The sequence below is a fragment of the Prinia subflava genome, chromosome 26 (genome assembly GCF_021018805.1).
Source record: "Prinia subflava isolate CZ2003 ecotype Zambia chromosome 26, Cam_Psub_1.2, whole genome shotgun sequence".
Classification (NCBI taxonomy): domain Eukaryota; kingdom Metazoa; phylum Chordata; class Aves; order Passeriformes; family Cisticolidae; genus Prinia; species Prinia subflava.
In genome coordinates this window covers 633,604-916,555 of record NC_086272.1, presented here as the reverse complement: position 1 = coordinate 916,555, position 282,952 = coordinate 633,604, and the positions used below count along the sequence as shown (strand labels likewise).

Genomic DNA, 282,952 nt, shown 5'->3' with positions numbered 1-282,952 from the left:
GTCTGCGTGCTTGCTTCTGCGTTTCCGGGGCTTGCGTCTGCTTGTTCCTGGACTCAGTACGGTTTCACGTGTCTCGCCGACACCCACTTTGGTCCAGCTCCTGTGGAGACACAAGCATAATCCTTGCCCCAAGTTATTAATTTGAATGGACCTTCGATCTTTCTTGACTCTGGGTTTTTGACCAAGACCAAGGGATTCTCTTTCAGTTTTGCTTGAGAACTATTCGAAAAATGTCTCACAATCGGTGGAGTGGGCTCTGTGAAAGAGCCGTTCAGGAAATTCAACACATATAAAGCTTTGTTCAGACGCATGTGAGGTGTTGCGTCTGCCTCCCCCCTTTTTTGTTTGTCCAAAAGGGACTTCAGTGTATGATGTGCTCTTTCAATGATTGCTTGACGTGTTGGAGAATGTGGGATGCCAAAGGTGTGCCGGACACCCCATCTTTTCAAAAATTTGTCAAGCGCTTTTCCTATGTATGTTGGACCATTATCTGTTTTTATCTCTTGGGGAATGCCTAACGATGCAAAAGCTTGCAAAAAATGTCTGCACGCGTGTTGCGCTGTTTCACCTGCGTGCAGAGATGCAAAAATTGCACCTGAAAATGTGTCAACCGAAACATGGATATTTTTGAGTTTTTTTGAGAGTCTTTGGCTGTCGAAACGGCTCGAAGGACCAGTTCTCGGGGTTGATGTTCCCCGAGATTCCCCTCGGGGCGGCCGTTCCCCGAGGAGGTGAAATCTTCCCCCAGGGTTGCTGTTCCCTGGGTATTTTTCTGGGGTTGCTGTTCCCCAAGATAATAAGGTTTTCTGTCTTCTCGTTGCCCTGAGCGTTTCACACTAAAGGCAGAGACGACACTGTGAGTCTAGCAGCTCAAGTTATCAAGGTTGTTTATTTCATGTTATCTAACAGTTCTTGTTCGGCTTTGCAAGGCGTCCCCAGCAAAGCAAGACACGCCGTTGGACTGGCGCTGGGCTGCCGCTGGACTGGGGCGGATCAGAGAGCCCCGTACCTTATGTACCGTACCCCCGACCCAACCACAGTCCAAGACGTATTTATTGTTTACAGAACATTACCAATACTAACTTGCTACGCTAACATGTCAGTTCTATTCTAAACCAATCCCTAAAGTCCAAATCAGCAAAAGATGGGGGATGAGAACAAGAACAAGGAGAATAGGGGCCACTCCCCAATTCCTCCATCTTGTCCTCTCAGCCCCGTATACTATGAATCCTAATCTCTATATTTATACTCTATAACAAACTACTATCTACTTCAAAATTCTTAAGATCTGTGATTCTTTCTTCATGTGAGCATTCACTTCCATGGATAAAAGCCAGAATCAGAGTCCTTCTGGGCTCTGTGGGAGGCTGGCTGACCCCCTTGTACAGATCCCAGACCCCCCTGTACAGCCCCCTGTCTCTCCAGGGCTGTCAGAGGGATCCCCTAGACTCCAACACCTCCCCTTACAATGGAGCCCCCTTGCACCAATACCCCCCCCATTTCCCCCAAACCTCATGTTCCCCCCATGCAACACCCCCAAAATTGGGGTTGTCACACCCACGACCCTGAACCCACCAGTTCAAGGGTCCCTGCACCCATCTCCTGCCAAACTGGGGTTCCTGCCAATCCCATCTTGGGGATCCTCACCTAGCACCCCACAGTCCAGGGGTTTGGCTCCTTCCCATCAGGCAGATGTTCACCCAGGGTGGCATCCAGGCCAGCAGCTGGTTCTCTGACAGGCTGTGGAGGACATGGGGACATTGGGGGATCACCATGGGGGGAGAGATTGGGAGGTCATTGTGGGGAGGGACATGGGGGGACGTGGTGGGAACAGAGGATGGATGGAGCCCATCAGGCAGATGTTTACCCAGGGCAGCATCTGGTTCTCCAACAGGCTGGGAGGGACATTGAGCCATGAAGGGGTCACCGTGGGGGGGACAGGGGGATGAGGGACACCACGAAGACACAGGGGGACATGGTGGGAGACATTTGGGCCAGGGATTGTTCTTCAAGAGCCTGAGGGGTCCATCAGGGACATCTGGGGGTCACCATGGGGGTGGGGCACATGGCGGGACATGGACAGGGGATGGAAGGTGGGGGAGGGGATGGGTTGCCATGGAGGAGAACATGGGGGGATGCATAAAAGGGACACGGGGACATCATGAAGGGCATGGTGTTGATGGTCGTGTGATGATTATGATGGAGTTGGGTGATGAAGATGGTGGCCATGGTGATGGTGGTGATGATGATGATGTGTTCAGTGATGGTGGTGATGATTGTTGGAAGCCTGGAAACTGAGAATTTTAGGCTTTCTGTGCTAACAGGCACTGACCCTCAGGCAAGCACTACATTTGACCTGAGGCCATGGAAAAGGCTTCCAAAATTGAGTGATAGCACTGGGATTATGGGTGTGCAGTTTGAATAGAAGTGTGTGATGTCACAGGGTGGAAAACTTGGATTTTAAGGTTTAAGAATATAGTAATATATAGAGAGCAAGATGGAGGATTTAGGGCATAGGCTAAGTTCTTTCAGCTTCCTCTTCATGGGTTTGGTGGTATACTGTAATTGGGTAAGAAAATCTGCATTGTGGACTACGGGTGTTTGGTTATTGGGTGAAAAGTAAAAATAGTCTAGGTGTCATTTCATAATTGGAGAATTTGTGCTTAAAAGACCTTGGAAAGAGTTAGAGACAGAGCCACTTTTCACTTGTTAGCTAGAACTCACAACTTGTGAGACTGTACTAAAGATAAGAATTAATATACATCTGAGTCCAAACATGAACTGCGTCCCTCGAGCAATTAATCCCGGCTGTAACAATTGAAGAAAAGGAGATACCAAACCCATCGATGATGATGATGATGATGCTATCAGTGTCACAGTGACGGTGTTGGTTGTGTTGGAGTTGACTGGTGATGATGCTGGTAGTGATGAAGATGAAGCTGTGGGTGATGAGGATGAAGGTGCGGGTGGTGTGGTGGTAACGGTGTCCATGGTGGTGTGTAATGGTGATGGTGTTTGTTGGTGTTGATTGGGGTTGGTGGTGAAGATGATGGTGTGGGTGATGAAGATGGTGATGACAAAGATGATGCCGATGATGGTATTGAGGATGAAAAGGAAGGTGTGGGTGATGAAGACAGAGGTGTCACTGATGAAGATGATGGTGTGGGTGATGAAGATGCTAAGGGTGATGGTGGTGTTGCTGGTGCCATGGTGACGGTGTCAGCGGTGTTGGATGATGAGGATATTGGTGATGGAGTTCAGCACAGTGTGGATGATGGCAGGAGTGAGGAAGATGAGGTACGTGGTGATAAAGATGATGGCGATGGTGATGGTGATGATAATGATGGTGTGAATAGTGTCATGGTGATGATGTCAACAGTGTGGGTGATGAAGACGAAGGCGATGATGAAAAAAATGACAGTGATGATGGTGCTGTTGGTGCTGTGGTGGCGAGGATGGAGGTTGGTGGTATTGGGTGATGATGATGGAGGTGTGGGTGATGACGATGATGATGGTGGGGTGAGGTTGGTGTGGGTGGTTGTGGTGATGAAGATGATGGTGACGATGAAGGCCACCCCCACTACTTGTTCAGGGCATTTCACATCTCCATGGGCACCAGCACTGACAGCACCGTCGGCACTGGAGCCCCAAAGATGTCACAGTGCAGAGCCTCAAAGAGCTCGTTGTGCTCTGGGACCTGCATGGAGAGGGGCTGGGGGGTCACCAGGGCATCACCAGGCTGGAACACTTAGGGGACACCTTGGGGACACCCAGGGAGGACTTCTGGGGGCTGGGGAGGCTCCACTGGGGTTGGGATTGAGGAGAAGCAGTTGTCCGTCCCAAACACTGTCACCACAGGAGGACTTTGCCGTGAGACAAGCACAGAATGGAGCACCCGAAGATAAGATCAAGGTGGGACAATTGTCCGGGGCTTATCCCAGACCCTGGGGGAGGTAAACAAAGCTGGGGGAGCAGAATGGATCCCTGGTGCTGGATAGGGAAATCCAACCCATCCCCTGAGCTGGAATCAGCTCCGACTGGGTCAAAGGCCACTGCAGAGGGGCAGATGGCGACCACCAATTCACGGCCACCGACCCCAGAAAGCTCCGGCTGAAGAGAAGAGACAGCCTGAGCCGGGACTGATCAGCACCCAAGGCCAGGGAATTGTTGAAGCAGTGGCATGAGAGAGCTGGGTAGCCCATGAGCACTAATTCCTTGGTTTGCTCATAGGGACAAACAGGGAAAAGTTCAGAATGACCTCAGGACCCCCCACCACTGAGAAGCTCCAGGGGAAGAAGGATCAACAGGACACTGCTGGATCCATGGGTGGTGCTGCCCTTCTGACTGATCCCTGGGCAGGGAAGCACTGTGGCTCCCAGCAGCAGCAGAGGAGCCAGGGCTCCAGGCTCCTGGCCGTGCTCCACTGCTGCCGCCAGCCCAAGCTCTGCTCCCTGGGCATGGGGCTCCCCGAGCCCTGGGCACAACCTGCTGCCCTCTGTGCCCCAAAGCCTGCGCGCTCCAGAGGCTGCTCTGGGTGCCCCTGGGCCCTGCCAGCTGTGGGGGGACATTCCAGGCTGTCCCAACCTGCCCTGCCCAGGGCACCAGGGCACCAGGCAGGGGGGGAAGGGACAGAGAGCCCTGGCAGCCCCCAGAGTCGCTCTGCTCATGGTGGGGGAGGAAGCGGAGCCTGGCAGGGCTGAGAGAGGGACAAGGAACACACAGGGACAGGGAATGTGGAACACACACAGGGACATGAGAACAAGGCCACACGGAGAGCCAGAGCTGCTTTGCTGAAGCCATTTATTGATTCTTGCAGGGACATTCCCAGGGCTCCCAGGGGATCAGGGCCTTCTCCAGGGATGATCATCTCTTCATGCTGCTGCAGGGGGACAGGACACGAGTGTCTCTACCAGTTGCAGGCCTGAAAGGCAGAACCCAAATTAGGACCCTGCTGTCCACTGGGACATGAGAGGGCCCTTGTCCCCAGCCCTCTCTGCAGGGCCCTGCAGCAGGAGAAGGGATTTGGAGCCCTGCATACACCTGGAACTGCACTTGGCTCTTGAGCTCCATGTGGCTCCCAGAGCCCTTCAGCCTGGAATATGCCAAAAGCTCCCACAGCCCTCCCTGCTCCCACAGGGCACTGGGTGTCCCCAGAGCCCCCCAGTGCAAGGAAAGCCTTGGGGACAGCTTTGTCCACCTCAGCCCAGCACATGCATCAGGGACAGTCCCCTGCATGTCCCTCTGCCATCGCCAAGGTCTGCACAGCCCAGAGGGTTCAGGGATGTGCCCTGGCCCCCGAGGATCTTTGGTGGGGCTGGAGAGCCCTGAGGATTTCTCACCAGGGCATCCAGAGGGGCAGCCGGGCATCACTCCTGCAGAAGCTTCACCTGTTCAGCCACAGGGGGCTGAGGGAGAAAGCAAGGGTTAGAGCCACACTGGAGGATACTGGGGCATATTGGAAGATACTGGCGTATACTGGGGTATACTGGGGTACCCTGGAGGGCCATGACCAGGACAGGGGAAGCTCTGGGCCCAGCAGAACTCCAGGTACCCACCTTAGACCTCTTTACTCGTTGGACACCCTTCTTTTTCTGTAGAGAGATGGGCAGATGCCACTATTCACTGGGGTGTCCCTTGTCCAGCAAGGCACAGGGGGGACCGAACTGGTTTCCACACTCAATTCCTTGCCTCAGTTCTAAGACTTACCCAACTGCATGGACCTAGTGCAGATTGCTGTGGTAGGAGAGCAAAGGATTAGTCTGGAAAGGCCCTTGTGGGGCTCAGGGGATCACAGGCATCCCCAAGCCCCGTGGCTGGCCCTGGTCTGAGGGGAAAATCCCTTCTGCTTTTCCCAGTCCCACTCCAGACAGTTTCCCCTGATCCCTGTTCCTGCAGGGACCATGGTGGGGATGGAGACAAGGAGAGCGAGGGGAATTTGGGGCCTCCAAGGAGGAGGGGAAGGAGTGGGATGTGGGGAACCCAAAGACAGTGAATTCGGGGGAGCTGGGGGTCCCAAGGGATGGGGCTGGTGGTGTTGAAGGGATGGGAATTGGGGAATGTGGGTGGGGAGGCAGGAATTCCAGTGGGGGGGCCATGGAGGCTGAAGTGGGGAGTGGGTGGGGGCAGGGGAAATCCTGGGCAGAGGAGCAAAATTGCTGGGTTTGGGAGGGGCTTTGGGAGTGGCAGTCAAGGAGGGGGATTGGGGGACACCACTGCCTGGGTAAAGAGAAAGGGAAAGGACTGGAGGGCAAGAGGAGAGGGAAGGGATTGGCCATGATGCTCTTTGGGGGTGACTGGGGTGCACTGGGCTGGGGGGGAATGCAATGGGGAGCCTGGGGGAAGGGGCAGCCTTGGGAAGCTCTGGGGTGCACTGGCATGCAGTGGGGTGTACTGGGATGGCCTGGAGGGTGATGGCCACGAGAGGGGAGGGTGTGGGCTCAGCAGAAGAAATGAGGGTACCCACCTGTTTCCTAAGAAAGCCAGGAATTGGCTGTGGAGAGAGCACGAGATGTCACAAATCACTGCAGTGTCTCCAGTCCTGGGAAAGGTTGGGGGCTTACAAAGCACCCCCCAGTTCCCACACTGGTGCCCCCAGTTCCAGGACTTACAAGGACACATAGAGCAAAAGCAAAGTCATCCACGGGAGCCTGGAGAGGGAGAGCAAAATGTTGGTGAGGATTGGCCCTGATGGGGCCGAGGTGCACACAGGTGTCCTCAGCCCCCCCGGCCCATGGCTGTCTTCTGCTCTGGGCAGGGCTGCCAGGGCATCTGGGGGCACCAATGCAGAGGGAAAGGCAATGGGGTGAGGGGAAAGAGTGGAAAGAAGAGCCTGGGAATCATGCCGGGGGAGGCATTTCCCACTTTGTGCGACTCCAGCCTGAGTGGCAAACAGAGGAGATGCTGGGGAGATGCCCGAGGGCACCAAGAGGGTGGGATGGGGAGGCCCCAAAGGCAGGGATTTGGGGGGAGCAGGACAGGAAAGCGCTGGGGCCCTGGCAGGGAGGAGCTGGGTGCGAGCATCCATGCGGAAGCCGGGCTCTGGCTCCGAGAGTTTCCCTGCGGGAAGGGCAAGGCCAGAGGTGATGGTGGCAAGGAGAAAGCGGCACCTCCTGGGGCCGGGGAGCACAGCAGAACCCCTGCCTTGGGAAGAGCCCCCAGCGCCGAGCCCAGCCCGTGGCCCTGCAGCCGCACCTGGCTCTGTGCTGGGAGGCACAGCAGCATGGAGAAGAGCAGGGCCACGCCGAGCACAGCCACCTTCATCTTCCTCTGGCACTGGGCAGCGCTGCCTGAGGCTGCAGCAGGGCACCGGCACCTTTATCCCTGCCGGGACTCCTCCCTGCGCCCTCCCCGACAGCCCCCAGGCCAAAGCCCGGCTTGGCACAGCCCCCAGCCCTGGCCACAAGCCCAGCCCTGCCCAGAGTCCATCCCAGCTGTGGCACGGATCCAGTCCCCCTGCCCGCATCCCTGCAGCTTCCCGCACGGGGCAGCTGCCCCTGCAAGGGCCCGGGAACATGGGGGGGCCAAGGGGGGCCAAGGGGATCCAAAGGCAGCTGGGGACCCTGTGGGGACAAGCCCCGCTCCAACACCATCCATCCTCCAGCAGCCCCCAGTGCCACATCCCCCATCTCCCGCTGGCCCTGCCCTGCCAGAGCGTTCCTTGCAGCACAGCCCGGAGCTGAGCCCGGCCCCAACCCTGGTGTGTCACAGCAGAATTGTCCCTGTTGCCACTGCAGCCTCTGGCCTGAACGGGGAGCTGCCCTGAGCCCTCTTCTCGTGGCCCCAGGAGCCCGGGATCAGGGAGAACGGGGAGCTGGGAGCACAGCGGGGTCCTGGGCCATGGCAACAGCTGGGAGACTGGGATCTGCAGGCTCTGCAGGCACTGGGGAGCGCTGGGCAATGCTGGCACTGACACACAGCTCCCGCAGCGCCCCTGGCCCCAGGGATGGCCCTGCCCTGCCCTGCTGCCAGCGCTGGCCCTGAGCAGGGCTCACCTCCCCAGCCGAGGCTCCCGCGCTCCTGTCCCAGCTCAGAGCCCCTGGCAGGGGGAGCCCCGAGGGCACAGATCAATGACAGCCCCTGCCCAGGGCTCCCACCAGCTGCCAGCGCCTCCATTCTCCACTGACAGGCCCTGACATTTCCAGCAGATCTTCCCTCCTCACGGCACACTGACCACACAGAAGGCACCTCTTGTGGCACAGGTGGCAAAACCCTGCAGACACCTGACTTGACTGTTTGCCTTGGATTTTCCCCAGGAGCCAGCAGGAAGATTTTCCTCTGGCCTCTTGGTGCTTTGTGCCTCCTTTGTTGGAGGATTGAGGAGCGCTGACCCAGGAGGGGCCCAGGGACATTTCCAGCCCCTGCACACCTGAGGGGCCATTGCGGGTGAGCCCAGCTGGGGCTTCATGGGCTCTGCACAGACGTGCTCCTGTTTGCACATCAGCAGCTCAGTGGAACATGGAAATGTTCCCCCTTTGGTGCCTGATGCAGGGAGGGGTTAGAGAATTGACCAGGGGGATCTGAGGTGCAGCTGATCTGTCCTGGGCTCTGTCCCTTCCTCTCCCTGAGCAGGACTCTGAGCAACTTGGGACATTTCTGATTTTCCTCTTATCCTTTCTGTGGGATGTTTTCCACACTCGGGTTCCAAATCAATTTCTGGTCCAGCCATTCTCCCCAGGCTTTGACTCCAGGGAGGTGGTGTGGGGGGTAACAGGGGGAAAAGAGGAGCCTGTTGTGCCCACATTTCCATCTCCCTCCCAAATTTCCCAGAGCCCTCCCGTTGTCAGACTCCCTCAGTGGCTGCGGTGTGGGGGAGAAGGGGGCAGACAGGGCAGGAGCAGGGGCTCTCAGTGCTGCTGGAGTGCTCTGGCTGGGATAAGTGGCTGCTCAGCAGTTGCTGGCCAGAGCAGAGCCGTGCCGGGTGTCCCCATCAGTTCCTGCGGCTGTGCCCTGCTCCTGTTCCTGCTGCAATTGGGACAGGTGGGGTTGGGCTGCAGTCGCTGGGCTCCCTGGGGGCTTTCTGGGAAGGGCTGCAAAATCCTGCCCTTGATCTTGGGCAGGCATTGGCGCTCTGTGCTGGGCCATCCCTCTGCTCTGGGCACGGAGACAATTGACCATTTCCCTTCTTGCCTTTTGTCCTGCCTGGTGTTTTCAGCAGAGGACACACAGAATGGCCCCTGCCCCACCTGGGCCTCCATCGTGGCTCTGCTGTCCTTTATTCCAACAATTCTTCAGTGTCTGGAACATCCTGGTGAATCTACAATCCTCCTGCTGCTCTTTCTCAGGAAGAGTTTCCCTGCTTTTCCTGAGGCTCACCAGCTCTTTAGGAAGATCCCCAGGGATTTGCCCCACCCCAAAGCAGTGTAGCCATGGCTGACACGGAGGGGAAACACAGGCAGGTCCCTCTGAAGGTTGTCCCCTCCAACAGGCTGGGCCTTCAACCCAAGCAAGTTCAGGAGGGAGGGAGAGCCATGAGGTTTGAACCCAGGAAGCCCCAGCACCAACTCTGTGTGACACAGCTGGGCCCTTCCAGCCCCTGCTCCACATCCAGGGAGGGGAACAGGGCAGGTTTGCATCTCCAGACATACAAACAGCAGGCCATGGCCTTGGCTGCACTGGCTGCCCTGCAGCCAGGAAGGATGCATGGAAACAGAGGCTGACTTGGGAGAGATGCAAAAAGAATCCAGCCACTCTCTGGGAGAGAAAATCGTCAGCTGCTTCCTCCAGTGCCAGGTACCAGGGCCAAGAGTAAGGAATCTGAGGATACAGAGCCCAGCTGGGGAGTCCTTGCAGGAGATGTGGGCACTGACAGTGGCATTGGGGCAGCAGTCCTTCTGCAGTCCTTCTTCCCCATCCCCATCCAATTCCAAACCCCTCCAGCAGCCCATGGGACAGACAAAGAGTGCTCTGGTTTCATGTTCTGCCTACGACAGTTTGTGGTGAAGGATTTTCATGAGACCCAAGCTGGGGATCACAGACTGGTGGTGAAAACTTGCTTTGGGTTCTGAAGGCAGTGGGAGGTTTGGCTGAGCCCCAGTGAATCCCAGGGGTCCCTGGTTTTGTTTGCAGGATGATCCTGTCCCAGCTCAGAGCCCCTGGCAGGGGGAGCCCCGAGGGCACAGATCAATGACAGCCCCTGCCCAGGGCTCCCACCAGCTGCCAGCGCCTCCATTCTCCACTGACAGGCCCTGACATTTCCAGCAGATCTTCCCTCCTCACGGCACACTGACCACACAGAAGGCACCTCTTGTGGCACAGGTGGCAAAACCCTGCAGGCACCTGGCTTGACTGTTTGCCTTGGATTTTCCCCAGGAGCCAGCAGGAAGATTTTCCTTTGGCCTCTTGGTGTTTTGTGCCTCCTTTGTTGGAGGATTGAGGAGCGCTGACCCAGGAGGGGCCCAGGGACATTTCCAGCCCCTGCACACCTGAGGGGCCATTGCGGGTGAGCCCAGCTGGGGCTTCATGGGCTCTGCACAGACGTGCTCCTGTTTGCACATCAGCAGCTCAGTGGAACATGGAAATGTTCCCACTTTGGTGCCTGATGCAGGGAGGGGTTAGAGAATTGACCAGGGGGATCTGAGGTGCAGCTGATCTGTCCTGGGCTGTGTCCCTTCCTCTCCCTGAGCAGGACTCTGAGCAACTTGGGACATTTCTGATTTTCCCATCATACTCTCTGTGGGATGTTTTGCACACCTGGGTTCCAAATCAATTCCTCATTTTCCTTCTTGCCTTTTGTCCTCCCCGGTGCTTTCAGCAGAGGTCACACAGAATGGCACCTGCCCCACCTGGGCCTCCATCGTGGCTCTGCTCTCTCTGATTCCAGCCCCTCTGTAGCAGAGCAATCCTTCAGCTGGGTACTCCAGTGCCAGATACCAGGGCCAAGGGTAAAGGAATTTGAGGATACAGAACCCAGCTGGGCATTCCCTGATGGAGATTTGGGCACTGCCAGTGGCACTGGGAATAGGGCAGCAGTCCTCAGCCTCTGGAAGATGCTCCTGCTCACTGGGAAGGACAGGAATCCCTTGGAGCAAGATCTTGGGAGCTCTTGCTTAGGGATGTACCCAGGATCTGAGGGAATCACCTCTGGGGGAGGCAGTTCACAGCACCCTAGAGAACAAGCAGCCATCCCAATCCCTGGATGGAATCCAGAACACGCTGTCCATGCAGAGAGAGTTTGTGCAAAGTGCACTGATGTTGTTCACCAAGAGCCGGGGATAATGAGCTGGACAGGCCACCCAGCTCCAGGAACTGGGAATGTCCCTGCCTCCCTCGGGAATGTGTCTCAGCTGTGCAGAGACTGGCCCCACACTTACCCCAGCTTTTAATGAAGGATGTTTTTCCTGCTCCTACTGACCACAGTCTCAGCCACGCAGAATTTCTGCTCTAGGGAGGGGCACTGGTGCCACAGCCCATGTGTCACCCCGTGGTTCTGTCTGTGGGACAGGGGCTTGCACAGGAGGAAGTGGGATGGGGAACTTCCCTGGAGACTAGAAGCTCGAGTCCAGAACTTGGAAGGGGAAAAAAAAGACAAAAAGCATTTCTCCAGGACAATCCCAGAATCCTGGGATCACTGAGGTTGGAAATGCCAACCAGGACCATCAAGGCCACCCTGTGACCGATCCCCACCTTGTCACCAGAGCAGAGCCCTGAGTGCCACGTCCAGGCGTTCCTTGGACACCTCTGGGATGGGGACTCCATCATCTGACTGAGCAGCCCCTTCCAAGGCCTGACAACCCTTTCCAGGATAGGGAAAAAATTCATCCAGATGTCCAAGCTGAAACTCCCCTGGCACAGCCTGAGGCTGTTCCCTCTCATGCTGTCCCTGTTCCCTGGCAGCAGAGCCCAACCCCACCGGGCTGCCCCTCCTGTCAGGGAGTTGTGCAGAGTGAGAAGGTTCCCCCCTGAGCCTCCTTTTCTCCAGGCTGAGCCCCTCTGGCTCCATCAGACGCTCCTGGTGCTCCAGCACCTTGCACAGCTCCGTTCCCTTCCCTGGATATGCTCCAGCCCCTCAGGGTCTCTCTGGCCATGCGGAGCCAGAACTGGACACAGCCCTCCAGGGGCCTCAGCAGCCCCAGCACAGGGACTGTCACTGCCCTGCTCCTGCTGCCACCCCATGGCAGGCACAGCGCAGCAGCCCTTGGCCTCTGGCACACCTGGGCACACCTGTGCTCATCTTCAGACACTGGCACCAGCACCCCCAGGACCTTTCCCAGTTCTCCAGACAGTCTCCTCCAGCCTGCAGCATTCCATGGGGTTCTTGTGAGCCCAGGCTGGGACCCAGCTCTTGGCCTTATTGACCCCCACACCTTTGGCCTCAGCCCATCGATCCAGCCTGCCCAGATCCCTCTGCAGAGCCTTGATGCCCAGCAGCAGATCCACAGGCCCACCCAGCTTGGTGTTTTCCATGAATTTGGTGCTGTCAGACTCAATCAGCCCTGAGCCCTGTTCAGTGAAGTGCTGATCTCCAAAAGGAGCCCATCAACCTCCAGCTGGGGGCACCTGGAATGGCCCCTCAGGTGTGCAGGGGCTGGAAATTCCTCTGCTGAGCAGCTTCACCTCCCCTGGGCCCCTCCTGGGTCAGCGCTCCTCAATCCTCCAACAAAGGAGGCACAAAGCACCAAGAGGCCAAAGGAAAATCTTCCTGCTGGCTCCTGGGGAAAATCCAAGGCAAACAGTCAAGTCAGGTGTCTGCAGGGTTTTGCCACCTGTGCCACAAGAGGTGCCTTCTGTGTGGTCAGTGTGCCGTGAGGAGGGAAGATCTGCTGGAAATGTCAGGGCCTGTCAGTGGAGAATGGAGGCGCTGGCAGCTGGTGGGAGCCCTGGGCAGGGGCTGTCATTGATCTGTGCCCTCGGGGCTCCCCCTGCCAGGGGCTCTGAGCTGGGACAGGATCATCCTGCAAACAAAACCAGGAACCCCTGGGATTCACTGGGGCTCAGCCAAACCTCCCACTGCCTTCAGAACCCAAAGCAAGTTTTCACCACCAGCCTGTGATCCCCAGCTTGGGTCTCATGAAAATCCTGCTCCACAAACCATTGTAGGCAGAACATGAAACCAGAGCACTCTTTGTCTGTCCCATGGGCTGCTGGAGGGGTTTGGAATTGGATGGGGATGGGGAAGAAGGACTGCAGAAGGACTGCTGCCCCAATGCCACTGTCAGTGCCCACATCTCCTGCAAGGACTCCCCAGCTGGGCTCTGTATCCTCAGATTCCTTGCTCTTGGCCCTGGTGTCTGGCAGTGGAGGAAGCAGCTGATGATTTGCTCTCCCAGAGAGTGGCTGGATTCTTTTTGCATCTCTCCCAAGTCAGCCTCTGTTTCCATGCATCCTTCCTGGCTCCAGGGCAGCCAGTGCAGCCAAGGCCATGGCCTGGTGTTTGTGTGTCTGGAGATGCAAACCTGCCCTGTTCCCCTCCCTGGAATCGGAGCAGGGGCTGGAAGGGCCCAGCTGTGTCACACAGAGTTGGTGCTGGGGCTCCCTGGGTTCAAACCTCATGGCTCTCCCTCCCTCCTGAACTTGCTTGGGTTGAAGGCCCAGCCTGTTGGAGGGGACAACCTTCAGAGGGACCTGCCTGTGTTTCCCCTCCGTGTCAGCCATGGCTACACTGCTTTGGGGTGGGGCAAATCCCTGGGGATCTTCCTAAAGAGCTGGTGAGCCTCAGGAAAAGCTGGGAAACTCTTCCTGAGAAAGAGCACCAGGAGGATTGTAGATTCACCAGGATGTTCCAGACACTGAAGAATTGCTGGAATAAAGGACAGCAGAGCCACGATGGAGGCCCAGGTGGGGCAGGGGCCATTCTGTGTGTCCTCTGCTGAAAACATCTGGGAGGACAAAAGGCAAGAAGGGAAATGGGCAATTGTCTCCATGCCCAGAGCAGAGGGAGGGCCCAGCACAGAGCTGCAATGCCTGCCCAAGATCAAGGGCAGGATTTTGCAGCCCTTCCCAGAAAGCCCCCAGGGAGCCCAGCGACTGCAGCCCAACCCCACCTGTCCTAACTGCAGCAGGAACAGGAGCAGGGCACAGCCGCAGGAACTGATGGGGACACCCAGCACGGCTCTGCTCTGGCCAGCAACTGCTGAGCAGCCGCTTATCCCAGCCAAAGCACTCCAGCAGCACTGAGAGCCCCTGCTCCTGCCCTGTCTGCCCCCCTCTCCCCCACACTGCAGACACTAAGGGAGTCTGGCAACGGGAGGGCTCTGGGGAATTTGGAAGGGAGATGGAAATGTGGGCACAACAGGCTCGTCTTTTCCCCCTGTCACCCCCCACAACACCTCCCTGGAGTCACAGCCTGGAGAGAATGGCTGGGCCAGAAATTGATTTGGAACCCGAGTGTGGAAAACATCCCACAGAAAGGATAAGAGGAAAATCAGAAATGTCCCAAGTTGCTCAGAGTCCTGCTCAGGGAGAGGAAGGGACACAGCCCAGGACAGATCAGCTGCACCTCAGATCCCCCTGGTCAATTCTCTAACCCCTCCCTGCATCAGGCACCAAAGGGGGAACATTTCCATGTTCCACTGAGCTGCTGATGTGCAAACAGGAGCACGTCTGTGCAGAGCCCATGGAGCCCCAGCTGGGCTCACCCGCAATGGCCCCTCAGGTGTGCAGGGGCTGGAAATGTCCCTGGGCCCCTCCTGGGTCAGCGCTCCTCAATCCTTCAACAAAGGAGGCACAAAGCACCAAGAGGCCAAAGGAAAATCTTCCTGCTGGCTCCTGGGGAAAATCCAAGGCCAACAGTCAAGTCAGGTGTCTGCAGGGTTTTGCCACCTGTGCCACAAGAGGTGCCTTCTGTGTGGTCAGTGTGCCGTGAGGAGGGAACATTTGCTGGAAATGTCAGGGACTGTCAGTGGAGAAGAGCCATGGGCCGGGGGGCTGAGGACACCTGTGTGCCCCCAGCCCCACAAGGGCCAATCCTCACCAACCTTTTGCTCTTCTTCCCCAGCCAACATGGATGGCAGTGGTGAACCTGTGTGTGCTGGGGTAAGTCCTGCAGCTGGGGGCACCAGTGTGGGAACTGGGGGGCACTTTTGTCACTCCCAACCTTTCCCAGGACTGGGGACACCCCAGTGAACACTGACATCTCATGATCTCTCCACAGCAAGTTGGTGGCATTGGAAATAGGAAGGTGAGTATCCTGAGTTCTCCTGCTGTGCCCATACTCTCCCCTCTCGTGGCCATCATCCTCCAGGGCATCCCAGTGCACCCCAGTGCATGCCAGTGCACCCCAAAGCTTCCCAAGGCTGCCCCTTCCCCAGGCTCCCCACTGCATTTCCCCCAGCCCAGTGCACCCCAGTCACCCCCAAAGAGCATCATGGCCACTCCATTCCCTCTCCTCTTGCCCTCCAGTCCTTTCCCTTTCTCATTGCCCATGGCAGTGGTGTCCCCCAATCCCCCTCCTTGACTGCCACTCCCAAAGCCCCTCCCAAACCCAGCAATTTTGCTCCTCTGCCCAGGATTTCCCCTGCCCCCACCCACCCCCCACTTCAGCCCCCATGGCCCCCCCACTGGAATTCCTGCCTCCCCACCCACATTCCCCAATTCCCATCCCTTCAACACCCCCAGCCCCATCCCTTGGGACCCCCAGCTCCCCCCACTTCACTGTCTTTGGGTTCCCCACATCCCACTCCTTCCCCTCCTCCTTGGAGGCACCAAATTCCCCTCGCTCTCCTTGTCTCCATCCCCACCATGGTCCCTGCAGGAACAGGGATCAGGGGAAACTGTCTGGAGTGGGACTGGGGGGAGCAGAAGGGATTTTCCCCCTCAGAACGGGGCCAGCCACGGGGCTTGGGGACGCCTGTGATCCCCTGAGCCCCACAAGGGCCATTCCAGACTAATCCTTTGCTCTGCTTCCACAGGGAGGTATAGTAGGAGGTTGGGGTATATGCGATGAGGTAAGTCCTGGAATTGGGGCACCAGTGTGGGAACTGGAACCATTTGGGTCACCGAGTGCCTTGCTGGGACTGGGGACACCCCAGTGACCAGTGACATCTGCCCATGTCTCTGAAAAAACCGATTGGCTTCCCATGAGTTAAGAGCCTTGAGATGGGTACCTGGAGTTCTGCTGGGCACAGAGCTTCCCCTCTCCTGGTCATGGCCCTCCAGGGCACCCCAGTGCACCCCTGTATACCCCAGCATACCCCAGTATCTCCCAACGTGCCCCAGTATCCTCCAGTGTGGCTCTAACCCTTGCTTTCCCCCCCAGCCCCCCCTGGCTGAAAAGGTGAAGCTTCTGCGGGAGTGATGCCCGGCTGCCCCTCTGGATGCCCCGGTGAGAAATCATCAGGGCTCTCCAGCCCCACCAAAGATCCTCGGGGGCCAGGGCACATCCCTGAGCCCTCTGGGCTGTGCAGACCTTGGCGATGGCAGAGGGACATGCAGGGGACTGTCCCTGATGCATGTGCTGGGCTGAGGTGGACAGAGCTGTCCCCAAGGCTTTCCTTGCACTGGGGGGCTCTGGGGACACCCAGTGTCCCTGTAGGAGCAGGGAGGGCAGTGGGAGCTTTTGGGATATTCCAGGTTGAGGGGCTCTGGGAGCCACATGGAGCTCAAGAGCCAAGTGCAGTGCCAGGTGTATGCAGGGCTCCAAATCCCTTCTCCTGCTGCAGGGCCCTGCAGAGAGGGCTGGGGACAAGGGCCCTCTCATGTCCCAGAGGAGAGCGGGATCCCAATTTGGGTTCTGCCTTTCAGGCCTGCAACTGGTGGTGACACTCGTGTCCTGTCCCCCTGCAGCAGCATGAGGAGATGATCATCCCTGGAGAAGGCCCTGATCCCCTTGGAGCCCTGGGAATGTCCCTGCAAGAATCAATAAATGGCTTCAGCAAAGCAGCTCTGGCTCTCCGTGTGGCCTTGTTCTCATGTCCCTGTGTGTGTTCCACGTTCCCTGTCCCTGTGTGTTCCTTGTCCCTCTCTCAGCCCTGCCAGGCTCCGCTTCCTCCCCCACCATGAGCAGAGCGACTCTGGGGGCTGCCAGGGCTCTCTGTCCCTTCCCCCCTGCCTGGTGCCCTGGGCAGGGCAGGTTGGGACAGCCTGGAATGTCCCCCCACAGCTGGCAGGGCCCAGGGGCACCCAGAGCAGCCTCTGGAGCGTGCAGGCTTTGGGGCACAGAGGGCAGCAGGTTGTGCCCAGGGCTCGGGGAGCCCCATGCCCAGGGAGCACAGCTTGGGCTGGCGGCAGCAGTGGAGCACGGCCAGGAGCCTGGAGCCCTGGCTCCTCTGCTGCCGCTGGGAGCCACAGCGCTTCCCTGCCCAGGGATCAGCACTGCTGGGCTCATGCCTGTGGGCAGGGAGGGCCTTAAGGGCACTGAAAGGATCCCCGGCTGTTCAGATGCCATCCTTGAGGTGCCTCTGCCCAAATTCAGGGGCAAACGGGACCAGGAGACCAAGTCAATAGTACGGAATTCAGTGAACAATCCAATGTGAAGGGGAGAAAGGAGCAAGGGCAGGAAGAGCGGGAGAGGAAGGGAGGGAGATTGTCGCTGTTAGCCTCGCCTGAAAGACACACGGAGTCCAGAGTTTGTGGAGATCAGAGCAGCAGGAGAGAATCCCCTCCTTTGTTTATTACTTCCTATTATATACTTTTAGCAAGATGTCCATGGATTGGACAGTGGCATTCCCACTTCTCAACCGCATTGGTCAAGGAGGCTGTCATTAAACCTCCTCTTCTCTTGGAGAAGGAATTCAAAACAATGACAGTATTTACAAAACACAATCTCCTTTTTTATATGAACGAGCGTGAGAAGGTGCACACTTCTACTTTAATATGAACGCTCAGCAAACTAGGAAAATCTCATGGTGACACCTCACCTTTTTAACTGTTGCAAAAAAGAAAACAAAAAAAGAAAAATTAACATATGTACAATGGGGGGAAAAATAAAACCAAAAAAATAACCTGTACAAAGCTTACCAACCTTCATTTTGGTCATGGTGTGAGGGTTGCTTGTTGGCCTGATTCTGCCTGTGCTGTGCAGGGCTTTACCCTGAATCCCCTTGCAGTAACCTGCTCAAAGAACCCCGAGCATGTTCTTCAATGGTTCAACCAGACAACCCTCATTTTTCAAATTTCTATATGATGCAAAGGCAATATTATGCAAAGGCAATATGATGCAAAGGCAGGAGCATTCCAAGAAAAAAAAAATCACTCAAATCAAAGTTCTGTCTCAAACCGCACCCCCAAACCTCGTGCACATTCCTCACAAAGGTCACAATGGCTACAGTACATAAAACTGAACCATCGCAAACAGTTCCTCTGAGTCCTCGATTAACACAGCCTGCTGGCTCCCACAGCATCACGCTGCTCCACCCCATCCTGCAACAGGCAGCTCCACAGGATCCAAAACCACTATGGAGGCCATACGGGAAAGGAGAGGATGGCCAAATCCGTGTCCATGTCAATCAGATCTCGAAGAGCCATCTCTGATGGGTGGCATCAGGGTGGCACAGAGTACACAAGGTTTCAGGATCAGACAGGATCAGTCCTGTGCACCTGAGGCAGCTCAGCAGACTTGAAGCGGCCGCCTTCATGACACCGATCCCCGAACCTGAGGACTTAAAAAACACAAATTGAGCAATTGAATTTTCTCAAAGAATGCGACATGGGAGGTGGGTGTGGGAACCACTGCACAAGTGTGCACTTCGCAAGAGTCCAAAAATGACCATTGCTACTGTGGTGACATCAACACCTCCTGAACTGCAGGTGCTGGCTGCAAGCCAGCCAAACAAACTTGCTCTTGCTCCAGGGCTTAGGAAACTGTTTTGTTCCCCAGACGTCTTTGGTGCTTTCTCCGCTTCCGACTTTTCAGGCTTGGCAAGGGCTGGCCGTCAACATGAACCACTGCTTTACATATGTCTGCAGTATGGTCTGGCCTGCCACACCGTGCACAGAAAAACAAGGGAGTCACTTTCTGTGCCTCCTTTCCCTGTTTTCCACTGGCCTGAACATTTACCTGGGTCTGCTGCTCACTCTTCAGTCCCTTATGGGACGGCTGTGGGGCAGCAGCCGGGGCAGACACCTTAAGGTCAGAGGTGTCCAAAACCGCACAGACCTGGATCATTTCCAGGACATCAGAAGTCTCAGGAAGGTTTCCAAGGAGCCTCTGGCAAGCCGCGTTAGCATTGCTCCTTGCAAATTGTTCTAGCAAAATTACTTTCAAAGTGCTATCCTCAACTTGCTTCTCCAAAGAATGCATCAGACGCCTTACAAATTGAACAAAGGTCTCGTCTGGCTTCTGGACTATACCCAAGAACTCTTGCTTTAGAGAGGAGGATAACATAGTTTTTACCAGTGCAGATATACCTATGTGTCTGCACAGATTCAGAACAGTCTGAGAAAAGCCAACTGCACATCGGGGTGAGCATATTCGCTTCTCCCGGTAAGCAAATCAGCTCTGACCCCAAACCAAGGATCTTCTTGAGACAATTGACTATTTTGGACAGCCACTTCTGTGGCCAGTCGTTCCCAATTGTCTTCAAAGCTAGAAACCTGAACAGGTCCAAATAACGCCAAAGCCAGGCATCTAATTTCATATGGAAAGGTCAAATCCACAAATTTTACACTGATCAGCTGTATGACATCAGAAAAACTGAGATCACACTTGACTACCTCCCCTTGGAAGGGAGGCAGATCTGCCCAGGACAGGGCAGCGTGGCCGTGAGGCTGTGAAACCAAACCACGTCCACAGCTCTCGGTACATTCAGACAGCGGCTCCATCAGCTCAGCAACCGGGCTCGGCTGCAGTGCAGGACCAAAAATTGCATCCCAATTCAGGGCAGGGCGAGCGTGCACATCTGACAATGCTTCAGCCTCGCTCGCCCCTCTCACAGCTGGCTTGGGCCGGCCAGGGGAGCGGGGGTGGTGCAGAGACGCCGCCTCAGTCTCCACTGTGTGTGGGGGAGTGTACATTGCACTGGCCAGGGGGGTGTGGCAGATTTGCCACAGCTTTCCGCCCCCTGCCAGTTTGGGGGGGCCCGGGACCGGGCAGACAAGTCCTGGCCGGGGGGCGATGGCAGCGGCACGGCTGCCGCCCCTGCTCCCCGCTCAGCCTGCAAGTGCTGGCCGGGGGAGTGGGGGGCAGCGGCATGGTTGCCGCGCCGCTCAGTCCCCCCGGCTCTGTGCGGGGAGGAATTCGCCACACGGGGCAGGGAGGAGCAGCAGATCTGCCACAGTGCTCAGCCCCCTGCCGGTTTGGGGGGGGCTGGGACCGGTCGGGCAGGTCCCGGCCCGGGGGAGGTGGCAGTGGCACGGCCACCGCGGCACCCAGCCCGCTTTCGGTGGGTTGTGTGGGGAGGGGGCGGGCTGCAGGGCCGGGCTGGCACCGCACGGGAAGGGCAGGGCGTGAGGGATTTGCCTCCGCAGGGTCGGCACGGCCACCAATGGCGCAGGCGGCGCCCCTGTCCCCACTCCAGGGCCAAGGCGGGGGGTGGCGGCGGCAGCGCCGCGGGGAGCCCGGGACCGTGCTCGGCCACCGGGTGGCCCCGGGCGGGCCAGGCTGGGGAGGGCCGGGCCATGGGGGTGTCCCAGCGCCTCACGAACGGGGCAGGGCGGGGGGGGTTTGCCTCCGCAGGGGCCCCCTCCAGCACGGCCGCCAATGGCGCAGGAGCAGGGAGCGCCTCCGTCCCCACTCCAGGGCCGAGGGGGAGGGATGCCTCTGCACCCAGCACCCTTGCAGAAGGCACCACCGATCCAGGGGCCGGGATTCCTTGCTACCACGGCCCACCAGCCGCCCCAGCACAGGCTGACCCAGCAAAAGGACTTGAAAAAACTTCGCAGCCCTCCCAAAATTTGCGCTGGCTACACTCAACCTCTGACATGGGGGTCGGGACCTCCCGCAGTGGCTCAAACCCTGCTTCAGAGCATTCATTGTCGAAAGGGACAGAGCTGCTGGCAGGGGAACCGATCTGCTGTCTATCTCAATACCCGAATCCGAATCCCAATCTCGAACAGTCTGTCTTAGAAACAGAAAGACTGTGCCCCAAGACCCCAAGAGTTGGCCATGGGAACTTGGACATGGAAGATGTTTAATTCCATAGGAGGAAAAGCACAAAGCCCCAGTGTTTTGAAGGCAGATGAGAGGCGGCCCCTGGGAGGCCAAGCCAGGCAGATCTGTCTTTTCCAGAAGGTTTGATCTGATAACAATCCTTGGATATACTGAAATTTGGAAGTGGAATCTTCTGGATTTTGATCATGGACACCTGGAATGACGGTTCTTCCCCATAGCAAGGAAAGGGTGGAGCCCCAATGTTTTGAAGGCAGATCAGAGGTGGCCCCCAGGAGGCCAAGGCCAGCAAGACTTGTCTGTCCTTGCAGCTCTTCCCTGGGAGCAATCCTTGGATAGAATTTGGGGGCTAAAGTCCCGATTTTGACCATGGGCTCATGGACAAGAACAACAGTCCTTTTCCATAGGAAGAAAAGCACAGAGCCCCAGTGTTTTGGTGGTAGATCACCAGAGGTGAGCTGGTGGCCAGATGTGGCCCCCAGGAGGCCAAGCCAGAAAGACTTTTCCCTCCTGGAAGCTTTTGGCTGGAAGTATTCTTTGGATAAACAGAATTTTCGAGGCCAAATCCCATTTTTGGCCATGGGTCCCTGGAAGAGAAGGACAGTTCTTTTTCACAGGAAGGAAGTCATGGATCCCCAGAGGTCCAGGGGCAGATGAGAAGCGACCCTCGACATCCCATGGTCAGCTGGAGCTGTCAGGCAGTCCGCCCGCTAAGCACAAATGATCCTGGGAGACTCCATCCCTGATCCACCCCCAGGACAGGTTTGAGGATAAAGCCTTGCGGGAGCCCACCAGGTGCAGAGGATTTTTCCTCTCCCAAGCAGCAGAGGAGCAGAGAAGCAAGCTGGCAAGCCCCAGTAACAGTGTTGAAGGAGAAAAAAAACAAGAGGAAAAAAGCAAAAGACCAAAACCACAGGGCAACAAGACCTCAAAGCAGATGCGCTGTGCCACGTGGCCACTGAGTCAATGGCCCCAACCAGAAGGAAGAGCAGCCCCCGTCCCCCAACCCCTGCAGGACCCCGGGCTGCCCCTCCACCCATTGCAGCACTCCCAGAGGCAGGGAGGGGAGGCAGTGACCATTCCTGGTACAAAACAAAAAACAACCCAAAATGGTGATGGGTTATGAACCATCCCCAGGACACTTCCATGAGGCTGCCCTGTGTCACAAGGGGCACTGGGTTATACAAGAGCTGGCAATGCCCCAGTGGCACCTGTGTCCCAGGAGACCCCACTCTGCCCAAGTAGAGCCTTGCATCCCTGAGATTCCACGTTGTCACAGTGGTCTGCTGAGCTCATGGGGCTGTGCTGTGTCACAGCGGGCACTGAGTTCCACGTGCCCTGGCACTCTCCAAGTGGCTCCTGGCTTCCATCAGGCCCCGCTGTGTTTGCAGCTGGCACTTGGCTCCCCAAGATGTCATTGTGTCACTGTGGTCTCCTGGGTGCCATGAGGCCCTGCTGTGTTGATGCCTTACAGAACCTAGAAATAAAGTAACACCCTTTGGAGATAATATTATAGAGGAGGTAACAGAAAGGCTGATCTTTATTGGAGGCCTCCAAGGGGCAGATACAGAAAATGTCCACAAAATGCCCAACCCCTCCATGAAGTCAATACAGTTTTATATGTTTAGCAGATTAGCATATTTGACAGAAGTCACCAATTAGGAGCACAGGTGGTGAGGCATGACAAAGTTCCTTGGCAAGAGTCACTCTACCCCTGACTGGACACTCTGGGCACACCAAGGAAGGAAAGCATCAACACAGCCAAACCAAATCCAGCAATCAAACCACAAACAAACCGAGAACTGTCCCTCTGTGTGTGTGTGACAAGAGGACAGTGAGGGCAAGGATAAAAGGAACATGGCCTTTAGCTGAACAGAGCTCAAACTAACAGGACTTAGCTTCTACCTTAACCTTAACTTACACCTTAAACATCACAATTTAACAAAAGAACAGCACTGAACAGTATTTATCCTAAGTTATAACCTATGATGTAAACATTTACACAGAAATAGTACCCAGTTTATAAATTATATTAAACCTGGAATATGGTAAGGCACTTGACAAAGCACTGACTCAGAAAACGCTAAACCCTACAACTTCAAGTTATCCATATTTTGAGAAGAGGAAGTCAGGAGAAGAGAGAGAGAGACATCCACAGCCAGGACCTTGGATCCAGCCCATCTCAGCTGCTGTGAGCTCCGGGGCCGTGGGACATGTCAGTGTCACAGCCGTGTCACAGCCTCACCTGCTCTGGTTCCTCACACAGGTGGGGTTTTGGGGGTGCCAGGGGCTTGGCAGCCACTTTGGGGCTGGCCCAGAGGCTGCAGTGGCTGGGGCTGGGGCAGTGACTGTCCCACCTATGCAGAACTTGTCCTGGTCCCCCAAACACACCCTGCAGATGTCTGGGGCCTTTCATCATTTCTCTGCTCTCCAGCACCAAGGCAATGGACTCTGGCTGCAGCTCTGAGCTCGTGCCCAAAGCAACCACCCCTGGCAATGGGGCTCCATGGAGCTGTGCTCAGGAACCTCCTGCCAAGAATTGGGGAGTGCCCCCAAACCACCTCAGAAACCTGGGATGCACCAAAATGCCTTTAGGAATGTGGAATACCCAAAAATTCCCTCAGGAATGGGTTCCCTCTCCCTTCACTATTCCCAGCCTTCGGCTTTCTCATTCCAGATTTCACCACACCTTCCCAAACCTCACCCAAAGCCATCCCACCTCTCCTGGACATCAGGATCCCCTTCCCAAGACATATTTCCCCCATCCCACCTCTCCCAAACCCCATCCCACCCATCCCGCTCCACCCAATGCCCATCTCACCCCTCCTGATTTGCAGCACACTTCACCAAAGCCCTTCCAACCCCGTTCCACCCTGAGGGGTTGTTGAAATCAAGTAATTTTGGGATGGGGTTTGTTATAAACGCCAGGACAAATTTATTGCCAAATTCAATAGTTTGGTTTATTAACATCTAAATCACAAAATTTAGAATCAAATGTGGGATTGCATTTTATGGAAATGTTTTGCTCTGGCTCACCCTTGGAAAATGTATGGTTTATCCCAAGTCTGTACCTTCCCTGCAGTATCCTGTATCTGTAACCTCATTGGCTGGAGAATGTTACCGCGCCCCTTTGAACCTCTGTGATAAGAATGCCAAGGCAGAAGGCTCCCCCCCTCTTGCCCTCTTCCCCTGGAGGCGTCCGGACGCTCCTCTCTCCTCTCCCCCCCTTCCCCCTCCCCCCCCCCTTTCCCCTCTCCCTCAGTGAATAAACCCTCACCTCATCAGCACCCCACCGGCATCTGAGTCTCCTTGCCTGCAAGCCCGGGAACACCACGACCCCAAAAGACCCCAGGGGTCTCCGGGGGGTACTCCCCGGGGACTCCCCCATAAATTTAAACAACAACAGATGACGCACCAACGTCAGGCAACAGCATCAGCGACCCTGAGATAAGATGGACCATGGTAACTCCGTTTCTGTGCCGTCTCCGGTGGAGCAGCCGTTCTGGGCCATCGCGGCCCGGGGCGGCCCCTCCCCCACCGCGCGGAGACCTCGTGAGCCACCACGCGGCCGTCCCACCACCGCCGACCAGCCCGGCGCGGGCCCGGGTCCCGGCTCCTTGGGGCCCCGGCCCGCCTCGGCGCTGCGCGGGCTGTGCAGCCCCGCCGGGTGGCGCGACGTGGGGCCGGGGCGGCTCCGCCACGGCGAGGCTCCAGCGTGAGCCCCGGCGCGGCGGGCCCGCCTCGGCTCGGCGGCGCGGGCTGCGCGGCACCGGCGCGGCCCCGGCGGCGGCGCGGCCCCGGCGGCGGAGCGGCCCCGGCCCGGCGCGGCCCCGGCGGCGGAGCGGCCCCGGCCTGGCGCGGCCCCGGCGGCGGAGCGGCCCCGGCCCGGCGCGGCCCCGGCGGCGGAGCGGCCCCGGCCCAGCGGCCGCGGCGCGGGACAGTCCCGGCGGAGCCAACACGTGGTCCCGGCCCCGCCGCAGCGCGCGCGGGCCCCAGCACCGGGAGAAGCCACGCGGACAAGCAGCCCTGGACAGCAGCGAAAGGAACTCAGCCAGACGGCCATCAGAGAAGGAAAAAGCAGTCTTCAGTTGTGCCCAAGCCCCACACCTTCCAAAACTCGGTTTTGTAAATTGTGTAACCTCCTTCCTTACCTCTACCCCCTCCTCCCCTCGCTGCTCCTTCTCCCTAACCCCCTTTCCCTTAACAAACCCCCGAGAGTTAACCCCTTCCTGCTAAACCCGGCACGGCACAGCTAACACCACGTGCTGCGCTGTGACCGCATGGCCACCATGGCCACGTGCTCTCAGTCCCATCTTCCGCTTTCCAAGTCCCACAAGGTAAACGCTAAGAAACCAAACCCCAAAGCTAAAGTGAATTTGTAATACCAGTTTTGCAGCCTTGTATAATTGTTAATGCTACTTTGATTCCCTTTCCCTGTTTTTCTGCCCCCGTCCCTTGCTGTTCTGGCCAAACAGCAGGGTGTCCCAGACCCCTCCATTTCCTTCCCATCCCCATGAAGTAGTTTTTACAATTATGCCATTCTAGCTTTTGTGTGTGTTCATATTGCAGATTCCCCTGTTTTCTGTTTTAGAAAGCAGAGGCCTTTTCAGGTCACAAGTGTAGATCCAAGGGAAGCAGTTTTTGAATTGTCTTCTTGTAAGGCGCGATTCAGTAGTGTAGACTATTGAATCTGTAACGCTTTTGGGTTTATGCTGTCCTCAGTTAGTTCTGAGGGTGATTGATAACCTGATAGAGTGTCTGAGAAAGTATTTGACGGTTTTTGTAGTTTTTTTCTTTTGTTTTTCTTTTGATGACCTAAAACTGGGGGTCTTTTGTTTTGGTTGAACCAGTTGGAAAGTGAAAGGAGTGGTTTGGCTCAGATCCGTGAGTGTCAGTGACTTGCTGTTCAGGCCTTACGGGAATTCCGTGACAGATCAATGGCAGCTTGAGTTGATTTAAATTCCTCACTGCCCCTGCCCGGCCCCAATGGGGGAACTGCAGCAAGCCACCTGGAGAATCTGAAGCCGTGTGTGGAGCCCGGGGAACTCCATGTGTTTTCCTGTCCCTAGAGTGGGAGCAGAGGTCAGCGCCTCAGCCTAAGCTGGGGGCTGTGGTGGTCTGAAAAGCCAGTTGGAAAAGACTAGACACTATTAGGCCAGTCATGCTGGAAAGGCTCAAACAAATTTGTTAACTTGTTTCAAATCTTGCAATATAAACTCACATAACCCGTCTACTGCAATTACAAGGTCAGATCAACTGTTCACCTTATAACATAATCCTTACTGCAATTGTATTTAGTTTCATGCTGCAAAACTGTAATTACTGTTTCATTTTTTAAATTATTAATTGTCATATGTCATATTTCTCTTCTCACATTTTAAAGAAAAAAAGGGTGACTTGTGGGATTGCATTTTATGGAAATGGTTTGCTCTGGCTCACCCCTGGAAAATGTATGGTTTATCCCAAGTCTGTACCTTCCCTGCAGTATCCTGTATCTGTAACCTCATTGGCTGGAGAATGTTACCGTGCCCCTTTGAACCTCTGTGATAAGAATGCCAAGGCAGAAGGCTCCCCCCCTCTTGCCCTCTTCCCCTGGAGGCGTCCGGACGCTCCTCTCTCCTCTCCCCCCCTTCCCCCTCCCCCCCCCCCTTTCCCCTCTCCCTCAGTGAATAAACCCTCACCTCATCAGCACCCCACCGGCATCTGAGTCTCCTTGCCTGCAAGCCCGGGAACACCACGACCCCAAAAGACCCCAGGGGTCTCCGGGGGGTACTCCCCGGGGACCCCCCCATAAATTTAAACAACAACAATCAAATTATAACAATTTCAAACAATAAAAACAAAACAATGCGAACCTTACGAACAGCAAACTTACTTGACTGAAGTTCTCCCGGGAAAAGTAGAGCTAAGGGTGACCCCAGAGACACAGGACCTGGCAGCCGGTGTCTCTAGCTGGGTTCACAAATTTTCCTACTTAAAGGCCTAACTTAAATACACTTAGTTTCCCCCTCGGCAACTTTCCTCCCATTGTTTCTCTAATCATCGGCCATTAACTTTATTTACATTAAATCCCGAAAGGGTCCCCGGGCACATTCAAATGCTAATGTCCAGAGTTAGTCCTTGCTTTGAGTAACTGTCGTAGAGGTGTGTGATGACCGATGTAAGTCCTCGCTGGCACGTCTTTGCTGGCACGTAGCGTTTGACCGTTGCGAGTCCCGATGAGTTTAGCTGCACGTAGGCAAGGGCAAGTCATTCTCACCTTCTATTTTTGGAACCCGGAAGATCAGGGAGGTGCTTTCCAGAAGTTCGTGAGACGTGCGGGTTGAGCAGACACACACATACCTTTATACAATATATATCACAGTTCCCAATCTATAATTATTTATAGAACATGAATTAAATAACCATATTTCCCACACCCTAGGTTCACAAACTTGCCCGGTTCCGGGCTTAGTTTTTATACATTTTATTCTGCCCTTGGCAATATTTCCCCATATTTCCCTTTGTGTCCCAGCTAGCTATTCAGTGTCTCCGACTAGGCTGAAAAGAGTTCTTTCTCTCAGTTCATATGTAAATGTCCAGTTTCTATAGATCCTCCTGGCTGATGAATGGTCGAGATATGGATGATGATGCTTGATGCTCGGTGAGGGTGTCGGATGGGGTGTTGATGGCCCTGCCGCCTTATCTTGATGAGTCTCCTCCCGGTGATTGAGGAGGCTGCTGGTTTTCCTGTAAACCATTTGTCTATTTCTGAATGTAAATTTCTGGGGTGGTGCCTGCCTTTTCATAATTTGGTTTAACAAGATGTTACAGGGTGTCCTGAAACTTATACTTTCATACAACACACATATATATACAGTTTTATAGTTTTCAATAAATTTCATTAACTATAAGAGTATGAATTAACATACTACATTTTTCACAGAATCAAGTTGTAAGACTCCTGTTTCCTTGGTGGACATTGGCTTTTGGTAGTGTGGCTTCTCTGCACAGTCCCCATCCACTTCCACCCCCATTCCATCCTCCCCTGTCCATTCCCAGCCCACCCCAGTCCCACCCACAAGCCCGTCCCATGCTGGGACCAGCACAAGGCAGTGGATCCCAGCAGAGCGTGTGAGGACTGTGGGATCAGCCCACCAACACCGACAGCATTTATTGGGCCCTGGCAGGGACTCCAGGACAGCCTTTTCCCAGGGAAATCCTCTGTGCTGCACAAATCTCAGCCCTGGCCCCTATCAGGGCAAGGCCCAGCTCAGCCCACACTGCCGTGCCCAAACCCAGCCCATTTCCTGCACGCTTTTCCACAGGATCAGTTCATTCCCGTTCCCATTGCCCCATCCCTCTCCTTTCCTCCCAGCACATACGTAGCCTCCCTCACACACCGTCACTACCACGGACCCGTAACAAGGAATTCTTGCTCAAGGCATGGGAAATAAGGATTCACTTTAGTCTTTCTTGAGATCTGGCTGTTGAAAGGCTCCAAACCTACAGTGTTTCCTGTGGATCTTGGGAACTGGGGCCCTGGAGCCTAAGTGCCACAGCCAGCTGGGCCCTTCCACAGGAGGAAAAGTCAGGGGTTTTTTAAGTTCCCTGAGGTTGATCCTGTGATAAACGCCAATCACTCGCTTTTTGGAAATTTATGAAAATTTAATAAAGAATAAAAATTGGTTACAAAAATATTAATACAATACTAAAAGTTTAAAAAGTTTTCAGAGACAGGACAAATAATGAGACAATAAGAGCAAAGAAAGGTAGCCCAGGTCTACCGTCCCCTCTCCTCTCAGACAAAAGCTGCGAAAGAGAAGGGCCCCGTTAGGGAGAGGCCTCTCTATTTTTGAGGACAAACTTTAATGATTATGCATACTTTATCTAAGAAAAGCCCGTTTGCCAAGAGCCTTTTGCAAAACCCCTGGCGTCCTGGAGTTTGGCTTAACCAGGTAGCTTTGTGGATTCAAGGAGATATGCATGGTCTGGCTTGACCAGGGTGGTTTCGAGGAGATATGCATGGTCTGGATTGGCCAGGGTGGTTTCAAGGAGATATGCATCTTTCCCTCTGAAACATCCAAGAGGGGTTTTAGTCTGGCTTGTTGTAATTGTTCTCTCTGTGTAGAAACCTCCGGGTTATCTTCTCTTCGCTCTTAAGCTAAGGACAATACCTTACACACAATTCTTACTTAGATTCAATGTTAAACACTACATTTACTATATTATTTAAAATGTTAATATTGCATAACTTTTCTACCTAGCATATTACATATAGTAAATATCTGCGTAGAGCCACACACACAATACGCCTTTTTCACAATCCCTCCTCTTTCTTGTTATAATAAATTGGCTCGAGTGATATTTACTGCTCTCTTGCATCCCTTCTATGTTCATTTTCTTCATAAATCAGTCTAGCTTCCTGGAGGGGGTCTGCTACTCTGTTTTGTTTCCTTAATACCATAATCTTTTGCACCGTTTTTGTTGTATCCATCTTTTGATCCAAGGTTACTAATTGCATACCTTGAACTACACTAATGATTAATCTGATAAAACAAGGGATCAAACAAGGGAGGAATATTAAACCAGCTGTAGCACATAAGAGGAAAAAACCTAGTTTCTTCCACCATTCTATTCCTAGCACATTATCCCACCAGCTGGTACTTAGCATGGATTCCCAGTTCTGAACTGGTACATGGGCGATTTTTCTGATATCATTGACTATATCCAGGACAGCTTCTCCATTATCATCTATTTTTAAACAACAATCTGATGTATTGAATTTTCCACAAACGCCCCCTTCTTCAGCTAATAGGTAATCCAGTGCTAACCTATTTTGGTACACAGCGGCTCTGATTTGAGTTTGTTGCCCGGATATTAATTCCATTGCCCTACCAGTTTTGTTTGTTATTATCTCTACGACTGCTTGAAGCCTTATGATACGATTTAACATATAAATGGGAGTTCGATATCCCCAACTCCCGTCCTGTGCCCAGGTGGCTGGTCCATATGTTTCCAGTATGTGTGTAGGGGGCCACTCATCATCTCCCCATTTTTGGAATCCTCCAATTACATCTCTCCTGCTTCTTTTTAGATCCTCATAAACTGGTATCCCTAAGTGATCCCCTTCAGGTCCGGGCAAAAGAAAAAATCCTGGTTGTATGACACCCAGAGTACAGCTCCCTTTCCACTTGGGAGGGAGTTTTGGATACGCCCTTTTCCCACATATCCAGAACAAACTGTCTGGAGCTTTCCAATAGTCCAATTTTTGCTCATCCATATTCTCCCAAAATTTAGAAATCTCTGGGATGCCAACATAAGGATTTTTTTCTGTATCATTACATTGAAAAAGCCTGATTTTATTATTATAGTCACAATTTCCTTTTTTTTCTTTTTTCTGGGTCCAATACATGGTAGGTTCTTCTGGGATCCACCATACAGAGGTTCCATTGCTAATCTTGTATCTTTTACAGGGAGTTTTTCCTACTTCATGGAGGAACTTTTTTCCTTCACGCCAAAGACATTCCTCCCCTATGACTACTGAACTTAAAATCCATCCCCCTGGCCGATTTTCTCCCCTTATACTTGTTTGGTTCCACTTAAGGAGTTCGATTGGGCCTAAGCTGCTGCCTTTCCATGGCCATTCTTCTGACATCAAAGCCCCTCCACAGACCCAACAATTGGTTATGTTAAGTTCCTTACTTATTCTTTCTCCCAATTCCACAAACAGATTTTTACCCATCCGTGAAATATCTATTTCTTTCTCTAGTTGTTGTTCCAATTTCTTATACAAACCATCCAGCGAGATTGGTACAGGCTTTGGTGGTGGTGCAGGCCTAGCTTTTTTGCTTATCAATTCCTCCTTTACCAAATCCTTTGCTTTACTCCCAGTAACGTGGGTGAAACACATCCATTTCTCCCCTTTTGCACATTCACTTCCCCTTACATTTTCCGCCATCCAATACTTTTTCCCATTGTGTATGCAGTTTCCCAATTTGGAAGGGTTATAACAGTGACTGTTGATATGAGTGTAAGAAACAAAGAAGGAGCCTCGGTGTCTTTCCATATACAGTTTTTGGTAACACCTGTAGCATGGCCTGGTCGGCATCCCAAAAGGGAAGAGCCAGAAAATGAGTGACAGAACCAGGAGAGGTCCAGTATGGCTTATGCTCCCACCTCCCATGCCTATGGGGTTGCAGCCCACAGCAGGTGTATGTGATCTTCTCAGTGGCGATTATAGAGGCCAATCTGGTCTTGCCCTCTCCTCTATTGTCACTTTCTCTTAGCTAATTTCCAGGCAAATCGTTTTTGACACTTCTTGACTGTGGTCTCCCACTCTTCCTCAGCTATCTCCCATTCAACAGGCACTAATAATTCCCAACCACACAACCAAGTTATTATTTCAGTAGCTCCAAGTTCTGCTTGGATAGGGGGCTCAGGTGAAGGTGACACTCTACACTTCATGCAACGAGAGCGTCGTTTGTGTGAACTACAGTACCAATTTTTCTCACAGCTCAAACACTTACATTTACACCAACCAGCATGTCCAGTATTTGGGTGAATCAAACAGGGTATTTGGCTTGGCAATGTATGAGGTTGTAATTTCCCCTCCTCTTTATATAAATCACACGCTAAGGCAAAAACACAGGGGTTTTCTGTCTGAAACAATCTCGATCTTCTTGTCTGTGGTGGAAGTATTCTTCCCCAGGGAGGGTACCGGAGGTGTCTTAAAGTTTTCCCAGGTGGTATTTGAAACTACTGGTGCAAACTCAGTTTAGCTTCCCAGTCTGGTGTGATCTTGTGTATGTTTTCTGGATCATGCGGATCTCTCTAGTTCATTACCTCTCATTCCCGTTTTAGGGTTAATTTCGTATCACTCGGTTCTGATGATATTGTCTACTCTTTAGGCTTTTCTACAGGTCCTTTGATTCTGCTGGCGTGGATCTACTCTCGTTCCTTGGTCTGGATCGCAGCCTCGGTCGTCAGCAAAAGGACTTTCTCATTTTGGAGTTAGAGATATTAATTACAACAGTTTTGATATGGTGCAATTTATAATTCTTTTGAATTATATTTTGGCACAACATAATCTATCTGTGTGTGCGCCATATAGCTGACAGAAATGGCAGCATATTAAATTGATCATGGGTTTTAACAAAATCTTGGAATACAAGCTGCACAATGCTAAAATGCTGTTATAAGTATTACACTTAAATTTTATATTATAACTAAGTTCTAAATGATAACAAAAAAATGGTCCTGTCTTTGTCTGAAAGACAGGTGTCTGCCAGGGAAAGCTGGAGCCACCCTTGGAATGAAGAATTCAAACTCTCTCCCTCTGAATTATTGTAATTTTGAAAATTAGGGAGCTCTCAGGTGAAGATATGGGACTATAATAGTAGTTCCTTTCTGGTGTGTATACACAGGTTAACAAACAATACCAACCCCAGCATTATTGACAAACAGAAGCAGAACTCAGGAACACTTCCCCAAGGACACCCTGGGGCTTCTGGGATTTCCCTCTTGGGGACAAAGACATTCATTCTCTTCCTAGACCCCAATGCCCAAAGGGGCCCAAGGTCAGGGGGGTCCTGGTGCAGCTGCCTCACAGCTTCTGCTAGGGTTTTCTTACAGAGCCAGAGCTGCTGGGCCTGGGGTCCCCAAAGCTTTGAATTAATTGTTGTAACACTTTTGGCATAAAACGTGTTCCTCTGCCTAAGTCTTTCTTATTAACTATTCTATATCTTGGACTAATTTTTTTCTAAAAGGGTTTTACTTACCACATTAGCAGTAGCCTTGGCAGTGGGAACTGCCTCCACCCAATGAGTTAAATGGTCTGTTATTACTAATATAAATTTCTATCGTTGAACTTGAGGAAGTTCTGTAAAATCTACCTGGATACTTTGAAATGGTCTAAGGGCTAATTCCCGACCTCCCTGGGTGGTTTTCCTCATTACTTTTTTATTTATCTTTTGACAAGTTATACATTTTTCAGTTATCTTCTCTGCTATCTTATAAATTCTAATGTATTCATAGTTTCTTAGGAAATAATCACACAAAGCTTGGGTACCTCAGTGAGTTTTCTGATGCATGTCTTTTAATATTTTTTTAGTAAGTACTTTATTAAGTAATTGCTTTCTATTAAGAAGTTTCCATTTCTTTGATTCATCTGGTTCACCTCCTATCTCTTTCAATTCTTTTTCTTCTGTTTCACTAAATTCTGGAATTTTCAATTTTCTTTATTTGGAGTTAATATTAACATGACCTTTTCAGCTTTATTCTCTGCTGCACCTTAGCTTTCTGGTCTGCTAAATTATTTTTCTTTACTTCTGGAGTTACTCCCTTTTGGTGACTTCTAATATGTACTACAGCTATCTCTTCAGGTAATTTTAATGCTTCTAGGACTTCTAAAATGAGCCCCTCATGTACTAATCTTTTTCCTCTTGAATTCAGCAAACCTTTTTCTTTCTAAATTTTTCTAAAGGTATGTACTACTCCAAAGCAATACATGCTGTCAGTGTAAATTGTACCCCTTTTACGTGCTAAGTGTTTTAGTGCCCTTTTTAGAGCATATAATTCACAGGTTTGAGCTGACCAGTTTGAAGGTGATTTCCCTTTTTCAATAGTTTGCATGTTCTTCTCATCAATTACTGCATATCTTGACATTCTTTTCCCTTGTAGGCATCTGGAGGATCCATCCACATAAATTATTTCTCCTTCTAGAAGGGCCTGGTCTTCAAGGTCTTCTCGAATCTTTGTCTGGTATTGGATAATTTCTAGACAATCATGTATTAAGTTATCTGTTGGTTCCCCATAAAAATTGAGCTGGGTTCAGGCTTTTATTTACTTCTAATGTCAAATTATCACTGTCTATTAAGATTGCCTCATATTTTAGCATCCGAGAGTCTGTCAACCATTTTTCAGCCTTTTGGTTTAACACATTTCGAACTGCATGAGGCGTGCACACAATTAGTTTACCTCCCTTAAATGTTGTACCAGCCTGTAACTTCCATCAGACTTTTTTACTGGAAGAATGGGGGTATTATGAGGAGACATACAGGGTTCTAGTGTACCATCCCTTATCAGTCTTTTTATTACCGGCTTCAAACTTTCCCGTCCTTCTAATGAGATAGGATACTGACGCACCCGTATGGGACAATCTTTTCTTTCAATTGTAACTTTTATGGGATTAATATTCAATCTTCCCCTATTTCCTTCAGCAGCCCATACCTCCTTCTTAATTTTCTTTTTATCCTCCTGTTCTAATTTTAATTGGAAGTCTCGTCCCAATAAATTGCTCCTTGTTCCTGGGACTAACAAAACATCTCTTATCTAAATTCTGGTATCTCTCTATATCACCGCATCCCTGATGACAGGCAAAACTCTTTTCTTGCTCCTACCACTCCACTGCATCTTTACTTACACTATGCCTTCCTGAGATATTTACTAACTAAATTCTTCTTGCTATTGCACTTTCCACAAATTCTAACTCTTCCTCCTGTCTGCATTTTCTAAAATATTTTCTACACATCTCATTTTATAACATAGACTAAGCAAATAATCTAGTGAACACTAATACTTCCCTTTCTTCACTCCTCCTCCTTCCACATCCATTCATCAACTGTAGAAGAGACACTTAAAAAGCACTAAACACTGACTTCACATGGCCAAGCTCTCTCTCACCAAGTGAAAAACGCTTGAAAAATGTTAGCACATCAAGCAGCAGTCATTTAAAAAGCACAGCTTTAGACACTGTCTCCTTTCTTCTTAAAAAAACCACAAGTCTTTCTTAAAACATCCCAGAACACGTGTGCACGCTGTCTGAATTTTACAGGCTACTGCTTTGAGAGAAACTGAAGGCCAGCGCATGAGAAACACTGAAAAAATCTTTAAAACTTCTATGACCCGAGTCACTCGGTCATAAGGAAAAGGGCAGCTGCAGTGGGCGCTGATAAGCGAGCTGGAGGAGGGGCGGGCAGGGAGCTGCGCGTCCCACGCGCGGCTCGGCGCCGCCGCCTCCACCGGGCAGCCCCTCTGCCATGGCACGGCTGTGCAGGAATGCGGCGGCCGCCCCTCTCCGCCGCCGCCACCGGGGATGAGAGCCTCGCTCGTCTTCCCACTCCCGGCAGGAGAGGCGCTCGGCCCACCGTCCCTCTCTGCCCACTCCCTTTCTTCCTGAGAAGATCTGCATTGACTGCGGTTTCTAAGGGAACGGCTTCCCCAACAGGGAGTGGGAAGCTTTGGAGGACTGATTACTGACTTTTGGTCCTCCAAGGACGGGGCATGGGCGGGGTCTGCCACCGGAATTCCCGAAGGGGAAGCAATTTCCGGTCTCCTCCATGCGGCCACGCCTCTGCACGGCCCATGCTGGCAGCTCCAGCCGCCCCCGGCAGTCACGCCCAGCACCACTGGAGATGGAATCGCCACCGAGGCAGCTAGGGACCGGACCAGCCCGCCACACGCCGACAGCGGAGGAACCGCCGCCGGGAAGGGGAAGGGGGGAGGGGGAGCCAGCTGCCCCGCCGCCGCGAACGGGAGGGGGGTGAGGGGGTACCCGCCGCCGCCGCTGGGAGGAAAGGGTGAAGGAACCAGCCGCCCCCCCCCCCGCTCTGCAAGCGGAGGGGGACTCACCACCGCGGCTGGGGAGGGGAGGGGGACCTGCCGCCGCTGCTGCAGCTGGGGGGCTTTTCCAGGGTCGGCTAAGCCACCACGCAGTCACCCCCCCACGTGGCTCATGGCGACTGTACTCGCCGCTTCCAACAAAAAGTAAGGCAGTGGCGGCAACGCTCAGCGCTGCTAAAACAAACTAACAAACAAAATACTGGGAATGAGGTTGAAAAAGCCATTGCGGGAAAATAGCGAGAGGGACCGGAGTGCGGGCCAGGTCTGTCGCGTGCAGAGAAGCGGCAGCCGGTCCCGAAGCGGCGGGCGGAGGGACCAGGGGGGTGCCAGGTACCGACTGAGCCGCCACTGCGAACAGCGAGGGAGGGGAGAGGGGAAACCGTCTGGGCTGCCGCTGCGAACAGCGGACTCGTGCTTGGGACGGAAACTGGGGCAGAAACAAGCGACAAGCCAGAACCTGGGACAAGCACTGGGACTGAGACAGGCACCAACACCGGAGCTGGCAATGCAACTCCCAAGGGACAATCTTAGGGTGGTATCTCTGTCGATGGTTTCTCCCCACTGGACTTCTATCCCTTTTCTTTCAAAATTTTCTCTTTTCTACCCATCCCTGTCTCTGTTTACCTTCCCTTTACCCCCACAACAACTACTTTTCTCCTTTCTCCTACACTATTTCTTAATACAATTTATCTTCTCTGAGGAACTATAATAAAGCTTAAAATAAAATAAAAATCTACACTTTCTATACTTTCATTCGTCCACATTCACTCCACCCTATTTTCCACTTAATCTCACACACAACCAACAATCACAACAACAACAAGGTACCCTTTTCTTTTTTCATACAACTTTTACACTCTGTAAGAGTCCCTGGCCAGATAATGTATTTCACAAACCTTCAATCTGGCAATGTTGGGATTTCTCTTCCCAACCCCAGATGTCTTGGGTTTATTTCATAGATTCTGCAGAATTTAACATAACCCTGGATGTCTTAGAATACCCTTAACCCAGCTGAACCCCTGGGTGTTCTCTAGATATCATTCAATCCAGATGGTTATTAAACAATTCTGGGTGCTCTCAGAATTTTCCTCAACCCAGCTAAAATTCTGGGTGTTCTTGGAATATTTCTTCAACCCAGCCGATTATTAAAATAACCTGGGAGTTCTTGGAATAATTTCCTCAACCCAGCAAAAGCTTTCAGGGTCCCCTTTTCACACACTTCTTCCCGGGGGCTTCTTTCACTCCTTTTTACCATTCACTTTCGTCCTCGGACTGGCCGTTTCCCTCTCGGGAAAACGAAAACGCAGCATAGAGGACTCCGCTTTCACTTGGAAGGTCTGGGTTTTACCCCAGCCCGCCTTTCAGACACACACTTTCAGCCCCCGTTCTGTGCCAAACGCTGCCCTCCCCCAATCCCAGCAATTCTTACCACTCCGTTGTCCTTGGGTCTTTATTCGTGTACACTTTGATGTTAGGAGCTGGTTACCGCGGTTTTTAGGGAATTCTTTCCCTTCTCTTTGCCTTATTCTCTCCTTTTGTCCTTGGATCTTACCCCTTTCTGGGGTACTCTGCAAGGAACAGAGCCGAGGCCGCCTAATGCAGGTGGGACGCGTCTCCCTGGCTCTAATCCTCTCACAGCACCCACAGTGGGGGTATTTTAACTGACCTCTGCTACCAAATTGTGATAAACGCCAATAACTCGCTTCTTGAAATTTATGAAAATTTAATAAAGAACAAAAATTGGTTACAAAAAAATTAATACAATAATAGAAGTTTAAAAAGTTTTCAGAGACAGGACAAATAATGAGACAATAAGAGCAAAAGACTACCATCCCCTCTCCCTCTCAGACAAAGGCTGCGAAGGAGAAGGGACCCGTTAGGGAGAAGCCTCTCTATTTTTGAGGACAAACTTTAATGATTATGCATACTTTATCTAAGAAAAGCCCATTTGCCAAGAGCCTTTTGCAAAACCCCTGGTGTCCTGGAGTCTGGCTTAACCAGGTAGCTTTGTGGATTCAAGGAGATATGCATGGTCTGGCTTGACCAGGGTGGTTTCGAGGAGATATGCATGGTCTGGCTTGACCAGGGTGGTTTTGAGGAGATATGCATCTTTCCCTCTGAAACATCCAAGAGGGGTTTTAGTCTGGCTTGTTGTAATTGTTCTCTCTGTGTAGAAACCTCCGGGTTATCTTCTCTTTGCTCTTGAGCTAAGGACAATACCTTACACACACTTCTTACTTAGATTCAATGTTAAAAACTACATTTACTATATTATTTTAAATGTTAATATTGCATAACTTTTCTACCTAGCATATTACATATAGTAAATACCTGCGTAGAGCCACACACACAATATGCCTTTTTCACACTAATATCTAACCTGTACCTTCCCTGACGTAGCTTGAGACTGTGTCCCCTTGTTCTGTCAGTTGCTGCCCGGTGGAATGGATATTATGGATTATAGTATGTTAAATCATAAACACAAACTGTAAATATGTCACATGAAATGTAACCTTAGTTCCAGCCAGCCACAGAATTGACAAATTCCGAGGCAGGCAACACCCAGAAACCACCATTTAGGAGGAGATAATGAAATGTTGGGAACCTGGGGCACCGTCATTTGCATCAGAAAGGAGGAACATTAAAATAAGCAATCAGTTCTTCCTCCCAAAGGCAGCAGAGTCAGAAGAGCTCCACCATCTCGCTGATCACTGGAGAAGAACATCTGTCCATTCAAAATTTCGGCTCCCATTCCCTCACGGGAGGACCCAAATTGACACTTCTCCCTCCCATAGGAGACCCCATTAGCAGACCAGTGACTCCGATAAATTCGAATAACTATTCCAGGGAAACAAAGAACTGTGGGGAAATCTTATGCCAGGGGTAAAATAAAGTGTATAAAACCTGGACCCCAGGCGGGGCCAATTCATGAACACTGGGGGGCTGCAGTGCGACAGAGGCTGCTTTCCGTTCACCCTTTGACGATCCCGGGTTATCGTCACCGTAACTCTGCTTGTTGGTTTTACCGAAATTCTGTAATTTGACTTTTTTTAATAAATCAAATTATATTTCAATTGGCACAGTTAATTGGCATTTATATGATACGATAGGATATGATGATATATGTTATATTAGATCGTGTTATATTATATATTATATTCCATTATGTTATATATCATATCATATATCATTATCATATCTTATATCAACAAGGGAATAAAAACAGGTATAATTTCCACCATATTTAAAACATATGATAATAATCACATGCTAATACATAAATGAAGAACCCAATGTTATTTTTATAAAATAATGTCATTTTTAACACGTGGAAGTGGGGAGCACTGGGTGCTGCGGCTCTGCCTGGCAGCTGCAGAGCTTGAGCCAGAGGAATTTCCTGTTTCTTTTCCTCTCTGACACCTCTTTCTTAATTCTCCACCTCACATGTCTTGTTCAGTGTGAGAAACATAGCACACTCCACTGAAAATTTTTAAGAGTTTTAATAAAGGATAGTAAGGGATAAAACAGAAAGCAAAAGACACAGGGGCCTGGCAAAGCCACCACACACCCACTTCTGCAGTCTGCAGTCTTTTATACCATTGCAGATGTATTATTTCTTCTAATGATTTAGCAGATTTAGTTTGAGCTCGTTGACAACAATCTTAATTCAGATTTTCTGCAACCTTGCACACTTCAAGAGTTGAACACGTCTCAGGTCTAGGGTGGTCTTCAGATGCCACTTTAAAGGGGTTTTGCTATTTCTCCTTTTATGCTCTTCTGCTCTCTGCTTATGCTATCTTGGACATATATATTGCAGTAATAATTATATCTTAAAATTCATCTTTTGCAAGCCCAATTACATCTTGTGAAAGCCTCTCTTCCACTTTTACACTGCTCAAAGCGTTTACAAATATTATCCTACTTCAAAGCAGTTTGGAACTTTCCATTATTATTTACAAGAAAATACCATTTTATAATTAAAGTAAATAAATTATAGCAAAAAAACAGCTACTACATGACTGCTTACAACATTCCATTAAACACATCTGAATAAAATCCATAGGTTGTGCTGCTGTGGTCTCATGTGCACCTCACTGGGGTAGAGGCGTCTCTCCCTCCTGGCACTGCAGCCCACGGCCAGGGGCCCTTCCCACTGCAATGGTTCTGGGATTCTGTCAGGGACTCACTTTCCTTTTCTTCTTCCCTCTGCTTGGAGCTGGCAATGGGCTGGAAAATGTCCAGCAAACCAACCTTTGCTGTCTGCTTTGTCAGCCTACACAGCTTCAGGACCTTGTCACCTGCCCCTTGGGCACAGCTCCCCTGGGCAGCAGAGCAGAACTGGCACGCTGGGAGCCTTGGGAATTCCCCTCTGGGATCCACGGCACACGCTGGGATGATCTGGAATTTCAGTTTCATGACACAGCACCCCATGACCCTCCCAAGAGCCCTGAGTTCACTCAAACCCATCATCCCCCACATTCCCTGGAAGTTCACCTCATGTCTCCACCCATGTCCGTGTGCCCTGATGTCCCCACCCATGCCCGTATCCCCACCATGCCCCCAATCTTGGCCCTCCATGTCCCCACTCGTGTCCATGTCACACCCATGTCTCCATCCATGTCCATGTCACCATCCATGGCCACGTCCCCTTGGGGTCCTGTTGCATCCAGGTGCCCACAGGGGGCCAGGAAGATGTGCAGACCACCAGCCAGCTCTCTTCCTGCCTTGGTTGGACAGACAGGAATCTGCTAGGGAAGGGCAGGACCTCCCTAGGGGTGGAGAATTCAAATCCTCTCCCTCCAAACGATGATGATGTAGAAAATGAAGGGGGGCTTTCAGGCAGAAGGATGGGGCCAGGAAGAACAGTTCTTCACTGGTATGTTGTGGATGCATGGCTGGAAAAGCAGGGACATGTGCACAATCCTGCTCTTAGCTTAAGGGATGAGTAGAAGATGAAACGTCCTTGAACCATTCCTTAGATGGGATAAGGAGGAAGTAAAGCTTGGAACAATAGCTGTAACAGGATGCTAGACAGGATGCATTGACCATAAGTTAGGGAAGATTTGCCGCATTTCGCCTCGTGGACAGAGCTTCTGAACCAATTATGTATACTGCAAGGACGTGTGAACACTATGGTTTAACCAATGATGTTCAGAGTTAGGTGCATGATATGCTTAGCACAGTATAAATGTAAGCCAAATAGCTGAATAAACGAGCAAGATTTTTAACTCATATTGAGTGCTGTCTTGACTCTGGCTGATTCCCCGGCCAACTGTATGTATGACAAAGCAAACAAACAACAACTACAGAATTAATAATAAACAGAACCAGGAATCTCGAGGGCTTTCTTTCACAAAGCCCAGGGCAGTTTGATCCCGGTGGCCCAGCAGGACTCCCGAGAGACCAGGCTGGAAGGGTGGAAAGCCCCGGGCTGGTGGATGAGCTCAGAAGTTCTGCGCTGGTAGCTGGAGCGGCAGGGATGTCCCGGCAGGGCAGGGCAGGGCAGGGCAGGGCTACAGAGTAGCAGAAAGCCTCAAAGCAGCCCCGAATAGGCCGTGATGGCGAGACGGCGGGCCCAGCAGGGCAGGGGGAGGCGAGCTCAGAATCCCTGGGCACACGAGCACATGAGCAGATGATGGCAATTTCCCAGGGCAAGATGCAGTGATGACCGCGAGCTCTTCCCGCAGAGAGCACCAGCCCGACCATCTTCTCTCCCATGCCCAGAGCAAGAGCGAGCAGCTGCCCCCAGCTCTGTCCTTTACCTCCCCCAAAACTCCACTTATCTCCCCCCTCTGAGGGAAACTCTCAGAGACCCAAAAACAACAGGTGTAGCCCGGTGCTGCCATCTCCTTTAGACACTTCTTTCTTTAAATCAAGCACACAGTCGTTAGACTTCTAGCAACTTATGGGAAAAAAATTCTGTAAGTGAAAAAGAAACAAATGTAATCCCCAACACTTGCACACATGGATCACCAGGACCGTGGATCCCCAAGGCTCTGCCCAATGGGGCCCACTGGGGATCATCCAATGGGCTCCTCCAACGGGGGATGGAGTTGGAGCAGCGCACAAAGCTCTTCCCGCATGCGGGGCACTTGTAGGGCTTCCCTTCCTTCTGCCTCCATTGCTCTTGGGTCACGGCACAGCTCTGGGACAAGCTCTTCCCACACTCAGGACACTGTTAGGGCCTCTCTCCGCTGTGCATCTGCCGGTGGACAAGCAGCTTGCAGTGCTAGATGAAGCTCTTCCCACATTCTGAGCACGTGTACGGGCATTCCCCAGTGTGCACTGTCTGCTGCATGATCAGGCCAGAGCTGTCATGGAAGCTCTTCCCGCACTGCCCCCACACACACAGGGTCATTCCCCAGTGTGGAGCATCTGGTGACTTTTGACGTGGGAGCTCTTCGTGAAGCCCTTCCCACACTCCCCACACTCATAGGGCCGTTCCCCAGGGTGGATCCTCTTGTGGCGGATCAGGTGGGAGCTGACAGTGAAGCTCTTCCCACACTCCCCACACTCATAGGGCCGTTCCCCAGTGTGGACTCTCTGGTGGATCATCAGGCCAGAGGTGTCTCTGAAGCGCTTCCCACATTTCCCACACTCACAGCGCCGTTCTCCAGTGTGGATCTTCTGGTGGATGATCAGGCTAGCGCTGGTAGTGAAGCTCTTCCCACATTCCCCACACTCATAGGGCCGTTCCCCAGTGTGGATCCTCTTGTGGGAGATCAGGCTGGACCTGTCAGCAAAGCTCTTCCCACACTCCCCACACTCATAGGGCCGTTCCCCAGTGTGGATCCTCTTGTGGGAGATCAGGCTGGACCTGTCAGCAAAGCTCTTCCCACACTCCCCACACTCATAGGGCCGTTCCCCAGTGTGGACTCTCAGGTGGATCATCAGGCCAGAGGTGTCTCTGAAGCGCTTCCCACATTTCCCACACTCACAGCGCCGTTCCCCAGTGTGGATCTTCTGGTGCCGGACCAGGCTGGACTTTGCACAGAAACTCTTCCCACATTCCGAGCACTGGTGCAGCTTCTTGCCATTGTGAAGCTGTTCATGCACCACCAGCTCAGAGCTCTGGCCACATCTCCGGCTGCCTTCCGGGCACAAGGTGGGTCCTTCCTCCTTGGAGCACCCTGGCATGGGTTTGGAGCCCCTCCTCGGGCAGGATCTCCGCGGCTTTTCCTCCCCGTTGCATTCCTGTGCCATGGAGCCGCTCAAAACAGCCTCTTCCACGAGGTTCTGCTGAGGGGATTTGTCCTCCCTGGCCTCCTTGTCTGGTGAAGGAAGGACAAGGACAGGATGGGATTTGCCTCCGTGCCAGAGGGAAGGGCAAGGAGATCCCCCCAGTGCATCCCCGGCAGGACGGCGTTGGCAGCGGGGTTGTCCTGCAACCGGGGCCAGGCTGGGCTGGGAGATGGAGCAGGAGAGAGGGGCAAAGGGGCACTGACTTCCTCCTCACCTGCCTGGGGATCCGCAGGAATCCTCCTCTTCCTCACAGCTTTCTCCTCCTCTACCCAGCCAAAGTCTGGCACTGGGAATTCCTGGTGTGGGAAAGACATTCTGTGAGTGCATTGGCTTTGAAGGTCCCGCTGTCCAAATCATCTCCAGAAGTTACCGTCTGTCTGGTGTCCATAAAATCCTCCAAATCAAGAAGGACTCCAAAAACACTCTCCCAGGGCTTCCCTGTTTCCAGTGTCCTTCCTTTGGGGTTATGGGTGTCCCTCTTCTCAGAGCTGCTGGGGGCCCGTGGGTCCTGGGCATCCCCCCTCTCCCGGACCCTGCTTCGGCTCGCTCAGGGGGTTTTGGGGCTGCCAGGGCTCATCCTGCCCTGATTCTGACTCGGCTCCCAGCTGTCCCAGGGTCCCCTTCCTCAGCATTCCCCCACTCCAGCCACTCAGCGCTTCTTCCCCCACTCCCCGACAACACTTGCACGCTCGGGGGGCCCGGACCCCCCTCATCTCCAGCCTCCACCATCCCTCCAGGCTGCCGGAGCTGCCCCAGCTCTGCCATCGCCCCCCTCCCCACTCCGGGCCTCCCGCCCTTCATCCCCGCCTCTCCCGGGATCCCCAAAACCAACGTCCCGCCCCGCCGGCACCGCGCGATCGCTTCGTGGGACCCCAAAATCCCCCCGAGGGGCAACTACGGCTCAGCTTTGCACTCCTGCAAGATCTGAAAATATCCCCATCTCCTCCCCAAAAAACCTCCCAGGCACATGCAAAGATAATTCCCGCGCGATTCTGGAATCTCTTAGCTCCCAACGCCATTCCTAAAGAAAAACCCCAAACCTCTCGGGGACCCCCGGACAGATTTGGGGTGAGCTCCCTCTCCCTGGTCACCGGCAATGCTGCGGGGGCCGGAGGTGCGGTGGGCTCTGCGCGCCCCTGGTCGAACTCCGTCGCTCTTTTCCTGTTCCGGCTCCTCCTCCTCCTCTCTTCCTCCTCTTCCTCCTCCTCCTCCTCCACCACCAGCACGACCCCCCTTCCCCCCATTTCCCCGGACCGCGGCCGCTGCAGCACCGGCGTTTGGGTGGGGAGACCCCGCCAGGGATGGGTAGGGGGCTTGGGGACAGTGTGCATCCTTATTATCATTTATTAAAACGCTTAACAGTTTAAGAGGAGTGTGCTTCGTTTCTCTCATTGAACCAGAAGTGTGTGGTAGAGAAATAGGAAAGCGGTGTCAAAGAGAAAAAGCAATGGGAAACACCTCTGGCTTGCAGCTGCCCCCGCAGCGCCCAGCGCTCCCCACTCCCACCCCCCTGTGCCACCCCTGGCAGCCAGGCACCCCGGGAGCGGAGTTTGGGCTCGGGGGGCAGGGGGACGGCACGGCCGGGTCTGCCCTGGGGGGAGCCCCGAGTCCCCCGCCCATCCCCGGGGGCTCCCGGGGGCTCCCCCCTACCCAACAGCGGCGCTGCGGCGGCCGCGGGGCAGAGCGGGCGGGAAAGGGGGGCCGGGGCTGGGGGCGGAGGAGGGGCGGGAGGAAGAGGAGGGAGAGACGAAGGGGAGGAGCAGCAACACGAGGAGCACCGAGAGGAGGGGCAGCGGGAGAGGGTCGGTGTTCCACGGCGAGCCCGCTGAGGCCGCAGCTCCGCTGGACGCGACCGCATCGCATTGCCCGGCAGCCCGCAGGTGACGGGGAGGGGAAGCTCGCCCCAAATCTATCCCGGGATCCCCGGTACTGTTGGGGGGTTTTGGCTTTTAATTTTTGGGGGGGTGTGGGGTGTGGGAGGGGAAGGAATGTGGGATTTGGAACTCGCAGATTGCAGAGTGGAGTGTTTGTGGAGGGGTGGTGGAACCTGGAGATGAGGGGGGTCCGGGCTCCCCGAGCGTGAAAGTGTTGTCGGGGAGTGGGGGAAGAAGCGCTGAGTGGCTGGAGTGGGGGAATGCTGAGGAAGGGGACCCTGGGACAGCAGGGAGCCGAGTCAGAATCGGGGCAGGATGAGCCCCGGCAGACCCAAAACCCCCTGAGCGAGCCGAAGCAGGGTCCGGGAGAGGGGGGATTCCCAGGACCCACGGGCCCCCAGCAGCTCTGAGAAGAGGGACACCCATAACCCCAAAGGAAGGACACTGGAAACAGGGAAGCCCGGGGACAGTGTTTTTGGACTCCTTGATTTTTTGGAGGATTTTATGGACACCAGACATGCGGTGACTTCTGGAGATGATTTGGACAGCAGGACCTTCAAAGCCAATGCATTCACAGAATGTCTTTCCCACAAACCAGGAATTCCCAGTGCCAGACTTTGGCTGGATGGAGGAAGAGAAGGCTGTGAGGAGGAGGAAGTTGTCCCGGGAACCCCAGGCAGGTGAGGAGGAAGTCAGTGCCCCTTTGCCCCTCTCTCCTGCTCCATCTCCCAGCCCAGCCTGGCCCCGGCTGCAGGACAACCCCGCTGCCGACGCCGTCCTGCCGGGGATGCACTGGGGGGATCTCCTTGCCCTTGCCTCTGGCACGGAGGCAAATCCCATCCTGTCCTTGTCCTTCATCCCCCAGACAAGGAGGCCAGGGAGGACAAATCCCCTCAGCAGAACCTCGTGGAAGAGGCTGTTTTATGTGGCTCTATGGCACAGGAATGCAACGGGGAGGAAAAGCCACGGAGATCCCGCCCGAGGAGGGGCTCCAAACCCATGCCAGGGTGCTCCAAGGAGGAAGGACCCACCCTGTGCCAGGAAGGCAGCCAGAGATGTGGCCAGAGCTCTGAGCTGGTGGTGCATGAACAGCTTCACAATGGCAAGAAGCTGCACCAGTGCTCGCAATGTGGGAAGAGTTTCTGTGCAAAGTCCAGCCTGGTCCGGCACCAGAAGATCCACACTGGAGAACGGCGCTACGAGTGTGGGAAATGTGGGAAGCGCTTCAGAGACACCTCTGACCTGATGATCCACCAGAGAGTCCACACTGGGGAGCGGCCCTATGAGTGTGGGGAGTGTGGGAAGAGCTTCACTCGGAGCTCCAGCCTGATTGTCCACAAGAGGATCCACACTGGGGAACGGCCCTATGAGTGTGGGGAGTGTGGGCAGAGCTTCACTACGAGCTCCAGACTGATCGTCCACAAGAGGATCCACACTGGGGAACAGCCCTATGAGTGTGGGGAGTGTGGGAAGAGCTTTAGTGTCAGCTGCAGCCTGATCCGCCACCAGAGGATCCACACTGGGGAACGGCCCTATGAGTGTGGGGAGTGTGGGAAGAGCTTCACTGAGAACTCCAGTTTATACAGGCACAGGAGGATCCACACTGGGGAACGGCCCTATAAATGTGGAGAATGTGGTAAAGGCTTCATGAAGAGCTCCCACCTCAAACGCCACCAGATGATCCACACTGGGATGTGACCCCCTGTGTGTGTGGGCAGTGCGGGAAGAGCTTCTGTGACACCTCTGGCCTGATCATGCAGCAGACAGTGCACACTGGGGAATGCCCCTACACGTGCTCAGAATGTGGGAAGAGCTTCATCCAGCACTCCAAGCTGTTTGTCCACCGGCAGATGCACAGTGGAGAGAGGTCCTAACAGTGTCCTGAGTGTGGGAAGAGCTTGTCCCAGAGCTGTGCCGTGACCCAAGAGCAATGGAGGCAGCAGGAAGGGAAGCCCTGCAAGTGCCCCGCGTGCGGGAAGAGCTTTGTGCGCTGCTCCAACTCCATCCCCCATTGGAGGAGCCCATTGGATGATCCCCAGTGGGCCCCATTGGGCAGCGCCTTGGGGATCCACAGTCCTGGTGATCCATGTGTGCAAGTGTTGGGGATTACATTTGTTTCTTTTTCACTTACAGAATTTTTTTCCCATAAGTTGCTAGAAGACTAACAACTGTGTGCTTGATTTAAAGAAAGAAGTGTCTAAAGGAGATGGCAGCAGTGGGCTACACCTGTTGTTTTTGGGTCTCTGGGAGTTTCCCTCAGAGGGGGGAGATAAGTGGAGTTTTGGGGGAGGTAAAGGGCAGAGCTGGGGGCAGCTGCTTGCTCTTGCTCTGGGCATGGGAGAGAGGATGGTCGGGCTGGTGCTCTCTGCGGGAAGAGCTGACGGTCATCACTGCATCTTGCCCTGGGAAATTGCCATCATGTGCTCATGTGCTCGTGTGCCCAGGGATTCTGAGCTCGCCTCCCCCTGCCCTGCTGGGCCCGCCGTCTCGCCATCACAGCCTATTCGGGGCTGCTTTGAGGCTTTCTGCTACTCTGTAGCCCTGCCCTGCCCTGCCCTGCCGGGACATCCCTGCCGCTCCAGCTACCAGCGCAGAACTTCTGAGCTCATCCATCAGCCCGGGGCTTTCCACCCTTCCAGCTTGGCCTCTCGGAGTCCTGCTGGGCCACCGGGATCAAACTGCCCCAGGCTTTGTGAAAGAAAGCCCTCGAGGTTCCTGGTTCTGTTTATTATTAATGCTGTAGTTATTGTTTGTTTGCTTTGTCATACCTACTGTTGGCCAGGGAATCAGCCAGAGTCAGGACAGCACTCATAAATATGAGTTAAAAATCCTGCTCGTTTATTCAGCTATTTGGCTTACATTTATACTGTGCTAAGCATATCATGCACCTAACTCTGAACATCATTGGTTAAACCATAGTGTTCATGCGTCCTTGCAGTAGACATAATTGGTTCAGAAGCTCTGTCCACGAGGCTAAATGCTGCAAATCTTCCCTAACTTATGGTCAATGCATCCTGTCTAGCATCCTGTTACAGCTACTGTTCCAAGCTTTACTTCCTCCTTATCCCATCTAAGGAATGGTTCAAGGACGTTTCATCTTCTACTCATCCCTTAAGCTAAGAGCAGGATTGTGCACATGTCCCTGCTTTTCCAGCCATGCATCCACAACATACCAGTGAAGAACTGTTCTTCCTGGCCCCATCCTTCTGCCTGAAAGCCCCCCTTCATTTTCTACATCATCATCGTTTGGAGGGAGAGGATTTGAATTCTCCACCCCTAGGGAGGTCCTGCCCTTCCCTAGCAGATTCCTGTCTGTCAAACCAAGGCAGGAAGAGAGCTGGCTGGTGGTCTGCACATCTTCCTGGCCCCCTGTGGGCACCTGGATGCAACAGGACCCCAAGGGGACGTGGCCATGGATGGTGACATGGACATGGATGGAGACATGGGTGTGACATGGACACGAGTGGGGACATGGAGAGCCAAGATTGGGGGCATGGTGGGGATACGGGCATGGGTGGGGACATCAGGGCACACGGACATGGGTGGGGACATGGGCTGAACTTCCAGGGAATGTGGGGCACGGTGGGTTTGAGTGAACTGAGGGCTCTTGGGAGGGTTGTGGGGTGCTGTGTCATGGACACTGAAATTCCAGATCATCCCAGCGTGTGCTGTGGATCCCAGAGGGGAATTCCCAAGGCTCCCAGGGTGCCGGTTCTGCCCTGCTGCCCAGGGGAGCTGTGCCCAAGGGGCAGGTGACAAGGTCCTGAAGCTGTGTAGGCTGACAAAGCAGACAGCAAAGGTTGGTTTGCTGGACATTTTCCAGCCCATTGCCAGCTCCAAGCAGAGGGAAGAAGAAAAGGAAAGTGAGTCCCTGACAGAATCCCAGAACCATTGCAGTGGGAAGGGCCCCTGGCCGTGGGCTGCAGTGCCAGGAGGGAGAGACGCCTCTACCCCAGTGAGGTGCACATGAGACCACAGCAGCACAACCTATGGATTTTATTCAGATGTGTTTAATGGAATGTTGTAAGCAGTCATGTAGTAGCTGTTTTTTTGCTATAATTTATTTACTTTAATTATAAAATGGTATTTTCTTGTAAATAATAATGGAAAGTTCCAAACTGCTTTGAAGTAGGATAATATTTGTAAACGCTTTGAGCAGTGTAAAAGTGGAAGAGAGGCTTTCACAAGATGTAATTGGGCTTGCAAAAGATGAATTTTAAGATATAATTATTACTGCAATATATATGTCCAAGATAGCATAAGCAGAGAGCAGAAGAGCATAAAAGGAGAAATAGCAAAACCCCTTTAAAGTGGCATCTGAAGACCACCCTAGACCTGCGACGTGTTCAACTCTTGAAGTGTGCAAGGTTGCAGAAAATCTGAATTAAGATTGTTGTCAACCAGCTCAAACTAAATCTGCTAAATCATTAGAGGAAATAATACATCTGCAATGGTATAAAAGACTGCAGACTGCAGAAGTGGGTGTGTGGTGGCTTTGCCAGGCCCCTGTGTCTTTTGCTTTCTGTTTTATCCCTTGTTATCCTTCATTAAATCTCTTAAAAATTTTCAGAGGAGTGTGCTATGTTTCTCACACTGAACAAGACATGTGAGGTGGAGAATTAAGAAAGAGGTGTCAGAGAGGAAATGAAACAGGAAATTCCTCTGGCTCGGGCTCCGCAGCTGCCAGGCAGAGCCGCAGCACCCAGCACTCCCCACTTCCACCTGTTAAAAATGACATTATTTTATAAAAATAACATTGGGTTCTTCATTTATGTATTAGCATGGTATTATTATCACACGTTTTAAAATATGGTACAAATTATACCTCTTTTTATTCCCTTGTTGATATAAAATAAAATAAAATAAAATAAAATAAAATAAAATAAAATAAAATAAATAAAATAGGATGTGATATGATATATAACATAATAGAATTTAATATAATATATAACATAACATAATGTAACATATATCATATCATATCATATCATATCATATATCATATCATATCATATATCATATCATATGGTATAAATGCCAATCCACTTTGCTAATTGAAATATAATTTGGTTTATTAAAAAAGTCAAATTACAGAATTTCGGTAAAACCAACAAGCGGAGTTACGGTGACGATAACCCGGGATCGTCAAAGGGTGAACGGAAAGCAGCCTCTGTCGCACTGCAGTCCCCCAGTGTTCACCAGTTGGCCCCGCCTGGGGTCCAGGTTTTATACACTTTATTTTGCCCCTGGCATAAGATTTCCCCACAGTTCTTTGTTTCCCTGGAATAGTTTTCGAATTTATCGGAGTCACTGGTCTGCTGAATGGGGTCTCCTGTGGGAGGGAGAAGTGTCAATTTGGGTCCTCCCGTGAGTGAATGGGAGCCGAAATTTTGAATGGACAGATGTTCTCCTCCAGTGATCAGCGAGATAGTGGAGCGCTGATGACTCTGCTGCCTCTGGAGGAAGAACTGATTGCTTATTTTAATGTTCCTCCTTTCTGATGCCAATGACGGTGCCCCAGGTTCCCAACATTTCATTGTCTCCTCCTAAATGGTGGTTTCTGGGTGTTGCCTGCCTCGGAATTTGTCAATTCCGTGGCTGGCTGGAACTAAGGTTACATTTCACGTGACATATTTACAGTTTGTGTTTATGATTTAACATACTATAATCCATAATATCCATTCCACCGGGCAGCAACTGAATGAACAAGGGGACACAGTCTCAAGCTACGTCAGGGAAAGTACAGGTTAGATATTAGGAAAAAATTTTTCACTGAAAGAATAATAAAGGACTGGAATTTTCTTCCCAGGGAGGTGGTGGAGTCACCATCTCTGGATGTGTTTAAAAAAAGACTGGACATGGCACTTAGTGCTATAGTCTAGTTGAGGTGTTAAGGCATAGGTTGGACTTGATGATCTTAGAGGTCTCTTCCAACCTCATTATTCTGTGATTCTGTGATTCTGTGATTCTGTGATTCTGTGATTCTGTGATAAGAACACGAATTAACGCACCATATTTACCACAGGGAATATTATCCTGATTTTGTGACTTCAGAGAAAGTGGATTTGCAGGTATGGGAGTGATTTGCCAAAGCAACTTCAGGCAGGAGTGGGAGCTGAAATACTAAAATCCCCAAATTCTGCTGTCCTGGAGTCACCCTGGGCTCTGCCTGGGGGATCCCTGGATCCCTCCTGCAGTGAACACACACCTGGATGTGCTTATTGCCTCTTATGGGTCATTGTCACACTAATTTTTCCAAGTTTTGCCTCTTCCTGCCCCCTGGCTTGGCTCAGGGAGGGGTCACAGGTGTGCAGACCCTGGTCAAACACCTTTCCCAGCTGCTGGCTCACCTGTCTCTGGTTTTCCCTGCAGATCTACCAGGGCACAGCACAGATCCAGTGAGTGATCATTGCCCGTGAGCACCTGGGCAGGTACAAGGCCTGAGGGATGCCCCAGCTCCAGGCTGCTATTCCAGGGAAAGGGATTGTGCTGCATTTCTCCATCAGAAGAACATGGGAAAACCCCTTTTCCATCCAACTCCTGTTCTTGTGCCTGACCCAGCACAGGCTCTGGGACCCCATCCATGCCCTGAGCTCATCCCACTGACTGATCATCCCAAACATCCCTAAACCCCACAGGGATCTTAGCGCTCTTTCCAAATCTCCCTTTGGTTTTCAGCAGCCAAGGAGACAAAACCCTTCCCCAGCAAACCTGGATGAGCAAACCTGATGGTCGGATTTGGGCTTTTTCCATGTTTTTAATGGCACTGATCCACTCGCTTTGATTATTCCTGGGGCTTGGGTGATGGCAACTGGATCAGCCTCAGGGAACTTAAAAAACCCCTGACTTTTCCTCCTGTGGAAGGGCCCAGCTGGCTGTGGCACTTAGGCTCCAGGGCCCCAGTTCCCAAGATCCACAGGAAACACTGTAGGTTTGGAGCCTTTCAACAGCCAGATCTCAAGAAAGACTAAAGTGAATCCTTATTTCTCATGCCTTGAGCCAGAATTCCTTGTTACGGGTCCGTGGTAATGACGGTGTGTGAGGGAGGCTACGTATGTGCTGGGAGGAAAGGAGAGGGATGGGGCAGTGGGAACGGGAATGAACTGATCCTGTGGAAAAGCGTGCAGGAAATGGGCTGGGTTTGGGCATGGCAGTGTGGGCTGAGCTGGGCCTTGCCCTGCAAATGCCCTGCAAGGAGACACGGCCTCATTCCTGTGCACACACCGGGCAGCATCAGCTTCTCCCACCTGGCCTGGCATTCCCAGCTCCTCAGGCTGCCCCTGAGGGCGCTCAGTGCTGGAGGCACCGCCAGGCACGGAGCTGACCCACATCCAGGCATGTTGGCCACCGGCGCTGGGGCTCCAGGGAGAAAACCAGCACAGAGCTGGGGCAATCTCCAACAAACGCTGGGAACATCTGGAACGCTGACAAACAGTGTTTAGAGCTGTGAATTCCCTGAACATTCCCAGCCAGTGCTCACTCCTGCCTTCAGCCATCTCCTTGTGCAAGTGGTGTCTGAGCCATGAAAATACAGCCTGGGCTCTGAGCAGTGCTGGGGCAAAGGTGTGTCTTGGCCACATCCCAGAGCTGGGACGCCTTCAAAGGCGACAAACTGGGTTTAGGAGGCTCATGACCATAACAGGATCATTTGACGAATGGGATGTTCTCCAAACAACCCCCAGAGACCCTTGGGAGATCCCTTTCTCTGATGTAAATGAGTTCTCAGAAGTCATTAAATATGTACATGAAGTTGTGGGAACGTTCAGCAAATCCGTGTGAGTTTGGGAAAAGGGGTGGATTTGTATTAGTGACACAGAGAGGAGCTGGTGTGTGAAATAGCTGGGGCTGTGTGATCCCAGCGCCAAAACAAAGCAAGGCCTGCCTTTAATATCGCAAAGAGAGGGTTGGAAAGCTTTTCCCGATGGTTTGGGGACAGCAGGGAGACCAGGGCGAGGTGAGGGAGGCAGGTGGAAAAGCCTTGGTGCTGCCCCAAGGGGATCCCCCGTGCCTGGAGAGCTGCAGGGCTGAGAAAAAGCTGAGAAGGAAACATTTCCCGGAGCGCTCGGGTACGGCCCCAGCGGGCACGGCCCCCGCAGGTGCCGATGGCGGGGCTGTGGAAGGGGCCACCCTGCAGGGATGGAGGGCGAGGGAGGAGCGATGGGACGGGCTGGGGAGGAGGGAGGCGGAGGCGGAGGCGGGCGGATCCCGGCGGCAGCTCCTCCTGCGGGAGGATGGCCCTGGGAGCGGAACCGGCGGCGGGAGCGGCCGCGTGGTGCGGGACGGGCCCGGGGCCAGGTGGGGATCCCGGGGACAGGAGAGGATCCCGGGGACGGGAGGGGATCCCGGGGACGGGACGGGATCCCGGGGACGGGACGGGATCCCGGGGACGGGACGGGATCCCGGGGACGGGAGGGGATCCCGGGGACGGGAGAGGATCCCGGGGTAAGGACGGGATCCCGGGAGGGTCGCGGGGCGTCTCGTTGCCGGCAGGGGCCCCGGGCGGGCAGCGGCGGGAGCCGCGGGCACGGAGCCCCCCGGGCACGGAACCCCCGGGCACGGAGCCCCCCGGGCACGGAGGCCCCCGAGCACGGAGCCCCCGGGCAGAACCCCCGAGGGTGGCGGTGCCGGGGCTGTGGCAGGGGCCGCTCCAAGGGCGCGGTGCCGCAGGCGCTGCCCCGAGCGCGGCCAGGCCGGAACGGCGCGGCCCAGGGCGGAGCGGCCGGGCCGGGCGGCCCAGGGAGGCCGCTCAGGCCGATGGCGGTGCCGCCGAGCCGGGGCCGCGGGAAGGGCCGTGCCGGGGCGGCCCCGGGGGGGTTTTGTCCCGCTGGCTCCAGCGCCGTGCCAAGGGCTGCGCCCCGGGGCCCAGCTGCAGCCGGAGGGAGCGAACCGCGCTGGGAACAGCGGCTCGGGGCTGGGAGCGCCGCGCCGGACGGGGCCGGGCACGAGGAGGAGGAGGAGGAGGCGCTTGCCGGGCCCGGGATGAGCGCTGGCATGTATTATCTGAGCCCAGCTGATGTCTCTCACCGCTTTAGCTCTAGAATTACTCTGAGGCCCGGCAAGCCGCCGATCCCTGCGGCAGTGGAGCTTTTCCCAGGCTGGGATCGAGTCCCCATGGCCGAGTTTGAGGCGGCTGGAGGAGAGGGGGCCCCGGTTGGGCTGTGCCCCATTGCCAGGCGGGGCAGGTGCAGCTGTGGCTGAGGCGTGGGGTTTGTGGCCACGAGGGGCTCTCAGGTGGCCCCAGTTGCCTGCTTTGGGAGTTGGTGGCCAGGTGCATGTGGGAATGTTGGCTCGGGGCTGTCCCTGAGCCCCGTGTGCTGCAGAGCTGGGCAGGTTCCCCGTGTGCAGCGGGGCTGCTGCAGCTGCAGGTGGCAGTGAGTGTGCAGGAGGGAACTGCACCTCTGCTCAGCCTGGCCCTGAGCCTGCAATGTTTTGTGCTTCTCGCAGGTCTGCGCCTCAACCCAGGACATTCCAGCAGCCCAGAGCTGGGATCCAGACACAGCGCCTGATCCTGCCTGGGGCTGCCCTTGGATCCAGCTGCTGCCAGGCTCCTCTCAGGCATTTGGAAAACCGGGGCATCCCTCCTGCACCCCATGACCCAACAGAAGTGGCTTCCCCATAAACCTTGTCTGCGGCTTCCTGGGGAGCTGGGAATGCACAGCACAGGGTGTCACCCACTGCTGGGGAGCTGGGAATGCACAGCACAGGGTGTCACCCACTGCTGGGGAGCTGGGAATGCACAGCACAGGGTGTCACCCACTGCTGGGGAGCTGGGAATGCACAGCACAGGGTGTCACCCACTGCTGGGGAGCTGGGAATGCACAGCACAGGGTGTCACCCACTGCTGGGGAGCTGGGAATGCACAGCACAGGGTGTCACCCACTGCTGGGGAGCTGGGAATGCACAGCACGGGGTGTCACCCACTGCTGGGGAGCTGGGAATGCACAGCACAGGGTGTCACCCACTGCTGGGGAGCTGCCAGATGAGTCCCCAGGGCAGAACTGGGCATTGCTCTTGCTCCTGTCACAAGTTGTGCCATGGCTCAAATCCCTCTGATCCTGGCAGTTCTTGGATCCACCCTGCACCCCTGGGAAGCTTTCCCTTGCAGTCAGCCCCACTTAATTTAAGGAGTTTGTGCTTCATGTGTGCTCCACCTGCACCTTGTGGTGCTCTGGGATCCACCTGCACCCTCAGGGGCTCTGGGATGTCCTGGCTTGTGCTGGGGACAGCAGGAAAGCAGAGGGGGCTTGGGAAAGGAGCCCCCAGTGAGAAATGGGGAGCAGGAGCTTGTGTGGCTGTGCCAGAAAGCTGGGAGGGCTCTTGGCAAAGGACTGATGGTGCAGGAGAGCAGCAGGAGCCTGCCAGGGGGGAAACAGCTTGGCCATTCCATGGGGAAGCTGGGCCCTGGCACCAGAGCATCAGGTGCAGGGGCTGAGGGAAGCAGGTGGAGCTGCTCTTTCCTGGATCCTGCTCCGTGGGATCTGCCAATGGCCATGCCATGGGATCAGCGCTGTGCAAGAGCCATTGGGAAGGGGGGTCAGGGCCAGCACTGCCCTTTGGGCTCCCCTTGTCCCCCTCTTGGGCCAGGATTGGGATTTGGAAGGGATGAGGAGCCCCAGCTGTGCTGCCTGCCTGCTGCAGCTGGAAATTGCAGTGCAGCTGCTCCAGTGCCCTTGGGCACCCTTGGCATCTCCTCCTGCTGCCCCAGGAGCCGCGTGGCTCCTTCTCCTGCAGCCCCAGCTCCTGCCACGCCTCCTCCCTGGCCCTTGCCATTGGGGACATTGGCTCCTCTTTGCTTTCAGTCCTTGGCCCTGCAGTTTCAGCTCTGCCTTTCCCCGGGATGGGCTGGCAAACCCAAAATATGCCCTGGCCTGTCCTGGACACTCTGATGCCTTCCCAGGGTTTGAGATGCTCCAGCTCAGATCTTGGCCCCCCTAGCTGAGGTTTGGGCCTTTCAGACTGGACTTTGAGATCCTCAGACCAGGGTTGGCACCCTTGAACTCTTGTTGCACCTGAGGGTTCATTCCCTGGCTACCACTTTCCACCCCAACCCGAGGCATTTCCTATTTTTCATTGCAGTTTCTCAGGGAGGAGCTGGGGGTGTCTGCAAGAGGCCGATCCCAGTGCTGAGCAGCAGGACTGATGCTGGTTTGGAGTCGGGGGTCAGTGGGTCAGTGGCCATGACCCCCCGTTTAGTTGGTTCTGAAGTGGCTGATTTTGCACTGGCTGGTGGATTTTGGGGGTGACACCCCAATCAAACTGGGGGAATGTGTAGAGGAGGGGTTTATTTGGGGGTACAGAGAGAAAAGGGGTGCAGAGGGACCCCAGGGTGGGTTTTGGGCTCTCCCTTAGGTGGGGAGGGGGTTGGAAGGAGCCCAGGTGGAGCTTTGGGGGTCTTTGGGGTGTTTTGTCCTCTTAGGCATTGGCACCACCTGGTAACCGTTGTCTCTGCAAAATTGGGAGTCCCCTAAACCAGAAACCTCCCAAAATCTGCCCAATGGGGACTCCTCACCACCAAAGGACCTACAAAAAGGCCTGAGCACCAGGAACAGCTCCAAATTTCAGTTCTCCAACCCACTGACCATCAAAATTGGGTTCTTTCCACCTTGCACCCTCTAATCCAGGGTGCAAATCCTCCATAAATGCCCCAAATCAGAATCCTTTCAACCCAAACTCCTCAAAGCTTCAGTTCCCCCACCCAATCGCTCCAATCCAGGCATTTCCCACACACCGTTGCCCAAAATTGCTGTCCCCCCACCAAAAATACCCCCAAAATTGGGGCTTTCCAATACTTTGACCCCCCAAAGATTGGGTTCTGTGCCTTACCTTTGAGGCTGCTCCACATTTACAGCAGATTCCCTCCAGTTTAGTGGTGCAGTCTCACACCTGAGAGCCCCATTTTTGCCACACCCTTGATTTTGGGGTAACACCCGGGCGGCTGGGCAGATCCTGGATCTATGTGGTGACCCCCCACATTCTGGAGCTTTTCCCTCTATTCTCCAGGTCTATCTCCCGTTTTCACAATTCAGCCTTCGTTTTTAGGGTCCAGCCCACAGTTGGGGCCCCACCATTGTTGGCCCCCCTCGGATTTTGGGGCTCACCTGGGGGGCCAGGTTGTCCAGCAGGACGATGTCAGCCCCTGCCCCTGCAGCTGCCAGAGCCTCATCTGCACTCGAGCATTCGACCCCCAACCAGCGGGTGAAGCCCCCGGCCTGGCGCACCCCCAAAATCATCTGGGGAAGAGAGGGGGGTCAGGGGGAACCCCAGTGTGATGCCCAATCCCTCAGACCCAAGATGGGGTGGGGAAAATGGGGAGGTTCCCCCACTCATTGACTTAAAATTAGGGTTTCACATCACACCCAGCACTGATCCCCACAAATTGGGGTCCTCTCCCCAGATTCCCCCAATTCAAGGGTGCCCACTGACCCCAATGTTGGGGTTCCCCCTCTTATGATCCCCGACAATTCAGGAGTTATCCCCCAAACTGGGACCTCACTGTCTCTCCAGTCCAGGGGTCCTCCCACATCACTCCACACTTAGAATGCCCCAATCCAGGAGTCTGTCCCAAAATTTGTACTCCCCTCAAATATTGGTGTTTCTCCACCACCCTTGAAATTTGGGGTACCCCAAACCATCCCTCCCCTCACAATGGAGCCCCCTTGCACCAATACCCCCCCCCATTTCCTCCAAACCTCATGTTCCCCCCATGCAACACCCCCAGAATTGGGGTTGTCACACCCACGACCCTGAACCCACCAATTCAAGGGTCCCTGCACCCATCTCCTGCCAAACTGGGGTTCCTGCCAACCCCATCTCGGGGATCCTCACCTAGCACCCCACAATCCAGGGGTTTGGCTCCTTCCCATCAGGCAGATGTTCACCCAGGGTGGCATCCAGGCCAGCAGCTGGTTCTCTGACAGGCTGTGGGGGACATGGGGACATTGGGGGATCACCATGGGGGGAGAGATTGGGAGGTCATCATGGGGAGGGACATGGGGGGCACATGGTGGGAACAGAGGATGGATGGAGCCCATCAGGCAGATGTTTACCCAGGGCAGCATCTGGTTCTCCAACAGGCTGGGAGGGACATTGAGCCATGAAGGGGTCACCGTGGGGGGCACAGGGGGATGAGGGACACCACGAAGACACGGGGGGACCTGGTGGGAGACATTTGGGCCAGGGATTGGTTCTTCAAGAGCCTGAGGGGTCCATCAGGGACATCTGGGGGTCACCATGGGGGTGGGGCACACGGCGGGACATGGACAGGGGATGGAAGGTGGGGGAGGGGATGGGTTGCCATGGAGGAGGACATGGGGGGACACATAAAAGGGACACGGGGACATCATGGAGGGCATGGTGGTGATGGTGATGATGGTGATGGTTGGGTGATGATGATGATGGCATTGGGTGGTGATGGTGGTGATGATGATGATGGTGTTCAGTGATGAATTGGTGATGGTGTCGATGGTGTTGGGTGATGGTAATGGAGGTGATGGAGTTCGCTGTGTTGTTGCTGATGAAGACCAAGGTGTGGATGAGAGTGATGATGATGGGGACAGTGATGGTGGTGATGACTGTTGGAAGCCTGGAAACTGAGAATTTTAGGCTTTCTGTGCTAACAGGCCCTGACCCTCAGGCAAGCACTACATTTGACCTGAGGCCATGGAAAAGGCTTCCAAAATTGAGTGATAGCACTGGGATTATGGGTGTGCAGTTTGAATAGAAGTGTGTGATGTCACAGGGTGGAAAACTTGGATTATAAAGTTAAAGTATATAGTAATATATAGAGAGCAAGATGGAGGATTTAGGGCGTAGGCTAAGTTCTTTCATCTTCTTCATGGTTTTGGGGGGTATACTGTAATTGGGTAAGAAAATCCGCATTGTGGACTACGGGTGTTTGGTTATTGGGTGAAAAGTAAAAATAGTCTAGGTGTCATTTCATAATTGGAGAATTTGTGCTTAAAAGACCTTGGAAAGAGTTAGAGACAGAGCCACTTTTCACTTGTTAGCTAGAACTCACAACTTGTGAGACTGTACTAAAGATAAGAATTAATAAACATCTGAGTCCAAACATGAACTGCGTCCCTCAAGCAATTAATCCCGGCTGTAACAATTGAAGAAAAGGAGATATCAAACCCATAGATGATGATGATGAGGATGATGCTATCAGTGTCACAGTGACGGTGTTGGTTGTGTTGGAGATGACTGGTGATGATGCTGGTAGTGATGAAGATGAAGCTGTGGGTGATGAGGATGAAGGTGTGGGTGGTGTGGTGGTAACGGTGTCCATGGTGGTGTGTAATGGTGATGGTGTTTGTTGGTGTTGATTGGGGTTGGTGGTGAAGATGATGGTGTGGGTGATGAAGATGGTGATGACAAAGATGATGGTGATGATGGTATTGAGGATGAAAGTGAAGGTGTGGGTGATGAAGACAGAGGTGTCACTGATGAAGATGCTAAGGGTGATGGTGGTGTTGCTGGTGCCATGGTGACGGTGTCAGCGGTGTTGGATGATGAGGATATTGGTGATGGAGTTCAGCACAGTGTGGACGATGGCAGGAGTGAGGAAGATGAGGTACGTGGTGATAAAGATGATGATGATGATGATGATGGTGATGATAGTGTCAGTAGTGTCATGGTGATGATGTCAATGGTGTGGGTGATGAAGATGAAGGTGATGAAGAAGATGAGAGTGATGATGGTGCTGTTGGTGCTGTGGTGACGAGGATGGAGATTGATGGTATTGGGTGATGATGATGGAGGTGTTGGTGATGAAGATGATGGGGTGGGGTTGATGGTGTGGGTGGTTGTGGTGATGAAGATGATGGTGACGATGAAGGCCACCCCCACTACTTGTTCAGGGCATTTCACATCTCCATGGGCACCAGCACTGACAGCACCGTCGGCACTGGAGCCCCAAAGATGTCACAGTGCAGAGCCTCAAAGAGCTCGTTGTGCTCTGGGACCTGCAAGAAGAGGGGCTGGGGGGTCACCAGGGCATCACCGGGCTGGAACACTTAGGGGACACCTTGGGGACACCCAGGGAGGACTCCTGGGGGCTGGGGGGGCTCCACTGGGGTTGGGATTGAGGAGCAGCAGTTGCCCGTCCCAAACACTGTCACCACAGAAGGACTTTGCCGTGAGACAAGCACAGAATGGAGCACCCGAAGATAAGATCAAGGTGGGACAATTGTCCGGGGCTTATCCCAGACCCTGGGGGAGGTAAACAAAGCTGGGGGAGCAGAATGGATCCCTGGTGCTGGATAGGGAAATCCAACCCAGCCCCCGAGCTGGAATCAGCTCCGACTGGGTCAAAGGCCACTGCAGAGGGGCAGATGGCGACCACCAACTCACGGCCACCGACCCCAGAAAGCTCTGGCTGAAGAGAAGACACAGCCTGAGCCGGGACTGATCAGCACCCAAGGCCAGGGAATTGTTGAAGCAGTGGCATGAGAGAGCTGGGTAGCCCATGAGCACTAATTCCTTGGATTGCTCATAGGGATAAACAGGGAAAAGTTCAGAATGACCTCAGGACCCCCACCGCTGAGAAGCTCCAGGGGAAGAAAGACCAACAGGACACTGCTGGATCCATGGGTGGTGCTGCCCTTCTGACTGATCCCTGGGCAGGGAAGCGCTGTGGCTCCCAGCGGCAGCAGAGGAGCCAGGGCTCCAGGCTCCTGGCCGTGCTCCACTGCTGCCGCCAGCCCAAGCTGTGCTCCCTGGGCATGGGGCTCCCCGAGCCCTGGGCACAACCTGCTGCCCTCTGTGCCCCAAAGCCTGCGCGCTCCAGAGGCTGCTCTGGGTGCCCCTGAGCCCTGCCAGCTGTGGGGGGACATTCCAGGCTGTCCCAACCTGCCCTGCCCAGGGCACCAGGCAGGGGGAAAGGGACAGAGAGCCCTGGCAGCCCCCAGAGTCGCTCTGCTCATGGTGGGGGAGGAAGCGGAGCCTGGCAGGGCTGAGAGAGGGACAAGGAACACACAGGGACAGGGAACGTGGAACACACACAGGGACATGAGAACAAGGCCACACGGAGAGCCAGAGCTGCTTTGCTGAAGCCATTTATTGATTCTTGCAGGGACATTCCCAGGGCTCCCAGGGGATCAGGGCCTTCTCCAGGGATGATCATCTGTTCATGCTGCTGCAGGGGGACAGGACACGAGTGTCACCACCAATTCCAGGCCTGAAAGGCAGAACCCAAATTAGGACCCTGCTGTCCACTGGGACATGAGAGGGCCCTTGTCCCCAGCCCTCTCTGCAGGGCCCTGCAGCAGGAGAAGGGATTTGGAGCCCTGCATACACCTGGCACTGCACTTGGCTCTTGAGCTCCATGTGGCTCCCAGAGCCCCTCAGCCTGGAATATCCCAAAAGCTCCCACAGCCCTCCCTGCTCCCACAGGGACACTGGGTGTCCCCAGAGCCCCCCAGTGCAAGGAAAGCCTTGGGGACAGCTCTGTCCACCTCAGCCCAGCACATGCATCAGGGACAGTCCCCTGCATGTCCCTCTGCCATCGCCAAGGTCTGCACAGCCCAGAGGGCTCAGGGATGTGCCCTGGCCCCCGAGGATCTTTGGTGGGGCTGGAGAGCCCTGAGGATTTCTCACCGGGGCATCCAGAGGGGCAGCCGGGCATCACTCCTGCAGAAGCTTCACCTGCTCAGCCACAGGGGACTGGGGAGAAAGGCAGGGTTAGAGCCACACTGGAGGGTACTGGGGCACATTGGAAGATACTGGCGTATACTGGGGTATACTGGGGTACCCTGGAGGGCCATGACCAGGAGAGGGGAAGCTCTGGGCCCAGCAGAACTCCAGGTACCCACCTTAGACCTCTTTACTCGTTGGACACCCTTCTTTTTCTGTAGAGAGATGGGCAGATGCCACTATTCACTGGGGTGTCCCCAGTCCAGCAAGGCACAGGGGGGACCGAACTGGTTTCCACACTCAATTCCTTGCCTCAGTTCCAAGACTTACCCAACTGCATGGACCTAGTGCTGATTGCTGTGGTAGGGGAGCAAAGGATTAGTCTGGAATGGCCCTTGTGGGGCTCAGGGGATCACAGGCGTCCCCAAGCCCCGTGGCTGGCCCTGGTCTGAGGGGGAAAATCCCTTCTGCTTTCCCCAGTCCCACTCCAGACAGTTTCCCCTGATCCCTGTTCCTGCAGGGACCATGGTGGGGATGGAGACAAGGAGAGCAAGGGGAATTTGGGGCCTCCAAGGAGGAGGGGAAGGAGTGGGATGTGGGGAACCCAAAGACAGTGAAGTGGGGGGAGCTGGGGGTCCCAAGGGATGGGGCTGGGGGTGTTGAAGGGATGGGAATTGGGGAATGTGGGTGGGGAGGCAGGAATTCCAGTGGGGGGGCCATGGAGGCTGAAGTGGGGGCAGGGGAAATCCTGGGCAGAGGAGCAAAATTGCTGGGTTTGGGAGGGGCTTTGGGAGTGGCAGTCAAGGAGGGGGATTGGGGGACACCACTGCCATGGGCAATGAGAAAGGGAAAGGACTGTAGGGCAAGAGGAGAGGGAATGGAGTGGCCATGATGCTCTTTGGGGGTGACTGGGGTGCACTGGGCTGGGGGGAATGCAATGGGGAGCCTGGGGGAAGGGGCAGCCTTGGGAAGCTCTGCGGTGCACTGGCATGCACTGGGGTTTACTGGGATGGCCTGGAGGGTGATGGCCACGAGAGGGGAGGGTGTGGGCTCAGCAGAAGAAATGAGGGTACCCACCTGTTTCCTAAGAAAGCCAGGAATTGGCTGTGGAGAGAGCACGAGATGTCACAAATCACTGCAGTGTCTCCAGTCCTGGGAAAGGTTGGGGGCTTACAAAGCACCCCCCAGTTCCCACACTGGTGCCCCCAGTTCCAGGACTTACAAGGACACATAGAGCAAAAGCAAAGTCATCCACGGGAGCCTGGAGAGGGAGAGCAAAATGTTGGTGAGGATTGGCCCTGGTGGGGCCGAGGTGCACACAGGTGTCCTCAGCCCCCCCGGCCCATGGCTGTCTTCTGCTCTGGGCAGGGCTGCCAGGGCATTTGGGGACACCAGTGCAGAGGGAAAGGCAATGGGGTGAGGGGAAAGAGTGGAAAGAAGAGCCTGGGAATCATGCCGGGGGAGGCATTTCCCACTTTGTGCGACTCCAGCCTGAGTGGCAAACAGAGGAGATGCTGGGGAGATGCCCGAGGGCACCAAGAGGGTGGGATGGGGAGGCCTCAAAGGCAGGGATTTGGGGGGAGCAGGACAGGAAAGCACTGGGGCCCTGGCAGGGAGGAGCCGGGTGCGAGCATCCATGCAGAAGCCGGGCTCTGGCTCCGAGAGTTTCCCTGCGGGAAGGGCAAGGCCAGAGGCAATGGTGGCAAGGAGAAAGCGGCACCTCCTGGGGCCGGGGAGCACAGCAGAACCCCTGCCTTGGGAAGAGCCCCCAGCGCCGAGCCCAGCCCGTGGCCCTGCAGCCGCACCTGGCTCTGTGCTGGGAGGCACAGCAGCATGGAGAAGAGCAGGGCCACGCCGAGCACAGCCACCTTCATCTTCCTCTGGCACTGGGCAGCGCTGCCTGAGGCTGCAGCAGGGCACCAGCACCTTTATCCCTGCCGGGACTCCTCCCTGCACCCTCCCCGACAGCCCCCAGGCCAAAGCCCGGCTTGGCACAGCCCCCAGCCCTGGCCACAAGCCCAGCCCTGCCCAGAGTCCATCCCAGCTGTGGCACGGATCCAGTCCCCCTGCCCGCATCCCTGCAGCTTCCCGCACGGGGCAGCTGCCCCTGCAAGGGCCCAAGAAACCCGGGGGGGCCAAGGGGGGCCAAGGGGATCCAAGGGCAGCTGGGGACCCTGTGGGGACAAGCCCCGCTCCAACACCATCCATCCTCCAGCAGCCCCCAGTGCCACATCCCCCATCTCCTGCTGTTCCTGCCCTGCCAGAGCCTTCCTTGCAGGACAGCCCGGAGCTGAGCCCGGCCCCAACCCTGGTGTGTCACAGCAGAATTGTCCCTGTTGCCACTGCAGCCCCTGGCCTGAACGGGGAGCTGCCCTGAGCCCTCTTCTCGGGGCCCCAGGAGCCCGGGATCAGGGAGAACGGGGAGCTGGGAGCACAGCGGGGTCCTGGGCCATGGCAACAGCTGGGAGACTGGGATCTGCAGGCTCTGCAGGCACTGGGGAGCGCTGGGCAATGCTGGCACTGGCACACAGCTCCCGCAGCACCCCTGGCCCCAGGGATGGCCCTGCCCTGCCCTGCTGCCAGCGCTGGCCCTGAGCAGGGCTCACCTCCCCAGCCGAGGCTCCCGCGCTCCTGGCCCAGCTCAGAGCCCCTGGCAGGGGGAGCCCCGAGGGCACAGATCAATGACAGCCCCTGCCCAGGGCTCCCACCAGCTGCCAGCGCCTCCATTCTCCACTGACAGGCCCTGACATTTCCAGCAGATCTTCCCTCCTCACGGCACACTGACCACACAGAAGGCACCTCTTGTGGCACAGGTGGCAAAACCCTGCAGACACCTGACTTGACTGTTTGCCTTGGATTTTCCCCAGGAGCCAGCAGGAAGATTTTCCTTTGGCCTCTTGGTGCTTTGTGCCTCCTTTGTTGGAGGATTGAGGAGCGCTGACCCAGGAGGGGCCCAGGGACATTTCCAGCCCCTGCACCCCTGAGGGGCCATTGCGGGTGAGCCCAGCTGGGGCTTCATGGGCTCTGCACAGACGTGCTCCTGTTTGCACATCAGCAGCTCAGTGGAACATGGAAATGTTCCCACTTTGGTGCCTGATGCAGGGAGGGGTTAGAGAATTGACCAGGGGGATCTGAGGTGCAGCTGATCTGTCCTGGGCTGTGTCCCTTCCTCTCCCTGAGCAGGACTCTGAGAAACTTGGGACATTTCTGATTTTCCTGTTATCCTTTCTGTCGGATGTTTTCCACACTCGGGTTCCAAATCAGTTTCTGCCCCAGCCATTCTCCCCAGGCTGTGACTCCAGGGAGGTGTTGTGGGGGGTGACAGGGGGGAAAAGAGGAGCCTGTTGTGCCCACATTTCCATCTCCCTTCCAAATTCCCAGAGCCCTCCCGTTGCCAGACTCCCTCAGTGTCTGCAGTGTGGGGGAGAAGGGGGCAGACAGGGCAGGAGCAGGGGCTCTCAGGGCTGCTGGAGTGCTCTGGCTGGGATAAGTGGCTGCTCAGCAGTTGCTGGCCAGAGCAGAGCCCTGCTGGGTGTCCCCATCATTTCCTGCGGCTGTGCCCTGCTCCTGTTCCTGCTGCAATTGGGACAGGTGGGGTTGGGCTGCAGTCGCTGGGCTCCCTGGGGGCTTTCTGGGAAGGGCTGCAAAATCCTGCCCTTGATCTTGGGCAGGCATTGCAGCTCTGTGCTGGGCCCTCCCTCTGCTCTGGGCATGGAGACAATTGCCCATTTCCCTTCTTGCCTTTTGTCCTCCCAGGTGTTTTCAGCAGAGGACACACAGAATGGCCCCTGCCCCACCTGGGCCTCCATCGTGGCTCTGCTGTCCTTTATTCCAACAATTCTTCAGTGTCTGGAACATCCTGGTGAATCTACAATCCTCCTGGTGCTCTTTCTCAGGAAGAGTTTCCCAGATTTTCCTGAGGCTCACCAGCTCTTTAGGAAGATCCCCAGGGATCTGCCCCACCCCAAAGCAGTGTAGCCATGGCTGACACGGAGGGGAAACACAGGCAGGTCCCTCTGAAGGTTGTCCTCTCCAACAGGCTGGGCCTTCAACCCAAGCAAGTTCAGGAGGGAGGGAGAGCCATGAGGTTTGAACCCAGGAAGCCCCAGCACCAACTCTGTGTGACACAGCTGGGCCCTTCCAGCCCCTGCTCCACATCCAGGGAGGGGAACAGGGCAGGTTTGCATCTCCAGACACACAAACACCAGGCCATGGCCTTGGCTGCACTGGCTGCCCTGGAGCCAGGAAGGATGCATGGAAACAGAGGCTGACTTGGGAGAGATGCAAAAAGAATCCAGCCACTCTCTGGGAGAGCAAATCGTCAGCTGCTTCCTCCAGTGCCAGGTACCAGGGCCAAGAGCAAGGAATTGGAGGATACAGAGCCCAGCTGGGGAGTCCTTGCAGGAGATGTGGGCACTGACAGTGGCATTGGGGCAGCAGTCCTTCTGCAGTCCTTCTTCCCCATCCCCATCCAATTCCAAACCCCTCCAGCAGCCCATGGGACAGACAAAGAGTGCTCTGGTTTCATGTTCTGCCTACAACAGTTTGTGGAGCAGGATTTTCATGAGACCCAAGCTGGGGATCACAGGCTGGTGGTGAAAACTTGCTTTGGGTTCTGAAGGCAGTGGGAGGTTTGGCTGAGCCCCAGTGAATCCCAGGGGTCCCTGGTTTTGTTTGCAGGATGATCCTGTCCCAGCTCAGAGCCCCTGGCAGGGAGAGCCCCGAGGGCACAGATCAATGACAGCCCCTGCCCAGGGCTCCCACCAGCTGCCAGCGCCTCCATTCTCCACTGACAGGCCCTGACATTTCCAGCAGATCTTCCCTCCTCACGGCACACTGACCACACAGAAGGCACCTCTTGTGGCACAGGTGGCAAAACCCTGCAGACACCTGACTTGACTGTTTGCCTTGGATTTTCCCCTGGAGCCAGCAGGAAGATTTTCCTTTGGCCTCTTGGTGCTTTGTGCCTCCTTTGTTGGAGGATTGAGGAGCGCTGACCCAGGAGGGGCCCAGGGGAGGTGAAGCTGCTCAGCAGAGGAATTTCCAGCCCCTGCACACCTGAGGGGCCATTCCAGGTGCCCCCAGGTGGGGGTTGATGGACTCCTTTTTGCAGATCAGCACTTCACTGAACAGGGCTCAGGGCTGATTGAGTCTGACAGCACCAAATTCATGGAAAACACCAAGCTGGGTGGGCCTGTGGATCTGCTGCTGGGCATCAAGGCTCTGCAGAGGGATCTGGGCAGGCTGGATCGATGGGCTGAGGCCAAAGGTGTGGGGGTCAATAAGGCCAAGACCTGGGTCCCAGCCTGAGCTCACAAGGACGTGGTCCAGGCTGGAGGAGACTGTCTGGAGAACTGGGAAAGGTCCTGGGGGTGCTGGTGCCAGTGTCTGAAGATGAGCACAGGTGTGCCCAGGTGTGTCAGAGGCCAAGGGCTGCTGCGCTGTGCCAGCCATGGGGTGGCAGCAGGAGCAGGGCAGTGACAGTCCCTGTGCTGGGGCTGCTGAGGCCCCTGCAGGGCTGTGTCCAGTTCTGGCTCCGCATGGCCAGAGAGACCCTGAGGGGCTGGAGCATGTCCAGGGAAGGGAACAGAGCTGTGCAAGGTGCTGGAGCACCAGGAGCGTCTGATGGAGCCAGAGGGGCTCAGCCTGGAGAAAAGGAGGCTCAGGGGGGAACCTTCTCACTCTGCACAACTCCCTGACAGGAGGGGCAGCACGGTGGGGTTGGGCTCTGCTGCCAGGGAACAGGGACAGCATGAGAGGGAACAGCCTCAGGCTGTGCCAGGGGAGTTTCAGCTTGGACATCTGGATGAATTTTTTCCCTTTCCTGGAAAGGGTTGTCAGGCCTTGGAAGGGGCTGCTCAGTGAGATGATGGAGTCCCCATCCCAGAAGTGTCCAAGGAACGCCTGGATGTGGCACTCAGGGCTCTGTTCTGGTGACAAGGTGGGGATCACTCACAGGGTGGCCTTGATGGTCCTGGTTGGCATTTCCAACCTCAGTGATCCCAGGATTCTGGGATTGCCCTGGAGAAATGCTTTTTGTCTTTTTTTTCCCCTTCCAAGTTCTGGACTCGAGCTTCTAGTCTCCAGGGAGGTTCCCCATCCCACTTCCTCCTGTGCAAGCCCCTGTCCCACAGACAGAACCATGGGGTGACACATGGGCTGTGGCACCAGTGCCCCTCCCTAGAGCAGAAATTCTGCGTGGCTGAGACTGTGGTCAGTAGGAGCAGGAAAAACATCCTTCATTAAAAGCTGGGGTAAGTGTGGGGCCAGTTTCTGCACAGCTGAGACACATTCCCGAGGGAGGCAGGGACATTCCCAGTTCCTGGAGCTGGGTGGCCTGTCCAGCTCATTATCCCCTGCTCTTGGTGAACAACATCAGTGCCCTTTGCACAAACTCTCTCTGCATGGACAGCGTGTTCTGGATTCCATGCAGGATTGGGATGGCTGCTTGTTCTCTAGGGTGCTGTGAACTGCCTCCCCCAGAGGTGATTCCCTCAGATCCTGGGTACATCTCTAAGCAGGAGCTCCCAAGATCTTGCTCCAAGGGATTCCTGTCCTTCCCAGTGAGCAGGAGCATCTTCCAGAGGCTGAGGACTGCTGCACTATTCCCAGTGCCACTGGCAGTGCCCAAATCTCCATCAGGGAATGCCCAGCTGGGTTCTGTATCCTCAAATTCCTTTACCCTTGGCCCTGGTATCTGGCACTGGAGTACCCAGCTGAAGGATTGCTCTGCTAGAGAGGGGCTGGAATCAGAGAGAGCAGAGCCACGATGGAGGCCCAATTGGGGCAGGTGCCATTCTGTGTGACCTCTGCTGAAAGCACCGGGGAGGACAAAAGGCAAGAAGGAAAATGGGGAATTGATTTGGAACCCAGGTGTGCAAAACATCCCACAGAGAGTATGATGGGAAAATCAGAAATGTCCCAAGTTGCTCAGAGTCCTGCTCAGGGAAAGGAATGGACATAGCCCAGGACAGATCAGCTGCACCTCAGATCCCCCTGGTCAATTCTCTAACCCCTCCCTGCATCAGGCACCAAAGGGGGAACATTTCCATGTTCCACTGAGCTGCTGATGTGCAAACAGGAGCACGTCTGTGCAGAGCCCATGGAGCCCCAGCTGGGCTCACCCGCAATGGCCCCTCAGGTGTGCAGGGGCTGGAAATGTCCCTGGGCCCCTCCTGGGTCAGCGCTCCTCAATCCTCCAACAAAGGAGGCACAAAGCACCAAGAGGCCAAAGGAAAATCTTCCTGCTGGCTCCTGGGGAAAATCCAAGGCAAACAGTCAAGTCAGGTGTCTGCAGGGTTTTGCCACCTGTGCCACAAGAGGTGCCTTCTGTGTGGTCAGTGTGCCGTGAGGAGGGAAGATCTGCTGGAAATGTCAGGGCCTGTCAGTGGAGAATGGAGGTGCTGGCAGCTGGTGGGAGCCCTGGGCAGGGGCTGTCATTGATCTGTGCCCTCGGGGCTCCCCCTGCCAGGGGCTCTGAGCTGGGCCAGGAGCGCGGGAGCCTCGGCTGGGGAGGTGAGCCCTGCTCAGGGCCAGCGCTGGCAGCAGGGCAGGGCAGGGCCATCCCTGGGGCCAGGGGCGCTGCGGGAGCTGTGTGCCAGTGCCAGCATTGCCCAGCGCTCCCCAGTGCCTGCAGAGCCTGCAGATCCCAGTCTCCCAGCTGTTGCCATGGCCCAGGACCCCGCTGTGCTCCCAGCTCCCCGTTCTCCCTGATCCCGGGCTCCTGGGGCCCCGAGAAGAGGGCTCAGGGCAGCTCCCCGTTCAGGCCAGAGGCTGCAGTGGCAACAGGGACAATTCTGCTGTGACACACCAGGGTTGGGGCCGGGCTCAGCTCCGGGCTGTCCTGCAAGGAAGGCTCTGGCAGGGCAGGAACAGCGGGAGATGGGGGCTGTGGCACTGGGGGCTGCTGGAGGATGGATGGTGTTGGAGCGGGGCTTGTCCCCACAGGGTCCCACGCTGCCCTTGGATCCCCTTGGCCCCCCTTGGCCCCCCCGGGTGCCTGGGCCCTTGCAGGGGCAGCTGCCCCGTGCGGGAAGCTGCAGGGATGCGGGCAGGGGGACTGGATCCGTGCCGCGGCTGGGATGGACTCTGGGCAGGGCTGGGCTTGTGGCCAGGGCTGGGGGCTGTGCCAAGCCGGGCTTTGGCCTGGGGGCTGTCGGGGAGGGCGCAGGGAGGAGTCCCAGCAGGGATAAAGGTGCCGGTGCCCTGCTGCAGCCTCAGGCAGCGCTGCCCAGTGCCAGAGGAAGATGAAGGTGGCTGTGCTCGGCGTGGCCCTGCTCTTCTCCATGCTGCTGTGCCTCCCAGCACAGAGCCAGGTGCGGCTGCAGGGCCACGGGCTGGGCTCGGCGCTGGGGGCTCTTCCCTAGGCAGGGGCTCTGCCGGGCTCTGCCTGGCAGCCCTGCCCAGAGCAGGGGACAGCCCTGGGCCGGGGGGCTGAGGACACCTGTGTGCCCCCAGCCCCACCAGGGCCAATCCTCACCAACCTTTTGCTCTCCTTCCCCAGGCCGACATGGATGGCAGTGGTGAAACTGTGTGTGCTGGGGTAAGTCCTGGAGCTGGGGGCACCAGTGTGGGAACTGGGGGGCACTTTGGTCACCCCCAAGCTTTCCCAGGACTGGGGACACCCCAGTGACCACTGACACCTCATGCTCTCTCCACAGCAAGCTGGTGGCATTGGGAATGATCAGGTGGGTACCCCGAGTTCTTCTGCTGAGCCCACACCCTCCCCTCTCGTGGCCATCACTCTCCAGGCCATCCCAGTAAACCCCAGTGCATGCCAGTGCACCCCAGAGCTTCCCAAGGCTGCCCCTTCCCCCAGGCTCCCCATTGCATTCCCCCCAGCCCAGTGCACCCCAGTCACCCCCAAAGAGCATCATGGCCACTCTGTTCCCTCTCCTCTTGCCCTCCAGTCCTTTCCCTTTCTCATTGCCCATGGCAGTGGTGTCCCCCAATCCCCCTCCTTGACTGCCACTCCCAAAGCCCCTCCCAAACCCAGCAATTTTGCTCCTCTGCCCAGGATTTCCCCTGCCCCCACCCACCCCCCACTTCAGCCTCCATGGCCCCCCCACTGGAATTCCTGCCTCCCCACCCACATTCCCCAATTCCCATCCCTTCAACACCCCCAGCCCCATCCCTTGGGACCCCCAGCTCCCCCCACTTCACTGTCTTTGGGGTCCCCACATCCCACTCCTTCCTCTCCTCCTTGGAGGCCCCAAATTCCCCTCGCTCTCCTTGTCTCCATCCCCATCATGGTCCCTGCAGGAACAGGGATCAGGGGAAACTGTCTGGAGTGGGACTGGGGGCAGCAGAAGGGATTTTCCCCCTCAGACCGGGGCCAGCCACGGGGCTTGGGGACACCTGTGATCCCCTGAGCCCCACAAGGGCCATTCCAGACTAATCCTTTGCTCTGCTTCCACAGGGAGGTGCAGCAGGAGGCTGGGGTGCATGTTTTAAGGTAAGTCCTGGAACTGGGGCACCAGTGTGGGAACTGGAGCCATTTGGGTCCCCCTCTGCCTTTCTGGTACTGGGGACACCCCAGTGACCAGGGACATCTGCCCATGTCTCTGAAAAAAACGATTGGCTTCCCATAAGTTAAGAGGTCTGAGTTGGGTACCTGGAGTTCTGCTGGGCCCAGAGCTTCCCCTCTCCTGGTCATGACCCTCCAGTGCACCCCAGTACATCCCAGTGCACCCCAGCATGCCCCACTATGTCCCAACGTGCCCCAGTACCCTCCAGTGTGGCTCTAACCCTGCTTTCCCCCTCAGCGCCCTGTGGCTGAACAGGTGAAGCTTCTGCGGGAGTGATGCCCGGCTGCCCCTCTGGATGCCCCGGTGAGAAATCCTCAGGGCTCTCCAGCCCCACCAAAGATCCTCGGGGGCCAGGGCACATCCCTGAGCCCTCTGGGCTGTGCAGACCTTGGCGCTGGCAGAGGGACATGCAGGGGACTGTCCCTGATCCATGTGCTGGGCTGAGGTGGACAGAGCTGTCCCCAAGGCTTTCCTTGCACCGGGGGGCTCTGGGGACACCCAGTGTCCCTGTGGGAGCAGGGAGGGCTGTGGGAGCTTTTGGGATATTCCAGGCTGAGGGGCTCTGGGAGCCACATGGAGCTCAAGAGCCAAGTGCAGTGCCAGGTGTATGCAGGGCTCCAAATCCCTTCTCCTGCTGCAGGGCCCTGCAGAGAGGGCTGGGGACAAGGGCCCTCTCATGTCCCAGTGGACAGCAGGGTCCCAATTTGGGTTCTTCCTTTCAGGTCTGGAATTGGTGGTGACACTCGTGTCCTGTCCCCCTGCAGCAGCATGAAGAGATGATCATCCCTGGAGAAGGCCCTGACCCCCTGGGAGCCCTGGGAATGTCCCTGCAAGAATCAATAAATGGCTTCAGCTAAGCAGCTCTGGCTCTCCGTGTGGCCTTGTTCTCATGTCCCTGTGTGTGTTCCACGTTCCCTGTCCCTGTGTGTTCCTTGTCCCTGTCTCAGCCCTGCCAGGCTGCGCTTCCTCCCCCACCATGAGCAGAGAGACTCTGGGGGCTGCCAGGGCTCTCTGTCCCTTCCCCCCTGCCTGGTGCCCTGGGCAGGGCAGGTTGGGACAGCCTGGAATGTCCCCCCACAGCTGGCAGGGATCAGGGGCACCCAGAGCAGCCTCTGGAGCGCGCAGGCTTTGGGGCACAGAGGGCAGCAGGTTGTGCCCAGGGCTCGGGGAGCCCCATGCCCAGGGAGCACAGCTTGGGCTGGCGGCAGCAGTGGAGCACGGCCAGGAGCCTGGAGCCCTGGCTCCTCTGCTGCCGCTGGGAGCCACAGCGCTTCCCTGCCCAGGGATCAGTCAGAAGGGCAGCACCACCCATGGATCCAGCAGTGTCCTGGTGTTCCTTCTTCCCCTGGAGCTTCTCAGTGGTGGGGGGTCCTGAGGTCATTCTGAACTTTTCCCTGTTTATCCCTATGAGCAAACCAAGGAATTAGTGCTCATGGGCTACCCAGCTCTCTCATGCCACTGCTTCAACAATTCCCTGGCCTTGGGTGCTGATCAGTCCCGGCTCAGGCTGTGTCTTCTCTTCAGCCGGAGCTTTCTGGGGTCGGTGGCCGTGAGTTGGTGGTCGCCATCTGCCCCTCTGCAGTGGCCTTTGACCCAGTCGGAGCTGATTCCAGCTCGGGAGCTGGGTTGGATTTCCCTATCCAGCACCAGGGATCCATTCTGCTCCCCCAGCTTTGTTTACCTCCCCCAGGGTCTGGGATAAGCCCCGGACAATTGTCCCACCTTGATCTTATCTTCGGGTGCTCCATTCTGCGCTTGTCTCACGGCAAAGTCCTCCTGTGGTGACAGTGTTTGGGACGGGCAACTGCTGCTCCTCAATCCCAACCCCAGTGGAGCCTCCCCAGCCCCCAGGAGTCCTCCCTGGGTGTCCCCAAGGTGTCCCCTAAGTGTTCCAGCCCGGTGATGCCCTGGTGACCCCCCAGCCCCTCTCCATGCAGGTCCCAGAGCACAACGAGCTCTTTGAGGCTCTGCACTGTGACATCTTTGGGGCCCCAGTGCCGACGGTGCTGTCAGTGCTGGTGCCCATGGAGATGTGAAATGCCCTGAACAAGTAGTGGGGGTGGCCTTCATCGTCACCATCATCTTCATCACCACAACCACCCACACCATCAACCCCACCCCACCATCATCATCGTCATCACCCACACCTCCATCATCATCACCCAATACCACCAACCTCCATCCTCACCATCACAGCACTAACAGCACCATCATCACTCTCATCTTCTTCATCACCTTCATCTTCATCACCCACACCATTGACATCATCACCATTACACTACTAACACTATCATCACCATCATCATCATCATCATCTTTATCACCACGTACCTCATCTTCCTCACTCCTGCCATCACCCACACTGTGCTGAACTCCATCACCAATATCCTCATCATCCAACACCGCTGACACCGTCACCATGGCACCAGCAACACCATCATCACCTTTATCATCTTCATCACCCACACCATCATCTTCATCCGTGACACCTCTGTCTTCAGCACCCACACCTTCACTTTCATCCTCAATACCATCATCACCATCATCTTTGTCATCACCATCTTCATCACCCACACCATTATCTTCACCACCAACCCCAATCAACACCAACAAACACCATCACCATTACACACCACCATGGACACCGTTACCACCACACCACCCACACCTTCATCCTCATCACCCACAGCTTCATCTTCATCACTACCAGCATCATCACCAGTCATCTCCAACACAACCAACACCGTCACTGTGACACTGATAGCATCATCATCATCATCATCGATGGGTTTGATATCTCCTTTTCCTCAATTGTTAGAGCCGGGATTAATTGCTTGAGGGACGCAGTTCATGTTTGGACTCAGATGTTTATTAATTCTTATCTTTAGTACAGTCTCACAAGTTGTGAGTTCTAGCTAACAAGTGAAAAGTGGCTCTGTCTCTAACTCTTTCCAAGGTCTTTTAAGCACAAATTCTCCAATTATGAAATGACACCTAGACTATTTTTACTTTTCACCCAATAACCAAACACCCGTAGTCCACAATGTGGATTTTCTTACCCAATTACAGTATACCACCCAAAACCATGAAGATGAAAGAACTTAGCCTACGCCCTAAATCCTCCATCTTGCTCTCTATATATTACTATATTCTTAAACCTTAAAATCCAAGTTTTCCACCCTGTGACATCTCACACTTCTATTCAAACTGCACACCCATAATCCCAGTGCTATCACTCGATTTTGGAAGCCTTTTCCATGGCCTCAGGTCAAATGTAATGCTTGTCTGAGGGTCAGGGCCTGTTAGCACAGAAAGCCTAAAATTCTCAGTTTCCAGGCTTCCAACAGTCATCACCACCATCACTGTCCCCATCATAGTCACTCTCATCCACACCTTGGTCTTCATCAGCAACACCACAGCGAACTCCATCACCTCCATTACCATCACCCAACACCTCTGACACCATCACCATCTTCAGCAACAGCATCACCAATTCATCACTGAACACCATCATCATCATCACCACCATCATCTTCATCACCCAACTCCATCATCATCATCATCACCATCATCACCACCCAATGCCATCATCATCATCACACGACCATCACCACCACCATCATCACCATACCCACCATGCCCTCCATGATGTCCCCATGTCCCTTTTATGCGTCCCCCCCATGTCCTCCTCCATGGCAACCCATCCCCTCCCCCACCTTCCATCCCCTGTCCATGTCCTGCTGTGTGCCCCACCCCCATGGTGACCCCCAGATGTTCCTGATCGACCCCTCAGGCTCTTGAAGAACAATCCCTGGCCCAAATATCTCCCACCACCATGTCCCCGTGTCCTTGTGGTGTCCCTCATCCCCTGTCCCCCCCAGGGTGACCCCTTCATGCCCCCAGTGTCCCTCCCAGCCTGTTGGAGAACCAGACACTGCCCTGGGTAAACATCTGCCTGATGGGCTCCATCCATCCTCTGTTCCCACCATGTCCCCCCCATGTCCCTCCCCATGATGACCTCCCAATCTCTCCCCCCATGGTGATCCCCCAATGTCCCCATGTCCCCCACAGCCTGCCAGAGAACCAGCTGCTGGCCTGGATGCCACCCTGGGTGAACATCTGCCTGATGGGAAGGACCCAAACCCCTGGACTGTGGGGTGCTAGGTGAGGATCCCCAAGATGGGATTGGCAGGAACCCCAGTTTGGCAGGAGATGGGTGCAGGGACCCTTGAATTGGTGGGTTCAGGGTCGTGGGTGTGACAACCCCAATTTTGGGGGTGTTGCATGGGGGGAACATGAGGTTTGGAGGAAATGGGGGGGGTATTGGTGCAAGGGGGCTCCATTGTGAGGGGAGGGATGGTTTGGGGTACCCCGAATTTCAAGGGTGGTGAAGAACCAATATTTGAGGGGAGTACAAATTTTGGGACAGACTCCTGGATTGGGGCATTCTGGGTGTGGACTGATGTGGGAGGACCCCTGGACTGGGGAGACAGTGATGTCCCAGTTTGGGGGATAACTCCTGAATTGCTGGGGATCATAAGAGGGGGAACCCCAACATTGAGGTCAGTGGACACCCTTGAATTGGGGGAATCTGGGGAGAGGACCCCAATTTGTGGGGATCAGTGCTGGGTGTGATGTGAAACCCTAATTTTAAGTCAATGACTGGGGGAACCTCCCCATTTTCCCCACCCCATCTTGGGTCTGAGGGATTGGGCATCGCTCTGGGGTTCCCCCGACCCCCCTCTCTTCCCCAGATGATTTTGGGGCTGCGCCAGGCCGGGGGCTTCACCCGCTGGTTGGGGGTCGAGTGCTCGAGTGCAGATGAGGCTCTGGCAGCTGCAGGGGCAGGGGCTGACATCATCCTGCTGGACAACCTGGCCCCCCAGGTGAGCCCCAAAATCCGAGGGGGGCCAACAATGGTGGGGCCCCAACTGTGGGCTGGACCCCAAAAACGAAGGCTGAATTGTGAAAACGGGAGATAGACCTGGAGAATGGAGGGAAAAGCTCCAGAAAGTGGGGGGTCACCACATAGATCCAGGATCTGCCCAGTCCCCCAGGTGTGACCCAAAAATCAAGAGTGTGGCAAAAATGGGGCTCTCAGGTGTGAGACTGCGCCACTAAACTGGAGGGAATCTGCTGTAAATGTGGAGCAGCCTCAAAGGTAAGGCACAGAACCCAATCTTTGGGGGGTCGAAGTGTTGGAAAACCCCAATTTTGGGGGTATTTTTGGTGGGGGGACAGCAATTTTGGGCAACGGTGTGTGGGAAATGCCTGGATTGGAGCGATTGGGTGGGGGAACTGAAGCTTTGAGGAGTTTCGGTTGAAAGGATTCTGATTTGGGGCATTTATGGAGGATTTGCACCCCGGATTAGAGGGTGCAAGGTGGAAAGAACCCGATTTTGATTGTCAGTGGGTTGGAGAACTGAAATTTGGAGCTGTTCCTGGTGCTCAGGCCTTTTTGTAGGTCCTTTGGTGGTGAGGAGTCCCCATTGGGCAGATTTTCGGAGGTTTCTGGTTTAGGGGACTCCCAATTTTGCAGAGACAACTGTTACCAGGTGGTGCCAATGCCTAAAAGGACAAAACACCCCAAAGACCCCAAAACTGCACCTGGGCTCCCTCCAACCCCCTCCCCACCTAAGGGAGAGCCCAAAACCCACCCTGGGGTCCCTCTGCACCCCTTTTCTCTCTGTATCCTCAAATAAACCCCTCCTCTACACACCCCCAGTTTGATTGGGGTGTCACCCCCAAAATCCACCAGCCAGTGCAAAACCAGCCACTTCAGAACCAACTAAACGGGGGGTCATGGTCACTGACCCACTGACCCCCGACTCCAAACCAGCGTCAGTCCTGCTGCTCAGCACTGGGATCGGCCTCTTGCAGACACCCCCAGCTCCTCCCTGAGAAACTGCAATGAAAAATAGGAAATGCCTCGGGTTGGGGTGGAAAGTGGTAGCCAGGGAATGAACCCTCAGGTGCAACAAGAGTTCAAGGGTGCCAACCCTGGTCTGAGGATCCCAAAGTCCAGTCTGAGAGGCCCAAACCTCAGCTAGGGGGGCCAAGATCTGAGCTGGAGCATCTCAAACCCTGGGAAGGCATCAGAGTGCCCAGGACAGGCCAGGGCATATTTTGGGTTTGCCAGCCCATCCCGGGGAAAGGCAGAGCTGAAACTGCAGGGCCAAGGACTGAAAGCAAAGAGGAGCCAATGTCCCCAATGGCAAGGGCCAGGGAGGAGGCGTGGCAGGAGCTGGGGCTGCAGGAGAAGGAGCCACGCGGCTCATGGGGCAGCAGGAGGAGGAGATGCCAAGGGTGCCCAAGGGCACTGGAGCAGCTGCACTGCAATTCCCAGCTGCAGCAGGCAGGCAGCACAGCTGGGGCTCCTCATCCCTTCCAAATCCTCATCCTGGCCCAAGAGGGGGACAAGGGGAGCCCAAAGGGCAGCGCTGGCCCTGACCCCCTTCCCAGTGGCTCTTGCACAGCGCTGATCCCATGGCATGGCCATTGGCAGATCCCACGGAGCAGGATCCAGGAAAGAGCAGCTCCACCTGCTTCTCTCAGCCCCTGCACCTGATGCTCTGGTGCCAGGGCCCAGCTTCCCCATGAAATGGCCAAGCTGTTTCCCCCCTGGAAGGCTCCTACTGCTCTCCTGCACCATCAGCCCTTTGCCAAGAGCCCTCCCAGCTTTCTGGCACAGCCACACAAGCTCCTGCTCCCCATTTCTCACTGGGGGCTCCTTCCCCAAGCCCCCTCTGCTTTCCTGCTGTCCCCAGCACAAGACAGGGCACCCCAGAGCCCCTGAGGGTGGAGGTGGATAACAAAGCACCCCAAGATGCAGGTGGAGCGCACATGAAGCACAAACTCCTTAAATTAAGTGGGGCTGACTGCAAGGGAAAGCTTCCCAGGGGTGCAGGGTGGATCCAAGAACTGCCAGGATCAGAGGGATTTGAGCCACGGCACAGCTTGTCCCTGGAGCAAGAGCAATGCCCAGTTCTGCCCTGGGGACTCATCTGGCAGCTCCCCAGCAGTGGGTGACACCCTGAGCTGTGCATTCCCAGCTCCCCAGCAGTGGGTGACACCCTGAGCTGTGCATTCCCAGCTCCCCAGCAGTGGGTGACACCCTGTGCTGTGCATTCCCAGCTCCCCAGCAGTGGGTGACTGTTGCCATGAATTTTCCTGGTTTGCTGAGCGTTCATATTAAAGGAGAAACGTGCAGTTTCTCACGCTGGTGAATTGTAAACACAGGACCATGTTTTGTAAATATTGGCAATGTTATGAATACTTTCTCCAAGACAAGGGGAGGTTGAATGACAGCCTCCTGGACCAATGTGACAGGAGAGGTGGCGATACCCTTCTCCAATCCATGGTCACCTTGCCACAGATATATAATGGAAAAATAAACTAAGGGCAGGGTCTTCTGCCCTGCTGCTCTGATGCACCCAGATCTGTGTCCCCAGTCTGTGTTCCTGGTTGGGCCTCCACGGTGATAACTGGCGCCTACGTGGTCAAGTTGCAAGCTAGTGAGGAAAGAAAAAAGAAGAAAAAAAAAAATCTGCCTTCTACAGCTGCAAAAAGAAGAAACCCACGATGTTCTCAGAGGAACGATTGATGATGGAACTGCTCCACTCCTTTTTGTTGTCCTGTGACGCTGACTTGACCAGGAAACACGTGAGAGAACTGCTTAGCTGGGGAAAGAAACTTGGAATTTTTTATACTGCTGAAAAGGCACTTTATATTGGCCCATGGAGAACCCTGGGAAAAAGCCTTTTCTCTGCCGTCCTTGACGGAAACTCTAAGGCAGGCACTCTTTTACGGGCATGGACAACAGTCTTCCCACTTTTAAAAGAGGCTGGGGAGGACTTTGAAGTTGATTCTGGGCTTTCGACAGGAAACAGGACTGGCTCCCCTGTGAGCTCCGTCGCTTCTGACGAGGATTGCTCTGATGCAGGGTTAGAGCCGATGCAGGAGACCCCCACCCCCATGTCGGGGGTTGGGCGCGCCCAGCGGGGTTTTTGGAAGGGCGGGGAAGCTTTTTTCGGTCCGCTTCCCGCGCGGTTTGCCGGGCGGGGAGCTGGGGTGCCGAGGGGGCGGAGCGCTCGGCATCGGGTCCCACGCCGAGCGCGGGGGATCGCCCGCGCCGCCCCGAGCCGCCGTGCCGCGGCGACCCCCCCCGCTGCCCGCCGCCGCTGCGGGGTCCGCCCTGCAGCTGCCGCGCGGAGCCGCGCCGCCTCGGGCCCCCTGCGGGGAGCCGGGGGGGCCGCCGTGCGCGCCGCCCCCGGCGCTGCCGGCGCCGCCCCCTGCCGCCGCCTCCCCGGCCCGCCCCGCCCCGCCGCGACCTGCTCCGCGCAGGATTCGGCAGGCGAGAGCGGCGGGGACGGCCCCTCGTTGCCCCGTCCCCCCGCCGCGCCAAATGCTGTGCGCGGGGTCGCCGCCGGCGGCGGTCCGTGCGGTGCCCGCAGCGGAGCCGCCGCCGCCGCCCGCCGCGCCCCGCCCCACGCGTTCGGTGCCGGTCCGGCGCCGCGGGGGGAGGGCTGGGCGCAACGCTGCCCGCTGCTGCGGGGCCCCTCGTGCCGTGCGACCCCCCCGCGCCGCCGCGCGGCACCGCCGCGCGTCCCCTCCCTGCCGCTTGGGGAATGTCCCCCCGCACCGAGCGGGAGGGGCTCTCGGCTGCCGCTGCTGCCGCCGACCTGGCCACCGACCCATCGGCTGGCCGGGCAGGAGCTGAAGGCTGTGGCCGATCGGCCACGCCTCCCTGCCCAGCGCGACAATCACCCCCCCGCTCAGAGAGGAGTCTGAGCGAGTCACTGTCCCCCGCCCGCCCCCCCTACGGGGCCGGGTCGGCTGTGGGAGATGATAACGGGGTAAAAGCGTTGTCTGATGTGCACGCTTTCCCTGTCGTGAAATCGGATGAGGCTTTTAGTCCGGCATCCCAGGTGAACCAGGCTGCTGACCTAAGAGAGCTGCTGCCTGAAGATGCAGCTTTGCCCAAGCCAGTTCAGGGAGCTGTGGACGTGGGTCCACAGCATCATAGCCATGATGACCCATCATGGGCAGTCCCGTTTCCCTTATCAAGGGACGTGGCAGAAAATAATATAAGCTTCACTGAGGCAATTCAATGGATCAGTGCAGAATTTGAGAATCTGATCTTTCCTTATGTAATAAGAGGTCTTGCAACAATGATGCTTGAACCTCAACAGGTTTTTACCTTTGAAAGAAATTGGAAATTCCTAGCTGGACAAATGGCTGTCGAAAATAGCCACCTGCCTCGAGATGATCCCTTGTTTGGGGTCGGAGTTGACCTACTTATGGGGAGGAGTCAATATGCTTGCCCTGATGTGCAAGCTGGCCTTTCTTTCATTGTTTTAGATTCGTGCAGATACATAGGGATATCTGCATTGATAAAAACCAAGTTATCCTTCTCCCCAAAGGAAGACTTCTTAGACATAGCACAGAAGTCAGAGGAAGCTTTTCATAAATTTATATCTCGTCTGATGTGTTTTTTAAAGACGAGAGTCAAGGATAGAACTTTGACAATGATAATTTTGGAGCAATTAGCAAGAAGCCATGCTAATTCTGCTTGCCAGAGGCTCCTGGAAACCATTCCAGAGACTTCTACTGTCCTGGAGATGGTCCAGACCTGTGCAGTTCTAAACACCTGTGATTGTATGGTGATTACCCCAACAGCTGCTTCACAGCCGGCAGAAAAGAGGCAGAATGATGGACATGAGACACAGGCAGATATTCAGCCTAGTGGAGAACAGGAAAAGGAGGCACAGAAAGTGACTCCCTTGTTTTTCTGCGCACAAGGTGTGGGTCCAGACCATACTGCAGAAACATGCGAAGCAGTGGGTCATGATGAGCCCACGCCAAGCCCGAAAACTCGGAGGCGAAGAAAAAGACGAAGACGTCAGGGGGACGAAACAGTTTCCCAAGCTCTAGAACAAGAGCAAAATTCTCTGGCTGGTGTACAGCCATCATCTCAAGTGTAGGAAGTGTTGATGTTGCCACATAGCTATGGTCAGTTTTCCTTGGACCTTGCAGTGGGTTTCTACGTCCACATCCTATGTTGCATGCATTCTTTGAGAAAAAGTCAATTGCTCAATTTGTGTTTTTTAAGTTCTCTATCCTCAGGTTCTGGGATCTTTGCCATGGAGGTGGCCGCTGAAAGTCTGCTGAGCTGCCTCCGGTGCATTGGACTGATCCTGTTTGATCCTGAAACCTTGTGCATCCTGTGCCACCCTAGTGCCACCCATCACAGAAGCCTCTTCGAGATCTGATTAACATGGACATGGACTGGCATCCTCTCTTTTCCTATATGGCCTCCATAGAGACTTTGGATCCTGTGGAGCTGCTGGACAAGGACAGACTGAAGCAGTGTGATGCTGAGAGCCAGCAGACTGTTAATCATGGACTCAGAGGAATTGTTTGCTATGGCTCAGTTTTATGTATGGTAGCCATTGTGACCTCTGTGGGGAAAGGGCACGTTGTTTGGGGGTTGTGGTTTTGGGACAGAACTTTTGGGGTACAGAATTTTCAATTGAGTGGTTAAATCTTTCTTGGAATGCTCCTGCCTTTTGCACCGTATATTCCCTTGTATCTTATAAAAATTTAAAAATATGAGGGTGTTGGTTGAATTATGTTAGACTATGCTCGAGATATTTTGAGCAGGTTATTGCAAGGGGTTCAGGGTGAAACCCTGGGTAGCAAAGGCAGAATCAGACCAACATGTAGCCCTCACACCGTCACCTAAATGAAGGTCGGTGAACTTTATACAGGTTTTTTCCTTCTTTTTTCCTGTCATAGAATTGTTCATTTTTCTTTTTTTGTTTTCTTTTTAATATACTTAAAAGGGTGAGATGTTGCCATGAATTTTCCTGGTTTGCTGAGCGTTCATATTAAAGGAGAAACGTGCAGTTTCTCACGCTGGTGAATTGTAAACACAGGACCATGTTTTGTAAATATTGGCAATGTTATGAATACTTTCTCCAAGACAAGGGGAGGTTGAATGACAGCCTCCTGGACCAATGTGACAGGAGAGGTGGCGATACCCTTCTCCAATCCATGGTCACCTTGCCACAGATATATAATGGAAAAATAAACTAAGGGCAGGGTCTTCTGCCCTGCTGCTCTGATGCACCCAGATCTGTGTCCCCAGTCTGTGTTCCTGGTTGGGCCTCCACGGTGATAGGTGACACCCTGTGCTGTGCATTCCCAGCTCCCCAGCAGTGGGTGACACCCTGTGCTGTGCATTCCCAGCTCCCCAGCAGTGGGTGACACCCTGTGCTGTGCATTCCCAGCTCCCCAGGAAGCTGCAGACAAGGTTTATGGGGAAGCCACTTCTGTTGGGTCATGGGGTGCAGGAGGGATGCCCCGGTTTACCAAATGCCTGAGAGGAGCCTGGCAGCAGCTGGATCCAAGGGCAGCCCCAGGCAGGATCAGGCGCTGTGTCTGGATCCCAGCTCTGGGCTGCTGGAATGTCCTGGGTTGAGGCGCAGACCTGCGAGAAGCACAAAACATTGCAGGCTCAGGGCCAGGCTGAGCAGAGGTGCAGTTCCCTCCTGCACACTCACTGCCACCTGCAGCTGCAGCAGCCCCGCTGCACACGGGGAACCTGCCCAGCTCTGCAGCACACGGGGCTCAGGGACAGCCCCGAGCCAACATTCCCACATGCACCTGGCCACCAACTCCCAAAGCAGGCAACTGGGGCCACCTGAGAGCCCCTCATGGCCACAAACCCCACGCCTCGGCCACAGCTGCACCTGCCCCGTCTGGCAATGGGGCACAGCCCAACCGGGGCCCCCTCTCCTCCAGCCGCCTCAAACTCGGCCATGGGGACTCGAACCCAGCCTGGGAAAAGCTCCGCTGCCGCAGGGATCGGCGGCTTGCCGGGCCTCAGAGGAATTCTAGAGCTAAAGCGGTGAGAGACATCAGCTGGGCTCAGATAATACATGCCAGCGCTCATCCCGGGCCCGGCAAGCGCCTCCTCCTCCTCCTCGTGCCCGTCCCCGTCCGGCGCGGCGCTCCCAGCCCCGAGCCGCTGTTCCCAGCGCGGTTCGCTCCCTCCGGCTGCAGCTGGGCCCCGGGGCGCAGCCCTTGGCACGGCGCTGGAGCCAGCGGGACAAAACCCCCCCGGGGCCGCCCCGGCACGGCCCTTCCCGCGGCCCCGGCTCGGCGGCACCGCCATCGGCCTGAGCGGCCTCCCTGGGCCGCCCGGCCCGGCCCGGCCGCTCCGCCCTGGGCCGCGCCGTTCCGGCCTGGCCGCGCTCGGGGCAGCGCCTGCGGCACCGCGCCCTTGGAGCGGCCCCTGCCACAGCCCCGGCACCGCCACCCTCGGGGGCTCTGCCCGGGGGCTCCGTGCCCGGGGGTTCCCTGCCCGGGGGGCTCCGTGCCCGCGGCTCCCGCCGCTCCCCGCCCGGGGCCCCTGCCGGCAACGAGACGCCCCGCGACCCTCCCGGGATCCCGTCCTGTCCCCGGGATCCCCTCCCGTCCCCGGGATCCCCTCCCGTCCCCGGGATCCTCTCCCGTCCCCGGGATCCCCTCCCGTCCCCGGGATCCTCTCCCGTCCCCGGGATCCTCTCCCGTCCCCAGGATCCCCTCCTGTCCCCGGGATCCTCTCCCGTCCCCGGGATCCCCTCCCGTCCCCGGGATCCCCTCCCGTCCCCGAGATCCCCACCCGTCCCCGGGATCCCCACCCGTCCCCGGGATCCCCTCCCGTCCCCGGGATCCCCACCCGGCCCCGGGATCCCCACCTGTCCCCGGGATCCCCTCCTGGCCCCGGGATCCCCACCTGTCCCCGGGATCCCCTCCTGGCCCCGGGATCCCCACCTGTCCCCGGGCCCGTCCCGCACCACGCGGCCGCTCCCGCCGCCGGTTCCGCTCCCAGGGCCATCCTCCCGCAGGAGGAGCTGCCGCCGGGATCCGCCCGCCTCCGCCTCCGCCTCCCTCCTCCCCAGCCCGTCCCATCGCTCCTCCCTCGCCCTCCATCCCTGCAGGGTGGCCCCTTCCACAGCCCCGCCATCGGCACCTGCGGGGGCTGTGCCCGCTGGGGCCGTACCCGAGCGCTCCGGGAAATGTTTCCTTCTCAGCTTTTTCTCAGCCCTGCAGCTCTCCAGGCAGGGGGGATCCCCTTGGGGCAGCACCAAGGCTTTTCCACCTGCCTCCCTCACCTCGCCCTGGTCTCCCTGCTGTCCCCAAACCATCGGGAAAAGCTTTCCAGCCCTCTCATTCCGATATTAAAGGCAGGCCTAGCTTTGTTTTGGCGCTGGGATCACACAGCCCCAGCTATTTCACACACCAGCTCCTCTCTGTGTCACTAATACAAATCCATCCCTTTCCCCAAACTCACACGGATTTGCTGAACGTTCCCACAACTTCATGTACATATTTAATGACTTCTGAGAACTCATTTACATCAGAGGAAGGGATCTCCCAAGGGTCTCTGGGGGTTGTTTGGAGAACATCCCATTCGTCAAATGATCCTGTTATGCTCATGAGCCTCCTAAACCCAGTTTGTCCCCTTTGAAGGCGTCCCAGCTCCGGGATGTGGCCAAGACACACCTTTGCCCCAGCACTGCTCAGAGCCCAGGCTGTATTTTCATGGCTCAGACACCACTTGCACAAGGAGATGGCTGAAGGCAGGAGTGAGCACTGGCTGGGAAAGTTCAGGGAATTCACAGCTCTAAAAGCTGTTTGTCAGCGTTCCAGATGTTCCCAGCGTTTGTTGGAGATTGCCCCAGCTCTGTGCTGGTTTTCTCCCTGGAGCCCCAGCGCCGGTGGCCAACATGCCTGGATGTGGGTCAGCTCCGTGCCTGGCGGTGCCTCCAGCACTGAGCGCCCTCAGGGGCAGCCTGAGGAGCTGGGAATGCCAGGCCAGGTGGGAGAAGCTGATGCTGCCCGGTGTGTGCACAGGAATGAGGCCGTGTCTCCTTGCAGGGCATTTGCAGGGCAAGGCCCAGCTCAGCCCACACTGCCATGCCCAAACCCAGCCCATTTCCTGCACGCTTTTCCACAGGATCAGTTCATTCCCGTTCCCATTGCCCCATCCCTCTCCTTTCCTGCCAGCACATACGTAGCCTCCCTCACACACCGTCATTACCACGGACCCGTAACAAGGAATTCTGGCTCAAGGCATGAGAAATAAGGATTCACTTTAGTCTTTCTTGAGATCTGGCTGTTGGAAGGCTCCAAACCTACAGTGTTTCCTGTGGATCTTGGGAACTGGGGCCCTGGAGCCTAAGTGCCACAGCCAGCTGGGCCCTTCCACAGGAGGAAAAGTCAGGGGTTTTTAAGTTCCCTGAGGCTGATCCAGTTGCCATCACCCAAGCCCCAGGAATAATCAAAGCGAGTGGATCAGTGCCATTAAAAACATGGAAAGAGCCCAAATCCGACCGTCAGGTTTGCTCATCCAGGTTTGCTGGGGAAGGGTTTTGTCTCCTTGGCTGCTGAAAGCCAAAGGGAGATTTGGAAAGAGCGCTAAGATCCCTGTGGGGTTTAGGGATGTTTGGGATGATCAGTCAGTGGGATGAGCTCAGGGCATGGATGGGGTCCCAGAGCCTGTGCTGGGTCAGGCACAAGAACAGGAGTTGGATGGAAAAGGGGTTTTCCCATGTTCTTCTGATGGAGAAATGCAGCACAATCCCTTTCCCTGGAATAGCAGGCCTGGAGCTGGTGCATCCCTCAGGCCTTGTACCTGCCCAGGTGCTCACGGGCAATGATCACTCACTGGATCTGTGCTGTGCCCTGGTAGATCTGCAGGGAAAACCAGAGACAGGTGAGCCAGCAGCTGGGAAAGGTGTTTGACCAGAGTCTGCACACCTGTGACCCCTCCCTGAGCCAAGCCACGGGGCAGGAAGAGGCAAAGCTTGGAAAAATTAGTGTGACAATGACCCATAAGAGGCAATAAGCACATCCAGGTGTGTGTTCAGTGCAGGAGGGATCCAGGGATCCCCCAGGCAGAGCCCAGGGTGACTCCAGGACAGCAGAATTTGGGGATTTTAGTATTTCAGCTCCCACTCCTGCCTGAAGCTGCTTTGGCAAATCACTCCCATACCTGCAAATCCACTTTCTCTGAAGTCACAAAATCAGGATAATATTCCCTGTGGTCAGTATGGTGCATTAATTCGTGTTCTTATCGCAGAATCACAGAATAATGAGGTTGGAAGAGACCTCTAAGATCATCAAGTCCAACCTATGCCTTAACACCTCAACTAGACTATAGCACTAAGTGCCATGTCCAGTCTTTTTTTAAACACATCCAGAGATGGTGACTCCACCACCTCCCTGGGAAGAAAATTCCAGTGCTTTATTATTCTTTCAGTGAAAAATTTTTTCCTAATATGTAACCTGTACCTTTCCTGATGTAGCTTGAGACTGTGTCCCCTTGTTCTGTCAGTTGCTGCCTGGTGGAATGGATATTATGGATTATAGTATGTTAAATCATAAACACAAACTGTAAATATGTCATGTGAAATGTAACCTTAGTTCCAGCCAGCCACGGAATTGACAAATTCCAAGGCAGGCAACACCCAGAAACCACCTTTTAGGAGGAGACAATGAAATGTTGGGAACCTGGGGCACCGTCATTGGCATCAGAAACGAGGAACATTAAAATAAGCAATCAGTTCTTCCTCCCAAAGGCAGCAGAGTCATCAGAGCTCCACCATCTCGCTGATCACTGGAGGAGAACATCTGTCCATTCAAAATTTCGGCTCCCATTCCCTCACGGGAGGACCCAAATTGACACTTCTCCCTCCCATAGGAGACCCCATTCAGCAGACCAGTGACGCCGATAAATTCGAATAACTATTCCAGGGAAACAAAGAACTGTGGGGAAATCTTATGCCAGGGGCAAAATAAAGTGTATAAAACCTGGACCCCAGGTGGGGCCAATTCATGAACACTGGGGGACTGCAGTGCGACAGAGGCTGCTTTCCGTTCACCCTTTGACGATCCCGGGTTATCGTCACCGTAACTCCGCTTGCTGGTTTTACTGAAATTCTGTAATTTGACTTTTTTAATAAATCAAATTATATTCCAATTGGCACAGTTAATTGGCATTTATATGATATGATAGGATATGATGAAATGATATATGTTATATTACATTGTGTTATGTTATAGATTATATTACATTATGTTATATATCATATGTATCATTATCATATCATATATCAACAAGGGAATAAAAATAGGTATAATTTGCACCATATTTAAAACATATGATAATAATCACATGCTAATACATAAATGCAGAACCCAATGTTATTTTTATAAAATAATGTCATTTTTAACAGGTGGAAGTGGGGAGCACTGGGTGCTGCGGCTCTGCCCAGCAGCTGTGGAGCCCGAGCCAGAGGAATTTCCTGTTTCTTTTCCTCTCTGATACTTCTTTCCTAATTTTCTACCTCACATTCCTTGTACCATGTGAGAAACATAGCACACTCCTCTGAAAATTTTTAAGAGTTTTAATAAAGCAGTCTTATAAAAGTCTGCAGTCTTTTATACCGTTGCAGGTGTATTATTTCCTCAAATGATTGAGCAGATTTAGTTTGAGCTGGTTGACCACAATTTAATTCAGATTTTCTGCAACCTTGCACACTTCAAGAGTTGAACACATCGGAGGTCTAGGGTGGTCCTCTGATGCCACTTTAAGGGGATTTGCTATTTCTCCTTTTATGCTCTTCTGCTCTCCGTTTATGCTATCTTGGACATATATATTGCAATAATAATTATATCTTAAAATTCACCTTTTGCAAGCCCAATTACATCTTGTGAAAGCCTCTCTTCCCCTTTTACACTGCTCAGTGTTTACCAATTTTATCCTACTACAAAGTGGTTAAAAAAATAACATAACTATTTACAAGCAATTACAATTTTATAATTAAAGCAAATAAATTATAGTGAAATCCAACTATTACAAGATTGTTTATTCAATTATTCAATAAAATAAATCTGCAATAAAATCCATAGGCTGTATTGCTATGGTCTTATTTGCACCTCACTGGGGTAGAGGCGTCTCTCCCTCCTGGCACTGCAGCACACGGGCAGGGGCCCTTCCCACTGCAATGGTTCTGGGATTCTGTCAGGGACTCACTTTCCTTTTCTTCTTCCCTCTGCTTGGAGCTGGCAATGGGCTGGAAAATGTCCAGCAAACCAACCTTTGCTGTCTGCTTTGTCAGCCTACACAGCTTCAGCACCTTGTCACCTGCCCCTTGGGCACAGCTGCCCTGGGCAGCAGGGCAGAACCGGCACCCTGGGAGCCTTGGGAATTCCCCTCTGGGATCCACGGCACACGCTGGGATGATCTGGAATTTCAGTTTCATGACACAGCACCCCACGTCCCTCCCAAGAGACCTCAGTTCACTCAAACCCACCGTGCCCCACATTCCCTGGAAGTTCACCCCATGTCCCCACCCATGTCCATGTGCCCTGATGTCCCCACCCATGCCCGTATCCCCACCATGCCCCCAATCTTGGCTCTCCATGTCCCCACCCGTGTCCATGTCACACTCATGTCTCCATCCATGTCCATGTCACCATCCATGGCCACATCCCCTTGGGGTCCTGTTGCATCCAGGTGCCCACAGGGGGCCAGGAAGATGTGCAGACCACCAGCCAGCTCTCTTCCTGTCTTGGTTTGACAGACAGGAATCTGCTAGGGAAGGGCAGGACCTCCCTAGGGGTGGGGAATTCAAATCCTCTCCCTCCAAACGATGATGATGTAGAAAATGAAGGGGGGCATTCAGGCAGAAGGATGGGGCCAGGAAGAACAGTTCTTCACTGGTATGTATGACAAAGCAAACAAACAACAACTACAGCATTAATAATAAACAGAACCAGGAATCTCGAGGGCTTTCTTTCACAAAGCCCGGGGCAGTTTGATCCAAGTGGCCCTGCAGGACTCCAAGAGACCAGGCTGGAAGGGTGGAAAGCCCCGGGCTGGTGGATGAGCTCAGAAGTTCTGTGCTGGTAGCTGGAGCGGCAGGGATGTCCCGGCAGAGCAGGGCAGGGCAGGGCAGGGCTAGAGAGTAGCAGAAAGCCTCAAAGCAGCCCCGAATAGGCTGTGATGGTGAGACGGCGGGCCCAGCAGGGCAGGGGGAGGCGAGCTCAGAATCCCTGGGCACAGGAGCACATGAGCAGATGATGGCAATTTCCCAGGGCAAGACGCAGTGATGACCGTGAGCTCTTCCCGCAGAGAGCACCAGCCCGACCATCCTCTCTCCCATGCCCAGAGCAAGAGCAAGCAGCTGCCCCCAGCTCTGTCCTTTACCTCCCCCAAAACTCCACTTATCTCCTCCCTCTGAGGGAAACTCCCAGAGACCCAAAAACAACAGGTGTAGCCCACTGCTGCCATCTCCTTTAGACACTTCTTTCTTTAAATCAAGCACACAGTTGTTAGTCTTCTAGCAATTTATGGGAAAAAAATTCTGTAAGTGAAAAAGAAACAAATGTAATCCCCAACACTTGCACACATGGATCACCAGGACTGTGGATCCCAAAGGCGCTGCCCAATGGGGCTCACTGGGGATCATCCAATGGGCTCCTCCAACGGGGGATGGAGTTGGAGCAGCGCACAAAGCTCTTCCCGCACGCAGGGCACTTGTAGGGCTTCCCTTCCTGCTGCCTCCATTGCTCTTGGGTCACGGCACAGCTCTGGGACAAGCTCTTCCCACACTCACAACACTGTTAGGGCCTCTCTCCGCTGTGCATCTGCCGGTGGACAAGCAGCTTGGAGTGCTGGATGAAGCTCTTCCCACATTCTGAGCACGTGTAGGGGCATTCCCCAGTGTGCACTGTCTGCTGCATGATCAGGTCAGAGCTGTCACAGAAGCTCTTCCCGCACTGCCCCCACACACAGGGGGTCACATCCCAGTGTGGATCATCTGGTGGCGTTTGACGTGGGAGCTCTTCATGAAGCCTTTTCCACATTCTCCACATTTATAGGGCCGTTCCCCAGTGTGGATCCTCCTGTGCCTGTATAAACTGGAGTTCTCAGTGAAGCTCTTCCCACACTCCCCACACTCATAGGGCCGTTCCCCAGTGTGGATCCTCTGGTGGCGGATCAGGCTGCAGCTGACACTAAAGCTCTTCCCACACTCCCCACACTCATAGGGCCGTTCCCCAGTGTGGATCCTCTTGTGGACGATCAGTCTGGAGCTCGTAGTGAAGCTCTTCCCACACTCCCCACACTCATAGGGCCGTTCCCCAGTGTGGATCCTCTTGTGGACGATCAGTCTGGAGCTCGTAGTGAAGCTCTTCCCACACTCCCCACACTCATAGGGCCGTTCCCCAGTGTGGACTCTCTGGTGGATCATCAGGTCAGAGGTGTCCCTGAAGCGCTTCCCACATTTCCCACACTCGTAGCGCCGTTCCCCAGTGTGGATCTTCTGGTGCTGGAGCAGGCTGCGGTTTGCACAGAAACTCTTACCACATTGCGAGCACTGGTGCAGCTTCTTGCCGTTGTGAAGCTGTTCACGCATCACCAGCTCAGAGCTCTGGCCACATCTCTGGCTGCCTTCCTGGCACAGGGTGGGTCCTTCCTCCTCGGAGCACCCTGGCATGGGTTTGGAGCCCCTCCTCGGGCGGGATCTCCGCGGCTTTTCCTCCCCGTTGCATTCCTGTGCCATGGAGCCGCTCAAAACAGCCTCTTCCACGAGGTTCTGCTGAGGGGATTTGTCCTCCCTGGCCTCCTTGTCTGGGGGAGGAAGGACAAGGACAGGATGGGATTTGCCTCCGTGCCAGAGGGAAGGGCAAGGAGATCCCCCCAGTGCATCCCCGGCAGGACGGCGTCGGCAGCGGGGTTGTCCTGCAGCCGGGGCCAGGCTGGGCTGGGAGATGGAGCAGGAGAGAGGGGCAAAGGGGCACTGACTTCCTCCTCACCTGCCTGGGGTTCCCGGGACAACTTCCTCCTCCTCACAGCCTTCTCTTCCTCCATCCAGCCAAAGTCTGGCACTGGGAATTCCTGGTTTGTGGGAAAGACATTCTGTGAATGCATTGGCTTTGAAGGTCCTGCTGTCCAAATCATCTCCAGAAGTCACCGCATGTCTGGTGTCCATAAAATCCTCCAAAAAATCAAGGAGTCCAAAAACACTGTCCCAGGGCTTCCCTGTTTCCAGTGTCCTTCCTTTGGGGTTATGGCGGTCCCTCTTCTCAGAGCTGCTGGGGGGCCCGTGGGTCCTGGGGATCCCCCCTCTCCCGGACCCTGCTTCGGCTCGCTCAGGGGGTTTTGGGGCTGCCGGGGCTCATCCTGCCCTGATTCTGACTCGGCTCCCAGCTGTCCCAGGGTCCCCTTCCTCAGCATTCCCCCACTCCAGCCACTCAGCGCTTCTTCCCCCACTCCCCGACAACACTTTCACGCTCGGGGGGCCCGGACCCCCCTCATCTCCAGCCTCCACCACCCCTCCACAAACACTCCACTCTGCAATCTGCGAGTTCCAAATCCCACATTCCTTCCCCTCCCACACCCCACACCCCCCCAAAAATTAAAAGCCAAAATCCCCCAACCGTACCGGGGACCCCGGGATAGATTTGGGGCGAGCTTCCCCTCCCCGTCACCTGCGGGCTGCCGGGCAATGCGATGCGGTCGTGCCCAGCGGAGCTGCGGCCTCAGCGGGCTCGCCGTGGAACACCGACCCTCTCCCGCTGCCCCTCCTCTCGGTGCTCGTCGTGTTGCTGCTCCTCCCCTTCGTCTCTCCCTCCTCTTCCTCCTGCCCCTCCTCCGCCCCCAGCCCGGGCCCCCCTTTCCCGCCCGCTCTGCCCCGCGGCCGCCGCAGCGCCGCTGTTGGGTAGGGGGGAGCCCCCGGGAGCCCCCGGGGATGGGCGGGGGGCTCGGGGCTCCCCCCAGGGCAGACCCGGCCGTGCCGTCCCCCTGCCCCCCGAGCCCAAACTCCGCTCCCGGGGTGCCTGGCTGCCAGGGGTGGCACAGGGGGGTGGAAGTGGGGAGCGCTGGGCGCTGCGGGGGCAGCTGCAAGCCAGAGGTGTTTCCCATTGCTTTTTCTCTTTGACACCGCTTTCCTATTTCTCTACCACACACTTCTTGTTCAATGAGAGAAACGAAGCACACTCCTCTTAAACTGTTAAGCATTTTAATAAATGATAATAAGGGTGCACACTGTCCCCAAGCCCCCTACCCATCCCTGGCGGGGTCTCCCCACCCAAACGCCGGTGCTGCAGCGGCCGCGGTCCGGGGAAATGGGGGGAAGGGGGGTCGTGCTGGTGGTGGAGGAGGAGGAGGAGGAAGAGGAGGGAGAAAGGAGGAGGAGGAGCCGGAACAGGAAAAGAGCGACGGAGTTCGACGAGCGGCCTGCAGAGCCCACCGCACCTCCGGCCCCCGCAGCATTGCCGGTGACCAGGGAGAGGGAGCTCACCCCAAATCTCTCCGGGGGTCCCCGAGAGGTTTGGGGGTTTTTTTTGGAATGGAGTTAGGAGCTAAGAGATTCCAGAATCGCGCCGCAAATATCTTTGCATGTGCCTAGGAGGTTTTTTTTGGAGGAGGAGATGGGGATATTTTCAGATCTTGCAGGAGTGCAGAGCTGAGCCGTAGTTGCCCCTGGGGGGATTTTGGGGTCCCACGAAGCGATCGCGCGGTGCCGGCGGGGCGGGACGTTGGTTTTGGGGATCCCGGGACAGGCGGGGATGAAGGGCGGGAGGCCCAGAGGGGGGAGCGGGGCGATGGCAGAGCTGGGGCAGCTCCGGCAGCCTGGAGGGGTGGTGGAGGCTGGAGATGAGGGGGGTCCGGGCCCCCCGAGCGTGAAAGTGTTGTCGGGGAGTGGGGGAAGAAGCGCTGAATGGCTGGAGTGGGGGAATGCTGAGGAAGGGGACCCTGGGACAGCTGGGAGCCGAGTCAGAATCAGGGCAGGATGAGCCCTGGCAGCCGCAAAACCCCCTGAGCGAGCCGAAGCAGGGTCCGGGAGAGGGGGGATCCCCAGGACCCACGGGCCCCCAGCAGCTCTGAGAAGAGGGACCCCCATAACCCCAGAGTAAGGACACTGGAAACAGGGAAGCCCTGGGACAGTGTTTTTGGACTCCTCGATTTTTGGAGGATTTTATGGACACCAGACATGCGGTGACTTTTAGAGATGGACTTGGACAGCAGGAACTTCAAAGCCAATGCACTCACAGAATGTCTTTCCCACGCCAGGAATTCCCAGTGCCAGACTTTGGCTGGGTAGAGGAGGAGAAGGCTGTGAGGAAGAGGAGGATTCCTGCGCATCCCCAGGCAGGTGAGGAGGAAGTCAGTGCCCCTTTGCCCCTCTCTCCTGCTCCATCTCCCAGCCCAGCCTGGCCCCGGCTGCAGGACAACCCCACTGCCGACGCCGTCCTGCCGGGGATGCACTGGGGGGATCTCCTTGCCCTTCCCTCTGGCACGGAGGCAAATCCCATCCTGTCCTTGTCCTTCCTCCCCCAGACAAGGAGGCCAGGGAGGACAAATCCCCTCAGCAGAACCTCGTGGAAGAGGCTGTTTTGAGCGGCTCCATGGCACAGGAATGCAACGGGGAGGAAAAGCCGCGGAGATCCCGCCCGAGGAGGGGCTCCAAACCCATGCCAGGGTGCTCCAAGGAGGAAGGACCCACCCTGTGCCAGGAAGGCAGCCAGAGATGTGGCCAGAGCTCTGAGCTGGTGGTGCATGAACAGCTTCACAATGGCAAGAAGCTGCACCAGTGCTCAGAATGTGGGAAGAGTTTCTGTGCAAAGTCCAGCCTGGTCCGGCACCAGAAGATCCACACTGGGGAACGGCGCTGTGAGTGTGGGAAATGTGGGAAGCGCTTCAGAGACACCTCTCACCTGATGATCCACCTGAGAGTCCACACTGGGGAACGGCCCTATGAGTGTGGGGAGTGTGGGAAGAGCTTTGCTGACAGGTCCAGCCTGATCTCCCACAAGAGGATCCACACTGGGGAACGGCCCTATGAGTGTGGGGAGTGTGGGAAGAACTTCACTACCAGCGCTAGCCTGATCATCCACCAGAAGATCCACACTGGAAAACGGCGCTACGAGTGTGGGAAATGTGGGAAGCGCTTCAGAGACACCTCTGGCCTGATGATCCACCAGAGAGTCCACACTGGGGAACGGCCCTATGAGTGTGGGGAATGTGGGAAGAGCTTCACTGTCAGCTCCCACCTGATCCGCCACAAGAGGATCCACACTGGGGAACGGCCCTATGAGTGTGAGGAATGTGGGAAAGGCTTCACGAAGAGCTCCCACGTCAAAAGTCACCAGATGCTCCACACTGGAATCTGACCCTGTGTGTGGGGGCAGTGCGGGAAGAGCTTGCATGACAGCTCTGGCCTGATCATGCAGCAGACAGTGCACACTGGGGAATGCCTCTACACGTGCTCAGAATGTGGGAAGAGCTTCATCCAGCACTCCAAGCTGCTTGTCCACCGGCAGATGCACACTGGAGAGAGGCCCTAACAGTGTCCTGAGTGTGGGAAGAGCTTGTCCCAGAGCTGTGCTGTGACCCAAGAGCAATGGAGGCACCAGGAAGGGAAGCCCTACAAGTGCCCTGCGTGCGGGAAGAGCTTTGTGCACTGCTCCAACTCCATCCCCCGTTGGAGGAGCCCATTGGATGATCCCCAGTGGGCCCCATTGGGCAGAGCCTTGGGGATCCACGGTCCTGGTGATCCATGTGTGCAAGTGTTGGGGATTACATTTGTTTCTTTTTCACTTACAGAATTTTTTTCCCATAAGTTGCTAGAAGTCTAACGACTGTGTGCTTGATTTAAAGAAAGAAGTGTCTAAAGGAGATGGCAGCAGTGGGCTACACCTGTTGTTTTTGGGTCTCTGAGAGTTTCCCTCAGAGGGGGGAGATAAGTGGAGTTTTGGGGGAGGTAAAGGACAGAGCTGGGGGCAGCTGCTCTTGCTCTGGGCATGGGAGAGAGGATGGTCGGGCTGGTGCTCTCTGCGGGAAGAGCTCACGGTCATCACTGCATCTTGCCCTGGGAAATTGCCATCATCTGCTCATGTGCTCCTGTGCCCAGGGATTCTGAGCTCGCCTCCTCCTGCCCTGCTGGGCCCGCCGTCTCACCATCACAGCCTATTCGGGGCTGCTTTGAGGCTTTCTGCTACTCTGTAGCCCTGCCCTGCCCTGCCGGGACATCCCTGCCGCTCCAGCTACCAGCACAGAGCTTCTGAGCTCATCCACCAGCCCGGGGCTTTCCACCCTTCCAGCTTGGCCTCTCGGAGTCCTGCCGGGCCACCGGGATCAAACTGCCCCAGGCTTTGTGAAAGAAAGCCCTCGAGGTTCCTGGTTCTGTTTATTATTAATGCTGTAGTTGTTGTTTATTTGCTTTGTCATACCTACAGTTGGCCGGGGAATCAGCCAGAGTCAAGACAGCACTCAATATGAGTTAAAAATCTTGCTCGTTTATTCAGCTATTTGGCTTACATTTATACTGTGCTAAGCATATCATGCACCTAACTCTTAACATCATTGGTTAAACCATAGTGTTCACACGTCCTTGCAGTAGACATAATTGGTTCAGAAGCTCTGTCCACGAGGCTAAATGCTGCAAATCTTCCCTAACTTATGGTCAATGCATCCTGTCTAGCATCCTGTTACAGCTATTGTTCCAAGCTTTACTTCCTCCTTATCCCATCTAAGGAATGGTTCAAGGACGTTTCATCTTCTACTCATCCCTTAAGCTAAGAGCAGGATTGTGCACATGTCCCTGCTTTTCCAGCCATGCATCCACAACATAGCAGTGAAGAATTGTTCTTCCTGGCCCCATCCTTCTGCCTGAAAGCCCCCCTTCATTTTCTACATCATCATCGTTTGGAGGGAGAAGATTTGAATTCTCCACCCCTAGGGAGGTCCTGCCCCTCCCTAGCAGATTCCTGTCTGTCAAACCAAGACAGGAAGAGAGCTGGCTGGTGGTCTGCACATCTTCCTGGCCCCCTGTGGGCACCTGGATGCAACAGGACCCCAAGGGGATGTGGCCATGAATGGTGACATGGACATGGCTGGAGACATGGGGGTGACATGGACACGAGTGGGGACATGGAGAGCCAAGAATGGGGGCATGGTGGGGATACGGGCATGGGTGGGGACATCAGGGCACATGGACATGGGTAGGGACGTGGGGTGAACTTCCAGGGAATGTGGGGCATGGTGGGTTTGAGTGAACTGAGGTCTCTTGGGAGTGGTGTTGGGTGCTGTGTCATGAAACTGAAATTCCAGATCATCCCAGCGTGTGCCGTGGATGCCAGAGGGGAATTCCCAAGGCTCCCAGGGTGCCGGTTCTGCCCTGCTGCCCAGGGGAGCTGTGCCCAAGGGGCAGGTGACAAGGTCCTGAAGCTGTGTAGGCTGACAAAGCAGACAGCAAAGGTTGGTTTGCTGGACATTTTCCAGCCCATTGCCAGCTCCAAGCAGAGGGAAGAAGAAAAGGAAAGTGAGTCCCTGACAGAATCCCAGAACCATTGCAGTGGGAAGGGCCCCTGGCCGTGGGCTGCAGTGCCAGGAGGGAGAGACGCCTCTACCCCAGTGAGGTGCAAATGAGACCATAGCAGCAGAGCCTATGGATTTTTTTGCAGATTTATTTTATTGAATAATTGAATAAACAATCTTGTAGTAGTTGGATTTCACTATAATTTATTTGCTTTAATTGCAAAATTGTAATTGCTTGTAAATAAATATGGTGCCTTCTAAAGTGCTTTGAAGTAGGAGAAATTTGTAAGTTCTTGTGATCAATGTAAAAGGGGAAGCAAGGCTTTCACAAGAGTAAGTGGGCTTGCAAAGGATGTATTTTAAGATATTATTGCAATATATATGTCCAAGATAGCAGAAACGGAGAGCAGAAGAGCATAAAAGGAGAAATAGTAAAACCCCTTAAAGTGGCATCAGAAGACCACCCTGGACCTCCAACGTGTTCAACTCCTGAAGTGTGCAAGGTTGCAGAAAATCTGAATTAAGATTGTGGTCAACGAGCTCAAACTAAATCTGCTCAATCACTTGAGGAAATAATACATCTGCAACAGTATAAAAGACTGCAGACTGCAGAAGTGGGTGTGTACTGGCTATGCCAGGCACCTGTGTCTTTTGCTTTCTGTTTTATCCCTTATTATCCTTTATTAAAATGCTTAGAATTTTTCAGAGGAGTGTGCTTCATTTGTCACAGTGAACAGGAAATGTGACGTAGAGAAATAGGAAAGAGGTGTCGGAGAGGAAAAGAAATAGAAATTCCTCTGGCTGCGACTGCACAGCTGCTGGGCAGACCCACAGAGCCCAGTGCTCCCCACTTCCACCTATTAAAAATGACATTATTTTATAAAAGTAATATTGGGTTCTGCATTTATGTATTAGCTTTTGCATGTTATTATTGATCGTAAGTATTTAAATATGGTACAAATTGTAACTCTTTTGAACTGATTGTTAGTACAGTATAATCTATCAGTTTTAGTAGGAACTGTATTGCTTACAGAAATAGTAGTGTAATAAATATCATGTCTGTGTATTGCTTATAGAAATAACGGTGTGATGAACAGATTGTACTCTAGACCTTAGCAAAACAGAAGCTGTGCAAAGGCTTTTGTGTGAGTAGGAAGAAGAGTGTGAGGCCATGCACTGCCTGCCCTGCCCAAGGGATAACAGTGACACAAGACAGAGCACCGGAGGAGACTGGGGGAGAGCTCGTTAACTCCTGTGATCAGAAAAGTGTGAAACACCAAGGATGAAATCACGGGAAGGAATCAAATTGATTCACTTGATCTCAGGATGTCACACAGGTGAGTCAGGATGGGAAACCTGAACACGAAGAGTCCCTGACATATCCAAGGCTCTGGGGAATGTTTAAACAGTGTATAAGCTAATGGATATGGATGTAACCCCAGCAATATAACAGTATATGGAGAACATGATTTTAAGGGGTTTTTTGTGCCATTTGTCAAATGTCCCCCAGAACTGGAAATACTGCCCTTCTTTTGCCCTGTTGTTAAACTTAAAATATTCTAAAGAGTGAACTCTGTTTTTCACAAGGAGCAGTGAAACCCCTTTGGAACAAACTTTTTTTGTTTCTGCTGCCCCTCCGGCACCAGGAACCCACCCGGGAGCAGCCTGGGACCCATCTGGGAACCCTCCTGCAGATATTCCCAGGAACTGCCCCAGGAACTCCTCCAGCAGCCACACAGGAATGAGAGGAAAGATGTGTGCTAATGTCTTTACATCGATGTCTTTACAAAATAATTTGACAGGTGAAGGTTATGGGTGTTAAGGTCTTTGGAACCTTAATGTCTCCACTGACTTTGGGCAGCAGGTTCAGTTGAAGAGCCCAGACAGAAGCAGACAAGGGTCTGCACCAGCCTGGACTGCTGAACTTTGGGGTAAAAGGACAGGTTCAAGGGGGAATTTGTGGTGGGTGGCTCAGGAAGGCTGTACCTTCCTCCAGACAATGGGAAAAGGAAGAGGGCAACGTGCTGCTGGCAGTTTAGGATAAAAGGAGGCTGCGTCCTCTGACACCTGGAGAATGAAAAACCCCACGAGCTTGTGCCCTGGTGGGCTCTCTCCCTTTATTCAAATAAATTTGAGGACTCCTCTGTGTCCTTTTTGAACACAAACCTCTGGCGTTTGTAGATTTTCCTGACAAGGTCTACCCAGAAATCCAGGAAACATGAAGAAACTCCATGGTTAGCACACTTTAAAATGACACCAAACTTGATGAGGTTTTCCAGGTTCAGCACAGACTTTCTGTTCAGCACCATCAGAGCACAAGGCAGAGCTCCTCGGGCTACTGGGACCAGCAACACTGGAACTGCAGAGCCCAGGGGGAACCCCCAGTCCAGGGGTGCTTGTGCAGAGGGACTTGGGGTGCCCTGAAGGCCTCAGGAAGGGTCCCCAGTGGAGCAGTGCTGGAAGCAGTGGAGCATTCAGAGTGGAGAAGGGGCTGTGGTTGTAAGAGGCTGTTCACCATCATGGTCCCAGAGCAGAAATGAGTGAAAACCAGCGAGAGGGGAGTCTCCCTTGCTGGGAGCTGCCAGATCCAGAAAGGGCAAACTCAGTGGAAGAAGTTCCATTTCCTTTGTCCTCTTTTCTGCACCAGCTCTTCTGACGGTGTGAGCCAGAGAAGAGCTGAGGTGCCAACCCCGGGGATTTCTGTTAGGCTTGAGCAAATCTCACCCGGGTCATGTTGTCGGGGCTCTGCGGGGCACTGACAGGGACATCCTGGGGCACGCGGGGGTGTGTGAGCACAGGGCTCTGGGGCGTGCTGGAGGGCACCAGGGACATCTCAAGGGGACAGGAGGGCAAAGGGGGCCTGGAGGTCCTTCGGGAGCACCTGTGTGCCCAGCAGTGAGCTGTCCCCATGCCCCTCAGGGACACCCAGAGCCTCTGTGCCCAGGCAGTGGTCACTGGGGAGGTTCCATGTAAACAATCGCTGGGAGCTGTGCTGGGGACAGGGGCTGTGTCACACTGGGGACAGGGGCTGTGTCACAGAGGAGCCCTTTGTGACACCCCACTGCAGCCCCTGTGCTCAGTGTCCAGCAGGACAGGACAGGAACACAGAGCTGGTGAGGAGTCTCTGCTCAAAAGCTTGAGACCTTCCCTGCTTCCTCAGCATCCCCCTGGTGCTGAGGTTTTTCCCCAAAGATTCCCATTTCCCCCTTCTCCACTTCCAGCCCTTTTATTTCTTCTGCAGGATACAGAAGAAATAAAGCCCCCAAGGTGCAGCCCCTGCAGATGGGTGAGTGAGGGGCCCTGGTGGTTTTGTAGCTACAGGGCTCAGTACAAATGCCAGAGATCAGTGTGGTGTGAACTCCCCACATCTGTGAATAATAAGTCATGTTCCATTTAATGCTTCCTTGGTGTGGGAAACAGAAAAAGCAGAAAGTCTTCATAGCAGTGCAGATGCAGGCATAAATTTAAAAAGATACAAGAATGAGGACATAGAACAATAAGACTGTCCTTTTTGTGCTGAGTAGAGTAAGGCCTTAGCAAGTAGAAAAGTATGTTAAGTAAGATAATAGAAAAGTTTAACAATGACGCTTTCTTATAGGTCCCCAAAACAACTTTTACAAATATGAAAAAGAAATTTATTATAATCAGAGTTAATATAAGGTATTATAATATATATCATATAGTTATTTACTATAAGTTATAGTTATTATAAACAGTTTATTGCAATCACAATTTATAATCAGAGCCAAAAGAAGATTATTACCCTTAGCAAGTCAGGATTTTACAATTACCTATTTACACTTAAAAAAAGGGGGATTCCAGTAAAAGATTGACCAATACCTATACATTCTGACCCTTTAACCAAAAAGCAGCTTAATAATAAACCAAAGTTACTAATGAGAACAATCCCGTGAGTAACTAAGACATTTAAACCAAATAACTTCCCAAAACAATATCCAAACCCCAAGAATTTGAAATTCTTAGTTCTCTAACAATAGATTTCTGCCTTACGTTTTCAGCTAGTAATTAGCAAGAAAGCAGTTCCTCAATATACTCCCCATTACTTTGCATATAGAAACTCAAGTTTTTATTATAATTATTCACTGTTGGAGTAATCTTTCCAGAGCTGACCAATATCCACAACAATTACCAACTAATGCCACATCCATTACAATCAGTAATATGCTGACAAATGTCAGCAGTATTACACATACCACCCTACAAAATAAAGCAGCAATTAATTTTGTTTTACTAGCACCTAAACATACTTGTAAAGAATTTAAAGAATTATGCTATATAAACCTATCTAACCATTCCAAATCCATCCACAAAAACATACAAAAGCTAAAAGATTTAACAAACCAGAGAAGACAATGAGTCATAGTTAGACAATTTGTTTGAAAGATAGAACTTTAGACCTTAATTAAAAGAATGTTGTACAATAAGTTTACATATATATTAGTTATTTTAATAGTAGTATTAGTAGTAGTACCTTATATACTTCAGGGTGTACAACAGATAATAAACAAAACCATCAAAGAAACCTTTATCATCCAAAAAACAAATGTGAGAAATAAAGTTATGAAGAATTCTCAAAATCTTACCAAAAGTCAGTCTTGTACAGTTGCCTACTAACTCCACAGTAGTGTAGACAAATGTTGGAGCCCATGTTTCCATGGATTCTCCACAGAGAGAGAAAAGTACAGGCGTTGAATTCAAGCCTTTAGAGAAATTAGAATATATTAAGCCACATGTACATAAAGTAGAGGTTTAAGCTTTAATTTTAAGAAAATACACTCCAAGTGCTGTCCTAGGGTGACTTTATGATGCTGGTATCCCCAACAGTCTGTTCTGTTTGTGCTGTATATTGAGTTCTGTGCCTTTAATGCTGGCTCTGAGAGCAAAGCAGGGAAAGAAGCGCCAAGTTTGTTTTGAGAACAGCTCTCCTCCTTCGTGCCGAAACCCAGGAAGAAAAATCCCTCGGGAATCGGGGTTTTCGCCTGGACAGAAGCAGCGGCTAGGGCAGGAAAGAGAACCTGACCCTAGCGGACGGGAAGCCGTCGGACCAGCCAATGGACGCCATGGCGAAGGTCGTGAGTATGATTTATAAACAGTGGGGAATTAAGTGCAAGCTCAGGGATTTTCACCTTGCTATTGCAAGATTATTAGAGATTGGGGTGATTGAACGCCCAGTAGAAATATTACATTCGGAGGTGGGGGGGAGATGCACGGTCACGCTAGCCGAGGATACGAAATCCTCGGGCAGCGGCAGAAGTCTCAAAGCGTGGGGAAAGGTCAAGCGAGCCCTACGCAAGGCGCTTGAGGAACAGGAGTTCTGGAGCGCCGCATGCGTGTGTTTGCTAGCTACCCCCAAGCTGGGGATAGGAGCCACAATGCAAACAGCGTCTGAACGCGATTTGTCCGAGGGTGGGGATCCACAGGAGCCAGACGCATTTCCCCGCTCCCTGATCCTGAGCCCAAACCCCCCGGTGCCGTCAGAAAACCCCCGGGCCCCCCCGCCGAACTCTTCGGGTCCCCCCTTGTCCGCGGAACCTTCCTGAAAATCCGCGGGTTCCCCATCCGTCTCTTCACCGCCAGCCAGCGTTTTGGGGCTTGAGGCGTGGCAGCACGCACGGGTTTTTTGGGAGGAATTGGCGGGTGAAGCCAGAGATGCCGAAAACGCGGCGCGAGAAGACACGCGGGTAGCACCCCCGCCATACGCGTTTGAAAATGGCGCTGGCCGAAGGGAGGGGCAGGGCCGGAGCCACACAAAACGGCACTGGAGCCCGGAATTGCACTGGCATTCAGCTTCTGACTCTCAGTCGGACACCACCAGCGGCAGCAGTTCGGGAGAGCTGTCGGACACTGATTGGGACTCAGAAACAGAAAGAATGGAGCTAACATGGTTTAGAGCGAAACCTAATAAAACCCTAAGCCACTCCGAAAGGGGTTTACAATGCGAGCCGGCCCAGTTCACTGACTGGGGAAAGATAAAAATAGCTTGCGCCAAATGGGCACCGGCGGCTGCAGTGAAAGCCTTCCCGGTAAGGGTTACCGGACCGGAGGGTAACCAGCAAAGAACATATACGCCGGTAAACCCCAAAGATGTACAGACAATTGTAAAAGCGATCTCAGAGAAAGGCATGAATTCAGCCATGGTTTCCACTCTCGTGGATGGCCTTTTTGGCAACTATGATTGTGGCAGTGTGTTAATTTAATCAGTTTTACTTTATATATTTTTGTACTTGTCTGGTTCTATGTACCCTACCTCCCCTAATTAATATTCCTTTGTCTAACTCACATGATTTCTGTCTGCACCTGCACCTGTTACGCAACATTCGGCTAAGTGTCTGTTATTTTTCCCGCCTTTGTAAACTCCCTCCTACTCTCTCCTGATTAGTCCAAGTTATGTTCTTCTACCCCTGGGTCCCCTAGCAACTGGGCCTGGTTGGCTAGCGATGGTTGACCACCTTTGCCCCCCCCCCCCCAGCTACTCCTTGACAAAAACCCATTGCACCCTCCTCCCCCTGGACAATCCCGGGCTGAGGAGGTGTTTCTAATAAACCCTCTGTTCGTCCAGAATTGTCTCCTCCTTTCGTTCCACTGCCTGTTGTATCTCCATTGCTCACTAGAGCCCTTTTAGGGAAAGAACCCACAGGAGTCAGCTCTGCTTGCGCTGCTTGCAGACTGACCCTTGCCGACGCCTGTCGCTGTGTCTGGGCTAGTTGGTGACAGAGTCCGTCGACTCTTAGTGAGCACCGCGACAGTGTTTCGGCGCCCACCGTGCGGCCCTAAAAAGGGGCTCTTAGCACCTCTAAGGACCCCACGGAGAGGATTGGTGGACATCAGCGAAGAGCTGAGCCCATCTGATATAATCCCTGGACGTCGTGCCGCCTCAGGTCCGAGCAGCCTCTGCGGAGGAGCGCTCCCCAGGGAGGGGAGGGTAGCCGTCTCCACCGCACTCCGAAGACGGTCCTCCTCCTGGCAGTGGATTTCTGGAGCAGTTCTGCAGCACCCACGCCAGGGGTCTTTACGTAAGTAGACCCCCCTTGACCGCGGGGCGGGTTGGTGGGGACGGAGTTCCCCTTGTGGCAGCCTATGTGGGAAAGACCCCCAGGCTGCGGTCGCACGACCCCCGGGGATCGGGTTTTTTGGCCCCCTGCCACGGTTTTGTTCCCCCTGGTGTTTTTTCGTTCCCTCGGTTGTTTTAAAATTTTTATTTGTGTGCGAGCGCTGGCTCGCGGGACTGCGAGCTGGTGTGAGTTTTTGCTAGCCAGTCCGCTTCGTTTAAGCGCCGCGCACCGGGTTTTTACGGCGGCGGTCCTGAGCGTGGTTCCACCAGTTTAAAAAGCGCGCGGCGGCGTTTTTTTTTCTTCGTTGTGATTTTACATTCGCTGGCTCCAGAAACAATACAGGCAGGATGGGTGCCTCCCTGTCTGCTTCCCAGAAAGGGGTTTATTACGTTTGCGTTGAACTGCTAGAAGCTAATAAGGTTAGGTTTTTTAAGGATTGTTTAAAAAGGCTGATCAGATGGGTTTTCCTGCACTACCCGAGGGTGTCCCAGGCAATGGTCCGCAGCTCCCGATTTTGGGAGCTGGTGGAAAAGAAACTATTACAATTAGGAAACGCCGGGGACCAGGACACACAGAAATTAGCTTTTTTAGTTTTACAGTTAAAGACGACAGCAACGAAAAAGGGAGTGCAGAAAAGCTCTCTGGAAACTCAGCCTGCCCCGGTTTCCCCTCACCCCAGTCCCAGTCCCTCTGCCCCGAGAAGGGGAATTTTAAAGAGAGCAGCGACCCAGAGGGTTGCTAGCCCAGGCTCTCTGAAAAACTCCCGGTCCCCCAGCCTCAGTAGTCTTGGACGGACTGCTGAGGACTCCTCGAGAAGCCCTGGCCAGGCAGATCAAGGACCTCACCTCCCACCTGCTTCCCCGAGTTGCAAACCCAAGGTTCAGTTTAATTTAAGTGCGTCACACCAACCACCAAATGGCGGCTGTGATAAACCTAATGGCGTCCACTCCACCACATGGCCGTCACCCTTCCCCTCTCCCCAGAACCCTTTCCTTTTCTCCAACCCCTTCCTTCCCTCAGCTCCTCCCCCAGCCCCTCCCATAACCCCTCCCCAGTCCCCTCCCTCCTCCCCAAAGGTCCCGCCCACTCGCCCTGCCCCTCAACATGCCCCTAAGGCAGAGCCGAGTCCCTCTCCCCGCCCCAGAAGGACGCCATCTTGCCAGCAATTTTCCCACGCCCTCATTTCCGGTTCCCACGGTTGGGAACCAGAAGAAATGAGTGAGGGTGAACCGGAAGTTACTCTTTCTGCTGCACCTGTCACCTACCGCAGAATACGTGGTGGTGACACACCAAAACCTAATTGGCATGCTTTTTCCCAAAGCATCATTCGGGATTTATGCAAGGCGCACAAGGATTATGGCAGAGAGAGTCCCTACTTCCGTGGCCTCCTCACTGCTGATCTCGCAGGTGTTCATGTTGTTCCTGCTGACCTCCGGCAGCTTTTTTCTTGCCTAATGAATGGCACAGAGTTTAAGCTCTGGGACGCAGCATTCAAACAAGCCCTGCGAGAGGCAATGCCTCAGTTGCCCTTCCCAGCTATCGATGAACAGGGCAATCCCCTTTTCCTTGAGTTGCTTGCTGGTGAAGGTACCTATGTTTCTCCTGAGTCCCAGGCAGCCCTAATACCCTCGGCAGTCCTCTCCATTATAAAAGATATAGCCTGCAAGGCTTTCTTTTGTTTGCAGCCAGACGCACCATCACCGCCCTATACCACCATTAGGCAGGGACCTTCTGAATCCTTCGTTGCTTTCGTAGAGCGGCTCACCAGAGCAGTGGAGATTCAGGTTAAGACAGAGAGTTCACGGGAAGGTATTATAGGGGAGCTTGTTTTTGTCAATGCTAACGACCTGTGTAAACAGGCAATCTTAAGTCTTCCCCTAGATCCGCCCCGCACTCTCCAGTCCATGCTCCAGGTGTGCCAGATGAAGGTGCCCTTCCTTGCCCGGCGGAACCCACCACCACCCTCCCAGGCAACTTTTCCGCCCAAGACAGTGCGTGCTGCAGACACATCCCAACAGCCCCGACATCGTCTGCCTCAGCGGCGACCCTCCTTCAGCAAGGACACTGGACTGCCAACTGCCCTAGGAGACCTTCAAAACAGCGTTCTCCAGCTACACCTCCGGGAACGCCGGTGCCTTCCCAGGCACAGCAAAAATCACTGAAGGGGGAGCGCGGGTCCACCCAGCGTGACAACCCCAATCGGGTGGACCGGGCAGGGAACTCCAAAGGGGGTCAATTGGATGGACATTTTATACCGGACTTGACATCACGTGAACTCGACATGGAAAAACCAATTCTCACCACCTCTTCCTTTTTTGAACCCTACAGGTTGCATCTCACCAGACCATTGCACCTGACGGATAGGGAATTTCATTTCGTCACCATAGACCCAAGGAAGTTGCATCGGTGGCCAATGACCGGCGAAGGTAAGTTCATCGTCATCGGTGATTGCAAATATACTCTGCAGGAGATTGAGGTAGTCCCGGGGACACTTCACAACAACCCCAGGGCCCTCATTCTCTGGCTGCGCTGCACTCATCCGCCCACATTTTTACCCAAGGGCCAGGTCATCGCACAAGCAATCCCATATGGTGACCCACAACATCTTACCTTCACTGTCAATGCTGTACATCACATTTCCACCCGAAAGCCCTTGGTGCGATGTACGCTCACTGTGGGAGATGAGTCAATAGATAAAGCTCTGGTTTTTGACACAGGGGCATATGTGACAATTATTTCGACCGCGGAATGGCCGTCGCATTGGGCCCTGAACGATGTGGTCAGACAGATTCGGGGTGTAGGAGGGTTCCAATCGGCAAAACAGTCAAAAAGCGTGGTAAAAATTAAGGGGCCAAAAGGACAATTGGCTGCCATCCGTCCTTTTGTTTTAGATTACCAGGAACCCCTGCTTGGAAGAGACCTCATGGCCCAGTGGGGGGTCACAATTGACATTCCCGACCCCTCGCAAAATTTTTGGGCAGCGGCTGCTGAAAAGCGCCCGACCCTGAAGCTGAATTGGACGACAGATAAACCAGTCTGGGTCGAGCAGTGGCCGCTAACAAAAGAGAAATTACAGGCGCTTGAGGAGCTTGTGGAGGAGCAATTAGCTAAAGGTCACATCGTGGAGACCAATTCTCCATGGAACTCGCCCGTTTTTGTCATTCGAAAGAGTGACAAAAAACGATGGCGCCTCCTCCACGACCTCCGGCAAATTAATGAGGTAATTGAAGATATGGGGTCTCTCCAGCCTGGGATGCCTTCCCCAAACATGCTGCCACGAAAATGGAATCTGGCTGTAATTGACATTAAAGATTGTTTTTTCCAAATTCCTCTACACCTGGACGATGCCCCACGTTTCGCCTTTTCGGTTCCTTCCATCAACCGAGCGGCCCCAAGGAAGAGGTACCACTGGAGGGTGCTCCCTCAATGGATGAAGAACTCCCCAGTGATGTGTCAACAGTACGTCTCTTCCTTGCTGTCCCCTGTGCGCGCAGCCACGGAGGGGGTTTCATCCACCACTATATGGATGACATCCTCGTTTGCGCGACGACCGAAGTTGAACTTACGCGAGCGCTTGACCTTGTAACAAATTCGTTAGTTGCTGCAGGGTTCGAGCTGCAACAGGATAAGATCCAAAGGATGCCACCCTGGAAGTACCTGGGCCTGGAGATTGGTAAGAGGACTATTGTGCCTCAAAAATTGGAAATTCGGACAGATGTCTGTACCCTTGCGGACGCCCATCAGCTTTGCAGTGCTTTAAATAGGGTAAGACCCTGGCTAGGTCTAACCACGGAGGATCTAGCCCCTCTTTTCAATTTATTGAAAGGGGGAGAGGAGCTCAGTTCTCCTAGGGTGCTTACCGCAGAGGCAAAAGCAGCGTTGGAGAAGGTCCAGCAGGCAATGACATCACGACAGGCACATAGATGTGATCCCGAGCTTCCCTTTCATTTCATCATCCTGGGTAAGCTGCCACATCTACATGGGATCATTTTTCAATGGGACACAGGCACAAAAACATCAGCACACAACACCAAGGGCCAAGGCAGAAAGGCCCTCTTCTTATTATAGAATGGGTCTTTCTCAGCCACCAGCGGCCCAAAAGAATGACACAGCCACAAGAGCTTATGGCTGAGCTCATCCGCAAAGCAAGAACGCAGATGAAAGATTTGGCAGGATGCGACTTTGAATGTATTCACATGCCAATCGGACTGTCAACAGGCCAGATGACGAAACCCATGTTGGAGCACCTGCTTCAGGAAAATGAAGCACTTCAATTCGCTCTAGATTCCTTTACAGGCCAAATTTCAATTCATCGGCCGGCCCACAAATTATTTAATTTGGAAGTAACATTTAAATTGGCTTTAAAGAGTGTCCAGAGCAGGAGACCTCTCGATGCGCTGACAGTTTTTACTGACGCGTCCGGGAGTTCTCACAAGTCGGTAATGACTTGGGAGGACCCTGAAACTCGGCAGTGGGAGGCAGATATTAAAGTGGTTGAGGGTTCACCTCAAATAGCCGAGTTGGCCGCTGTCGTCAGGGCACTTGAGATTCCCTGGACCTCTCAATATTGTAACCGACTGCGCATACGTAGCGGGGGTGGTATCTAGAGCAGATGAGGCAATTTTACAAGAGGTGTCTAACACAGCTCTGTATGAGCAGCTCTCGAAATTAGTTAAACTTGTCTCCCACCGAGAGCAACCATTTTATGTGATGCATACTAGGTCGCATATCGATTTGCCTGGGTTTATTGCTGAGGGTAACAGGAAGGCTGACGCTCTTGCTGCCCCTGTAGCGATAGCCCCGTTGCCTGATGTTTTTGAGCAGGCCAAGCTCAGCCATCAGTTGTTCCACCAGAACGCGCCTAGCTTGGTTAGACGTTTTAACCTCACACGTCAACAAGCTAAGGCGATTGTCGGCTCGTGTCCTTCCTGTCAGTCCCACGCTGTGCCTACCCTGCATGCCGGAGTCAACCCTCGCGGGTTGGAGAGCTGCGAACTCTGGCAGACGGATGTCACCCACATTCCATCATTTGGGAGACTGAAGTACGTTCACGTCTCCGTCGATACCTTCTCTGGCGCTGTCTATGCCTCTGCGCACGCAGGCGAGAGGGCCCAACATGCCATCCAACACCTTGTTCAGGCCTTCTCATTCATGGGCATCCCCAAGGGGATCAAAACAGACAACGGCCCTGCGTACAAGTCCAGGGAATTTGCCGGCTTCCTGCAGCAATGGGGAGTGGAGCACAAGACAGGCATCCCCCACTCCCCCACAGGCCAGGCAATCATAGAAAGGACCCACCAAGAGATCAAGAGGGTCCTCAAGCAACAACAGCAGGTATTGAAGGTGGAACCGCCGGCAATTAGATTGGCCAGAGCACTTTACGTTATCAACTTTTTAAATTGCTCTTTTGAAAGTCCCCATCTACCTATAACAACACACTTTGGGTGCAACAAGGAGTGGAAATTCGATCCCAAACCCCCAGTGCTGGTGAGTTCACCTGAGTCAGGGAAGGTGGAGGGCCCATTTGACTTGGTGACGTGGGGGCGTGGGTACGCCTGTGTCCTCACGCCTACCGGGATCAAATGGGTGCCTGCCAAATGGGTGAAACCGTTTGTTAAAAGAGGGAACGTGATGACAGTGTGCCGCAGGTGGCCTTGGCGGCATTCCGCCGTCGAAGGCGAGTCTCCTCCAGACCCCCTCTTCCCATCCTGTGGGAATGGGACCATGACCTGCCCTTTACTTATTTTTGTAACCCAGATTAATAATCTTTGGCCCCCCAGTTTTGTTTTTCAGACCCAGACCCAGGATGCTAAGCCTCCCGACCGTGCTCTTCCTGACCAAGCTGCTAACAATCAGTCAAGCTTGGATCGTCCCACAGCCGCGAGCCAACGTGTGGGCTCTGCTCGCGAAATCTATGGGACAAGATCACATCTGTCTCAATAAAGCATCGGCCTCAGACCCGATGTCCACATGCCTCGTGGGGATCCCTTTTAAACAGCTAGAAATGCCCGAAAAACTGCTCGTTTATGCCCGCCGTATCAGTAAGATCCCCCGGGTCAATCCTTTTATTAGCTGGAGGAATTTTATGTTTTCCCTGGAAAATATGAGAGAGGAACCCCGAGAGCTGGAGCTCCTCGGAGCGGCTAAAGCTCCAGCCTGCATTCACATTACCAACTCGGCCAACGCTTTAGACCACCGCACCAAGCATGTTGTCCAATCTAATGTGCTGGACAGAGCCCACTTGTGGTGCGAGAGGATGGCCAAAGGAGTTCTTCCCCCTCCAATTTAAAACCACCCCAAAAGGTTACCTAAGGGAGTTTTTCTGATCTGCGGAGATCAGGCTTGGGCAGGTATCCCCTCTTGTCTTTCCGGAGGTCCGTGCACCCTAGGAAAGGTGGGGCTATTCACACCCAACAAAACGCAAATTATGGGTTGGAAAGAAAAGCAAAAGAAACAAAGTGGTGCACATGGATTGGCAGTCTCCAAAAGAGACCTTAAAAAATTGGACCCGGATTGCGACTCGGAAATTATTCATTGGAGCAAAACTAAAGGGGTTGCAACACGATTTTTGCCCCATGGGTCTCCATTGCTAAGGCCATAGGGGAATTGGGACATTTAGAATGTTGGGTGGCGAAACAAGCAAATTTAACTTCCAGAACGCTATTCAACCTCCTGCAGGACGAGGACATAATGAGGCAAGCCACCCTCCAAAATCGGGCAGCCATAGACTATCTCTTACTTCTCCACGGTCACACATGTGAGGATTTTGAGGGTCTGTGTTGTTTTAATCTGTCGACTCGGGCTAGGAGCACACGAAAACTAATTGAGCAGATGCAAAATAAGATCGGTGACATAAAAAGAGAGACAGATGATTGGATGGGCAACATTTTTAAGAGTTGGGGCCTTTCAGGATGGGTCGGGTCCATTTTGAGAACATGCCTGCTGATTTTGTTTATTATTTTAATTGTTTGTATTGCTTTTGGACTGATCAGGAGATTGCTGTTTAAGTTAGTTTTAAGTTCCACATCTGTCCCCTCTCCGGCTGCTGCTCGGGTCACCATGGCCACGGCTCCTGAAGAAGAGTTGGAGGAGTTTGAAGAGGAGCTTGAGGAAGAAGGCGACGGCGAAAACCTCCCATATGATCAGTGGCCAACTCAACAGACTTAGTTCGCCGAATGCTACCCAGACTCCGAGCATCTGCTGGACCCCCCTCAGTTTCGTTCATTTTAGTAAAAAGAAAAGGGGGAGATGTGGCAGTGTGTTAATTTAATCAGTTATACTTCATATGTTTTCTGTACTGGTTTGGTTCTATGTACCCTACTCCCCCTAATTAATATTCCTTTGTCTCCCTCACATGAGTTATTTTAGCCTGCACCTGCACCTGTTATGTGACTTTCAGTTAAGTGTCTGTCACCCTTCCCGCCTTTGTAAATCCCCTCCTACCCTCTTCGGATTAGTCCACGTTATGTTTCCCTACCCCTGGGTCCCTCAGCAACTGGCCCTGGTTGGCTAGTGGTAGCCAACCACTCCCTTTGCTCCCCCCAGCTAGCCCCTGAAAAAACCCCACTGTACCCTCCTCTCCTCGGACACTTCTGGTCTAAAGAGGTGTTTCCAATAAACCCTCTGTTCACTCAGAACTGTCTCCTCCTTTCATTCCACTGCCTGTCGCTTCTCCATCACTCACAAGAGTCCCACAGGATAAGAACCCACAGGAGTCAGCCCTGCTTGCATCGCTCGCAGGCTGACCCTCAATGACTCTTGTCCCAGTGTCTGGGCTCGCCGGGGACAGGGTCCGCTGACCCCTGTAGGCACCGCGACAATAATGGAGAAACACGGCCTAGATTCGGGAGTGTGGACTGAAAATTGATATCAAATTTGATGTGCTGCCTACGCTGGGACAGGGCTTTTGAGGAGTTGAAGTATGCTCGGCTCTTTATGGTATTGGCCTGTGAATGGAACTTGGGTAATTAGAAAGAAAATATATTGGTCTTGGAAGGTGAAAAGAAAAAGCTGACCATTAGCAATATGTATAAGAACTCACAAGAGGCAGAGACAGATCTAATTGCACCCGCCATGAGGGCGGGGCCGGTCCACCCGCGCTTGCAGCAGGCGCGGGCTCGGGTGAGGGGGTGGCCCCTACCCCTCCGTCCCCTCAGTCACTGTTGTGAAGGGGGGCGGCGGGGGGAGCGCGGCTCGGGCCAGGCCCCAGTCAGTGAAGAAGGAGGAAGGCGCGGACCGGCAGCGATGGGCACCGTCCCCGTCGCCGCCTCCTTCGCTGCCCCAAGGGGCGGGAAAGGGGGGAAGAGACAGTAGGGCTGTGCAGCCGCCCTGGGAAGGGGGGTGGAGGGATAGAGTCTTTCACCGAGAGGGCGGGGAGGGAACTTCCCAAAGGGAGAGGGGTGCCTCCCCCGTCTTCAGGCCTGTGAGTTACCAGAGCAACCCCGAAGGCCAGGGAGCTGCCACCGGGGAAGGTATTTTCAAGGACAGCAGACACGCAGCACAGAAGGTTTGCCGCAGCAAGTCTTGTGTGATGCTTTCTAGAGTTGGGACTAGCCGAGCTAGACATCCGGCTACAACAGAGTCTGACAGCTCTGAGGGGGAAGAAACTGAGGACGAAAGTGATGAGATCAGTGCTGCCCCAAATAGGTGAAGGAGGGGAAAGATAGCAAGAAGAGTGATTAGAGAGCGCAGCCCAATTGCCCGACGTACTAGGAAAAAAGAAAAAGAAAGAGAGCCAGTTCTGCAAGCTCCGCTGAGACAAGCTGTCGGTAATCAAGGGCCAGTATATGTGAAGGTCCCATACTCCCTCATAGAGTTAGAACAGTGGAAAACCACTGTGGGGAAGTATAAGGAGAACCCAGATAAAGTAGCACAACTAGTAGAGTGAGCTGTCAATTCCCAAAATCCTGATTGGGTTGATTTGAATTCTATGCTAGACACATTACTTGATCCTACTGAGAAACGAATGGTCAATAAGGCCATTACCACTTTCGTGGAAGGCGCATAGCTAGTGGACTGCTTCAAGGCACTGTCACTCAGATATTTCCGCTTGAAAACCCAGAGTGGGATCCAAATGTACCAGAACAAATGGCAAGGTTAAAACGATACCAAAACCTTGTGGTATATGGGTTTCTCAGGGTTATAGTTTCCCTGAGATTCTCCTTGGGGTTGGTGTTCCCCAAGGTAATAAGGGTCTCCCAAGGTTGCTGTTCCCTAGGAGTTTCCCCTGGGTTGCTGTTCCCAGAGGTAATAAGGTTTTCAGTCTTCTCTTTGCCCTAAGTGTTACACACCAGAGGTAGAGACGACAAACTGAGTCCGCCGGTGCACATTTCCAAGGTTGTTTATTCTTCATTATCTCAGTCCTTTTTCAACTCTGCCAGGCACTTCCCTGGTAGGGTACCTTATCTTAGTTCTTTCTCAGCTCTGCAAGGCATCCCCAGCAGAGCAGGACACGCGGCAGACTGGGCGGATCAGAGAGCCCCGTACCTTATGTACAGTCCCCTTGACCCAACCACTGTCCGAGACGTATTTTTTATTTACAAAATTTTACCAATACCTATTACCTATACTAACATGTCAGTTCTACTCTAGACCAATCTCTAAAACCCAACTCAGCACAAGATGGGGGACAAGAACAAGAACAAGGAAGACAGGGGCCACTCCCCAATTCCTCCATCTTGTCTCTTCAGCCCCATATGCTAAGAATCCTAATTTCTATATTTATATTCTATAATAAACCATCCACTACTTATTTCAAATTCTTAGGATTTGTGATTCTTCCTGCATGTGAGTGTTCACTCCCATGGACAGGGATCAGAGGCAGTGTCCTCCTGGGACCTGTGTGGGTCTAACTGACCCCCCTGTACAGATCCCAGACCCCCCTGTCTGGTCTCCAAACCCTCCAGGGTGGCCAGAGGGATGTTCTAGACTCCGACATGGGTTGAAACATGGTGTCCCTAAAGCTATAAATTGGTCAAAACTTTATGAAGTGAGGCAAAATTATGATGAATCACCTACTGATTTTTTAAACAGGTGAAGAGAAACTGCCATCAAATATACTGATCTAGACCCTGAATCAGGTGATGGGAAAGCACATCTGGTTTTGCTGTTTATGGGTCAAGCTTCAAATGATATAAGAAGAAAACTGCAAAAGATAGAGGGAGTTTGAGATCTAGATAAACTTCTAGAAGTGGCCTGGAAGGTGTTTCGAGATAGAGGTCCAAATGAAAGAGGCAAATTCCAACCTGGTAAGAAGGCAACTCAGGAAAAGACATCCAAGAAAGCTTCCCCTACAGAGAAAGACCAGTGTGCATTTAGGAATTTGGGGCATTGGAAAAAGGACTGCCCAGTGTTGAAAGGAAAATCCTCAGTCCCCCAACTCCCAGTAGTACAAACCTCAAGCGGCTACGGATCTGAGTGATGGGGACCGAGGGTTAACCCCCAGCAGAGCCCTCGGTTATAGCTAAGCTGGGGAATGAAGATATTGAGTTTCTGGTAGATACTGGAGTGGCCTACTCCGCGTTAAATACTTTAAAAGGGAAACCGAGTCACGATACTGCACATGTTATCGGAGCAACTGGGGTAAGCGAAACACGGCTTTTCTTCCAACATTTAAACTTTAAATTGGGAAAACATTGGGTAAACCACCAATTCCTCTATATGCCTACCTCCCCTAGACCACTGACGGAGAGGGACTTACTAGAAAGATTGGAAGTAGAAATTAAATTTAAAAAGGGAAAGGGTGTTGTGAGAGTCGGAGCCCGAGGGTCCCTGGTTTTGCCTCACGACCTTCGTCAAGGTCCTCTGTCAAAAAGGGACTGTGTGCAAGGGGCTCGGGCCTGAGCCACGGTGTGTGTGTACCAAGCACTGAACTGCAGGTGTGTCCACTGGACTGGAGCTGGTTCCCATGGGAACTTGTACGAAGACAATGGACGGCTGGACAGCCTGTGCTTACCAGCGGCCAGGCCCAGACCTGCTTGGCCCAGACCTGCTTGGCCCAGACCTGCCTGATCTGAATGGTTGCACCTGATTCCCAGAGCAACGGGGCTCCTCACAATGACTCTTGGGTGCTCCCTCTGCGTTGGCCAGGTGCCCCCCGCTTTTGCCTGTGTTGGCCAGGTGCTGCCCGCTTCTGAAATGACAGTAAAAGCTTCCCCCTACGACTCACACTTGGAGATCTCCCCATGGACAGAAGACGGATCCATTGGCCGGACGCCACGCCACGAGGACGTCGCTCTGCTGTTGGTAGCTATATCCCCCTGCCCCCCTTTCCTCGCTCTGTATCCTATTTTTCCTTTCTCATTCCCTCTATCGCAAGTGTTGTTGGCACTCAATAAAGGTACATTTGTTGTATGATTAAACTGTTGTCCCCTCGAGTACTTTTTGCACTCTGAGATCACACAAACCTATCACGATTCCTGCTTGGATCGTGACAGGTGTACAAGTTATAATCCCTGAATCTAAACTTGTTGAAGTTGCTGCACTTTTTGTACAGGAAAAACATAATGAAATCCCTGCTGAAGTTGAGAAGGAGGTAAATACAATAGTGTGGGCCGGTGATATCCCAGGAAGATCCAAAGAACCAGTAGAACCAGTGAGCGTTACACTCAAACCGGGAGCTACACCAGTAAGGCAAAAACAATACCCTTTGAAATTAGAGAGCCATAAGGGACTAATGCCTATAATTGAAAAATTCTTAGAACATGCGTTATTAGTGCAATGTGAGTCTAAATTTAACACTCCCATTTTAGCTATTAGGAAAGCAGATGGTAAGAGCTACCGATTAGTACAAGATCTAAGAGCAATTAATAAAATTACAGAGGACATACACATAGTAGTACCCAATCCTTATACCCTTTTGACTACGCTGACAGACGAGTTTGGATGGTTTACTGTGGTGGACCTGAAGGATGCCGTTTTTTGCATTCCTGTGCACAAAAACAGCCAAGAGCTTTTTGCTTTTGAGTGGGAAAACTCTCAGATAGGAAGAAAAAGTCAACTTACCTGGTCAGTTTTACTGCAGGGATTTAAGTGCTCACCGACTATATTTGGAAACCAGCTAGCCCTAGCGGACGGGACGCTGTCGGACCAGCCAAAGGAAGCCATGGCGAAGGTCGTGAGTATGATTTATAAACAGTGGGGAATTAAGTGCAAGCTCAGGGATTTTCAACTTGCTGTTGCAAGATTATTAGAGCTTGGGGTGATTGAGTGCCCAGTTGAAATTCTCTATTCAGAGGTGGGGGGAGATGCACGGCCGCACTAGCCGAAGATACAAAATCTTCGGGCAGCGGCAAAAGTCTCAAAGCATAGGGAAAGGTCGAGCAAACCCTATGCAAGGCACTTGAGGAACAGGAGTTCTGGAGCGCCACACGCGTGTGTCTGCTAGCTACCCCCAAGCTGGGGATAGGAGCCACAATGCAAACAGCATCTGAACGCGATTTGTCCGAGGGTGGGGATCCACAGGAGCCAGACGCGTTTCCCCACTCCCTGATCCCGAGCCCAAACCCCCCGGTGCCGTCAAAAAACCCCCGGACCCCTCCGCCAAACTCGTCGGGTCCCCCCTCATCTGCGGAACCTTCCTGAAAATCCGCAGGTTCCCCATCCGTCTCTTCACCGCCAGCCAGCGTTTCGGTGCCCGAGGCGCGGCAGTGTGCGTGGGTTTTTTGGGAGGAACTGAGGGGTGAAGCCAGAGACACCAAAACATGGTGCAGGAGGAGACGCAGGTAGCACCCCCGCCATGCGTGTTTGAAAATGGCACTGGCCAAAGGGAGGGGCAGGGCCTGGATACCCTCGGCGGGGAGAGCCCGGAGTGGCGGGTGTCTGCTGATGCGCATGTGCGGGAAAAAGATGGGGAAGAGGGAGAAGAGCGCACGCTCGGACAGGAGCCGCGGACTCCTGCTGACGTGTACGTGCGGCTGGAAGGGAGAGAGTGCATGCTCAAAGCGGCGCCGCGGTCTCCACGGGCGCGTATGCACGGGAGAGCGGCAGACAGTGCGCGCCCAGCCCGGAGCGGTGGGCTTTCGCTAACACGTATGCACAGGAGAGCGGCAGAGAACGCATGCCCAATCGGGAGCCGCGCTCAGTGCTGCTTCCATTTAAGGGAGAGACCTCCCCCCACAGGAGGCAGGGCAAGCCCAGGGGGAGGGAGCGGCACCACCCCCGAAGGGAGGGGCAGGGCCGGAGCCACACAAAACGGCACGGGAGCCCGGAATTGCACTGGCATTCAGCTTCTGACTCTCAGTCGGACACCACCAGCGGCAGCAGTTCGGGAGAGCTGTCGGACACTGATTGGGACTCAGAAACAGAAAGAGCGGAGCTAACACGGTTTAGAGAGAAACCTAATAAAACCCTAAGCCACTCCGAAAGGGGTTTACAATGCGAGCCGGCCCAGTTCACTGACTGGGGAAAGATAAAAATAGCTTGTGCCAAATGGGCACCGGCGGCTGCAGTGAAAGCCTTCCCAGTAAGGGTTACCGGACTGGAGGGTAACCAGCAAAGAACATATATGCCGGTAAACCCCAAAGATGTACAGACAATTGTAAAAGCCATCTCAGAGAAAGGCATGAATTCAGCCATGGTTTCCGCTCTCATGGATGGCCTTTTTGGCAACCATGATCTACTCCCTTTTGATATTAAACAAATAGGTCGCATGATATTTGATGGAGCGGGAATGATTGTTTTCAAACAAGAATGGAAGGATAATTGCACAAACTTACTAGCCCAGGCTTCTGGAGCAGGGCAGCCCCTGCACGGCTCCAGCTTATCCAGGTTGATGGGAAAACATGATGACATGATTACCCCTCAGCAACAAGCTGCGAACATGCGAGCTGAGGAAGTTAGGGCCACCACCCAGGCTGCCCGGGAGGCCATTCGAGCTGCGTCTCGCGTGGTGGCCAGGCCCTCTCCATGGTCCACCATAAAGCAGGCAGAGAGTGAAAGCTTCACACAGTTTGTGGATCACCTGCAGGCAGCAGTGGATTTGTCTACCCTGCCTGCAGATGCAAGGGGCCCTGTAGTAGCTGATTGCCTGCGGCAGCAGTGCAATTCTGTTACCAAGGACATTTTGCGTTCCTTGCCGGCCGGAGCCAGCCTGGCTGACATGATCAAACATGTAGTAAAAGAGGAGCACCTGACACCCATCCAAGCAGCTGTTCCCACCCTAACCAGTGCAATGGCATGTTTCAAATGTGGCTAGGCAGGCCACATCACAATGAGCTGTCCCCAGCCAGCACAGCCATCCCCCGCGGTGCCCCCGCTCCAAGCGCGTGCGAGAGGGCCCTGCTGGGGCTGTGGGAAGAAAGGGCACCTCGTCAAAGACTGCAGGTCCCAGCCTCAGGGAAACGGGAAAGGGAGGGGGCGTGCAGGCCGCACCCAGCCTCCTCCCGCTGCGAATGTGAGGCGGCCCATCTATGCCAACCCCCAGTGGGGCGGGGAACCTTCATACCCCCTGCCCCCACAGGGGACAGCCGGTTTTGCACCCCCCACAGCGACACAATGGCAAAGTTTCACAACATTGCCAGCGGTGCCCTCGTGTCCACCACCGCCGCAAGCCGCGCCTATGGAAACAGAAGGAGGAGCTAGGAGCTTCGGATCTATGGAACACAATGTTTTCCTTACAGTGAGTTTAGACAAGCGGCCACGTATTGCGGTGAAACTGCAACGAGGCGAGGAAATTATTGACATGGCAGCACTTCCAGACACCGGCGCAGACATATCTTTAATTAATAAACTACATTGGCCTTCTCATTGGCCTCTGAAATCCCCCTATACCCGCGTTGTGGGCATAGGAGGCCTGACTGTTCCCTCAATAAGTGCAGATCCTATTCGGATCATCTTTGAAGATGGACAGGTGGTTGTGGCTCATCTATATGTTGTGCCAATGCATGAAGAGATTCTGGGACTACTAGGAAGAGATGTGCTTTCCCAAATAGGGATGGTTTTAACTACTGACCGGCATTTTCCTTAGTGGCCACTGCAGAGCAGCCACCCATTTTAAAAATCACCTGGTTGACGGATACCCCTGTGTGGGTTGAGCAGTGGCCAATGACAGAGAAGAGGCTGCGAATTACCAAGCAATTGGTGCAGGAACAACTAAAAGCAGGTCACATTCGACCCTCAGTGAGTCCATGGAATACACCGATTTTTGTCATCCCTAAACAATCAGGGAAATGGAGACTATTACATGACCTTCACAAGGTCAATGAGCAGATGCAAGCGATGGGTGCCCTGCAACCAGGCTTGCCAGCACCGACTATGATTCCTCAAGGGTGGGACATTGTGATCATCGATTTGAAAGACTGTTTTTTCACTATCCCACTCCATCCTCAAGATACTCAGTGCTTTGCCTTCACTGTGCCATCTATTAACAGAGCACCTCCAGCACAATGGTATGAATGGGTAACTCTTCCTCAAGGATGTCGTACCTCACCTACCATGTGCCAGATTTTCGTCAATTGGGCTTTGCAGCCAATTTGTCAGCGTTTTTCCAATGCAATAATTTATCATTATGTTGATGATATCCTTGTTGCTACTAAAGAGCCTCTGCTCGCAGAGGAATTAACCTGGCTAGTCACACAATTAAAACACCGCGGTCTGACTGTGGCCCTGGAAAAAATACAACGATCAGCTCCGTGGAAATACTTAGGATGGTTGATCATGAGTGCACATATCCGGCCGCAGAAAATTACTTTACATACCAACATTTCTACATTATATGATGCTCAGAGACTTTTTGGAGACCTGCAATGGGTTCGCACCATTGTAGGAATTACCAATGATGACTTGCAACTGTTTCTGCCGTGGCTACATGGTAATAATGCCAGTAGCCCTCGACAATGCACCCCTGAACAGCAACGAGCCTTAATCAAGGTGTCAGAAAAGCTACAACGTGGTTGGAGTATTCGCCGTATGGAACACCTCCCACTGTCACTCTTCCTCTCCAACGCAGATGCCTGTCCGTTTGCCATCATTTTTCAATGGCAAAAGAAAAAGGGGGAACACCAGTCTAGGTTAAAGTCGACAGCTGGGGTGATTGAATGGGTGTTCTTACCGGTGCAGCCGAAGAGTTGTGTTATGACAAGAACAGAAGCCCTTGCCGTGCTCATCAGGAAGGGGAGAGATAGGATTTTGGAGATAGATGGGGAAGAACCGGCAGATATCAGTGTTCCTATTAGGAATGAAGATCTGGACTGGAAGCTGAGACATTCTGTGGAACTGCAAGAAGCATTGTTAGGTTTTACAGGTGTGGTTCATAGTCAACAGCCAAAAGGTCCAATGTGGACTCTGATTGTACGCCATCAGTGGCTGGAGAAGCCTCTGTGTTCCATGACACCTGTGGAAGGCAGAACAGTTTATACAGATGCTGGTCGAAAGACACAAAGAGCTGTGTGTGTGTGGAAACGGTGAGGAGAATGGAAGCAGCATTTAATCCACAGTGAAGCCAGAGACAGCTTGCAGACCCTGGAACTGGGAGCAGTGTGTTGGGCTTTGCAAACCTGGAATAAGGAACCTCTTAATGTGGTGTCAGACTCTTTATATGTGGTTGGAGTGGTACAGAGAATCGAAGATGCACTCATTAAGACCACTCAGAATCAACGCCTTGGAGAACTATTTCTACGACTGAGGAGTATACTCAGACAGCGTCAGCATGCCTTTTGCGTGATGCACATTCATAGTCATCAGTGCAGCAATGGTTTGGGAGAAGGCAATGCACAGGCAGATGCTGCAGTCAGTTGCGTTGCCCATGTCCCTCCTGAAAGCAAATTTGTAAGAGCTCGCAACAGCCACGAGAATTTCCATCAGAATGCTAGAGCTTTGCGTCGTCAATTTCAAATATCTATGAACAATGCACAGGGGATCGTGCGTGCCTGCCCTCAATGTAGTCATCATGGGCCAGGTCTTGGCCTAGGCACGAACCCTCGAGGCATGAAAGCCCTAGAACTATGGCAGATGGATGTAACACACATCCCAGAGTTTGGAAGGTTGAAATATGTTCATGTCACTATTGACACCTACTCCAAATTCATTTGGGCCACAGCACAAACTGGGGAAAGAGCTCTGCATGTTGAGAGACATTTAACTGTTTGCTTTTCAGTGATGGGAGTGCCTGCAGAAATCAAGACTGACAATGGTCCAGCTTATGCGGGACAACGAGTTGCTAGGTTTCTGCAGAAGTGGGGAGTCAAACATACTACCGGGATTCCTCACTCTCCTACTGGCCAAGCCATTGTGGAACGGGCTCATTGGACACTGAAAGAGTATCTCGCAAAGCAGAAGCAAAACAATGACCTAGATGTGACCAATCACTTGTCTAAAGTACTGTTCACTTTAAATTACTTATGCCTAGCAGAAGGACGAGAAGAGCCTGCAGTTGTCATCCACCACCAGGCTGTAAAAGAAGGAAAACCTCAAGCAATCCCAGGACTTTACGTATATCATAAGGACATGCGAACGGGTGAATGGCAGGGACCCAGTCCACTATTGTTTAATGGTCGCGGTTATATGTGTGTTTCCGCAGGAGAAGCAGGACCTGTCTGGGTGCCGAGTCGCTTTACTCGTGCGTGTCCACAAGAAAAGATACCAACCGGTGGTGACACTCTTAGAGACACTCACAGAGACAGCGACGACTTACCTGAAGCACCTCAAGAAGACACGCAGAGTGCTGAAAATTGACTGTTTTAATAATACTATATCATTGCACTGCTATAGCTTCATACTTAGAGACACAATAAGTTATTGGTTAAGGTTTTAAGTTAATAGCCTGTTTGCTACACTGTTTGCTTTTCACAATGGGTGAAATGTTAAGCATGAGGGTGTTTGTTTTAATCAGCGTGGTAGTAGAAACAAGAACAGGGATGTTTAACATTGACACAAGGGAGAACATGTGGGTTACTTGGGCCAAGCAAACTAAACAGGATTCCTTCTGTTTATCTCTATCTTCGCCATCCAATCCTTTTAGAACTTGCTTGATTGGAGTTCCACTGACCTCCATGGTAGAGTTCAAGTTTTTGACCCCTGTCAGCATTGACCCAAAAGGTGCTTTAGGGCCACAAGCTGCTGCCATAGCGCGAAACCTTAGAACTGCTGGTCCAGAGCCTCAGGAGTTTGATCTTTTAGGTTCTGTGCCAGGAAACTATTGTCTTGTCTTTGGGCGTTTTACAGTAAACTCAAGTCTATTAATCATAGACGAGCAGCAATTGAAAGGCCACGCTACGTGGCTATCCCCTCATTCACCACTGTATTACAATTACACTGAGTATTGTAATAATTGGGTCAGATCTGTCACACAATTGACAACAGCTGCTAAGAGATTGCCACCAGGAATCTTTCTAGTTTGTGGAGACAGAGCATGGTCCACAGTACCTCCAAACAGTGTAGGAGGACCGTGTTATTTTGGTAAACTAACCCTGTTCGCACCTAGTATTCATCAGGTTCTAGGCTTGCCGCAAAAGGCTCGACGAGTCAAACGCGGTATGTCTCAACTAGGTCCCAACTGCAGAGATCAAGCTAAGTTATGGCAGCCTGCAGCCGTGATCTCAGCATCCGTTTTTGCCCCAGGAGTTGCTTCAGCACAAGCCCTCACAGAATTGAAACATTTAGCCTGCTGGACAGGAAAACAGATTAATGTAACGACGAAGTTGTTGAGCGAGCTTGCTGAAGATGTTAGTGGCATTCGCCATTCGGTGCTCCAAAACCGAGCTGCGATTGACTTCCTTCTTTTGGCTCAGGGGCATGGATGCGAAGAGTTTGAAGGCATGTGCTGCATGAATTTATCAGACCACTCACGGTCGATACATCAGCAGTTAGCGCAGTTGAGGGACAACATGAAACACCTTGTAGTTGAAAACACTCCGTTTGACAATTGGCTGAAATCTTGGAATCTCACCGAGTGGATTGTGGACTTGATTCGTTTTGGTATAATGATTTTTATTGCTGTCATAGTGGTTTTAATAATAGCGCCTTGCTTAATACAATGTATGCGCAAATTAGCCCACCGTGCCTTAACGTCGGTTTGGATAGCCCAAAAAGAAAAAGGGGGAACTGTGGCCGAGTTTCTCAGGTATCGTGGGCATGATATGCTCATGGATACGATTTGAGCTATTCCAAACTAGGCCAAACTAGGCCTCAGGCCTGGGTCTAGTAGGCCGCAGAACGTTCAGCATACGTAGTAGCAGATAAATTTATCTGCTACGAGGAATGTGTTAAGGTATGGACACTCACAGCATAGAGGTAATGGCACTAAGCCTCCGTAGCTACCTTAACCCTGGATTGTTTACATACTTCTGTATGTCCACTGCCTATCAGTGCACCTGCTAAATGTAAACGACTCGCTCTGTATTTAACCCGCCATCTTGCGGAATAAACCAGAGTACGTGCTGGAAACCATACTGGTTGGTCTCACGTCGCTCTAGTCCCCGGTCTTACCAGAGCTCAGCTTCACTTGTCCACCCTATTTGACCCCGTTTACTAGGATGCTGCAGTTGACTGATCATCTAAAGAGAGCCCATGGGCAAAGAAAGATCTTTTTTAGATGCTCTAAGTGTGGTAAGCAAAATCTTAAATACCACAGTATTGCCTGTCATGTCCCTCGGTGCAAAGGTCAGGTGTGTGTGGTTCCACAGGCGAGTGGGTCTGTGAGGTATGCTCTCGTGGTTTTACATCCAAGGTGGGCCTGGGCCAGCACAAGAAACTGAAACATCCTCTTGTGCGCAATGAGGAATGGATTTAGGACTCCTGCCCTACAGGGTCATCTTTGAGAGGGGCCCACAAAAAAGTGTGAACTGAAGAGGAAGAGGCTCTCCTGAGTCAACTGGTGGTGAGGTTTCCTAGCAGCAGGAACATCAACCAGTTAATTATGGAGCATATACCATCAAAAATGCCAAGCAGATTAGTGATACAACAGATGCCTTCTGGGAAAAGGCCCCTCCAAGAAAGTCCAGCTAGTAGAAGGCGAAGAAACAGGGAGAAAAGACCCTCCCCAGTCTGCTGAAGGGCCAAGGGAGGGACGCTTACAGCTCCAGTATTTTGATGCCATCAGACAGAGGCTATCAGCTGGCAGATTCACCAGTTGCCAGGAGGCCTTCATGAGAATATGAGATGGGCAAGATCCACAGGTGGTGGTGAACGAGGTATATGAGAAGTTTTGAGAGAGCCTGAATAGGCTTGGCCTTAAAATTCCCAGTGGCTGAGACGCATCCAGAGCAATAACTAACTGGATGCAAAAACGGGCTAGAAAACGTGGGATATATCATCATTATCAGAGTCTGTTTCAATTACAGAGAGGACGGTTGGCACATGTCATCTTGGATAAGACGGAAGCCCTGCAATGCCAAATACCATCTGGCATTGTCCACAGTGCATTTAAAGTGAGATGGGAAACATCGTTTAAGGGTCTTGAAACCTTCCCTGTGTATAGGGATGCGAATAACACCAGGTTTCAAGACCTGATTACGGATAAATACAGTGGTAAGAGCATGAGTGAGAGACGTAAAACCTCCGCTCCAGGGCCAGATGGGATTAGTTTGGGTTATCTTACTAAAATAGACCCTAAGTTTTCCCAGTTGACTGAGATCTGCTCCTGAACCCTGACACAGCAGTGGATGAACAGGGCTATGCCCTGACCCTAGAACATCTCTGTGGTGAGGGACAATGGGTACCAGTGCAGGCTTCTGCCATTCCTGTCCCAGCCCTAGGAATCCTTAAAGAATTAGCAGGGAAGGCTTTTTTCAGTCTGCAGCCACATGGCCCCCTTACACCTTACACACAAATTTGACAAGGGCCATTGGAATCCTTCGTAGACTTTGTAGAGAGGCTCACACAAGCCTCATTGAAACTCAAGTTAGAACAGAACATGCCAGGGAGGGAATACTAGAGGAGATTGCCTTTATTAATGCAAATGATTCCTGCCGTGCTGCAATCCTCAGTCTCCCTCTAGACCCCCCTCGGGTGTGCTCCTCCTTGCGCGATGTAGTGAATACAGTCATAAGCCATGCGAGCAGAGTGCCGGATGTGCTCCTGTCAGCACTCGGAGAGACTGAAAACAAACAGGAAGTGCCCCAGTCGCCATGCTCAGGGGCCTTGGTGAAAGATGAGGAGGCAGGCGGGAACGAAGGCGGAATGGGGCCAGCACAAGTGATGCAGCAGAGAGGCGGAGTTTGGGGCAGTGACGAGAGCGGGCCGGTGCTGGCGCTCCTTTCACCAGAAGGCAAGCCGATGACGCAGGCATATGTGACCAAAACAAACATGGCAACTTCCACTGCCACTTCTGGAAACTTAGACCCGCTCCGGTCCGACATTCCCACACCGTCACAGACGGCTACGGTGCAGCCCACCACCCATACACAGGCAGCCCATTGCCCCCTGCCAGAATCTGACTCAGACGGAGAGAGTTCTGAGCCCGATGTTCGTCGTGCACCACAGCTGCAAGAAAAAGTATGGCAATTCAGAAGAATTACAACAAATAATAACTAAACTCGCCGAGCTTTCTAATCACCAGAGCCAGCTTGAGCAGCAAGCAGCTGTGGCATCCAGAATTTCTCCGCAAAAAATGCAAAATCTATCAGCTTTGTCTTCCTGACAACCTGACCAGGCATTGCCACCAGCTGCACAGCAGATGGCGCTGCCTGCCACCCAACAAGATCCTATTCAAAAGTGCTGGCCTGGTGTTCTACAAGAAGCTGTCTTAGATGGTGATTTTAAAGCTGACAATTCCATTGTTTGCCCAGTCACCATCAAACAAAACCAGGCTAGGTGGGAACCCCACGAGTGGAAAGTGTTAAATTCAGCCAAGCAAACAGTCCCGACGCATGGTATTAGGTCCGAAGCAGCCAAGAATATAATACATTTTTACTGCCGATCTCCTTTGGCCAGCACACTGTTCCAGCATTGCATCTTTACTATTGACACACTCACAGTTTCTTATTTTTGAGAGGGAATGGAGATATTTAGCCACCGAAGAAGCCAAAAGACATCAAATACTGGGAGATCCATTTTATGGAATCCAACCAGCTATGTTAACAGGGCAAGGACCATACGCTACAACTAATGTACAACTGACATTTCCAATTGAAATCCACCAGCTGTCTCAGGCATTGGCCCACAAGGCTTTACTACTGGTTCCAGACAAGAAAAAAACCTGCATCATATGCAAATGTTAAGCAAGGAGCCACTGAGGCATACAGTCAGTTCATCGATCGGTTGTCTGCAGCTTTAAAAGATGCCCAAGATTTACCCGCAGAAGTGCAGGAACATTTATTTCGTTCCCTTGCTTTTGAAAATGCCAACGCGCGCACCAGGACTGTGTTAGCTTCCCTTCTTCAAGGCTGTGCAGTTGATGAGATGTTAGTAAGAGCAACCAGAGCCGGACAGAACAACCAAACAGCAGCATTCACAGCAGCTGTGCAGAATGCAATGCAGCAACAGGGACATATCATTGCAGCTGCATTGACCGGAAGAAATATCAGCCATTCCAGCAACAGAAGACCAGCATCTGGCGTTGTTTGCTTCCGCTGTGGTGATACAGGCCATTTCAAACGAGCCTGTCAAAAGACTGTGTGGTGTCACAAATGTAATGCAGACACTCATGCCACTGAAGCTTGTAGGAAGCAGGGAAACTTCAAAACCAGCGCGCTAAGGCAGCGCACCAAGACACAAATCAACGCCTTGACTCACAAGACCCCTGAAAGTGGTTTCCGAGTTAAGAACAGGCCTGCCACATGGGGAAGTCTTGGTGTGGATGTAACAACAACAGAAGAAGTTACCTTACAAGACAAAGAAGTAACCCTGATTCCCACCAATGTATATGGACCAATGTACAGCACAATCTCTTTAGCTGGAGGTTTGTTGCTGGGAAGATCCTCCACAGGCAAACAGAGTGTGACTGTGATTCCAGGAGTCATCGATGCAGATTACACCAGACAAGTGAAAATAATGACTTATGCCTTGCAGCCACCTGTGACCATTCCAAAAGGGAGCAGAATTGCTCAAATTATCCCATTTGAAAACGTTTTGCCACATTGTCAACGGCCAAGAGAACCAGCTGAAAAAGAGAGAGGAGATGGAAGCTTTGGATCAACTGGCCACGATGTCCTTCTTACAGTAAGCCTGAAAGATCACCCGCGCATCATAGTGAAGTTACATCACGGTAACCAGATCATCACTCTATCACCAATTCGCGACACTGGCGCACACATTTCCATCATCAATCAAATGTACTGGCCATCTGATTAGCCTTTGCAGTCTCTCTACACCCATGTTGTAGGAGTGGGCGGAATGAGTGTTCCCTCAATGAGCACAGACCCTATCAGTATTATCTTTAAAGACAATCAAGTCATCGTAACTCAACTCCACATTACGCTTTTGCCCGAAAAACTTCAAGGATTGCTAGGCAGAGACGTGCTTTCTCAACTAGGCATGGTTCTAACCACTGACCAGCATTTTCTTTGATGGCCACTGCAGAGCAGCCACTTGTTGGAGTCCATGTTCCCATGGATCCTCCGCAGAAAATGAAAAATAGAGGAATTGAACTAAAACTTTTGGAAAAATTAAAATATATAAAGCCACACACACACAAAGTAGAAATTTAAGCTTTAAAACCTTCTCAAAGTGCCTAATTGCTAGGGTAGAGGTAAAAAAGCTTCAGGCCTAGCGATAGGGTATAGACATAACAAAAATAGGGTAGAGTGCTGTTTGTAATTTGTATGAACTTTATGTAGGGAAGACAGAGTTTTTCATATATGCTAAGATAGAAGTTTTCTACATAACAAGATAGAACTTTATGCTAGTAAGATAGAGTTTTGCATTAATAGATATGCTATGTGCATAGGTTTTGATACAGTTTTTCGTAGTTTTTACGAACTTTAAAATTGTATTTAGATTGGCTAGTGTATAGATAAAAACATGAATATGCATTTTTCAATTTGGGATAAAAAGCCTCTGGGTTGAAGGTGGAGGCATCGATTGATTGATCAATTCGATCCATCGATCCAACCTCCATTTTCTGCAACCTGAGGAACGATCCTTGACAGGGAGCCAAAACGGGATTTTACGGTATTATACATTGCGGTCCCCCTTCCAAGGGATCTGGGCCCCGGGGTTCCCCCATTTTCCCCCCTGCAGCGCTTGCTGCCAGTGAGCTGGTCGGCACAGCCGGGGACTCTGCATGGGGAGGGACCCCGGGGCCCCCACTGCCAACGTGATCCCCACAGACGGGAACCCTGTGCGGCCCGGGGCCCCCACTGCCAACGCGATCCCCACGGACGGGAACCCTGTGCGGCCCGGGGCCCCCACTGCCAACGCAACCCCTGCGGACGGGAACCCTGTGCGGCCCGGGGCCCCCACTGCCAACGCGATCCCTGCGGACAGGAACCCTGTGCGGCCCGGGGCCCCCACTGCCAACGCGATCCCCGCGGACGGGAACCCTGTGCGGCCCAGGGCCCCCACTGCCAACGCAACCCCTGCGGATGGGAACCCTGTGCGGCTCGGGGCCCCCCAATTGCCCTCGCGATCCCTCGGACGGGAACTCTGTGCGGTTCGGGATTCCACATTGTATTCACGTCCCCACGGATGAGGGCTCTGTGTGGGTTCAGAATTTTGGGGCCCCTTTTTGTTGTTGTGATCCCCGCGGCCGAGATCCCTGCCTGAAAGTTGTGATCGATTCCTCTCTGCTACTGTGACCCCAGCGGCTGGAAACGCTGATCGGGGTCAGAAAATAGGAGGTTGATTTACCCTGAGGCTAGCATAAATTTTATGCTTTGCTTGTAGTTTTATTAGGGTTTAGTTTGTTAAGATTTCTATGTTTTGGTTATTGTTTTACTTAGACCTTGCTTGCTTAGGTTTATAATTGGTTGCACTATAAGGCCGGTCTTAAAACTCTTGTTCCTTCAGATATGTGCTTTTGTATAAATAAATTACTCTACTTAGATACTAACATGTTGTAAGACCTGTAAAGACTGTTGCCCGTACCACGACCTCGGCAGCCACTCATTCTGAAAATCACCTGGTTGACTGAAACTTCTGTATGGGTCGAGCAGTGGCCAATGACAGAAGAAAGGCTGCAAATTACTAAACAATTGGTACAAGACCAACTTGAAGCTGGTCACATTCGGCCCTCAGTGAGTCCGTGGAACACACCAATTTTTGTTATCCCTAAAAAATCAGGAAAACGGAGATTGTTACATGATCTCCGCAAAGTCAATGAACAAATGCAGGCAATGGGCGCTTTGCAGCCTGGCCTGCCAGCACCAACTATGATACCTCAAGGGTGGAACATCGCTATCAATTTAAAAGACTGCTTCTTCACCATCCCACTTCATCCGCAAGACACTCAACGTTTTGCCTTCACCGTGCCATCTGTCAACAGAGCAGCCCCAGCACAACAATATGAATGGACCGTATTGTCCCAGGCGGGGAGAAACTCACCGACCGTGTGTCAGTTGTTTGTTGATTTGGCCTTGCAACCAATTCGCCAGCATTTTTCCAGTGCAATGATTTATCATTATGTCGATGACATTCTTATTGCCACCAAACAACCATTGGCAGAAACAGATTTAAACTGGTTGATTGCACAATTGAAACATTGTGGACTGACTGTAGCCCCAGAAAAAATACATCGGTCAGCTCCTTGGAAATATTTAGGCTGGCTGATCACAAATGCACAAATTCACCCACAGAAGATCACTTTACACACCACCATTTCCACCCTGCATGATGCCCAGAGACTTTTTGGAGACCTGCAGTGGGTTCATACCATTGTAGGAATCACCAATAATGATTTACAACCATTTTTACTGTGGCTTCATGGTGGTGATGCCAGCAGCCCCAGAAAGTGCACCCCCGAACAGCAAAGAGCTTTGGTTCAGGTATCAGAAAAGTTACGTGGTTGGAGTTGTCGCCATATAGAGCATCTTCCACTATCACTTTCACTTTCCAACGCTGATGCCTGTCCATTTGCCATTGTCTTTCAATGGCAAAAGAAAAAGGGGCAACACCAATCTAGGTTTGGTTCAACAGCAAGCCTGTTGGAATGGGTGTTTTTACCTGTGCAACCAAAGAGCCATGTCATGACCGGAACAGATGCTCTTGCTGCATTGATAAAAAAGGACAGAGGTGGAATGGTAGAGATAGATGGAAAGGAACCAGCAGATACCAGCGTTCCTGTGAGAAGTGAAGATTTAGAGTGGAAGCTGAGACATTCTGTCGCAATGCAAAAAGCATTGTTGGGTTTTACAGGTGTGGTTCACAATCAGCAACCAAAAGGCCCGATGTGGACTCTAGTCATGCGCTACCAGTGGCTAGAGAGACCTTTGTGTTCCTTGACACCAGTTAAAGGAAGAACAGTTTTTACTGATGGCGGCCGAAAAACAAGAAGGGCTCTGTGTGTGTGCCAACAGCAAGGAGAAGGGATGCAACATTTACTTAAGAGTGAAGCAGGAGACAGTCTGCAAACCCTTCAACTGAGGCCAGTGTGTTGAGCTTTGCAAACCTGGAACAAAAAACCACTCAATGTTGTTTCGGACTCTTTATATGTGGTTGGAGTCGTGCAAAGAATTGAGGATGCACTCATCAGGACCACCCAGAATCAGCGCCTTGGAGAACTGTTTTTGCAATTAAGAAGTGTACTGAAACAGCATCAGCATGCCTTTTGTGTCATGCACATTCGCAGCCATCAGTGCGACAGCAATTTAGGAGAAGGCAACGCATGAGCAGATGCTGCAGTCAGTTGTGTTGCCCATATCCCTCCAGAAAACAAATTTGTGAGGGCTCGTGACAACCAGGAGAATTTTTATCAAATGCTAGGGCCCTGCGCTGACAATTCCAGATTTCCCTGAATGATGCACAAGGGATTGTGTGTACCTGCCTTCAATGTAGTCATCATGGGCCTGGCCTTGGCCTGGGCCCGAACCCAAGGGGAATGAAAGCTTTAGAATTGTGGCAGATGGATGTAACTCATGTTCCAAATTTGGAAGATTGAAATACGTCCATGTCACTGTTGATACCTATTCTGAATTTATCTGGGCCACAGAGCAGTCAGGTGAGAGAGCTTTGCATGTTGAAAGACACCTGACCGTTTGTTTTGCAGTGATGGGAGTGCTTGTAGAAGTTAAGACCGACAATGGGCCAGCCAATGTCAGTCAGCGAGTTGCTAAATTTATGCAAAAGTGGGGAGTCAAGCGTACCACCGGAATCCCTCACTCTCCCACTGGTCAAGCCATCATAGAAAGGGCTAATTGGACGCTGAAAGAATATCTAGCAAAGAAAAAACAGAATGATGAAACTGATGTAACTAGTTGATTATCCAAGGTACTGTTCACTTTAAACTATTTGTGCCTAGCAGAAGAGCCTGCAGTTGTCACACATGACCATGCAGTGAAAGAAGGAAGACCACAAGTGATTCCAGGGCTTTATGTATATCACAAAAATATGCCAACGGGCGAATGGCAGAGACGGAGTCCTGTGTTGTTTAATGGTCGTGGTTATCTGTGTGTTTCCACAGGAGAAGCAGGACCTGTTTGGGTGCCGAGCCGATTTACCCATGCATGTCCACAGTCAGAGATATCAGCTAACAGTGATAACCACAGTGACAGCAGTGACTTACCTGGAGAACCTTGTGAAGACCCTGAGACTGCTGAAAATTGACTTTTGAATTAGAAAAAATAGTTATACAGTTACAGTTATAAGATTAAGTTTAGTGATAAGTCATTTTTAGTATTTAAGATTAAGTAATAAGCAGGTGCTGTTTGTTTTGCTTTTCTATGAGAGACAACCAAAATGATGAATAGAATGTTAAGTACTGAAATGTTTGTTTCAGTTAGTGCCTTAATAGAAAGAAGATCAGGAATGCTTGAAATTGACCCAAGACAAAATATGTGGGTCACTTGGGCCAATCAGAGTAAACAAGATTCATTTTGCTTGTCTTTAGCTACACCATCAAATCCTTTTCAGACTTGCTTGATTGGAGTCCCAGTAGACTCCATGACAGAGTTCAGAACCTGGTCTCAAATCAAAATTAATCCAAAGAGTGTTTTGGGAACGCAAGCTGTTGCCATTGCACAGAATCTTAAAGTTGCTAGTACTGAGCCCCAAGAACTCAATCTATTGGGTTCTGTGCCAGGGAATTGCTGTTTGATCTTTGCGCATTTTATCATGAATTCAAGTTTGTTAATTGTAGACAAATGGCAACTGAAAAATGGCAACACTTGGTTGTCTCCCCAGTCCCCATTGTATTATAATTATACCGAGTACTGCAATAATTGGACTGAGTCTGTGACGCCATTGAAAGGTGTTGCAAGAAAATGACCGCCAGGGATTTTTCTCATTTGTGGAGATAGAGCCTGGTCTGCAGTGCCTCAAGAAGCTATAGGAGGTCCATGTTATTTTGGTAAATTACCATTGTTTGCTCCTAGCATTCATCAAGTTTTAGGGTTGTCTCAAAAGACCTGACAAGTCAAACGCAGTATGTCTCAATTAAGCCCCAACTGTAAAGATCGAGTTGACTTATGGCAACCTGCAGCTGTAATATCGGCATCATTCTTTGCCCCAGGAGTTGCTTCAGCGCAAGCTCTCACGCAATTGAAAAACTTAGCCTGCTGGACAGGAAAACAAATTAATATAACATCTAATCTACTAAGTGAGCTTGCCAAAGATGTTAATGACAGTTTTCATGCAGTCTTCCAAAACAGAGCAGGAATCGACTTCCTCCTTGTAGCACAAGGGCATGGAAGTGAAGAATTTGAGGGCATGTGCTGCATTAATTTATCATACCATTCTCAATCGATTTACAAGCAGCTGTCACAGCTGAAAGATAATATGAGAAAACTTGTAGTGGTAGACACTCCGTTTGATAAATGGCTCGCATCATGGGGTTTTACCGGGTGGATCAAGGATTTGATCTGTTTTGCTATAGTGATTCTCATTGCTATTATAGTCATCTTAATTATCGTGCCTTGCTTGTTACAATGTGTGCAAAAATTAGTCAGCCGTGCCTTAGAGTCAGTTTGGATAGCTCAAAAAGAAAAAGAGGGAATTGTAACTGGATTTCTTCGAGATCACAGGCATGATGTGCTGTGGGAAGAGATTTGAGCTATCCCAAATTGGGCCTCAAATTTGGGCCTGTGTAGAAGTAGATAAGCTTGTGGCACAGTTAGAAATTAGGTTAAGGTGTGTGTATGGACTACATGGGACACTTAAGAGTAGAATCACGGTAGCTGCTTTAAACTAAGATTGTTTACATTTTTGTTCACACTGAATACCAAGTAGAATGCACCTGCAACTGTAAATTATTTCACACTGTATAAAACTAGCCATTTTCGAGAATAAAGAGGAGAACGTATGAACTGACCATATTGGTTGTACTGTGCGTTGCTCTGTCCAGCCCCCATTAATAGAGCCCTGGCTATAGATATATCCCATTCCCTACCATCCACAAGTCCCCAGGAAGATTAAAAGATATAATGGGCTGCTAAAAACTATGTTCAGGGCATTAGGTAATGGGACATGGAAGCACTGGGATGCAAACTTGGCAGAAGCCGCTTGGCTAGTCAATACTAGGGAATCTGCTAACTGCCCTGGTCCCACCCAAACTAAGCCCTTAGACACCATGGAAGGAAACAGGGTTTCTGCATTGCACATAGGGAAGTGGATGAGGAAGTCAGTGTGGATTTCTTCCCCCATGGGAAAAGGCAAACCCATTCATGGGATTGTCTTTGCTCAAGGACTTGGGTGTACTTGGTGTGTGATTCGGGAGGATGGGGAGACCCGGTGTGTACCTCAAGGAGATTTAACCTTGAGGTAAGAATAACTTATAGTGTAAGTTGTATGTTACAGGAGGTAAAGTAGCAGGAGGGACATGAACTGACAAAGAATGAATTCTGGCAAGGAGCAAGAAAAAGGCAATGTTGAACAGGGATGACGCCACTGCCCAACCATCAAGTGTACTATTTCTCCTGTCCTGACCCCACCTCCTGCTGGAATGGAGATCACCCAGAGGGATGTGAAAGGACAGGCGATAGTAGTTAATAAAAAGTATGATTGGTCTAGAGAAGGCTTAAGGATTCTAGTAATGAGAGTATATAGACTATATGGGATCCCAGCATGACACAAATGGTATGGAATAAGGGGTGGAGATTGTACTGGGTCTGACCAAGGTAAAGTTCATACTCTTTACAGTGCTGTGCTTTGCATTGGTACCTGGACGGGTGTTGATAACAGACCAGTGGCTTGGCTACTGCCAAGCAGCACTGCTCCTCTGACATTCCTTTCCACATCAAAGGGGATGGGACTGGGCAAAATCCTAGGAGGGGACACAACCAGGCCAGCTGACCCAAATTAGCTAAAGAATATTCCATACCATATGATATCAGCACAGATATATAAGCTAAGGGACAGACGACAAAGGGGGATATTTGTGAGTTTTCAGTGTTTGCCATCTGGAGGAACTCTTACAACGTGCTGAAGGCCTGCTTCCCAGGAAGTGCCTGAACATCACTGCTGATGGGAAGTAGAGACTGACTTCTTTTTCTCTTTAGCTGTTGTGTCCGCATATCTCCGCTTATTTCTTTCTTTTACTGTAATAAAATTGCTTTATCTTATCCTGCTGGTTGTGCTCCATCTTATTCTCTGCCCTGTCCCATTGGGAAAGGGAGTGATGGAGTGACCGAGTGAGCACTTAGCACCCAGACAAGGTCAACCACTACAGCAAGGATAATATCAACATTTTCACAAACAAATTCAGGACCTCACCAATGTAGGAGGTATCAAGTTTGTGGGCTTTCCCATTGAAGTGCGGGCAAAGTAGTTCTACAGAAACAATGAGCTCATAGGTCTCTCCAACACAAGGCAGGGGGAAACTGCCCCAGCCCTGGCCTCCAGAGCGCTCTTTACCTCAGTTGATACTGTTCATATCAAGCAAGGCTGGCTCAGATGTGTAGAGTCATTATTGTTTATGCAAATTAAAAACAAAGAAGGAAAGTTAAAAGCTGGATGGTACATAAGGACAGTGGGAATGACAGATTTTTTCCAAGCATGTAGTGTTGCATTTCACCCACATTAGAGACCAAATTCTACTGATTTGGACCAAGGTGGATGGGCCACCTATACTTAGCCCAGAAAAAGAACATAGATGAAAATATATGTTCAATAAATTGCCAAATGCCTCATCATCTAATTAGTGGTGTGAATGAATCAATCAATGAATGAATGAGATTCCCACAGTCCCTACCCACTATCCAAGGAAACCACAGCCAAGGGCAGGGCCTTGGCAGAATCAGCAGGGAAAGCAGACCCTGTCAAGCCTGGTGCACTCTCAACAGTGTGGGATGACCCCCTGCTGGTGTCCCAGCCGTCGGTAAAATACCACTACTCTGATCATTTTGGTGAGCAGACCCGGCCTCCAGGGTAGAGGAGGGAAGGCCTCCCATGCCAGCAGCAGCCAGACCATGTCTGAGACCCCACTGGGTAGACCTGGCCTTCTGTGACCAGGCTTGGCATGCTGGGGACACGGGGTACAGCTGGTGCCCTGCTCCAGTGGGGTGAGGTGGCCTCCCATCCCAGCAGAGAGCAGACCTGCTTCCTGTGACCAGACCTGGCCAGTGGGGGACACTTGGGACACCTTATTTTACTCTAGCACTAAGCACAGAGGCTTAGCATTGATTAGATTGGTGGGACTCATCCCTGGCATTCAAGCTAGGAGATTGCACCGACCAGCAAAACCTTTGGATGGGATAATCAAAGAGTTCTTAAGAAAGAGTGGTGTAGAAGCTAAGTATGCCAAGTTATGGATAACAGCCAGAGCAGACAAAAGCAAATCCTGTCAATATGGACTGCTAAGCCAAAAGTCACTTTACAAGTACCAGCAAGGGAGGAATTGTCTGAATGAGAAAGGCCAACCCCAAAATTTAAATATCCAAAACCATGTGACTGGAGAAACAAAGAATTTCAAAACTGGAAACAGCTTGTATCCCAAGGCCGAGGAATAGCACACTTTGAGAATGACACCATTAGCAATGCCTGCATTACACACTACAGAGAGAGTGTTTCCCAGGCCAAGGTTCTGGTGCCATCCCTGCCCACGCAGTGCCTGAGCGGCTCCCAGCGAGTCCTGCCACACGTTCCTCCCCTCACCCTCACCTCCCTCAACCACCACACCCCCAACTCCAGTCCCTGGTGACATCAGAGTTGTCTCCAGCCTGCTCAGAAGCACAGAGATCACAAACAGGCACAGTGACTCCATGGTGACACGCCACAGCTCCTACATCTTCCAAAGACTTGCGAGGTCCCAGGCAGTCACCAGCGTCCATGACGACAACAGAGATGTCTCTACATGTTAAGGAGCCCATTTGGCACAGGCACTCACTGAGGTTCTGTGGTCACATCCCAGAGGTCTCCAAGCTCCTAAGGAACACTGAGGGCATGGGCAATCCCAGGGGTTCCATGGGGACATCCCAGGAGTCTCCCCTTTGCCAAACCACACGGACCTCACAGACTGTCACAGGGTCTCAATGGCAGCATCACAAGTGTCTCCAGGCTGCTAAGCAGCCGTGAGGTCACTGGCACTCACAGGGGTTCCACGGTGACATCCTAGAAGTCTCCATGCTGCCAAAAAGCTGCACTGTCACAGGCACTCACAGGATCTACAGCGATATTCTCCAAAGGTGTCGAAGGCTGCAAAAGAACCATGAGGTCACACACTTACAGGGACCCCAGAGGGACATCCCAGGGGTCTCCAGGCTGCTGAAGAACCACTTTGTCACTGCCACCCTGAGGGCTTCCATCGTGACATGCCAGCAGCCCCTCTGCTCCTAAAGAACAGTGAGGTCACAGGCAATGACAGCAGCTCTGTGCTGACATCCCATCTGTCTCTAGGCTGCCAAAGAACTCGGATGTCACCGGCACTGACAACAGCTCCATGGTGACATCCCAGGTTTCTCTGAATTGCTGAAGGGCAGTCAGGTCAAAGGCCCTCCCAAGACTTCCATCCTCTCATCCCAGAGGGACACAGGTTTCTAAAGAACCCTGAGCTCACCTGCACTCACAGGGCTTCCACGGTGACCTCGCAGAGCTCTAAGGAGCTTCTAAGGAGGTCACTGGCAGTGACAGGCACTCCATGGTCACATCCTAGAAGGCTCTGGGCCGCTAAAGAGAGGTCAGGAGCAGTCAAAGGTATACCATGGTGACATCCCAAGGCTCTTTAACCTTCCTCCCCTCTCAGTCACCCTCACCGCCGCCACTGTCCCTCCCCTGCGCCTCACCACGCCGCACTGCGCCCGAGGAGGGAAGGAGCGAGCCTTTAGGAGCCGCCACAATTACTGTCCCCTCTCTCCCTTCCCCGTCCCATCCACGGACAGGCAGCAAGGTGAGATCTCTAAACGCGGGAAGCGGCTCTCTAAACCTGCCCTGCCCCTGCCTCGCCTCCCGCCTTCATTTCTGCTTCACTCCCTCGCCCCGCTGCGCTCCCGCTCGCCCCCGCCGCGGGCCGAAGGAGCGGGAGAGGCGTCGGAAAAACGCCACGGAACAGCGACAAGACTCCAGACGACCCACGCAGGAATCTCCCTCGCGAAGAGACACCACGCACCGCCCGCCGCCACCCGCAGCCCGTGCCCGGCCTCACCCGTGCGCCGCTGCCCCGCTCGCCCGACGCGCTCGCTGCCCCCGCGCCGCCTCCTCCTCTCCCGGCCCGGGCGGCGGGAAAAGCCCTTCCCGTGGTGCCCCGCGCCACCGCCCGCCCTCAGCGCGGAGCGCGGGCCGGCCCCGAAAGGCGGCGCGGGCAGCGAGGGGAAAACAGCGGGGAAAAAGAGAAATCGCCAGGAAAAAGCGGCGTGGAGAGCGGGCTGGGAAAGGGAAACGAACAGCTACCGCAGCCTCGCCCTACGGCTCCTGCTCGTAGCCGCGCCGAAAAATAAACCAGCAAAGAAAAGCAAAATTACCTCCTCTCGCAGCGCGGAACCGAAACCGAAAGGCGGCCGAGGGCGCCGGGCCCTGCGCTGCGGCGGCGGGCGGGGGAGCTCGGCCGGGCCGGTGGCTGCGGGCCGGGCGGTGCCGCCGGGCCGCGATCCCCTCAGCCGGGCCGCGTGTGGGGCTGCGGGGGGCGGCGGGGCGGGGCGAGGGGAGGCGGCTCGGCGGGAGAGCGGCGGGGCTGCCGTGGGGGCGGCAGGGAAAAACAAAAATATCTTAAAAAAAAAAAAAAATCCGACAGCGCCTTGTAATAAACGGGGAGCTTGACTCAGCCAGTACATCAAGCAACAATCAATTTATTAATTTATTAGTTCAAATGATAAAGTGTGAGCAAAGCAGCGCGGCGCTGGGTACAGTGGATGGGGTCTCCCCTCCAGCTGCACACCCACTGTTAATTCTTGCTGGGATTTATTGAGCGTGCTCATAAGCATTTCTCAGCAGGGTTTATTTTTGTGGTTTCCTCCTAGTTTCTATTTGTGAAGTCGGATTTCTATACTTTAGGTTTGAAAATAAGTCTTATTTCTGTACTCCATTCTGATCAGTTCTTATTTGTGATGTCGAGTTTCTATACCCCGGGGTTGTGAATCAGTCATGGTCATGTTCATCTTCCCTTTTCAGTCATACACCTGTGATGGCGATGTCCAGCTTCCTTTTCCAGCATTGTAAATCAGTGATGCTGATGTCCACCTTCCTTTTGCAGGACCATAAATCAGTGATGCTGATGTCCAGCTTCCCTTTCCAGGATTGTAGCTTTGGATAAACTTGCTTCCCTCCTTTGTTTAGGTGATTACAAATCCTTCTGTATTTTCTAAAGCTCTAGTTCAAAACCTCTTATTACAATGCAGCTTAAAGCTTATCATAATTTTATTTTCAAAAGAAAATAATCATAATACTTCCACATTCTTCTATCCTGTATGGTAAAGGCCTATAAAACTCATATTAACTAAACCCCCTAAAACTTATATTGTGAAATCTTTAAAGCTTACATTATTCATCTATAAACAAGCAAAACTTTTATTCAAAAGCATCTTTCTATGTCTCTTCCGGTTGTTTATTAAAGCTGGTTTTTATAACTGTCCCATGGCCACATTCAACTGCACAGGCCACCTTTATCTACCTGACACGAAACACAACCCCACATTTCACGTTATCAAGAAACATAAGATATGGTTGCTATAGTTATTACTCCTTAAGCAAGCAGCTATTTTGAGTTACAGCTGAAAAGGTAAAGATACTAAAGCTTTGTGATCAATAAACTGATTTTTTGCATCCAAGCAATCAGTCCTGTCTCTTCCATCGCCATCACACAGAGACTGCTGGGATTGTGAAATTTTCAGCCCTAAGGTGTAGAAATCCGACGTCACAAATAGAAACTAGGAGGAAATCACAAAATAAAACGTGCTGAGAAATGCTTATGAACATGCTCAATAAATCCCAGCAAGAATTAACAGTGGGTGTGCAGCTGGAGGGGAGACCCCATCCACTGAACCCAGCGCCGCGCTGCTTTGCTCACACTTTATCATTTGAACTAATGAATTAATAAATTGATTGTTGCTTGGTATCTTGGCTCAGTCAAACTCCCCGTTTATTACAGGATGTGCTCCTGGAATCCCAGTGAGGGGCTGTGACACAGCAGTGCCGTAGCTCACTAAAGTCACCTGGGATGTGCCCACTGAAGGGCTGTGAGAGCCTCTGAGAACAGCGGCTCTTCATCATCCCCACACAGCTCTGGGATGTTCCCATGGGAGCCCTGCGGACGCAGGTGAGCTCAGGCATCTTAGGAAACCTGTAACCACCCAGGGTGTAAGGATGGAGACAGGGTCCCCATTAATTACATGGAAGCTGGGCTGAGCAACGCAGAGCACAACCACTATGGTGAAATGATACGTTCTCTTATTCCTGAAATGGCTGGTTAAATACAGATAATTTACAGTTACAGGTGTTTTCTAATTGGTATTCAGCATATAAAGGAATGCAAACAATCTCAATTTAAGGTAGCTACCATAATTTCACTATAACTATCCTGTCTAATGCATAAACCCACCTTAATCTAAATTTTAACGGCACCACAGGCTTATTTACTTCCACACAGGCCTGAGCCTGGGCCCCATTTTGGGATAGCTCAGATCTCATTCCAAAATACCTCATGTTCATGTTCTCTAAGAAATTCTGTTACATAAGGATGGAAGCCCTGACTGTGCCTTTGCTGTCCCTGCCCTGGAGCAGTCTGGAGACTCCTGGAAGGTCGGGGCAGGATGCTTTGGGCTGGCTGCTTTGCCTTGGAATGGGGTCAAGGCAGTAGGAAAATGTCCCATTTACAAAGCTCTCAGTTGTATTGAGAGGGGCACAGTGTGATCTTTTAGATTTGACTTCTTCTGCATCTCCTTATGGCTGCTGCCCCAGAATGAAAGAGCTGACCTAAAAGTGACCCAAAGACCCAAAAGTGACCCAAAGATTTCACAGATGAGCTGCTGAAGTGCCCTGGACAAGGCTGCCTTCCAGACAATCCCTTTCCCTGTAAATATCAGTAGCTTAGAGACAGAACGGATGTCACGATGCTCATCCTCTTGCAGCCTCTGAGCTCAGTGTGCTCAAAGACATTGGAGAGCCCTGGGGTGTCCCCGTGGAGCCCCTGGGATTGCTGGGGAGCTCAGTGTTCCTCGGAGCACGGACAGCACTGGGGTGTGGCAGTGGCCCCTGTGTGACCATGGGTGACAGGACAGCTCTTTGCCAGCCTGGAGGGCCCTGGGGTGTCAGCATGGAGCCCCTGGCAGATGCTGGGACATCAGGGCCCCTCAGCAGCCTGGGGACAGCCCTGCTGTGACAAGTGACACCCAGTTCCAGCCTGGCAGGGAGCTGAGGGTGCTTTGGCAGCTGGCAGAGCCCTGGCACGTCCCCGTGGAGCCTCTGGCGTTGACCCTGCCCTCGGTGTTCCTGAGGGGCACGGAGAGCGCTGGGAGATCTTTCTGGAAGGGCAGGGAGTGCCTGAGCCCAGGGGGCTGCGTGGCACACAGAGACCCCTCTGCTGTGGCTGTCAGTGCCCGCCAGCTGCGGGGGCTCTGGAGGATGAGGAGCCCTGGGCTGGCACGGGGTGCCAGCGTGGAGCGGCTGTGCTCAGCTGGCATCTCCTGCCTCGTGGGGCTGCAGGGCCCTCGCCTCCCCTCGCTCAGCCCCACCGGGACGGGAGAAATGCTGCTGAGGCCTCGGCCTTGAGGAGCTGCAGCTTGGCCCAGCTCTGCTGGGGCTTAGCACAAACACTGGCTGCTCCCTGCCAGGGCTGCTGCCTCATCTCCTGCTGGTTTTGTTTTTCATTTTCCCGGCCTTGGGAAGATTGTTTATGTCTGAATGGCAAACACTGGGTGCAGCTGTGCCTGTCCTGGCTGGGATGTGGGAGAGGGGCTGCTCTCCTGGAGTCTGGAGTCCTTTCCAATTGTCACTCAGTTCTGCCTGGAGGGAAAGTTCCTCTGCAGAGATGGTCACTCCTTTAGGAGTCCTTTTCTGGGATGCTGGGTTTGAGTTCAGTTCTAAGTGAAGTCCTGTGGAGCTGGAGCCTGGTTAAGTTGAAAAGCTCTGAGGTGTTATTGCACCACTGAATGGTTCAGTTGAACTCCTCAGTTCCATTGCTGCTGAGCTGAAGTGCTGTTAAGTGAAGAGCTCTGCAGCCTTTGGGCCAGGTCCTTTTGATCCTTTCTCTTGACATCACCTTCACACAGACACACACTGCCAGAGACAGACAGTTCTCATTTGGTTGCATTTTGGATTGCCTGACTCTGCATTTTGGATTGTTGCTTTTCCTGCCTGTGCCTTCAGCCTTATCACAGTAGAAGCTGTAAAAGGAGGCCTCAGAAACAGAAGGAGCAGCAGAATTTAGAATTATCTGCAACTGCAAAGCTGGAAAGAAGGAAAAGTTGCACCAGTACAGCAAGCAAGGACATGAAACCATAGTCTGAGTGTTAGGTTTGGCTAGGATAGATCTTAAGACCGCAGAAAAATATGCTTAGCAAGACAGTAGAAAGTTTTGAACTTAATAATGGGATATTGTTTATTGTCAATAGAAAGCATCCAAGTAAGCATTGTTTGAAGCAGGTGTACGTGTGCTGTCAGTGAGTGGCTAGAACAATTGTCTGGAAGCTTTAGCAATATGCTCTGGGCTTGAATGTTTTCAAGATGCCCTGGAACAAAGAGATCTTTGCTGCTGCTGGCAGAACGTGAACTGTTGCCATCTTTAATTGTCTCAGCCTTGGTGAATCCGGCCCCGGCCTCTATCGCACAGGAGCTCCCCTGTTCACAATTTCTGTCCCAGCAGGGTCAGGTTATATACAGTTTTGGCCGGACAGGGCATTGCTTCATACTTCTTTGTCCTTTTTTCACTCTTTCTCCATATTAATGAAATTGTGTCCTCATTGCAGGACGGTTGATTGGATTTCCATGGAGAGATGAACATTTGATTCGATTGCAGGGAATCTTGTATTGGGATGCACACCCCGGATGATGAAGTCAAGATCCATCTCTTCTCATGGCCACCCTCCTTTCTGCTGTAAATCATGGTCCTTACACAAGTTTCCAGCAAGGGCGTTTTTCAATTCTTAATCCTTTTACTTTATTTCCAATCACGGGTGACTGCTGCTGTATTCCCCCTAAATGCAGCTGTATTTATATCATCGATATTTCATGAACATGGATGATTATACATTTATATTGCATGAACACGAATTACATCATATATTCCACTGGGCTGCCAGCCCTAAAGCCCTGGCAGTGCCTGTGCCCCCAGGGCTCCTCAGCAGCCGCAGCCCCCTGAGATGTGCCCATGGCTCTGCTGGGAGCCCCCGGGGGGGCTCGGTGTTCTTTGGGGACAGGGAGAGCTCTGGCGTGTCCTTTGGGGACAGGGAGAGTGGGGACAGTGTCTGTGTTCTTTGGGGACAGGGAGAGCTCTGGCGTGTCCCCACGGAGCTCCTGTGACAGCACGGGGCACCCGCAGAGCCCTGGGCAGCCCGGAGATGGCCGGGCTGTGCCCGGGGAGCTGGTGTGCCCGTGCGTGTGCCCTGCCAGCTCCCGCCCAGGGTGGAGGCTGCAGGGGAGGCAGCAGGGAGGCCCTGGCAGTGCCCGGGAGCTGCAGGCTCCTGGGCAGCCCGGAGCCCCGGGGATGTCAGCAGGGAGAGCCTGTTCCAGGCTGGGATCTGCGTGGGCTGTGGGCGAGGGGAGGCTGCTGGGGGGTCCCCAGGGAGCTGCTGGGGCTGGGTGTGCCCTGAGGGGTCTTTCAGAGCACGGAGGGGCCTGGGTGAAAAGCACAGCTCACTTTTGTTAAGGTGTTTAAAGTTTAATAATAAACTTTATTAATAAACAAATAAAGTTTAAAAAAATACTATTAGAGACATTAAGAAGATATTTAGAGTTTATAATAACTTTATTAATAAATATATATAACAAATAAATAATAAAAAAATAAGAATAATAAAAATAAGTGTTAGACCATATGACACATTAAAAAAACAAAAGTTACACAAATCTGGTTGCCTGGCATTTCCATCCCAAGGCATGCCTTGCTTGGGAGAAATGCTGCTGAGGCCTCGGCCTTGAGGAGCTGCAGCTTGGCCCAGCTCTGCTGGGGCTTAGCACAAACACTGGCTGCTCCCTGCCAGGGCTGCTGCCTCATCTCTACCTGTTGGTTGTTTTTTTCATTTTCCCAGCCTTGGGAAGATTGTTTTTGTCTGAGTGGCAAACACTGGGTGCAGCTGTGCCTGTCCTGGCTGGGATATGGGAGAGGGGCTGCTCTCCTGGAGTCTGGAGTATTTTAGAATAATTATTCAGTTCTGCCCATCATCTTCACAAACCCACATGAACCCACACACACACACAGAGACACATTTCATCCCCATTTTGCTGCATTAGACAATGTCCTACTTGCAAATGTCTGCAATTGCCTTTGCCATGCCCAGCCTGTGTTGTTTGGGTGTTGGTTTGTGCTGGAACTCCCGGTGCCTGCTGGCCCTGAGTGAAGGCACTGCTGGTGCTCCCAGGTTGGGCAGAGGAGCTGCTCAGGTGAGCTGGGGGCTCTGCCTGCCCATCAGTCCCTCGGGGATGTCCCAGTGCAGCCCCCTTGGCTCTGCTGGCAGCCTCAGCCCGTGCCAGGCACAGCTCCAGGCAGAGGGAGCCAAGGGCGCACAGCCAGGGCAGGCAGCTCTCCAAAAACAAACCAGGTTTCCCTCTGCAGAGCCCAGCCTCACCTCTCACTGTGTGTCTCACACACCCCTGTGCCCAGAGGCTCCAGGTGTCCCCCAGCAGCTCCAGCACCCCGTTCCTCCCCCTGGCCTCTCCAGAGCTGCAGCCCCTGCGCTTGTGGCTCTCCCCGGGTGCATCCCTGGCTGCCCCCCTGGGCCACGGCCTCATCATCCCCCCATAGCCTGCGGCCACCCCCTGCACACCCCAGGGGCTTCTTCCTGCTCAGCCCCCCCTGCTCCGCCAGGGCTCCATCCCTGTCCCTAAAGCCACGGCCTGTCCCCTCTGGGCCACCGGGGACATCTCCTGAGGGGGATGTGCTGCACTGTGAGAGCGGCACGCAAACAGCGACACGGAGGCAGGAGGTCTGCAGGGAAAAGCCTGGTCCCCAAAAAGAGAACGAGCCTGTTTATTTCTTTCATTTTTATGCATTTGTGGGTCTGGTTGTGGATTGGCTTCTGGGGTTACTACCCCTTCACCCCACCACCCAGACCAGCTGTCAACCAACATTATTTTCAGGCTAGAAAGATGGAAACAAAGGACAGTGAACAAAAACAAGAAAGGTTGTCTCCGGTCTAAAGTGTGAGAAAGTGAAAAGCTGACCCTTAATATTGTACACAAACTAAAGAACTGACTCCATCTTATGAACAAGTAGAAGGCTTTAAAAACACTCAGAAAAACCAGGGCAACACTGCACTGGTCGTTTTTCTCTCCTTTTCCATTGGGACAGGTCATTGCCTCCTGCCCATCGTGTGCTGTGGCCGCTCCGTGTCCATCTGCAAACCCCTGTGGTCACTCCGGGACCCTGCTGGGCAGCAGAGCCGGTGCCTGCAGGGCAGCAGCTGCCCGGGCCAGCGCCTTTCCCTCTGCCCTGCTTCTCACAGCCAGGTGTCTTGGGTTGAAAAATGGAACCAAAAATGTGTATTCTATTTTCGTCTGTTGAAACCGGTTGGGAGATATTGTTCTTTATCTCTTGTAACACTAGGGGTAGAAAGAGGGCAGATGCCTTCTGTTAATGGGACACCTGATAACACCAGATAAGGCAGTGCCTTCTTATCTCTTCCTCCATTCATCCTCCTCTGAGGGACATCACCTGTGAATGGGCCATTTAAGGCCTCTCACATGACTGATAACATCACCTCATTCCACCGTGAGATGCTCCACCCAGTGGGAGGAGCCAAAGCCTTTCCACCAGCATAAAACCTGCAGTCTAATCATTAATCTAAACTCTAATTTAGCCGGTTTTCTCCTGAATCCTTGGAGGAAGATGGGACCCATCTCACCAGCACTGGACCCGTTTTCCTACAGGATCATCTCTACTCCACAGAACAACATCTCTTACTCCAGGAGGATTTATTTGGTCTGCCTCCAACAGCCTGACAACTGGGTGTCAGGTTGTGTCTCTGACTCTGTCAGAGTTTTCTGGGACTTTTGTTTGTTTGCTTGGTTTCTTTGTATTACTGCATTTGTATTTTTTAATGTTCCTAGTAAACAACTGTTATCCCTATTCCCATCTTTTTGCCTGAAAGCTCCAAATGGCAAAATTGTATTAATTTGGAGGGAGGGGGTTTTTACGTTCTCCATTCCAAGGGAAACTCCAGTTTTCCCTGGCAGATCCCTGTCTCTCCAAACTAAGACACCAGGACATTTCCTGGGGCCCTCTGCTGGGACAGAGCCCGGGGACAGTTCTGCTCTGAGGCGTCCCCGGGGCATTGCCAGGGCTGGCGACTCCCTCGATGCAGAAACTGGAGGCAGAGTGTTAGAAGAGCACATCACCTTATTGGCTTTTTGCAAATATTAAAATGAAAGCTGTATGTACAATGTTGAAAAATTCTGCTGCATTAATATAGTTTCCTTTATTTCTGCTATTAATGAAACTTAGAAATAAAGTAGTGTTATAAGTTTGTGATAAATGTTTCTGGGGTGTTATAACTAACAGTTCTTAAGTTTGTATGTTTGGGGAAATTGTTATAAGTAGAAAAATGTTTCTGGGGTGTTATAAGTAACAGTTCTTAGGTTTGCATGTTTGGGGTACATGTTAGTAATGTCTCTGCAAACGCTGGAACTGTGACAACAAGAACAGCTCCACAGATGCCATCATGCAGGCAGCATCAAAACCACGAGCCTGGATTGGTAGGGGCAACGGACCAATCACTCGACGCCCTGGCAGAATGATTGGTCCAGGGTGACTCTCATTATAAACCAATCAAACCCTAGACAACTGGCCAGTCAGAGAGAGGATCCTGAGCGCCCCAATCAGAGGAGGACAGGAGCGGATAAAAGGGAGTGTTGGAGCTCTGCCAGCGTTCTCTGGCAGACACAATGTATGCCAAGGAGCATCCGGTGTACTGAATTGTTACACTGTTGTTTTGGATGTGTTCTCTGGCTTGTGGTGAGGAGCGTGGGCTTATCCTGGGCTCCCGTCTTTGGTAGTTAATAGAATAAACGAGGAATATTTTTTTTATTTTTCCATCTGAGTCCTGGCCTCGTTTGTAACAATTTTGGGGACTCGTCCATGATAAGCCACACCCAGAGGCGGTCCCAAGGAAGGACGGATTCAAGGAAGACGTGTCTGAGAAGAATCTTTTTTTCTTCCACCTTGGATTACAGATTTTCTCGGGACCGTGAGAAAGGGGCGCTGGTTTTCCCGAAGAACTACCAAGGACACAGCAACTCAGACTGAGAGGACCCCCCGAGAGGGAGCGGGGCTCGCGGTGCACAGGTCGGTACCGTGAGTGGGGACTGGCATAAGGGGGTGCGAGACTGTATGAGTGAGTGAGTGAGCCAGGGGCTGGTAATCCAGACCCCCGAAGTGGGTGCAGACCTCCAACAGAGGGGAGTGAGTGAGGAGGGAGTGTGTGCGGTACCTCTGGGGACCCTTAAAGGCGGGAGACGAGGGAGTACTCTCCTTTTCGCCGCCCTTACCCGTGCAGGCTCCCGTTTCCCTTGTGGTTCCAAAGGGAGGGACGCAGCGTGTGAGGTTGCTGGACTGACCCCTGGGTGGGACAGGAGAACTCCGAGGGGTGGGCTTTGGAACTAGGGTGCCTTTGGGCTCCTACCTAATAGGAATCCAAGGGAGATTCATGGGTAGGGGAGTGGCAGAGGTAGAGTTCCAGAAGTCCACCTGGAGGGTTATTCCTCAAAGCAGATCTACTACCGGTGAGGGTCTGTCTGTGGGGAGTTAGGACCCTTAAGACTGGGAAAATGCTCCTACCCGGTGACCAACAGGTTGGGGTGGCCGCCGGATAGGGGATTGCCCCCTTTTTGGCAGGGGAGGGGGAGAGGGCCCAGTTTAAGGGGAATTAGGACCCTGATTATTAGAGATCCAAGGGGGATTTATAGTCAGGGGAGAGAAGACTCGCCTCACAAAGGGAGGGTGAGAGCGGGTTCCTCACGGTGTAGGGACCAAGTGACGGGGCCGCCGGCTGTGGGAGGACCTTCGCACTCACTAGGAGTGTGAGGGACGGTAGAACCTGTCAGAATAGGGAAATTAACCTTTTCTTTCCTCCAAGAGTCTGAGTTAATTGAGTTTTAATTTTGAGTCTAAGACTACTTAGGCACATTTTGTTGGCAATAGCTGCTTTAAGTAAGAAGTTTTTATGTGGATAGTATATTGTGTGTTGACTTTGTAAGATTTTATTTGAATTGCAATTGCGGGAAATCTAGTGAACGAGGTTCTGAAGTAAGGGGAGACCAAGAGTCGTCAGACTGCTCATTAGAAAAAGGAGAACTAGTTCAGTGATTGTGAAGAGTCCAGTGAAGTGAATTTCTGAGTGTGTCAGGGCAGTGTCGCCATTTTGTGAATCCTGGCTGTGAGGCAAAGTCGCCATTTTGAGTTTCTGAAGTGCGGCAAGGTGACGTCGCCATCTTGTGACTCTTGTGATTCTTGGTTGCCAGGGCAACGCCACCATTTTGTGGTTGCTCCAGTCAGTGTTAAGGCCCCCCTCCTCCTTTTAGTAAGCCGCCATCTTTGAAAAGTTCTGTAATAATTTCATTTATTTTATACCTTTTAAAATTAATTACTATTATTTTTATTAGCTACTATCTTTATTAGTACATTAATTGGCCACCTCTATAGACATTTTTAAAGAATAATTTTTAAAGTCAAATAATTTGAAAATTATATTATTATATCATTTATTTTAAACTAGTAATTATTATTTTTCCCACAAGCCTCCATATTTAGTTTTCCCACGAGTAGCCATCTTTAGTTTTCCCATGGGTAGCCATATTTTTTTTTTCCCCCACGAAAAACCATATTTGTTTTTCTCACAGTATATTTGCTTAAGCAAAGATTGCAATTAACATTATCACATTTGTACAGTAACTCTAACAGTATTTAAAGGTTTAGTTGAGATTACCACTTGAGTATTTAAGATGGGGAAATGTGTAAGTAAGAATTCAAAAAGAACAAAGGAAGAAAGAGAAGTAAGAGGTATTCCTCCAAATAGTCCTCTAGGAGAAATGCTAGAAAATTGGGAGGAAGATAGTAATCTAAAGGATTTGAACAAAATAACAATGATAAAATACAGCATGGAAATTTGGCCAAAAGAAAGTATCCATGAAGGACTTGTTTATTTGCCCTGGGATGAATCTAAAGAAAAGTGGCTATGTGCTGCTCTAAATAAACATGTAAGATTAAAGAAGTCTCAAAATGAAGAGGAAATACAATATGCAGCATGTTGATTGGAGAATGAAATTTGGGACAAGAAGATAAGAGTATATAAAGTCTCAAAGGAACCAGAAAATGACAAAGATAAGAGAACAGAAAAGAAATGGGATCCCTTAGATTGTCTTCCCCCCCCCTCCACCATTAACTCCACCTGTAGCTCCTTCCCCTAGCCCTTATACATCCCCTCAGATTCAATCTCCACCTCCCTTAGCCCAACCTCTACAACCCTCATTATCCCTAGCCCCTCCTCCAATCTATCCCACAACACCCCCAGCTGTGCCTCCAGTCCTTTCCCCAGCATCTCCAGCCCCACCTTCAGCTCTTCTCCCAACTCCTTCTGTGGCATCCCCAGCTCTTGCCTCAGTTCCCCCAGTCACACCTTCAGCTATTTCCCCTGTATCCTCAGTAGCACCCCAAGTTCCTTCCTCAGCCTCACAGGTAGGGACCCTGGTCCCTCCCACAGTTCCACCCGTTGAGTGCCCAGTTCCTCACCCTTCAAACTCTAACCCAAGTCCCCTGTTCGCCTCAACAGTTACTCCATCGCCATCCTTAAACCCCACTATGTCCACAACCTTTTCTTCAGCCCCTCCAGCCACTCTTCCAAATTCCTCCCTGATACACCCTACCAATTCAGTTCCTTCCCCTACACCCACTGCAATTCCCTTACCTCCTCCCAACTGGGAATCGAGCCAACCGAATACTGTATCCCCTAGTACACTCCGAGGAAATAGTCAAGCAGAAGGGCCTTATTGTAACACAAGGTCAAAAGTAACAAAAGTAGAGAGGCTCTTCCCTCTTAGGGAAGTCCCAATGGGTGGAGTAGTAGGAGGCATTGGATTCGTGAATGCACCCTTGACAGCCTCAGAAGTGAGAAACTTTAGAAAGGAAATAAAGACTTTGTTAGAAGATCCTATTGGGATTTCAAATCAGTTAGATCAGTTCTTGGGTCCCAGTGTTTATACCTGGGAAGAGTTGAATTCAATATTAAATATCCTCTTTTTCCTAGAAGAAATTCAATTAATTCGAGCAGCAGGGATGAGGATATGGGAGAGAGAAAACCCAGTTGGCCCACGAGGAGAAACTAAGCTGCTGCATAATCCACCAGACTGGGACCCCAATGATGAACTTGGAAGAAGGAACATGAGGGATTACAGGTCTTTGATAATAAGAGGGATAAGGGAGGCTGTCCCGAGAACAAATAATGCCAAACTGGCATTTGACAGCCAGCAAGAAAAAGATGAGTCACCTAGTGTGTGGCTCGAGAGACTGAAGAGAAACTTCCAATTGTATTCCAGTGTTGACCCAGAAAGCTCGGAGGGGCAAGTGTAAGTAAAAGTGCGATTTGTAACTCGAGCATGGGCAGATATCAGAAGGAAATTAGAGAAATTAGATGATTGGCATGAGAAAGGACTGAATGAGTTGTTAAGAGAAGCACAGAAAGTCTATCTAAGGAGAGAAGAGGAAAAAGCAAGGACAAAAGCAAAGGTGATGATAGCGGTAGCTAGGGAAAGTGTAAGAGACAAGAGAGATGAGCCAAAAAGAGATGAACCAAGGAACAATAAGCCAAGAGGACATGGACCGAGAGGAGAAGTAGAGAAGAGAAGGGAGTCAGAGAGAAGAAGTTACCCTGGGCAGACAGTGACTCTGGTATCACCTGTTATTATTGCCAAGAGAAAGGGCACATACAGAGATTTTGTAGGAAGAAAAAGATGGATGAAGCCATTGCAAGGGAACAAGACACCTTAGAATGGATCCTCAGAGGAGATGGAGGAGATGACGACTAGGGGTGTCGGGGGCTCTGTGCTCTGGGGGAAGAGAAAGAAGATTGAGATGAGCCCTGGGTAAAATTAGAAATTGGCCCCCAGAGCGAAGAATATGAATTTTTAGTTGATACTGGAGCTGACAGATCGAGTGTTTGCATGATTCCAAAAGGATGTGTAGTGAGTGACAGGAAGTGTAAAGTTAAAGGTGCAGAGAGCAAACCATTTGAAGTATTGATTATAGAACAGGTTCCTGTGAAAGGGAGCTTTAGAGAAAGGTGTGTAGATATGTTGTACATGCCAAAAATAGGCGGTAATCTTCAGGGCAAGATTTGCAAATACAACTAAATATTGGTGTAGTGCCAGAAGAAGGTCGGATGGTGGCAAAAATGATGGTTTTAAAACAAGAAGATGAGGGAGAAATAGATCCAAGGGTATGGGCAGAAGAAGGGGGTCGAGGATTACTGGAAATTCCCCCAATAGAGGTCAAGATGAAACCTAATATACCCCCAATTAGGAAGAAGCAATATCCCATCTCAGCAGAAGGAAAACAAGGGTTGAACCCAGTAATAAAAGAATTAATAAAAGATGGAATCTTAGAACCATGCATGTCCCCTCATAAGACACCAATTTTACCAGTTAAGAAACCAGATGGTACCTATCGCTTAGTGCAAGATCCGAGGGAAGTAAACAAGCAAACCATTGCTCGTTATCCAGTAGTAACCAATCCCTATACGTTATTGACCAGAGACCCATCAGATCATGCATGGTTCAGTGTTATAGATTTAAAAGATGCCTTTTGGGCCTGCCCCCTCGAAAAACAAAGCCGAAGTTGGTTTGCCTTTGAATGGCATGACGAGAGCACGGGAAGAGAACAACAACTACAGTGGACCCGACTCCCTCAGGGGTTTACTGAATCCCCTAATTTATTCCGTCAGGCATTAGAAGAGATACTGCAACCATTCGTTCCAATTGGGGAAGTCCAAATTCTACAGTATGCAGATGATCTTTTAGTCTCAGGAAAATTAGAAGAAGAAGTTAAACAGACAACCGTTAAACTGCTAAATTTCCTAGGCGAAAAAGGGTTGAAAGTCTCTAAAAAGAAGATGCAATTTGTAGAGCCTGAGGTTTGGTATTTAGGACACTTAATTGGGAGAGGTTATAAAAAGTTAGATGTAAACTGAGTACAGGGCATTCTATCATTACCAACACCAAAAACCAAAACAGATATAAGAAAATTATTAGTCTAATTTGGTACTGTAAAATGTGGATCGATAGGCACACCCAATTAGTAAAATTTTTATATGAAAAGCTAGTAGGGAATGAACCTGTGACATGGAGTGAAGAAGATGAAGAGAAACTGAAGGAACTGAAAGAGAAGTTAGTTACAGCTCCAGTGTTAAGTTTGCCAGATTTAAAAAAGTTGTTTGAGTTATATGTAAATGTAGAAGAAGGAGTAGCTTATGGAGTTTTAACTCAGGACTAGTGTGGAGTTAGGAAACCGATTGCTTACATATCCAGGTTACTAGACCCAGTTGTGAGAGGGTGGCCTACTTGCCTCCAAGCGGTAGCAGCTACTGTAGTTCTGGCAGAAGAAAGCTACAAGTTAACATTTGGAAATAAAATTAAAGTGTACACCCCACATGACCTCAAGGCAATATTGAACGAAAAAGCCAGTCAATGGAGCTCAGATAGCCGATTGTTCAAATATGAATTAATATTAAATAATATTGAGAATTTAGAATTGTCCTCTACAAGAGTGCAGAACCCAGTGCAATTTTTGTATGGAACATCTGAAAGTACATTAGAACATTGGTGCCTTGAGATCATTGATTTACAAACAAAAATCAGAGAAGATTTATTGGAGTATCCACTGCCTGAAGGAGAAGTCCTCTTTGTAGATGGCTCCTCGAGAATAGTAGAAGGGAAACGAGTGTCAGGGTATGCAGTTATAAATGGGAAAAATATGACAGTAGTAGAAAAAGGGAAATTATCTGCAAAGTGGTCAGCTCAATGTTGTGAAATTTATGCATTGTTAAGAGGACTTAAATGGCTTGAGTACAAAAAAGGCACTATATACACAGATTCCAAATATGCCTATGGAGTGGAGCATACCTTTGGGAAAATATGGGTAGAGGGGGGCTTTGTGAACTCAAAGGGGAAAACACTAGTTCACGAAAATCTAATCAGGGAAGTGTTAGAAGCCCTAAGGAGCCCCTCAGAAATTGCAGTAGTCCATGTTAGAGGCCATCAAAAGGGAAATTCAAAAGAGGTCCAAGGCAATAACTTAGCAGACCAGATAGCCAAGGAAGCTGCTTTAGAAGATCAAAGTAAAGTTTTCTATTTAACCAATCTGGGAGACAAAGATGACAAAGAAGTACCAACATTTAGTGAAAAAGAATTAGAAGAGTTACAGAAGCATGGAGCGGTTCAGAATGAAAAAGAGGAATGGAACATGCCCGATGGGAGGCAAGTGTTGAATAAGGCACTAACTAGGAAAGTGTTAGAAAGCCTCCATGCCTCAACTCACTGGGGAACTCAAGCACTCTATGACCATTTTATGAGAACTTATGTGTGCATTGGAGCCTTTGAGGTAGCAAAATCTGTAACTCGGGATTGTATGCTTTGTCAGCAAGTAAATAGGAAAGCAGTGAAGAAAATGCCACCAGGAGGAAGAGAGCTAGCAACAAGACTGTTTCAAAGTATCCAAGTAGATTTTCCTGAGATGCCTCAAGTGCAGAGATATAAATATCTATTAGTTATCATAGACCACTTAACACATTGGGTGGAGGCGTTTCCAACAATAAAGGCAACAGCTGAAGCAGTTAGTAAAGTTTTTTGGAACAAGTAATCCCGAGGTACGGAATTATAAACATCATAGATTCAGATAGAGGCCCTCACTTTACAGCGAACATTTTACAACAAGTAACTGAGGCTTTAAATATTACCTGGAAGTTCTATACCCCCTGGGGACCACAGAGCTCAGGATGAGTCGAAAGAATGAACCAGACATTGAAACTAACACTTACAAAATTAACAGAAGAGACAAAAATGAGCTGGTTGAAATGTCTACCTTTGGCTCTGATGAGAATTAGAACACAGCCCAGAGCAGATTTAGGGATCTCTCCATATGAAATGATGTTCGGTTTGCCCTTTTTGACTGCCAGAAACAATTTTGGAACCTATGAAGGAGGGGAGCAGAGTGTTCGAAAGTATGTACAGACTATTAGTAAGACCCTGAAGGAATTAAGAGAAAAAGGTTATCTCCCTCAGACCACCCCCATTGATTTTAAAATTCACAGATTCCAACCTGGGGACTGGGTTTTGATAAAAACTTGGAAGGAACAACCGTTAATCCCGAAATGGGAAGGTCCTTTTCAGGTCCTCCTGGTCACAGAGACTGCAGTACGTACCCAAGAAAAAGGATGGACACATGCTTCCAGAGTAAAAGGACCAGTTTCCGCCCCAACTGAATAGACAATAGTAAAAGCAGCAGATACTAAACTGATTCTGAAGAAGAAGCCACAAGAGAGACCAGAAGAGTAAAAAGTTTCTTTACAACAGTTAAAAGTCTTCTTTTAAAAAGCTAAAATCTGAAGTTTATCTGTATGACTTAAATCTAAGAGTTCTAAAAAGTTGTTTTTTAACAATCTATGGTATCAAAATGTTAGAAATTTGATCTAACTTCTGGTATTTTTCATTGCAGACCCTAGAGCCTAAAAAAATAGAGCATCCTCCCATGCACCTAGTAATCTGACCCCAAAAGAAGAAAAAGAAACAAGTCGATACAAAAAGGGAATGTGAGTTCCTGGAACCAGGAGGAGAATAGTAGCCAGTAAGACCGCCACGGGGGGCAAGGCCGGGTCAGAACACACTCTTGCCACACGGAGTGATAGATCCTCTAGGAAGAGAGCAGAGGAGAGAGATGAGTGGGAGAGTGTTCTGTGCCGGACCCCCGTTGATCTGGGCCCTCCTAGTGATAACTATTACAAAAGGAGATGGGTCCTGCGACAAGTGCTGCTACCCCTTATATGCAGGAGACTCTCAGACAGCCGTCCTTAGAATACATTCCAATCCAAGCCCTGCTTGTACTGACTTTTCACGATTAATAACCTGTAAAGAAGATGGCGAAATCTATTGGCTTTTCGAAAATGTAGGGAATTTTAAACAAAAATTGCTAGGAGAATGCCCTATGAGGAAAAAATGGATCTGCACTGAAAGATCCTAAGCTCGAAGAAACAGGGGGAAAAAAAAAAAATACTATGAACCAGATTTAATTAAAGAAAGAGAGGCAAATGGGATAATTAAAATGGGACCTGAAATTCAAGTGTATGGAGGGAAAAATTTGTATTTAGATCTGGCAGAGAAAATAAGTCATGAGTTCAATGTCACTAACTGTTGGATTTGTGGAGATACCAGAATGGGTATCTCCCATGAATGAAACATGAGAACCAACCAAGAAAGCCCAGAAAGAGCGAAAGAAATATATGAAAATTACCAGAAGATGCGAGAAATAAATCAAGTTTATGAAGAAACGGTTTAATATAAAAGTTCGATATTAAGTAGTTGATGTGGGCAAAAGGCCCGATCAAATTCTTAGAGGGGGGAAATTGTTAAAAGCAGATAAATACTTCTGGGGTGTTATAACAGCTCTTAAGTTTGTATGTTTGGGGAAATTGTTATAAGTTTGTGATAAATGTTTCTGGGGTGTTATAAGTAACAGTTCTTAGGTTTGCATGTTTGGGGTACAAGTTACTAATGTCTCTGCAAACGCTGGAACTGTGACAACAAGAACAGCTCCACAGATGCCATCATGCAGGCAGCATCAAAACCACGAGCCTGGATTGGTAGGGGCAACGGACCAATCACTCGACGCCCTGGCAGAATGATTGGTCCCGGATGACTCTCATTATAAACCAATCAAACCCTAGACAACTGGCCAGTCAGAGAGAGGATCCTGAGCGCCCCAATCAGAGGAGGACAGGAGCGGATAAAAGGGAGTGTTGGAGCTCTGCCAGCGTTCTCTGGCGGACACAACGTATGCCAAGGAGCATCCGGTGTACTGAATTGTTACACTGTTGTTTTGGATGTGTTCTCTGGCTTGTGGTGAGGAGCGTGGGCTTATCCTGGGCTCCCGTCTTTGGTAGTTAATAGAATAAACGAGGAATATTTTTTTTATTTTTCCATCTGAGTCCTGGCCTCGTTTGTAAAAGTATCACTCTGGTCCCCTTGGTTCCATGTGGCCCCACAGTGTCACTCTGGTCCCCTTGGTTCCATGTGGCCTCACAGTGTCACTCTGGTCCCCTTGGTTCCATGTGTCCCCACAGTGTCACTCTGGTCCCCTTGGTTCCATGTGTCCCCACAGTGTCACTCTGGTCCCCTTGGTTCCATGTGGCCTCACAGTGTCACTCTGGTCCCCTTGGTTCCATGTGGCCTCACAGTGTCACTCTGGTCCCCTTGGTTCCATGTGGCCCCACAGTGTCACTCTGGTCCCCTTGCTCACACCAGGCCCCGCAGTGTCACAGGGCACCTTTGGTTCTCTGGGGCTGCAGTGTCTGTTCTGCCCCTGAGCAGGGTCAGCACCAAAGACACAGACACAAAGTTCAGCAATGGTGTGATTTATTCTAATGCAGAGCTGCAAAGAATCACAAAAGGAGAAGCTCAGCAATGCACCCAATCATCACTACCAAGGATTGCCTGCAGTGATTAAGAAAGAGACAGCAGCAGTCACCCTCAGACTTTGCCATCACCCAGACCCACACATCAGCTGGGGGAGCTGTCACAGCCAAGGACTGCAGAGCCACTCCCGGACACTGGGAATTCCTGCAGGGGCCTCCAGACACAGGTGAGGCTCCAACCTGGCTGGGAGAGGGCCCAGCTCTGACAGTGCTGAATAAACAAACTGACAGCACTTCTAGTGCAGGAACATCTGGTTTCATTCTCCTCTTGGGTTCCTCCCAAAGCCTGGCCGGGGCTCAAGGAGGAACCAAGGGAGCTGACTCTGACCATACAGCCCCAAACAAGGCCAGATGTCAGATTTCATGGCCTTGTCCGGTTTCTAACTACAGAAAGGTCAATCCATGTTTAAGTGATGAGTGGATCAATTTATCACAGCACTAATGACCATGCATATTTCATTATGGAGCAGATACAAAGATAACCTTTGGTTGGAAGGTTCATCCAGAGGTCACCTTTGGCTCAGGGCCTGTTGTTCAGGCCTCACTCAGGGCCTGTTGTCCAGGGCCTTGGCACTTCAGGGACATGGTTTAGTGCTGGGCTTGATAGTGCTGGTGAACGCCGGGACTGGATGTGCTCAGAGGTCTTTCCCAACAGAAAGGATTCCATAATTCCAGGATTCCATCTGCTGGATTCATCCAAGACCATGTTAGCAGCATTACTTTGGTCAAAAAGTTTTCTCTTGCTCAGCTCTTGTGGCCTAAGGCTTCAGCTCCTTCAGCTCCTGGTGCTAAGCTGCTCATGCTGAATGAGATGACTCGGAGAGAAGAACACAGAGTTCATGCAATTCCTTCATGGACACTGAGAGGGGAGGGTGTGGAAACAGGAACATTGTTTGGTGTGGCCTCCCCTCTACCCTTCACACCTTTCAGGGCTTTGAACCAGCCCAGAGCTTTCTCCAAGAGTGCAATGGAGCAGCTGTTCCTGCTCCCAGCTCTGGCTCTTCCCAGGCTCTGACCTTGCCTGCTTTTGTCCCTCTTGCTGTGCCCTCTGTTCCCCTGTGCTCGGTGGCTGCTGCCCAGGGCTGTGGGACTGGCACAGATCCAGTGATCGAGCTCCTCATTTCTCTGCCCTTGGAGCTGCCTGGGCACAGCAGCCTTTTCCATCTGGAAGCTGCACATGGAGAGGGAGTCCCCACCTCTGTTCCTTGCACAGCCCCCAGAAGCCCAGGGCTGCCATCTCAAGGCCCTGCTGGCCCTGAGGGCTCCCAGGTGCCTCAGGCTGCTGTGACACCCCTGCACACGGGAGGGAAGAGTGGCAGAGCTGTGCTCAAAGTCAGCTCCATGTGCTGCTGCTGCTGCTGTGGGGGTCATTTGTGCAGCCCTGCCCAGAGGGAGGGATCAGCTCCAGGCCCTGCTGCTGCTCCCTGGGCTCAGCCCCAGGTTGGTTGTTGCTGGCAGTGCCAGCAGAGGCGGTGGCTGCAGCAGCGGGTGCTGACAGTGCCCCAAGCCCCGGGGCCGCAGGGGTCCCTGGGCTGGGGCTGGCAGGGAGCTGCCCCTTGTTCTCCCTCTGCCCTGCAGAGCTGGGCTGGGCACAAGTGGGGCGGCACAGCAAACAGGGAGCCTGCCAGACTCCTGCAGCCCTGTCTGCTCAGAGTTTGGGCCTTGGAGCTGCAGGTGGGCAAAAGCAGCTGCTTCTGCTCCCTCTGTGTGTGCCCGTGTCCAGCAGTGCTGCTCCATCAGTCTGTGCCCAGCAATGGGGAAAAGCCTCAGCCCTGCTGGGCCAGGAGCTGCCGGGCTGTGCCTGAGCAGCTCAGCCAGCGGGAAGGGAGCTCCTCCACACGGGAACCAGCAGCAAAGCACTGGAGCACCTCGTTCTTGGCCACAGCCCAAATTCTGTGAGGAAATAACAGAGTTATTCACGTGCATTGGTGCATCAGCACTGCAGGTGCTGTGCCTGCAAACACATGGTTCGAGATGTGCAAAGGAATTCTGCAACTCTTGACTGGATCAGGATGTCACCAGTGCTGAACTCCAGTTTAGTCCAAAGCAACCACTTTACACCTCTGCTGGTCCCTGCTAGATCTTTTTCTTCAGGGTTTCCAGACAAAAGCAAACAGAGGAGGAGCCTACATTTTCATTGTTTATCCAAAATGTATCTCATTTTGCTGTACATTCCTCTTTTAGGAGGTGTTATCCACTTAACAAGGAAAAGAAAAAAGGAAAAAGCAGGAAAAGAAAGGGAGAACAAAAAACAAACATGTAGTGAAAAATCTTCTGTAACTTTAGATTAAGAGGTAGCTGATCTTCTTAAAAAGACAACTAAATTACTTAATTTGTGAATGTTTTGATGGCATGGGTCCATCTTACTGACCTCAGTATCCTCTTTTAAAAGATTATGGGTTTTCTTTCCGATGGCATGGGTCCATCTTACTGACCTCAGTATCCTCTTTTAAAAGATTATGGGTTTTCTTTCCAATATTAGGTTATTTGAAATTGTTGTTGAAGCATTAAGAAACTGACAGATGGATTGTGCATGACTGTGTCTTGAGGGTAAAAAATATTACAGTTTGACACTTCGACCTAAAGAGTTGCAACTGAAAGTTGTAAATCCCAGTGGATTGTGTGGCAGCAGCCTTTCCTCGAGGATGTGCAGCATCACAAAGACTTCATCAGTGGGCTTGGCGGTGCTTGCAGCTTTGTCCTGTTCCACTCTGGGATGTCATGAAACAGGACTTCACCTGCCAACATGCCAGGTCACGTTCTGCCACCCCAGCTCCTTGGACCCTGTATCCCCCAAAGCAGACACAAAGTGTTTCTGCTGCTCCCCCCTTGACACAAATCCACAGAGCTGGGATTTTCCCAAGTCTCGTGTCTCCATTGCTCCATATTCCTAAAGAACCAGCAGCCCACCCTGATAAATACAGTGAGTTACATGGATGGTGTAACTTCCTGCCTAGAAATCCTGAAACTGCTTCTGAATGATGCTCCCTTCAGCTCTTGGACACCTACTCACACTGAGCTGGGAAAAAAAATGCCCTGGCCATTGGCTTACAAGTGAGTTATTCCAAACTTAGAACTCTGTGGGAAATCTCTATTCATCCCTATCCTTTTAGTATATCCATACATGGGGGTGTGCATGGATGTGTCTTGTGCAAAGAGGAAGGAGTGTGCAAGCAACGTGACTGACACTTTCACTCTCTGTGTTCATTCCATACCCATGGGTACAAAGACATTATGGAAACCCTGGCACACACAGACCCTTCTGTCCCTGAACACAGAGACATCCCAGAGCCCCTGGCACACACAGACCCTTCTGTCCCTGCAGACAGAGACATCCCAGAGCCCCTGGCACACACAGACCCTTCTGTCCCTGCAGACAGAGACATCCCAGAGCCCCTGGCACACACAGACCCTTCTGTCCCTGCAGACAGAGACATCCCAGAGCCCCTGGCACACACAGACCCTTCTGTCCATGGGTACAGAGACATCCCAGAGCCCCTGGCAAACACAGACCCTTCTGTCCATGCAGACAGAGACATCCCAGAGCCCCTGGCACACACAGACCCTTCTGTCCCTGCAGACAGAGACATCCCAGAGCCCCTGGCACCCACAGACCCTTCTGTCCATGCAGGCAGAGACATCCCAGAGCCCCTGGCACACACACAGCCTTCTGTCCATGGGTACAGAGACATCCCAGAGCCCCTGGCACACACAGACCCTTCTGTCCATGGGTACAGAGACATCCCAGAGCCCCTGGCACACACAGACCCTTCTGTCCATGGGTACAGAGACATCCCAGAGCCCCTGGCACACACAGACCCTTCTGTCCATGCAGACAGAGACATCCCAGAGCCCCTGGCACACACACAGCCTTCTGTCCATGCAGGCAGAGACATCCCAGAGCCCCTGGCACACACAGACCCTTCTGTCCATGCAGACAGAGACATCCCAGAGCCCCTGGCACACACAGACCCTTCTGTCCCTGGAGGATGCAGCGCGGCGGGTGGGGCCGGTTGGTGGCAGCGAGTCCCTCACAGCAGGCCAGACCCGGCTCCAGCCCTGCCAGGCCCTGACAAGGCTCAGTGCCAGCTCCTCTGCAATGGGAAAGCCCTTCAGCCTTGTCCCTGCCCACAGGAGCACTGCTGGCCTGGCAGCACAGCTTGTTTCCCCCACAGGCTGCAGGAGATGAGAACACAACGCTTGCAAACACTGACTGCAAGCCACAGCTCTGGGTGCGCCCCATTGTCACCATGAGATTCTCCCAGTTTTCTGAGCATTCATACTAAAGTAGAAGTGTGCACCTTCTCACGCTCATTCATGTAAGCAAGGAGATTGTGTTTTGTAAATATTGCTATTGTTTTGAATTCCTTCTCCAAGACAAGGGGAGGTTGAATGACAGTCCTTCTGACCAATGCCGTTGAGAGGTGGGAATGCCACTCTCCAATCCATGGGCACCTTGCTAAAAGTATATAATAGGAAGTAATAAACAAAGCAGGAGATTCTCCCTGCTGCTCTGATCTCTCCAGATTCGTGGCTCCGTGTGTCTTTTCGGGTGAGGCTCCCAGTGACAGCCCATGAACCTCAGCCCTGGCACCACTGCCTGCCCCAGGCTTCAGGGGATGCAGTGGGAGCCCGGCTGGGCTCTGCCCTGGGGCCATCCTGCAGGGACAGCTGCAAACAGGGAGCATTTCCTTGCCACAAACAGCCAAGCCAGGGGTGCAGGGCAGCTGCTCCAGCCCGCACTGCACTGCTGTGTGCTGTGCCCTGGGGCTGGGGCTCCCTGCAGAGGGGACTGCACTGGTGTGCCAGAGGAGACAAAGAAGCTTCAGCTTAACGTTAGTGAGGTGGGTGGGTGGGCTGGGAGAGTGGGGAGGCTCAAGGGGATTCACAGAGCTCATCCTGCTGGAAGGACAAGGAAAAGGGAGTGGGAACTCAGCACTGAGGAGAGATGAGGGCTGGACAGCAGCTCTCACTGACACTAAAATGCCACAGGACCTCGGAGATATTGCTGCTCTTCAGCCAGTGACAGGATGAGGCCCTAAACCTGGGGTTTGGTCTTCCTTGTGGTGAAGGCCATCAAGGAAGGCAACAGTGTGACGGAGACTGTGATGGACTGGGAACTCACTGGGGGAAAGGAGGGAGCAGTTGTGAAATTTAAAAGTAGGTGGAGGAGAGAAATCTGCAGGGAAGGGCTGAGCTACACCTTGGGCAAGTTGATAAATGTCATTTGGGGTCATCCCAGATTGATTGCATTTCAGAAGTTCTTGATCAAGTTTAATTTTGGAGGGTGTGATGTTTTCCCTCGGAGATGTACACTCTGCAAACTTGAGCTGCATTGCCCAAGTGCTAAAGCAAGTCTCTGCTGCAGGTCACACCATTTCTTCTTTGGCTGATTCTGGCCTGGGGCTGAGCTCCAGCAGAGCCCTGGCAGAGCCCAGAGCAGCCTCAGCATCCGCAGAGCCCGGCTGCAAGGAGAGAAACCAGAACCCGCCCGTCAGCTGAAGGCTCCTGTCCCCCTTGTCCCAGTGCCTGCCGTGCCCTGGCCATGCTGGCCATGCCCAGAGCGGTGCCCAGAGCTGCCCATCATTGCTGCCCTTGGCAGCAGAGCAGGAGGGCAGGACATGTGCCCAGCCTGCAGCCAGCTGTGGCACATCCACCTCCTCAGCAGCTGCCCACAGCAGGATGCTCCTGTGCTGGCTGCCATCTCCCAAAAGCTCTGATCCCACCCAGGCCAAGAAGACGGGACCCACCTGACGCCATCCGCCGCTGGAAGAAAAGCTGCTCCCAAACGATGTCCTCAGCCTTCTCCAAGGGCACGGCCCATCCACGGCACGGCTGGTCCCAAGCACTTCCCCATCCAGACTGGACACCACCTAGAACGCTTCCTTTAGAGAAACAAACAGCAAATTAACGAAAATAGACTACAGACAAAAAGGGAAAATGGCACAGTGGATACTGGGGGCTGTTGGCAGGGCCAGGACCCCACACCCATTTCACACCCACCCCCCCTCATGCCCCCCAGCCCTGCCAAAATGCAGCTTGGCAACCCACTGAAAAATCAGTTGCTTCCATTCCAGCAAAAGGGGGAACCTTTGTTTCCCGGCCAGCCTGTGCAATGCCCAAATCTGGGTGCATCCCCCAGTGTGTGCACTCATCTGCAAATTCACTGTGGAGCCTGGCTTTGAAGAAGGTGCCAGAATCAAAGTCCATCATCTTCAGCTTTGTGGTGGCCTGGTCGAGGAAGAGGTTTTCATCCTTGATGTTGTCCTGGCTGTCTCCAGCAGCAGCAGCCCCACCTGGCACAGCTTCTCCAGGGGCTGCTTCTCTTTCCCTGGGAGTGAGACCAGGCTGTCAGTGTTCTGCCCAGGGCCCCAGCTGGCAGTGACCCAGGACAAGCCAAAGCAGCTGGGATGGCAGCCAGCAGTGCTGGGCAGAGCAGCTCAGCTCCAGCACAGGGGCTGTGTCTTCCCATCTGATGACCCCTGTGCAGTGACACAGGCAGGACAAAAAAGTCTGGGTCCTTTGCATCTGATTGCCAAGGCATGTGTGGAGCTGGAACTTACCAGGGCCCTGCATCGCTGTTTCTGTGGCTCTCTCCCTTCTTCTATGGCAGATGACTATCCTGCATCCAGGGATGACACAACAGGTCTTCTACTGAAGGCCGGTCCACATCCAGCATGGATAAACACCGCCGGATGACATCTTGGCACTCTGGCGAGAGAAACCAGAAACCGCCGGTCAGTTGGAGAAGGCTCCTGTCTGTCCCACTGTTCCCATTCTCAGGCCATGCTGCATTTGCTCAGAGCTGGGCCTAAACTTTCCCAGGAATTCCCTGTTTTGGAGGAAAGCAGGACAGCAGGACACGTGCCACCTCCTCAGCAGCTGCCACAGCCCACTGCTGTCTCCCAGCACTGGCATTTCCCCCGTGCCCAGAGATGAGGATTCACCTTGAGAGAGCCGTGGTGGCAGCGAGAGCTGATGGTCCCAGCTGATCTTGTGGCCCCTCCTGAAAGGGTGCTCCCCACACACCATCTGGTGCAGCAGGATGCCCAGGGACCAGACGGTAGCTGGCTGTCCATAGTACCAGCCAAACTGGTTCCATTCCGGGGGGCTGTATGACGGTGTTCCTATGGAATACAGATGGAGTTCATCAGGGGGATGCTGCTGCTCCCAGAGCCTGGCCCCAGCATCCCTGGGCATGCAGGGGCTGCCCCAGTGGCACGTGGTGTGACCTGCTGCCCTCTGGCCAGCACCTGGGACTTGTGTACAAACTTAGGGTTGGAAAAGAAGCCACTGGTGTCGGAAGGTGGCAGTGGAAGCCCTGGCAAGGCCCAACCATGACAAGCAAAACCCACTCAGTGCTGGGGAAAAACCATGCCTTACTCGTCCCTGCCTGCATTGCCCCAAAAACCATTATGAACCCAAAGCAAACCAGGCAATCACAGCAGTCCAAGCTCTTTCTCACCTGCTCCCCAAACTGGCTTGTGCACATGTTCTGGCTCCCCTCTCAGCCACCTCCACCCACGGGTGCTTCTGTTGGGCTGGCTGCCCCAGCCCCAATCCCAGTCCCAGGCAGAGTGGCTGGCAAAGGCTGCCAGCAGGGCTGGAAGCTGGTCCCCCCACCCACTTGTGTTCAAAAGCAGCTGGGCTGAAGACTCAGTGCCATGAGTGGCAGGGAACCCCAGTGCCACACCCAGGCTGGGCTGTGAGATGTTGGGCCAGGAGATGTCTGGAATGGGGAGCACACCCCTGCGAGGGCTCACCTGCAAAGTGAGTATAGGCTGTATCTTGTAGGTAGGTGCCACAGCCAAAATCGATCAATTTGGCCTGCCCGGTGGCCAGGTCAAGCAGGATGTTCCCTGGCTTGAGGTCGCGGTGCAGGACCCCGCAGCTGGTGCAGTGCCGCACGGCCTCCAGCACCTGGCGGAACAGCTCCCGCGCCACCTCCTCGCACAGGAACCGCCGTGCCCGAATGAAATGCTGGAGGTCCTGACAACGCTCCGGGCGCTCCATGATGATAATGATGTCTTTGGGGAGCTCCAGCCACTCCAGCAGCTGGACGACACCAGGGAAGCCAGTGGAGACCTTGTGCAGCAGCACGATCTCCAGTGGTGCGCTGGTGCCGTTGGGCTGTGGGAGGAGCACAATGTTGTCAGTGGGGCTGAGGCCGTGCCAGGGGTCAGGGACCCCTCAGCCAGCCCGGGATGCTCTGCGCCCTTTGCTGGCCCCACGCCCGCTCTCCCTCCAGGCGTCCTGGCGGCTTCCACCCTGCCAGGCCTTAGCTCATCCCCGCCCGGCATGGCCCAGCTTCTCCTGCTGGCCCCGCTCACTCACCAGCTCACCCCAATGCCGGACACGGTTCCGTGGCACCCTTTTGATGGCCACCTGCAAGCCAAGGGGAGCAGCAGGCTGAACTCACTGCCTGCCCTGACCAGCCCCAGCCTCCTTCTCCTTCGCCCTCCTCCTCCTCCTGCGCCCCTTCCTCGTGCACCCACCACCGGCCCTGCCGCTCACCGGGGCACGGTCTGAGAGCCGTGTGGCCGCCCAGACGCTGCCGAAGCCGCCGTGGCCCAGCAGCGAACCCAGGCGGTACTGCTCCTGGAGGGCCTGCTGCGCCTTCCCTGCCGGCGAGACGCGGCTGTCAGCGCTCGGCCCGGGGCCAGGAACGGCCCCCGAGCGCCCCTCGAGCGGCCCGGGCTGGGCATCCCCAGGCATTTGCTCCTGGCAACGGGACAGCAGCGGCTCAGGGCCAGCGGCCGCGCTGCCAAGCGGAGGAGCTTGGGCTTGGGAAGCCACAGTGGAGGCGGCGGGAGCAGCCGGACCGCCTGTGTCCTCTGCGGGCCCAGGGACGAGCTGGGGCCGGGGCCGGGGCTGGGGCCGGGGCCGGGGCCGGGGCCGGGGCCGGGGCCGGGGCCGGGGCCGGGGCCGGGGCCGGGGCTGGGGCCGGGGCCGGGGCCGGGGCCGGCGCCGGGGCCGGGACCTGGGCAGGGCTCGGTAAAGGCGCAGCCAAAGGCCAGCAATGCTGCCCCAGCCCCAGGCACTGATGCCCGCCCAGCAGCGCCATCGCCAGCACTGCCAGAGCCGGGCGAAGGCGAGACCGCGGCGGGACGCCCGGGGGCAGGGACGGGGCAGGGACGGGGCAGGGACGGGGCAGCCCCGCCCGGGGCCGGGGGTGGGCCCGAGGCATGGCCCGGCCCAGCAGGGGAAAGGGAGACTGGGTTGGGAGGGGGACACTGGGAAAGGGAGAGGCTGCGGGACTGTGGGAGAGGGAGAGGGGAAGCACGGGTTTGTCAACAAAGCCGCTTTTTTCTTCTCCGCTGCTGCCGCTGCTGGCGCTGCTGCCGCTGCTGCTGCTGCAACTGAAGCTCCAGGGCCGTTTGTCCCCTTGTCAGTTTTTTCCGTTGCCCCCTCTGCCTCGCACCGAGCCCTGCACTCCCCGGGGCAGCCCCTGAGCCTGTCCAAACACGGGAACTTCGCCGTTTTCAGTCAGGGCCCAGTCTTGACTCCTGCACAGTGACAGAGGAATCCCCTTGGCTGTTGCTGTGCATTGTCCCTGCTGAGGGTCAGACACTGTCACAGCACATTCCCTGAATGCAGAATTTGTACCTGACCCAAGCACTGCACTTGTGTCTCTGGCATTGCTTTCCAAGAAAAACGGGAAGGCAAACTGGATGTAGCTCATGGTATTTTACAGTGTCTAAATCTTGCCAAGTCTTGGATGTCAGAGGTGAGACCCATTTAGAATTAATGAGATGGAGAAGTAGTTTAAGATGGAAAGTGGGACAGAGAAATAAACAGAGGAAGACATCTTGGGTTGTTTCTTTCCACTTTCATTTCATTTCCGAAATGCTGTTTCAGCTTTCCCAGAATCTTCTCCACAGTCCTGTCTGCTCTTTCCAAGAACCTTTCCTGGAGAACGAGTTGCACCATCTGTCACAAGATATCCCACCCATGCAGCTTCTCTTGACTTTCCCCAACATGTGTGAAGCAGGAGTCTTGCAGCAAAGCAGGAGAAAGGTTTTGAGAACTTGACAACTTTTTCTTTCCTTTCCCCATGTGGGCTGGGGAGTTGTGCCATTGGGAAGGTTTTCATTGTTTCTGTTCTACCCGAAGCAAACAGGACAGGCTCCCAGGGGTACCTACTGGGAGTCTGTTATCGTCCACCCAAGCAGGAAGAAGAGGTGGACAACTTCTTCTCTAAGAAGCTGGAGAATGTTTCAGGATCACCAGCCCTTGTTCTCGTAGGTGACTTTAACCTACCAGACATCTGCTGGGAACTCAGTACAGCGGCAAAGAGGCAGTGCAGGAAGGTTTTGGAGTGGATGGAGGAGAACTTTTTGTGACAGTGGGTGAGTGAGGCCAGCAGGGGAGGGACTATGTTCGACCTGTTGTTTGCAAATAGAGAAGGGCTGGTGGGAGATGTGGTGCTTGGAGGCTGCTTGGGGCACAGGGATCATGAAATTACAGAGTTCTCAATATGTGGTGAATTCAGGAGGGACATCAAAAAGATTTTTACATTGGACTTCTGGAGGGCAGACTTTGGCAGTTTTAGGAGACTTATTCAGAGAGTTCCTTGGGAAGGAACCCTTAAAAACAGAGGAGTCCAGGAAAGGTGGGTGTGCTTCAATGCAGAGATCTTGAGGGCACAGGAACAGACTGTCCCTGTGTGCTGAAAGATGAGCTGACAAGGCAAACGTCCAGCCTGGATGGGCAAGGAGATTTCAAAGGAACTTAGGAATAAAAAGAGGATGTATCATTTTTGGAAGGAGGGTCAGGTCTCTCAGGAAGTATTTAAGGGAACATGTAGGAAAAAAAATATTAGGGAGGCCAAAGCTCAGTTTGAAGTCATTTTGGCAACTTTTGTAAAGGATAATAAAATATGTTTTTACAAATAAATTAATGGCAAAAGGAAGGGTAGGACCAACCTTTGTTCTCTATTGGATGTGGGAGGGAACTTAGGAACTGCAGATGAGGAGAAGACAGAAGTGCTTAACGCCTTCTTTGGCTCAGTCTTTACTGGGAAGAAGGCTTGTCCTCAGGACAGCTGCCCTCCTGGGCTGGTAGATGGTGTCAGGGAGCAGAATGGTGCCCCTGTTATCCAGGAGGAGGCAGTCAGGGAACTGCTGAGCCACTTGGATGTTCAAAATCCATGGGCCCAGATGGGATCCAGCCCAGGGTGTTGAGGGAGCTGGCAGATGAGCTTGTGAAGCCACTCTCCATCATTTCCCAACAGTCCTGGCTCACTGGTGAGGTTCCAGAGGACTGGAGGTTGGCCAATGTGTTGTGTGACCCCTACACCAGAAGGGTAGAAAGGAGGATCCTGGTAATTATAGGCCAGTTTGATATGGGAAACGTATCTAAAATTCAGATATTTAGAAGCATTTAATGTGCTTAAGCAGATGGAGGGGAAGCAGAAATATACAGCTTATTTAGCAACCTTGTAAAAGCAGAAACACGACTTGTAACAGAACCCATGAGGATTCAGTTGCTAGCTAAAGGCCATAGAGATAAGATGTATATTGTGTATATTGTGAAAACTCAGTAAAGCAAGACTTAGGTATAGTGAAAACCCCATAAAGCAGAACCTGCGGCTTAAGAAATCAGAAAGAACCAGGCTCGTGGTTTTGGCCAGGACAAAGTGACCTGGGAGTTAGCCAAACCTTCACTGCACCTGCCCAGAGGCAGAGGTCAAACAGTGAACAACTGAGGAAGACCTCTTACTTCATCAGAAGACCCCAGCCTGCAGCCACCAGAAGATGTGGCACCAGAGAAGACTAATTATAATAGGAAGTGCAAGGAGGCAGAGAGTGGGCAGAGAATGGGCGGGGAGGGAGGGGTTGTTTTGTGGGATCTGAGTGTATTTAAACCTTAAACCTGTCTCAACCAGGTACGCAGGTATGGTGGAAAATCCCCCTTGTGTCCCAGATGGAAATAAAACTGCTTTACAGTTTTAATTGTTAAATCCTTATCCCACAACTCAAGTCAGCCTGAACTCAGTACCCAGTAGGGTACTGCAGCAGTTTATACTGAGTGTCATCACACAGCACCTACAGGATGGCCAGGCTATCAGACCCGGCCAGCACGGGTTTAAGAACAGAAGGTCGTGTTTGACCAACTTGGTCTCCGTTTATGACCAGGTGACCCGCCAGGTGGGTGCAGGAAAGGCAGTGGATGTTGTGTACCTGGATTTCAGCAAGGCCTTGGACACTGTCTCCCACAGCACCCTCCTGGAAAAGCTGGCAGCCCACAGCTTGGACAGGAGCACTCTGTGCTGGGTTAAGAACTGCCTGCATGGCTGGGCCCAGAGAGTGGTGGTGAAGGTTCTGCATCCAGCTGCTGGCACCAGTGGTGTTCCCCTGGGGTCTGTGCAGGGGCCAGTTCTGTTCAATATTTTTACTGACGACATGGATGAGGGGATCTAGTCTTTCATTAGTAAATTTGCAGCTGACACTAAGCTTGGACCGTGTGTCCATCTGTTGGAGGGTAGGAGGGCTCTGCAGAGACCTGGAATGACTGGATGGATGGGCAGAGTCCAATAGGATGAAGTTTAATAAGTGCAAGTGCTGAGTCCTGCATTTTGGCCACAAAAACTTCCTGCAGCACTCTAGGCTGGCAAGAGAGTGGCTGGACAGCAGCCAGGGAAGGGGACCTGGGGCACTGCTGGACAGCAGGCTGGACATGAGGCAGCAGTGTGGGCAGGTGGGCAAGAAGGCCAATGGCTCCTGTCCTGGATCAGGAATGGTGTGGCCAGCAGGAGCAGGGCAGTGTTTCTTCTCCTGTACTCGGCACTGGTGAGGCTGCACCTCGAGTGCCGTGTCCAGTTCTGGGCCCCCAATTTAGGAAGGACATTGAGAAGCTTGAGCACGTCCAGGAGAGGGCAACAAGGCTGGTGAGGGGCTTGGAACAAAAACCCTGTTAAGAATGGCTGAGGGAGCTGTGGTTGTTTCGCCTGGAGAAAAGGAGACTCAGAGGTGACCTAATCGCTCTCTACAGTTCCCTGAAGGGTAGCTGTAGTCAGGTGGGGTTTGGTCTCTTTCTCCAGACAGCAGCTGACACAACAAAAGGACACAGTCTTCAGCTGCCCCAAGGGAAATCCAGGATGGATATTAGGAAGAAGTTTTTCACAGAGAAAGTGATAAAGTACTGGAATGGTCTGCCTGGGGAGGTGGTGGAGTCACCATCCCTGGATGTGTTTAAAAAAAGATTGGATGAGGCACTCAGAGCCATGGTTTAGTTGAGGTGTTAGGGCATGGGTTGGATTTGATGCTCTTGAATGTCTCTTCCTACTGTGGGAAATATGGTTATTTAATTCATGTTTTATAAATAATTATAGATTGGGAACTGTGATATATATTATATAACGATATGTATGTGTCTGCTCAACCCGCACGTTTCACGAACTTCTGGAAAGCACCTCCCTGATCTTCCGGGTTCCAAAAATGGAAGGTGAGAACGACTTGCCCCTGCCTACGTGCAGCTCAACTCATCGGGACTCGCAACGGTCAAACGCTACGTGCCAGCAAAGACGTGCCCGCAAGGACTTACACCGGTCATCACACACCTCTACGACAGTTACTCAAAGCAAGGACTAACTCTGGACATTAGCATTTGAATGTGCCCAGGGACCCTTTCGGGATTTAATGTAAATAAAGTTAATGGTCGATGATTAGAGAAACAATGAGAGGAAAGTTGCCGAGGGGGAAACTAAGTGTATTTAAGTTGGGTCTTTAGGTGGGCAAGTTTGTGAACCCAGCTAGAGACAAGGCTGCCAGGTCCTGTGTCTCTGGGGTCACCCTTGGCTCTACTTTTCCCGGGAGAACTTCGGTCAAGTAAGTTTGCTGTTCGTGGGGTTCGTATTGTTTTGTTTTTATTGTTTGAAATTGTTATAATTTGATTCTAAATTTTGTGATTTGGATGTTAATAAACCAAACTATTGAATTTGGCAATAAATTTGTCCTGGCGTTTATAACAATTTTGACGCCCAACAGAGGGGCCAGTTTTGAATATTCTACGGATCCCTGCTTCTGACCGGGGGGCGCCCCGCCGTAAAAAGCGGCCTGGCAGAGCGGGTAAGTCCGGAAGAACGAACTGGCTTTACGAACCCAGAACCCACAACAGCAAAGGAATTAGGCATTAGGACAAGCTAGCTTGGGGGGGCTCGGGAACTCAGCAGGGGTTTTCCCCTGGAACCGCGGTATTGTTTCACTCGTAAAAATCTAAGTGCACGAAGAATCCACGCAGGAAAAGGACCGTAAGTATAGCGTGGTTGAGTGGGGGTGACCAAGTGCTCGAGAACGTGTATGTGCGTGTGAGTGTGTGAATGAGACGTGATTTATCACGAAGCGAGAGCGGACCTTAAGGTCGCGGTTCCGCTGCTCCCGCGAGGGACACGGCCGACCGACGGGGAAGCGATTGGAACGTGTGATATTTCGCTTCGTGTGTGAGTGCTACCCGACGGGGTGGGGGAGGTCACCAGGGGGTCCTGAAGGAAAGAGGACGTCCCTTTTTGAGTTCGGGGACGAGTAAGCCTTCTTGACCACGACCAGGGAGGTCGGTTAATTTTTTCGGTGGCGGTTACAGAGCCCCGCCGTTAACCGAACATCCACGGAACGGTCATCCGCTGGATCATTAAGTTAACGGCATCGAGTTCGGAAGCTCGGGAATTAATTTTTGGTATCCCATAACTTCTGTGCCACGGGGAGTATGGGGTCAGATCTCAGTAGGGATCAGGAGGATGATTTGTGGGAAGATTCGGCAGAGGTGGTTCCTGAGATCCCAAGGGGAAGTCCCTTGGGATGGATGTTGGAATATTGGGACGAGTGCCCTGGAAGGAGGGAAAAATCTAAGAAAAAGATGGTTTACTTTTGCATGGAAGTCTGGGGGGGAGAAAAGATTGGGAAATATGTGGTTTGGCCGATGCTGGGCACATTCAAGCCATGGACATGCCAGGCCCTGTGTAAGTATATAAAGAATAAGGAGGATAGGGAGATAGATGAGCTAGAGTATGCACGGTTGTGGGAGGGACCCCGGATTGGGATGTACCCGGTGAAAACAGGGAAAAAGGAGGAATGGGACCCGCTGGACTACCTTCCACCCCCCTATGCCCCTTCGCCAGCACAAGTCCCAGCCTCAACACGGGAACCTGGTCCCGACCCTAATCCACAGCCCGTTCAGGACCGCCCGGTAATAGCTTCAGCACCGCCGCTGGAAACCGGGGTCCTGGGGGCGGAGGCTCCTGCCCCGCCGCCTGTCAGTCACCTGGAGGTCTCACCCCTCGAGGAAAATGCGGTCTCCCTCCCCGGCCCGAGCCAGCGTCCGCGCCCGGAGCAAAAATCCGTACTACCCTCCGCGGGTAGGAAAACTAGGCGGAGAGGTAGGAAAATTGGTGAAGAAGATAGCGAAACAGAAGAAGAAGGTAAGAGTCTTTACCCTTTGCGAGAAGTACCCACCGCCCCAGGGGTCATCGGTTATGTTCATATACCTATTAATTCTATGGATGTGAGAACTTTTAAGCGAGAAATGGGAAAACTGATGGATGATCCTTTGGGGGTTGCGGAAAGGGTTGATGAGTTTTTGGGAACTAGTATATATACCTATGATGATATCATGGCAATTTTGAGAATCTTGTTTAATCAAGAGGAAAGGGAATTAATTCGACAAGCGGGGATGCGGGAGTGGGAAAGGCGGAATCCTCAGGAAACCCCCGGAGACTTAAAGTGGCCCAGCCGTAGACCGGAGTGGGATTCCCAGACAGAGGGCGGGCGGAGGAGCATGATGGATCTAAGGAGTATTGTTATACAGGGCATTAGGGAAGCGGTGCCTCGGGGGCAGAACATCAGTAAGGCTATGAATGAATATCAGGGTAAGGACGAAGCGCCGACTGAGTGGTTGGAAAGGTTAAGAAAGAGCTTCCAGATGTATTCAGGCACAGATCCCAGTTCCCCTGCGGGAGAGATGTTGCTAAAGGTTCAGTTTGTAGCTAAGTCCTGGGAGGACATCAGAAGGAAATTGGAGAAGATTGAGGACTGGCAAGGGAAAGGTTTGCAGGAGTTGTTAAGGGAGGCTCAAAAGGTGTATGTGCGACGGGAAGAGACGTTGCAAAGGACTCAGGCGCACGTTTTGGTGACGGCTGTGAAAGAATTCCAGGGAAAAAGACCAACACAAAGGTCCGAATTTGTAGGAAAAAACGGCGTTAAGGAAAAACCAGGAAGGTTTCCCCTGAGTCGACGAGAGGTCCGTAAGGAGGCTCCTCGGTGTTTTTACTGTGGGGAAAAAGGACACCTTAAAAGGGAATGTGTTAAGAGGAAGAAGGACGAAAAAATATTTGAAAGTGAATAGGACACCCTTGGGCTCTTTTTTCTGGGGTCTGGTCCATCTAGTGAGCCTAAGGTAATATTGAAAATAGGCCCCTACGGAGAGGAGGTGTTGTTTTTAGTTGATACGGGAGCTGAACGTTCTACGGTAAGGAAATTACCAAAAGGTTGTTGTAAGAGCGATGGTATGGTATTAGTGATCGGAGCTAAGGGAGAACCCTTCAGGGTTCCCATAATTAATGAGGTAAAGGTGGAATTAGGTGATAAAGCATGTGTGATTGATTTATTGTTGGTGGAGGAGGCAGATTATAACCTGCTCGGAAGAGATTTAATAGTAAGGATGGGAATAAATCTCATGGTAAAAGGTATGGATATTGTGGTAGAATTGTGTCTGCTGACTGAAAGGGACGAGAGACAAATTGATCCTTCAGTATGGTATACTCCAGGCAAAGGTGGAATTATAGACATGGATCCGATTGAAATAGAAATACAAAGATCAGAGGATCCTATCAGGGTGAAGCAATATTATACCTCCCTGGAAGGGAGGAAGGGATTGAAACCTATTATAGAAGATCTACTCAAAAGAGGTGTCCTGGAACCCTGTATTTCTAAACATAACACTCCTATCTTGGCTATAAAGAAGCCTGATGGGAATTATCGATTGGTCCAGGATCTGAGGGCAGTAAACCAGCGGGCAAAAACTAATTTTCCCGTCGTGGCAAACCCCTATACCTTGTTAAATCAGATATCTCCTGAGGATGTTTGGTATAGTGTGATAGATCTGAAGGATGCATTCTGGACATGTCCTCTGGCCGAAAACAGTAGGGATTTCTTTGCTTTTCAGTGGGAAGATCCGGACACAAATAGAAAGCAACAATTGAGGTGGACTACCTTGCCTCAGGGCTTTACTGACTCACCAAACCTGTTTGCCCAGGCTCTGGGAAAATTACTTGATCAGTTTGTCCCCGTAGAAGGGACAAAAATTTTGCAATATGTAGATGATATATTGGTTACCGGGCCGGAGGAAGGTGGAGTCAGATTAGGTACAATAAAGCTTTTGAATTTCCTAGGGGCAAAAGGATTAAAGGTGTCTAAATCAAAATTACAGTTCACAGAGCAGGAGGTGAAATACTTAGGGCACTGGTTGGTAAAAGGGAAAAAGAAGTTAGACCCAGAACGGATATCAGGAATTATTGCTATGCCACCGCCGCGCTCGAAACGGGAGGTCCGACAATTGCTGGGACTCCTAGGGTATTGTAGGCAATGGATTGAAGGGTACAGCGAGAAGGTTAAGTTTCTTTATGAGAAGCTTACCACAGATCGGGTAAAATGGAATACACAGGATGACTTAAGGTTAGAGAACCTTAAGGGAATATTGGTGTCAGCCCCGGTGTTAAGTTTGCCAGATATAAACAGGCAATTTCAACTATTTGTGGATGTTAGCAATCATACAGCGTATGGAGTTTTAACACAGGAATGGGCAGGGACCAGAAAACCGGTGGGGTATGTATCAAAGTTGTTGGATCCCGTCAGCCGAGGGTGGCCGACATGCTTACAGGCAATTGTGGCTGTGGCTTTAATGGTGGAGGAAGCCAAGAAGGTAACTTTTGGTGCTCCCCTGATAGTATATACTCCTCACAATGTCCGGAGCCTATTACAGCAACAAGCCGATAAGTGGCTCACGGATTCCCGACTGTTAAAATACGAAGCAATCTTGATTAACTCCCCCGAGCTAGAGCTCCGTACAGCCGCAGCTCGAAACCCCGCCCAGTTTCTGTTCGGGGAAGGGTCCGAAGAATATAGCCACAATTGCTCTGAGATTGTTGAGTTACAAACAAAAATACGGCCTGATTTAGAGGAAGAAGAGCTGGAGGAAGGCGAGAAGTGGTTTGTAGACGGATCTGCTCGGGTTGTGGATGGAAAGCGGAAAACGGGGTATGCTATTGTCGATGGAAAGACGGGAAAGGTTATTGAATCAGGACCTCTGAGTGCTGACTGGTCAGCCCAAGCGTGTGAAGTGTTTGCGGTTCTACAAGCTCTAAAAAGGCTTAAAGGAAGGACCGGGACCATCTTCACTGATTCTAAATACTCTTATGGAATAATACACACTTTTGGAAAAATCTGGGAAGAAAGGGGGCTGATCAGCACCCGCGGGAAGGGATTGATACATGGTGAATTGATTCGGCAGGTTCTTGAAGCAGTCAGGGGACCAAAAGCAATCGCGGTGGTACATGTAAGGGGCCATCAGACTGGTGCTCAGTTTAGGACTCGTGGAAACAATTTGGCAGATCATGAAGCAAAGAGGGCAGCTCTCCTCTCAGTAAAGACCCTGGAGATAGAGGAAAGTAACCCTCAGGAATACCCCTGTCGGCTATCTGAGGAGGAGGTTAAGGAATATAGCCGACTGGGAGCCAAGCAGGAGGAGGGGAAATGGAAGTTGCTTGACGGGAGGGAATTGATATCTAAGGAATATACTAGGAAGATATTGAATAGATTACATGCCCAAACTCATTGGGGTTCACAGGCACTAGCGGAACACTTCTTAAAATTCTTTGGCTGTAAAGGGATATACGAATTAGCAAAACAGGAGGTGCTGAGCTGCATTGTATGTCAGAGAATAAACAAAACAAGGGCCAAACACCATCCTTGGGGGGGGCGACCTTTAGCTTACCGCCCTTTTGGCAGGGTGCAAATAGATTATACCGAACTTCCAAAGGTGGGGAGGTATAAATATTTATTGGTAATAACGGATCAATTCACTCGCTGGGTAGAGGCTTTCCCGAGTTCAAAAGCCACTGCCCAGGTAGTGGCTAAGGTAATCTTGGAAGAAATTATTCCCCGCTATGGTATTATAGATTATATAGATTCAGACCAAGGCACGCACTTTACTTCAAAGGTTATAAGGCATTTGGCTGACGCTTTGGGAATACGGTGGGATTATCACACCCCTTGGCATCCTCAGAGCTCAGGGAGAGTTGAGCGAATGAATCAGACTATAAAGGCTCAGTTAGCTAAGTTAATGTTTGAAACAAAAATGTCCTGGATTAAATGTTTACCACTAGCTTTACTAAATATAAGGACGATGCCAAATTCCCAGGGAGGGCTGTCCCCATTTGAGCTGCTATATGGGATGCCCTATGAACATGGTATGCCAGTGGGACATCCTCAAGTAGAGGACTCACAGCTGCAGCCATATTTGGCTGCTGTCAATAAGAAATTACAAGAACTGAGAAAAAAAGGAATAATTCTACAGAGTACTCCCTTGGGATTTGCTATTCACAATATACAACCAGGAGATAAAGTACTGATAAGAGCTTGGAAAGCGGTGTCATTAACCCCTCATTGGGAGGGACCCTTTCTTGTCCTTTTAACTACAGATACAGCCATCCGAACAGCTGAAAGAGGCTGGACACACGCCTCCAGGGTTAAGAAACTAACAGCCCCGAGAGAAAACCCCGAATGGAAGGTCATCTCTTCCCCCGGAGATCTGAGGGTCCGGCTGCACCAAGGATGCCAACACCCTGGAAACATTAAGCTGCAGCCTAAAGGAGCCTCAAAGGAAACTTAATAACCACCCGACAAGGAGGACTAAGAAAGGGAAGGATAACCAGAAGGAAGGTGTTAGAACATCAGGAAGGGTGAATCCGGAGCTCCAGAAATTTAAAGAGAAAGAACTCCAACCCCAGGATATCAGAAACAAATGGCAGAAATATCCATGCGCTGCTCTGAACCTGGATGCCCCTGCAATCCATATATCCATTTCAAATACTATTATTGTCTTGAAATTTGGGTGGTACACTGCAAGTGGGGGTGGGGGGGCTGCTGGGGTTATGCCCCAGGTGTTCTGAGGAAGAACAGACTCTGACTATGCGATTCTTAGACTGTGCCACACGTTTGGGATTGATAGAACCAAATTATCCCGGGTGGTATTCAATATACGAAAAGGGGTTAAAGGGAAAATTGGATCTAAAGGCCCAAGTGTTAGCCGCTGAGTGCCGTCGAACTAATATAGTGCCGTGTGTGGCAGAGCAAAGTAAAGTAATCTCGGTGGGGAGCTTTTTAAAGGAGGTATGCCGTCCGAACCACCCCGAGGGTCCGAGCTGAGAGCCCCTGCTGTCGCGAAGAGAAAACTTCCCCGTTGTTCGGCTGCAACCCGACAGACGCTGGGCCAGACAGAGGGAAGCCTCTGCGGATCACTCTAGGGAGTGTGAACCAGGCTGTGCGCTTGGTGAAGGGCTAGCCCTGTGACCTAAGGCTCCTCCAAAAAGTTACCCCTGTTAAGGCACAAGTAACTGGCTGGCACTCAAAGGCAGTCAGGGACATGGGAATTGGAAAGATAGAAGAAAAGCAGAAAAGGCAAACATGGTTCAGGAATTGCTGGTCAGGTGTTTCTCCAAGTAACGAGAAACTCAAGAGAGGAATTTTAAGTAGATTTAAAGAAAAATCTAAAATGATGACGATGCAAACATGAATTAAATGGTTAACAAAAGAAAAGAAATGGGGGAATTGTGAAAAACGTGAGATGATTAATTCATGTTCTTATGATAAACTGGAAAATTATAAAGCTGTATAAATTTATATCAGGTAAAAGTCTATGCTTCAGGAGGTTTCTGCAGCAGATGGTGAAACTGAGCACCCTGAAAATCAGGTGTCTCCATTCAGAAGGGAACAAAAGACTTTGCAGCCTTCTCAAGTATTGGGAGGGGACCTGTTGAGATGAGCCAGATCAGCAACTCACACCTCGGGAGCCACTTTCACAGACCATCAAGCAATATCACCCATATCTCGAACATTCATCAACTATAAGGATCCATAAAAACTGAATATTAACACATGGACTTGGGAGGGGAGCTCTTTTTCAATCTGACCGGAGACGAATTTGGGTTTGAATAACTAACCAAGAAACAAAGGGAAGTATGGAGAAATATTGCCAGAGGCAGAATAAAGAGTATAAAAACCAAGCCTCAAACATGGCAAATTTGTGAACCCAGCTAGAGACACCGGCTGCCAGGTCCTGTGTCTCTGGGGTCACCCTTGGCTCTACTTTTCCTGGGAGAACTTCTGTCAAGTAAGTTTCGCTGTTTGTGGGGTTCGTATTGTTTTGTTTTTATTGTTTGAAATTGTTATAATTTGATTCTAAATTTTGTGATTTGGATGTTAATAAACCAAACTATTGAATTTGGCAATAAATTTGTCCTGGCGTTTATAACAATGCTCATCCTCTTGCAGCCTCTGAGCTCAGTGTGCTCAAAGACATTGGAGAGCCCTGGGGTGTCCCCGTGGAGCCCCTGGGATTGCTGGGGAGCTCAGTGTTCCTCGGAGCACGGACAGCACTGGGGTGTGGCAGTGGCCCCTGTGTGACCATGGATGACAGGACAGCTCTTTGCCAGCCTGGAGGGCCCTGGGGTGTCAGCACGGAGCCCCTGGCAGATGCTGGGACATCAGGGCCCCTCAGCAGCCTGGGGACAGCCCTGCTGTGCAAAGTGACACCCAGTTCCAGCCTGGCAGGGAGCTGGGGGTGCTTTGGCAGCTGGCAGAGCCCTGGCACGTCCCCGTGGAGCCTCTGGCGTTGACCCTGCCCTCGGTGTTCCTGAGGGGCACGGAGAGCGCTGGGAGATCTTTCTGGAAGGACAGGGAGTGCCTGAGCCCAGGGGGCTGCGTGGCACACAGAGACCCCTCTGCTGTGGCTGTCAGTGCCCGCCAGCTGCGGGGGCTCTGGAGGATGAGGAGCCCTGGGCTGGCACGGGGTGCCAGCGTGGAGGGGCTGTGCTCAGCTGGCATCTCCTGCCTCGTGGGGCTGCAGGGCCCTCGCCTCCCCTCGCTCAGCCCCACCGGGACGGGAGAAATGCTGCTGAGGCCTCGGCCTTGAGGAGCTGCAGCTGGGCCCAGCTCTGCTGGGGCTTAGCACAAACACTGGCTGCTCCCTGCCAGGGCTGCTGCCTCATCTCCTGCTGGTTTTGTTTTTCATTTTCCCGGCCTTGGGAAGATTGTTTATGTCTGAATGGCAAACACTGGGTGCAGCTGTGCCTGTCCTGGCTGGGATGTGGGAGAGGGGCTGCTCTCCTGGAGTCTGGAGTCCTTTCCAATTGTCACTCAGTTCTGCCTGGAGGAAAAGTTCCCCTGCAGAGATGGTCACTCCTTTAGGAGTCCTTTTCTGGGATGCTGGATTTGAGTTCAGTTCTAAGTGAAGTCTTGTGGAGCTGGAGCCTGGTTAAGTTGAAAAGCTCCGAGGTGTTATTGCACCACTGAATGGTTCAGTTGAACTCCTCAGTTCCATTGCTGCTGAGCTGAAGTGCTGTTAAGTGAAGAGCTCTGCAGCCTTTGGGCCAGGTCCTTTTGATCCTTTCTCTTGACATCACCTTCACACACACACACACTGCCAGAGACAGACAGTTCTCATTTGGTTGCATTTTGGATTGCCTGACTCTGCATTTTGGATTGTTGCTTTTCCTGCCTGTGCCTTCAGCCTTATCAAGGTAGAAGCTGTAAAAGGAGGCCTCAGAAACAGAAGGAGCAGCAGAATTTAGAATTATCTGCAACTGCAAAGCTGGAAAGAAGGAAAAGTTGCACTAGTAGAGCAAGCAAGGACATGAAACCATAGTCTGAGTGTTAGGTTTGGCTAGGATAGATCTTAAGACCGCAGAAAAATATGCTTAGCAAGACAGTAGAAAGTTTTGAACTGAATAATGGGATATTGTTTATTGTCAATAGAAAGCATCCAAGTTAGCATTGTTTGAAGCAGGTGTACGTGTGCTGTCAGTGAGTGGCTAGAACAATTGTCTGGAAGCTTTAGCAATATGCTCTGGGCTTGAATGTTTTCAAGATGCCCTGGAACAAAGAGATCTTTGCCTGCTGCTGGCAGCACGTGAACTGTTGCCATATTTAATTGTCTCAGCCTTGGTGAATCCAGCCCTGGCCTCTATCGCACAGGAGCTCCCCTGTTCACAATTTCTATCCCTGCAGGGTCAGGTTATATACAGTTTTGGCCGGAGAGGGCATTGCTTCATACTTCTTTGTCCTTTTTTCACTCTTTCTCCATATTACTGAAATTGTGTCCTCATTGCAGGATGGTTGATTGGATTTCCATGGAGAGATGAACATTTGATTCGATTGCAGGGAATCTTGTATTGGGATGCACACCCCGGATGATGAAGTCAAGATCCATCTCTTCTCATGGCCACCCTCCTTTCTGCTGTAAATCATGGTCCTTACCCAAGTTTCCAGCAAGGGCGTTTTTCAATTCTTAATCCTTTTACTTTATTTCCAATCACGGGTGACTGCTGCTGTATTCCCCCTAAATGCAGCTGTATTTATATCATCGATATTTCATGAACATGGATGATTATACATTTATATTGCATGAACACGAATTACATCATATATTCCACTGGGCTGCCAGCCCTGAGGCCCTGGCAGTGCCGTTGCCCCCAGGGCTCCTCAGCAGCTGCAGCCCCCTGAGATGTGCCCACAACTCTGCTGGGAGCCCCCGGGTGGGGCTTGGTGTTCTTTGGGGACAGGGAGAGCTCTGGCGTGTCCTTTGGGGACAGGGAGAGTGGGGACAGTGTCTGTGTTCTTTGGGGAGAGGGAGAGCTCTGGCGTGTCCTCTGGGGACAGGGAGAGTGGGGACAGTGTCTGTGTTCTTTGGGGACAGGGAGAGCTCTGGCGTGTCCCCACGGAGCTCCTGTGACAGCGCGGGGCACCCGCAAAGCCCTGGGCAGCCCGGAGATGGCCGGGCTGTGCCCGGGGAGCCGGTGTGCCCGTGCATGTGCCCTGCCAGCTCCTGCCCAGGGTGGAGGCTGCAGGGGAGGCAGCAGGGAGGCCCTGGCAGTGCCCGGGAGCTGTGGGCTCCTGGGCAGCCCAGAGCCCCGGGGATGTCAGCAGGGAGAGCCTGTTCCAGGCTGGGTGTGCCCTGAGGGGTCTTTCAGAGCACGGAGGGGCCTGGGTGAAAAGCACAGCTCACTTTTGTTAAGGTGTTTAAAGTTTAACAAAAAACTTCATTAATAAATAAATATAATAAATTTTTTAAAAAATAGACTATTAGAGACATTTAAAAAAGCAAAAGTTACACAAATCTGGGTGCCTGGCATTTCCATCCCAAGGAATGCCTTGCTTGGAAGAAATGCTGCTGAGGCCTCGGCCTTGAGGAGCTGCAGCTTGGCCCAGCTCTGCTGGGGCTTAGCACAAACACTGGCTGCTCCCTGCCAGGGCTGCTGCCTCATCTCTACCTGTTGTTTTTTTTTCATTTTCCAAGGCTTGGGAAGATTGTTTTTGTCTGAGTGGCAAACACGGGGTGCAGCTGTGCCTGTCCTGGCTGGGATATGGGAGAGGGGCTGCTCTCCTGGAGTCTGGAGTATTTTAGAATAATTATTAAGTTCTGCCCATCATCTTCACAAACCCACACGAACCCACAGACACACACACAGACAGTTAATCCTCATTTTGCTGCATTAGACAATGTCCAACTCACAAATGTCTGCAGTTGCCTTTGCCATGCCCAGCCTGTGTTGTTTGGATGTTGGTTTGTGCTGGAACTCCCGGTGCCTGCTGGCCCTGAGCGAAGGCGCTGCTGGTGCTCCCAGGTTGGGCAGAGGAGCTGCTCAGGTGAGCTGGGGGCTCTGCCTGCCCGTCAGTCCCTCGGGGCTGTCCCAGTGCAGCCCCCTTGGCTCTGCTGGCAGCCTCAGCCCGTGCCAGGCACAGCTCCGGGCAGAGGGAGCCAAGGGCGCACAGCCAGGGCAGGCAGCTCTCCAAAAACGAACCAGGTTTCCCTCTGCAGAGCCCAGCCTCACCTCTCACTGTGTGTCTCACACACCCCTGTGACCAGAGGCTCCAGGTGTCCCCCAGCAGCTCCAACACCCCGTTCCTCCCCCTGGCCTCTCCAGAGCTGCAGCCCCTGCACTTGTGGCTCTCTCCGGGTGCATCCCTGGCTGCCCCCCTGGGCCACTGCCTCAACATCCCCCCACAGCCTGTGGCCACCCCCTGCACACCCCAGGGGCTTCTTCCTGCTCAGCCCCCCCTGCTCCGCCAGGGCTCCATCCCTGTCCCTAAAGCCACGGCCAGTCCCCTCTGGGCCACCGGGGACATCTCCTGAGGGGGATGTGCTGCACTGTGAGAGCGGCACGCAAACAGCGACACGGAGGCAGGAGGTCTGCAGGGAAAAGCCTGGTCCCGAAAAAGAGAACGAGCCTGTTTATTTCTTTCATTTTTATGCATTTGTGGGTCTGGTTGTGGATTGGCTTCTGGGGTAACTACCCCTTCACCCCACTGGCCAGACCAGCTGTCAACCAACATTATTTTCAGGCTAGAAATATGGAAACAAAGGACAGTGAACAAAACCAAGAAAGGTTATCTATGGTCTAAAGCATAAGAAAGTGAAAAGCTGACCCTTAATATTGTACAGAAACTAAAGAACTGACTCCATCTTATGAACAAGTAGAAGGCTTTAAAAAACCTCAGAAAAACCAGGGCAACACTGCACAGGTCGTTTTTCTCTCTTTTTTCCTTGGGACAGGTCATTGCCTCCTGCCCATCGTGTGCTGTGGCCGCTCCGTGTCCATCTACAAACCCCTGTGGTCACTCTGGGACCCTGCTGGGCAGCAGAGCCGGTGCCTGCAGGACAGCAGCTGCCCGGGCCAGCGCCTTTCTCTCTGCTCTGCTTCTCACAGCCAGGTGTCTTGGGTTGAAAAATGGAACTACAAATGCATATTCTATTTTCATCTGATGAAACTGGTTGGGAGATATTGTTCTTTATCTCTTGTAACTCTAGGGTGGGAAGAGGGCGGATGCATGTGCAGTTATGAATACGCAACGAGCTGGTGCTTTGAAGGAATGAGCCTTTCCCTTGGCGGGTCTGAATGCCAAGTCACGCAGCCGTAATTTTTGATTAAATATTTGCTTTATTTCCACCTCCAAATTGTCTTTTTATCAAACCTATAAACTGTACCAGGAGAACGACCCTCGTTTTTCACCCAGAGAGATCCAGCGAGCCCTTGGGGAGTGTCGGCAGCGCCCGCCCCCCCGCTCTCCCAGTCCACCCTGGGATGGTCCCGGTGCCGCGGCCGCGCTCGCCCGTTCTCATTTTCTCCCCGCGCCACGCCGGGGCAGCCTCGACATCTCTGGGCAGTGCTGGGGCCTTCCCAGGGCCCCAGGGAAACCCCACAGCTGGCCAGGGTGTGAGAGTCGGGGCCCGAGGGTCCCTGGTTTTGCCTCACGACCCTCGTCAAGGCCCCCCGTCAAGGAAGGGACTGTGTGCAAGGGGCTCAGGCCTAACCCACGCTGTGTGTGTGTGTACCAAGCACTGAACTGCAGGTGTGTCCACCGGACCGGAGCTGGCTCCCATGGGAACTTGTACAAAGACAATGGACAGCTGGACAGCCTGTGCTTACCAGCAGCCAGGCCCAGACCTGCTTGGCCCAGACCTGCTTTTCCCAGACCTGCCTGATCTGAACGGCTGCGCCTGATTCCCAGAGCAACGGGGCTCCTCACAATGACTCTTGGGTGCTCCCCCTGTGTTGGCCAGGTACCGCCCGCTTCTGAAATGACAATAAAAGCTTCCCCCTGTGACTCACACTTGGAGATCTCCCCATGGACAGAAGACGGATCCATTGGCCGGACGCCACGCCACGAGGACGCCTCTGGTGTTGGTAGCTATATCCCCCTGGCCCCCTTTCCTCGCTCTGTATCCTATTTTTCCTTTCTCATTCCCTCTATCTCAAGTGTTGTTGGCACTCAATAAAGGTGCATTTGTTGTATGATTAAACTCTTGTACCCTTGAGTACTCTTTGCACTCTGAGATCACACGAACCTATCACGATTCCTGCTTGGATCGTGACACAGGGCCACCCTCTGCGGCCGGCCGGACATGGGCACCCAGGAAGGCCCCGGTCAGGGAGAGCGGGCACCGTCCTTCCAGCCCAGAGCCAGGGACAGCCACAGCCCCGTTCCACCACGGGGCCTGGGACACGCAGCAGCCCCGCCCAGCCCAGGAACCAGATTGCAGCATCAACAGATACTGGTGACATAAAGAGACCGGTTTTTAAAAAATAGCTGCTGGTTTCTTATCTCCTTTTCTTCGTGTTAGAGCCGGGATTAATGCACGGGATTAATACAGGCGGTTCCGTGATCAGACTCAGAGTTTATAATTCTTACCTGGAATTCAGTCTCACAAGGCATGAGCTCGAGCCAGAAAATCAGAAAATGGAGGTGCCTCTAACTCTTCCCATGGTTATTAAACACTAATCACCCAATACCGAGATGACACCTCTATAATTTATACTTTTAACCCAATAATTGGCCAACCCAGGCCCGCAATGCAGACCTTTTTCATCCATTTACAAAAAACCACCCAAAATCATGAGGAAGAAGGTGAAGAAGAAGGACTTAGACCACGCCCTAAATCCTCCCTATTGCCCCATGGACATCACCATTCACTAAAATCCCGAACCCCAAGTTTTTCACCCTGTGAGGTCATGCAATACCCTTCAAACTGCACACCCAGAACCCCAGTGCCACCGCCCAACTTCAGACGCCAGTTCCACCGCCTCGGGTCAAATGCAGAGCCTGCCTGAGGGTCAGCGCCTCTTAGCACAGAAACCCTGACATTTTCAGCTTCCAGAATTCCAAAGAAGAGGTGTATTTTTTTGTTGAAGAAAGAAACTCATTTGGAAATAAACTGTATTTTTTAAACTGTTTCTATATTGGAGCCACAACAGCCCCATGGTGATCACAGCCAGCACCTGCTCCTGGCTCTCCCTGCGCACCCACCCACCCCCCCAAACTGTCCCCAGTGCACCCCGCAGCACCCACAGCCCACAGCCGCGGTGTGGGGTGCGCCGTGGGGGCGGCAGAGCCCGGCAGGAAGGGAGCAGAGCCCCAGGCGAGCCGCCCCACATGGCAGGAGAGCAGAAACCCGGACACACGGACAGACTCACCCAGAGGGACAGACAGACAGAGAGGGCAGCTCTGCTGAAAGGGTTTATTGATTATTGAGGGGAAACGGCCCCGGGCTCAAAGGGGATCGGGGGGCTCCTCCAGGGACGATCATCTCCTCGTGCCGCCGGAGGTGGACAGGACATGGACGGCACCGATGCTGCCGACCCTAAAACACCAAGGGCGGAACGTCACCGCCCTGCTGGCACTGGGACACCGGAGGGGCCCTGTCCCCAGCCCTGTCCCTGCTGGCACTGGGACACCCCAGGGGCCTGTCCCCAGCCCTGTCCCTGCTGGCACTGGGACACCGGAGGGGCCCTGTCCCCAGCCCTGTCCCTGCTGGCACCGGGACACCGGAGGGGCCTGTCCCCAGCCCTGTCCCTGCAGGCTCTGCTCACCTAGGCATCCAGAGAGGCCGCAAGGCGCTTCTGCCGCAGGAGCTGGCGCAGCCGCAGGTTTTGACCAAGCACGGCCTGGGAACAAGGGCAGCGTCAGTGACACGCTGGGGGCACTGGGATGGACTGCGGGGACAGGGGAAAGGAGGGGGGCCCATGGGGAAGGGCCCCGCGGCAGTAGTGGGGTACAGGAGCTGCTGCACTCCTGCCCTGAGGCGCGGGGTCCTGGCCAAGGGTTTATTAATTCTTATCTGTAATTCAGTCTCACGAGGTGTGAGCTCTAGCCAGAAAATCAGAAAATGGAGGTGCCTCTAACTCTTCCCATGGTTAATTAAACACTAATCACCCAGTACCGAGATGACACCTGGATTATTTATACTTTTAACCGAATAATTGGTCACCCAAGGCCCACAATGCAGACCTTTTCCACCCAATTACAAAAAACCACCCAAAATCATGAGGAAGAAGGTGAAGAAGAAGGACTTAGACAACAACCTAAATCCTCCCTATTGCCCCACAGACATCACCAACCACTAAAATCCCAAACCCCTAGTTTTTCATCCTGTGAGACCACACAATGGCCTTAAAACTGCACACCCACAACCCCAGTGCCTCTGTGTCCCTCGGGCGAGGGGAGCCCTGCCGAGGGTCCGGGGGGCAGGGGGGCTGCCGGGGCTGTTGGCAGGGCTGCGCTGGCCCGTGCTGGCACACGCCGGCAAGGCCTGGCCGCGGTGGCCGCGCAGGGCGAGGCTCTGGCGGCGGCGCAGCTCCTGGTACCCACCACGGTTGGCTCCGGGATCTTGACCTTGCCCAAGTCCAGCTGCAGAGAGAGCAGGAGACCCGGCCGGTCACTGGGGAGTCCCCGGTGCCAGCAGGGCAGGGGGGACACGGGCGCCCCCCGAGCCCCACAGGGGACGCCCTCCAACCCCAGCCCCTCACTCACCTCCTCCAGATCATCCTGGGTTCCTTCCAGGAGTGCCTGGGAAGAACAAAGGCTGGGGCTGCGCTGGGCCTGGGGGGCTGGGGGGGACAGGAGACAGGGGGCAGGGCGGGGGCAGAGGGAGGGGAACTCAGGGCCCCCAGGGAGATCTGCTGGAGCTGGGGGAGAGCCAGAGACACCGAGCTGGGGAAAAGGGAGAGCCCGAGGGGCTGGGCTGGGGCTGTGGAACAGGCACGGGGGGAGGCACGGGGCAGGAGAAAGGAATTGGGGTGTGGGGACACGGGAGAGCCAGGGAGGGGCTGGGTGGGGACAGAAGGACCAGGCCGGGTGGGGACAGAACAGACAGGACTGAGAGCAGGTCTGTGAGGCACGGGGTGGATCAGGGAATGGGACAGGGGGACCCCGCTGCAGTGGCCAGGATGAAAGGCAAAGGACAAAGGGGGGACACGGAAGGAAAGGCCTCGGGAATGGGGGGTGGGAGGGGGTTTGGGGGCCTGGACAGGACACAGGGGAGGGAGCAGGGAGGAAATGAGTGAAGGGACCAAAAGGGTGGGCTGGGAGGGCAGAGAGGGCAAGTTGTGGGGCCAGCGTTGGGCTGGTGCCTCACCTTGGCCTGTGCCGGGGTGCACAGCAGCACGGAGAAGAGCAGGGCCACGCCGAGCACAGCCACCTTCATCTTCCTCTGGCACTGGGCAGCGCTGCCTGAGGCTGCAGCAGGGCACCGGCACCTTTATCCCTGCCAGGACTCCTCCCTGCGCCCTCCCCAACAGCCCCCAGGCCAAAGCCCGGCTTGGCACAGCCCCCAGCCCTGGCCACAAGCCCAGCCCTGCCCAGAGTCCATCCCAGCTGCGGCACGGATCCAGTCCCCCTGCCCGCATCCCTGCAGCTTCCCGCACGGGGCAGCTGCCCCTGCAAGGGCCCGGGAAACCCGGGGGGGCCAAGGGGGGCCCAGGGGATCCAAAGGCAGCTGGGGACCCTGTGGAGACAAGCCCCATTTCAACACCATCCATCCTCCAGCAGCCCCCAGTGCCACAGCCCCCATCTCCCGCTGGCCCTGCCCTGCCAGAGCGTTCCTTGCAGCACAGCCCGGAGCTGAGCCCGGCCCCAAACCCCACATGTGAGAGAACAGGGGGAGCCAGGGCCGAGTGCCCAGGGCAGGGACTGGGATCTGCACTCCCTGTGGGCACTGGGAGCACTGGGCAGTGCGGGTCCCCTGCAGACAGGGCTGAGGGCTGGGCAATGCCTCAGTTGTGCCGATTCCCAGCTCCACAACACCCCACAGGTCCCCAGTGAGTTCAATTTGCAGCCCCATGGCAGAGCCCAGAGGGGAATGTCCCCTGCCCCGACCCCTGCCCTGTCCCCCCACAGCCACCCTGCCCACTCACAGCCCCTGGGCCCTGCTCTGTGCAGCTGCCCCACGCGCAGGTGCCCAGGGATCCCAGCCCCAACCAGGCTCCCACCCCAGCCCTGCCCCTGCCTGGGCCGTGCCCGCAGCACCCCATGGCCCTTGTCCCCACAGAGGGGCTCTGCAGTGCCCTGGCCCCGGCCCAGCCCAGCGCTTGCCCCGGCGCCGATGCTGGGCCCAGGGTGTGCCCGTCCCCAGGGACGTGGACAAGGGGACTTTTGTCCCCAGGCAGCCACGGGGAGCTGATTGGGCAAACAGAGGTGCCCAGGGAGCAGGGGGGGCCTGGGTGCCCTGCCAGCAGCTCTGATGAGCCCTGTCTGCCCAGCGCCCCAGGCACCAGCAATGCCTTCATCAACCAGGGACTTCCCCAGGCCTGCGGCTCCTTGGGGAGGCTCCAGAGCAAACAATCAAGGCAGTGACCTGAAAGGTTTTCCCAGCTGGGCCAAGATTTCTGCTGGATCCCCGGGGAAAGAGAGGAGCAGGACCCTTCACTAATGCCCTGGAATGTCTAACAGGAATCTCAGCCAGGGACAGCTTCCAGCAACCACTGCTCGGTGCATTTTTCCTTCTTGAAAGCGCACCTGGATCCACCTGGGAACTAAATCCGGGGCCCCTGGGATTCTCTGAGGCTCAGGAAATCGTCCCGTGGGCCTCGGACCCCAAACCAGGTTTTCAGCCCTTTGATGCCCAGCTTGGATCTCCTCCAAAGATTCTCCTCCCTCCCCTGCAGGCAGAGCAGCAAAGCAGAGCAGGATTTTCCTGGGTGGATTTGGGAGTGGAGGGGTTTGGGAAGCACAGCTGGGGCCCTGGACCGGGGGTTGTCTCCTGCTACCCCTCCATGGACACAGACACTCTCCAGTGCCTCACTGCAGGGTCCCAAATCGCCAGGGAGGGGAAGGAAACCCAAAGACCGAGAGATTCTGTGCAACTGTGCGACCCTTGGGTGGCCCAGAGCGATCAGAGGAATGGTTCCATGCTTGGAGAGCAGTTGGGAATTCTCGGGGTTGTTTTTCCCCGAGATACCTGAGTTTTGGTTTTTTCTTCCCAAAAACCCCGTGCCCAAACCAGAAAAGAAGGACGGAGTCTGCGAGCTGAGGTTTCTAACTTTGTTTATTCTTCCTGATCCCTCTGTTCTCTCTCTGCCCTGCTCAGTGTCCTCCTGCAGAGCAGAGCATCAGCAGACTCCCCCAGGGCAGGAGGTCCCAGACCTTTTCCTATCATTTCTCTGATCCAACCACCTTCCACAATGTATTTTTATTTACAATTCTATACCAATTAATTCATTTCACTATTCTAAACACGTCAGTGCCACCTAAACCAATCTTGTGTGCCCTGTCACAGCCCAAGATCAAGTCTGAGGAAGAAGAGGAAGAAGAGGACAATGCCCTGATTCCTCCATCTTGGCCTCCCAACCTCCATTCTAAAAACCCCAAATTCTACATTTTCACCCTGTGACAAACTAAACAACAATTTATATCAAACTCTTGTGGCTTGTAATTCTTCGTGCAACATTGATAATCTTTCCCATGGGCTGAGATCCTAGACAGTGTCGTTTTGGGCTCTGTGCCAGGGTCCCGGACCCCTCAGGGCAGGCAGGAAGATGCCCCGGACTCCAACAGGGAATGGCTCCAGGGGTTTTGGCAAAAGCAGGACAGATAAGGCAGTGGTGGAGTTGTCCTTTCTGTAGGACAAGAGCAGCCCTCAGCAACGTTTGCCTCAGGAGAGCAGCAACAAGGAATGGGGGGGAAAAGGACCTTCCCTCACCCCTTGTGGGTTTGGTCAGAGATCCCCGGGCAAACTCAGCATCCCAAACTCCCAGGGCACTGGCAGAGGCGTTGGGGAGCGCTGGGGGAGCCGGGGACACCCAGCCAGGCCCCCTGTGACAATCTGTGCCAGGCTGTGGCTGCCAGGAGAGGGGCAGGAGGCAGCCAGGGCCACCCCAGTGCTCCCAAAGAGGCGGGGAGGGGCAGGTGACGCCTGCTCAGGCTCACCTGAGAACAGAGGCCAGAAGAATCAAGGGAATAAAAAGCAGGTGTGTCTATTGAGCAGCCCTCAGGTACATTTAGGGCAGGTGGGCTGCACCCAAAATGGACGACGGGTCACGGGTTTTCACACTTCTATAATTTTGGTCCTTTTATATATTGGGGGTTAATCTTCTAATTACAGCTTCAGGTAATGAAGTAATTTCCCCCCAGTTTGCTCCCTCATGACTGATTTTTGTTTTCATTCCTCGCTCCCTGGGACAGTGTGGTTTGCTCTGATCCCAGGCCTGGAGAGGAATTGTTTTGTCTGACCAAAATAAGAACAGAGTAGCTAACACTGTGTGTGGAGTTTAGAGTTAGACGCTAAAAAGTGGCTTACAAATATATGAAAAAAAGAAAAAAAGCTAAATATATAATATAGAAAAATACAATAATATAATAAAATAAAAAGAAACCCCAACGTATACACAGGTATATAATAAAGATAATAATTAAATGTAATATATATTATTATATGGCTACACATTTATATTATATTACATTATATTACATTACATTACATTACATTACACTATAATAAACATCCCACAGAAAGGATAAGAGGAAAATCAGAAATGTCCCAAGTTGCTCAGAGTCCTGCTCAGGGAGAGGAAGGGACAGAGCCCAGGACAGATCAGCTGCACCTCAGATCCCCCCGGTCAATTCTCTAACCCCTCCCTGCATCAGGCACCAAAGGGGGAACATTTCCATGTTCCACTGAGCTGCTGATGTGCAAACAGGAGCACGTCTGTGCAGAGCCCATGAAGCCCCAGCTGGGCTCACCCGCAATGGCCCCTCAGGTGTGCAGGGGCTGGAAATGTCCCTGGGCCCCTCCTGGGTCAGCGCTCCTCAATCCTCCAACAAAGGAGGCACAAAGCACCAAGAGGCCAAAGGAAAATCTTCCTGCTGGCTCCTGGGGAAAATCCAAGGCAAACAGTCAAGTCAGGTGTCTGCAGGGTTTTGCCACCTGTGCCACAAGAGGTGCCTTCTGTGTGGTCAGTGTGCCGTGAGGAGGGAACATTTGCTGGAAATGTCAGGGACTGTCAGTGGAGAAGAGCCATGGGCCGGGGGGCTGAGGACACCTGTGTGCCCCCAGCCCCACCAGGGCCAATCCTCACCAACCTTTTGCTCTTCTTCCCCAGGCCGACATGGATGGCAGTGGTGAAACTATGTGTGCTGGGGTAAGTCCTGGAGCTGGGGGCACCAGTGTGGGAACTTGGGGGCGCTCTGGTCACCCACAACCTTTCCCAGGACTGGGGACACCCCAGTGACCACTGACACCTCATGCTCTCTCCACAGCAAGTTGGTGGCATTGGGAATGATAAGGTGGGTACCCCGAGTTCTTCTGCTGAGGCCGGACCCTCCCCTCTCGTGGCCATCACCCTCCAGGCCATCCCAGTACACCCCAGTGCATGCCAGTGCACCCCAGTGCTTCCCAAGGCTGCCCCTTCCCCCAGGCTCCCCATTGCATTCCCACCCAGCCCAGTGCACCCCAGTCACCCCCAAAGAGCATCATGGCCACTCCATTCCCCCTCCTCTTGCCCTCCAGTCCTTTCCCTTTCTCATTGCCCATGGCAGTGGTGTCCCCCAATCCCCCTCCTTGACTGCCACTCCCAAAGCCCCTCCCAAACCCAGCAATTTGGCTCCTCTGCCCCCAATTTCCCCTGCCCCCACCCACTCCCCACTTCAGCCCCCATGGCCCCCCACTGGAATTCCTGCCTCCCCACCCACATTCCCCAATTCCCATCCCTTCAACACCACCAGCCCCATCCCTTGGGACCCCCAGCTCCCCCGAATTCACTGTCTTTGGGTTCCCAACATCCCAATCCTTCCCCTCTGCCCTGGAGGCCCCAAATTCCCCTCACTCTCCTTGTCTCCATCCCCACCATGGTCCCTGCAGGAACAGGGATCAGGGGAAACTGTCTGGAGTGGGACTGGGGGGAGAAGGGATTTTCCCTCTCAGACCGGGGCCAGCCATGGGGCTTGGGGACACCTGTGATCCTCTGAGCCCCACAAGGGCCATTCCAGACTAATCCTTTGCTCTGCTTCCACAGGGAGGTGTAGTAGCAGGTTGGGGTGGATGCATTGAGGTAAGTCCTGGAACTGGGGCACCAGTGTGGGAACTGGAGCCATTTGGGTCCCCCTGTGCGTTGCTGGGACTGGGGACACCCCAGCGACCAGGGACATCTGCCCATGTCTCTACAGAAACCGGAACACCTCCGGCGAGGGAAGAGGTCTGAGGTGAGTACCTGGAGTTCTGCTGGGCCCAGAGCTTCCCCTCTCCTGGTCATGACCCTCCAGGGTACCCCAGTACACCCCAGCATACCCCAGCATACCCCACTATCTTCCAACGTGCCCCAGTATCCTCCAGTGTGGCTCTAACCCTTGCTTTCTCCCTCAGCCCCCTGTGGCTGAGCAGGTGAAGCTTCTGCGGGAGTGATGCCCGGCTGCCCCTCTGGATGCCCTGGTGAGAAATCCTCAGGGCTCTCCAGCCCCACCAAAGATCCTCGGGGGCCAGGGCACATCCCTGAGCCCTCTGGGCTGTGCAGACCTTGGCGATGGCAGAGGGACATGCAGGGGACTGTCCCTGATGCATGTGCTGGGCTGAGGTGGACAGAGCTGTCCCCAAGGCTTTCCTTGCGCTGGGGGGCTCTGGGGACACCCAGTGTCCCTGTGGGAGCAGGGAGGGCTGTGGGAGCTTTTGGGATATTCCAGGCTGAGGGGCTCTGGGAGCCACATGGAGCTCAAGAGCCAAGTGCAGTGCCAGGTGTATGCAGGGCTCCAAATCCCTTCTCCTGCTGCAGGGCCCTGCAGAGAGGGCTGGGGACAAGGGCCCTCTCATGTCCCAGTGGACAGCAGGGTCCCAATTTGGGTTCTGCCTTTCAGGCCTGGAATTGGTGGTGACACTCGTGTCCTGTCCCCCTGCAGCAGCATGAAGAGATGATCATCCCTGGAGAAGGCCCTGATCCCCTGGGAGCCCTGGGAATGTCCCTGCAAGAATCAATAAATGGCTTCAGCAAAGCAGCTCTGGCTCTCCGTGTGGCCTTGTTCTCATGTCCCTGTGTGTGTTCCACGCTCCCTGTCCCTGTGTGTTCCTTGTCCCTCTCTCAGCCCTGCCAGGCTCCGCTTCCTCCCCCACCATGAGCAGAGCGACTCTGGGGGCTGCCAGGGCTCTCTGTCCCTTCCCCCCTGCCTGGTGCCCTGGGCAGGGCAGGTTGGGACAGCCTGGAATGTCCCCCCACAGCTGGCAGGGCCCAAGGGCACCCAGAGCAGCCTCTGGAGCGTGCAGGCTTTGGGGCACAGAGGGCAGCAGGTTGTGCCCAGGGCTCGGGGAGCCCCATGCCCAGGGAGCACAGCTTGGGCTGGCGGCAGCAGTGGAGCACGGCCAGGAGCCTGGAGCCCTGGCTCCTCTGCTGCCGCTGGGAGCCACAGCGCTTCCCTGCCCAGGGATCAGTCAGAAGGGCAGCACCACCCATGGATCCAGCAGTCTCCTGTTGGTCCTTCTTCCCCTGGAGCTTCTCAGTGGTGGGGGGTCCTGCGGTCATTCTGAACTTTTCCCTGTTTATCCCTATGAGCAAACCAAGGAGTTAGTGCTCATGGGCTACCCAGCTCTCTCATGCCACTGCTTCAACAATTCCCTGGCCTTGGGTGCTGATCAGTCCCGGCTCAGGCTGTCTCTTCTCTTCAGCCAGAGCTTTCTGGGGTCGGTGGCCGTGAGTTGGTGGTCGCCATCTGCCCCTTTGCAGTGGCCTTTGACCCAGTCGGAGCTGATTCCAGCTCGGGGGCTGGGTTGGATTTCCCTGTCCAGCACCAGGGATCCATTCTGCTCCCCCAGCTTTGTTTACCTCCCCCAGGGTCTGGGATAAGCCCCGCACAATTGTCCCACCTTGATCTTATCTTCGGGTGCTCCATTCTGTGCTTGTCTCACGGCAAAGTCCTCCTGTGGTGACAGTGTTTGTGACGGGTAACTGCTGCTCCTCAATCCCAACCCCAGTGGAGCCTCCTCAGCCCCCAGGAGTTGTCCCTGGGTGTCCCCAAGGTGTCCCCTAAGTGTTCCAGCCCGGTGATGCCCTGGTGACCCCCCAGCCCCCCTTCATGCAGGTCCCAGAGCACAACGAGCTCTTTGAGGCTCTGCACTGTGACATCTTTGGGGCTCCAGTGCCGACGGCACTGTCAGTACTGGTGCCCATGGAGATGTGAAATGCCCTGAACAAGTAGTGGGGGTGGCCTTCATCGTCACCATCATCTTCATCACCACAACCACCCACACCATCAACCCCACCCCACCATCATCATCGTCATCACCCACACCTCCATCATCATCACCCAATACCATCAATCTCCATCCTCGTCACCACAGCACCAACAGCACCATCATCACTCTCATCTTTTTCATCATCGCCTTCGTCTTCATCACCCACACTGTTGACATCATCACCATGACACTATTCACACCATCCTTATCATCACCATCACCATCACCATCATCTTTATCACCACGTACCTCATCTTCCTCACTCCTGCCATCATCCACACTGTGCTGAACTCCATCACCAATATCCTCATCATCCAACACCGCTGACACCGTCACCATGGCACCAGCAACACCACCATCACCCTTAGCATCTTCATCACCCACACCATCATCTTCATCCGTGACACCTCTGTCTTCATCACCCACACCTTCCTTTTCATCCTCAGTACCATCATCGGCATCATCTTTGTCATCACCATCTTCATCACCCACACCATCATCTTCACCACCAACCCCAATCAACACCAACAAACACCATCACCATTACACACCACCCACACCTTCATCCTCATCACCCACAGCTTCATCTTCATCACTACCAGCATCATCACCAGTCAACTCCAACACAACCAACACCGTCACTGTGACACTGATAGCATCAGCATCATCATCTATGGGTTTTATATCTCCTTTTCTTCAATTGTTACAGCCGGGATTAATTGCTCGAGGGACGCAGTTCATGTTTGGACTTAGATGTTTATTAATTCTTATCTTTAGTACAGTCTCACAAGTTGTGAGTTCTAGCTAACAAGTGAAAAGTGGCTCTGTCTCTAACTCTTTCCAAGGTCTTTTAAGCACAAATTCTCCAATTATGAAATGACACCTAGACTATTTTTACTTTTCACCCAATAACCAAACACCCGTAGTCCACAATGCAGATTTTCTTACCCAATTACAGTATACCACCCAAAACCATGAAGAAGAAGCTGAAAGAACGTAGCCTATGCCCTAAATCCTCCATCTTGCTCTCTATATATTACTATATTCTTAAACCTTAAAATCCAAGTTTTCCACCCTGTGACATCACACACTTCTATTCAAACTGCACACCCATAATCCCAGTGCTATCACTCAATTTTGGAAGCCTTTTCCATGGCCTCAGGTCAAATGTAGTGCTTGCCTGAGGGTCAGGGCCTGTTAGCACAGAAAGCCTAAAATTCTCAGTTTCCAGGCTTCCAACAGTCATCACCACCATCACTGTCCCCATCATCATCACTCTCATCCACACCTTGGTCTTCATCAGCAACACCACAGTGAACTCCATCACCTCCATTACCATCACCCAACACCACTGACACCATCACCATCTTCAGCAACAGCACCACCAATTCATCACTGAACACCATCATCATCATCACCACCATCACCACCCAATGCCATCATCATCATCATCACCCAACCATCACCATCATCATCATCACCACCATGCCCTCCACGATGTCCCCGTGTCCCTTTTATGTGTCCCCCCATGTCCTCCTCCATGGCAACCCATCCCCTCCCCCACCTTCCATCCCCTGTCCATGTCCCGCCGTGTGCCCCACCCCCATGGTGACCCCCAGATGTCCCTGATGGACCCCTCAGGCTCTTGAAGAACAATCCCTGGCCCAAATGTCTCCCACCATGTCCCCCTGTGTCTTCATGGTGTCCCTCATCCCCCTGTCCCTGCCAGGGTGACCCCTTCATGGCTCAATGTCCCTCCCAGCCTGTTGGAGAACCGGATGCTGCCCTGGGTAAACATCTGCCTGATGGGCTCCATCCATCCTCTGTTCCCACCATGTCCCCCCCATGTCCCTCCCCATGATGACCTCCCAATCTCTCCCCCCATGGTGATCCCCCAATGTCCCCATGTCCCCCAAGCCTGTCAGAGAACCAGCTGCTGGCCTGGATGCCACCCTGGGTGAACATCTGCCTGATGGGAAGGACCCAAACCCCTGGACTGTGGGGTGCTAGGTGAGGATCCTCAAGATGGGGTTGGCAGGAACCCCAGTTTGGCAGGAGATGGGTGCAGGGACTCTTGAATTGGTGGGTTCAGGGTCGTGGGTGTGACAACCCCAATTCTGGGGGTGTTGCATGGGGGGAACATGAGGTTTGGAGGAAATGGGGGGGTATTGGTGCAAGGGGGCTCCATTGTGAGGGGAGGGATGGTTTGGGGTACCCCAAATTTCAAGGGTGGTGGAGAAACACCAATATTTGAGGGGAGTACAAATTTTGGGACAGACTCCTGGATTGGGGCATTCTAGGTGTGGAGTGATGTGGGAAGACCCCTGGACTGGAGAGACAGTGAGGTCCCAGTTTGGGGGATAACTCCTGAATTGTTGGGGATCATAGGAGGGGGAACCCCAACATTGGGGTCAGTGGGCACCCTTGAATTGGGGGAATCTGGGGAGAGGACCCCAATTTGTGGGGATCAGTGCTGGGGGTGATGTGAAACCCTAATTTTACGTCAATGACTGGGGGAACCTCCCCATTTTCCCCACCCCATCTTGGGTCTGAGGGATTGGGCATCGCTCTGGGGTTCCCCCTGACCCCCCTCTCTTCCCCAGATGATTTTGGGGCTGCGCCAGGCCGGGGGCTTCACCCGCTGGTTGGGGGTCGAGTGCTCGAGTGCAGATGAGGCTCTGGCAGCTGCAGGGGCAGGGGCTGACATCGTCCTGCTGGACAACCTGGCCCCCCAGGTGAGCCCCAAAATCCGAGGGGGGCCAACAATGGTGGGGCCCCAACTGTGGGCTGGACCCCAAAAACAAAGGCTGAATTGTGAAAACGGGAGATAGACCTGGAGAATGGAGGGAAAAGCTCCAGAAAGTGGGGGGTCACCACATAGATCCAGGATCTGCCCAGCCCCCCAGGTGTGACCCAAAAATCAAGAGTGTGGCAAAAATGGGGCTCTCAGGTGTGAGACTGCACCACTAAACTGGAGGGAATCTGCTGTAAATGTGGAGCAGCCTCAAAGGTAAGGCACAGAACCCAATCTTTGGGGGGTCGAAGTGTTGGAAAACCCCAATTTTGGGGGTTTTTTTGGTGGGGGGACAGCAATTTTGGGCAACGGTGTGTGGGAAATGCCTGGATTGGAGCGATTGGGTGGGGGAACTGAAGCTTTGAGGAGTTTGGGTTGAAAGGATTCTGATTTGGGGCATTTATGGAGGATTTGCACCCTGGATTAGAGGGTGCAAGGTGGAAAGAACCCAATTTTGATGGTCAGTGGGTTGGAGAACTGAAATTTGGAGCTGTTCCTGGTGCTCAGGCCTTTTTGTAGGTCCTTTGGTGGTGAGGAGTCCCCATTGGGCAGATTTTGGGAGGTTTCTGGTTTAGGGGACTCCCAATTTTGCAGAGACAACGGTTACCAGGCAGCACCAATCCCTAAGAGGCCAAAACACCCCAAAGACCCCAAAGCTCCACCTGGGCTCCTTCCAACCCCCTCCCCACCTAAGGGAGAGCCCAAAACCCACTCTGGGGTCCCTCTGCGCCCCTTTTCTCTCTGTATCCCCAAATAAACCCCTCCTCTACACATTCCCCCACTTTGATTGGGGTGTCACCCCCAAAATCCACCAGCCAGTGCAAAACCAGCCACCTCAGAACCAACTAAACGGGGGGTCATGGTCACTGACCCACTGACCCCTGACTCCAAACCAGCATCAGTCCTGCTGCTCAGCACTGGGATCAGCCTTTTGCAGACACCCCCAGCTCCTCCCTGAGAAACTGTAATGAAAAATAGGAAATGCCTCGGGTTGGGGTGGAAAGTGGTAGCCAGGGAATGAACCCTCAGGTGCAACAAGAGTTCAAGGGTGCCAGCCCTGGTCTGAGGATCCCAAAGTCCAGTCTGAGAGGCCCAAACCTCAGCTAGGGGGGCCAAGATCTGAGCTGGAGCATCTCAAACCCTGGGATGGCATCAGAGTGTCCAGGACAGGCCAGGGCATATTTTGGGTTTGCCAGCCCATCCCGGGGAAAGGCAGAGCTGAAACTGCAGGGCCACGGGCTGAAAGCAAAGAGGAGCCAATGTCCCCAATGGCAAGGGCCAGGGAGGAGGCGTGGCAGGAGCTGGGGCTGCAGGAGAAGGAGCCACGCGGCTCCTGGGGCAGGAGGAGGAGGAGATGCCAAGGGTGCCCAAGGGCACTGGAGCAGCTGCACTGCAATTCCCAGCTGCAGCAGGCAGCCAGCACAGCTGGGGCTCCTCATCCCTTCCAAATCCTCATCCTGGCCCAAGAGGGGGACAAGGGGAGCCCAAAGGGCAGCGCTGGCCCTGACCCCCCTTCCCAATGGCTCTTGCACAGCGCTGATCCCATGGCATGGCCATTGGCAGATCCCACGGAGCAGGATCCAGGAAAGAGCAGCTCCACCTGCTTCCCTCAGCCCCTGCACCTGATGCTCTGGTGCCAGGGCCCAGCTTCCCCATGGAATGGCCAAGCTGTTTCCCCCCTGGCAGGCTCCTGCTGCTCTCCTGCACCATCAGTCCTTTGCCAAGAGCCCTCCCAGCTTTCTGGCACAGCCACACAAGCTCCTGCTCCCCATTTCTCACTGGGGGCTCCTTCCCCAAGCCCCCTCTGCTTTCCTGCTCTCCCCAGCACAAGACAGGGCACCCCAGAGCCCCTGAGGGTGGAAGTGGATAACAAAGCACCCCAAGATGCAGGTGGAGAGCACATGAAGCACAAACTCCTTAAATTAAGTCGGGCTGACTGCAAGGGAAAGCTTCCCAGGGGTGCAGGGTGGATCCAAGGGGTGCCAGGATCAGAGGGATTTGAGCCATGGCACAGCTTGTGATAGGAGCAAGAGCAATGCCCAGTTCTGCCCTGGGGACTCATCTGGCAGCTCCCCAGCAGTGGGTGACACCCTGTGCTGTGCATTCCCAGCTCCCCAGCAGTGGGTGACACCCTGAACTGTGCATTCCCAGCTCCCCAGCAGTGGGTGACACCCTGAGCTGTGCATTCCCAGCTCCCCAGCAGTGGGTGACACCCTGTGCTGTGCATTCCAAGCTCCCCAGGAAGCTGCAGACAAGGTTTATGGGGAAGCCACTCCTGTTGGGTCATGGGGTGCAGGAGGGATGCCCCGGTTTTCCAAATGCCTGAGAGGAGCCTGGCAGCAGCTGGATCCAAGGGCAGCCCCAGGCAGGATCAGGCGCTGTGTCTGGATCCCAGCTCTGGGCTGCTGGAATGTCCTGGGTTGAGGCGCAGACCTGCGAGAAGCACAAAACATTGCAGGCTCAGGGCCAGGCTGAGCAGAGGTGCAGTTCCCTCCTGCACACTCACTGCCACCTGCAGCTGCAGCAGCCCCGCTGCACACGGGGAACCTGCCCAGCTCTGCAGCACACGGGGCTCAGGGACAGCCCCGAGCCAACATTCCCACATGCACCTGGCCACCAACTCCCAAAGCAGGCAACTGGGGCCACCTGAGAGCCCCTCGTGGCCACAAACCCCACGCCTCAGCCACAGCTGCACCTGCCCCGCCTGGCAATGGGGCACAGCCCAACCGGGGCCCCTCTCCTCCAGCCGCCTCAAACTCGGGCACGGGGACTCGATCCCAGCCTTGGGAAAAGCTCCACTGCCGCAGGGATCGGCGGCTTGCCGGGCCTCAGAGGAATTCTAGAGCTAAAGCGGTGAGAGACATCAGCTGGGCTCAGATAATACATGCCAGCGCTCATCCCGGGCCCGGCAAGCGCCTCCTCCTCCTCCTCGTGCCCGTCCCCGTCCGGCGCGGCGCTCCCAGCCCCGAGCCGCTGTTCCCAGCGCGGTTCGCTCCCTCCGGCTGCAGCTGGGCCCCGGGGCGCAGCCCTTGGCACGGCGCTGGAGCCAGCGGGACAAAACCCCCCCGGGGCCGCCCCGGCACGGCCCTTCCCGCGGCCCCGGCTCGGCGGCACCGCCATCGGCCTGAGCGGCCTCCCTGGGCCGCCCGGCCCGGCCCGGCCGCTCCGCCCTGGGCCGCGCCGTTCCGGCCTGGCCGCGCTCGGGGCAGCGCCTGCGGCACCGCGCCCTTGGAGCGGCCCCTGCCACAGCCCCGGCACCGCCACCCTCGGGGGCTCTGCCCGGGGGTTCCGTGCCCGGGGGGCTCCGTGCCCGCGGCTCCCGCCGCTCCCCTCCCGGGGCCCCTGCCGGCAACGAGACGCCCCGCGACACTCCCGGGATCCCGTCCTGTCCCCGGGATCCCGTCCCGTCCCCGGGATCCCGTCCCGTCCCCGGGATCCCGTCCCGTCCCCGGGATCCCGTCCCGTCCCCGGGATCCCCTCCCGTCCCCGGGATCCCCTCCCGTCTCCGGGATCCCGTCCCGTCCCCGGGATCCCCTCCCGTCCCCGGGATCCCCTCCCGTCCCCGGGATCCCCTCCCGTCCCCGGGATCCTCTCCCGTCCCCGGGATCCTCTCCTGTCCCCGGGATCCCCACCTGTCCCCGGGCCCGTCCCGCACCACGCGGCCGCTCCCGCCGCCGGTTCCGCTCCCAGGGCCATCCTCCCGCAGGAGGAGCTGCCGCCGGGATCCGCCCGCCTCCGCCTCCGCCTCCCTCCTCCCCAGCCCGTCCCATCGCTCCTCCCTCGCCCTCCATCCCTGCAGGGTGGCTCCTTCCACAGCCCCGCCATCGGCACCTGCGGGGGCCGTGCCCGCTGGGGCCGTACCCGAGCGCTCCGGGAAATGTTTCCTTCTCAGCTTTTTCTCAGCCCTGCAGCTCTCCAGGCACGGGGGATCCCCTTGGGGCAGCACCAAGGCTTTTCCACCTGCCTCCCTCACCTCGCCCTGGTCTCCCTGCTGTCCCCAAACCATCGGGAAAAGCTTTCCAACCCTCTCATTCCGATATTAAAGGCAGGCCTAGCTTTGTTTTGGCGCTGGGATCACACAGCCCCAACTATTTCACACACCAGCTCCTCTCTGTGTCACTAATACAAATCCATCCCTTTTCCCAAACTCACACGGATTTGCTGAACGTTCCTACAACTTCATGTACATATTTAATGACTTCTGAGAACTCATTTACATCAGAGGAAGGGATCTCCCAAGAGTCTCTGGGGGTTGTTTGGGGAACATCCCATTCGTCAAATGATCCTGTTATGGTCATGAGCCTCCTAAACCCACTTTGTCCCCTTTGAAGGCGTCCCAGCTCCGGGATGTGGCCAAGACACACCTTTGCCCCAGCACTGCTCAGAGCCCAGGCTGTATTTTCATGGCTCAGACACCACTTGCACAAGGAGATGGCTGAAGGCAGGAGTGAGCACTGGCTGGGAATGTTCAGGGAATTCACAGCTCTAAACACTGTTTGTCAGCGTTCCAGATGTTCCCAGCGTTTGTTGGAGATTGCCCCAGCTCTGTGCTGGTTTTCTCCCTGGAGCCCCAGCGCCGGTGGCCAACATGCCTGGATGTGGGTCAGCTCCGTGCCTGGCGGTGCCTCCAGCACTGAGTGCCCTCAGGGGCAGCCTGAGGAGCTGGGAATGCCAGGCCAGGTGGGAGAAGCTGATGCTGCCCGGTGTGTGCACAGGAATGAGGCCGTGTCTCCTTGCAGGGCATTTGCAGGGCAAGGCCCAGCTCAGCCCACACTGCCATGCCCAAACCCAGCCCATTTCCTGCACGCTTTTCCACAGGATCAGTTCATTCCCGTTCCCATTGCCCCATCCCTCTCCTTTCCTCCCAGCACATACGTAGCCTCCCTCACACACCGTCATTACCACAGACCCGTAACAAGGAATTCTGGCTCAAAGGCATGAGAAATAAGGATTCACTTTAGTCTTTCTTGAGATCTGGCTGTTGGAAGGCTCCAAACCTACAGTGTTTCCTGTGGATCTTGGGAACTGGGGCCCTGGAGCCTAAGTGCCACAGCCAGCTGGGCCCTTCCACAGGAGGAAAAGTCAGGGGTTTTTCAATTCCCTGAGGCTGATCCAGTTGCCATCACCCAAGCCCCAGGAATAAACAAAGCGAGTGGATCAGTGCCATTAAAAACATGGAAAGAGCCCAAATCCGACCATCAGGTTTGTTCATCCAGGTTTGCTGGGGAAGGGTTTTGTCTCCTTTGCTGCTGAAAGCCAAAGGGAGATTTGGAAGGAGCGCTAAGATCCCTGTGGGGTTTAGGGATGTTTGGGATGATCAGTCAGTGGGATGAGCTCAGGGCATGGATGGGGTCCCAGAGCCTGTGCTGGGTCAGGCACAAGAACAGGAGTTGGATGGAAAAGGGGTTTTCCCATGTTCTTCTGATGAGAAATGCAGCACAATCCCTTTCCCTGGAATAGCAGGCCTGGAGCTGGTGCATCCCTCAGGCCTTGTACCTGCCCAGGTGCTCACGGGCAATGATCACTCGCTGGATCTGTGCTGTGCCCTGGTAGATCTGCAGGGAAAACCAGAGACAGGTGAGCCAGCAGCTGGGAAAGGTGTTTGACCAGGGTCTGCACACCTGTGACCCCTCCCTGCACCAAGCCAGGGGGCAGGAAGAGGCAAAGCTTGGAAAAATTAGTGTGACAATGACCCATAAGAGGCAATAAGCACATCCAGGTGTGTGTTCAGTGCAGGAGGGATCCAGGGATCCCCCAGGCAGAGCCCAGGTTGCCTCCAGGACAGCAGAATTTGGGGATTTTAGTATTTCAGCTCCCAATCCTGCCTGAAGTTGCTTTGGCAAATCACTCCCATACCTGCAAATCCACTTTCTCTGAAGTCACAAAATCAGGATAATATTCCCTGTGGTCAATATGGTGCGTGAATTCATGTTCTTATGGATTATAGTATGTTAAATCAAAAATACAAACTGTAACTATGTCATGTGAAATGTAACCTTAGTTCCAGCCAGCCACGGAATTGACAAATTCCGAGGCAGGCAACACCCAGAAACCACCTTTTAGGAGGAGACAATGAAATGTTGGGAACCTGGGGCACCGTCATTGGCATCAGAAACGAGGAACATTAAAATAAGCAATCAGTTCTTCCTCCCAAAGGCAGCAGAGTCATCAGAGCTCCACCATCTCGCTGATCACTGGAGAAGAACATCTGTCCATTCAAAATTTTGGCTCCCATTCACTCACGGGAGGACCCAAATTGACACTTCTCCCTCCCATAGGAGACCCCATTCAGCAGACCAGTGACACCGATAAATTCGAATAACTATTCCAGGGAAACAAAGAACTGTGGGGAAATCTTATGCCAGGGCAAAATAAAGTGTATAAAACCTGGACCCCAGGCGAGGCCAATTCATGAACACTGGGGGACTGCAGTGCGACAGAGGCTGCTTTCCGTTCACCCTTTGACGATCCCGGGTTATCGTCACCGTAACTCCGCTTGTTGGTTTTACCGAAATTCTGTAATTTGACTTTTTTAATAAATCAAATTATATTCCAATTGGCACAGTTAATTGGCATTTATATGATACGATAGGATATGATGATATGATATATGTTATATTACATTACATTGTGTTATGTTATATATCATATCATATATCATTATCATATCTTATATCAACAAGGGAATAAAAACAGGTATAATTTGCACCATATTTAAAACATATGATAATAATCACATGCTAATACATAAATGCAGAACCCAATGTTATTTTTATAAAATAATGTCATTTATAACAGGTGGAAGTGGGGAGCACTGGGCGCTGCGGCTCTGCCTGGCAGCTGCAGAGCTTGAGCCAGATGAATTTCCTGTTTCTTTTCCTCTCTGACACCTCTTTCTTAATTCTCCACCTCACATGTCTTGTTCAGTGTGAGAAACATAGCACACTCCTCTGAAAATTTTTAAGAGTTTTAATAAAGGATAGTAAGGGATAAAACAGAAAGCAAAAGACACAGGGGCCTGGCAAAGCCACCACACACCCACTTCTGCAGTCTGCAGTCTTTTATACCATTGCAGATGTATTATTTCCTCTAATGATTTAGCAGATTTAGTTTGAGCTGGTTGACAACAATCTTAATTCAGATTTTCTGCAACCTTGCACACTTCAAGTGTTGAACACGTCTCAGGTCTAGGGTGGTCTTCAGATGCCACTTTAAAGGGGTTTTGCTATTTCTCCTTTTATGCTCTTCTGGTCTCTGCTTATGCTATCTTGGACATATATATTGCAGTAATAATCATATCTTAAAATTCATCTTTTGCAAGCCCAATTCCATCTTGTGAAAGCCTCTCTTCCACTTTTACACTGCTCAAAGCGTTTACAAATATTATCCTACTTCAAAGCAGTTTGGAAATTTCCATTATTATTTACAAGAAAATACCATTTTATAATTAAAGTAAATAAATTATAGCAAAAAAACAGCTACTACATGACTGCTTACAACATTCCATTAAACACATCGGAATAAAATCCATAGGTTCTGGTGCTGTGGTCTCATGTGCACCTCACTGGGGTAGAGGCGTCTCTCCCTCCTGGCCCTGCAGCCCACGGCCAGGGGCCCTTCCCACTGCAATGGTTCTGGGATTCTGTCAGGGACTCACTTTCCTTTTCTTCTTCCCTCTGCTTGGAGCTGGCAATGGGCTGGAAAATGTCCAGCAAACCAACCTTTGCTGTCTGCTTTGTCAGCCTACACAGCTTCAGGACCTTGTCACCTGCCCCTTGGGCACAGCTCCCCTGGGCAGCAGAGCAGAACTGGCACGCTGGGAGCCTTGGGAATTCCCCTCTGGGATCCACGGCACACGCTGGGATGATCTGGAATTTCAGTTTCATGACACAGCACCCCATGACCCTCCCAAGAGCCCAAGAGTCCAAGAGTTCACTCAAACCCATCATCCCCCACATTCCCTGGAAGTTCAGCCCATGTCCCCACCCATGCCCGTATCCCCACCATGCCCCCAGTCTTGGCTCTCTATGTCCCCACCCGTGTCCATGTCACCCCCATGTCTCCATCCATGTCCATGTCACCATCCATGGCCACGTCCCCTTGGGGTCCTGTTGCATCCAGGTGCCCACAGGGGGCCAGGAAGATGTGCAGACCACCAGCCAGCTCTCTTCCTGTCTTGGTTTGACAGACAGGAATCTGCTAGGGAGGGGCAGGACCTCCCTAGGGGTGGAGAATTCAAATCCTCTCCCTCCAAATGATGATGATGTAGAAAATGAAGGGGGGCTTTCAGGCAGAAGGATGGGGCCAGGAAGAACAGTTCTTCACTGGTATGTATGACAAAGCAAATAAACAACAACTACAGCATTAATAATAAACAGAACCAGGAATCTCAAGGGCTTTCTTTCGCAAAGCCCGGGGCAGTTTGATTCCGGTGGCCCTGCGGGACTCCGAGAGACCAAGCTGGAAGGGTGGAAAGCCCTGGGATGGTGGATGAGCTCAGAAGCTCTGTGCTGGTAGCTGGAGCGGCAGGGACGTCCCGGCAGGGCAGGGCAGGGCAGGGCTACAGAGTAGCAGAAAGCCTCAAAGCAGCCCCGAATAGGCCGCGATGGCGAGACGGCGGGCCCAGCAGGGCAGGAGGAGGCGAGCTCAGAATCCCTGGGCACACGAGCACATGAGCAGATGATGGCAATTTCCCAGGGCAAGACACAGTGATGACCGTGAGCTCTTCCCACAGTGAGCACCAGCCCGACCGGCCTCTCTCCCATGCCCAGAGCAAGAGCGAGCAGCTGCCCCCAGCTCTGCCCTTTACCTCCCCCAAAACTCCACTTATCTCCCCCCTCTGAGGGAAACTCCCAGAGACCCAAAAACAACAGGTGTAGCCCACTGCTGCCATCTCCTTTGGACACTTCTTTCTTTTAGTCAAGCACTCAGTCGTTAGTTGTTGTTCTGGTTTTTCTGAGTTTTTTTAAAGCCTTCTACTTGTTCATAAGATGGAGCCAGTTCTTTAGTTTCTGTACAATATTAAGGGTCATTTTTCACTTCTTCACATTCTGCAACTTAAACGGCCTTTCTTGCTTTTTTTCACCATCCTTTGTTTACATATTTCTAGCCTCAAAATAATGTTGATTGACAGCTGGTCTGGCCAGTGGGGTGACGGGGTAGTAACCCCAGAAGCCAATCCACAACCAGACCCACAAATGCATAAAAATGAAAGAAATAAACAGGCTCGCCCTCTTTTTGGGGAGCAGCTTTTCCCTGCAGACCTCCTGCCTCCATGTCGCTGTTTGCATGCCACTTTCACGGTTATTGTCCTAGCAACTTATGGAAAATACTCTATAAGTGAAAAAGAAACAAATCTAACCCCCAACACTTCCCAACATGGATCACCAGGACCATGGATCCCCAAGGCTCTGCCCAATGGGGCTCACTGGGGATCATCCAATGGGCTCCTCCAACGGGGGATGGAGTTGGAGCAGCGCACAAAGCTCTTCCCGCACGCGGGGCACTTGCAGGGCTTCCCTTCCTGCTGCCTCCATTGCTCTTGGGTCATGGCACAGCTCTGGGACAAGCTCTTCCCACACTCAAGACACTGTTAGGGCCTCTCTCCGCTGTGCATCTGCCGGTGGACAAGCAGCTTGGAGTGCTGGATGAAGCTCTTCCCACATTCTGAGCACGTGTAGGGGCATTCCCCAGTGTGCACTGTCTGCTGCATGATCAGGCCAGAGCTGTCACGGAAGCTCTTCCCACACTCCCCACACACACAGGGGGTCACATCCCAGTGTGGAGCATCTGGTGACGTTTGAGGTGGGAGCTCTTCCTGAAGCCTTTCCCACATTCTGCACATTTATAGGGCCATTCACCGGTGTGGATCCTCTTGTGCAGGTTTAAAGTGGATTTCTCAGCAAAGCTCTTCCCACACTCCCCACACTCATAGGGCCGTTCCCCAGTGTGGATCCTCTGGTGGACAATCAGGTTGGAGCTCGTATTGAAGCACTTCCCACACTCCCCACACTCATAGGGCCGTTCCCCAGTGTGGATCCTCTGGTGGACAATCAATTTAGAGCTCCGAGTGAAGCTCTTCCCACACTCCCCACACTCATAGGGCCGTTCCCCAGTGTGGACTCTCATATGGATCATCAGGTCAGAGGTGTCTCTGAAGCGCTTCCCACATTTCCCACACTCATAGCGCCGTTCCCCAGTGTGGATCTTCTGGTGCCGGAGCAGCCTGGACTTTGTGCAGAAACTCTTCCCACATTCCGAGCACTGATGCAGCTTCTTGCCATTGTGAAGCTGTTCATGCACCACCAGCTCAGAGCTCTGGCCACATCTCTGGCTGCCTTCCTGGCACAGGGTGGGTCCTTCCTCCTCGGAGCACCCTGGCATGGGTTTGGAGCCCCTCCTCGGGCGGGATCTCAGCACCTTTTCCTCCCCATTGCATTCCTGTGCCATGGGGCCGCTCAAAACAGCCTCTTCCACGAGGTTCTGCTGAGGGGATTTGTCCTCCCTGGCCTCCTTGTCTGGAGGAGGAAGGACAAGGACAGGATGGGATTTGCCTCCGTGCCAGAGGGAAGGGCAAGGAGATCCCCCCAGTGCACCCCCGGAAGGACGGCGTTGGCAGCGGGGTTGTCCTGCAGCCGGGGCCAGGCTGGGCTGGGAGATGGAGCAGGAGAGAGGGGCAAAGGGGCACTGACTTCCTCCTCACCTGCCTGGGGATCCGCAGGAATCCTCCTCTTCCTCACAGCCTTCTCCTCTACCCAGCCAAAGTCTGGCACTGGGAATTCCTGGTGTGGGAAAGACATTCTGTGAGTGCATTGGCTTTGAAGGTCCTGCTGTTCAAGTCCATCTCCAGAAGTCACCACATGTCTGGTGTCCATAAAATCCTCTAAAAATCAAGGAGTCCAAAAACACTGTCCCAGGGCTTCCCTCTTTCCAGTGTCCTTCCTTTGGGGTTATGGGGGTCCCTCTTCTCAGAGCTGCTGTGGGGCCCGTGGGTCCTGGGGATCCCCCCTCTCCCGCCTCCTGCTTCGGCTCGCTCAGGGGGTTTTGGGGCTGCCAGGGATCATCCTGCCCTGATTCTGACTCGGCTCCCAGCTGTCCCAGGGTCCCCGTCCTCAGCATTCCCCCACTCCAGCCACTCAGCGCTTCTTCCCCCACTCCCCGACAACACTTTCACGCTCGGGGGGCCCGGACCCCCCTCATCTCCAGCCTCCACCACCCCTCCAGGCTGCCGGAGCTGCCCCAGCTCTGCCATCGCCCCCCTCCCCACTCCGGGCCTCCCGCCCTTCATCCCCGCCTCTCCCGGAATTCCCAAAACCAACGTCCCGCCCCGCCGGCACCGCGCGATCGCTTCGTGGGACCCCAAAATCCCCCCAGGGGCAGCTACGGCTCAGCTTTGCACTCCTGCAAGATCTGAAAATATCCCCATCTCCTCCCCAAAAAACCTCCCAGGCACATGCAAAGATATTTGCGGCGCGATTCTGGAATCTCTTAGCTCCCAACGCCATTCCTAAAGAAAAACCCCAAACCTCTCGGGGACCCCCGGACAGATTTGGGGTGAGCTCCCTCTCCCTGGTCACCGGCAATGCTGCGGGGGCCGGAGGTGCTTAGGGCTCTGCGCGCCCCTGGTCGAAACCCGTCGCTCTTTTCCTGTTCCGGCTCCTCCTCCTCCTTTCTCCCTCCTCCTCCTCCTCCTCCTCCTCCTCCACCAGCACGACCCCCCTTCCCCCGATTTCCCCGGACCGCGGCCGCTGCAGCACCGGCGTTTGGGTGGGGAGACCCCGCCAGGGATGGGTAGGGGGCTTGGGGACACTGTGCATCCTTATTATCATTTATTAAAACGCTTAACAGTTTAAGAGGAGTGTGCTTCGTTTCTCTCATTGAACAAGAAGTGTGTGGTAGAGAAATAGGAAAGCGGTGTCAGAGAGAAAAAGCAATGGGAAACACCTCTGGCTTGCAGCTGCCCCCGCAGCGCCCAGCGCTCCCCACTCCCACCCCCCTGTGCCACCCCTGGCAGCCAGGCACCCCCGGGAGCGGAGTTTGGGCTCGGGGGGCAGGGGGACGGCACGGCCGGGTCTGCCCTGGGGGGAGCCCCGAGCCCCCCGCCCATCCCCGGGGGCTCCCGGGGGCTCCCCCTGTTAAAAATAAGACGCTTGACACGGCCAATTTATCAAGCAGCAATTTAATAATTAATTAATTATCATGATAAAGTGTGAGCAAAAGGCAGCGCTGGGTACAGTGGTAGGGGTTTTCCCTTCCAACTGCACACCCATTGCTGGGCTTGCTGGTATTTTATTTGCTATATTCATACATATTCATAAACTTTCTCAGCAGTTTCCATTTCTAGTTTTAACGTCACAATTCAATACCTAACAGCCATAAATCTATAGATTGTCCTGTATAATTCTATAGACCATTGTGATCTATTCCGATATTTCAATACTCCAGGATGTACTTCCAGGATATGTTTTTCCAGGTGGTGGGATCTGGCTTCCAGATGTGGGGGTCCCATCTCTATTTTCAAGTCCTTCAATCTCCAATAGTGATGTCCAGCTTCTCTCTCCAGGAGCCATAAATCAGTGAGCTGAAGTCATATCTTCATGTCCAGGATGTTTTCCCACCTTGTGTGAAGCCTGAGCCCCCTCCTTATTTCCTTCTTTTGTCTAAAAAAAACCTTTTTGCACTCTAAAACTACAGTTTAAAATTCTTTATACATAGCAAGCTTCTAAAGTTATAATTAAAGGACACTTATTGCAGAATAGCTTGAGACTTATAATAGATAATTGCAAGCAAAAGATTTATTCAAAAACTTCCTTCTATGCTTTCCTCAGCTGTTTATTAGAACTCATCTTTTATAACTGTCCCATTGCTGTGTTCTACAACTACAATTACACAGATTTTCTTCATTTCCCTGACACGAAACATAACTTTGTATTTCACAGTCCCCACTCTGCTTGTATAAATTTTTATTTATCTTACTTATTCGTGTCTGGGTTTCGAATCTGGCCAAAACTTCAGAAACTTTTCCTTCTTTGTCCTTTTTCTTCAGTTTCATTATTTTGGATATTTTAGATGTTTTCTCAAAATGGCTAAATTCCCCTGTAGCTAGTTCAGGGTCTACTGGCATCACAGCGACCTGCATACCTTGTATTACAGAGTGGATAAGCTGAACAAAGCATGGAATTAAGCAAGGTAAAAACAACAGTCCAGTCAATGAACACAATATTATAAATACTATTTTCTTCCACCAAGCCCCTCTTCCAAACAACTGGGGTCACCATGGAGCTTGAAGGATAGAATTCTATTGTTGAACAGGCATTTGTTTGTTACTTAAATATCCTTCAGGGTTTTGTGGCTACCACCGATTTTAGAGAAATTTGTGGTATACATTTTCCTGCAAGGGGTTTCCCCTACCTTTGTCCCAAAAGCTTTCCCTTTCTTGGCTATGCATTCTTGGCCTATCACTACATTTGTCAATACCCATCCTTCTGTCCGCTCTTCAGGTTTTGTAATTCCTGTTCGCTTCTACTTTAAAATTTGTGCTACTTCTAACCCTTCTCCTCTCTAAGGCTATTGCCCTGTCATTTGGGTCCCACCACAAATCCAGCACTTGGAAATATTTAATTCTATTACAATTCATTGCATTAAATCCATAAAAAATTTCTCCAAAAGTGGAAAGATCTAACTCTGGCAGCTGTTTCTTTAATTTCTCATACAAATTTGGGGAAGCAACTTTAGATTCAGAGTGGGTTTTCAACCCTTCTACTGCTTTCTGCACTAAATTCTCCCCATATTAAACTCCTCCCCCATCAGTGTATCCCCACATACTTGCTTTGGTAAAACATATATATTCTTCTCTTCTTGGACGTGTCTGGTAGTTACAGCCAGCTCCTCCTCTTGCTCCTAAATTCCTTGCCATCCAAAATTCTCTTCCTTGCTCTTCACAAACCCTTAACTGACTTTCATCATAACCACCTTTGTTTATATGGGTGTGACCAACAAAGGATACCGTTGTGACTCCTCTCCATTTCACCACCTGGTGACACGGGTGACAATTGTCAATTGCCATGGCAGTGCTTACACACATGATCAGGTATATAATGAGAGGTCCAGTATGACATGCCTTTCCACCCCTCCAACCTATTGGGTTCCTGCCAACAGTTGGGAATTTCATCTTCTTGGTGGCAAAGGCAGAGGTCAATCTGGTCTTGCCCTCTATTTATTCTTACCTGTCAATTGTTGCCAGGCCCACTGAAGCTTAGCTCTGTGCCACTCCCTTATTTCAATTTGGTATCCATCTGGTATCCAATTGTTGTAATCACACTCAATTCTTTCCAATTTTTTTTTTGCTTTTGCTTCTTCCTGCAGATCGATCTCAGCCCGTGTCCCGTGCAACCAGGTCTCCCACCAATCCTTATCACCTACTTTGATGTATCCTTTCTCTACTGCAGCCCTTAGTGTTCTACCTGTCTCTTTCTCTATCTCATCCCTACAACTCCAGCAAAGGGTACTAGGGATCCTTGCCCCCTCCAAGTTTGTATACCACAATTTCTGACACTCAATGCACCTGAAACAACCCCAGGGAAAACATTTACAGTTTTGGGTAGGACATTTCACTTTCCTTGGAAGGTTTTGATACTGAAACCTCAGGTACAAGAGTTTCTGAAACATGCATCAATCCTTTTTAAGTCTTATTTTCAGTTCTCTAGGAGCAGATGAGATTTTCCACTGAAGCTCGGCCGGTGCCTCTGTTGGTGGTCCCACTGGTCCTTTAAGCGTGATGTGTGGGTCCAGCCTTTCTCTGCAGTCCAGATGGCTGTATCAGTGGTTAAGGGGTTAAATATGGGCCTTCCCATTTAGAAGATAAGGTCTCCTCTTTGCAGCTTTTAACCAGCACTCAATCACTTGGTTTTATTTTATGTATGCTAAATCCTAGAGGGGTAGATTGAGCCAATATTCCTTTTCTCTCAACTCTAATACATGTTGTCTAATTGTTTGGATATATTTCTGAATAGTCATATCTTCAACTATTACTGATGTTTGGGGTATCTCCTGGGAATATGACATTCCATAAAGCATTTCGTATGCTGATAGCCCAGTATCTGCATTAGGAAGTGTTCTTATATTAAGCAATGCTAAAGGTAAACATTTTTTCCAGGACATTCTGGTTTCAGTCATTAATTTGGTTAAATGCTGTTTTATAGTTTGGTCCTTCTTTTCTACCTTCACAGAGCTCTGAGGGTGCAAGGGGGTATGGTATTCTCAGGAAATACCCATGGCTTGTGTTGCCCCTTTGATGACACTAGAGGTAAAATGGGAGCCTTAATCAGAATCACTGGCTCGAATAACCCCAAATCGGGGAATAATTTGTTCTAATAGTATTTTAATTACAAATTTGGCCGTGGCCCTTACAGCTGGGTAAGCTTCTACCCAGTGAATTAGTTGATCTACTACTACTAACAGATACTTCCACTTACTGACATTTGGAAGCTCAGCATAATCCACCTGAACTCTTTCAAAAGGTCTATAGGCTATTTTCTTACCGCCCCCCCGCCCGTTGAAGTTTGCCTCATTACCTTTTTGTTGACTCTCTGACAAGTAACACACTTCTGCGTTACTTGCTTTGCTATTTCAAAAAAATCCCAATACACCCATTATATTTTAAAAAAATGATCACACAAGGCTCTGGGTCTTCAATGACTATGCTGATGTAATTGGCTCAAAATCTTTTGTGCATAGGCTTTGGACAAAATTTCCCACCTATCTAAGAGTACTTCTTTTCTTTGTTCTTTCTTAGTATCTAATTTCTTTATAGCTTCTTGGGAGCTATAAAATTTTTTTGGACTTCTCTTTGAACTTTTGTTATAATATTCAACTGAATTGTTTCTTTCAATTCAAAAGCTGCCTCTTTTTGCAGCTTGGTCAGCTATGTCATTTCCTCTTGCTAAATAGCTTGTGTTTCTTTGGTGACCTTTTACATGTGTAATAGCTATTTTTTTTTCTGGTCTTTTTAATGATACAAGCACTTTAAGTATTAATTCTTGATAGATCAACCATTTTCTTTGGGTAATGATCAAACTTCTCTCTTTCCAAATCTTCCTAAAAGTATGTACAATTCTAAAAGTATACTTTGTATAAATAGTCTCCACTTTGTCTTTTAACAGTTCTAAAGCCTGGTATAACGCATATAACTCCCGGGCTTGTGCGGGCCAGCTGGAACTTAACCTTTTCCTTTCTACTATCAACATGTTTCCTCCCTTTACAATTGCATATCCTGACCTCTGCTTCCTTTCTAATACTTTGGAGGAGCTATTGATGAAATATTTCTCCCCTTCAGATAATTTTATTTTTTTTTATTTCAGTTAAATCTGGTCTTACTTTAGTTTGTAATTCAATTAACTCTACAAAATCATGAATCTGTTCTCCAGTTAACTTCTGATATAAAAATTTTGCTTTTTGACTATACTTTTTTATCTACTGCCTACAATACTTTAATAGCTTTACCAGCTGTCTTATCTCTCCCTTTGTTCTGGGAGAAGGTAAGGCAAGTATGCCCGATACTCATTCGGGGTCCAGTTTCTTTGTTCTTTTACTTAACTAATGACCCAAATACTTCATTTGTGCTTCTACAAATTGCAACTTGGACATTGAAGCTTTCAAACCCTTTTTCTCTAAGAAGTTTAATAGCTTAATTGTGGCTTCTTGGGCCCCAGGAACTGATCTAGTTTATCAGACATCCCCATTTCCTTTTTAAGGGCTCTCACATCCCCAGTGGTCAGTGGTACTAATACATATCTAATAGCTGTCCCCTCCACTCCCCCCTTGGTATCTTACTATCAGTACCTTCCTTAATGGATACAACTGGTCCCTTTTGCTCTCATCATCACTGTCCTTGCGCCTTTCTGCCCGAACTGTCTCCCTGCTTCTACGTGCAGGTGCTGAATCTGGAGGACGAGGCAGAGCCACAGGGGCTTGAGGTGCAAGCGGTGCCATAGGGGCTTGAGGTGCTGGGTTAGGCACCTCTGGCGGGGCAGCTGGTTGTGGTAGATAAGGGGGGAGGTTGTGTAAGTGGCCTCATGGATTCTTCTCCTTTTTGGTTTTTAAAGCATACAGGGAAGAAGGCCAGGACTTGTGCCATAAAGCAGCATAATCGCTCTCTTCTTGGTTAATTGGATCCTTTTTATTTACACAGGCATTTAGGGCCTGACAGATCCACTCCTCAGATGACCCGTACATTGGCCAGTACAAATTATCAGGTCGTGTCATTTCTTTAGTCCATTCCATCATACAGTATTTCATCATTTTCTCTTTACTTTTTCCTTTCCTGGATTTACATTCATCCTAAAATTTTAACATTAACCCCAGGGGACTGTCCTGTGGTAAAAAGCTCCCTCCTTTCCCAGTACCTTTAGTACTGCTATTTGCCTGTTGGTTTATACCAACCCCTGGGTCCTTGCCTTGGCATTGACCCATCCTAAGAAACAGGTATTCCCTCACTTGCCTCGACCACACTCTTTCTGACTTCAGTAATGAAAGGCCTTCCTATTTTCTCACTTGTCTAGGATTTCTTTAATAAAAAGTCCCTTCAACCAATACCGCTTCCCGCCTCTGATTTACTGTGAAGAAATCCTCCCCAACTATTGCCGCATCCCGCCCCCGACCTTTTTATATGAAAGAATTCCCTTTACCAACACTCGCTTCGTTCCTTCCCCTGCCGCTCCCCTCGCGGAGACACGGAACCGAGGTTAGAAGAACTCCACAATCGCTTCGTGGCCAGGCCACGTCTCACACACACACCACTCACACTCTCACACGTGTGTACCCGTTCTTAGCCCACCTAACCAAGCGATACTTACAGCCTCCTTTTCTCGCCTGGGTCTCTGTGCATGAGTTATTACAGGTGAATTTCACTGCAGCTTTATCCGGGAGCTCACAGTTCCTTTGCTCACAATTTACCTCGAGGATCTCCTTCTCCCTGAAAGATTCCCCAGTCACTCAGGGCCACCTGAGGCAAAAGCCTGCAAGGTGGGGCGCCTCCCCGAGATCAGGGGCCTCCCTCAATGGATTGGAGGTGCCCGCATTCTCCACCAAATTGTTAAAAATAAGACGCTTGACACGGCCAATATATCAAGCAGCAATTTAATAATTAATTAATTAACATGGTAAAGTGTGAGCAAAAGGCAGCGCTGGGTACAGTGGTAGGGGTTTTCCCTTCCAACTGCACACCCATTGCTGGATTTGATGATATTTTATTTGCTATATTCATACATATTCATAAGCTTTCTCAGCAGTTTCCATTTCTAGTTTTAACGTCACAATTCAATACCTAACAGCCTTAAATCTATAGATTGTCCTGTATAATTCTATAGACCATTGTGATCTATTCCGATATTTCAATACTCCAGGATGTACTTCCAGGATATGTTTTTCCAGGTGGTGGGATCTGGCTTCCAGATGTGGGGGCCCCCATCTCTATTTTCAAGTCCTTCAATCTCCAATAGTGATGTCCAGTTTCTCTCTCCAGGAGCCATAAATCAGTGAGCTGAAGTCATATCTTCATGTCCAGGATGTTTTCCCACCTTGTGTGAAGCCTGAGCCCCCTCCTTATTTCCTTCTTTTGTCTAAAAAAAACCTTTTTGCACTCTAAAACTACAGTTTAAAATTCTTTAATACAAAGCAAGCTTCTAAAGTTATAATTAAAGGACACTTATTGCAGAATAGCTTGAGACTTATAATAGATAATTGCAAGCAAAAGATTTATTCAAAAACTTCCTTCTATGCTTTCCTCAGCTGTTTATTAGAACTCATCTTTTATAACTGTCTCATTGCTGTGTTCCACAACTACAATTACACAGATTTTCTTCATTTCCCTGACACGAAACATAACTTTGTATTTCACAATCTCTCCACTTTGGGGTCCTGGAGGCCCCCCTGTCAGTGTTGCCCCGGGTCAAGTTTGTATTGGTGTTGGCCCTCTCTGGGCTGCTGTGGCTCCTGAGAATCCAGGAGGTTCCCCTTCTCTGGGCTCACCACTTGGGGATCACAGGTGTCCCTGGGCTCAGCACTATCCAGGGTCCCTCTTTCAGAGTCCTGGGGTATCCATGGGTCCCCCTTGTCCTTGCTCCCAACCTGTCCAGGCTTCTGGAACACCCCCAGCTCTCGCACTGCCCGTTTCTGCTCCCCCCATTCCCGGGTTTCCCTCCCAGCGCTGCTGGTACCGGGCGATCCCCACGTGTCTCTGGGCTGACAATGCAGCCCCTGAGCCGGGCAGAGCAAGCCCCACCACGGGGGGACCCTGCATGCCCCGCTCCCTGGGCAGCCGCGCCCAGCCCCGGGCACAGAGCTCCGCCAGCCCCCGCCGCCCCCTCCCCAGGGCCCCGGGGACCCCCGCAGCCGGGGCCGGGTCTGAGCAAGGCGGCCCCCGAGCCCGGCTGCGTGGCCAGGGGGGCACGGGGAGCCCGGGGCCTCTGTGCCAACGCTTCCCCCGCTCTCCCTCAGCCTTTGCCCGGCCCAGCCCGGACCCCGAGCCCCAACAGGCCCCGCACGGCCACGGCCGGGCCGCCCCGCTCCCCTGCGAGCCCGGCCACACGGACCCACCTGCGCCGGGGCCCACGGGCCACCGAGAGCTCCCCGGGCCGCCCGGGCCTGGGCCCCGAGCACAGAGCTCTGCCCGGGGGGCTCCCGGCCCAAGGCGGCGGCTCCGGGCCCGGGCGGCCGCTCCCGGCTCCCACAGCCCGCCCGGGGCCGCCCCGCCCGTGCCGGGGCTGCGCCAGCGCTCCCCGCACCCAAGGGGGTTCAAACTGCCGGGGGCATCTCACAAAAAAACATTGCCCGTATCCCCTCCCAAAACAATAAAATCCCAACCAGCCATCAACCCCCACAAAAAATAATCCACAAACAAACCCATAAACTAACCCCTTCCACCCTGCCCTCCTGCGCCTTCGCAGGGACCCCGACCCCGCGGGAATGCCCCTGGGCCGGGACAAAAAGCTGCTCCCCTGGAGGCGCTTTGAACACCCACCCGCGGCCCGGCCCTGGCACACGGCTCCCGGCAGCTGCCCCGCTGTCCCAGCCGGGCCTTTGCAGCAGGGAGGCTCTGCGGGACCCCCGGGCTGTGCCCCCTCCCAGGCCCTGCCCGCCCCGGGGCTGACCTTCAGCCCGGGCTCTCTCGCTGTCCCGGCTCCTGCAGAGTCCCTGCTCGCAGCTCCTTGGGCCCCTGGGCTCTCCTCTGGGGGTTGGGGAACAGCCGGCAATGAAACCTTGCTCTGTAAAGGAATCATTTTGGTGCTCTCTAGAGAGGCCAGAACTGAAACTTTGTTCCTTTTGCCTGGGTGCAGAGACCATCAGGGCATTTTCTGCACAGAGTTCCAGCCCCCAGCTTTTGTTGAAGGAGCTGCCTACCAATGTCACGCTGCCAGGAGCCTGTCCTTGCTGTCACCTGCTGTGGCTGGGCATGAACAGAGCTCCTGCACTTGCATTTCCAGCTGCTGCGCAACCAAAGCTGAGGGATCTGCAGCTGCCTGAATGCAAAAACTGCAATATGAGCCACTCTCAAGGGGGAAATCTCCCCCTGCTGTGCCAGCCCATGGCAATGCTGCCATTCTCTGCTGTTGCTGAGGCGCTCTTGGGTCTGGCTGAGCAGGAAAGGTGACCCTGAGCCAGGAGATTTCTTTGGCTGCAGCAAAGCCTTGGAATGCAAAGACCTTCCTGATGCTGTTCCCTGGGCCAGGATGGAATGAGCCACCAGAGCTGACCCTAAATTTCTTACAGAATTCACAGAATGACTGGGTAGGATGAGACCTTCAAGAGCATCAAATCCAACCCATGCCCCAAACACCTCAGCTTAACCTGGGTTAGTGCCCTGAGTGCCTCATCCAATCTTTTTTTAAACACATCCAGGGATGGTGACTCCACCACCTCCCCAGGCAGACCATTCCAATACTTTATCACTCTCTCTGTGAAAAACTTCTTCCTAATATCCATCCTGGATTTCCCTTGGGGCAGCTGAAGACTGTGTCCTTTTGTTGTGTCAGCTGCTGTCTGGAGAAAGAGACCAAACCCCACCTGACTACAGCTACCCTTCAGGGAATTGTAGAGAGCGATTAGGTCACCTCTGAGTCTCCTTTTCTCCAGGCGAAACAACCACAGCTCCCTCAGCCGTTCTTAACAGGGTTTTTGTTCCAAGCCCCTCACCAGCCTTGTTGCCCTCTCCTGGACGTGCTCAAGCGTCTCAATGTCCTTCCTAAATTGGGGGCCCAGAACTGGACACGGCACTCGAGGTGCGGCCTCACCAGTGCCGAGTACAGGAGAAGAAACACTGCCCTGCTCCTGCTGGCCACACCATTCCTGATCCAGGCCAGGAGCCATTGGCCTTCTTGCCCACCTGCCCACACTGCTGCCTCATGTCCAGCCTGCCGTCCAGCAGTGCCCCAGGTCCCCTTCCCTGGCTGCTGTCCAGCCACTCTCTTGCCAGCCTAGAGTGCTGCAGGAAGTTTTTGTGGCCAAAATGCAGGACTCAGCACTTGCACTTATTAAATTTCATCCTATTGGACTCTGCCCATCCATCCAGTCATTCCAGGTCTCTGCAGAGCCCTCCTGCTCTCCAATAGATGGACACACGGTCCAAGCTTAGTGTCAGCTGCAAATTTACTAATGAAAGACTCAATCCCCTCATCCATGTCGTCAATAAAAATATTGAACAGAACTGGCCCCAGCACAGACCCCAGGGGAACACCACTGGTGCCACCAGCTGGATGCAGAACCTTCACCAGCACTCTCTGGGCCCAGCCATGCAGGCAGTTCTTAACCCAGCACAGAGTGCTCCTGTCCAAGCTGTGGGCTGCCAGCTTTTCCAGGAGTGTGCCGTGGGAGACAGTGTCCAAGGCCTTGCTGAAATCCAGGTACACAACATCCACTGCCTTTCCCGCACCCACCCGGCGGGTCACCTGGTCATAAACGGAGACCAGGTTGGTCAAACACGACCTTCTGTTCTTAAACCCGTGCTGGCCGGGTCTGATAGCCTGGCCATCCTGTACGTGCTGTGTGATGACACTCAGTATAAGCTGCTGCAGTACCCTACTGGGTACTGAGTTCAGGCTGACTTGAGTTGTGGGATAAGGATTTACAATTCAAACTGTAAAGCAGGTATGTTTTATTTCCATCTGGGACACAAGGGGGATTTTCCACCATACCTGCGTACCTGGTTGAGACAGGTTTAAGGTTTAAATACACTCAGCTCCCACAAAACAAGCCCTCCCTGCCCGCCCATTCTCTGCCCACTCTCTGCGTCCTTGCACTTCCTATTATAATTAGCTTTCTCTGGTGCCACATCTCCTGGTGGTTGCAGGCTGGGGTCTTCTGATGAAGTAAGAGGTCTTCCTCAGTTGTTCACTGTTTGACCTCTTCCTCTGGGCAGGTGCAGTGAAGGTTTGGCTAACTCCCAGGTCACTTTGTCCTGGCCAAAACCATGAGCCTGGTTCTTTCTGATTTCTTAAGCCACAGGTTCTGCTTTATGGGGTTTTCACTATACCTAAGTCTTGCTTTACTGAGTTTTCACAATATACACAATATACATCTTATCTCTATGGCCTTTAGCTAGCAACTAAATCCTCATGTGTTCTGCTACAAGTTGTTTTTCTGCTTTTACAGGATTGCTAAATAAGCTGTATATTTCTGCTTCCCCTCCATCTTAATCTTAATGTGCTTAAGCACATTAAATGCTTCTAAAATTCTGAATTTTAGATATGTTTCCCATATCAAACTGGCCTATAATTACCAGGATCCTCCTTTCTACCCTTCTGGTGTAGGGGTCACACAACACATTGGCCAACCTCCAGTCCTCTGGAACCTCACCAGTGAGCCAGGACTGTTGGGAAATGATGGAGAGTGGCTTCACAAGCTCATCTGCCAGCTCCCTCAACACCCTGGGCTGGATCCCATCTGGGCCCATGGATTTTGAACATCCAAGTGGCTCAGCAGTTCTCTGACTGCCTCCTCCTGGATAACAGGGGCACCATTCTGCTCCCTGACACCATCTACCAGCCCAGGAGGGCAGCTGTCCTGAGGACAAGCCGTCTTCGCCTCATCTGCAGTTCCTAAGTTCCCTCCCACATCCAGTAGAGAACAAAGGTTGGTCCTACCCTTCCTTTTGCCATTAATTTATTTGTAAAAACATATTTTATTATCCTTTACAAAAGTTGTCAAAATGACTTCAAACTGAGCTTTGGCCTCCCTAATATTTTTTTTCCTACATGTTCCCTTAAATACTTCCTGAGAGACCTGACCCTCCTTCCAAAAATGATACATCCTCTTTTTATTCCTAAGTTCCTCTGAAATCTCCTTGCCCATCCAGGCTGGACGTTTGCCTTGTCAGCTCATCTTTCAGCACACAGGGACAGTCTGTTCCTGTGCCCTCAAGATCTCTGCATTGAAGCACACCCACCTTTCCTGGACTCCTCTGTTTTTAAGGGTTCCTTCCCAAGGAACTCTCTGAATAAGTCTCCTAAAACGGCCAAAGTCTGCCCTCCAGAAGTCCAATGTAAAAATCTTTTTGATGTCCCTCCTGAATTCACCACATATTGAGAACTCTGTAATTTCATGATCCCTGTGCCCCAAGCAGCCTCCAAGCACCACATCTCCCACCAGCCTTTCTCTATTTGCAAACAACAGGTCGAACATAGTCCCTCCCCTGCTGGCCTCACTCACCCGCTGTCACAAAAAGTTCTCCTCCATCCACTCCAAAACCTTCCTGCACTGCCTCTTTGCTGCTGTATTGAGTTCCCAGCAGATGTCTGGTAGGTTAAAGTCACCTACGAGAACAAGGGCTGGTGATCCTGAAACATTCTCCAGCTTCTTAGAGAAGAAGTTGTCCACCTCTTCTTCCTGCTTGGGTGGACGATAACAGACTCCCAGTAGGTACCCCTGGGAGCCCGTCCTGTTTGCTTTGGGTAGGACAGGAACAATGAAAACCTTCCCAATGGCACAACTCCCCAGCCCACATGGGGAAAGGAAAGAAAAAGTTGTCAAGTTCTCAAAACCTTTCTCCTGCTTTGCTGCAAGACTCCTGCTTCACACATGTTGGGGAAAGTCAAGAGAAGCTGCATGGGTGGGCTATCTTGTGACAGATGGTGCAACTCGTTCTCCAGGAAAGGTTCTTGGAAAGAGCAGACAGGACTGTGGAGAAGATTCTGGGAAAGCTGAAACAGCTTTTCGGAAATGAAATGAAAGTGGAAAGAAACAACCCAAGATATTTTCCACTGTTTATTTCTCTGTCCCACTTTCCATCTTAAACTACTTCTTCATCTCATTAATTCTAAGTGGGTCTCACCTCTGACATCCAAGACTTGGCAAGATTTAGACACTGTAAAATACCATGAGCTACATCCAGTTTGCCTTCCCGTTTTTCTTGGAAAGCAATGCCGGAGACACAAGTGCAGTGCTTGGGTCAGGTTCAAATTCTGCATTCAGGGAATGTGCTGTGACAGTGTCTGACCCTCAGCAGGGACAATGCACAGCAACAGCCAAGGGGATTCCTCTGTCACTGTGCAGGAGTCAAGACTGGGCCCTGACTGAAAACGGCGAAGTTCCCGTGTTTGGACAGGCTCAGGGGCTGCCCCGGGGAGTGCAGGGCTCGGTGCGAGGCAGAGGGGGCAACGGAAAAAACTGACAAGGGGACAAACGGCCCTGGAGCTTCAGTTGCAGCAGCAGCAGCGGCAGCAGCGGCAGCAGCGGCAGCAGCAGAGAAGAAAAAAGCGGCTTTGTTGACCAAGCCGTGCTTCCCCTCTCCCTCTCCCACAGTCCCGCAGCCTCTCCCTTTCCCAGTGTCCCCCTCCCAACCCAGTCTCCCTCTCCCCTGCTGGGCCGGGCCATGCCTCGGGCCCACCCCCGGCCCCGGGCGGGGCTGCCCCGTCCCTGCCCCCGGGCGTCCCGCCGCGGTCTCGCCTTCGCCCGGCTCTGGCAGTGCTGGCGATGGCGCTGCTGGGCGGGCATCAGTGCCTGGGGCTGGGGCAGCATTGCTGGCCTTTGGCTGCGCCTGTGCCGAGCCCAGCCCAGGCCCCGGCCCCAGCCCCGGCACCGGCCCCGGCATCGGCCTCGGCCCCGGCCCCGGCCCCGGCCCCGGCCCCGGCCCCGTCCCCGGCCCCAGCCCCGGCCCCAGCCCCAGCCCCAGCCCCAGCCCCAGCCCCAGCCCCAGCCCCAGCCCCGGCTCGAGCCTCGGCCCCGTCCCCTGCCCCGGCCCCAGCCCCGGCCCCGGCCCCAGCCCCGGCCCCGGCCCCAGCCCCAGCCCCAGCCCCGGCCCCGTCCCCGGCCCCGGCTCGAGCCTCGGCCCCAGCTCGTCCCTGGGCCCGCAGAGGACACAGGCGGTGCGGCTGCTCCCACCGCCTCCACTGCGGCTTCCCCGGCCCAAGCTCCTCCGCTTGGCAGCGCAGCCGCTGGCCCTGAGCCGCTGCTGTCCCATTACCAGGAGCAAATGCCTGGGGATGCCCAGCCCGGGCCGCTCGAGGGGCGCTCGGGGGCCGTTCCTGGCCCCGGGCCGAGCGCTGACAGCCGCGTCTCGCCGGCAGGGAAGGCGCAGCAGGCCCTCCAGGAGCAGTACCGCCTGGGTTCGCTGCTGGGCCACGGCGGCTTCGGCAGCGTCTGGGCGGCCACACGGCTCTCAGACCGTGCCCCGGTGAGCGGCAGGGCCGGTGGTGGGTGCACGAGGAAGGGGCGCAGGAGGAGGAGGAGGGCGAAGGAGAAGGAGGCTGGGGCTGGGCAGGGCAGGCAGTGAGCTCAGCCTGCTGCTCCCCTTGGCTTGCAGGTGGCCATCAAAAGGGTGCCACGGAACCGTGTCCGGCATTGGGGTGAGCTGGTGAGTGAGCGGGGCCAGCAGGAGAAGCTGGGCCATGCCGGGCGGGGATGAGCTGAGGCCTGGCAGGGTGGAAGCCGCCAGGACGCCTGGAGGGAGAGCGGGCGTGGGGCCAGCAAAGGGTGCAGAGCATCCCGGGCTGGCTGAGGGGTCCCTGACCCCTGGCACGGCCTCAGCCTCACTGACAACATTGTGCTCCTCCCACAGCCCAACGGCACCAGCGCACCACTGGAGATCGTGCTGCTGCACAAGGTCTCCACTGGCTTCCCTGGTGTCGTCCAGCTGCTGGAGTGGCTGGAGCTCCCCAAAGACATCATTATCATCATGGAGCGCCCGGAGCGTTCTCAGGACCTCCAGCATTTCATTCGGGCACGGCGGTTCCTGTGCGAGGAGGTGGCGCGGGAGCTGTTCCGCCAGGTGCTGGAGGCCGTGCGGCACTGCACCAGCTGCGGGGTCCTGCACCGCGACCTCAAGCCAGGGAACATCCTGCTTGACCTGGCCACCGGGCAGGCCAAATTGATCGATTTTGGCTGTGGCACCTACCTACAAGACACAGCCTATACTCACTTTGCAGGTGAGCCCTCGCAGGGGTGTGCTCCCCATTGCAGACATCTCCTGGCCCAACATCTCACAGCCCAGCCTGGGTGTGGCTCTGGGGATTCTCCCTTTCCCTGCCACTCATGGCACTGAGTCTTCAGCCCAGCTGCTTGTGAACACAAGTGGGTGGGGGGACCAGCTTCCAGCCCTGCTGGCAGCCTTTGCCAGCCACTCTGCCTGGGACTGGGGCTGGGGCTGGGGCAGCCAGCCCAACAGAAGCACCCGTGGGTGGGGGTGGCTGAGAGGGGAGCCAGAACATGTGCACCAGCCAGTTTGGGGAGCAGGTGAGAAAGGGCTTGGACTGCTGTGATTGCCTGGTTTGCTTTGGGTTCATAATGGTTTTTGGGGCAATGCAGGCAGGGACGAGTAAGGCATGGTTTTTCCCCAGCACTGAGTGGGTTTTGCTTGTCATGGTTGGGCCTTGCCAGGGCTTCCACTGCCACCTTCCAACACCAGTGGCTTCTTTTCCAACCCTAAGTTTGTACACAAGTCCCAGGTGCTGGCCAGAGGGCAGCAGGTCACACCACGTGCCACTGGGGCAGCCCCTGCACGCCCAGGGATGCTGGGGCCAGGCTCTGGGAGCAGCAGCATCCCCCTGATGAACTCCATCTGTATTCCATAGGAACACCATCATACAGCCCCCCGGAATGGAACCACTTTGGCTGGTACTATGGACAGCCAGCTACCGTCTGGTCCCTGGGCATCCTGCTGCACCAGATGGTGTGTGGGGAGCACCCTTTCAGGAGGGGCCACAAGATCAGCTGGGACCATCAGCTCTCGCTGCCACCACGGCTCTCTCAAGGTGAATCCTCATCTCTGGGCACGGGGGAAATGCCAGTGCTGGGAGACAGCAGTGGGCTGTGGCAGCTGCTGAGGAGGTGGCACGTGTCCTGCTGTCCTGCTTTCCTCCAAAACAGGGAATTCCTGGGAAAGTTTAGGCCCAGCTCTGAGCAAATGCAGCATGGCCTGAGAATGGGAACCGTGGGGCAGACAGGAGCCTTCTCCAACTGACCGGCAGTTTCTGGTTTCTCTCGCCAGAGTGCCAAGATGTCATCCGGCGGTGTTTATCCATGCTGGATGTGGACCGGCCTTCAGTAGAAGACCTGTTGTGTCATCCCTGGATGCAGGATAGTCATCTGCCATAGAAGAAGGGAGAGCCACAGAAACAGCGATGCAGGGCCCTGGTAAGTTCCAGCTCCACACATGCCTTGGCAATCCGAAGCAAAGAACCCAGACTTTTTTGTCCTGCCTGTGTCACTGCACAGGGGTCATCAGATGGGAACACACAGCCCCTGTGCTGGAGCTGAGCTGCTCTGCCCAGCACTGCTGGCTGCCATCCCAGCTGCTTTGGCTTGTCCTGGGTCACTGCCAGCTGGGGCCCTGGGCAGAACACTGACAGCCTGGTCTCACTCCCAGGGAAAGAGAAGCAGCCCCTGGAGAAGCTGTGCCAGGTGGGGCTGCTGCTGCTGGAGACAGCCAGGACAACATCAAGGATGAAAACCTCTTCCTCGACCAGGCCACCACAAAGCTGAAGATGATGGACTTTGATTCTGGCACCTTCTTCAAAGCCAGGCTCCACAGTGAATTTGCAGATGAGTGCACACACAGGGGGATGCTCCCAGATTTGGGCATTGCACAGGCTGGCCGGGAAACAAAGGTTCCCCCTTTTGCTGGGGTGGAAGCACCTGATTTTTCAGTGGGCGCCAAGCTGCATTTTGGCAGGGCTGGGGGGCATGAGCTGGGGTGGGTGTGAAATGGGTGTGGGGTCCTGGCCCTGCCAACAGCCCCCAGTATCCACTGTGCCATTTCCCTCATTTTCCCTTTTTGTCTGTAGTCTATTTTCGTTAATTTGCTGTTTGTTTCTCTAAAGGAAGCGTTCTAGGTGGTGTCCAGTCTGGATGGGGAAGTGCTTGGGACCAGCCGTGCCGTGGATGGGCCGTGCCCTTGGAGAAGGCTGAGGACATCGTTTGGGAGCAGCTTTTCTTCCAGCGGCGGATGGCGTCAGGTGGGTCCCGTCTTCTTGGCCTGGGTGGGATCAGAGCTTTTGGGAGATGGCAGCCAGCACAGGAGCATCCTGCTGTGGGCAGCTGCTGAGGAGGTGGATGTGCCACGGCTGGCTGCAGGCTGGGCACATGTCCTGCCCTCCTGCTCTGCTGCCAAGGGCAGCAATGATGGGCAGCTCTGGGCACCGCTCTGGGCATGGTCAGCATGGCCTGGGCACGGTGGGCACTGGGACAAGGGGGACAGGAACCTTCAGCTGACGGGCGGGTTCTGGTTTCTCTCCTTGCAGCTGGGCTCTGCGGATGCTAAGGCTGCTCTGGGCTCTGCCAGGGCTCTGCTGGAGCTCAGCCCCAGGCCAGAATCAGCCAAAGAAGAAATGGTGTGACCTGCAGCAGAGACTTGCTTGAGCACTTGGGCAATGCAGCTTGCAGAGTGTACATCTCCGAGGGAAAACATCACACCCTCCAAAATTAAATTTGTTCAGTAACTTCTGAAATGCAATCAATCTGGGATGACCCCAAATGACATTTATCAACTTGCCCAAGGTGTAGCTCAGCCCTTCCCTGAAGATTTCTCTCCCCCACCTACTTTTAAATTTCACAACTGCTCCCTCCTTTCCCCCAGTGAGTTCCCAGCCCATCACAGTCTCCGTCACACTGTTGCCTTCCTTGATGGCCTTCACCACAAGGAAGACCAAACCCCAGGTTTAGGGCCTCATCCTGTCACTGGCTGAAGAGCAGCAATATCTCCGAGGTCCTGTGGCATTTTAGTGTCAGTGAGAGCTGCTGTCCAGCCCTCATCTCTCCTCAGTGCTGAGTTCCCACTCCCTTTTCCTTGTCCTTTCAGCAGGATGAGCTCTGTGAATCCCCTTGAGCCTCCCCACTCTCCCAGCCCACTCACCCACCTCACTAAGGTTAAGCTGAAGCTTCTTTGTCTCCTCTGGCACACCAGTGCAAGTCCCCTCTGCGGGGAGCCCCAGCCCCAGGGCACAGCACACAGCAGTGCAGTGCGGGCTGGAGCAGCTGCCCTGCACCCCTGGCTTGGCTGTTTGTGGCAAGGAAATGCTCCCTGTTTGCAGCTCTCCCTGCAGGATGGCCCCAGGGCAGAGCCCAGCCGGGCTCCCACTGCATCCCCTGAAGCCTGGGGCAGGCAGTGGTACCAGGGCTGAGGTTCATGGGCTGTCTCTGGGAGCCTCGCCTGAAAAGACACACGGAGCCACGAATCTGGGGAGATCAGAGCAGCAGGGAGAATCTCCTGCTTTGTTTATTACTTCCTATTATATACTTTAGCAAGGTGCCCATGGATTGGAGAGTGGCATTCCCCCTGCTCAACCACATTGGTCAGAGGGACTGTCATTCAACCTCCCCTTCTCTTGGAGAAGGCATTCAAAACAATAGCAATATTTACAAAACACAATCTCCTTGTTTACATGAATGAGCGTGAGAAGGTGCACACTTCTACTTTAGTATGAACGCTCAGAATACTGGGAGAATCTCATGGTGACAATGGGGCGCACCCAGAGCTGTGGCTTGCAGTCAGTGTTTGCAAGCGTTGTGTTCTCATCTCCTGCAGCCTGTGGGGAAAACAAGCTGTGCTGCCAGGCCAGCAGTGCTCCTGTGGGCAGGGACAAGGCTGAAGGGCTTTCCCATTGCAAAGGAGCCGGCACTGAGCCTTGGCAGGGCCTGGCAGGGCTGGAGCCAGGTCTGGCCTGCTGTGCGGGACTCGCTGCCACCAACCGGCTCCACCCGCTGTGCTGCGTCCTCCAGGGACAGAGGGGTCTGTGTGTGCCAGGGGCTCTGGGATGTGTCTGTGTGCATGGACAGAAGGGTCTGTGTGTGCCAGGGGCTCTGGGATGTCTCTGTCTGCATGGACAGAAGGGTCTGTGTGTGCCAGGGGCTCTGGGATGTCTCTGTACCCATGGACAGAAGGGTCTGTGTGTGCCAGGGGCTCTGGGATGTGTCTGTGTGCATGGACAGAAGGGTGTGTGTGTGCCAGGGGCTCTGGGATGTGTCTGTGTGCATGGACAGAAGGGTCTGTGTGTGCCAGGGGCTCTGGGATGTCTCTGTGTGCATGGACAGAAGGGTCTGTGTGTGCCAGGGGCTCTGGGATGTCTCTGTGTGCATGGACAGAAGGGTCTGTGTGTGCCAGGGGCTCTGGGATGTCTCTGTGTGCAGGGACAGAAGGGTCTGTGTGTGCCAGGGGCTCTGGGATGTGTCTGTACCCATGGACAGAAGGGTCTGTGTGTGCCAGGGGCTCTGGGGTGTCTCTGTGTGCATGGACAGAAGGGTCTGTGTGTGCCAGGGGCTCTGGGATGTCTCTGTGTGCATGGACAGAAGGGTCTGTGTGTGCCAGGGGCTCTGGGATGTCTCTGTGTGCATGGACAGAAGGGTCTGTGTGTGCCAGGGTTTCCATAATGTCTTTGTACCCATGGGTATGGAATGAACACAGAGTGAAAGTGTCAGTCACGTTGCTTGCACACTCCTTCCTCTTTGCACAAGACACATCCATGCACACCCCCATGTATGGATATACTAAAAGGACAGGGATAGATAGAGATTTCCCACAGAGTTCTAAGTTTGGAATAACTCACTTTTAAGCCAGTGACCAGGGCATTTTTGTCCCAGCTCATTGTGAGTAGGTGTCCAAGAGCTGAAGGGTGCATCATTCAGAAGCAGTTTCAGGATTTCTAGGCAGGAAGTTACACCATCCGTGTAACTCACTGTATTTATCGGGATGGACTCTGCTGGTTCTTTAGGAATATGGAGCAATTGAGACACGAGACTTGGGAAACTCCCAGCTCTGTGGATTTGTGTCAAGGGGGGAGCAGCAGAAACACTTTGTGTCTGCTTTGGGGGATACAGGGTCCAAGGAGCTGGGGTGGCAGAACGTGACCTGGCATGTTGGCAGGTGAAGTCCTGTTTCATGAAATCCCAGAGTGGAACAGGACAAAGCTCCAAGCACCCCCAAGCCCACTGATGAAGTCTTTGTGATGCTGCAAATTCTCAAGGAAAGGCTGCTGCCACACAATCCACTGGGATTTACAACTTTCAGTTGCAACTCTAGGTCGAAGTTTCAAACTGTAATATTTTTTACCCTCAAGATACAGTCATGCACAATCCATCTGTCAGTTTCTTAATGCTTCAACAACAATTTCAAATAACTTAATATTGGAAAGAAAACCCATAATCTTTTAAAAAAGGATACTGAGGTCAGTGAGATGGATCCATGCCATCAAAACATTCACAAATTAAGTAATTTAGTTGTCTTTTTAAGAAGATCAGCTACCTCTTAATCTAAAGTTACAGAAGATTTTTCACTCCATGTTTGTTTTTTGTTCTCCCTTTCTTTTTTCCCTGTTTTTTCCTTTTTTCTTTTCCTTGTTAAGCAGATAACACATCCTAAAAGAGGAATGTACAGCAAAATGAGATACATTTTGGATAAACAATGAAAATGTAGGCTCCTCCTCTGTTTGCTTTTGTCTGGAAACCCTGAAGAAAAAGATCTAGCAGAGACCAGCAGAGGTGTAAAGTGGTTGCTTTGGACTAAACTGGAGTTCAGCACTGGTGACATCCTGATCCAGTCAAGAGTTGCAGAATTCCTTTGCACATCTCGAGCCATGTGTTTGCAGGCACAGCACCTGCAGTGCTGACGCACCAATGCACGTGAATAACTCTGTTATTCCCTCCCAGAATTTGGGCTGTGGCCAAGAACGAGGTGCTCCAGTGCTTTGCTGCTGGTTCCCGTGTGGAGCAGCTCCCTTCCCGCTGGCTGAGCTGCTCAGGCACAGCCCGGCAGCTCCTGGCCCTGCAGGGCTGAGGCTTTTCCCCATTGCTGGGCACAGACTGATAGAGCAGCACTGCTGGACACGGGCACACACAGAGGGAGCAGAAGCAGCTGCCTTTGTGCACTTGCAGCTCCAAGGCCCAAACTCTGAGCAGACAGGGCTGCAGGAGTCTGGCAGGCTCCCTGTTTGCTGTGCTGCCCCACTTGTGCCCAGCCCAGCTCTGCAGGGCAGAGGGAGAACAAGGGGCAGCTCCCTGCCAGCTCCAGCCCAGGGACCCCTGCGGCCCCAGGGCTTGGGGCACTGTCAGCACCCGCTGCTGCAGCCACCGCCTCTGCTGGCACTGCCAGCAACAACCAACCTGGGGCTGAGCCCAGGGAGCAGCAGCAGGGCCTGGAGCTGATCCCTCCCTCTGGGCAGGGCTGCACAAATGACCCCCACAGCAGCAGCAGCAGCACATGGAGCTGACTTTGAGCACAGCCCTACCACTCTTCCCTCCCGTGTGCAGGGGTGTCACAGCAGCCTGAGGCACCTGGGAGCCCTCAGGGCCAGCAGGGCCTTGAGATGGCAGCCCTGGGCTCCTGGGGGCTGTGCAAGGAACAGAGGTGGGGACTCCCTCTCCATGTGCAGCTTCCAGATGGAAAAGGCTGCTGTGCCCAGGCAGCTCCAAGGGCAGAGAAAGGAGGAGCTTGACCACTGGATCTGTGCCAGTCCCACAGTCCTGGGCAGCAGCCACCGAGCACAGGGGAACAGAGGGCACAGCAAGAGAGACAAAAGCAGGCAAGGTCAGAGCCTGGGAAGAGCCAGAGCTGGGAGCAGGAACAGCTGCTCCATTGCACTCTTGGAGAAAGCTCTGGGCTGGTTCAAAGCCCTGAAAGGTGTGAAGGGTAGAGGGGAGGCCACACCAAACAATGCTCCTGTTTCCACACCCTCCCCTCTCAGTGTCCATGAAGGAATTGCATGAACTCTGTGTTCTTCTCTCTGAGTCATCTCGTTCAGCATGAGCAGCTTAGCACCAGGAGCTGAAGGAGCTGAAGCCTTAGGCCACAAGAGCTGAGCAAGAGGAAACTTTTTGACCAAAGTAATGCTGCTAACATGGTCTTGGATGAATCCAGCAGATGGAATCCTGGATTTATGGAATCCTTCATGTTGGGAAAGACCTCTGAGCACATCCAGTCCCGGCATTCACCAGCAGTATCAAGCCCAGCACTAAACCATGTCCCTGAAGTGCCAAGGCCTGGACAACAGGCCCTGAGTGAGGCCTGAACAACAGGCCCTGAGCCAAAGGTGACCTCTGGATGAACCTTTCAACCAAAGGTTATCTTTGTATCTGCTCCATAATGAAATATGCATGGTCATTAGTGCTGTGATAAATTGATCACTCATCACTTAAACATGGATTGACCTTTCTGTAGTTAGAAACCGGACAAGGCCATGAAATCTGACATCTGGCCTTGTTTGGGGCTGTATGGTCAGAGTCAGCTCCCTTGGTTCCTCCTTGAGCCCCGGCCAGGCTTTGGGAGGAACCCAAGAGGAGAATGAAACCAGATGTTCCTGCACTAGAAGTGCTGTCAGTTTGTTTATTCAGCACTGTCAGAGCTGGGCCCTCTCCCAGCCAGGTTGGAGCCTCACCTGTGGCTGGAGGCCCCTGCAGGAATTCCCAGTGTCCGGGAGTGGCTCTGCAGTCCTTGGCTGTGACAGCTCCCCCAGCTGATGTGTGGGTCTGGGTGATGGCAAAGTCTGAGGGTGACTGCTGCTGTCTCTTTCTTAATCACTGCAGGCAATCCTTGGTAGTGATGATTGGGTGCATTGCTGAGGTTCTACTTTGGTGATTCTTTGCAGTTTTGCATTAGAATAAATCACACCATTGCTGAACTTAGTGTCTGTGTCTTTGGTGCTGACCCTGCTCAGGGGCAGAACAGACACTGCAGCCCCAGAGAACCAAAGGTGCCCTGTGACACTGCGGGGCCTGGTGTGAGCAAGGGGACCAGAGTGACACTGTTGGGCCACATGGAACCAAGGGGACCAGAGTGACACTGTGGGGCCACATGGAACCACGGGGACCAGAGTGACACTGTGGGGACACATGGAACCAAGGGGCCATTGAGGTGCTCAGTGAGGGTCTCATGGAACCAACTGGACCATAGTGACGCTTTGGGGTCTCATGGAACCAGGGTGAAATTGTGACATTGTGGGGTCCCAATGAACCAAGCAGCCATTGTGACTCTTCATGGCCTCATGGAACCATGGAGACCATTCTGACACTGCATGGACTCGTATAACAAAAGGTCCATTGTTTTCCTCTCCCTGGCACTGCAGAGTCCAGACTCTCCTTGCCCCTGCCCCAGCCCCACAGAGCAGCAGAGTCAGGTCTGGCCCTGCAGGTGGATGCCTGGAGGAAGCTGTGATCCAGTGGGAGACCCAGTGGAGAGAGAGGGCCCTGCTTCCATGCTGGAGCAGCCTGTTCTTGAAGGGCTGCACCCCGTGGGCAGAGAGACCCACCCCGCAGCAGTTTGGGAGGACACTGTGCCCGTGGGAGGGCTCACGTTGCAGCAGGGGCAGAAGGGCTGCTGGTGGTGAGAGTGGACCCACGCTGGGGCAGTTCACGGAGAACTGTCTCCCCTGGGAGGGGCCCCACGGCCTCACAGGGGAAGGACTCCTCTCCCAGAGCAGCAGAAAATCTCTTGATGAAATGAGAAAACTCCCGTGCCCTGTCTCCCTGTGCTGTTGGTGGGAAGGAGAGAGAGGCTGTGGAGGAAAGGTGTTTTAGGGGCTTATTTTATTTCTCATTATCCTCCTCTGATTCTGTTACTAATAAAATTCACTTTGCAACTTAAGTTGAGCCTTCCTTGCCTTTGAAATATTTCTCCTGGTTCTTATCTCCCTCATGAAGTGTTTGTTAATATTTTTTTCCCTTCTCTGCCCAGCGGTGGCAGCAGAGGGCGAGCGAACAACCCTCGTGGGTGCCTTCAATTGTGCCAGTGTCAAACCACGACACAAGCTATCTGCAAAAAGCTAACTCCTGGCTATTTGAGCAGGCAATCTTCTAGAGCATGTGCAGGAAACAGGAGTAGTACGTTCAAGCCCAAGGAAGTTTTCTGAGCCTTCATCAAAACAACCACCAAGAGGCTGATGACCACCTCGTGGAGAGACCCTGCATATGCTACAGGAGCTTACATATTCATGTGATTAGAAAATATGCTACAGTATGAAGGTTAGCAAAGTATAATGTGAACATAAAAAACATGTATAAAAGCTAGTACTGTGTGAAGAATGGATGAGTGAGCTTGTGGTGGAGCTATCCCCCTCACTGCGGGTGTTGAATGAAAAAATACCTGCTCTAAAGGCCTTATACTATATATATGGAGTACTGTTTCCTTGCCTAGTGTTCCAGGTTTTTGGCCACTTCATTGCCTCCAAAGCTGGATGCACCTGCAGGAATTCCCAGTTGCTAGTAGTGGTTCTCCAGTCCCTGGCTATGAAAGCTTCCCCCATCTGATGTGTGGATGTGGATGATGGCAAAGTCTGGGGGTAACTGGTACTGTCTCTTTCTTAATCATTATGGTCAATCTTTGATAGTGATGATTGGGTGCAATACTGAGCTTCTCTATTTGTGATTTTGCTGATTTGCATTATAATAAATTCCATTATTCCTTAGGTTGGTGTCAGTTTTTGGTGCTGCTCCTGCTCATGGGCAGAACAGATACTGCGGCCCCAGAGAACCAAAGGTGCCTTGTGACACTGCAGGGCCTGTGTGACCAAGGGGACCAGAGTGACACTGTGGGGCCACATGGAATTGAGATAGTCCTGACACTTTGGGGACTAATGTAACCAAGCTTCCATTGTTTTCCTCTCCCTGCCCAGCCTCACAGAGCAACCCAGCCCTGTCTGGCCCTGCAGCAGGAACTGCAGGCACTGGAGCTCAGGGACAGCCACTCTGTGGCTGCAATGCTCAGGAGATGCTCAGCTCAGGCAGCTCCTGCAGCCCCAGGGCCAGCCCCGCTGACCAGCACAGCAGCAGAGAGTTGGCCCTGGGGCTCCTCAGGCAGCTCCAGCTGCCCCAGGGACAGGGCAGCCTCTTGCCAGGGTTCCTCTGCACACCCACGGGCTCCTGCTCTGCTCCTGGCACATGCCAGCTGCCCCCAGAGCCTTTCCCAGGGGAACAGGTCTGTGCTGGCCTGAGCAGCCACTGCTGCAGCCCCTGCCCTGCTGCCCACAGCCCCGAGCTGGGGCTGCTGCTCTGCAGAATTCAGAGTTCTCAAGAATTAAGCAGAAATACTCAGGTTTCCTCTGGTTTAAATGGGTCTCATGGAGGGACACGATTGAGAAAGTGTCCCCAGGTTCCAGTCAGAGCAGAACACTGCAGGCAGTGATGACAGGTAGGGACAAACAACGCAAAGGTGCCTCTGATGCTGAGCACATCTGGATGTTTTTCAGGAATGCACAGGGACAAAGCCTGACCCCCAGCCCCTTCCAAGGCAGATTCTGTCCCTCCCTCCTTGTTCAGGGCTCTTCCTGGGCCACTGGGATGTGGGGATGTGCAATGCCAAGGGCAGCACCATGGGGCGGCTCCTGCCAGGCTGCTGAGCAGGGACAAGGAGGCAATGAGGCCCCAGGCCTGCAAGGGTCACTTGTCTCCTCTGATGCCTCAGGCCCAGGGCCAGCAGCCATGGCCCAAGTGCTGCAGGAGTTGGCTGTGTCAGGGCCTTTCAGCTGCTGCCCATGCCTGTGCCCTGTGCAGCCCAGGCTGTCCTACGGTGTCCGTGCCCTGCGCCTCTGTCCCTGCAGGCTGTCCTCATCCCCCGGCTGCCCCACCTGGCTGGTCCCTTCCTTTGCTGACAGCTCTGCGTCCTGCCTGCCTCTGCCTGGGCACACAGAGCCTTGGGCTGCTCCAGACTCCTTCTGGGGGATGTGTTGCACCACAGCCCTGCCCTGGGAGGGAAATTCCTCTCTCCTCATGTCCCTGTTCAATCCAAGTTCTGGCTGAGGGCCGGAGGGAAGGAAAGGATGGCACCACAACTTTCCATGTCCAACCCAGCAGGGATGTGACAGCTCTTTTAACACAATCCCTCCTTGCCAAGGGCACAATGTTCTTTCTGTGCTGAGGCTTTCCCTTAGCAAAGTGTTATAAATGGATTATAATTCGTGCTGATGAATATTGTATCTCTATCAATATTTTAGAAAATAGGTGTTATAAAGCAATAAGGGAAATTAGGTTACAAAGCAGTTAGGCCCCTTTGCAGATGTTATACGTTAAAATAGGATGCAGGATGTAGTTTGAGATAAGCAATGTCCCAACATAGAGTTAGCATTGGGGTAGGAATGGAGTTGGCCCAAGGTTCGTTCTTGAGATGAGCAAAGTTGAAACGGCTTCTGAAGTTGTAGCTTTATGTACTGATTGCCAAATTAATTTTTGGAACATAATGCTTACTTACATAACACAACGCTTAATACGCATGCACAACCTGTAAGGTTATTGGAAGGACAACGAGGAATAATGCAAGCCCTCATCTGAAAAAGACCACTAGAATGACAGAAGATCCCCTATCAATAAGGGGAGCATATGCCGATGTAAATTTCAAGAACTGCAAATAGGAGAAGATTTACAGGAAAAAAAATCCATATGCATCAGCCTATCAAACTGAAGATTTGTCTTGCATTATACGTGAGTATGGAAATGGTCCCGCTCCGTACCCTGAACGGTTTTGCTTCTGCCTTATCAGAACCTTAATCTAAATATGCTTCTATTCATTTCAAGATGATTATACTCATCTCAATTAAAAATTGTTGCTAAAATTGAATTTGGATGTTTTTGGGACCTTCATTTATAAAAAAAGGAAAACTCCTGTCTCAGATTCACCTTTCCTGCTCATCCAGACACCTCAAGTTCAACAGCAGAAGAGAATTCCGCAGTTCACATGGGCTGGCACAGGAGGGGAAGATTTTCCCCTCAACAGATACTCCCATTCCAGTTTTTATATTCAAGCATCTCCAGTCCCTCAGTTTTGGTTTCCACATGGAAATGCAAGTCCAGGAGCTCTGCTCGTGCCCAGCCACAGCAGGTGACACAAGGACAGGGCACTGGCAGTGTGACATTTGCAGGGAGCGCCTTCAGTGAGCACTGGGGGCTGGAACTCAGTGCAGAAAACATCCAGGGGCTTCCAAGGCACCAAGGCAAAAGGAACAAAGTTTCAGTTCTGGCTTTGCTAGTGAGGACCAAAAGCTCTACTTTTCACCCCAAGGTTCCATTGCCAGGTGTTCTATAACCCCAGGAGGAGACCCCTGAGGGGCACTGAAATGAGACCCTCCCTGTGGTGCAGGAGGGTTCAGGGCAGAGGAGGGGCTGCAGGAGCTGGGACACAGCTGAGATGCAGCTGCTCCAGTGGTGCCTCCGGGCTGGCAGGGCCGTGGTCACTCAGGGTCAGTGGCCGGTCAGTTCTGTTGACTGGACACGGGTGTGGACACTTCCCTTGGAGCGTCTCCAGGGATGGAATGTTGGGGCTGTCACTGTTGTGTCACACAGACGGGAACGCTGGGGCTGCCCTGCTCCTGCCCCACCCAACAGCTCTGCCAGCGCCTGGAGGGGACACAAAGGCTGAGCCAAAGGGTGAGAATTGCAGAATGGGCTGAGCTGGGAGGGAGCCACGGGGATCATGGAGTCCAAGCCCTGGCTCTGTCCAGGACAGCCCAACAATCCCAGTCTGTGCATCCCTGGGAGCGGTGTCCAAAGGCTCCTGCAGCTCTGGCAGCTTTGGGGTTGTGAGCATTCCCTGGGGAGCCTGGTCAGTGCCTGAGCCCCTCTGGGGAAGAAGCTTTTGCTGATCTCCAGCCCAGCCCTGCCCTGGCCCAGCCCCAGCCATTCCCTCGGGAGCTGTCCCTGCTCCCCCGGGGCAGAGGTCGGAGCTTCCCCCGCGCTGCCCCTCGGGAGGAGCCACAGCCCCTGGGGAGCTCTGAGCTCCGTCTGCTCTGGTGCAGCTGAACAAACCCAGCGCCCTCAGAGCTCCAGGGAAAGGTCCTGCCCCTGGCTCAGGGCTTGGCCAGTGCCACTGAGAGAAAATCTACTTCCAACTTTTGCCCCACAACAGGGAGGAGCAGCAATTCTTAGATCAGAGAGTGGGGTGGAATGGCGTGTCATTGGTTGGATGGCATGGCCTGGCATGTCCCGGCTCAGTGGCACTCCCAGAGCCCCTTGGAGATGAGCGTCAGCTCCCACGGGGACAGCGCTGGAGCCGTGGCTTCACCAAGTCCTGAGCAGTGCCGGTGGCCCTGGAGGGTCAAGGACCCTGTCAAAGGGGTCTGCGACCCGGGCAGGGGGCTTTGGAATGTTTACAGGAGGGTCTGGGACCTGTACAGGGGGTTGTAAGCCTTGGCACAGAGCCCAGGGAGATGCAGGCTTTGACTTCAGTCCATGGGAGAGACTACCTACACTGCAGGAGGAGTTACAAGTCACCAGGGTGTGAAGTAGATAGTAACCAGTTTATCACTGGGGGTGCATGTATTTTGGGTGTGTGAAGTTGAGAGGACAAGATGGAGGGTTCGGGCCATGCTCCCGGCCTTCTTCTTCTTCTTCTGGTCCGACATTTCTGCTGTGAAGGTGGCACGTTTGGACAGGGTCAAAGCAGATATGACCTGTCTAGCACAGGTGTTGGGTATTGGTGATTAATTGTAAATAATAGAAATGTAGTAAAAGAGGCCAAGACCCTCCCAGAGGGGTAGAGAGCGTCGTTGCCCCTGCTGCTGCACGGAGCTCTGCAGGGCACAAGAACATCTTGTGAGATAAGAAATAATAAACAGAGAGCAAGACCTTGAACACGAGAAACCTGAACACTCCGTGTGTTTCTTTGCACTCGGCTCACGACTCATCAAAGGGCAATTTATCACCCTAATCTCAGGGGGTTAAACCCGAGTCATTTTGGGCACAGATTACCTCCGAAGTAGGTATGTCAAAGACCTGAAAGGACTCAGGTGGGCATTTGGGATAGGAGCCGTAGTAACGGTGGGCATCCAGCAATTGAACACCTTGCCTGGACTGTCCCAGAATCCATCTACAGTAGGACTTGTGAAGGGGGAAGAGCAACAGGTACCAATTGCTAATAAGACAGTGCACCGCCGACAGTATAGAACAACTCAAGATGCCGTGATCCCCATCCACAAGATGATCCAAGAACTGGAGAGCCAAGGAGTGGTCAGCAAAACACACTCATGCTTCAACAGCCCCCCTGGCCATAAATCTGAAGGAGAATGGAGATGGACTGTGGACTATCATGCCTTGAATGAAGTGACTCCACCACTAAGCACTGCCATGCCAGACATGCTGGAACTCCAGTAGGAGCTTGAGTCCAAGGCAGCAAAGTGGTACACCACTATTGACATTGCCAACACATTTTTCTCCATCCCTTTGGCAGCAGAATGCAGACCTCAGTTTGCTTTCACCTGGAGGGGCGTGCAGTACACCTGGAACCGACTGCCCCAGGGGTGGAAGCACAGTCCCACCATCTGCCATGGACTGATCCAGGCTGCACTGGAAAAGGGCATGGCTCCAGAACATCTACAGTATATTGATGACATCATTGTGTCATGGGGACGGCTGTAAAGATTTTGAGGGAATGTGTTGCATGAACCTCTCTGACCATGGTGCATCCATTCACAGGAAACTCAAGCAACTACAAGATAACAAGAATTTGTCGACTGTTAATGACTGGAATTCGGATGAATGGTTTGAAGGATGTGGAATCACTGGTTGGTTGGAGGATATCACAAAGGGTGCTTTGTTAATATTAGCTTTCATTATATTTTTAGTTTGTATTATTCCATGCATTATAAAATTGGTAACTCGCTTGGCAGAAAAGGCAGTAAAGAAAGTTTGACTGGTCCAAGAAAGAGAAGGGGGAATTACAGTGATGTGTCTGAATAACTTACGCCATTCTGTATACCAGCCAAAATCTTTATAGGTAACAAGCAGCTGCAGTCTTGTTTTCAGGGTTCTCATGAATTCATCAAGGCTACTGAGACAACAAGAAGACTAAAAATAAGAAAGAAGAGGCAGAGATTCTGTCTAAAAAAATGCAAAATCTACATTTTGGCCACAATAACTCCCTGCAAGGTTATAGGCTGGGGACGGTATGGCCGGAGAGTGCCCAGGCAGAAAGGGACCTGGGGGTACTGGTTGATAACTGGCTGAATATGAGCCAGCAGAGCGCCCTGGTAGCCAAGAAGGCGAATGCTATCCTGGCCAGTATCAAGAATGGTGTGTCCAGCAGGACCAGAGAGGTCATTCTTCCCTTGTACTCAACACTGGTGAGGCCACACCTTGAGTGCTGTGTCCAGTTGTGGCCCCTCAGTTTAGGACAGATATTGAGATGCTTGAGCACACCCAGAGGAGGCAACAAGGCTGGTGAGGGGCTTGGAACACAAGACCTGTGAGGAACGGCTGAGGGAGCTGGGGTTGTTTAGCCTGGAGAAAAGGAGACTCAGAGGTGATCATCACTCTCTACAACTTCCTAAAAGGTGGTTGTAGTCAGGTGGGGGTCGGTCTCTTCCTCCAGGCAACAACTGACGGAACGCGAGGACACAGTCTCAAGCTGCGTCAAGGGAAATATAACTTGGATATTAGGAAGAAGTTTTTCACAGAGAGAGTGATAAAGTACTGGAATGGCCTGCCTGGGGAGGTGGTGGATTCACCATCCCTGGATATGTTTCAGAAAAGACTGGATGTGGCCCTCAGTGCCATGGTTTAGTCGAGGTGTTGGGGCATGCATTGGACTCGATGATCTTGAAGGTCTCTTCCAACCTATTAATTCTGTGTGATTCTGTGTGTTGGTGTAAAGTATGGTCTACCTGGGGAGGTGCTGGATTCACCATCCCTGGATATGTTTAACAAAAGACTAGATGTTGCACTTGGTGCCATGGTTTAGTTGAGGTTAGGGTTGGGTTGGACTTGATGATCCTGGATGTCTTTTCCAGCCTAATGATTCTGTGATTCTGTGATCCAAAAAGAAAAAAATCCCAAAGATAAGGCAAATCTGCAGGAACCCTTCTCCCTCTTAGAATGTTGACCCACTGTCTCAATCTTAGGAACCCGTAAAGGAAAAGGAAACAGGACTGGCTGTGCACTAGAGAGGGGACAAGTGGCTATGGGAAGGTCCTTCCCAGAAGTGAAAGACAGCTTCTACCTGGCGGCTTTTCTGCCCTTCTTGGCTGCCTGTCTTGCAATTCCAAGAACTTGGGAGACCCACCTCGGCACCGAGCGTCCGGAAGCTGCGGGAGAAGCAGAAGCCTTGCGCTGGGAGTGTTAGAGAGCTTTGTAGGCACAAAACGCAATGGATTAACTGTGGGAGCACACAGGACAGAGAGTAAAACAGACTTCATTAGTCTGGTGGGAGTAACTATGACTCTCTTAAGGCAGCTTGAGAGAGCTAGTTACTAATTGGGCTTAGCTGCAGAAGTCAAACCTCCACATCGTCCTGCTGGATACCTGTAAAGGGTTAGCTAAGTTGAGTTCTGCCCCAGTGTGAGGGAGGGTGCACTGGTTGCCCCCTCCCTATCGTCTGGACTCACCACCCAGAGGTAGTTTCACGATTTGCAGAGACAAATTTATCAGTGCAGCCATTCGCTGTAGCCCAAAGCCTTGTTCACGGGCTTAAGTTGGACACAGTCTGCAGCTGCTGGAGGGTTCTGACTGTGGACTTTGACAACCCTCAGTTGATTTTGACCAAACGCCATCTTTCAGTCTTGCAATGGTACAATCAGTGGCTTTATGTTTCATGTCAACGGCCACTCAGACTGACCCATTAGATCTGAGGGTCAAAGGGGCTGAAATTCCATCTCCTCCTGTGGTGTTACATGAGGAAAGATTCAATCTGGTGTCTCTGGAGTTTATAAACTCCAAACTGGTTTTTGAAATGAGAATCCATCGGGATAAAGCCAGGGAGTGTTTGGCCATATTCCCCAGACCATATGACATCTTGCCCTTGGGACAGGTCGGAGGAGCAATCTGAGTGCAAAGTAAGAGAGTCTGAGGAGCCCACCAAACCTGAGGCTCCCCCGGGGAACAGTGTGAAAATAAATCCTCCTTTTTAATCCCTGCAAAGTTCCAAGCTAGCTCAGGCCTTCTCAGGCTTTGGAGGAATATTTCATACACAGGAAAAAGGACCCAAAAGAGGCTCTGACCCTCAGCTGCAGATCAAGATGTTTATTCCAGGTGGTCTCCAGGAGGAAAGAGGGCGTGCACAGAGGAACAGGGTCTTTTCTCAGCTCTTGCCAGGGAGGAGCAACTTGGGACACAGCCAATGGGGTCAGAAATGGAAGGAAGGGTCAAACTACATGGTACAAGCTCTAGGGGTCCCTGAGGGGGGAGAGACCATTCCTACAGGGAAATGTAACAACAGTAGGGTCACAACACCTCCGGAAATTCCTGTGGTGTCCATCTGGGACAAAAATCCATCCTTGTCCACCCTGTTCGACCCCATTTACTAGGATGCTGGGGCTGATTGATCATCTAAAGAGAGCCCATGGGCAAAGAAAGATCTCTTTTAGATGCTCTAAGTGTGGTAAGCAAAATCTTAAATACCACAGTATTGCCTGTCATGTCCCTCGGTGCAAAGGTCAGGTGTGTGTGGTTCCACAGGCGAGTGGGTCTGTGAGGTATGCTCTCGTGGTTTTACATCCAAGGTGGGCCTGGGCCAGCACAAGAAACTGAAACATCCTCTTGTGCGCAATGAGGAATGGATTTAGGACTCCTGCCCTACAGGGTCATCTTTGAGAGGGGCCCACAAAAAAGCATGGACTGAAGAGGAAGAGGGTCTCCTGAGTCAATTGGTGGTGAGTTTTGCTGGTAACAGGAACATCAACCAGTTAATTATGGAGCATATACCATCAAAAACGCCAAGCAGATTAGTGATATAAGAGACGCCTTCTGGGAAAAGGTCCCTCCAAGAATGTCCAGCTAGTAGAAGGCAAAGAAATAAGGAGAGAAGTGTTGCCCTGATTTTTCTGAGATTTTTTTAAAGCCTTCTACTTGCTTATAAGATGGAGTCAGTTCTTTAGTTACTGTAGAATATTAAGGGTCAGTTTTTCACTTTCTCACACTTTGGAACATAAACAACCTTTCTTGTTTTTGTTCACTGTCCTTTATTTACATATTTCCAGCCTGAAAATAATGTTGGTTGACAGCTGGTCTGGCCAGTGGGGTGAAGGGGTAGTAACCCCAGAAGCCAATCTACTACCAGACCCACAAATTATAAAAGGAAAAGAAATAAACAGGTTGGCCCCTTTTTTTGGTGGGGAGCAGCTTTTCACTGAAGACCTCTGCCTCTGTGTTGCTGATTTTGCATTCTGGGCAACAGAGAAGAGCCTCCCCAGTCTTCTGAAGGGGCAAGGGAGGGACGCTTACAGCTCCAGTATTTTGATGCAATCAGACAGAGGCTATCAGCTGGCAGATTCACCAGTTGCCAGGAGGCCTTCATGAGAATATGAGATGGGCAAGATGCACAGGCGGTGGTGAACGAGGTATATGAGAAGTTTTGGGACAGCCTGAATATGTTAGGCCTTAAAATTCCCAGTGGTCCCAAGTTGCAAAGGTCTCATGGCTGAGATGCATCCAGAGCAACAACTAATTGGATGCAAAAACGGACTAGAAAACGTGGGATATATCATCATTATCAGAGTCTGTTTCAATTATAGAGAGGACGGTTGGCACATGTCATCTTGGATAACACGGAAGCCCTGCAATGCCAAATACCATCTGGCATTGTCCACAGTGCATTTAAAGTGAGATGGGAAACATCGTTTAAGGGTCTTGAAACCTTCCCTGTGTATAGGGATGAGAATAACACCAGGTTTCAAGACCTGATTATGGATAAATAGAGTGGTAAGAACATGAGTGAGATATGTAAAACCTCTGCTCCAGGGTCAGATGGGATTAGTTTGGGTTATCTTACTAAAATAGACCCTAAGTTTTCCCAGTTGACTGAGATCTGCTCCTGAACCCTGACACAGCAGTGGATGAACAGGGCTATGCCCTGACCCTAGAACATCTCTGTGGTGAGGGACAATGGATACCAGTGCAGGCTTCTGCCATTCCTGTCCCAGCCCTAGAAATCCTTAAAGAATTAGCAGGGAAGGCTTTTTTCAGTCTGCAGCCACATGGCCCCCTTCCACCTTCCACACAAATTCAACAAGGGCCATTGGAATCCTTCATAGACTTTGTAGAGAGGCTCACACAAGCTTCATTGAAACTCAAGTTAGAACATGCCAGGGAGGGAATACTAGAGGAGATTGCCTTTATTAATGCAAATGATTCCTGCCGTGCTGCAATCCTCAGTCTCCCTCTAGACCCCCCTCGGACCTTAAAGGAGTATGTTACAGGTCTGCCAAGTGAAGGTTCCTTTCATGGCCCCTCCGCCAAGACATCATCTGAGACAAATGCCCCAGAATCATCCCCCGAAGGCTGCAGCTGCTAACACCATCACCACAGATTTATCTTCTTGGCCTGCCAACGTTCCGTTGCCTTGCCGGACATCCTTTTGGTGTCTTCCAGACAAACCGTGCATGCTATGTGGACAGTCCGGACACTGGATGTCTGACTGTCCACTCAAGAAGGAGTTTGAGGACTTTAAAAACCAGAAGGACAGGTGTAGCAGGATAACGTATTATGGAATGAAGTTTGAGCTATCCCAAACTGGGCCTAAGGTTTGGGCCTGCTGGGCCTCAGTTCCAGGCCTGTGTTGAAGCAGATAAGCTTGTGGCACAGTTAGAATTTAGGTTAAGGTGTGTGCATGCATTAGATAGGACAGTTAGAGCAGAAGTATGGGAGCTACCTTAAGCTGAGATCGTTCACGTTTTTGTTCACGCTGAATGCCAAGTAGAATGCACCTGCAATTGTAAATTATTTCAAACTGTATATAATCGGGCATTTCAAGAATAAAGAGGAGAATATATGATCTGACCATATTGGTTGTACTCTGCGTTGCTGTGTCCAGCCTCCATTAATAGAGCCCTGGCAATACCATGGCGCCCGGATCCAGGGACTCTCTTGTTTTGCTTAGATGCAGAATTTTAATACGCTTGAATATGGATTGTTTGGGGTTTTTTGCTTAGATGCAGAGTTTTGAATTTTTATTTTTTCATTTAAATATGGATTTTGCTTGAATATGGTGAAAACTCTGCACTTGTGTCTGCACCGTGTGCAAAGTTTGGACCGAATATCCAAACCGGCCACATGGCAACTTCCACTGCCACTTCTGGAAACTTGGACCCGGTCCAGTCCGACGTTCCCACACTGTCACAGCCGGCAACGGTGCAGCCCGCCACCCATACACAGGCAGCCCATTGCCCCCTGCCAGAATCTGACTCAGACGGAGACAGTTCTGAACCCGACGTTCGTCGTGCACCACAGCCGCAAGAAAAAGTATGGCATTCAGATGAATTACAACAAAAATAACTAAACTCGCCGAGCTTTCTAATCACCAGAGCCAGCTTGAGCAGCAAGCAGTTGTGGCATCCAGAATTTCTTCGCAAAAAATGCAAAATCTATCAGCTTTGTCTTCCTGACAACCTGACCAGGCATTGCCACCTGCTGCACAGCAGATGGCGCTGCCTGCCACCCAGCAAGATCCGATTCAAAAGTGCTGGCCTGGTGTTCTACAAGAAGCTGTTTTAGATGGTGATTTTAAAGCTGACAATTCCATTGTTTGCCCAGTCACCATCAAACAAAACCAGGCTAGGTGGGAACCCCACGAGTGGAAAGTGTTAAATTCAGCCAAGCAAACAGTTATTATGTCCGAAGCAGCCAAGACTATAATACAATACATTCTTACTGCCGATCTCCTTTGGCCAGCACACTGTTCCAGCATTGCATCTTTACTATTGACACCCTCAGTTTCTTATTTTTGAGAGGGAATGGAGATATTTAGCCACCAAAGAAGCAAACAGACATCAAATACTGGAAGATCCATTTTATGGAATCCAACCAGCTATGTTAACAGGGCAAGGACCATACACTACAACCAATGTACAACTGACATTTCCAATTGAAATCCACCAGCTGTCTCAGGCATTGGCCCACAAGGCTTTGCTACTGGTTCCAGACAAGAAAAAACCTGCATCATATGCAAATGTTAAGCAAGGAGTCACCGAGGCATACGGTCAGTTCATCGATCGCTTGTCTGCAGCTTTAAAAGATGCCCAAGATTTACCCACAGAAGTGCAGGAACATCTATTTCGGTCCCTTGCTTTTGAAAATGCCAACGCGCACACCAGGACTGCGTTAGCTTCCCTTCCTCAAGGCTGTGCAGTTGATGAGATGTTAGTAAGAGCAACCAGAGCGGAACAGAACAACCAAACAGCAGCATTCACAGCAGCTGTGCAGAATGCAATGCAGCAACAGGGACATATCATTGCAGCTGCATTGACCGGAAGAAATATCAGCCATTCCAGCAACAACAGAAGACCAGCATCTGGCATTGTTTGCTTCCGCTGTGGTGATACAGGCCATTTCAAACGAGCCTGTCAAAAGACTGTGTGGTGTCACAAATGTAATGCAGACACTCATGCCACTGAAGCTTGTAGGAAGCAGGGAAACTTCAAAACCAGCGCGCTAAGGCAGCGCACCAAGACACAAATCAACGCCTTGACTCACAAGACCCCGAAAGTGGTTTCCGAGTTAAGAACAGGCCTGCCACATAGGAAGTCTTGGTGTGGATGTAACAACAACAGAAGTTACCTTACAAGACAAAGAAGTAACCCTGATTCCCACCAATGTATATGGACCAATGTACAGCACAATCTCTTTAGCTGGAGGTTTGTTGCTGGGAAGATCCTCCACAGGCAAACAGGGTGTGATTGTGATTCCAGGAGACATCGATGCAGATTACAACAGAGAAGTGAAAATAATGGCTTATGCCTTGCAGCCACCTGTGACCATTCCAAAAGGGAGCAGAATTGCTCAAATTATCCCATCTGAAAACATTTTGCCACATTGTCAACGGCCAAGAGAACCAGCTGAAAAAGAGAGAGGAGATGGAAGCTTTGAATCAACTGGCCACGATGTCCTTCTTACAATAAGCCTGAAAGATCACCCGCGCATCACAGTGAAGTTACATCACGGTAACCAGATCATCACTCTATCACCAATTCTCGACACTGGCGCACACATTTCCATCATCAATCAAATGTACTGGCCATCAAATTTGCCTTTGCAATCTCTCTACACCCATGTTGTAGGAGTGGGTGGAATGAGTGTTCCCTCAATGAGCGCAGACCCTATCACTATTATCTTTAAAGACAATCAAGTCATCGTAACTCAACTCCACGTTATGCTTTTGCCCGAAAAACATCGAGGATTGCTAGGCAGAGACGTGCTTTCTCAACTGGACATGGTTCTAACCACTGACCAGCATTTTCGTTGATGGCCACTGCAGAGCAGCCACTCATCCTGAAAATCACCTGGTTGACTGAAACTTCTGTATGGGTCGAGCAGTGGCCAATGACAGAAGAAAGGCTGCAAATTACTAAACAATTGGTACAAGACCAACTTGAAGCTGCTCACATTCGACCCTCAGTGAGTCCGTGGAACACACCAATTTTTGTTATCCCTAAAAAATCAGGAAAACTGAGATTGTTACATTATCTCCGCAAAGTCAATGAACAAATGCAGGCAATGGGCGCTTTGCAGCCTGGCCTGCCAGCACCAACTATGATACCTCAAGGGTGGAACATCTTATCATCAATTTAAAAGACTGCTTCTTCACCATCCCGCTTCATCCGCAAGACACTCAACGTTTTGCCTTCACCATGCCATCTGTCAACAGAGCAGCCCCAGCACAACAATATGAATGGACCGTATTGCCCCAGGTGGGGAGAAACTCACCGACCGTGTGTCAGTTGTTTGTTGATTTGGCCTTGCAACCAATTCGCCAGCATTTTTCTAGTGAATGATTTATCATTATGTCGATGACATTCTTATTGCCACCAAAGAACCATTGGCAGAAACAGATTTAAACTGGTTGATTGCACAATTGAAACATCGTAGACTGACTGTAGCCCCAGAAAAAATACATCGGTCAGATCCTTGGAAATATTTAGGCTGGCTGATCACAAATGCACAAATTCACCCACAGAAGATCACTTTACACACCAGCATTGCCACCCTGCATGATGCCCAGAGACTTTTTGGAGACCTGCAGTGGGTTCATACCATTGTAGGAATCACCAATGATGATTTACAACCATTTTTACTGTGGCTTCATGGTGGTGATGCCAGCAGCCCCCGAAAGTGCACCCCCGAACAGCAAAGAGCTTTGGTTCAGGTATCAGAAAAGTTACAACGTGGTTGGAGTTGTCGCCATATAGAGCATCTTCCACTATCACTTTCACTTTCCAACGCTGATGCCTGTCCATTTGCCATTGTCTTTCAATGGCCAAAGAAAAAGGGGCAACACCAATCTAGGTTTGGTTCAACAGCAAGCGTGCTGGAATGGGTGTTTTTACCTGTGCAACCAAAGAGCCGTGTCATGACCAGAACAGATGCTCTTGCTGCATTGATAAAAAAGGGCAGAGGTGGAACTGTAGAGATAGATGGAAAGGAACCAGCAGATACCAGCATTCCTGTGAGAAGTGAAGATTTAGAGTGGAAGCTGAGACATTCTGTCGCAATGCAAAAAGCATTGTTGGGTTTTACAGGTGTGGTTCACAATCAGCAGCCAAAAGGCCCAATGTGGACTCTAGTCACATGCCACCAGTGGCTAGAGAGTCCTTTGTGTTCCTTGACACCAGTTAAAGGAAGAACAGTTGTTACTGATGCCAGTTGAAAAACAAGAAGGGCTGTGTATGTGTGCCAACAGCAAGGAGAAGGGATGCAACATTTACTTAAGAGTGAAGCAGGAGACAGTCTGCAAACCCTTCAACTGAGGCCAGTGTGTTGAGCTTTGCAAACCTGGAACAACAAACCTCTCAATGTTGTTCCAGACTCTTTATATGTGGTTGGAGTCGTGCAAAGAATTGAGGATGCACTCATCAGGACCACCCAGAATCCGCGCCTTGGAGAACTGCTTTTGCAATTAAGAAGTGTACTGAAACAGCATCAGCATGCCTTTTGTGTCATGCACATTCCCAGCCATCAGTGCAACAGCGGTTTAGGAGAAGGCAATGCACGAGCAGATGCTGCAGTCAGTTGCATTGCCCATATCCCTCCAGAAAACAAATTTGTGAGGGCTTGTGACAACCATGAGAATTTTCATCAAAATGCTAGGGCCCTGCGCTGACAATTCCAGATTTCCCTGAATGATGCACAAGGGATTGTGCATACCTGCCCTCAATGTAGTCATCATGGGCCTGGCCTTGGCCTGGGCCCCCAACCCAAGGGGAATGAAAGCTTTAGAATTGTGGCAGATGGATGTAACTCATGTTCCAGAATTTGGAAGACTGAAATATGTCCATGTCACTGCTGATACCTATTCTAAATTTATCTGGGCCACAGCACAGTCCGGCGAGAGAGCTTTGAGTGTCTTTGCTGAAAGACACCTGACTGTTTGTTTTGCAGTGATGGGAGTGCCTGTAGAAATTAAGACCGACAATGGGCCAGCCTATGTCAGTCAGCAAGTTGCTAGATTTATGCAAAAGTGGGGAGTCAAGCGTACCACCGGAATCCCTCACTCTCCCACTGGTCAAGCCATCGTAGAAAGAGCTAATTGGATGCTGAAAGAATATCTAGCAAAGAAAAAACAGAATGATGAAACTGATGTAACTAGTTGGTTATCCAAGCTACTGTTCACTTTAAACTATTTGTGCCTAGCAGAAGAGAAGAGCCTGCAGTTGTCACACATGACCATGCAGTGAAAGAAGGAAGACCACAAGCGATTCCAGGGCTTTTTGTATATCACAAAAATATGCCAACGGGCGAATGGCAGGGACGGAGTCCTGTGTTGTTTAATGGTCGTGGTTATCTGTGTGTTTCCACAGGAGAAGCAGGACCTGTTTGGGTGCCGAGCCGATTTACCCATGCATGTCCACAGTCAGAGATATCAGCTAACAGTGATAACCACAGTGACAGCAGTGTCTTACCTGGAGCACGTTGTGAAGACCCTGAGACTGTTGAAAATTGACTTTTGAATTAGAAAAGATAGTTATACAGTTACAGTTAAAAGATTAAGTTTAGTGATAAGTCATTTTTAGAATTTTAGTATTTAAGATTAAGTAATAGGCTTTGTTTTGCTTTTCTATGAGAGACAACCAAAACGATGAATAGAATGTTAAGTATTGAAATGTTTGTTTTAGTTAGTGCCTTAATAGAAAGAGGATCAGGAATGCTTGAGATTGACCCAAGACAAAATATGTGGGTCACTTGGGCCAATCGGTGCAAACAAGATTCATTTTGCATTTTACACCATCAAATCCTTTTCAGACTTGCTTGACTGGAGTCCCAGTAGACTCCATGACAGAGTTCAGAACCTGGTCTCAAATCAAAATTAATCCAAAGAGTGTTTTGGGAATGCAAGCTGTTGCCATTGCACAGAATCTTCAAGTTGCTAGTACTGAGCCCCAAGAACTCAATCATCTTTTGGGTTCTGTGCCAGGGAATTACTGTTTGATCTTTGCACATCTTATCATGAATTCAAGTTTGTTAATTGTAGACAAATGGCAACTGAAAAATGGCAACACTTGGTTGTCTCCCCAGTCCCCATTGTACTATAATTATACCGAGTACTGCAATAATTGGACTGAGTCTGTGACGCCATTGAAAGGTGTTGCAAGAAAATGACCGCCAGGGATTTTTCTCATTTGTGGAGATAGAGCCTGGTCTGCAGTGCCTCAAGAAGCTATAGGAGGTCCATGTTATTTTGGTAAATTACCATTGTTTGCTCCTAGCATTCATCAAGTTTTAGGGTTGTCTCGAAGACCCGACGAGTCAAACGCAGTATGTCTCAATTAAGCTCCAACTGTAAAGATCGAGTTGACTTATGGCAACCTGCAGCTGTAATATCGGCATCATTCTTTGCCCCAGGAGTTGCTTCAGCGCAAGCTCTCACGCAATTGAAAAACTTAAGCCTGCTGGACAGGAAAACAAATTAATATAACATCTAATCTACTAAGTGAGCTTGTCATAGATGTTAATGACATTTGTCATGCAGTCCTCCAAAACAGAGCAGGAATCGACTTCCTCCTTGTAGCACAAGGGCATGGAAGTGAAGAATTTGAGGGCATGTGCTGCATGAATTTATTCTCAATCGATTTACAAGCAGCTGTCACAGCTGAAAGATAATATGAGAAAACTTGTAGTGGTAGACACTCCGTTTGACAAATGGCTCACATCATGGGGTTTTACCGGGTGGATCAAGGATTTGATCTGTTTTGCTATAGTGATTCTCATTGCTATTATAGTCATCTTAATTATCGTGCCTTGCTTGTTATGATGTATGCAAAAATTAGTCAGCCGTGCCTTAAGGGCAGTTTGTATAGCTCAAAAAAAAAAAAAGAGGGAATTGTAACTGGATTTCTTCAAGATCACGGGCATGATGTGCTGTGGGAAGAAATTTGAGCTATCCCAAACTAGGCCTCAGATTTGGGCCTGTGTAGAAGTAGATAAGCTTGTGGCACAGTTAGAATTTAGGTTAAGGTGTGTGCATGCATTAGATAGGACACTTAAAGAGTAGAATCAGGGCAGCTGCTTTAAACTAAGTTTGTTTACATTTTTGTTCACGCTGAATGCCAAGTAGAATGCACCTGCAATTGTAAATTATTTCACACTGTATAAAACTAGCCATTTTCGAGAATAAAGAGGAGAATGTATGATCTGGCCATATTGGTTGTACTGTGCGTTGCTCTGTCCAGCCCCCATTAATAGCACCCTGGCTATAGATATACCCCATTCCCTACCATCCACAAGCCCCTGGGAAGATTAAAAGATATAATGGGCTGCTAAAAACTATGTTCAGGGCATTAGGTAATAGGACATGGAAGCACTGGGATGCAAACTTGGCAGAAGCCGCTTGGCTAGTCAATACTAGGGGATCTGCTAACTGCCCTGGTCCCACCCAAACTAAGCCCTTAGACACCATGGAAGGAAACAGGGTTTCTGCATTGCACATAGGGAAGTGGGTGAGGACGTCAGTGTGGATTTCTTCCCCCATGGGAAAAGGCAAACCCATTCATGGGATTGTCTTTGCTCAAGGACTTGGGTGTACTTGGTGTGTGATTCGGGAGGATGGGGAGACCCAGTGTGTACCTCAAGGAGATTTAACCTTGAGGTAAGAATAACTTATAGTGTAAGTTGTATGTTACAGGAGGTAAAGTAGCAGGAGGGACATGAACTGACAAAGAATGAATTCTGGCAAGGAGCAAGAAAAAGGCAATGTTGAACAGGGATGACACCACTGCCCAACCATCAAGTGTACTATTTCTCCTGTCCTGACCCCACCTCCTGCTGGAATGGAGATCACCCAGAGGGATGTGAAAGGACAGGCGATAGTAGTTAATAAAAAGTATGATTGGTCTAGAGAAGGCTTAAGGATTCTAGTAATAAGAGTATATAGACTATATGGGATCCCAGCATGACACAAATGGTATGGAATAAGGGGTGGAAATTGTACTGGGTCTGACCAAAGTAAAGTTCATACTCTTTACAGTGCTGTGCTTTGCATTGGTAGCTGGACAGCTGTTGATAACAGACCAGTGTTTTGGCTACTGCCAAGCAGCACTGTTCCTCTGACATTCCTTTCCACATCAAAGGGGATGGGACTGGGCAAAATCCTAGGAGGGGACACAACCAGGCCAGCTGACCCAAATTAGCTAAAGAATATTCCAAACCATATGATATCAGCTCAGATATATAAGCTAAGGGACAGAGGACAAAAGGGGATATTTGTGAGTTTTCAGTGTTTGCTGTCTGGAAGAACTCTTACAACGTGCTGAAGGCCTGCTTCCCAGGAAGTGTCTGAACATGGCTGCTGATAGGAAGTAGAGACAGACTTCTTTTTCTCTTTAGCTGTTGTGTCCGCATATCTCCGCTTATTTCTTTCTTTTACTGTAATAAAACTCCTTTATCTTATCCTGCTGGTTGTGCTTCATCTTATTCTCTGCCCTGTCCCATTGGGAAAGGGAGTGATGGAGTGACTGAGTGAGCACTTGGCACCCAGACAAGGTCAACCCACTACAGCGAGGATAATATCAACATTTTCACAAACAAATTCAGGACCTCACCAATGTAGGAGGTATCAAGTTTGTGGGATTTCCCAATGGAGTGCGGGCAAAGTCGTTCTACAGAAACAATGAGCTCATAGGTCTCTCCAACACAAGGCAGGGGGAAACTGCCCCAGCCCTGACCTCCAGAGCGCTCTTTACCTCGGTTGATACTGTTAATATCAAGCAAGGCTGGCTCAGATGTGTAGAGTCATTATTGTTTATGCAAATTAAAAACAAAGAAGGAAAGTTAAAAGCTGGATGGTACATAAGGACAGTGGGAACGACAGATTTCTTCCAAGCATGTAGTGTTGCATTTCACCCACATTAGAGACTAAATTCTACTGATTTGGACCAAGGTGGATGGGCCACCTATACTTAGCCCAGAAAAAGAACATAGATGAAAATATATGTTCAATAAATTGCCAAATGCCTCATCATCTAATTAGTGGTGTGTGTGGGTGATAGCTAGGGACAGGCGCTCGGAAGATCACGTGATGTCATGGGAAGATAAGGACCCTCCCCCCGTCCCTTCGGTGGTGGCCCCTCCTAGCCCCATTAGCTTCCCACCAACCACTGACCTTTAGATCCTTTGCCCTCCCACTGACATAGTAGAAGACCCTTTAGACTATTTAACCCCATGTGTAATACAATAAACCGCCATTTGCCGTCCACCAAATTGGTGTAAGCGTGCCGATGGACCGAGTGACTCGAGGAGTCGAGTTGCCGTGCTGACTCTTTGAAACCAGGTCGCCATTGCCTCATATCGAAGGCAACATTCTGGTGCCGAAAGCCCGGGAACAAGAAAAACGCTCGGGAGTCGGGATTTTTCGCCTGGACAGGAGCAGCGGCCGGGGCAGGCCAAAGGAACTGACCCTTGGCGGGGGAGACGTCCCCGGACCAGCGAGACTCATGGAGGCAATCGCGAAGGTCGTAAGTGTAATTCACAGACAGTAGGGGATTGAGTGCAAGCCCAGAGATTTACAACTTGCTTTGGCAAGATTACTGGAGCTTGGGGTGATAGAGCGCCCAGTAGAAATCCTCCATTCGGAGGTATGGGGGAGGTGTACACTCGCGCTGGCCGAAGATACGGAATCCACAGGGAGCGGGAAACACCTTAAAGCATGGGGGAGGGTCAAGCAAAGTTTACGGAAAGCGCTGGAAGAACAAGAGACCTGGAGTGCCGCCCGTGTGTGTTTGCTGGCCACTCCTAAGCTGGGAGTGGGGGCCACCACGCAAACGGCGTCTGAAAATGATTTATCCGAGTGCGAGAAGCCGCGGGAGCCAAGCACGCTTCCCCCCTCCCGGAGCCCGAGCCCAAAGCCCCCGGTGCCCTCAGGGAACCCCCCGACCCCCACCCCGAGCCCGTCGGCTTCCCCCCCGCCCGCGGAGCCTTCCCGGGCATCCGGAGGTCCCTCCTCAGTCCCCTTGCCGTCAATCAGTAGTTCGGTACCCGAGGCGCGGCAGCGCGTGCGATTTTTCTGGCAAGGACTGGCCGAGGAGGCCAGAGACGCCGAGCACGTGGCTCAGGAGAGCACGCGGCCGGCACCGCCACCGTACAGGTTTGAAAATGGCGCCGGCGACAGCGGGGAGGGGCGGGGTCTGAACGTTTGTGGTGGGGAGAGCCCGGAGCCGTAGGTGTGCGCCAGTGCGCATGCGCAGGGGAAAGCCGGGGAAGAGGGCGAGGAATGCGTGCTCGGACGGAACCCGCGAGCTTCTGCTGGCGCGTGCGCGCAGCAGGAGGGGAGGGGGTGCATGTTCGGAGCGGCGCCGTGAGTTCCCGCGGGCGCGTGCACACGGGAGAGCGGCGGGGGAAAGCGCGCCCGGCCCGGCGCCGTGGGCTTCCGCGGGCGCGTGCGCGCCGGGAGGCGGTGGGGAAAGCACGTTCGGGGAGGCGCTGCCGTTCCCCGCGGACGTACACACACGGGAAAGCCGCGGAGAGCGCCCGCGTGGTTCGGAGCCGTGGTTTTCCGCGGACCCGCATGCACGGGACAGCGGCGAAGAGCGCGTGCGCGCCTCGGGGCCGCGGTTTCCCGCAGGCACGCACGTGCGGGAGGGGCGCGAGGAGCACGTGTCCCGTCAGGAGCTGCGTTCAGCACTGCCAGCATTTAGGGGAGAGACCTCGCCCCGCAGGAGGCAGGGCAAGCCCAGGGGGCGGGAGCGGAGCCACCCCCGAGAGGGGGGGCGGGAGCGGAGCCACCCCCGAGAGGGGGGGCGGGAGTGGAGCCACCCCCGAGAGGAGGGGCGAGGCCAGAGCCGCACTGAACGACACTCAAACCCAGAAGTGAGCTGGCAGTGTGCCTCTGACTCCTTGTCAGACAGTACCGGCGGCAGCAGCTCCGGAGAGCAGACAGACAGTGATTGGGATTCAGAAACAAAGAGAGCAGAACCAACACGATTTAAAATGAAACCTAATAAAGCTTTCAGCCACTCCAAAAAGAGTTTACAACATGAGCCAGCCCAAGTCACTGACTGAGGAAAAATAAAAATAGCCTGTGCTGAGTGGACACCGGCTTCCACAGTGAAAGCCTTCCCAGTGAGGGTTACTAGAATAGGGGACAACCAACAAAAAATATACACGCCAGTAAATCCCAAAGACATACAAACAATTGTAAAAGCGATTCCAGAGAAAAAGAACGAACCGAGAGCACCCAAGTGTCCCACGCCAGTGAAACCCAGGCAACAACGATGCTTTTGTATGATTTTGCTATTGGGGCTGGTTGCCAGAATGCAAGCCAGCCCAGACTATTATCCTCATCAACCATTCAAGTGGGTCATGAAACACCTTTCAAATGACAAGGTGCTCAAAGAAATCACCACCCCGGGCACCCCATCCTTTGTGTTCCACATCACCGATCTGTTCCCAAGGCGACCAAAGATAGACCGCCACGCCCCACACCTCATGCACATGTACATGGCCTACTGGTGCCCAGCCTCCAACCCAGGGAAAAGGTACTGCAACTACCCGGGGTGGGGCCACTGTGGTTACTGGGGCTGTGAAACCATTGTTACAGATGCCAGACCATCAGGATATGGGTGGGACCCACAGGAACCCGATAAATTCTTACAGTTCTCCTAGGCACCCACCGGCTGTAACAAACCCTTCTTCAGGTCAGGGTTCCATTGAAACTATTATCAGGACCCTACACGCCGGACATGCACTGATTATAACATAACTGTTTTACAACCAGATCACCCTAGCTGGGCCACAGGCAGGACGTGGACAGTAGTCCTCCAGTCACCAAAAGAATGGGTGAATGTACAGATTATTAGACTCCAGCCGCCAGTGCCCCGGGCGGTCGGACCCAAAGAAATTATTAGAGACTCACAAAAAAGGAAAAGCACAATCCACCCCAAATCTTTGCCCACAAAAGTCACCAATACCCCGACCAGCTATGCAGATGCCTTTCAGATAGACCACTTAGCCGTGTCTGACCCGAATCCCATTTTCCGCATGCTAGAAGCTACCTTTTCATCTCTGAATGAATCCAACCCAAACCTAACCAATCCATGCTGGCTCTGTTACGATGTTAAACCTCCTTTCTATGAAGGAGTTGCTCTAAACATCCCATTCAGTTATTCCACAGCTGATGTCCCCCACCAGTGCAAGTGGGACACTCCCCGCAGAGGAATCACCTTGAGTCAAGTCACGGGTCAGGGAAAATGCTTTAGCAGTGCAACTTTAGCCAAGCAGAAGGGAAATGTTTGCACCGAAGTTGTCAAACCTGACAAGAAGATCAATAAGTAGGTGATCCCAGCTGCATCCGGAATGTAGGTTTGTCAACGGTCTGGAGTGAGTCCTTGTGTGTCCCTGGCCAAATTCAATGACTCTGATGATTTTTGTATCCAAGTTCTGATTGTTCCTAGGGTCTTGTACCGCTCAGACGAAGAGGTGTGTCAACTTTCCGAAGAACCGAGCCGGCTCCACAAGCGAGAGATAATAACAGGGGTAACCATCGCGATGCTGCTCGGCCTGAGAGCAGCCAGTACAGCCACAGGTGTCTCAGCCCTCGTGACCCAACACCAAAGACTTTCTCAATTACAAATGACTATCGACGAAGACTTGCAGAAGATCGAGAAATCCATCTCCTTCCTGGAGAAATCGGTTTCCTCACTTTCAGAAGTCGTCCTGCAGAACAGGCAGGGACTAGACCTCCTGTTCATGCAACAAGGAGGCTTGTGTGCCGCCTTGAAAGAAGAATATTGCTTTTATGCTGATCATACAGGAGTCGTTAAAGACTCCATGGCAGAACTCCGAGATAGACTGGCTCAGAGAAAGAAAGACAGGGAAGCCCAACAGGGCTGGTTCGAGTCCTGGTTCGATCAATCGCCATGGCTCACCACCCTAATTTCCACATTGATAGGTCCACTGGCAATGTTACTCTTAGCTCTCGCCATTGGACCATGCCTGTTAAACAAGCTGGTCACATTTATTCAAACACGCCTAGAACGGGCCAACATTCTATTTGTAGGACAGCAACAATTGTTGTAAACCAAACTGTGAACACTGCCAGTTGCAAAGTTCTGCCTAGTCAGCTTCGCAGAATTTACTCAAGTTTTCCAAACCCCTTCTTTTTTTTTATCAAGTTACTACCTTGTACCCCTTTTCTCCAATGCCTCTAACTACCTCATTTTTTTTTGTGAAAAGGGGGGGGGGAGATGTGTGGGTGATAGCTAGGGACAGGCGCTCGGAAGATCACGTGATGTCACGGGAAGATAAGGACCCTCCCCCCGTCCCTTCGGTGGTGGCCCCTCCTAGCCCCATTAGCTTCCCACCAACCACTGACCTTTAGATCCTTTGCCCTCCCACTGACATAGTAGAAGACCCTTTAGACTATTTAACCCCATGTGTAATACAATAAACCGCCATTTGCCGTCCACCAAATTGGTGTAAGCGTGTTAATGGACCGAGTGACTCGAGGAGTCGAGTTGCCGTGCTGACTCTTTGAAACCAGGTCGCCATTGCCTCATATCGAAGGCAACAGGCCGTTTCCCAGTGTGGATCCTCTTGTAGACAATCAGGTTGGAGCTGTCAGCAAAGCTCTTCCCACACTCCCCACACTCATAGGGCCGTTCCCCAGTGTGGACTCTCTGGTGGCGGAGCAGGTTAGAGGTGTCCCTGAAGCGCTTCCCACATTTCCCACACTCGTAGCGCCGTTCCCCAGTGTGGATCTTCTGGTGCCGGACCAGGCTGGACTTTGCACAGAAACTCTTCCCACATTCCGAGCACTGGTGCAGCTTCTTGCCATTGTGAAGCTGTTCATGCACCACCAGCTCAGAGCTCTGGCCACATCTCTGGCTGCCTTCCTGACACAGGGTGGGTCCTTCCTCCTTGGAGCGCCCTGGCATGGGTTTGGAGCCCCTCCTCGGGCAGGATCTCCGCGGCTTTTCCTCCCCGTTGCATTCCTGTGCCATGGAGCCACTCAAAACAGCCTCTTCCACGAGGTTCTGCTGAGGGGATTTGTCCTCCCTGGGCTCCTTGTCTGGGGGAGGAAGGACAAGGACAGGATGGGATTTGCCTCCGTGCCAGAGGCAAGGGCAAGGAGATCCCCCCAGTGCATCCCCGGCAGGACGGCGTCGGCAGCGGGGTTGTCCTGCAGCCGGGGCCAGGCTGGGCTGGGAGATGGAGCAGGAGAGAGGGGCAAAGGGGCACTGACTTCCTCCTCACCTGCCTGGGGTTCCCGGGACAACTTCCTCCTCCTCACAGCCTTCTCTTCCTCCATCCAGCCAAAGTCTGGCAATGGGAATTCCTGGTGTGGGAAAGACATTCTGTGAGTGCATTGGCTTTGAAGGTCCTGCTGTCCAAATCATCTCCAAAAGTCACGGTGTGTCTGGTGTCCATAAAATCCTCCAAATCAAGGAGTCCAAAAACACTCTCCCAGGGCTTCCCTGTTTCCAGTGTCCTTCCTTTGGGGTTATGGGAGTCCCTCTTCTCAGAGCTGCTGGGGGGCCCGTGGGTCCTGGGGATCCCCCCTCTCCCGCTTCCTGCTTCGGCTCACTCAGGGGGTTTTGGGGCTGCCAGGGCTCATCCTGCCCTGATTCTGACTCGGCTCCCAGCTGTCCCAGGGTCCCCTTCCTCAGCATTCCCCCACTCCAGCCACTCAGCGCTTCTTCCCCCACTCCCCGACAACACTTTCACGCTCGGGGGGCCCGGACCCCCCTCATCTCCAGCCTCCACCACCCCTCCACAAACACTCCACGCTGCAATCTGCGAGTTCCAAACCCCACATTCCTTCCCCTCCCACACCCCACACCCCCCCAAAAATAAAAAGCCAAAAGCCCCCAACCGTACCGGGGATCCCGGGATAGATTTGGGGCGAGCTTCCCCTCCCCGTCACCTGCGGGCTGCCGGGCAATGCGATGCGGTCGCGCCCAGCGGAGCTGCGGCCTCAGCGGGCTCGCCGTGGAACACCGACCCTCTCCCGCTGCCCCTCCTCTCGGTGCTCCTCGTGTTGCTGCTCCTCCCCTTCGTCTCTCCCTCCTCTTCCTCCCGCCCTTCCTCCGCCCCCAGCCCGGGCCCCCCTTTCCCGCCCGCTCTGCCCCGCGGCCGCCGCAGCGCCGCTGTTGGGTAGGGGGGAGCCCCCGGGAGCCCCCGGGGATGGGCGGGGGGCTCGGGGCTCCCCCCAGGGCAGACCCGGCCGTGCCGTCCCCCTGCCCCCCGAGCCCAAACTCCGCTCCCGGGGGTGCCTGGCTGCCAGGGGTGGCACAGGGGGGTGGGAGTGGGGAGCGCTGGGCGCTGCGGGGGCAGCTGCAAGCCAGAGGTGTTTCCCATTGCTTTTTCTCTCTGACACCGCTTTCCTATTTCTCTGCCACACACTTCTGGTTCAATGGGAGAAACGAAGCACACTCCTCTTAAACTGTTAAGCGTTTTAATAAATGATAATAAGGGTGCACAGTGTCCCCAAATCCCCTACCCATCCCTGGCGGGGTCTCCCCACCCAAACGCCGGTGCTGCAGCGGCCGCGGTCCGGGGAAATGGGGGGAAGGGGGGTCGTGCTGGTGGTGGAGGAGGAGGAGGAGGAAGAGGAGGGAGAAAGGAGGAGGAGGAGCCGGAACAGGAAAAGAGCGACGGAGTTCGACCAGGGGCGCGCAGAGCCCTAAGCACCTCCGGCCCCCGCAGCATTGCCGGTGACCAGGGAGAGGGAGCTCACCCCAAATCTGTCCGGGGGTCCCCGAGAGGTTTGGGGTTTGGTTTTGGTTTTTTTTTGGGGGGGGTGGGTTTTTGGAATGGTGTTGGGAGCTAAGAGATTCCAGAATCGCGCCGCAAATATCTTTGCATGTTCCTGGGAGGTTTGGGGGAGGAGATGGGGATATTTTCAGATCTTGCAGGAGTGCAAAGCTGAGCCGTAGCTGCCCCTGGGTAGATTTTGGGGTCCCACGCAGCGATCGCGCGGTGCCGGCGGGGCGGGACGTTGGTTTTGGGGATCCCGGGAGAGGCGGGGGATGAAGGGCGGGAGGCCCGGAGTGGGGAGCGGGGCGATGGCCGAGCTGGGGCAGCTCCGGCAGCCTGGAGGGGTGGTGGAGGCTGGAGATGAGGGGGGTCCGGGCCCCCCGAGCGTGAAAGTGTTGTCGGGGAGTGGGGGAAGAAGCGCTGAGTGGCTGGAGTGGGGGAATGCTGAGGAAGGGGACCCTGGGACAGCTGGGAGCCGAGTCAGAATCAGGGCAGGATGAGCCCTGGCAGCCCCAAAACCCCCTGAGCGAGCCGAAGCAGGAGGCGGGAGAGGGGGGATCCCCAGGACCCACGGGCCCCCCAGCAGCTCTGAGAAGAGGGACCCCCATAACCCCAAAGGAAGGACACTGGAAACAGGGAAGCCCTGGGACAGTGTTTTTGGACTCCTTGATTTTTTGGAGGATTTTATGGACACCAGACATGCGGTGACTTTTAGAGATGGACTTGGACAGCAGGACCTTCAAAGCCAATGCACTCATAGAATGTCTTTCCCACGCCAGGAATTCCCAGTGCCAGACTTTGGCTGGGTAAAGGAGGAGAAGGCTGTGAGGAAGAGGAGGATTCCTGCGGATCCCCAGGCAGGTGAGGAGGAAGTCAGTGCCCCTTTGCCCCTCTCTCCTGCTCCATCTCCCAGCCCAGCCTGGCCCCGGCTGCAGGACAACCCCGCTGCCGACGCCGTCCTGCCGGGGATGCACTGGGGGGATCTCCTTGCCCTTCCCTCTGGCACGGAGGCAAATCCCATCCTGTCCTTGTCCTTCCTCCCCCAGACAAGGAGCCCAGGGAGGACAAATCCCCTCAGCAGAACCTCGTGGAAGAGGCTGTTTTGAGCGGCTCCATGGCACAGGAATGCAACGGGGAGGAAAAGCCGCGGAGATCCCGCCCGAGGAGGGGCTCCAAACCCATGCCAGGGTGCTCCAAGGAGGAAGGACCCACCCTGTGCCAGGAAGGCAGCCAGAGATGTGGCCAGAGCTCTGAGCTGGTGGTGCATGAACAGCTTCACAATGGCAAGAAGCTGCACCAGTGCTTGGAATGTGGGAAGAGTTTCTGTGCAAAGTCCAGGCTGCTCCGGCACCAGAAGATCCACACTGGGGAACGGCGCTGTGAGTGTGGGAAATGTGGGAAGCGCTTCAGAGACACCTCTCACCTTATGATCCACCTGAGAGTCCACACTGGGGAACGGCCCTATGAGTGTGGGGAGTGTGGGAAGAGCTTCACTATGAGCTCCAGCCTGATTGTCCACCAAAGGATCCACACTGGGGAACGGCCCTATAAATGTGGAGAATGTGGGAAAGGCTTCAGAAAGAGCTTTCACCTGAAACGCCACCAGATGCTCTGCACTGGAATCTGACCCTGGGTGTGTGGGCAGTGCGGGAACAGCTTCTGTGACAGCTCTGGCCTGATCATGCAGCAGACAGTGCACACTGGGGAATGCCCCTACACGTGCTCAGAATGTGGGAAGAGCTTCATGCAGCACTCCAAGCTGTTTGTCCACCGGCAGATGCACAGCGGAGAGAGGCCCTAACAGTGTTGTGAGTGTGGGAAGAGCTTGTCCCAGAGCTGTGCTGTGACCCAAGAGCAATGGAGGCAGCAGGAAGGGAAGCCCTACAAGTGCCCCGCGTGCGGGAAGAGCTTTGTCCGCTGCTCCAACTCCATCCCCCGTTGGAGGAGCCCATTGGATGATCCCCAGTGAGCCCCATTGGGCAGAGCCTTGGAGATCCATGGTCCTGGTGATCCATGGTGGGAAGACGGCTGGTGGTCTCCACATCTTCCTGGCCCCCTGTGGGCACCTGGATGCAAAAGGAGCTCAAGGGGACGTGGCCATGGATGGTGACATGGACATGGGTGGGGACATGGAGAGCCAAGATTGGGGGCATGGTGGGGATACGGGCATGGGTGGGGACATCAGGGCACACAGACATGGGTGGGGACATGGGCTGAACTTCCAGGGAATGTGGGGCACGGTGGGTTTAAGTGAACTCAGGGCTCTTGAGAGGGGCATGGGGTGCTGTGTCATGAAACTGAAATTCCAGATCATCCCAGCGTGTGCCGTGGATCCCAGAGGGGAATTCCCAAGGCTCCCAGGGTGCCGGTTCTGCCCTGCTGCCCAGGGGAGCTGTGCCCAAGGGGCAGGTGACAAGGTCCTGAAGCTGTGTAGGCTGACAAAACAGACAGCAAAGGTTGGTTTGCTGGACATTTTCCAGCCCATTGCCAGCTCAGAGCAGAGGGAAGAAGAAAAGGAAAGCGAGTCCCTGACAGAATCCCAGAACCATTGCAGTGGGAAGGGCCCCTGGCCGTGGGCTGCAGGGCCAGGAAGGAGAGACGCCTCTACCCCAGTGAGGTGCACATGAGACCACAGCAGCACAGCCTATGGATTTTATTGAACATGTGTTTAATTGAATGTTATAAACAGTCATGTAGTAGTTGGATTTTCTATAATTTATTTCCTTTAATTATAAATTAGTATTTTCCTGTGAATAAATATGGTAAGTTCCACACTGCTTTGAAGTAGGATAATATTTGTAAATTCTTGTGAGCTGTTTTAAAGGGGAAGCAAGGCTTTCACAAGATGTAAGTGCGCTTGCAAAGGGTGTATTTTAAGATATAATTATTATTGCAGTATATATGTCCAAATAGTATAAATGGAATGCAAAAGTGCATAAAAGGAGAAATAGCAAAACCCCTTAAAGTGGCATCTGAAGACCACCCTAGACCTCCAACGTGTTCAACTCTTGAAGTGTGCAAGGTTGCAGAAAATCTGAATTAAGATTGTGGTCAACCAGCTCAAACTAAATCTGCTCAGTCACTTGGGGAAATAATACATCTGCAATGGTATAAAGGACTGCAGACTGAAGCAGTGGGTGTGTACTGGCTTTGCAGGCACCTGTGTCTTTTGCTTTCTGTTTTATCTCTCATTATGCTTTATTAAAATGCTTAGAATTTTTCAGAGGAGTGTGCTTCATTTGTCACACTGAACAAGAAATGTGACGTAGAGAAATAGGAAGGAGGTGTCAGAGAGGAAAAGAAATAGAAATTCCTCTGGCTGCGACTGCACAGCTGCTGGGCAGACCCACAGAGCCCAGCACTCCCCACTTCCACCTGTTAAAAATGACATTATTTTATAAAAATAACATTGGGTTCTGCATTTATGTATTAGCTTTTGCATGTTATTATTGATCGTAAGTATTTAAATATGGTACAAATTGTAACTCTTTTGAACTGATTGTTAGTACAATATAATCTATCAGTTTTAGTAGGAACTGTATTGCTCACAGAAATAGTAGTGTAATAAATATAATGTCTGTGTATTGCTTATAGAAATAACGGTGTGATGAGCAGATTGTACTCTAGACCTTAGCAAAACAGAAGCTGTGCAAAGGCTTTTGTGTGAGTAGGAAGAAGAGTGTGAGGCCATGCACTGCCTGCCCTGCCCAAGGGATAACAGTGACACAAGACAGAGCACCGGAGGAGACTGGGGGAGAGCTCGTTAACTCCTGTGATCAGAAAAGTGTGAAACACCAAGGATGAAATCACGGGAAGGAATCAAATTGATTCACTTGATCTCAGGATGTCACACCGGTGAGCCAGCATGGGAAACCTGAACACGAAGAGCCTCTGCGAAATCCAAGGCTCTGGGGACTGTTTAAACAGTGTATAAGCTAATGGATATGGATGTAACCCCAGCAATATAACAGTATATGGAGAACATGATTTTAAGGTTTTTTTAGTGCTCTTTGGCCATGCGTCAAAACCCACCCAGAGCTGGAAATACTGCCCTTCTTTTACCCTGTTTTTAAACTAAAATATTCTAAAGAGTGAGCTTTGTTTTTCACAAGGAGCAGTGAAGCCCCTTTGGAACCAACTCTTTTTGTCTCTGCTGCCCCTCCAGCACCAGGAACCCACCCGGGAGCTGCCTGGGACCCATCTTGGAGCACTGGTCACTGGGCCCTGTTGCTGGGGGCAGGTTCCAAGTAAACAATCGCTGGGAGCTGTTGCTGGGGACAGGGGCTGTGTCACAGTGGGGACAGGGGCTGTGTCACAGAGAAGCCCTTTGTGACACCCCACTGCAGCCCCTGTGCTCAGTGTTCAGCAGGACAGGACAGGAACACAGAGCTGGTGAGGAGTCTCTGCTCAAAAGCTTGAGACCTTCCCTGCTTCCTCAGCTGCCTGTGGAGCTGAGGTTTTTCCCCAAAGATTCCCATTTCCCCCTTCTCCACTTCCAGCCTTTTCCTTCCTGCTGAAGGATGGAGAAGAAACCCCCGAGGCAGCCCAGGGTGGCCTGGCAGGAGGACGGGGATCCCCAGGACAGCAGCTCCCCAGTGCAGCCCTACAAGGTGACAATGGTGCAGCCCCTGCAGGCGGGTGAGTGAGGGGCCCTGCTGTGCTGGGTGAAATTTTCCCCTGCAGCCCCCAGAGTTCCTAGGCTGGCTCAGATCCTAGAGGGCTTTGGAGGAATATTTCAGGGACAAGGCAAAAGATTCCAAAAGAGGCTCTAACCCCCAGATGTAGTCCAAGACATTTATTCTCAATGGTTTCTGAAATGAATACCCTCCCCCCCAGATGAAGAGTAGTAATAGTTAAAAAGAGTTAAAGATACTGGAACTATGACTTACCTGTTTGTAACCAGTTTGTTCTAAGTTGTTTTACAGTAGGAGTTCTGTGACCCCAGTTCCTGTTTCCCTGCTGTTTCTCCCCTGTCCCTGTTGTGTGCCACCTCCGCTGCTGCCCACCTGCCCATCGAACCAGAGACACCGCCTTCGCTGCTGCTGCTCCGCCTCTTCAGCCTGTGGAGCAGTTGCTGGCTCCGCCCAGGAACGTGGCTGCTGTTGCCTTGGTCCTGCTGCTCCTCCGCTGCCCATCAAACTATTGCCGACCCAGCCCACAATGCAAAGACACAGAGGCTCCCGAGGTGCACTGCTCCACCAGGAAGTCCAGCTGGGGAGGAGAACTCCCCAGAACGACTGACCAGCACCGGACTGGAGCCCACAAGTGACACCATTGGGTCGGCCAACCCCTCAGCCACCAGCCAGAGTCACCAGGCGGAGTTGCCTGCTTCCTCGCCCTCAATACAGAATGCTCCAAGACCGAGACACCCCTAGACCAAATGAGCCAAAGGGAGGCTCTTTGCGCACTCTCGCGAGGATGGAAGCCCCGGCTCTGCAGCACCAGCAGCAGGACCGAAGACTCCTTCTCTGGAGCAGCATCTCTGTGGGAGCGTGTGCGCAGCCCTCGAGCGCCCCTTTAAAAGAGCTGATTAATAAAGGCGTTGTGTTGGAGCAGAAGGTCTCCTGGCCCTATTTATAACAGTTTCCAGGGGCGAAAGAGAACGAATGAGGAAGAGCAGGGCCTTATCTAGACTCCTGCCAAGGAAGAGATAGTTGGAACTCAGCCAGTAGGGTCAGAAAGGGGAGGAAGGGTTAAACTACATGGTTACAGACTCCAGGGGTCTTTCGAGGGCAAAAACCGTTCCCCAGAGAAATACAACAGCTGGGATCGTACCCTGCACAATGCTGGGATCTCTTTTCCCTGGCACACAGCAGCTGGGAGCCCGGGGGTGGCTGTGATGCCTCAGTGCCGAGGCTGCTCAGGGCTGAATGCCTCTGCCAAGGAGGGGCTGAGCAGAGGGGCCCCAGCTCCCGCTCCAGGGCCAGGGCAGTGAGCAGCAGCTGGGCTGGCAGGAGGCAGGGATGCCACGGGGCGCTGCACCTTTCCTGTCCCCCTGCCAGCGCATTCCTCAGCCCAGGGCACGGGGGCTTTGCCCTCCACACTGTTCTCCAGCACGGCAGCTCCTCTGCTGGGCACCCTCCAGCCAGGATCCGCATGGGAAGGCTGTGCCAGCAGAACAGGCACAGGCCTAGGAGGAGGGCAGATCTTCCCCTGCTCTCGGCTGTTGCCAGATCCTCTGTAGCCCTCCCTCCTCTCTGTTAGATGCCAGTGGGTTGCCTGTGTATGAAGCGGAACAGGAGGCCATGGCATTCATCCAGACCTTTGTCAGCCTCTCTTGCCCGGTAACTGCAGCCCGTTGGATGGTGGCTGTGCCCTGCTGCTCCCCCAGGGCTCTGGTCCTGCTGGCCATGTGTCCCCCCCTCAGACACCCCATTGTCTCTCTGTCCCCTGGCTGCCAGATGAAGGACACCAAGCTGAAGTTCCTCGAGAGCGTCTGCACCCCGTGCAGAAGTGCCACGGAACGTGGCTCATTGCTAGGCCTGGAGCTCTTCTGCCGCGGACACAAACTGGCAGAGAAGATCAAGGTGAGGGGCACCTGGTGCTCTGGGGAAGGGGGCAGGGAACCCTCGGGGAAGAGGGCAGTGCTTGCAGGGTGAGGAGCTGCCAGGTCCCAGCCCAGCTGTGCTTGACAGGAGCTGCTGAACGAGGAGCCCCAGAACCAGATGCGCACGGAGGTGCGGCTGCTCGCCTTCTCGGCCATCACTGCTCTCAGGTACCTGCTTATCCCTCTCAGGGACTCCAGCCCAGCACCCCGTGGCCCTGAGACGCCGCTCCCATCACCAGTGTGCAGCTGGGCCCTCTCTCTTTGCAGCTCTGTGGTGTCGGTGCTGCAGGACAGCACACAGCTGATGAGCTCCTGCTTTCGGAGTGTCCTCTGTCTTCCTCCAGAGGAGGACGTTATGACCCTGGAGGCTTCCCTCTATACTCAGGTAAGTGCTGGGTGATCTGCAGGAACCCCAGGCCCTCTGGGCTGCTCTTGGCCACCCTGTGCTGCTTCACCATCAGAGATCCAAGGCATGGCAGGGTCTTGCTTTGCTTTCCCACCCTCCTCCCTCCATCCCCTTCCCAGGGCTGCCGTGCCTGCAGGACACTGCCTGTCCCTGGGTGTCCCAGACAGTGCGGACATCCTGCCCTATTAGTGATTGATGAGAGACAGGGAGACTGATTCGATGATCGGAATTCCATTTTACTCAGGTTTCCCAAAAACTTACATACTATTTCAAACAGGTTAATAATTTCTACTACAATAATCAGGTTAAAAACCACACAGAAAGCTCATGCATTTTACAACAATTCTTTGCTTGCAGAAGTTGATTGAATCTTCTCTCTTCCCTTAAGCAGGTGTAATCCCATGTTCTGTAATTTTCCCAGTTCTGTTTGTTCCTGCCATGGCATTTTGGTTATCAAACTAGCTATGCTAATCAAGTCTGTTTGACTCTCTGTCTTGTGTATTCCCATATCTCCCCCTTCTGTATTAAAACAAGAACACCCCCTTGATGGCTTTATCAATTAATCTCTGCACACACTGAAACAAGCAAGTATGATAACTAATACAATTATTATTAAAATCATTACATGCATTCCTATCCTAAGAAAATCTTGTAGCCAAGGGGTCAAACCCCAGCCACTAAACAGGTTATCTAGCCAAGATCCAGATTCTACTTTTAGTTTAAATACATTGTAAAATATAAGGAATGATTATAACAATACATAATATAATGCTTAATACATATAAGCTTGTTTTAACTAAATTTCTAATCTATTTATGGAGTCTTTAGCTTATAGGAGTTTATTCAACTATTCAAATCTATCCTCTGTTTGCAGGTTTTACACTTTCTTTCAGGGCTTAGGCTTCACGATTCTTGGAACATAAACTGAATCTGTTACTAGATTAAAAGGAACAGAAAAATTTTGAAAAGCTCCGACAACAGTAGCAAGTTCAATAATTTGAGGGGATTTAAGTCTGTCGTTGAACAATTCAAGAAATTAAAAACATACAGGGCTTTGCATAATCTTTCAGCAGGAGTGTCCCTGGCTCCCCCCTTTTGTTGTAACAGAAGACGTTTCAGAGAGCCATGGGCGTGTTCTGTAATTGACTGTCCTGTAGGTTAGTGAGGTATCCCTCTTTTGTGGGTGATACCCCATAAGGAGAAGAAGTTTGCAACTCTACAGGAAATGTATGCGGGTCCATTATCTGTCTTAATCTGTTGCAGAATTCCTAAGGTGGCAAAGGCAGCAGCGAAATGATGGCAGGTGTCTTTCCCTGTCTCTCCCGTGTGAGCTGAGGCAAACAGAGCACCTGAAAAGGTATCAACAGAAGCATCCACAAATTTCAAGTGGCTGAATTCAGGAATGTGTGTCACATCTGTCTGCCAAATTTGTAGGCTCTGTAGACCTCTCGGCTTGACCCCTGTGTTCACATTAGGAAGGAAGCAACGCTGACAGTCAGGGCATATGAAATTATATTAGAGGCTTGTGCTGGAGTTAATTTAAAAGTCTTACCAAAGCTCCAGCATTTCGGTGAAAAAAGGAGTGACTCAGTTTAGCTTGCTCTATTTTGTTAGGCAAAACATGCTGCACTGATAAGGTTAACAAGTCTGCCTGGGTGTTACCTTCAGTGAGAAAGCTGGGTAGACTGGAATGTGACCTGATATGCATCACAAAGTAAGGAGCTGTAGTTTTGTCTAACAGGGAGACCAGCAGTTTTAACTAGGAAAAAAGAATATAATTTTTAACATTTTTCACAACAGAATTCTCTGCTCTCTGTACAATCCCTGAAACATATGCAGAGTCAGTAATCAGATTAAAAGGTGTGCTGAATTTCTGAAACACTCTGACCACGGCAGCTAACTCCACTATTTGTGGAGACCCTTCAACAACAGCAATATCAGATTGCCAAGTTCCAGTTTCAGGGTCCCTCCATACAATCACTGATTTATGGGTTTTCCCAGACCCATCTGTGAATAATGTCATAGCTTGCAAAGGACTCTTCTCACTTCTCTTTGGCTTGGGGATTAAATTAAAACACAATAATTTGTGTTTAGGCGGATGGATAGATATCTGCCCTGGGTAATTTGTTAAAGCAATTTGCAATTTTTCAGACATCTGTAGCAACCAATTCAAATAAAACATTGTGAGAGGTAGATAGATACGATCAAAATCTTTCCCAGCCAAAGAGGTCAGTCTTTGCCGAGCCTTGACAATCAGCATGGCCATAAATTCATCTTGCATGGGAATAATCTTGGGCATATTGTTAGGCAAAAAGACCCATTTGATAATTAGCAGAGGGTCTGGTTTTTCTGAGTCCCACTGAAATATTAAGGCATAAGGCTGTTTGTTGGGATTTAGAATGATTAGCCACAAGGGCAGTTCGGTAGCCCACCTGGCTAATTGCCTCTGAGAGATAGCATCAGCTGCCTTTTGAAGCGCAATTTGTGCTTCTCTGTTTAAGCTGTCTGGGTGATAAGAGGTTGGGCTCTCTTCCCAGGAGGGCAAACAATGACTCTAAATCTGCATTTGAAATCCCAAGCAAGGGACAGACCCAATTTATTGTTCCCAGCAATTTTTGTGCATCATGTAAAGTTTTGATTTCCATTGAAATTTGCAAGGGTTGTGTAGAAATAGGATGCATGCCTATTCGCCAGCCCAAATATTTCCAGGAAAATGTCTTTTGAACTAAAAATCAAACTGGTGATCACAATCTTTGTCAAAAGCATGTAAGTTTAACAGGCTATATCTGAGCACTAGAAACAATTCTCAGTAAATATCATGATAGTCAGGAAATCATCATATATCCTTATTCTCAGTGGCAGTAAGCTACTGTGCTCTAATTGTTCAGGTGGATTAAACTTATATACACACATTAATAGTTGAATTTGTGCATTATTTCTGATGCATCTTGATGGATCACACTGACAGCAAATACCTCGTCTTTTATGAGATGCACAGTACTACAGTATCTCACATTCAACACATTTGCATTCAACCTAGGTTTGATGACAAACTAAACAAGAGAAGGAGAGAAGCAGTTCTACGTTAAGTTCTCACTCAAAGGCTGTAACTATTTGTTTAGAGTTCATCAAGAACAGTTTAAAAGACTGAAAACATAAAAGAAGAGCTTTCTGCAGTCTTCTCAGCAGGGGTGCCATCCTCTACTTCCCCTTTCCTGTTAAGAACTTAAGAGACATTAATTTACCAAACTTGTTTTTTTACTTTTTTTTTTCTTTTTTTTTCTTTTTTTTTTTTCAGGTTAGTTTTAAAGTCGCACAAGTTAATGATGAAAAGAACAGGGCATATGCCTTTATTAATATTCAGCTCTTTATTAAAGTCATCAGCAGGATTGCAGAGTCCAAAGGTGTTGTTGCAGTTCTTCGCTCAGCTGCCCGCAGTAGGTGCCAAGTCCTTGTCTCCACAGGAACAGCTAGAAGCTCTCTCTGGTCAACCATTAGAGGGTAGAGTGGTGAGGGATCTGTCACTGGAGTCCAGCATAGCAGATGTCCACTCTTTTCCCTCAGGGAAAAACAAGACTTTCCCATTCTCTGTCTCAGTCACTTGAGTTCCCCGGTGTCGGAGTCTAGAACATCCCTCTGGCCACCCTGGAGGGTTTGGAGACCGGACAGGGGGGTCTGGGATCTGTACAGGGGGGTCAGTTAGACCCACACAGAGCCCAGGAGGACACTGCCTCTGATCCCTGTCCATGGGAGTGAACACTCACATGCAGGAAGAATCACAAATCCTAAGAATTTGAAATAAGTAGTGGATGGTTTGTTGTAGAATATAAATATAGAAATTAGGATTCTTAGCATATGGGGCTGAAGAGACAAGATGGAGGGATTGGGGAGTGGCCCCTGTCTTCCTTGTTCTTGTTCTCGTCCCCCATCTTGTGCTGAGTTGGGTTTTAGAGATTGGTTTAGAGTAGAACTGACATGTTAGTATAGGTAATAGGTATTGGTAAAATTTTGTAAATAAAAAATACGTCTTGGACAGTGGTTGGGTCAAGGATACCGTGCTTAAGGTGCGGGGCTCTCTGATCCGCCCAGTCTGCCGTGTGTCCTGCTCTACGAAGACACCCTGCAGAGCTGAGAAAGAACTAAGATAAGGTACCCTGCCAGGGAAGTGCCTGGCAGAGTTGAAAAAGGACTGAGATAATGTAGAATAAATAACCTTGGAAATGTGCACCGGCGGACTCAGTTTGTCGTCTCTACCTCTGATGTGTAACACTTAGGGCAAAGAGAAGACTGAAAACCTTATTACCTCTGGGAACAGCAACCCAGGGGAAACTCCCAGGGAACAGCAACCTTGGGAGACCCTTATTACCTTGGGGAACACCAACCCCAAGGAGAATCTCAGGAAAACTACAACCCTGAGACCCCGGTTCCCATTTTATTCAGACTCCTCATAGGTCATGGTGAGTCTTCAAACCAGGCCGGGGGTGCGTCCACTTCTTGCTCGGCCAGGACACCCTCTAATTCTCCTCTGATGCATCTAGCTTCCCATCTTGGGGTGCAGTTCCTCTCAAAAAAGCCCTCCCAGGATTCACAGGGTTGGTTTTATTTGCATATACAAATGCATATGCATTTGTCCTGGTCGAAGCAGAGGTATTCCTGCTGAAGGAGGTAGTTACAGAGAACAATGACAGGGCTATCTAGGCATGGGCTGCTTCTTTTCACATTTTAATGAGGTAGGAAAATGCTGTCCGGCAACTTTCCTTCGGGGCAGCTTCCCTCCGTCCTCAAACTTGCTGGGGTGTGGGGATAACCTCTAGCTGGGAGGGGGTCAGCCGCTTTCCAGGGACAGCAGCCTCACCCCAGCTATGGGGTTCTCTGCAAAAAGGAAAAACCCCACTTTTCTAAAAGGCTGGGTGACGGCACAAATTGGGAGGAGCGGGAGGTTGCATTCTGAGAGCTCAGAGCTCTTTTAATATGCTAATGGGTGCTCTGTGTTTTCCTCTGGGGGGATGGTGCAGCTGTCTCGCTATGGGGGGCAAGGACAGGGACAGCCCAGGCCCCTCCAGGACCGGGAAACTTGTTCATAACAAATCCCTCCTCTATTTCTCTGATTGGGCTGAAGACCTCATCAATTTACAGTCTCCTACTGGGCGTTCTCTTAGTAGATACTGCTTTGGCCTTTTCTTGACAGTTAATTTTAGGTCTCCTGGTCTCTCGATTGCTGTCTGCGTAGAAGAGGTGGCAGGTGGTCCTGTTGGGCCTAGTCCGGCATCAGCGGGCCGTACTGGTCCTGTAATTCCAGTAACGTGGGTCTGACTTCTTTCTGGAGTTCGCACTGCGGTATTTGTGGTGAGCAACACCTGGAAGGGACTTCCATATTTTTTTCTTGAAAGTTTCAGAATTACAGACTTACAGAATCACTAGGCTGGAAGAGACCTCTAGGATCAAGTCTAACTCTAACTAAACGATGTCACTAAGTGCTACATCCAGTCCCTTCTTACACACATCTAGGCATGGTGACTTTATTACTTCTCTAGGCAGAAAATTTTTTTGGCACCACTTAAGACTGTGTCTTCTCGTTCTATCAGTTGCTGCTTGAAGAACGAGACTAACTCTCACCTTACTGTAACTACCTTTCAGGGAGTTGTAGAGTGATAAGGTTACTTCTGAATCTCTTTTTCTCTAGGCCAAACAACTTCAGCTCTTCCAGCTAGTATTTATAGGGCTGGTGTTCTAAGCTTCTCACTAGCTTTGTTGCTTTCTTTTGACACGCTCAAGCATCTTAATGTCTTTTTTAAACTGAGTGGCTCAGAATTGGACACAATACTCAAGGCGTGGCCTCACCAATGCTATGTGCAAGGAAAGGATGACCTTTCTGCTCCTGCTGGCCACACTATTCTCAATACAGCCCACGATACTGTTGGCTTTGGCCATCCGGGCATACTGCTGGCTCGTATTTAGTTGGTTGTCAACTAGCACTTTCAGGTCTCTTTCTCCTTGGGTACTGTCCAGCCACACTACCTTCAGCTTGTAAGGTTGCAGGGGGTTATTGTGGCAAAAATGCAACACCTGGGATTTGGACTTATTAAGCATTATCTTACTGGATTTTGCTTATCTGTCTAATCATTTTAGGTTTCTCTGCAGAGTCCTCTCACTCTCTAAACAGATGGACAGATGCTCTCAGCTTAGCGTCGTCTGTAAATTTACTAATGAAGGACTCAATACTTACATCTACGTTATTAATAAATATATTAAATAGAACTGGCTTCAGCACAGACTTTTGAGGGACACCACTGGTGGCTGGTTGCCTGCTGGATGCAGCACCATTCATTAGTACTCTCTGGGCTCGGGTATCTAGCCAGTTCTTAACTTAGCAAAGAGTGTTCTTGTATAAGCTGTGGGAAACAGTGTCAAAGACTTTGCTGAAGTCTAAATAGACAACATATACAACTTTTCTTGTATCTACCAGGCGGGTCACCTGGTCATAAAAGGAGGCTAGTGGGGTCAAACACAACTTACTTCTCTTAAACTCATGCTGGCTGGGTCTGATACTCTATCTCATCAGTGCTGCACAATAGCTCTCAGTATAAACTGCTTTATTATCTTATTCGGTACTTTGGTCAGGCTAACTGGCATATAATTACTAGACTCTTCTCTACTCTTTATGAATGGGAATTACATCGGCCAGCTTTCAGTCATCTAGAACTTCACTAGTGAGTTGGGACTATTGGTAGATGATGGAGAGTGGCTTTGCAAACTCATCTGTCAGCTCTCTTATCTCTTTGGGATGGATTTAATGTGGGTAGACATTCAAGAAAATTACTACTTCTCTGACTACTTTTTTGAATAACAGGAGGACTATTCTGTTCCTTAACACTATCTACTGACTCAGTATGAAAACAGCTTGAAGACAACCTGTTTTCTCACTAAAGACAACAGCAAAACAAAGCAAACAAAGCTTTCTCTTCTTTTGCAGTTACTAAATTTCTTCTTACTTTGAATCGTGTTCTAGACTGGCATGGGGTTCTCTAGTGAGAAACTGCATGGGGTGATTAGTTCTAAGTCACTTGTGTTCATTATTCTAGAGTCAGTCAACTACTGTTAAGCTTTCTGGCTTAGCAATTTTTCTTTTGCAGGATCAACCTTTGGACTTCTTTTATTAGGATAGCTGCCACTGCAACTGTTTGCAGGCAAGTTGGCCATCTCTTAGCTACTGGTTCTAGGAGTTTTGAGAGGTAGACTATAGACTTTGATTTTCTCACTATCAGGGATCTATAGTCTCTCATGTTTTGCTTTCTTTCTTCTTGGTTTGGATTTTAGCTGGTGTCTACTAAGGGCATCTTATGGTCTTTTGGGGGCCACGGTCTTTATTTATTTATTTGTTTGTTTGTTTATTATATATATCTTTATCTTTGCCATCTGGACTTCTTCTGGAGTGAACAGAATTATTAGAATAGAGTTCAACTCTCTCTAGGAATAACTATTTGGCCTCAGAAGCTGGTCTAGCTGGTTAGATGTTCCAGCAGGGTCTTCTACTAATTCCTCTATTTCTTTCTTAGAGTCCTGGACTTCAGAGGCTGTCAAAGGTGCATTTACAAACTTAATCTTTTTAGTTACTTTCTAGGAACTTTTCTAAGGGGAAAGACCTTCTCTGTTCTTGGTGCTTTGGATCAGGTGTTGTAATCTGGCTCTTCTTCTAAAAAACCAGGTATGGGGAGTAGTAGTGGAGACAGAGGCTAAGAGAAACACTGGGCAGGGGTGGTTTCCACTCCCAGGTGGGGGAAGTGAGGGTATCACAATTGGTGAAGGGGAACTCTTGGAGAAGTTAAGGAAGAGACTGGAAGTACAGCTGGGGTAGGAGGGAGAGTTTGCATATTTTCACATTTACATGACTTATAGTTTTTTAGCCAGCAGGCTGCATAAGATAGTTGTTTTACATCAGGGTCTTCCTGGGCTTAGAGATGTTGGTTTAACTGGTTACACATTTACTGAATTCGGGTCTTACACTATGGCTACTCTCTTTGTAATTTTAATCTCAGCTATATTCTTTTACTATAATGTGTCATCTTAACTTTATGTGGACTCTTTGTGGTCTTTTAAGGATCATATTGGTCTGACAATTGCTCCAGGGGGATGGTAGGAAGAATCTTCTTTACTGTCTTTTTGGAAGGGTCTGCTTGTTTTCTATAACATCATCTCAGTTTTTAGGCCTTAAAATAAATGGAAAAACGAAGTACCCTAACAGTGCTTCAATCTGAACTGGAATATTCTGATGGGCAATCTAAACTTTAAGATAACTAAAGCTTGTCTGATCTCTTACAACTAAACATTCTGAATCTCTTCACTGAACTTTAAATGGTCAGAATCTAATTTCTTGGCACCCCACTCTTGACACTTTTTCTTCTATCTCTTTTAAAACTCTCTTTCAGTTATTACACTTACTACTATGACTCACACCCGTTGTTTTCTGCTGAGGGTATCTCTCTCTTACTTTTCGACTTAAGTCTGAACTTCTTGCTAGGCTTTCTAGGCTTAGACCCCTGCTGAGTCTTGTTTGAACTCTTTAACTTCACAAGGCTTAGGAGACTCGAACTCCCTGCCAGGCTGAGGTCGAACATCCTGCTGAGCCTTACACCTGAACTCCGGCGAAGCCCCCTTTGCCTCCCTTTTTGTTCATCTGCCTGCTCTTTTTGCCTGCCTTTTTTGCTCATCTTCTTGCTTGCCTTCTTGCTTGCCTCTCTGCTTTCTTGTCTGTTTGCTCACCTTCATGCCTGCTTTCCTGCTTGCTAATGGTATCTTACTTGCCTGCTGGAATATGTTTAAACTCTCTCAGGGACATCCCCCACCTGCCTGCTGGGACATTGTGCCCTGTCCTGACAGGGACTTCCCACTTGCCCTGTCAGGGATCTTCCTTGCCTGCCTATAAGGGCATCCTGCCCTGCTAGGGACCTCTCACCTGCCCTGCTGGGGATCTTTTCTCATCTGCCTTCTGGGGCATGCTGCCCTGCCCAGGACTTTCTACCTGCCCTGCCAGGGACTTTCTCTCACCTGCCTACTGGGGCATCTTGCCCTGCCATGCTGGGGACATTACCTTGCACCTGCTCTGCTTTGGATCTTCCCTCACCTGCCTGATGGGGCATCCTGCCGTTCCAGGGATCCTCTTTCAATTGCCTTCTGAGGCAGCCCTGCCAGGGACCTCTCACCTGCCCTGCCAAGGATCTTACCTCACACCTCAAGAACCTTTGCATGCTCGGAGGGGCCCTCCCCCAAGGAGGCGCCTCAGTCACTCTTCTATGCCATTTGCTTTCCCCCGTTCTCGGCCGGCCCCCTCTCGGGTGTCTGGAAACGCGATACTAGGGGGTCCACTTTTGCTCTGGGGTCCGAGCTGCCGGCCCCCATCTCACTCAAGCACTCATTCACTCGCCTCCCATTTCCGCCACGGATTTATCTCACCAATCCGGCGTTCTTCTACGTTGCTTGGTCCCAAGCTGATCCCAGGGTCAATCCGGCGTTCTTCTGCTTTGCTTGGTCCCACGCTGATCCCAGGGTCCAGGAGTAGCCAGCGATTCCCAAGGATCCCTCGAAGCAGAGGGTCGTCTTCTTTGGGGGTGGTCCTTTGTGAGTGTGGATCTCCCAAAGGAGCTCCTAATTGAAAAGAACAGGGCATATGCCTTTATTAATATTCAGCTCTTTATTAAAGTGATCAGCTCTTTATTAAAGTCATCAGCTGGATAGTAGGGTCCAGCAGGAGTTTTCCTCGCTGCTGCAGCAATCCAAAGGAGCAGGTGCTGTTGCAATTCTTCGCTCAGCTGCCCACAGAAAGTGCCGACTCGTTGTCTTCACAGGACCAGATAGAAGCTCTCTCTGGCCAACCATCAGAAGGCAGAAAGGTGAGGGGTCTGCCACAGGAGTCCAGGATAGCAGGTGTCAGCTCTTTACCCTCAGGGAAAAACCTCAAGAGTTTCCCATTCTTTGTCTCAGTCACTTGAGTTGGCTGGCTCCCATTCCATTCAGATTCCTCATAGGTCATGGTGAGTCTTCAAACCAGGCCAGGGGTTGCGTCCACTCCTTCCTCAGCCAGGGCACCATCTAATTCTCCTCTGATGCATCTAGCTTCCCATCTTGGGGTGCAGTTCCTCTCAAAATAGCCCTCCCAGGATTCACAGGGTTGGTTTTATTTGCATATACAAATGCATATGCATTTGTCCTGGTCCCAGCAGAGGTATCCCTGCTGAAAAAAGGTAGTTACAGCTAACAATGACAGGGCCATCTAGACAGCAGCCGCTCCTTTTCACATTTTAATGAGGTAGGAGAATGCCACAGGGCAGCTTCCCCCCAGTCCTCAAACTTGCTGGGGTGTGGGGCTACATCTCGCCTAGCTGGGAGGGGGTCAGCGGCTCCTTAGGAAGAGCAGCATCACCCCAGCTATGGGGGGCAGGACAGGGATGGCACAACCCCTCTCGACCGGGGTTTTCCCTTCCCTGGGAAAGGCTGGGGGCTCCAGTGCTCCCCCCTCCATTTACTCTGTTCAGAGCCTGGCCGTGGTTCTCGTCAGCAGCGGCTGCTGTGCCTGTCAGGGCCGCACGGCGTGGCTGTGGCTGCCCGGCGGCTGATGTTCTAGAGACACAGCCCTGCCCCCTCCCAGGGCCACAGCAGCGAACACGGGCAGCTTTTTGAGCCCTCATACCCACTGGGAATTCGTTCCTAACACCAGTGAGGGCAGGAAGTGCCCAAGGCTCCGCAGGCACTGCTGAGAGCAGATCCTTGAGGGCAGGATTGCAGAGAGCCCAAGGCTGTGAGCAGGGCACTGCAATGCTGAGCAAGGCCTGGGCTGGCTGGAGGAAGCAGAAAGGCCAAGCCCTGAGCCCAGGCTGGGACAGCAAGGCCTGTCCCTCACGGGTGCCTCAGGGCTCTTTGTGGGGCAGGGGGATGGGAGGGGCAGCAAGGACAAATGTCATCAACCTGCAAGCCCTGCCAGCCTCCTCAGGGAGGGCTGAGGCAGAGCCAAAGTGCAGGCCCTGAAAGGAAAGTTCCTTCTGTGGGGCTGCAGAGGCGCTGCCAGAGCCCAGGGGACAAAGGCCTGGGTGCCTGTGGCCCTGCCAGCCCTGCCCAGCCCTGGGCCATCTCTCCTGCAGGCTGTGCCCCCTGTGCGTGCTGCTCCTGTGCCCTGGCCGGCTGCACTCGCCCATCTCGCTGTGCCCCCAGCATTTCTCAGCCCAGCATTTCTGTGCCCTCCCTGGGCTCCCTGCACCCAGCGCTGCCGGCTCCTGGCACACACAGCCAGGCCATGGCCCAGGCTCACGCTGGGACACCTCCTGCACCAACATTCTACCCTGGCGGGGACTTTACTTTTTCCTCGTGTTTTATATGGATTATATAATGGATCCATGCTAATGAAAATTATAACGATATCAATATTTTAGGAAATAACTATTATAAAGCAATAAAATAAATTATTTTACAAGTCAGAAAGACCCCTTTGCAGATGTTATATCTAAAAATAGGTTGCAAGATGTAGTTTGAAAAAAATAATGTCCCAAAACAGAGTCAGGCATGGGAAGAAACAAAGTTGTCTTGAGAATTGTCCTTGGGATGGGTAGCGTTGGAAAGACTTCTAAAGTTGTAGCTGTATTTCTAGATTGCCAAATTAGGTTTTGGAACATAATGCCTTCTTACATGACACAACACTAACTACACAGGTGCAACCTGTGAGGTCGTTCGCAGGACAAGAGAGGAAGAGGAGATATCTGCATCCCAGAAGACCACCAAAAGGAAACGAGAACCCCTACCAACAAGGGGAGCACGCACTGTAAAATATAGTGACCAAGATTTTAAGAAATAGAAAAGGGAGGAGATTTATGGGAAATCCTAATCCATATGCATTAGCCTGTAGTATATAATCTCAAGATTGGATCGTTTTGCCTTGTACGTGAGGAGGGAAATGGTCCCACTCCATACCCCGATCGCTTTTGGTTATGCCTTATCAGAACCTTAATCAGACTTAATTAACCACTGCCAAATTTTACCTTATATGTATTTACCTCAATCTGCTTCTATTCATTTCAATATGATTATATTCATCTCAATTAAAAACTGTTGCTAAAATTTATTTTGGATGTTTCTGGGACCTTCATTCATAACAGTTGCTAATGCTTTTAAGCCAATCATCTAAAAATACCTCACATGCATTGTACTACAATATATCTTTCTCAGTTCTATTTCTCAAAAATACCTAATCTATTTGCAAGGTCATCCTTTGAAACGTGTTTCTAGTTCAATTTCTCTCTCAACAATGTCTGTCCTACAGCCTTTCAAAGTCAGCATATTTTATCCCAGAGTTTTTATACAGATGCATACTATGTGAGCCTTCTGTCAGGCTTTGAGAATTCTCTACAAATCCATTTCCCACACAGTATCCACCATGCTTGTGTTAAGCAGAGACAGTCAAAAGCCATTATCATTGTGCACTGAGGTAAAATAAAGTGTCCTGCTGTGCCCTGTGTGTCCAAGATGCTTCCTCAGCCCTTCTCTGTCTCTGCAGGGGCAGTGAGCAGAGGTGCAGGGAAGAGACCCCCAGCACAGCAGCACAGCCAGGGACAGTGGCCCTGGCTCTTCCCAAGTGCAGCCTCTCCTTGCCAGCCCTTCTGTGGCTGTAAGGCCCCAGTGCTCTGGAGGCTTGATCACTGTCCTGCTGCGTGTCCCTGCTGTGCCACAGGCAGGGATAGGCCATGGGCACCGCTGGGACACAGCTGGGCTCCAGCACAGCAGCTCCAGCAGCAAAGGGCATCTCCTGAGGGCAGGGCAGGAGGGCTTTGCTCTCCCCCAGAGCTGCTGTCAGGAATGTGCTCCAGGAATGCCCTGGCAAAGCAAAGCCCAGTGCCTGGGGCAGAGGGGGAGTGTGCAGGGGGCACACAGCAGTGTCCTGGCACAGCCAGAGCTGCTGGGATGGAGCTGAGGGAGCAGCAGAGCAGGTCCTGGGCTATGTCTTTGTTCTGGGGACAGCCTGGGAAGCTGCCGCAGGGCAATTGTCCCACACCAGCCCCTGCAACCACCACTGCCAGCACAGGCATCTCACCTTTACATGCAGGAGGTTGTCCCTGCATGGAGGGACACCAAGGGACCAGGCCAGCAGTCCATGTTTCTGTGTGCTGAGGAGATTTCAGCAGTACATCGTGTGTGTGTGGGGAGATGAACCCCAGGGAGCACAAACACCATCATCATCACTCAGCGGGGCACAATCCTAGTGGTACAAACAGTGCCTTGAGGCCACTTCACTCTGAGAGTAACGTCCTCTGGGAAACCACTTGAATTCTTCACTGGGCCGTGCTTAGGACTGCACAGAGAAAAATATCCAGGGCAGGGAGGCTCCAGAGGAAAATGCTCAGGGCAGCCAAGGGCTGAACAGAGTGACCATTGGGGTGGGGCTCTGTGTGGAGAAATCACAGCTGCCTCCCTTCTGAACACTCCAAGGACGTGGACAGGGCTGTGCTGTGTTCTGGGTACTGACCTGGAACTGTGGGATATGGAAAAGGCTTCTGGTGTCAGGGATGTTGAGAAGGCTGGGCAGTGTCACTGTGGGACCTCTCTCAAATCCATTTGGAAAGGGCAGAGCCATCCCAGAGGGTCTTGGGCACTTGGGAAGGGCAGAGCTGGAACCAGTCTGCAAAGAGAGCAGGGAGGGGGACTGGAAGGGGGATGTTGTGTGCCCATCAATGTCACTGATGGACTGCAGATGTTCTGGAGCCTCATCCTTTTCCAGTGCAGCCTGGATCGGTCCATGGCAGGTGGTGGGACTGTGCTTCCACCCCTGGGGCAGTCAGTTCCAGGTGTACTGCAGTCCCCTCCAGGTGAAGGCAAACTGAGGCCTGCATTCTGCTGCCAGAGGAATGGAAAAAATGCTTTGGCAATGTCAGTAGTACCACTTGGCTGCCTTGGACTCCAGCTCCTACTGGAGCTCCAACATGTCTGGCACAGCAGTGCTCAATGCTGGAGTCACTTCATTCAAGGCACGACAGTCCACAGTCAGTTTCCATTCTCTGTCAGATTTGCACCCAGGCCAGATGGGGCTGTTGAAGGGTGCGTGTGTTTTGCTGACCACCCCTTGGCTCTCCAGCTCACGGATCATCTTGTGCATGGGGATCACAGCATCTCGGGTTGTTCTGTACTGTCGGTGATGAACTGTTGAAGTGGCAATTGGCACTCATTGCTCTTCCCTCTTCAGGAGTCCTGCTGCACATGGGTTCTCTGATATTCCAGGCAAGGTGTTCAATTGCTTAACACCCTCGGTCTCTACAGCTGCTATCCCAAACATCCACTTGAGTCCCTTTGTGTCTTTGAAATACCCATTTTGGAGGAAGTCTATGCCCAAAATGCATGGGGCCTCTGGGCCAGTCACAATAGGGCGTTTCTTCCACTCATTTCCACTCAGGCTCACATCAGCTTCCGCCAAAGTAAAATCCTGTGATCCTCCTGTCACACCAGCAATAGAAACAGATTCTGTCCCTACATGTCTGGATGGGATTCATGTGCCCTGAGCACCAGTGTCAACCAAGGCCTCATATTTTTGTGGTTCTGATGTGCCAGGGCAATGAATCCACACAGTCCAAAAAACAAGTTTTTCCCAAGCCTTTACCTGGCTAAAGGCAGGGCCTCTCTAAGCCTGGTTATCGTTTTTTCCTTGGTTCAGCTTCTCCTTTTGTGTCAGTTGGATCGGCCTCTGACTGGATGTCGGGAAGCACTGAGAGTCCTTCACCTGAATCACTGTCCACTGGTTGATAGGTTTTGCATGTGTGCTTCTTTTCTGCAGCGACTGCCAGTGTCTTGGGCTCACTGTCTGGTTTAGCTGCTGGCTTAGGGTTATTGTTTAGCTGCTGGCTTAGGCTCACTGTCTGGTTTAGCTACAGCCTGAGTAGCTGGGGTGTTGGCTGCAGCCTGAGGGACTGGGGTAGCTGCTGATTTATCTCCCTGCCCTCTGCCTCCATCTGCTGCCCTACAGTATCTAGCAGTGTGCCATAAGCATATGCCAGGGCCCAGCTTATTGCAATGAGCTTTTTCTCCTTACAGTCATCATGGCACTTCTCCACCAGATATTTCCCCACCTCATCTGGGTTCTGAATTTGTTCATGTAGAAAGTCCAAAGCTAGGGGAGCAGAAAATTCCTTCAAGGTTCGGCCCATTCTGTCCCTTTCTCCACACCACTCAGGATTTTCCACACCTGGGTCTATTTCTGGGTCAGGGGTCTCACCAAGCTCTTGTGGACATCTCAGCCCTCACCCTAGAGAAGCTGCAAACCATATAGAGGAAGCTCACCAGATGAAATACCAGGAAGGTGGTCACTTTAACATTCAGGAGAAACTGAACATTCTCAAAAAATGATGTAACAGATTCAAAAGAGGGAAAGGAAAGGTTGAAAAGTTTCATCCCCTACTCCTCCTCTAACAAACTGCGTGCAATTACTAATAAATCCCCAAAACATGGTGCTGGAACTAGGACGCAGGGTAGGATGAAGAAACCACAAACCAAACATAGCTGGCACAAACTCCAGTACCTTTATAAACTTTCTATGAATCATGATCACTAAGCCCAGGAGGACAGCTATCCTAATCTGTGCTCTCCTACTGTAAAAGCTCCGTGTTAGAGACAACACTGGAGCTAGTTCTGGATAAGAAAAAAATCCTAGGGACCAGAAAGGTATTAAAACCACAAAAAAGCCTAGGGAACAAAACACAGGAAGGACTCCACCCCAAGGGACATTATAAATTCAAGCAGCAATGTGGCTACTGCCTGCTTTATCCCCACACAAAGGACAAACAAAATGCAATCAGTACAAGTTTCTTCCACTTTCTCAAGCCACTTGCGGGGCACCAGAAAGAAATTATTTTTCCTGGTTTAGGGCAAATTTGGGACCTCTGAATGGGGTTCCTCTGGAGAAGCAAACCAAAATGGCCCCTCCTCCGATTGGTCCAGGACAAAAAAGTCTTCTTAGAGAAAAGTGGAAAAAACTATTTCTTTAAAAAACAAAGTGGCTAAAAGCATAAAGAATGAATAATATGAAACAATAAAACCTCTGGCTGCTCTGAAGAGAGATGGTAACACTGAGAGAGTCCTTGATGTGGGTGTATCTCATCTCACTCAGTCCCTTATCAGTTCCACCGGCGCTGGAAAATGCCCAGGTCCAGGCCCTGGTGGAACACAGGTGTGAGATCCCAGAGTCTCTCAGTGGTTTTCAGGCCAGGACAGTTTAAACAGTCCCAAGAAAAAAAGGAAAAAACAGTCCAGGGACCTTCTCTCCCTCAGCTAGCTCAAACTAACTGAAAGCAAAGGCAATCTCTGTCCCACAGTCTGTCCGTGCTTCAGACAAACACCGTCCAGGAGCTGGAATGTGCAGGAGGGAGTGCTGTTTCTCCAAACAAACTCAGCGCTGCTTCTTTCTCCCCCTTGGCTCTCAGAACCAGTCTGAAAGGTACAGAACTCAATACACAGCACCAACAGAACAGACAATTGGGGATACAAGCACCATCAAGTCACCCCAGCACAGGGAGGGTGCTGAGCTGGTTCTCCACGGGGCCGCCCCCGGCTTGTCGCCTGCTCGGTGCTGATGTCGGCGATGTCAGGGATGTCCCACAAGTGCTGCAGCTTCTGAGGGGACACCGCCAGGGTGACATCACTGCCACCCACGTCCCCACAAGGTGAGACCTGTGCCACAGCCACCAGCAGCACCTTGGAGCTGCCTGGGACAGGAGGCAGAGGTGTGTGGCGAGGTGTCCCCAAGGATGTCAGGCTGTGCAGTGGCTGCCAGGCCATCTCAGCAATGCAGAGCTGTCCCTGTGGGTACCAGGCTGCCCTGACAGGTTCCAAGCTGTCCTGAGGGCTGTCAGGCTGTCCCAGGGGTGGGACACAGTGCCCATATCGGCAATCTGGGGTACCCCGTGCCCACTGTGGGATGGCCATGATCAGCTGCAGGTGAGTCAGGTAAGAGGATTCACGTCCCACAGGCAATGGTGGGCTCTGGATGAGGAGGAGCAGGTGGAGAAGGAGGAGGAAGAGGTGGAAGGGGAGAAGGAGGAGGCAGCCTGGCAGGGTTCACCTGGGAAAAAGGGTAATCAATGACAGGGTAGTCCAGGATATGTCTGGCCCAGTCATTCAGCAGCTGGAAATGGTGGGACTGTCCCAGTCTGCACCCGCTGGGGAAGAAGAACCTGATGGGGACAGCAGAGGGGTCTCAGTGCTGCATCTCCAAGAGAGCACAACCCCAACCAGCCATCAGAGCCAGGCTGGGGCTGTACCTGATCCTGGACATCACCAGGTGGCTGCAGGACTTGTCGAGTGTGCAGAGGTGGTTGGGCTGAAAGAAGCAGCTCAGATCCTCATGGCCAGGATGAAGAGCAGGTGGAACACAGAGAGAATGCCTGGGGACTGAGAGCAGGGTTGGGACGCTCAGTGAGGATGGCCAAGGAACACTGAGCCCACAGCCAGGATCTCAAGTCCATGGCTGATACCTCAAATCCACAGCCAGGACCACAAACCCAGAGCTGGAATCCAGAGCCCATGGCCAATCAGAGGATCCCCTCCTCACTGGCACCATCACTGCTCCCAACCAGGTACCAGCCCCTGGCAGTCAGGTGGGAGGCTGTTGGGGTCTCTGCTGTTTCTCTGGGTCCTGCTCCGCTCAGCACCCCCGAGGCAGTGGGATTGAAGTTGAGAGGGCTCAAGGGGGTTTTGGAGACCCTAAGGGCCCTGCCCCTCTGCAGCCCCCTCCCTCCACAGCCCATGCTCTGCCTGGCCCTTGACATCTCAGAGATGACCACAGGGGTGCCAGGGCTGTTTCCAGCCTGTGCCTCCAGCAGGGCCCTCCGGTGAGGACAGGGGTCACCCCATGCCAGGGGACCCTGGGGTTGGGGTGCAGCCCCTGCCCCACAGATCTGGGGCTGACGGGGCCCCGTGCCCAGCACGGCCTCCACCTCCATCAGCACCGTGGCCACTGGCACCACTCAGGATTTGGTGAAGCCACGGCTGCCAGTGCTGTCCCCGTGGGAGCTGACACTCATCTCCAAGGGGCTCTGGGAGTGCCACTGAGCCAGGACGTGCCAGGCCGTGCCATCCAACCAATGACACGCCATTCCACCCCACTCTCTGATTCAAGAATTGCTGCTCCTCCCTGTTGTGGGGCAAAAGTTGGAAGTTGATTTTCTCCTGGTGGCACTGGCCAAGCCCTGAGCCAGGGGCAGGACCTTTCCCTGGAGCTCTGAGGGTGTTGGATTTGTTCAGCTGCAGCAGAGCAGACGCAGCTCAGAGCTCCCCAGGGGCTGCGGCTCCTCCCAAGGGGCAGCGCGGGGGAAGCTCCGACCTCTGCCCTGGGGGAGCAGGGACAGCTCCCAAGGGAACGGCGGGGGCTGGGCCAGGGCAGGGCTGGGCTGGAGAGCAGCAAAAGCTTCTTCCCCCAGAGGGGCTCAGGCACTGACCAGGCTCCCCAGGGAATGGTCACAGCCCCAAAGCTGCCAGAGCTGCAGGAGCCTTTGGACACCGCTCCCAGGGATGCACAGGCTGGGATTGTTGGGGTGTCCTGGACAGAGCCAGGGCTTGGACTCCATGATCCCCGTGGCTCCCTCCCAGCTCAGCCCACTCTGCAATTCTCACCCTTTGGCTCAGCCTTTGTGTCCCCTCCAGGCGCTGGCAGAGCTGTTGGGTGGGGCAGGAGCAGGGCAGCCCCAGCGTTCCCGTCTGTGTGACACAACAGTGACAGCCCCAACATTCCATCCCTGGAGACGCTCCAAGGGAAGTGTCCACACCCGTGTCCAGTCTACAGAACTG

At 52.4% G+C, this 282,952-nt stretch overlaps 8 protein-coding genes, 1 long non-coding RNA gene, 3 other non-coding genes and 2 pseudogenes across 14 annotated transcripts; 6 read left to right on the top strand and 8 right to left on the bottom strand.

The window, feature by feature from the left end:
* Positions 1 to 38,804: 38,804 nt before the first annotated feature.
* On the bottom strand, positions 38,805 to 42,917 carry LOC134562076 (zinc finger protein 239-like). The gene has a single exon (XM_063419530.1). The coding sequence runs from the start codon at positions 42,782 to 42,784 to the stop codon at positions 41,936 to 41,938; it is 849 nt and encodes a 282-aa protein (XP_063275600.1). The 5' UTR covers positions 42,785 to 42,917; the 3' UTR covers positions 38,805 to 41,935.
* A 1,710-nt stretch (positions 42,918 to 44,627) lies between these two features.
* On the top strand, positions 44,628 to 49,511 carry LOC134562066 (zinc finger protein 239-like; annotated as a pseudogene).
* A 4,157-nt stretch (positions 49,512 to 53,668) lies between these two features.
* LOC134562264 (small nucleolar RNA SNORD45) lies at positions 53,669 to 53,752 on the top strand. Its single transcript, XR_010083133.1, has one exon. It is a non-coding gene; the product is annotated as a small nucleolar RNA SNORD45 (small nucleolar RNA).
* A 7,550-nt stretch (positions 53,753 to 61,302) lies between these two features.
* LOC134562145 (uncharacterized) lies at positions 61,303 to 62,821 on the bottom strand. The gene is made up of 3 exons (XR_010083098.1): positions 62,407 to 62,821; positions 61,509 to 61,686; positions 61,303 to 61,359 (listed from the first exon to the last, which is right to left on the bottom strand). It is a non-coding gene; the product is annotated as an uncharacterized LOC134562145 (long non-coding RNA).
* A 19,915-nt stretch (positions 62,822 to 82,736) lies between these two features.
* On the bottom strand, positions 82,737 to 82,820 carry LOC134562253 (small nucleolar RNA SNORD45). Its single transcript, XR_010083123.1, has one exon. It is a non-coding gene; the product is annotated as a small nucleolar RNA SNORD45 (small nucleolar RNA).
* Positions 82,821 to 88,322: 5,502 nt separating this feature from the next.
* LOC134562071 (zinc finger protein 239-like) lies at positions 88,323 to 207,248 on the bottom strand. Its single transcript, XM_063419527.1, has 3 exons — positions 207,155 to 207,248; positions 90,729 to 90,810; positions 88,323 to 90,543 (listed from the first exon to the last, which is right to left on the bottom strand). The coding sequence occupies exons 2-3, from the start codon at positions 90,781 to 90,783 to the stop codon at positions 89,711 to 89,713; spliced, it is 888 nt and encodes a 295-aa protein (XP_063275597.1). The 5' UTR covers positions 90,784 to 90,810; positions 207,155 to 207,248; the 3' UTR covers positions 88,323 to 89,710.
* Positions 92,642 to 96,988, top strand: LOC134562057 (zinc finger protein 239-like). Its single transcript, XM_063419518.1, has 2 exons — positions 92,642 to 93,070; positions 93,256 to 96,988. Exons 1-2 carry the CDS (start codon positions 92,896 to 92,898, stop codon positions 94,086 to 94,088), a joined length of 1,008 nt encoding a protein of 335 aa, XP_063275588.1. The 5' UTR covers positions 92,642 to 92,895; the 3' UTR covers positions 94,089 to 96,988.
* Positions 104,424 to 110,930, top strand: LOC134562064 (uncharacterized). Of its 2 annotated transcripts, none has more exons than XR_010083059.1 (2): positions 104,424 to 105,733; positions 109,088 to 110,930. XR_010083059.1 is itself a non-coding variant. In XM_063419526.1 (2 exons), exons 1-2 carry the CDS (start codon positions 105,589 to 105,591, stop codon positions 109,594 to 109,596), a joined length of 654 nt encoding a protein of 217 aa, XP_063275596.1. In that variant the 5' UTR covers positions 105,191 to 105,588; the 3' UTR covers positions 109,597 to 110,930. The 2 variants fall into 2 exon arrangements, 1 of the variants encoding a protein (XP_063275596.1); XM_063419526.1 differs by having other exon boundaries at positions 105,191 to 105,733.
* LOC134562167 (serine/threonine-protein kinase pim-1-like) lies at positions 162,186 to 183,063 on the bottom strand. Its single transcript, XM_063419593.1, is given in 7 exon segments — positions 162,186 to 162,292; positions 162,529 to 162,708; positions 163,345 to 163,711; positions 163,916 to 163,966; positions 164,096 to 164,722; positions 164,724 to 164,795; positions 183,040 to 183,063. Coding segments are annotated over 7 exon segments (1,428 nt in total).
* Positions 198,452 to 198,535, bottom strand: LOC134562252 (small nucleolar RNA SNORD45). Its single transcript, XR_010083122.1, has one exon. It is a non-coding gene; the product is annotated as a small nucleolar RNA SNORD45 (small nucleolar RNA).
* On the bottom strand, positions 202,424 to 206,744 carry LOC134562074 (zinc finger protein 239-like; annotated as a pseudogene).
* A 13,344-nt stretch (positions 207,249 to 220,592) lies between the features above and the next one.
* LOC134562166 (serine/threonine-protein kinase pim-1-like) lies at positions 220,593 to 251,659 on the top strand. Its single transcript, XM_063419592.1, has 8 exons — positions 220,593 to 220,605; positions 221,186 to 221,292; positions 221,422 to 221,472; positions 221,677 to 222,043; positions 222,689 to 222,868; positions 223,105 to 223,160; positions 242,191 to 242,255; positions 251,464 to 251,659. Exons 1-8 carry the CDS (start codon positions 220,593 to 220,595, stop codon positions 251,657 to 251,659), a joined length of 1,035 nt encoding a protein of 344 aa, XP_063275662.1.
* Positions 251,660 to 253,326: 1,667 nt separating this feature from the next.
* Positions 253,327 to 256,471, bottom strand: LOC134562105 (zinc finger protein with KRAB and SCAN domains 1-like). Of its 2 annotated transcripts, none has more exons than XM_063419564.1 (3): positions 256,360 to 256,471; positions 255,690 to 255,771; positions 253,327 to 255,504 (listed from the first exon to the last, which is right to left on the bottom strand). In XM_063419564.1, the coding sequence occupies exons 2-3, from the start codon at positions 255,742 to 255,744 to the stop codon at positions 254,921 to 254,923; spliced, it is 639 nt and encodes a 212-aa protein (XP_063275634.1). In that variant the 5' UTR covers positions 255,745 to 255,771; positions 256,360 to 256,471; the 3' UTR covers positions 253,327 to 254,920. The 2 variants fall into 2 exon arrangements, with proteins under 2 accessions (XP_063275634.1, XP_063275633.1); XM_063419563.1 differs by having other exon boundaries at positions 256,314 to 256,446.
* Positions 256,472 to 257,547: 1,076 nt separating this feature from the next.
* On the top strand, positions 257,548 to 259,207 carry LOC134562093 (zinc finger protein 630-like). Its single transcript, XM_063419551.1, has 2 exons — positions 257,548 to 258,053; positions 258,239 to 259,207. The coding sequence occupies exons 1-2, from the start codon at positions 257,879 to 257,881 to the stop codon at positions 258,817 to 258,819; spliced, it is 756 nt and encodes a 251-aa protein (XP_063275621.1). The 5' UTR covers positions 257,548 to 257,878; the 3' UTR covers positions 258,820 to 259,207.
* The last annotated feature ends 23,745 nt before the right edge of the window (positions 259,208 to 282,952 follow it).

Excerpts from the sequence above, each read along its gene's own strand:
- LOC134562076 (XM_063419530.1), bottom strand. The coding sequence starts at position 42,784 with ATGGCACAGGAATGCAACGGGGAGGAAAAGCCGCGGAGATCCTGCCCG.
- LOC134562057 (XM_063419518.1), top strand. The coding sequence starts at position 92,896 with ATGGACACCAGACATGCGGTGACTTTTAGAGATGGACTTGGACAGCAG. Across the intron at positions 93,071-93,255 it reads TCCTGCGCATCCCCAGGCAG|ACAAGGAGGCCAGGGAGGAC; the intron begins GTGAGGAGGAAG and ends TTCCTCCCCCAG.
- LOC134562064 (XM_063419526.1), top strand. The coding sequence starts at position 105,589 with ATGGAAAAACCAATTCTCACCACCTCTTCCTTTTTTGAACCCTACAGG. Across the intron at positions 105,734-109,087 it reads GTGGCCAATGACCGGCGAAG|TTTTGTTTTTCAGACCCAGA; the intron begins GTAAGTTCATCG and ends TTGGCCCCCCAG.
- LOC134562105 (XM_063419564.1), bottom strand. The coding sequence starts at position 255,744 with ATGGAGGAAGAGAAGGCTGTGAGGAGGAGGAAGTTGTCCCGGGAACCC. Across the intron at positions 255,505-255,689 it reads GTCCCGGGAACCCCAGGCAG|ACAAGGAGCCCAGGGAGGAC; the intron begins GTGAGGAGGAAG and ends TTCCTCCCCCAG.
- LOC134562071 (XM_063419527.1), bottom strand. The coding sequence starts at position 90,783 with ATGGAGGAAGAGAAGGCTGTGAGGAGGAGGAAGTTGTCCCGGGAACCC. Across the intron at positions 90,544-90,728 it reads GTCCCGGGAACCCCAGGCAG|ACAAGGAGGCCAGGGAGGAC; the intron begins GTGAGGAGGAAG and ends TTCCTCCCCCAG.
- LOC134562166 (XM_063419592.1), top strand. Across the intron at positions 222,044-222,688 it reads AGCCTATACTCACTTTGCAG|GAACACCATCATACAGCCCC; the intron begins GTGAGCCCTCGC and ends TGTATTCCATAG. Across the intron at positions 223,161-242,190 it reads TGGATGTGGACCGGCCTTCA|AATCTGACTCAGACGGAGAC; the intron begins GTAGAAGACCTG and ends GCCCCCTGCCAG.
- LOC134562093 (XM_063419551.1), top strand. The coding sequence starts at position 257,879 with ATGGACACCAGACATGCGGTGACTTTTAGAGATGGACTTGGACAGCAG. Across the intron at positions 258,054-258,238 it reads TCCTGCGGATCCCCAGGCAG|ACAAGGAGCCCAGGGAGGAC; the intron begins GTGAGGAGGAAG and ends TTCCTCCCCCAG.